Source organism: Diabrotica virgifera, chromosome 1 (assembly GCF_917563875.1).
Source record: "Diabrotica virgifera virgifera chromosome 1, PGI_DIABVI_V3a".
NCBI classification, from domain to species: Eukaryota; Metazoa; Arthropoda; class Insecta; order Coleoptera; family Chrysomelidae; genus Diabrotica; species Diabrotica virgifera.
The window spans coordinates 196,788,289-197,005,625 of record NC_065443.1 but is presented as its reverse complement, the minus strand read 5'-3'; the positions used below and the strand labels follow the sequence as shown (position 1 = coordinate 197,005,625).

General features: G+C 32.9%; 4 protein-coding genes across 6 annotated transcripts; 2 read left to right on the top strand and 2 right to left on the bottom strand.

Annotated features, from left to right (window-relative positions):
* Positions 1-8,607: 8,607 nt before the first annotated feature.
* LOC114331876 (myeloid leukemia factor) lies at positions 8,608-85,723 on the top strand. 3 transcript variants are annotated; one of them, XM_028281563.2, is made up of 7 exons: positions 8,608-9,127; positions 9,464-9,672; positions 14,804-15,067; positions 38,399-38,579; positions 47,480-47,590; positions 68,538-68,600; positions 84,015-85,723. In XM_028281563.2, the coding sequence occupies exons 1-6, from the start codon at positions 9,075-9,077 to the stop codon at positions 68,551-68,553; spliced, it is 834 nt and encodes a 277-aa protein (XP_028137364.1). In that variant the 5' UTR covers positions 8,608-9,074; the 3' UTR covers positions 68,554-68,600; positions 84,015-85,723. The 3 variants fall into 3 exon arrangements, with proteins under 3 accessions (XP_028137364.1, XP_028137363.1, XP_028137365.1); XM_028281562.2 differs by lacking the exon at positions 68,538-68,600; XM_028281564.2 differs by lacking the exons at positions 47,480-47,590; positions 68,538-68,600.
* A 5,374-nt stretch (positions 85,724-91,097) lies between these two features.
* On the bottom strand, positions 91,098-91,931 carry LOC114331878 (mpv17-like protein 2). Its single transcript, XM_028281566.2, has one exon. The coding sequence runs from the start codon at positions 91,787-91,789 to the stop codon at positions 91,220-91,222; it is 570 nt and encodes a 189-aa protein (XP_028137367.1). The 5' UTR covers positions 91,790-91,931; the 3' UTR covers positions 91,098-91,219.
* Positions 91,932-92,243: 312 nt separating this feature from the next.
* LOC114331877 (RNA-splicing ligase RtcB homolog) lies at positions 92,244-166,644 on the top strand. Its single transcript, XM_028281565.2, has 7 exons — positions 92,244-92,629; positions 107,211-107,447; positions 113,839-114,017; positions 124,201-124,536; positions 128,350-128,484; positions 131,315-131,479; positions 162,169-166,644. The coding sequence occupies exons 1-7, from the start codon at positions 92,389-92,391 to the stop codon at positions 162,394-162,396; spliced, it is 1,521 nt and encodes a 506-aa protein (XP_028137366.1). The 5' UTR covers positions 92,244-92,388; the 3' UTR covers positions 162,397-166,644.
* Positions 166,645-201,700: 35,056 nt separating this feature from the next.
* Positions 201,701-203,103, bottom strand: LOC114331879 (alanyl-tRNA editing protein Aarsd1-B). Its single transcript, XM_028281567.2, has one exon. It carries the CDS (start codon positions 202,982-202,984, stop codon positions 201,752-201,754), a length of 1,233 nt encoding a protein of 410 aa, XP_028137368.2. The 5' UTR covers positions 202,985-203,103; the 3' UTR covers positions 201,701-201,751.
* Positions 203,104-217,337: the final 14,234 nt, after the last annotated feature.

The window sequence follows — 217,337 nt, the reverse complement described above, 5'->3', positions numbered from 1 at the left end:
TATGGTTTGTGATTAAGTCCACGATACCAGCAGCGACGCGTCACTTTTTCTAAAATGTTACCAAAACCAGATGTAAAAAAATCTTATTTAAAAAAATTATTTTGAACCACCCAAGTATAAGTTTTTGTATTCAGTCCTGTGGAATAAAATTAAACAAATCGCTATTCCCAAAATGTAATAGGTACGGTAGGTGGGGGCAAAGGTACGCATTTTCTAAATTTTCATCTCTAGTGAATCTCCTAATGCTTGAATTGGCACACAGTATAGATAAAAGTGAAATTGATACATTTTGTAATCATATTAGGCAAATGGAAATTCTTCAATATAATTTTAGTAGTGTTGATAACTTTTTGAAAAAAAAATGTAAATGCGCACCTTTGCCCCACTCAATGGGGCAAAAGTACGCATGCGCGTACTTTTGCGGATTTGAGACATTTTGAAATTAAGAGGAAAGTAGCTGATAGAATATCAAGCTCAACTTGATATTCATTTTGAAGATCGACTTGAAACGTGCATTTACCAAGTCTACCCCACTGGGGGCAAAGGTACGCACTGCGGACGTTTGCCCCATTTGTGTGCATTTTGTGGGAGTACTTTTGCCCCATCCGGCAACTAATAATATATCGAACCTCAATATAAAACTATGCACATGTGAACTTCAAACTGTCATGTGGAAGAAGTCTTCTAACAATAAACTTTCAACATGCCTAACCAATAATAATCTGAGTTTGAAAGATTAAGAATTAGAATCAATCAACTTTTAAGAAAAATTAGATCAAAAGGTACAAAAATAATTTTTACCTCATTTTTGTTGTTGTATTCTCCCTGATTGCGCCAAAGTTTCTCATCCAATGCTACTGAGTAGTACCAACATATGCCACAAGATGCTGTCGCTAACATATAAGCAGTTACTGAAAAATGTAGGTGCGTACCTTTGCCCCGTGCGTACCTTTGCCCCCACCTACCCTATAACAATAAATAATAAACAAACTAAAGATAATATTCTACTATTACCATAAAATTGACATAAAAAATGAACAAGTAGAAAAAAGAACATATTTTGAAAATTATTGTTTATATTTTAAGTCTTTCATTTTCAATAATTCTTTCATTCTTCCATTTCTTCAAAATTATATATAAAAAAAATGTACAAGGAGAATGACTTTGCAAGTAGTTGATCAATTACGCAATATATGCAGCAACACTCTTCCATGTTTAAATGCACGCACATTTTAATCTGTAATAGGTACTAAACCAACGTTACCAATCCAAAAAATGGTTACAATACTGATATACACAGCGTGCCCACGCGCCGTCTCTAAAGCCGTCGCTCCTTCAAAATTTTCAGAAACGAGCTAGTCTCGGAGCGATAGCGAGGTTCCTCCTGCGTTACCACTGCCAAATGTGGTAACAACGTATAATAACGTGCAACGGATTCACATAATCTCGCCAATATTTTCGTGCGTCTACTTGGCTATTTACTGAATTAGGTACTATTAACAAATATTTCTGTTGGTAAAAAATATAAATGGAATTATTTCACAATAGTCATAAAATATTTATTTGCAAGATTTTTAACTGTTAACCAATGGTAACAGTGGTTACATGGACACTTCGCCAGTGCACGATTAAGTCTGTCAGTTCTCATTTGTAAACAATATTTACCATATTAGTCCTGTCGCCAGGCAGGGTACAACGGCCTCCTTTATTCAGATAGACTTACCCAAGTTTTTTTATGTATTTTATGACCCGTAGAACACGAATTTTTTGGGTAACAGTTGATTCCGCGGATATCTATTAAATTGTTCCCACATAACAATGATGTTCGCATCATGTTCAAAGCATATACTACCAACATTCGATAGAGTATATTATTTTTAGTACATGCATAGTACAAGCGTAGCTGTACCGGGTGGCCAACTAAGAACGGCCGTCGGCTATATCTCAGAAACGGATTATGTCAGAGCTTCGGGATAAAAAATTTTATGACAAAAGTGACCTCGAGAAAAGCCTGGAAATTATTTTTAGAATTGTAGGTCTACCGCTAGATGGCGCAATTTAAACAGAAAAATTTAAAAAGGAAAATTTGACAAAATTTTACCAATTAACAGGCATTCAAAATACGATCATCTTATTCTTCATAAAATTATGCGTATATTTTGTAATACAAGTTTTGGTCAATCTTTTAAAATAAGAGGTAGGGGAGAGTGGGAACCTTGTTACGGAAAAGTGCTTGTAAGTCCGGTTCTGCTTAACCGATCTTTACAAATTTGGTCTTGTTGTAAACAGCTCTTTACTGGCAATGTAGGAGTTATAATGTCGAAGCAACCTAATATGTTTGGTACCTGCTAGAGGGCGCTATTTAATTTTTATTTTAAATCTAGTTTTCCTTGAAAAATATTAAATAGAAACATACCGTTTTATTATCAGATTATAAAAGAAGAATAAATTAGCAATAAAATACCGAAAACAGCATGTCGATATCTTCTTCCAATCCGGAGATATCTTAAAAAACGTGTTAAATGGGAGAAACTTTTATGCTTAACTTAACAGTAGTTATAAACCCACTAACTTAACTAATAATTGCATAGGTCTTACAAATTACATTAATTTACAATAACAATACATTGTAAATCATAAATTATAAAAAAAAATGCTCAGATACAATTGGCTTTTAACTACATAAATTAAAATTTATACTTACCTACTACCAATAATACACAAACTAAGTACCTAAGTAAATTCCAAAATAGTAATTACTGAGAAAAAACTAAGACTAATGGCGCCCAAGGTGCTCAAAATGTTGTCCATCATTTGCAATACAAGACAAAAGTCTCCGACGAGTGGATAAAACGGAAGCTTCAATTTCTGCTACTGGGATGCTTTGTATTGCATCTCGTATTCTTTGAATCATATTATCCCTTGTCGTAGGTCTATTAATAAAAACTATCTCTTTTATTCTTCCCCACAAATAAAAATCCAAACACGTTAGGTCGGGGGACCTTGCTGGCCAAGCAAATAGGCTTCCACGTCCTATCCACCTATCAGGATAGGTTTGGTCTAAGAAATTCCGAACACCTCTATAGTAATGTGCTGGGCACCCATCATGCTGAAAAATCATGTCTCGACGAGTTGCTAATGGTACGTCTTCTAAAAGTAGTGGCAATTGGTTCATTAGAAAATCTAAATAATTTTCTCCATTCAAATTTTCATTAAAAAAATATGGTCCAATTATTTGTCCACCTAGAATACCGCACCATACATTAACAGACCAACGACCCTGATGCCGAACCTCCTGCATCCAATGGGGATTCGTTTCAGACCAGTAATGCATATTATGGCGATTTACATGGCCATCACTACGAAATGTAGCCTCATCTGACCACATAATACTTGAAAGTAATTCGGGGTTGTCGTCTATCATATTTAGTAGCCAGTTACAATAATCCAGCCTGGTATCGAAATCTTCAGCATTTAAATGTTGGTGTAGGACAAGGTGATATGGATGCAATCTAAAATAGTAAATTTTGAGATAATTAAAATTTTGCAAAATGTGGAAAATATAAATATTTACAAACTATCATTCAAATATTGGATGAACTATAAAAATTATGGCGTATTCTAATTGCGAATAAAGTAAACGAATATGATTTACTAAAGTTACCTGTGGTCTCTTAAAATATTTTGGACAGTGGTTCGACTTATTCCCAAACTTCTGGCGATAGCTCTTGTGCTTAAATGGGGGTTTACATTTATAAACGCTAAAACGTTTATTACATTTTCCTCAGTGCGACCTATACGACGTCTTCGATGCAAAGGTAAATGCACACTTCCTGTCGTACGTAAACGTTGTGCGATTCGAATAAAAACTCGTCTACCGTGATGTCGTCTGTTGGGATACTGCTGTGCATATACTCTAGCAGCAACAGTGGCATTTCTCATACATTCAAAATAAACTGCCAACATGTCAAAAGCTTCTTCATTTGTAATAATCATATTTTTATATTTATATTAACGAATGTAATTAATTAAAAAGGTAACAACATAAACAATAGACACAATTACAACGCCATTAAAAGTTTTGACATTAGAAGCGATATTCATTTGTTAATCATAGCCTTGCTTGTAGGTATGTAAAGGGCAATTTATTTTATACTTATTACTGAAGTGTAATAATTTGACTGTTACTGATTAATCGACTTAGGTAATAGTTTCCTAATACTTTTCATCAGTCCTTGATTCATAAGATAAATGGTGGTACAATATACCTACTTACCTAATAATATAGTAACATAATAAGTCGAAATTAGAATATGCATAAAAGTTTCTCCCATTTAACACGTTTTTTAAGATATCTCCGGATTGGAAGAAGATATCGACATGCTGTTTTCGGTATTTTATTGCTAATTTATTCTTCTTTTATAATCTGATAATAAAACGGTATGTTTCTATTTAATATTTTTCAAGGAAAACTAGATTTAAAATAAAAATTAAATAGCGCCCTCTAGCAGGTACCAAACATATTAGGTTGCTTCGACATTATAACTCCTACATTGCCAGTAAAGAGCTGTTTACAACAAGACCAAATTTGTAAAGATCGGTTAAGCAGAACCGGACTTACAAGCACTTTTCCGTAACAAGGTTCCCACTCTCCCCTACCTCTTATTTTAAAAGATTGACCAAAACTTGTATTACAAAATATACGCATAATTTTATGAAGAATAAGATGATCGTATTTTGAATGCCTGTTAATTGGTAAAATTTTGTCAAATTTTCCTTTTTAAATTTTTCTGTTTAAATTGCGCCATCTAGCGGTAGACCTACAATTCTAAAAATAATTTCCAGGCTTTTCTCGAGGTCACTTTTGTCATAAAATTTTTTATCCCGAAGCTCTGACATAATCCGTTTCTGAGATATAGCCGACGGCCGTTCTTAGTTGGCCACCCGGTACAATAAAAAACATTCTAAATTTCATGCTCTTTGCATATACTTTAGAGAATATTCTCGTACCGAATATACTGAGCACATTCGTGTACGTATAGCTACGTAGTATCTCAGAATATTCGTAAAAGTACATTCTTGGAATATACCTTCATCGAATATACTCTAAAAGTATGTGCCTAACTCATACTTGTACGTATGCACTTTTAAAATCTCTTAAAAAAATATGTATGTACAATCAAACCCGCTTATTAGAATACCTCTTAAAGGAATATCCCGGTTTAAGGAATAAAAATTTAAGATCCCGAAACGTTTCTACTAAGCGACCAATGATCGGTTATTAGAATATCCCGGTTATAGGAATAGTTTTGATTGGCACGAAGGCTATTCCAATAAGCGGGTTCAACTGTATAGGAAGAATAATGTTATAGCCTTATAGATTATCAACTTATTATTTTTATAATAATTAATAAAATTTATGTACCTATGTACATAGGTATCCCAGACGAATTCATTTCTCAAAATTGGTTTATATGTAGGTATGGTAAAAAAGTTTAAAAATTAAATCGTATTAAAGAAAAAAAAATCGTTTTCATTTTGATTTTACCATGAGTATTTTTACATCGTTGGAATTTAAAGTTTGGAAAGAATACAGCATAACCAGATCGTAAAAGATCGGAATAGTGCAAACGGAAATGACCATTCTCATTCTACCTGCGTATGAATTAACAAAGGTTTTATGAAAATGAAAACACAAACATTAAACAGGCACAGCAGGGCATAGGCATTATTTTTATTTATATCCAATCTATGCTTGATGCTGTTAGGAGGAAGACGAATGACAAAGTATATTAGGAACTAGGACTAGGAACATACATAATATCTTTATTTTGTTTGTGGTGCTTGAGTGGTAAGTATAAAATATTTAAATTTTAGTTATAGTTTAGTTTCACTAAATATAATATTTATATTTAGGTATTATATTTATAAATTCAGCATGTTTATTTTGATATGCACATAATACCTAAATATAATTTAAGTAAGTATATATTATATACTTACCTATATAATATTTATATAAGTAACTAAAATTTATATGTACCTACTTACTTTTTAAGTAATATTGTAAAATGAACTAATTACATTCTCTTATGCAATTTGAATATGTAAATATGATAGTTGGTAGAACCTAGGATGAGATGAGGTGACGCTGAAAACATACTTCTGAGCAATATAGCATTTGCTTGTAATAATCTTAAAAGTATATTCTTCGCCCACACTAAAAAGATGTGCAGTAGTATATTCTAGGTATACAAATAGAAGGTCTATAGCACTTCCTTGGAATATTCTAAAAAGTACATTCCTGGTATAAACTAAAAATATGTGCGGTAGTACGTTCAAAGTATATAAATAGAAGGTTTATAGCACTTCCTTGGAATGTTCTAAAAAGTACATTCTTGGTATATACTGAAAAGAAGTGCGGTAGTACATTCTAAGTAGGTATATACCTACATAGAACGTTTAAGTACCTACTGTAATGTAGTATATACTCAGTATCTGCTCTGCACATTTTTAATGGTAATTACGCATATTCTCAGAATATACTTTTTCTAAAAAGTATGTTCTATGAATCTACTAAGAACATGAAATTATTATGTGGGTTATAAACAAAGAACTGGAGGAATTACATAACAGTCACTTTTCGCAAAACAAAACATTTTTTGTATTTTTTGGGTCATTCGAAGCAAAAAATTGTCTTATAAGTTTTTTCGTAGCATTCATAGTTTTCGAAATAAACGCGGTTGTACTTTCAAAAAATTGAAAAATTGCAATTTTTGAACCCGAATAACTTTTGATTAAAAATAAAATAGCAATTCTGCTTACCGCATTTGAAAGTTCAAATCAAATTCTATCGGTTTTGATTATTTGCATTGCTAAAAATTATTTTTTTTATTGTTAAACAAAGCTATAAACACATAGTGCTTGAGTGATGTTTTCAATGCATTTTCCATTTAAAATCGAACGAGTACGCGCGTCTACAAACAGGCAATTTATACGTGGCATGCATTAAAATGCATGCATTAGGCACGGGAAACACTATTTGTTTATAGCTTTGTTTGACAATAAAAAAATGAATTTTTAGCAATGCAAATAATCAAAACCGGTATAATTTGACTTGAACTTTCAAGTGCGCTAAGCAGAATTGCTATTTTATTTTTAATCAAAAGTTATTCGGGTTCAAAAATTGCAATTATTCGATTTTTTTAAATTCAACCGCATTTATCTCGAAAACTATGCATCCTACGAAAAAACTTGTAGGAACATGTTTTGCTTCGAATGACCCAAAAAATACAAAAAATGTTGTTTTGCGAAAAATCGCTGTTATATAATTCCTCAAATTCTTTGTTTATAACAATATTATCGACATCCGGATCAATTATTGCCCCAAAAATGAATAAAATAACTAAGCGAGCTTTTAAATTAAATTTTAAGACTGTATATATCAATAATCTTGAACGCCAAAATGTAAATTACATAGTTGAAAATTTGTTTCATGACGATTATATAGTGGAATAAAATGTATTTCAGAAGATACTCCCATTTTGCCACAAATTATAAAATATTGGTGGAATATTGTAAACGTAAAAAATAAATTTAAAGGAATTCAAAAAAGATATTACTACTGTAATCCAATTTATTCCACAGATAGTGAACACATTCCGTTTCTTCTACACTTTTTAAATTGGCTTGTCATTTGGAACAGTAAATGTACTAATTATATAGGTTTGACTACATGCATATAAAGCTTTAAGAAGAACAACACTAGCATTAATATATTGTTAAATATTAAAATAAGATATTATTTATTTAAAATAAAGTATTTTACACATATTCTTGTCATTGATTTTTTTTGTATAACAAACGTTACTTATGTGACATTATTTATAGGCCGCTCACAACCTGGCCTATTTCGTTCCGTAAGCTTCTGTCGTCAAACTGTCTGACCCTCTCTGCAGGCGGGACGAATAGAAACTTGTTACAATCATTTAAGCGCTTCTAGAAGGCCATCGATAAACCTTTTTTTTTATTGTTCTTTAAATAATATTTACCTTTCGATTTTTCTGGAAATAAGTTGACTAATTGTACATAACTATATAAATAGACATTTTTGGAATTAGAAGTTTAGTTGTGAATTTGAAACCGTCGGTGTACTTTAATATGTAACGGGCGCGGTATATTTTTTGAATTTTTTTATTAGATAAATTAGTATATTTGTTGTAATAAATAAATTAGATATCGTAATTTGTAAAATAAAAGATATAAATTCAGTGTTTTCATTTGTTTAGTTGTAAGTTAATAAAAATAAATAAAGTCAATTAAAATTAAACATTATAGTGCCTAAAAGATCATAGAAAAGTCAAGTCAGTTTTGTAACACTAAGAAATTACTTTTAATTTTATTTTGTACAAACTTCTAGTTAATAATATTTTCCTGTTCGACTCAAAATAATACTATAAATTTTAGCAGAATTTGTACTTTAAACCATTGGCGGTTCTAGACCAAAAAACTGGGGGGGGGCAAGAGAACACAACCGGTGAAAAAACAAGATAACGTGCCTTTTTAACGAAGATTATAGTACAAAAGTCCTGTAAAAATTGGGGGGCGTGTGCCCCCCTGCTCCGGGCTAGAACCGCCACTGCTTTAAACTTGTGGTTTCGAAAGCGGTAGTCCGATAGTCAGACCACGTCAGACCACCGGTCAGACTACTGATGTCATCAATTGCGACGTTGCCTTTTTCACTTCATGGCTTGTAAAGTAAAAAAGGTGGCTGTGCAGGCAGGTACCCTTACCTGACAATCAAAAATGTACTAGATCGTTGGAAAGAGATGGAAAATAGATCGAGTAGTAATCGCAAAAGAGACATATGCTATAAGTTCGTCCAGAATATTCCAGATGGAGATAGTGCAATCGGACGTCTTATTTTAGTTTGACATTCGCACGTCGTAAAGTTTTTTTAGAGAAAGAGAAATAGAAACGCTGTTCTTGCAATTTTTAGAAATTTGTTAAGTATTATTATTGTTGCTGTTTGGAGAAATAACGGGAAAATTCTGTGAATAGTTCGTATTAAAGAAATGTCCATATTTGGACCTTTGATGGGAGATATGGAAGACGATCCTTTCTTTGGGTAAGTAAATCGATTTTTGTGAAAGTTTCAATCACAATGAGACCAAAATAGACGGCCATACTGATTTCTATAAAGGACAAGGACCCATCATTTTACTATTGCAGACACTTTCTATAATTTGTACCATCGTTCTATCATTAATAAAGAATAAGATAATAACAATATCATACTTATTAGAGTTTGGAAAAATCTACTTTTTTCTTCCTCTGATTTTACTAAAATATCCTTGTTTTCTTAAATTATATTATCTTTAAAATTTCAATTACCTTTCTTATTGATTAGTATACGTAGTTATATCTAAAATATTGCAATACATTAATATGTTTTTCTATTTAGGTGTCATATGCGACACATGCGTCAAATGAGCAACATGATGAATTCACTATTTTCTGATCCCTTCTCAATGTTGAGACCACCAATGTTGGGATATGATGATTATGAAAACCGGGCTCTGACTAGTCGCCACAACATGCACAATTCACTAATGTCCCCATTTTCTATGCCAATTATGCCAAATTTTAACAGACTGCTCAGTGGATCCTTAGGTAAGTCATTTTGTATTTAAATCTATTTTATTTATTTAGTGTATGGCTTACATCACATAGTATTTGATGACCTAGAAGTAAAGGGGTATAAGTAGTGTGACCAACTCCAATTCAGTCCAATCCAGGACAAGGCCTAAAAAAATACGTTAAATCCGGGACTTTTCAATGAAAATCGGGCCATTTTTTAATATAGAAACTTAATATCATGGTTTTATTGATTATTTAACATTTTTATGTTGGCAATGATATTTTATGGGATTAAGCGACAATTGGTTGTAATGGTAATTATTACATTTTTGTTAGTTTTTGATGTTTCAACTTCCAATCTGGAAATCGTTCTCAAAAAAAGAAAAATTAGAAAATCAGCTGATGTTGGATTTCTATGAAAATATAAATTGAGGTGAATATAAAAATGTACAGTGGAGCCTCGATAAGTCAGCCCCCGATAACCCGGAAGTCTGGCTAACCCGGACCGATTTTCATCAGACAAACATTTCAATATTAAAAATGTATTTATTATGTTAAAACATTTTATCTGTAGCCTCTTTTGGAATGTCTTAAAAATATCGAGTTCCATTGATAAAACTTCGCTTGGACCATAATATATTTGAGAGATAATGGGTATTTGTGTAATTATACGATAGTAAAAATGACTCATAGCACACGGCTGCGGCGGTAGAGCAACATTCATTATTCTCGGGCTATCGCAAACAACAGGCACCTATTCTTTTATTTATTTCCAACTGTCTTTTAAAAAATTCTTACAATGGTCTTTTAAACAATGAAAGAGCCACTGTTCTTAAATAATATAACATCGTTCCGATGAAACTGACTGAGTTTTTTTACCTAGAAATGAACAATACTCTATACTATCTATACTATATTCTATACAACTATAGGTAAGTTAGATGTGTATTGTGCATATATATTTCATGTTATTTTAATTATAACAGACTTTATCTACAAGTATACCGTATTTTATTAATTTTTACAATGCTCCCCGGTTAACCCGGATTTTCGATAACCCGGATCGGCTGCGGTCCCGATTAATCCGAGTTATCGAGGTTCCACTGTAATTATCATTACAACCAATTGTGGCTTAATCCCATCAAAAATATAATTGTCAAACATGCCACAAGAAAACAGCTTCAGAACATCATTATGCTGATTACTTCTTACTATCATATTTGTCGAACCATTAAATTTACTTAAAAATGATAAGAAAACCTTTAAAAATCAATCCATTCATATTTTAAATTGACCCCAACGAACAAAATATATTCATTGTTTACATTGCTTGTTTCTTAAAATATACAATTTGTCTTGCAATGAAATTTGCTTTATAAAAATGACGGTGACCCACCATGAATTTTTTCGTCCCACCAATTCAGTTTCATGTGAGTTCTTAGAAGAATAGCGTATTCAAAATAGAATTTTACCAAAAAGTTGAAAATTCGGATGGCCCGGAAGCCTTGTCTGGGACGCCGGGACACGACTTCGTAATTCGGGCCATGTCCCGGATTTTTCGGGCTAGTTGGTCACACTAGGTATAAGTGACATTTTTGTATATACAGTAAAACCTGCCATATCCGGATCAATGTGGCGACAGACCGATCCAGATATCAAGACCACTTCTTTATAGTTTCTGAAACGTTTTCTCCTTCATACATTTCAGTAATCAATGCTGTCAATAACTTTTGTCGATAGACATGTTTTATAGATTCTATAATACCTTGATCCATAGGCTGACAGAGGGATGTAACATTTGGGGGCAAAAAATACACTTCAGTTCGTTATCTTTTAGTTCTTTTTTGTTGAGATGAGAGGGTGCGTTGTCCAACAGCAGGACTGCCTTTCTCAGTAGATTTCGGTAGATGCGGACGCCAGAACTGTCCAGATATGGGGAGGTCCGGATATGACAGGTCTGGATGTGGCAGGTTGTACTGTATTGAGATAACTGCAATGCTGAACTACAAAAAATCTTTCATTCAATTTGGAGATAAAGAGATATAAATGATATGTCTAAGAAGTGCTGCTTTCTATTCTATTCTATTGACTCTCAGGGCCGGTTGTTCGAAAGTTAATCAACAATGATCATTATCAAATATTTAATTACTGTAACCAACTGTCAATGTCAACTTTGTTTGGGCTGCTGAAAACATAATATGAAATTACTTAATCAATTATGTTAATAATTGTTATGTTAATTGATTAACTAATCTCATAATTTTAATCAATTATGTTTTCAGCAACTAAATAAAAGTTGACATTGACAGTTTTGGTGACAGTAATTAAATATTTGATAGTGATTATTGTTGATTAGCGTTCGAACAACCGGCCCTTAGGGTGACATTACAAAGTCTGTAGGATTGCCTGTGTATACTGTGCATGGGCAGTCCTGTACTGTGTACCTGGTCATCTGTCTTGCAGTACCTCAACCACAAGAAGGTGAGGGAAGTTTACCACATCTATAGAGGGACTTAGTGCATCATCCAGTTTGTTATGATTCAATAGGGAACTTGCACATTTTTTTTTATTACATAATAATGTTCAGTTTTGTATAAAAATGAGATTTCCAAAATTTCACACTTCAAAAACTCATAATAACTTAGAAGTACAAATTTAAAGTCTTCTTTATCTTAAAATAGTTCAAACGACCTGTGACGTCACAGAGTTTGACTATGTGGTTCAGTTTATGGTTATATTTACATATATTCTTCTTCTTCTTCTTCTTTAGTTTATTGGCCTCCACCTAATTGGGTATTTAGCCAGATCGTCGTCGGGGAATAAAGGAAAAATATTTATATTCTAATGACATTTATCGTATGTCATTGTAATAATATCATTTTATGTTTTTCCATTAAACTAAAGCTATTATTGTTTAGAAAGTATTGTTAAAGTGTAGTAAGCCTAGAATTAATTCAAACATAATATGTCTAGGCTTACAAGACTCCGGCAGTACCTTCTAAACAATAAGAGCGTTTGTTTAATGGAAAAACATGATTCGCCAAAAATGTCACTTATGTTATTTTGCCAAAATTGTATCAATATATACCAGTTTGTTGACATTGGAGTTTGATACAGTTATTGAAGGAAAGGAAAGAAGGTTTACTATTGAAAATAAAACCATTTTGTAAAAACAAATTTTCTATGAATAGTTCAAATGATCAAAAACATTTGTAACGTCACATAACTGTATTTTCTACTGACGTTTATAATGTCTAATTTAAAATTATATATACAATAGACCATTCCAGGTCACGTGACTTTGACAGTGTCGCTGAGGGTCAAAAATTTGTTTTTGGTGTTTTTTTTGCTATTTTCTCGTTTTATTATAAGAAATCTGTGGTTTTAACTACAACAATTTCAAATATTAGATATAGGGCCCCTCATAGGGGATGCAAAAACCTGGTATAATCAGAAAATCAGTTTTCTTGACCCATATTGTCATTCTGTTTACAGTGCATTGTGATTATAGTGATTTTAAACATCTCGGTCTTTAAATGTGGCTGGTATAAAAAAAACTCACTTTATCTCTTTTACTTTTACTGGAACACTTTACAACTGAACAAAACGCTGGTATTTTAATCATATTCTTAAATTAAACTATGGTTTTCTACACTTAACCTACTTTGTTTATAAGATCTTTGCCCTCCAGTCGCTGTCAAATGACGTCACCCTGGAATGGTCTATTGGTGTAGAATGTAAACATAAAACCCAGTGACGTCACGACGTGTTTTGGGGTGGCTGGTATAAGTTGAATTTTTAGTCGTCTTTAGGGGCCAAACGAAAGACAAACAAAACTTTTTTATTTTTGATACATGTTCTAAATTATGTTCTGTTGGATTTATACCATTTTCTTCGAATTTAAAATTTTATGCAAGTTCACTATTAAGATCTGCCCAAATCTTAAGGGGACGTTCAAATTTGCCAGATGTGTCTATGATGTCCAGTAGACTATGGTAATGTGGATCTCTCTTACTTTCCCATTCTTATGTCAACCAGGCATATCATATAAGTCAAAATTGGATTGTGTAGTACTTGAGCGGATTTCAGGGGAGGTAACTAGGGATCACAGACAGTGTCCAAGTATATCAGGACTATCATTGTAGACTAGAAGTTGACAACTATCCATAATTGGACAGCGTTATGCATAACTCGACCAAGCGCCAAAACATAGTTTTGAGTTAAATGGCTTCAAAGTCTTTCGTTTCTTGGTTGCTTAATGGTCGCTTAATGGTAAGTGGATTAATGTCACTTGGTTTAGTTTTGTTTTTCTTAGTAACCGTTAACGTGACAATAACAGGGATTTTTTCCAAGATAGTTTTAGCTATGTGTCACCAGAATCCGCTGTTATTTCGATATTAAAGAAATGGTGCTTGGTCGAGTTATGCATAACGCCGTCCAATTTTGTTGTATTCTTTAACACATTAAGCCCCGAGTGATACAACAACTGTCTTACAGTGCTGTGATCTTGGTGGACCACATGACCTTACTGTGTCTCTCACAGCTGTATTAAAATAAATTGCCAGTCCACAGATCTCACAAAATAAAAATTCATGCCAATGTGTTTGTGTTAACTTAATGGCTTAATGTGTTAACCAATGTATGTTTGCCACTTATGTTGGGTGGTTTCATGTTACTAAGGGTCAGTAGTCACATTGTGGGGGTGGGCATAATTATTGTGCCTGTTATCATATGCATAGCATGGTTTAGCTGAGTGTAGATCAGATGGGTATGCCTACTATTCAGCCACATGGGTGCACAGTATTCTGCTACCAGATATATCAGACCAAGAGTGGTGGATATTAAGATTGATGCTGTGTGCCTCCATGAAGTGCCGCAGAGTGCCTGTATTATATTGTTACATGTTTTTAGTTTTGCTGCTGTTTTCTTCAGGTGTATTTAAATAAGATTTATTGTGTTGAATAAATTTCTTGTGAAAATTTCTTAATTATTTAAATTTTTGCAGGGGTCCCTACTACTTCTAGAAAAAATATTTTTTTCATTTTCTCTACAATAAAGTATAATAGCTTTATAGACAATGATGAAAAATAACAAGAGATTTTAAAACAAGATATCTACAAATAAACAGTTGTCAACCAAAGGTAATGCAATTGTTTTCTTTTAGACTCTATGGCCAATACTGGAAACTACCACAGCTCCAATACTGGAAACTACCACAGCTCCAGTACAGTGATAAGCATGACATCTGGACCTGATGGTCGTCAACAAGTGTACAAAGCAACTTCTAGTACAAGAGTAGCACCTGGAGGTGTCAAAGAAACCCAGAAGACAGTTACAGACTCAATGACAGGCACTAAGAAAATGTCCATAGGCCACCATATTGGTGAAAGAGCTCATATTATAGAAAAGGAACAGAATATTCATACAGGTTTGTAAAGAAATTTATAAAAATTTTTATGGTTAAATAACGCATGCGAAGTGAGGAAATTTTCTTATTATTCCGATCATTCTGACTGCCAATGAAAATTTGGAGGGAATAATTTCTGTGGTGCTAAGGCAAAACCCGATATGTCAAAAAATGTGATTTTGCAGCAGACGAGTTTAAAAGTTTACGGTGTTGTAGTAATAGTGGACATATCGGGAACTAATTTAATCATCTACTGGTTACATGGATATGTTTAGCCATGTAGGATTTTGTCATCATATTCTTCATCGCTCAATGTACATATTGGCATTAAAAATGGAAAATCAATAATTTTTGACATATCAGGTTTTACCTTGTACCACAGGTTTATGGTACATGATGTAATTACCTGTGCCTATATTACATATCACACATCCCATTCAAAAGTCTATTAACACAAAAAATTTTATTTTTGTGTTTATCTCATCCATTGTAATCTTTTTATTTAGAAAACTGTAATTTCACAACCTTAAAAATATTTCAGTAGATGGAGTGAAATAAAATGTAACAATTAAAATAAAAATGTAAAATCTTAAATCAAAGCTCAAGACCGTTTAAACTTGTGCCTAGGTGAGCTAGTCTGGTGAAAAACATATTAGAAAGTATTAGTAATTATTCAAAATACGCAAGTCAATGGGAGCAAGATAGGATATTGTCGCACTAGAACAATACTAGGATATCTTCAAATATTAGACTTTTGAGTTATCTGCTCTATCTGATGTAAAATTTCATAAGCTATCTGGAGAGATACTAAGATTTGTTCAATCGGCTGCTTTGTGGTGTTTATGAGCAATATCCTAATATTGCACTAGTTGCTTTGTTGGAAATACCTGGGTTAAAAGGAAGATATCTTAAAATACCTTTTTATTATCCGATTAATATTTGCCTTTTCTAATCATAGTTGTGGTGAAATACCCGGACATTCCCACATGTCTTAGTCTAGCCCCACATCTGCATTATGATTTTTTTAACATATCTGTGTTTTTAAGTTGTCTTAGTATTATACCAGCAAACTTGTCCAACTATTTCACCGAGTGTGGCAAAGAAAATTTTAAATTAACCTGTTTTTTTAAGTTGTCTCTATATTTCCATAACTAAGCTTCAAAAATAAGGATTATTTGAGTAAATGTCTGAGTATATCCCCACGCTCACCTACGAATTCGTGGATGAGTCGGTCAGTTATAGTAAAGTTGTTCACTTTCTCTGGTCAGTTCAAGTTGCTCTCCGACTCATTTTACTACGAACATTTTACTCAGAGAATTGCGGAGGGCAAAACAAGAACAGATTTATGGCCTTAATGTTCTTGTATGTTATTAGGAATTATAACATTGAGTCAATTAGCCATAAATTCCTTATCGTGGGGCATACCCAAAATGAGGGTGACTCTAACATTCCTGCACAGAGTCTGCCAAAAAAGAGCTTTACTGAGTGGACCTATTTCAACTCCACAGGAAATGGCAATGATCATAAAATTAGCCAAAAAAACAGGAAAGCCATACATGGTTAATAATCTTCAATTTTCTGATATTTTAGATTGGAAAAAGTTTAGCATGAATTTTACAAGTTTTTCTAAAAATTCAATTGGAGAGAATATACTCTGGAGCAATATTAAGGTACTGCGAGTGACCAAAGAAAGCCCAAATAATATTTTCTACAAGGAAATCTTTGGTACTGATTCATTTAAACGAATTAACGTTCGAATGAATGAAGTTAACAATATTGCTCCAGCTTATATGGAACGCCCTAAAATTCCCTTTAAGAAGATCTTTTAAGTTTAATCCGACATATCCCTGCTGAACATCACGATTTTTTTAAAAATCTAAAATCGTACAAGAAAGGTCAACAACAAGATCAAGAAGTTAGCGATTAAAAAATGTTCGCGGAAATTTTTTAGTTTTCAATTTATTATTGTTTATTGAGTGGAATTTTAGTATAAATAATTTAACCAGTTGGTAATATTTGATTTCATTTTATAAATTTATGTAATAATATTATGTTTGCTGTTTCTTGAAGTTTCAGTAAAAAATAAAAAATTACAATACCTATTGCATTTTTTGCGAATAATTGTGTAAAAATAACTTGAAAAATCAATGAAACAAGACAAAGTGGCCAAGTGCGTCAAAAAATAGTGTAACAGTGGGATATGTTTAAATGCTAATAATAGTAACAAAATTAATTGTTGAAAAATAGAATTGGTGAAATACTAGGATAAGCTGAAGAAAAATAAAGGTATTTTTAAAGATTATTACAAAACATAAATACAATACTAGGACAACTTCAACACTTAACAAAGATAAATTGTATATATCAAAAATTTTTAAAGTGTAAGAGGAGGACATGTTACAAAATCTCAGTTTATTCTTATTATTTATTACTTCACATTTTCAGTTGAACTCTAAACACACTCAAGAACAAATAGGGCACCATAACATTTAAAAAACAATGCAATAAACTGATATAGAATATTTTTATTTCATACTTTCTATGGAGGAAATTTAAAACTCAATTTACTCGAAACTATGTTTTTTAAGTTGTCTTAGTATTGTTCTAGTACGACGATATTACCTCCGAATTCTATCCTACAGCATGGATTTTATTGAAATTTTGGGCCTAGCCTCTACTTATCTCCTAATTCAAAGTATACCCTATGCCAATGTGTGCTTTTATCTTGGGGGGTGGTTACCACCCCTTCTTAGGGGTGAAAAATTGTTTGGTTAAAATTACCACGGAATTGCTAGAAAACCTAATTCTAAGCAAAAACTGTTCTATAATTTTTTTGAAAACTCAATACTTTTTGAGATATTCGTGGTTGAAAATTGGCCATTGTTATTGAACCCTAATACCTTTTCGAACGATTTTTTGCGAATACCTTAAAAACTATGCATCTAACTAAAAAAATCTTCTAGTTATAATACAAAAAGAAAGATGGTAGGTGAAAATAGTTTGTTTTTTGGTACATTCTCAAATTGGTGTATTCAACTTGAAATAACAGAGAAACGGTCGATTTTAAGTGTATAATGCTACTAATACCTTTTGTAGTGCGTGAAAAGTCCTTTAAAATGAGCTATATCAAAGGTCCATTACATTAAAACTAAGCGAGATATGCTGCAAACAAAATTGATAACTAATGTATTTTAAGAAAAAATGAGAATTAATTTTAACCCCCATCCACCAAAACGTAAATTCATCGTTTTTCTTCCACAATACCTTTTATTATAGTGTTATTTCTATGTTCAAAAAGTTGGACGGGTTTAAAATGAATGGTTTTTGAAAAAGATCCAAACAAAAGATCAAATTATAGAGAGCATTTTTAAATTTTCTTAAAAATCTTCCTTTTTCTCCATGTAACTGGAAAATGATAAGAGATACAGACCTGAAAAATAAAAAGGAAATTTTATCTTAAAAAGCCCTACATTTTTGTGTAGTATCTTTTTTCGTATCTCTTATCTTTTTCGAGTTACATGGAGGAAAAGGAAGATTTTTAAGAAAATTTAAAAATGTGCTCTATAATTTGATCTTATTTTTTTCCAAAACCATTCATTTTAATCCAGTCCAACTTTTTGAACATAGAAATAACACTATAATAAAACGTATTGTAGAAGGAAAAGATGTATTTAAATTCTGATGGATGAGGGGTTAAATATACTTCTCATTTCTCCTTAAAATACATTAGTCATCAAATTTTTTGCAGAATCTCTCGCTTAGTTTGAATGTAATCGACATTTAGTATTGCTCATTTTAAAGGTCTTTTCAAGCACTACAAAACTTATTAGTATCATTGTACACCTAAAATCGACAGTTTCTCTGTTATTTCAAGTTGAATACATCGATTTGAGCATGCAGCAAAAAACAAACTCTTCTTACCTACCATATCCCTCTTTGTATTTTAACTAAAAGATTTATGAAGGAACAAATCTCTTTGTTTTTTTATAACTTACAGAAATATTTGATATAGTTTTTGTTGGAAAAATTAGTTATTATTAATTTGTAAACTGTAAGTTTAAGCATAGTTTTAAGTTCATGTACACTGTGTGTCTGACAGTAGTCAGTTAATTATATATTAATTTGACCAGACAATCAACTTCTAGGGGAACATGTAATCAGTCATCTAATGGACCTATTTATGAATAAGGGAAGAAATGTCATGACACATAAAAAGTATTACGAAAGAAGGCTACCAGCAGTACTGGAACAATAAACCGAGCAAGAAAGGATATTCCTCCGTCAATAAAAAATGAAAAGATACAAATCAAAAATTTTCATACACGAAGACTTGAGCTAACCAGAGAAACCAGGTGTACCAGAGAAAAATGATCAAAAATGTTCTAGCACTGAATTCTCTATACTTAAACAATATTGAAATAGGCACAGACAAAAAGGAGAAACCTAAAACCATTATCTACTACAGCCATACAAACTACATAGTAGATGTTGTAGATCAGATGGCCATACCACCAGTACCAAATCAGCTTCAAGAAGATGGCCGTTGCAGGCTTTTTTAATATCTTAGATATGGTAGGAACAAATGCTTGGATTCTGAATAAGGAAGTTCTTCTTCTTCTTCTACGGCACTACAGCCCAAATTGAGCCTTGGCCTCCTTTATTTTTTGCCTCCACCCTTGCCTGTCTGTGGCTGCTCTTCTCCATACACGGACTCCTAAAAGGGCTTGTGCGTCGCTGTTTACTGTGTCTTCCCAGCGCTTTCGTGGCTTCCCAACCGGTCTCTTTCCTTGCATTCTAGCATTCAGTGCTCGTTTTGGTAGCCTATCCTCTCCCATTCTTATCACATGTCCGGCCCATTGCAATCTTTGTAATCTAATGAAGTCTGACAGGGGCGTTTCCTTATAAAGTTGATAAAGCTCGTTGTTGTATCGACTTCTGAAGATTCCATTTTCCCTCACAGGTCCTAGTATTCTCCTAAGTACTTTCCTTTCGAATGTGTCGAGTTTGTTTTTGGATGTTTCTTTCAGCACCCAGACTTCACTGCCATAGCATGTTATTGGTCGAATTAAGGTTTTATAGATTCTCATCTTTGTATTTCGGTGGACACTTTTTGACCGAAATATATGGGAGAGGGCAAAATAAGCTCTGTTTGCCTGCGTTATTCTCTTCCTTATTTCTCCATCTTCTGATCCGTCGGCATATATTTCTACTCCCAGGTATGTAAACTTTTCAACCGTTTCAATGTCATCTTCATGTATAATGTTTTCTGGGACTATATTTCTTCTCGTCTGAGTCATTCTTTTTGTTTTTTCTGTGTTAATTTCCAGACCTAGCATTTTTGTTTGTGTTTTTAACTCTGCATATGTTTCCTGTGCTCCTGTTGATGTTCTACTCATAATATTAATATCATCAGCATAAGCGGCCAGTTGAACCGTTCGGTTGGTCAGTAGATTTCCTCGTCCAGTTTGCATTTGCCTAACCGCATACTCCAGTGCCAGGTTAAACAATGTTGGGGCCAGCCCATCTCCCTGTTTTAGTCCCTGCGAAATGTTAAAAAAGTCTGTCCAGTGGTTTTGTATTCGTACACATGCCTGAGTTTCATCCATTGTGGCTTTAATGAGTCTTATTAACTTGTGTGGTATTGCCAATTCAGCCAATATATAGTATAGTTTGTTTCTTTTGACTGAGTCGTATGCCTGTTTGAAGTCTACAAACACGTTGTGAACATCAATATCGTGTTCCCATGCTTTGCTCAAGATCTGTTTTACTGTGAATATTTGATCCAATGTCGATCTTCCCCGTCGGAAGCCCGTCTGATACTCTCCAATAATATTTTCTGCTAGTGGTTGGAGCCGCTGGTTTATAATATACGTGAGGACTTTATATGCTGTACATAGTAGAGAGATTCCACGGTAGTTTTTGCACTGGAGTTTGTCTCCTTTTTTATAGATCGGGCATACTATACTTTTCTTCCAGTCGTCGGGTATTTTCTCTTCTTGCCATACGTCTCTGATGAGCGCGTGGATGTGACTTGCTAGGTGGTCGCCACCTACCTTATATACAGTCGGAAAAATGAAAGAATACCCATGAACGACCATATAAAACACGCTATATTTTCCTGTCACCGTGTCACAAAAAAAATTGCCCAGTGCAAGTACATGTAATAATAATAATTACATGTACTTGCGCTGGCCAATTTTTTGTGTGACACGGTGACAGGAAAATACAGCGTGTTTTATATGTTCGTTCATGGGTATTCTTTCATTTTTCCTACTGTAGTTCTGCTGGTATTTCATCAACTCCCGGAGCTTTATTGTTTTTCTGGGCCTTAATGGCTTCGAAAACTTCCTCTATGGTTGGAGCTTCTACTCCATTCTCTTCTACGTAGATCATACCCATTTCATCTTCCATGTCTACTTGAGTTCCAAGTAGTGTCTGAAAATAATGCTTCCAGGTTTCTGTGACTTTCTGTTGGTCACTGATTATTTGCCCACTTTCATCTTTACATAGACTTGTTTGAGGTTTATACCCACTTTTTATCTTTTTTAGGTATTCGTAAGCCCCTCTAATTTCATTGTTTTTGAAATGTTCTTCCATTTTTTCTATTTGTCCATTTTCATTTGCTCTCTTTTTATTTCTACATGTCTTGTCTGCTTTCCGTCTTGAGACTTCAAATAATGTTCGTCTTTCCCGTGTTCTTCTTGTTATGTACATTTTGTGTGCTTCATTTCTTTCCTCGATTGCTTGTCTGCACTCGTCATCAAACCATGCTGCTCTTCTCTCCTTTTTCTTGTTTCCCAGGGTGGACGCTGCTGCTGTCAGCTGTGGAATAAGGAAGTTACTGATTGTCAAATATCTGGGCAAACTTTTCTACTTCAGTTAGCAGAAGAATTTCGTCAAGTTCATCTGACTAAGGGCAGGACAACATCAACGGAAACAAATCAGAGATACAACACCTCAATCAAATAATTAACGTAGGCAGTGACAAAAGCTACAATATCTCGGACATGTGATGCAGAGCGAGAAGTATGGCATCATATGACTCATAATGCAAGGAGGGGTAGATAACAGAAGAAGCATCGGAAGAAGACAAATTTCATGGCTGAGGAACCTGAGGGAATGGTTTGGATGCAGCTCAAAACAACTATTTAGAGCTACTGACTTAAAAATTAAAATAGCTATGATGATTGCCAACCTCCGTAGCAGAGATAGCACCTGAAGAAGAAGAAGTGGAAAACTGGAAACTAACACTAAAATAAAACATGTGAAAGTCATATACGTATGTAAAAAGTTTGTGTGTAGGTCTTGTACAAGCAAAATTAAAAAAGTTTGTTACTGCATAAATTGTGCTTAAATAATTTATTTAAATTAACTAAATGTCTTTTGTTAGTAGGTATGAACTCAATATAGGTTTTTTTTTCAATTAAAAAACGATACGAAAACGACTGGCGATAGAAAATTCTAATACCCACCATCTTGACCGCTCCGGTGCTTCTAGGTATGCAAAAATGTTGGTGCTTCTAGTGTTAACTAGGCAAATGTTTCTAAAAAGAAAGTTATATTGTGCAAAGTTAGAAGATTTTTCTTGCATTAGTGATTATTTATCTGGAATACTTGATATTGTTCAGGAACTTGCAGAATTAAATATAGTGATTGATGATAGTGAAGTTGGGACATTAATGTTATGTGGACTTCCTGACACTGAAGAACAGGTTGTTAATGGATACTGTGCAACACATTCAGGTATTAAAAGTGAAGAAGTCATTTCCTTCTTGAATGGTATTACTGATCGTGAGAAGTTGAGAGAAAATGGTGAGGATACAGCTTTCTTTACAAAAAATAATTTTATCAAGAAGCCTTTTCTTCAATCCACTACCGAATTCATCCCCACTTGTAACGGCTGCTTGTCACTTGTCACAAAATACTGAAATGCTTCCCTGTACTACATGTATAGAAGCAAAGCAGACCAGAAAGAGTTTTCCAAAGGGTCAAGCTAGAGTTAGTGCATGGAGACTTTGTAGGTCCCATGTCAGAAAAAAGCTGGGGAGGGGCAAGATTTGTTTTTATGTTGACTGATGATTATACTCGTAAAAATTTTGGATATTTACTCAAGTCTAAGAGTGAAACTTTTTCTAAAGTTCAAGAATTTAAAAGACTCGTTGAAAATCAAACGGGGCTTAAAATAAAACGCTATAGGAGCGATAACGGTTTAGAATTTTGTAATGATCAGTTTAGAGCTCTATTTAAGGATTCAGGAATAATACATGAAACTACAGTGCCTTACACTCCTGAACAAAATGGTGTACAGGAGGGTGCCAATCGCACAGTCGTAGAAAAAGCTAGGGCTTTGCTCACTGATTCTGGTTTATGTAAAGCTTATTGGGGAGAAGCAGTGGCTACTGCAATATATATTTAAAAAATTGTAGCCCTACTACAGCTGTTAATGGTACTCTTTCTGAAGAATTGTGGACTGGTTCCAAGGTTGATTTGAGTCACTTAAGAGTATTTGGATGTAAAGTTTATGCTCATATGCCTAAGAATTTTAGAGGTAAATTTGATGTTAAATCTAAACCCATGATTATGGTGGTAATTGCGAACATACTAAAGGCTATAGATTCTTCTTCTTCTTGCAGTACCGTCTCCTATCGGAGGTTGGCTACCATCACAGCAATCTTAACTATTGAACTGCACCCATACCACTCCCTTAAATTTCGCAACCAGGAAATCCTCCTACGTCCCACATTTCTCGGCTTTTTCGGCTATAGATTAGCTGACCTCAGTTGTAGAGGAAAAGTAGAAAAATGCGGAGATGTTGTATTTTTTGAACACATAATGTATGGAAAGAATTCTGTGTCAACTCAACCTGAGGTTATAATAGAATCAATACCTTTTATTGAGGAATTTAATCAAAATGTTGGTGATGAGTCTGTAATTGATGAATCATTTACTATCACTCATGATTATTCAAATGATACTGAAAATCAAGAGTTAATTGTTGTTACACCTTTCTCTGATTCGGATGTAGATTGTACTGATGAATCGGAAGATAGGAAAAGGTCATTCAGGGAGAGACGTCCACCCGATTGGTTAACAGATTATGTTACCTAACAGTTAGTTAGTTCTGATGACGAACCTGTTGTTCATCAGAGATTAAAGAATTTTTTGTAGTCATATTTTTTATACAGGGTGTCTGCGTAACTTGGAACCACATGGGAAACTTTTTTAATATCAATTTTACGAAAAAAAGTAATTCTTTATAAAGTGCTCTGCATAGTCTAAAACCTAAGATGCAATCATCAGATATCAAATTTTGTCAACAGTATACGAGGTATGTCAAAAAATATTAATTTCGCTCAAGAGCAAACTACCTTTATATTTCAAAATATCAAAAAATTTTATTATGAAAAGTTATTTGTAATTAAAAACCATATTCAAATATGCAATAACAGCCTTCTACTTGAAAAAAAAAATTCTGAAATTTTCCTAAATTACCGATTCCGAACATCATTTTTATTTATTAGACATATAATTACTTTTATTAATAATTTTAGGAAAAAAAGTTATTCTTCATAAAAATCTGTGCATGGTCTAAACCTCAAGATGCAACCATCAGTTATCCAAGTTTGTTAATTTTATATGAGGTGTGTCAAATAATATGAATTTAGAAAGAATTCTAAATTTATATAAAATGAATTCATTCATACACACCTCATATAAAATTAACAAACTTGGATAACTGATGGTTGCATCTTGAGGTTTAGACCATGCACAGATTTTTATGAAGAATAACTTTTTTTCCTAAAATAATTAATAAAAGAGTTATTACATTATGTCTAATAAATACAAATGATGTTCGGAATCGGTAATTTAGGAAAATTTCAGAAATTTTTTTTTTTTCAAGTAGAAGGCTGTTATTGCATATTTGAATATGGTTTTTAATTACAAATAACTTTTCATAATAAAATTTTTTGATATTTTGAAATATAAAGGTAGTTTGCTCTTGAACGAAATTCATATTTTTTGACATATCTCGTATACTGTTGACAAAATTTGATATCTGATGATTGCATCTTAGGTTTTAGACTATGCAGAGCACTTTATAAAGAATTACTTTTTTTCGTAAAATTGATATTAAAAAAGTTTCCCATATGGTTCCAAGTTACGCAGACACCCTGTATATTGGATATTATGTATTTATGTGTATGTGGTTCAATTGTTTATGTTCAATTCAATACGTTTAATTTCTTAATGTTCTCACTTTACACTTTAAGGGAGAGTGTTGGAAAAATTAGTTATTATTAATATGTAACCTGTAAGTTTAAGCATAGTTTTAAGTTCATGTACACTGTGTGTCTGACAGTAGTCAGTTAATTATATATTAATTTGTCATGTAGAAGTTTTTCATTATAACTTAAGAGGATCGGTACGTTTTTTCGGCTGCAATGCTATTCGAATGGGGATTCATTTTTTTTTTCGAATCCTGAGAAAACTAATAAGTATTTTTTAAAAATTTAAACGCAGAATGAAAGATTACGTTATTAGCGAGGGCCGAAAGTCCCTGAGAACTTCTATAATGTTTATTTTAATAAGTTATAGGGGTGAAAAACTAAGAGAAAATTTAGTGTTATTTTTAATTTCAAATATCTCATTCAAAATAAACTTTTTATCTATTCTAAGGGACTTTCGGCCCTCGGTAATAATTTAGTCTTTCATTCTGCGTTTAGATTTTTCAAAAATATTTATTGGTTTTTTCAGGATTCGAAAAAAAGAACCCAATGTCCGTGGCAATATTATCCAAATCTATCTTTGTCATACAACGCACTTAGTCGAATAGAATATTGTCAGTCAGACACTGACAATCAGTGACAATTTTAAATAATTATTTGACATGAATCGGGAATATTTTTAGTTGTTGATCAAATAATATTGATATATAGTGTATTTGATAAATAATTGATTTAAGAGGTGAACTTTATAAAAAGTTATTTATTGTGTATTATTTATGGAAGATAGAAGCAGAGAATACATCAAGATATATTCTGTGATCCAAGTATTTTGTTGTTAAAGCTGTTCAAAATTGTAAGCGTTCCATAGTAACAATATATTTTTAAAAAATCACTTTAACACTTTTCCTCTTTTCTCGATTGAGTATTAGTTTTTGTTGTAGGTACATATAAATTATTACAATCACTGAATACATCGCTAGTGAAAAAATTATCACATTTATTAACTGAGTTAATAATTTGCAATTATACAAAAAATAACAGTTGTCCAAGAACATTCAAAAGCCATCTCTTTAAGCTAGTTATGACATTGTCAAGTAGAATGACATTCTAGTAATATGTACATATCCATACCAGTGTGAATTTTACTACACGTAATTTGCCATGTAAAGTCAGAAAAGATAGGGATAGCCGTAAAATATTTGCGAATTATGTACCCATAGCCTTAAAAAGCACCATTTATGATTTTATTCTAAATATTAAAATAAAATCCTAATAGTTTTTTTGTTAGATGCATAGTTTTTAAGGTATTCGCAAAAATCCGTCCGAAAAGGTGTCATTTTTCAATGAAAATGGCAAATTTTTAACCACGAATAACTCAAAAAGTATTGAGTTTTCAAAAAATAATTATAGAACAGTTTTTGCTTAGAATTAGGTTCTCTAGCCACTTCCATGGTTATTTTAACCAAAACATTTTTCACCCCCGAGAAGAGGTGGGAACTACCCCCAAGATAAAAACGCACATCGTCATAGGGTAGACTTTGTTACTTGAGCTATTTCCTACTTACTGTGAAAATATCAAGTAAATCGATGTAGTAGGATGGAATTCGGAGCCAAATACCCTCATTGACTGCCCTAAAAAGCAACTTTAGAATACCAATGTCGAAAACATTTCATTCAGCAAAAAGTAAAGTGTAATAAACCAAATTTTTTACCGAGATGTATTTTTTAATGTATACTGATTTTGAACTTTGAGATTAAATTTTCTCCAACCTAATTTTTGATTGGAATTTTGTTGTTTTTGGCAATTTTCACTCGTAATATCGATAGTTTTTATTATAATATAAGTTATGAGTATTTTAAAGATATGAAAATTGGTGTGGAGAAAGAGGACCGAAATAAAAAGGTGATGGTTCGAAAATTATGATCCTATTATTTATATCTATTCCGGTAGGTGTGAGTTGACGGAATTAATTAAAAATAATAAAAATAAGTTAACAACGAACAGTAAAACATTTATTTATTTTGGTAACAAAAAAGTGTTGCTTAGTTAGATCTCGGAAAAGGGTCGGTCGTTAGCGAGTAGTGCCTCGGTTGCACCCTGTGAATAGACTTAAGAAAAGCCACAATCTATTATATCGATGTTATGCCTTTCTACAATATGACCCGGAGAGGACAATAAATCACTCCGATCTGACGCATAAAAACAGACACACTTCTGCAGTTTTAAAAACGAATGCATGTCCCAAAGTGAGTTGTTGACATAATGGTCTGATATGGTAATTAATGTTGTTCTGAAGCTATTTCCTTGTGGCATTTTTATTAACTATTTTTAATGGGAAATAAGCCGGGTCATTCCATTTCAAATCACTCAATTTTGGAGCAAAAAAATTTTGGACCTCCGATTTGTCTGAAAATTGGTATATAGCTTCTGCGGGACGTAAAAATAAGATATTTAAGGTCAAAAAATCTTCTTCTTTTTTTCTCAAAATGTTATTTTATGCGATTTTACAGTGATTTGGTGTTTATTTATACAAATTTGCATTTTCTATCGTAAAGTATCAATGGAAAACATAACATTTTAATAGAAGGGTCTCAAAAATGCCATTATATGGCATTATAACAAGTTACTTTGATTCAAAACAAGCTTTTGATCAAATTTTATAGTGTAGAAAACGTTAAAATACCGTTTTACATTTTTTTCCATTCCCAAAATACATCATAATCGATTTGGCTGAAAATTTACCCACAGATAGACAAAACATAGGACTTTAAGTGGTGAGAACGATTTGAATTATATTACAATATCAAAAAAGTTACATGCAATATTATAGTCAAAAATATAGGCGTCTACTGTAAGTACAATTAACTCGAAAATATCGACCTCGCGACAAAAATTGTTAAAAAGAAATTGTAATAATTGTAAATACATACGATTTATTTGGAACAATTTCAGTTCCTACCGTTTTTGTCGAAAAGTTAAAAATGGCGGAAATATTGAGAAACAGGTTCTCCTTTAAAATCAAGATGGCGGCTAACGTAACGGAGGAATTCATTCGTGATTTTAAATTTAGGCTACTATTGACTCCCCTAAAGATCAGAAAAATAACATTTTGAGCAGCTCGGCACTCAAGGTCAAATGCTATCCCGACTGGACTAATATATACTTTTGAGTCTGATATTACTGCATGTAACTTTTTTGTTATTGTAATATAATTCAAATCCTTCTAACCACTTAAAGTCCTATCTTTTGGCTATCTGTGGGCAAATTTTCCGCCAAATCGATGATGATGTATTTTGGGAATGGAGGAAAATTTTATGGAGGAGTATTTTAACGTTTTTTACACTATAAAATTTGATCAAAAACTTGTTTTGATTCAAAATAACTTGTTATAATCCCATATAATGACATTTTTGAGTCCTTTCTATTAAAATATTGTGTTTTTCATTGACACTTTACGACAGAAAATGCAAATTTGTTTAAATAAACACCAAATCATTGTAAAATCGCATAAAATAACATTTTGAGAAAAAAAAAGAAGATTTTTTGACCTTAAATATCATATTTTTACGTCCCGCAGAAGCTATATACCAATTTTCAGACAAATCGGAGATCTAAAATTTTTTGCCTGAGTGATTTGACATGGAATGTACCAGCCACAATTTTACCAAAAAAATGATTTTATTAACGTTTCGAAGTCCAAATCGGGTTTCGTTGTCAAAATAAGTAGTATTTTGACAACGAAATCCGATTTGGGCTTCGAAACGTTAATAAAATCATTTTTTTGGTAAAATTGTGGCTTATTTCCCATTAAAAATAGTTGATTATGGTAATTAATTTATGGGGACTTCAGTTTGTTAAACTGACACTCCAAAAACATATGGTCAGGGGATGCATTCGTTTCGTAAAACCATGTCTTTCTTAGCGTCTGGTTTGTATATTAACGGTGACTTTATATGACCCATATTATTTCGTTTTGAGAAAAAATATTAAAATTAGCAAAAATAGTAATTAAAGCGTATCGCTATATATCTTTGCCGTAAATGCTGGTCAACTTTGACTGGTTGTATCTCAGGAACCACTCATCACAATTAAACATTTTTTTCTTTTAAAAGAAGCATCCTGCCGCTTTTTTTTCCAATACCGTTTTCATGATTTAATTTAATTTAATATTTTCCGAGATATTCTATTTGTTTATAAGCCAAAAAATTGTTTATAATTTTAAAATATTCCTGAGGCCGCTTAAATAGTCCAATTTCAATTCTGTAAAGTACATTAGATAGGTACAATGTCTTTTTATACAAAAATCGTAGTTGTTCTTCTTATGTATCATAATTATTGTGATTATTATAAATCGGGAATAACACGTCTCTATGCAGAATTTAATTACGGTGAATTTTTATTTGGGTGTTTTTGGTGTAAAGTTAAAATCTTTGGAGTTATAGACCAAAAATTTAAAAAAATCACGATTTTCGGGCGCCATTTTGTTTTTAAAAAAAGTAGCACACTATCTGCGGGCTTTGCATACCCATATTATTAATATATACAATAAGATTCGATTCCAACAATAAAATTGCTGGTACATAACTTATCCTTGTATTTTGCTAATTAGCCCAGAGTATGTAGGTAAATAACTTGGCAGTGCGCGCGGGATGAAATTATGAAATTAGTAGTTTTACGTCGTTTTTGATATTTTAATTTTTTAAGTTTTTTTTTAAGTTTTTCAAGTTGTAAAAAAATAAAAAAACATCTCGTATGAGGATTGAAGCCTTTTAATTAGATGGTATACCTATCTGAGGAGACAAAAAACCTTGCCGACCCTGTCTCTAAAGCCACGAGCCGCCACTGGTTAGAGATATTTAATGTTTTGAATTTAATATCGGCTTTAACGTAGATGATGGATCCTCCTTGGATATGGAACTTACGACAAAAATAAGAGGCGATTTTATATCCATTCAGGGTCATGAATTGGATGTTTTCTTCAGTACACCAATGTTCTGATAGACAAATTATATCAGGTGTTTCTTGCAGTGTTAAGACTTCAAATTAACTTATTTGTCAAAGATTGAGCATTTAGTTGCAATATTTTTAAAAAACTGTCGGGTTATGACAAAAGTAACGTTTCTCTTGGATTTACTTCACTAAAAAAGAGTCTGGTCTGTCTTCTTCATTTGACGGACCTCTATTGTTATGCTCTCTATTTAAAAATCTTCTTCCTAATAATTTAAAGTTAAATCGTTCAATGCCAATTTTTTTCGGACAAAAAGCAGGGTTATAAATTTCTTCCCTTAAGTCGGGTAGTATATTATACTCGCTATCATAAAAATTGATTATCCCTTTAGTCCAGAAAGCCACTGCGCATCCGCTAGGAAAAATATTCTAATTCGGATTCTTTGCACAATCTTACTCAAAAAGGACTCCTTTTAACAAATTTGCATGTTGCCAGGACCAGTCAAAAGTGGTCAAAAATTTTTTAAACGTTTTTTTTTTGTTTTTTTCCTAAAATAATTTTTTTTGCACGGAAAAAAGTTTTTTTAGGTTTTTTGGATCATTCCAAAGAGAAAAGGTCTTTAGTTACTTTTCTCTAAAAATGATAGTTTTTGACATATAAGCGATTAAAAATTGAAAAATTGCGAAATCGGCCATTTTTAACCCTCAAAAACTATGTGAAAAGCTGAAAATTTGAATGTTGCCAAAGTAGGTAGATATTCTTTAAACATCGATTGATGAAATCCCGAAGAGTTTTTTGCAATACAATATTTAAAACTCATTTGTTTTTTAATTGCTAATCAAGCGTGCACGACACTATTTTCCACCGACAGTATGGTGCAAATGAAAGGAATAAATTCGTTATTTCGTAAACCGGCGACTTTAAGGAAAAATCCCGAAACAGGTCGATTTTTAATTTTAAAATATGATATTGTGGCATATATGGTATACTAGTGACGTCATCGATCTGGACGTGATGACGTAATCGATGATTTTTTTAAATGAGAGTAGGGGTCGTGTGCTAGCTCATTTGAAAGGTTCTTCAATTCTCTATTCAGTAATATAAACATTTACATAATTATTTATACAGGGTGTCCAAAAAAATTTTATTAAATTAAATTATTTGACAAAAAAAGGAGTAGGACACCCTGTATAAAAAATTATGTAAATGTTTACATTACTTGATGGAGAATTCAAGAACCTTTCAAATGAGCTACCACACAACCCCTATTCTCATTTAAAAAAATCATCGATTACGTCATCACGCCCAGACGGATGACGTCACTAGTATACCATATATGCCACAATATCATAACTTAAAAATAAAAATCGACCTGTTTCGGAATTTTTCCTTAAAGTCACCGATTTTCGAAATAACGAATTTATTCCTTTCATTTGCACTATACTGTCGGTGGAAAATAGTGTCGCGCACGCTTAATTCGCAATTAAAAAACAAAGGAGTTTTGAATATTGTATTGCAAAAAACTCTTCGGGATTTCATCAATCGATGTTTAGAGAATATCTAACTACCTTGGCAACATTCAAATTTTCAGTTTTTCACATAGTCTTTGAGGGTTAAAAATGGCCGATTTCGCAATTTTTCAATTTTTAATCGCTTATATGTCAAAAACTATCATTTTCAGAAAAAAGTCACTAAAGACCTTTTCTGTTTGGAATGATCCAAAAAACCTAAAAAAAACTTTTTTCCATGCAATAAAAATAATTTTAGGAAAAAAACAAAAAAAAACGTTTAAAAAATTTTTGACCACCTTTTGGTCCTGGCAACATGGAAATTTGTTAAAAGGAGTCCTTTTTGAGTAAGATTGTGCAAAAAATCCGAATTAGAATATTTTTCCTAGCGGATGCCCAGTGGCTTTCTGGACTACTTCTTTTATCGTCGATTGGTAACCATTTTACTTGTACATCATCACACTTTGTCTTAGGTATTATGAAACTCTTGATATGATCGGTATTTACACTGTCCGGAACTTTTGAAATTAATTGCCACAATTTTTTGCCTAGTTTTTCGGATTTTCCATGGAAATCTTTATCACCAATTCCAGTTCCCATTATTTTCTTGCCTCTTTTTGTCACAATCTGATATCCCTCATCGCTCACCTTATTCTCTGAACTCCCCATTGTGGTATGATTAAGATTATTCAATTTTGTGCTTCCCTCATTTTCAACAACTAAATTTGTAATGTATTCACATGTTTATTTGGTTTGAATTTCAATTAGTTGTGTTTTTAATTCATTCATTTGTGGTAATTTTTGAATTGTCCTGTATATTGGAATTCCCTTCAACATGTTTGGTGTTTTTATTATCATTAAAATTTTTATTTGAGTCATTTTCATTGTTTGTTTTGTATTTGGAATTCGTTACCTGGGCACTGGCCCCGTAATCTTCATTACCTTCGGTTTTTATTAAACCCTCATTAACAGTTGTGTTGAGTTTTTGTGAGATTCTGGTTATCTCTGATTTCAATGAATGTAATTTTTCCAGCAAATGTTCATTATTTGGATTTTAATAGCTTATTGTTACATATTTAATAATAACTTGTACTTATCATATTTTTCAACTAACAGCCTTTTTAACCACTGGTTTTCTATAGCTATGGCACTAAATGATTCGATCGGTTCTCCATCACTATTTTGGCAACAAATTACACGCGAATTACCTATTTAGACGAGGGCATTTAGCACAAAATAAATAAATTTTTAAATACAGCACATATAGACTTGCAGTTTTTTGCATTATGTTCAGGATGACGTCAGGAAAAAAGTCTACTATTCAAAAATGGGTGGAAATGCATAATGGCACTGTAAAGTGCATAAAATGCATCCAAAATTGCATAAATATAAAAATAAAGTCAAAATCAGTATATAAGGAACAAAATTTATTATTTGGGGGGTTTTTGGGGTCACTGAATACGATTACGCAATCAGAACTGACACCCGGATCACCTGGTGCCCAAGGTCAGTGCAAGATACGTCATCTTCTGGAGTTTCGATGGTTTTCGGCATTAAATCGATGCAAACGGATTACTCACGGGTTTTAGGGTTCACTAATACCAAGTACTAATATGCCATCAGAATTGACCTCCGGAGTACATGGTGCCTAGGGTCGCTACTAAGGCACGTCATCTTCTGGGTTTCGAGGGATTTCGGCACTAAATTGATGCAACTGGACTATTTCGGGAGGTTTTTGAAGTGGTTAAACACGAATATGCCATCAGAACAGACCTCTGGATCACCTGGTGCCCAAGGTCACTGCAAAGGACGTCATCTTCTGGACTTTCGAGGGCTTTCGGTATTAAATTGGTGCACACGGATTACTCGGGGGTTTTTGAGGTCGCCAAACACGAATATGCCATCAGAATAGACCACCGGATTACCTGGTGCCCAAGGTCACAGCAAGGGACGTCATCTTCTGGAGTTTCGAGTGCTTTTGGTATTAAATTGATGCACACGGATTACTTACGGGTTTCTGGGGTCGCTAAACACGAATATGCCATCATAATTGAACTCCAGAAAATGACGTCCCTTGCAGTGATACTGGGCACGAGGTGCTCGGTGGGTCTGTTCTAATGGCATATTCGTGTTTAGCGACCTCAAAAACTCCCCGAGTAATCCATTTGCATCCATTTTATGCCGTAAACCCTCGAAACTCCAAAATATGACTTGCCCTAGTAGCGATCCTGGTCACCAGATACTCCGTAGTTCAATTCTGATATCATATTCGTGTTTAGCAACCCCAAAAACACGTAAGTAATTCATTTGCATCAATTTAATGCCGAAAACCATCGAAACTCCAGAAGATGACGTCTCTTGCCGTGACCTTGGGCACCAGGTGATCCGGGGATCAATTCTGATGGCGTAATCGTATTCAGTGACCTTAAAACCCCCCAAATAATAAATTTTGTTCCTTATATACTGATTTTGACTTTACTTATTATATTTATGCAATTTTTGATGCATTTTATGCATTTTACAGTGCAATTATGCATTTACACCCATTTTTGAATAGTAGACTTTTTTCCTGACGTCATCCTGAACGTAATGCAAAAAACTGCAAGTCTCTAGATGCTGTATTTAAAAATTTATTTATTCGGGTGTTTTTAGTGCTAAATGCCCTGGTCTAATTTTGAAGAATTTCACTTTATTTTTCACAGCACATGAGATGTGATAACTATTTCCACATTCTATACAAACGAGTGTTTTATTTGGCTTAGTTTGACAACATTGAAATATATTATTTTCAAAATCTCCCTCTTTTACTGCAGAGAGGTGACGGTACATTTTTACTTTCGGTCATCTTGAATACCCATCATAAGTTAATGTTGATTTCATGTAATCAAATGTGCTATCTTCCAATAAAGTCATCCCAGGAATGCAAATCATAAATAGTGGCAATATCATTTTAACGTCATCTACTTTAAAGTGTGTAATAACGTTCCAAATTGCCAATATAAATGAGTCAGATTCAGAGCCACTTCAGAAATCGAAACGTCGAAACGTCAAATAAACTTAATTTATAAGTAAAATTGAGGCTTATTCCTAACTAAAATAATAAATAAGGGAAAATGAAAATGTAGTATGTCAAAGTGTGTAAATAATTTATTTCCTTAGCTGAGCGCTTTCGACATAAACGTCATCATCGGAGCTAATGCTAAAATAAAAAAAGAGATCTTGTAAGAAAAAGAAGTACAAAACTCTTTTTTTACTTACGTCAAATACTAAAAAAGTACCGCTACATAGAGGTGTAAACAAGTGCATCTTAGGAATGTAAATTTGATTTTTAAATTGTGAATGCTAACTTAGTCCTCCGTACAACAGCAAACAGCAAAAAAAACAGAAAGAAACGGCCACATACACGTTGCACAAAAACATATAAACTTTTTTCATGGTACGGGTGTCGATATCACCCGTCCATCCTTGGCCTAGTAACAACAGCTGACTGACAAGGTCGGATATTCAAATCTGCTTTTATCTGTTCTGCGTTGACGTTGACAGCTGACGTTGAAACATGAATATTTTAAACATATTGAAAGGAAAATTGAAAATGTTTACAATGAAATTGATAAGGAAATGTACCTTAGATGTTTGTACTAATCAACTATTAAATTAATTGATGACATGCTAGATTTTGAGACTAATTGGCCCAACTTACATACACTGTGTTAAGTTAAAAAATTAAAAAACAAAAAAAATTATTAAACAGAAAGTAATGAGAAAGATCAATTTTGATTGTGAATTCTCAAATTCAATATTCAGAAGATGTTAGCTTGTTGAAGTTAAAGATTGAGATAATATTATATTGTTGTTATTTATCATCTTTTTGTCATTTATGTAAGTCATTGCAATGACCTTGACTTGGTGTATGGATATTTTATTAAGTTGAAACCCTAATGTTTATGTAGAAATATTAAATGATTTTATTAAATGCTATGATGTTAAAATGGGTATATTCAGTGTCTATTGTTGTAAGACGTTGATGACAAAATAGAAGGATATAGTGTTCGGTGGAATTCAATTTTTAACAAAATAGTTTCGAACACTTTTGTTGTTAGGTGTTTTATTTCTAAGGCTCTCATTACTTGTTGGTAGAATCTGTATTAATAATGTATATATAAATCTGGCCAATAGTCAAATGTTTTCCTTTTTTTGTTTTATATAAAGTTATAAAATTAAATTTTGAATAAAAATACAATAGTTTTTATATACATAAAAGATTGCAAGAGGTCACTACTCAACTGTCTCCCACAGATACTTGAAGAGAGGTTTATAATTACAATTTAAATTGATCTGAGTATTAACACAAAAATCAGGATTAGACTTCATCTCTCTAGAAATCTCCAGGTCCTCCAACAAATTCATTAATCTATAGTTTTTAGATGGGATGTTATGCAAAATTTGGTTGTCTTTAGTAGGAGAGAAGGAATGATTGGTAGATTTAACATGATAGCCAAAGTTTGATTTTTCTGGAGTTCTGACATGCTCCTTGATTCTCTGAGAAAGGGTTCTCATTGTCCTTCCTACATAGGTGGTACTACACTCACCACATGATAGCTTGTATATGCCACTCTTATTTAATTTATCTAATTTGTCTTTGGTTTTACTAAACAGTGATTTGATTGCATTTTTAGTTTTAAATGAAATTTTGAGGTTCTCAACTTTATTTGATATTACACTTGACAGTTTATCTGAAATTGGTCCCAAATAGGAAATAGATCTGTAAATGCAGTTTTTGGAAGTGTGTTCTTCTGTGTTAAAGGCTTGATTTAATTTTATTTTGAGCAATTTCTTTCTTATAATGTTGTCTATTATCAAAGGAGAGTAACCATTGTTGACTGCTAACTGTTTTCTATACTAAAACAACGTCTTACAACAATAGACACTGAATATACCCATTTTAACATCATAGCATTTAATAAAATCATTTAATATTTCTACATAAACATTAGGGTTTCAACTTAATAAAATATCCATACACCAAGTCAAGGTCATTGCAATGACTTACATAAATGACAAAAAGATGATAAATAACAACAATATAATATTATCTCAATCTTTAACTTCAACAAGCTAACATCTTCTGAATATTGAATTTGAGAATTCACAATCAAAATTGATCTTTCTCATTACTTTCTGTTTAATAATTTTTTTTGTTTTTTAATTTTTTACCTTAACACAGTGTATGTAAGTTGGGCCAATTAGTCTCAAAATCTAGCATGTCATCAATTAATTTAATAGTTGATTAGTACAAACATCTAAGGTACATTTCCTTATCAATTTCATTGTAAACATTTTCAATTTTCCTTTCAATATGTTTAAAATATTCATGTTTCAACGTCAGCTGTCAACGTCAACGCAGAACAGATAAAAGCAGATTTGAATATCCGACCTTGTCAGTCAGCTGTTGTTACTAGGCCAAGGATGGACGGGTGATATCGACACCCGTACCCTGAAAAAAGTTTATATGTTTTTGTGCAACGTGTATGTGGCCGTTTCTTTCTGTTTTTTTGCTGTTTGCTGTTGTACGGAGGACTAAGTTAGCATTCACAATTTAAAAATCAAATTTACATTCCTAAGATGCACTTGTTTACACCTCTATGTAGCGGTACTTTTTTAGTATTTGACGTAAGTAAAAAAAGAGTTTTGTACTTCTTTTTCTTACAAGATCTCGTTTTTTATTTTAGCATTAGCTCCGATGATGACGTTTATGTCGAAAGCGCTCAGCTAAGGAAATAAATTATTTACACACTTTGACATACTACATTTTCATTTTCCCTTATTCATTCAAGTGTGTACAAACTTATCAGTCTTTCAACTAAAATAATAAATTCTTAACAAAATCAATGGGGAAATCCCAGTAGCTGGCTGTATATCATAATTAAAAATCATACAGAACAAGTAAAAACTTCGTTTGTACAATGGTATAAAAAGTTTATTGAAAAACTATTAAAAAGTTAAAAATTCACAAGGAAAAAGTTTTCCTGTGGTTGGCTGTATACCATGTAATACAAAAAAACAGTAACAAAAAAACAGTTACTGTTTTTTTTTATTAAAAAGTCATCCAAAAGGATACGCAAAACGTTTTCGATCTAGATCAGATCATCTTCAGTGCGTTCTGCGTAGTAGATGAAACTAGCAACTGCACTGTTGGTTGGTCTGTGTCCATTGAACTGGCAAAAACCACACGTTCTTATCGAGCAGTGAATCATGTTGCCCTTTGAGCACTAAATTTATCTTATAACATCGATTAGAGTCGCTACTAACATCAGATTTTCAACATGTAAATCATATTTCTCGATGTCACCTATTTTATAAGGTTGCTAGTTTCATCTACTAAGCAGAACGCACTGAATATGATCTGATATAGACCGAAAACGTTTTGTGAATCCTTTCGGATGACTTTTTAATAGTTTTTCAATAAACTTTTCATACCATTGCACAAACGAAGTTTTTACTTGTTCGGTATGATTAATAAATCCTTGTTCATTAAATAAATATTTTATGTTGCTCCTGATATCGGATTATTTTCATAAGACACAAGATTAGAAGCGGAGATGCGTCATCTGAACAGATTTCAAATGTAGATTTTTATAATACCCCTTCCAAATATAAAATATCTTTCAGGTGAAAGAGTCGAAAGCGAGGACTTGATAAATATTGAAGATGATGAGAAAGAAGAATTCAACAATGAGTGGGAAAGTAAAACACGGAGATCTGAAATTCCCAGAATAACAGCAGGTTCATCTAGAAATCGTCATGGTTCATACATCCATTCATCCATACCAGCCATAACAGCAGGATCAAGGTAGGATTTTTAATGTTATATTTTTTTTGTTTTATAGTTGTGCTATGTCTTATCTGTGCATACATAGGTATAATATTTATTTTTCTATTTAATTCTCTAATGGAGATGTTGCGATGAGCTTTAGTATATTGTTGGAGCCAATATTATGTGTTCAAATTATTTACATGAATGTATTATGTTAATCTGAGTTCTTCCTAATGTCTTTTAGAGGATTAAAATTATTGAATATTTTTTATAATGAACAAGTTCAATGTTTCTTATCTAAATAAACTATTTATGTTCAGTTCTTCTTTTCTCTAAATTCTTCAATATCACCATCACTTTGTGAAATGCATTTGCTGTTTCTACAATACTGAATTCATCCCTTTGTTTGGTGACGTTCTCACAACTTTTTAATATTTGGCTGAATTCAAATCAACTCCTTTTCTCTTTCTATGTTTTACTGTCAACTTGAAGAGAGCCTTTCGTTATGGTTTTTCAACTTTGAATCAATATTTTTTTAACGGTGGAAACCAGCAGAGTATTCATCCGATGCTTGATTTACATATAGCCAACATGTCAAAGAAAAAAATTGATATTGTGCCGATGTTTGGTTTTGCCCTGGGGGTGATTTTCGGGGGTGAAAAAAAAAATAAATTCAAAATAAATCCGGACGTGGATAAACTAATTAATTCTAGGCAACTTTTCTTCTATAAAGTTATTTCACTTCAGTCAATATTTTTTGAGTGATCTGCGAGTGAATATATCGTCCCTACCATTTCCAACTATCGAATGTGAAAAATCGGGTTTTTCAGATTCGATACCTTGCCCTCGCATTATACGTGATACATCTTGTGGCAAATTCTCGTTATTGTAGCTTGATTAGGAGCGCGGGAAATATGCTGTTTAAACCATCGAATATGAACATTTTTTCATTTGGTTGACTGCAAATTGACGAAAATGGTTATATTCGATGTTTTATTTTGTATAAATATAGCTAAAAGTATATTTGTACAACGCTAAATGTCGAATGTGTCACATTCGTTAGTTTGTGTTGTAATTTATTTAACAGTTATTCAATTATAATGTGTAAACTGTCGAGAATACTAAACTGCTGAGAAGAATAAAATGCACGTGTTTACAATTAGTGCGAATTTTGTTACAGTATCGCTTCCAAGAAATTCTTGTGAGGCTGTTTATGATTTCATTTTAACGGATTTTCATTATTTGATTATACAGTTAGTCGCTATTGTACATTCGCTATTTGGAATCATCGGACCGAAACAAATCTTTGATTAATACAAACAGCAAAGTAACGAATGTGATTTTTTGGAAAGAAAAAAATGATAAGCAGTTCAGATTTATTATCAATATAACAATGATTAAACATTACATACAAAAAATATAAAAATTTTCCCATTTGTCAATGCGCTGATTTAGAAATCTCTAAAAAAAGTTATTTTGCTCTCCTGAAAAGTACCACTTTTCACATTCGATAGTTGGAAATGGCAGGGACGATATGTTCATTTTTCAATAAAAAACACGTAATTTTATCGAAAAAAATATTCTTAGCAAATATATAGCTTATAAAAATGTGAAAAAAAAGTATTCAAAAAAAGCTTTGTTTGTTTTTTAAAAAGTTTCTAGCAGCAAAAGTAAGCAAGTTAAATACACTTAAAATAAAATCACCTCCTAATTAGCATCCCAAATAATAGTTACCGCTTCACAAGTTAATTTACTTGTATATTGTTTAGGATCTGTAAATTTCACCGGTTCGAAGTGCTTATTTTTGAAATAAATTGGTTTTAGTAAAGTAAAATTTGACGAATAGGAACCTACTTTTCATTAGCTACAACTCTGATTTTACTGGGTCTACAGACTTTTTCATACGCTATTTTTTCTTCTTTTTATAAGTATTTTTATTCACAATATTTTTTTGATAAATCACTTTTACTTTTTGAGTTACATATTTACGAAATCGTCGAATAAAATCGTTTTTTTTTTGTTGAAAAATTGAACACATTCTCTCGCAAATAACTCGAAAAGTATTGACTTGTGCAAAAACTCAATACAAAAAAAGTTGTTTAGAATTAGTCAGTTTATCCACTTTCGGAATTATTTTAAACGTATATTTTTTCACGCCCGAGAAGGGGTGAAACTCACCCCCATGAAAAAAGCACACAACGGCACAATATCACTTTATTCTTTGACATGTTAGCTATGTGTATGCCAAATTTCAGGTCAATCGATGGGCTTCTTTAAAATTCGGAGGTTTTGCAATATTTTACTGTCAGCGAATGGACTAACTGTAATCTTTCACAAAGAACAGATATTTAGATCTTTGTTTTCTGTATATTCTAAGAAGCGTTTTGTTAACGTTTTTCGAAATTGATAATACTACTCTTATAGAAGGTTTTTCTTTTTTTTTTTCTTTAAGAATCTAGTAATCGAAACTTTTTTGAGGACGAACGTTTTTAAACCGAAAAAATCTCTTCATTGACGTCTCATATTTATGTGCATCTTGTAATTCGCTGCTAGGTCATTGGATGTAATTCTTCATCAAGCCGACTCTGATTCGTTAATCACTATCTTCTCAGTTAATTCGGATCCTGAGTACACTTGATTAGATTAATAGAGGTTCTTAGATAATGGTATATTTTAAAACCTTTTCGCAGGATACATATTTGCATATTTTATTAAAGTTTGTAAAATGTAGCGATAGGTCATCAATTACCTAATAAAATTACGTGAAGGGGTCAAGATATCCGGGAGCTGATCATTGAACTTGTTCATTAAACTTCATAAAAATTAGCATTAGCATGCCATATAGAATTCTACAATCACTGTATATTTTTATAAATGGTGATGATATGATCTATATTTAGAATCTTATTCGCACTTTTTTAATATTCCTTTCTAGGAAGTAGTTGTTGTACAGTGTGTCCGCAGACGAGTTATCTAAGAGAAAAATTTGGTGAAACATTTATAGAAAGTTTTGTTTGTTCTAAAACTCTATAAATAAAAAAACGCCAGACGTAAACGTTATGCAGTGGTTTATTATTACATTTTCGAACTTAGTGCAATAAATTGTAGGGTTTTACGTAAAATTGACTATAAAATATAAAGATTTTGAAAATTATCGTTTTGTGGGGTTTAGAACAAGCTAAACTCTTTATCAAAAATTTTATTTATTATCATAAAGAAGTGGACTCATCAATCAAAGCTCATCTGTGGACGCAGTGTAGATTTCAATATATTTTATGTGCACATACATTAAAAATAGTTACACAAAGTGTTCAATTATTAAGTAAATATAAAGAAAACTCAATCTTAAAGTTGATTAAATTTTTTTATACTGTAAGATTTTTTTACTAAGACTATTCGATATTCTCCTTCTACGGTGAAACTTATTCCATCACTTCTCTAATAGTTTTATGCTTTTTTTGTAAATCCATTCTACAATAACCTCGTTTTATCTTATCTATTCCTGTGCTATTCTCTTGAGGTCTGCAAACATTCAGTTTTCACAGGTGGCAAGACTGAAGAACGTGGTTAGCGCGGAAGTAATTCAAAGTGCAATTCATGAACTTTTTAATCGTTGTGGTCGACTTGTGGCACTATGTTCTATTGATACCAAGGTAAAGATAGTCTTTTTCGGCACAAATAATATTTTGACCATTTTTGACTTAGGCTCCTTTTACCGAGCATCCTAAATATACAGGGTGTCCCAGACTAATTTACCCACGCTATATCTCTTAAACGAATAGAGATTTTCGAATGGGACAAAAGGTGATATATTCTACTTGTAATACACTTTAATATGGCGTACAAAAAAATCATCCCCTAAATAAACATCCCTTAGTTACAACCCCTAACTTTAATTTTTTTAATAGCAGTTTTGGATGTGGTCTTCTATCGTCTATTCAACACATTTTTTGAAAACAAAATCGGTTCGTAAATAACCAAGAAAATATCAGTTTAGTTTTGTTAATTATGTGTCCCAGACTAATTTATCAAGGCTATATTTCTTAAACGAATAGAGTTTTTCGAATGGGACAAAAACTGATCTATTACATTTGTAATACACTTTAATATGGCGTAGAAAAAAAAATATCCCCTAAATATTCATCCCTTAGTTACAACCCCTAACTTTATTATTTTTTAAATAGCACCCTGTAAGTTAGGGATGAATATTTAGGGGATGAATTTTTTCTACGCCATATGAAAGTGTATTGCAAATGGAATAGATCAGTTTTTGTGCCATTCGAAAATCTCTATTCGTTTAAGAAATATAGCCTGGATAAATTAGTCTGGGACACATAATTTGAAAAAATAAACTGAAGTTTCTAGGTTATTTACGAACCGATTTTATTTTCAAAAAATGTGTTGAATAAACGTTAAAAGACCACATCCAAAACTATAAAAGAATATACAGGGTGCTATTAAAAAAATTAAAGTTAGGGGTTGTAACTAAGGGATGATTATTTAGGGGATGATTTTTTTGTACGCCATATTTAAGTGTATTACAAGTAGAATATATCACCTTTTGTCCCATTCGAAAATCTCTATTCGTTTAAGAGATATAGCGTGGGTAAATTAGTCTGGGACACCCTGTATACTGGGGTGCAAAATTAACCCGATTTAAAAAAGTTTAAGATGTTCCCAATTGAGTATTTAATAATATACAAAATTTGGAAGTCAAATTTAATAAAACTCAAGAATGTTATACAGAATAAAGAATAAATAATTAAAAAAATTAAAAAATTTTCAAAGAAACACAAATTTCGTTTTTAATTTAAACATTTTGTTTTATGAAAAATGTTTTCTTGTCTCCAACAAATGGGGCAAATGGCACTACATAATCTTCCAAACATTGTTGAATATACCGTTACGCTGAGCATTCAAATTGCCCCCTTGAATTGTAACAAGTCCTGTATGAGCCCCTAGGGAAATGCCTGCCCACACCATTATATGTACCACCTTCACCAAATTGAACTCTCTGAGTAAAACAACATTGCTGATAACGTTCACCAGCTATTCTTCCAATCCTAGGTCGCCCATCTCATAATGATCTGTTAAATCTTGATTCATCCTTCAAAAACACAGCGAAATGTTCGCGAGCGAAGTGTAAACGTTTCCTCCGATGATCTGCTGTTAATACAGGTCCCGTGGCAGGTATTCTGGATATTAATCCATATTCATTTTACCGTCTTTGCACAGTATAAACTGAAACTGTGTTTCTATGGACATCATTTAATCGTTGAACAAGTACTGGCGCTGATAATGTGCGATCGTGTAACGTTTGTAACCTAAGAAAGCAATCTTCAGCTGGACTTGTGGTTCTTCATCTACCTTGACCTGGCCTCCTGGTGTATTGTCCTGTTTCCCGAAATCTTTTTATTGCATCAAACACTGTACTTCTAGAAATTCCTAAAGTATTTACGATGTACAGAATGCTCCGCTCATCATCCTATACCTATACAGCAACATTTTGTGCTACTTCTGGTGTCATATTTTTTTAGTGCAAGTTTTAAACAGGGGACAATACAAAAACTTACAGCTGAACTTGTAATCACATACAATACTACAATAAACTTAAATTAATGTTTCATTTAAGCCACTATTTCACATTAATAACAAAACGTTTGTGTAGAAGTGTTTTTGTCCGCACAAAACATCTAAACAGGTTCAAACATGAAAAGAACGTTATTGCTACCTAATAAGGGATAAAATACAAATTTAACAAATTTTGATCTTAACTTAAAAAAAAAACAAAAAAATCTCTGAGTGTCCGGTTAATTTTGCACTCCAGTGTATGTTATATTAGCTTATTAAAAGAACGCATCTTTTTATGAAAAATATTTCATCAGCATTCAGCAGAGAAAATCTGGCAAGTAGATTTTCTGATATGAAATTATCGTGGTCGACTACTTAGAAAAGAGGAGAACAAAAATTATGAGTTGCAACATGTACTTCGCAAATTTATTTGAATTATAAAACTTTAATACTTATTATGCAACTTAATATTACCATTTTACACTAACTAAATAAATTTAAAATTTGCATATCTTAAATCTTATATAAAAGACGTTACTTTATTGAAAAGAAGATAAATAATTCGATAACTGTTCTGAGTTTTCAGTATTCTGCTGATGGAACAGGTTGCAGTGTATGTAATAGTGAGTTTCTAACTGAACTGTGTGATAAGTGGGTGTCAAATCTATACTGTTCGGTATTTTGTAGCGAATTGCGGTGAAGGGTTCCCATTTTCCCTTCGAATATAATGTCATTGATAATTTTGTTGGCAAATATTTTTTGTTCATAGTCATAATTTTAAGCGCTTTGGCCCAAGTGGTTGCTATTTGGGACTCATCGCACTGTGGTTCTTGTAATCGAGTGCAAGCCAACTAAATAACTTCTTCGGCGGGATCACTTTTATCTCTTGACGTACAACAGAGCTTGATTCTGACTCCTGTTCGAATTCCTGAAAATTCTATAGATCGACAGGACCTCGATTTTTGACCCTTCGCTTCGTTATCGAACGTATTCGCTTCGTATCTGTTTAGCATACAGATAGCGAATGATCGATAACGAAACGAAGGGTCAAAAATCGCTGACGTTTTATTTCACAATATGGTGTATTTTCGGTCTAAAAATTGAATATCGATTTGCCTATAAAAATATTTTAGTTACTTTGAAAACACCTTTTATAAAATGATTTATTATACGTATATGATTATTTATGAACCTTAAAATGATTGTCAAAACTGTGCATTAATTTAATAGTTGAACACATTGTGTAGTTTTTAAAGGGATAATATTGTCTATTAATTATTTGGCAGTTGACTTGTAAACCAAAAATTATTTTTAATGCGTTTCTATAGCTTACCACATAAGCTTATAAATGGACATTTTACTACAATTTAATATATCTATTCATAAAATTATAATGGGAAAACAGTATTTTACATTATATTGTTAACTGCTGAGAAATACATAAGGAGTTTATTTGCACCTGATAATAGTTGTTGCAAAATTATCTAGGTGGGTTTATTATTTGTTCTGTTGATAGTGCAAGTATTGTGTCAATTAATGTGGAAACAACTACATAAAACAAAAGTCATCATTTAAAACAAAACATGTTTAATAGTTAGGCTATCAAAGCAACAGTAACCTAACCCACAACCTACAATTTTACCAAAACACTTTTATTACATTAAAGTTATCCCTTATTTAAATATTTTGAGATGCATTGGTTGCTTGAGCCACTTTGCATGTGAAAATACTTAAATAAGGGATAACTTTAATCTAATAAAAGCGTTTTGGTAAACTTGTGGGTTACACCACTGTTGCTCTAGCCTCAGTTGTAGATGAGGAAAAAAGAAAAAAATAATAAAATGATAGAAAATGTATACTCTCTTGGCCTTGTAACTTCTTGAACTGCGTTTTGTCAATTTGGCTAAACAAGTTTTCACAAAGTTTCTGATTGTTTGCCGGTATCGAACTCATCCTGGATTCCGAATTCTAGCTTTACAAAATGGAATAAAATCCGATATATTTCCTAGCCATTCAAGACTTGATATGTTTTTGTCCTTAAAATATTTCGTCTTCTCATTTCGTGACCAATATATTCCAGTCTTCTCAGCCACCTCTCGAAGATTTTTATGTTTTCATTCATCGTAGCGTTATGTCATTTTTCATTCAACGAGCTCTTTCGTTTCCCTTACCGTATTTTGTATTTGTGTGTATTGTATATGATTGTATTTCTGTACATATATGTTTTTAATCATTTTCCTTTTATTCATCAGTTTGCGTATTTCGTCTGTTCTCCAGTCTTCCCTTTTTTATGACGTGAATGTTTTAATTTTGACACATGGCAGTATCGTGTTTTTAATTGTGTGCCATTTCTTTGTTTACATTTTGTTCTTTGTATCTTTGAACTATTGTTTTGTGCTCAGAATAATCAGTCATTTATTCACTTTTCAATTTTTGATTAAGTTTCTTCATTTAAATTTAATAATGACCATATTGTGCTTTTTCTGACGTTTCTTTATTCTTTTAGCAGTTATATTTTGCTATTACATGGTTTATATTTGAATCTATCTCCATCTCTGGACACATCTTAGCAGATTTCTAGCTATGTCTATATCTTTGTCCAATCATTATAATACATAATTTAATATGGTTTTTTACTATTTTTCCTTTTTGAGTCTTGAGGTGAATTCCAGGTTTAATATTCTAGACTCTTGACCGTAGTTAGTAAAGTGTGTTTGAGTAAGAGTAATATCATGACTCTGTCTCTGATAGAGAAAGATAGTCGACAAAATGGTTCATTTGTTTTATATCAAATATTTCGAATGAAGATAGATGGGTGCGTGATATTCACTTCCGGAGTATTATAACATCATTTTTTCAGTTAAATATGTGTCATTACCAGGCAGTCATACCTCGATGCGTCGAATAATATCAATATTGATGCGGTCTACTTCTTTTATTAAGTTGTCAGTATGAAAAGGATTTCTGACATTGAATGTTCCAATATTTACATGTGGCCAGGAATATTTAGCATTTGATAACGAAGATGCTTTTATTTTCGTGCCATCTACATTGAATAATCCTCATAATGCAATGTCAATTATCTTTTTTTATTATTTGTTGTTTCTGTGTTACCAGTTAACTTACCACCTAATTAAAATAGTTAAGTTTCAAGAAATTTGTGGAATACTCTAAAAATATCTATGCAAAATGATTAAAATAGACAGTATTTCCCATAAAACGTTTTATTTTTAATTGTAGATTTATATATACCTATGTATCTGGACCTACAACAACTTGTGTACATATCATCCCACTTCTTTTTATTTGCCTTAATAATTATGTTTTTGCTAAATGAGTTCTTTCTCGTTGTTGCGCATGTATAGTAGTCGTCGACATAGGGACAGAACCGTACCAGCTACGTCGCCATCTGTGATATCTTCTCGGAGAGGTATACGTTCGCCAAAGTTAGCGCTGCCTTCGACGAGCGCTCCTAGGTAGGAATAATACAACGTTTTTAAAATAACAGAATGCGTCAACACGCAGTATTTAAACATAATAGTCCATTCACTCAAGGTAAAATACTGCAAAACCTCGGGATTGTAAAGACCGCTTGGATTGGCATGAAATTTGGTGTACATATAGCTAACATGTCAAAGAAAAAAGTGATATTGTGCAGATGCGTGCTTTTGTCCTGGGGTGAGTACTACACCTTCTCGGGGGTGAAAAACATACGTTCAGAGGTTGATAAACTGACTAATTCTAAGTAACTTTTGTTTTATAGAGTTTTTTCACCAAGTTTTCCGAGATATTTGCGAGTGATATGTTCATTTTTCAACAAAAAAAAAAAAAACGTTTTAGGCAAATAACTCAAAAAGTAAGTATTTTATCGATTATTTTTTTCACCTGTCAAATTCTGACGTTTTTGCTTTTTCAGCCAATCACCACGCGTCGTTCTAGCCAATCATTGAGTGTAATACTGATAAAACAGCATCTTCCTTGATAAAACAGTCTCTTCCCTGATAAAACTTAAGGTACCCTAAATTTCACATAATACGTTACGAACGGCATTGGAAAATCTCATATTAGTTATAAAAATTGTTCATTTTCGATTTAAACAGTTTTTTATGTATTAACAATATAATAAATAAATTGGTTCATTTTTAAATCATAAAATAATTTATCTATAACCTACTTAAGACATTGATCCTAGTTGTCTTAAAAATATTTCACAGATGCCCGTATTTACTAATAATACATATTGGTTCACAAAATAATCTTTTCAAATACCACTCGTCCTCTAAATTTTGCTTGATAAATTTTTTCGTTTTCATACTTAAACTTCTTTATTTAGGGTAAAATCACTCAAACAAACCGAAATGGATAAAATCACTCGTCCTTCGGACTCGTGATTTTATCATTCGGTTTGTTTTCGTAATTTTACCAAATAAAGAAGTTTTCGTGAAAACAAAAAAATTTATCGATAAAATTTAGAGGACTCGTGGTATTACCTTTGAAAAAATATTCTTAGCGCAAAAATCTAGCTTATAAAAAGTGAAAAAATGAGTTTTAGGTTCTTATTCGTCAAATTCCAAATCGAATATTTCAACATGAAATAACCCAAAAATTTTCGGGGAAAATTCATCACAAAAATATTTAAAAAAAGCTTTATTATTGTTTTTTAAAAAAGTTTTTAGCATCAAAAGTAAGCTAATTACGCTCAAAATACAGTTGGTCCCTATTTTTGTTAAAAAAATATGTTGAAAATCACTTCCTAATTAACATCCCAAATAAAATTAGTTTCTTGACATGTATTTTTTACATGTTACTTTATTTATCCGTTGTTTATATTATGGATCTGTAAGTTCCATCGGTTCAAAGTCTTTTTTTTGAAAGGGCTGTAGTTGAAAGGGCTTGCACTAGTCAATAATGACGAGTGTATGCAAATTTTGAACAGCCATATCTTAACCAATTTGTATCTTACAGAAAAACAAAAAATTCAACAAGTTATTTTGAAAAAAAGAAATTTTTTCAAAATGAAGAAAGGCATTTTTGAAAATGAAAAATGGCATTTCTTTCAATATAAAAAAATTATTTTAAAACCAAATATTTTCAAAAATAATCACTTTGAACCGATGAAACTTACAGATCATATAAACAATAATACGTAGTGTTGATCGAGAATGAAAAATCGGAGAATATTCTCGATATGGAGAATTTTCTGAGAATGAACTCTATGCCGCGCTTAGGGATATTGTTAAAGATGAAATAGGCTATTAAGAATCATGATATTATATGAGACGAAACAACAGTGTTCTTTATATATATATAAAAAATACAAAACAAGAGAAAACACAAATTTGATTTGATTTGATAAAAAAAATGAAATTTTCTTCTTAACAGCAAATAATGGATGTGGTGATTCAGATTCAGAATCTGTTTCTATGCATTTCAATGTACTGATGAGAAGTTATGGGATATTGATTTTCACGAGACGCCAGCTCAGTCATGGCTTGGTCTACGTCTAACAATTTTAAATTGTGAGCAATAAAAGTTTCCTTATCAGCCTGTTCAGCAGTAAGCCGGTTTCTTTTAGAGGAGTGGATAAAACCATAAGTATGTACTTAAACTTCTTTTAGTTCCTGCACTGGATGAAGGCATATTTAATATATCAACTGCTATTTTGGTTAATTTTGTTCCGAAACTTGTACCTGTTCATCATATGATTTTATTGGGTCTAGTTTTTCAATTGATTTTACAACGTATGGTTTTCCAAAAAAAATTCCTCCTTAGATCAAAAGTGCCAAATCTGCCATTATTTCAGCCGAGTCATCACCATATTTTAAAAATGCTAAAATTATCTATAAACTCAGTTATCTCAACTTGTTCCTCTCTGCTTAAATGAACACCATTCTAAATATTTGCACCTTAATACGGTTAATATAACACCAAAACAATAAATACTGGCACTGTAAACACCCTAGCCTAGCTAGTGTTTCATGGGATTCCCGAGCCCCGGTTACTTCGATTTTAGGGATTTTATCTAAAATCGCGTGATTCCCCGCCCGGCCAAAGCGAAAAGGCATTTCATGAACGGAGCGGCAAGTAGATGTTTTGCCTTCAAGAACAATAATGTTTGGGATGCAAAAAATATACTAGGTGAATTGGCAAAAACAATATACATACATCTTTTTTAAATTATAATAATTTGACCCATATCTAGTTTTTATTTTTATTTCGGTTTTTGTAAATATAGAAAATTCCCGCCGAGAATTTTTTAGCCAAGAATATTCTCTTCTTACATCACTAATAATAGTAATAATACGTACAGTCGGAAAAATGAAAGAATACCCATGAACGATCACATCAATCACTTATTTTCTATTTGCTATCTTTTTCTATAACAAACGTTTGATATTTATAGAAAAAGACAGCAAATACAAAATAAGTGATTGATGTGATCGTTCATGGGTATAGGGCTTTTCATTCACAGTCATTTGTTTCGAGCTTCTGTCATGTGTCACATAATATTAATATATCTACGTCATACGTTATTGGTAATACGAATAGTACAAGCCAAAGACGTATGGCGTAGATATATTAATATTATGTGACACATGACGGAAGCTCGAAACAAATGACAATCGATGAAAAGCCCTATTCTTTCATTTTTCCGACTGTAACTAAAGTAACTTGTGAAACGGTAACAATTAATTTAATTTGCAATGCTGATTAGGGGGTGATTTTCACGATTTTTTGCCAAAAACAGGGACCAACTATATTTTGAGCGTAAATTGCTTACTTTTGATGCTAGAAACATTTTTAAAAAACAAAAATAAAGCTTTTTTTAAACACTTTGTTGTGATGGATTTTCCCCGAAAAGTGCTTAATTTTTTGGTTATTTTACGTTGAAATATTCGATTTGGAATTTGACGAATAAGAATTTATTTTTCATTAGCTACAAGTCTGCTTCTACTGGGTCCACAGACGTCACACATACACCATTTTTTTCCATTTTTATAAGCTATATTTTTGCAAAAATATTTTTTTTTATAAAATACTTACTTTTTGAGTTACTTGCGAAAAACCGTCTAAAAACGTGTTTTTTTTTTGTTGAAAAATGAACATATTAAGTAACTCGAAAACTATTGACTTAGCGAAGAAATTCACAACAAAAGTTGATTGAATTAGTCAGTTTGTCCACTTTCGGACGTATTTTGAACGTATGTTTTTCGCCCTCGAAGTAGTTCTACTCATCCCCAAGGCAAAAGCACACATCGGCATAGTATCACTTTTTTTCTTTGACATCTTAGCTATATGTGTATGTCTTTCATGTCACTCCAATCGGTTCTTTCAAATTCGGATCAAAAACCGTGCGTAAATGGACTATAAATTGAAAGAAATTTATTTACATCTCGATAACTTTGTCAACTGGCAGATAGCAACAATTGGCAGGATGACATCTTAAAATAAAAAGGAATATTGGTCTTCAAAAAATCATTATTCTGGGGTAATAGAGAAGTTAAGGAGATGTAAATAAGTGTTTCTTGAATAAGTTTAAATGCTGTATAAGGGCATTAAAACCATCAACATCAATAATTCTAGTTTTGTTCGTTAACTTAGACCTATTTCGCACTAAGCGAGTCCAGTCCAGTCAGACGAGCGAAGCTTCGTCCGGCTGCGTTAATACGAAAGTAAAGGAATAGGGATTTTCAATGGTTCTCATTTGTTTCAGGCATTTGTCATATGTTGTATAATATTAATAGGTTTGTTCTAGCATCAGTTTCAAACGGTTTGAAACCATCAGCGAAAAGCGGACCAGCGCGAGTAGAGGGGATAGCACTGGTGACTGTATTATGTTCTCTCACTGACCAACTGTTTTCTGACGGTTTTTGACCAGTTTGACTGTTTGCTAGAACAAACCTAATATATCTTTGCCATACGACTTTGGTTTGTATCATTGTTATATACTCCAATAACATAAGTCAATAGTCTTCATGATTCGACAGGTCGAAATTTTTACATCAGTCTTGTTCAGTCTTGAAAATATGGATTTCTTAAATGAAAAAATAAGTGAATGAATGAACCAAAAACATACCTTCTAGTGTTTATGGGAAGAACCAAAAATAGTTTTCCTAGTTGCCTCATTCTCCTTATTTCAAGGCGACCTATTACTGTTTGAACTACTACATCAATTTTTAACCACACTGATGACTCCACAAGACGCATTTAGTGTGAAAGTTGATGATTGATTTGATTTAACGACTTGACAGGACTGGACTCGATTGGACTCGTTTGGTACGAAATGAGCCTTAGGGTCTAGATTAGGGTACCAACAACTTCTGGACATTTTGACAAAAAGCTAATATTTAGATTTTTATTGTGTAGTGTTAACCAAATCATCATAGGTGATCATTTTAAAACTTACATTAGTTGTATAATAAGATGGTATGTAATTAATAAGTGATAATGTCAATGGTTTTCTGTTTTAAATTGAAATATTGAAAATTTTGATCACATAATATTACAACTCACTTGGTCCGTTATAAGATAACCAAACAGGAATATTATCTTAGCAAATATTGTTTACTTGAATTGTAAGTTTTAATAATGGCACAAATCGTAAAGCTGGTATATTTTAGTTTAAAAATTATGGCAAACTGAAATGTTTGGAAGTGTTCGCATTCATACAATTTCGTTGGTACATTCAAACAATTGTATAATATGTTATATTGTAAATTAATACGTTGGTACATTCATACATTCAGACATGATACATTCATACAATTTCGTTGGTACATTTCATTGACAAACACATACCTTTTTAATTCCATATATATTAGTATTTCCATATCACTGACTTAATATATCTTCTGTACTAATTACACAAATGGGTCAATCCAACCCAAGTGGTCCAAAAGTGGTTGCTTGACTATTTTCAAAATTTTTTGTTTTTCTACCTTTTAAACTTCAGTCTATACAGAGTACAAAATTGCATTCATTTTATTTTAAAAAAATTTAGTTTGCCGATGACGGCCATTTTTGTTAAAGCGTGTCGATCATTTTCACGGAAAACATGGCTTCGCTCTTTAGCCAATATTTTTACTGAGGTTTGTCCTAGAACAATAAATCAAAAACCAAATTTTTAGAAAAGTATGCTCTAAAAATATTGCCTGTAGCATTATTTAATTTCAAACTACCCTTAAGGCCTTAAATGAACCTCAAAATTTAAAAAGGTAAACTGATAAAATTCAATTTTTAGCATTTTTTTAACAGCATAAGGCAAGCCGATAATGGTTTGTAATTTTTTTCTGAAAAAGACATACGTACATACTTTAAATAAAAAAAGTTGGAGCTTTGAGACTTGGAGTCAATTTTTTCAAAAAAAATCTCAAAAATGTAATTTTTTTGAAAAATCTCAAAGTTTGACCCCCTTATATCCCTGATGGGCACGGATGAAAAAATTTGAAATTTGGATGAATGTTAGCCCTTAGCAAGTAGAATAAGAAGTAAAAATTTGGAGTTGCAGACTTACGTCACATAGGAGTAACAGGCCTGAAAAAATGGTCAAAAATCAAAATGGTCAAAATTTGAGCGTTTGCGGGCAGGGTAATTAAAATTCAAATAAACTGTCTAATGAAATAAAAATTAATGTATTTTCACCAGATTTCACAATGAATACAAATTTATATCGGGTGGTTCAAAGAAAAGAGTCCACCTCGATATTTGGCAATAGTTACCTATTAGATTTTAAGGAAATGCCGAAATAGGTCCATTTTTATTTTTATTGTATTGCAACTTTTTGGGATACATTTCATACTACGTGACGTCATCCGTCAGAGCGTGATGACGTAATCGATGATTTGTTTAAATCGGAATAGGGGTCTCGTGACAACTAAAAATACATTGTACTGCTGTCAGAAAATATAAAAAATGTTTATTTCACAAATAAACATTTCTTTGCGCTTAAATTAAATCAGAAACAGCCTTCCACCTACCTCTTGACAGTTTGAACATTTAATTTAAGCGAAAAGCAATGTTTATTTGCCAAATAATAATTTTTTTCTATTTTATGACAGTAATAAAATGTATTTTGAGTTTTGAGTTAAATAAATTACTACATTCTTCTTTTTGTGTCAATTAATTTAATTCAAAAATTTTTGTGGCCACCCTGTATAAATAATTATATTATTAAAAAAAAAAAAAAAAAAAAAAAAAAAAAAAAAAAAAAAAAAAAAAAAAAAAAAAAAAAAAAAAAAAAAAAAATGAATAACCATTTTCAATTTCGTTGCAAAACGAAAATACAGCCGAACCATATTTCAGTCCAATCAGAGAGTGCTGCAAGCACCTCTACCGGTTTCGAAACTTATTAGTCTCTCATCAGGAGGCACATATGCTGCTCTCCCCGATCCAACCAAAACAAACCCCAGCGTGCAGTCCCGAATTGCCAACGAACGAAATGGCATAGATGCCCTAGCGGCAACTGCTAGCAAAAGACTAAGTTTTCACTCTAATGGCATATAGCATATCCCACCAGAACGAAAACAATGGGAACCTTCTCTGGTTACACCTCCGAGGCTTCTACAATTTGCAAGCCATACGGATGCTGAGACTAAGGAAGATGAGGGAATTCTACAATTTACAATTCACGTCCCATCTGCACAGCGCGGTAAAGTTCCAACGAGACTGGTTCCCTTCATACTCCACACAGAGTAAATGTAAATAAAAAAAAAAAATGAATAACCATTTTCAATTTCGTTGCAAAACGAAAATACAGCCGAACCATATTTCAGTCCAATCAGAGAGTGCTGCAAGCACCTCTACCGGTTTCGAAACTTATTAGTCTCTCATCAGGAGGCACATATGCTGCTCTCCCCGATCCAACCAAAACAAACCCCAGCGTGCAGTCCCGAATTGCCAACGAACGAAATGGCATAGATGCCCTAGCGGCAACTGCTAGCAAAAGACTAAGTTTTCACTCTAATGGCATATAGCATATCCCACCAGAACGAAAACAATGGGAACCTTCTCTGGTTACACCTCCGAGGCTTCTACAATTTGCAAGCCATACGGATGCTGAGACTAAGGAAGATGAGGGAATTCTACAATTTACAATTCACGTCCCATCTGCACAGCGCGGTAAAGTTCCAACGAGACTGGTTCCCTTCATACTCCACACAGAGTAAATGTAAATAAAAAAAAATGAATAACCATTTTCAATTTCGTTGCAAAACGAAAATACAGCCGAACCATATTTCAGTCCAATCAGAGAGTGCTGCAAGCACCTCTACCGGTTTCGAAACTTATTAGTCTCTCATCAGGAGGCACATATGCTGCTCTCCCCGATCCAACCAAAACAAACCCCAGCGTGCAGTCCCGAATTGCCAACGAACGAAATGGCATAGATGCCCTAGCGGCAACTGCTAGCAAAAGACTAAGTTTTCACTCTAATGGCATATAGCATATCCCACCAGAACGAAAACAATGGGAACCTTCTCTGGTTACACCTCCGAGGCTTCTACAATTTGCAAGCCATACGGATGCTGAGACTAAGGAAGATGAGGGAATTCTACAATTTACAATTCACGTCCCATCTGCACAGCGCGGTAAAGTTCCAACGAGACTGGTTCCCTTCATACTCCACACAGAGTAAATGTAAATAAAAAAAAAATGAATAACCATTTTCAATTTCGTTGCAAAACGAAAATACAGCCGAACCATATTTCAGTCCAATCAGAGAGTGCTGCAAGCACCTCTACCGGTTTCGAAACTTATTAGTCTCTCATCAGGAGGCACATATGCTGCTCTCCCCGATCCAACCAAAACAAACCCCAGCGTGCAGTCCCGAATTGCCAACGAACGAAATGGCATAGATGCCCTAGCGGCAACTGCTAGCAAAAGACTAAGTTTTCACTCTAATGGCATATAGCATATCCCACCAGAACGAAAACAATGGGAACCTTCTCTGGTTACACCTCCGAGGCTTCTACAATTTGCAAGCCATACGGATGCTGAGACTAAGGAAGATGAGGGAATTCTACAATTTACAATTCACGTCCCATCTGCACAGCGCGGTAAAGTTCCAACGAGACTGGTTCCCTTCATACTCCACACAGAGTAAATGTAAATAAAAAAAAAATGAATAACCATTTTCAATTTCGTTGCAAAACGAAAATACAGCCGAACCATATTTCAGTCCAATCAGAGAGTGCTGCAAGCACCTCTACCGGTTTCGAAACTTATTAGTCTCTCATCAGGAGGCACATATGCTGCTCTCCCCGATCCAACCAAAACAAACCCCAGCGTGCAGTCCCGAATTGCCAACGAACGAAATGGCATAGATGCCCTAGCGGCAACTGCTAGCAAAAGACTAAGTTTTCACTCTAATGGCATATAGCATATCCCACCAGAACGAAAACAATGGGAACCTTCTCTGGTTACACCTCCGAGGCTTCTACAATTTGCAAGCCATACGGATGCTGAGACTAAGGAAGATGAGGGAATTCTACAATTTACAATTCACGTCCCATCTGCACAGCGCGGTAAAGTTCCAACGAGACTGGTTCCCTTCATACTCCACACAGAGTAAATGTAAATAAAAAAAAATGAATAACCATTTTCAATTTCGTTGCAAAACGAAAATACAGCCGAACCATATTTCAGTCCAATCAGAGAGTGCTGCAAGCACCTCTACCGGTTTCGAAACTTATTAGTCTCTCATCAGGAGGCACATATGCTGCTCTCCCCGATCCAACCAAAACAAACCCCAGCGTGCAGTCCCGAATTGCCAACGAACGAAATGGCATAGATGCCCTAGCGGCAACTGCTAGCAAAAGACTAAGTTTTCACTCTAATGGCATATAGCATATCCCACCAGAACGAAAACAATGGGAACCTTCTCTGGTTACACCTCCGAGGCTTCTACAATTTGCAAGCCATACGGATGCTGAGACTAAGGAAGATGAGGGAATTCTACAATTTACAATTCACGTCCCATCTGCACAGCGCGGTAAAGTTCCAACGAGACTGGTTCCCTTCATACTCCACACAGAGTAAATGTAAATAAAAAAAAAATGAATAACCATTTTCAATTTCGTTGCAAAACGAAAATACAGCCGAACCATATTTCAGTCCAATCAGAGAGTGCTGCAAGCACCTCTACCGGTTTCGAAACTTATTAGTCTCTCATCAGGAGGCACATATGCTGCTCTCCCCGATCCAACCAAAACAAACCCCAGCGTGCAGTCCCGAATTGCCAACGAACGAAATGGCATAGATGCCCTAGCGGCAACTGCTAGCAAAAGACTAAGTTTTCACTCTAATGGCATATAGCATATCCCACCAGAACGAAAACAATGGGAACCTTCTCTGGTTACACCTCCGAGGCTTCTACAATTTGCAAGCCATACGGATGCTGAGACTAAGGAAGATGAGGGAATTCTACAATTTACAATTCACGTCCCATCTGCACAGCGCGGTAAAGTTCCAACGAGACTGGTTCCCTTCATACTCCACACAGAGTAAATGTAAATAAAAAAAAAAATGAATAACCATTTTCAATTTCGTTGCAAAACGAAAATACAGAAAATACAGATGGGACGTGAATTGTAAATTGTAGAATTCCCTCATCTTCCTTAGTCTCAGCATCCGTATGGCTTGCAAATTGTAGAAGCCTCGGAGGTGTAACCAGAGAAGGTTCCCATTGTTTTCGTTCTGGTGGGATATGCTATATGCCATTAGAGTGAAAACTTAGTCTTTTGCTAGCAGTTGCCGCTAGGGCATCTATGCCATTTCGTTCGTTGGCAATTCGGGACTGCACGCTGGGGTTTGTTTTGGTTGGATCGGGGAGAGCAGCATATGTGCCTCCTGATGAGAGACTAATAAGTTTCGAAACCGGTAGAGGTGCTTGCAGCACTCTCTGATTGGACTGAAATATGGTTCGGCTGTATTTTCGTTTTGCAACGAAATTGAAAATGGTTATTCATTTTTTTTTTTTATTTACATTTACTCTGTGTGGAGTATGAAGGGAACCAGTCTCGTTGGAACTTTACCGCGCTGTGCAGATGGGACGTGAATTGTAAATTGTAGAATTCCCTCATCTTCCTTAGTCTCAGCATCCGTATGGCTTGCAAATTGTAGAAGCCTCGGAGGTGTAACCAGAGAAGGTTCCCATTGTTTTCGTTCTGGTGGGATATGCTATATGCCATTAGAGTGAAAACTTAGTCTTTTGCTAGCAGTTGCCGCTAGGGCATCTATGCCATTTCGTTCGTTGGCAATTCGGGACTGCACGCTGGGGTTTGTTTTGGTTGGATCGGGGAGAGCAGCATATGTGCCTCCTGATGAGAGACTAATAAGTTTCGAAACCGGTAGAGGTGCTTGCAGCACTCTCTGATTGGACTGAAATATGGTTCGGCTGTATTTTCGTTTTGCAACGAAATTGAAAATGGTTATTCATTTTTTTTTTTTATTTACATTTACTCTGTGTGGAGTATGAAGGGAACCAGTCTCGTTGGAACTTTACCGCGCTGTGCAGATGGGACGTGAATTGTAAATTGTAGAATTCCCTCATCTTCCTTAGTCTCAGCATCCGTATGGCTTGCAAATTGTAGAAGCCTCGGAGGTGTAACCAGAGAAGGTTCCCATTGTTTTCGTTCTGGTGGGATATGCTATATGCCATTAGAGTGAAAACTTAGTCTTTTGCTAGCAGTTGCCGCTAGGGCATCTATGCCATTTCGTTCGTTGGCAATTCGGGACTGCACGCTGGGGTTTGTTTTGGTTGGATCGGGGAGAGCAGCATATGTGCCTCCTGATGAGAGACTAATAAGTTTCGAAACCGGTAGAGGTGCTTGCAGCACTCTCTGATTGGACTGAAATATGGTTCGGCTGTATTTTCGTTTTGCAACGAAATTGAAAATGGTTATTCATTTTTTTTTTATTTACATTTACTCTGTGTGGAGTATGAAGGGAACCAGTCTCGTTGGAACTTTACCGCGCTGTGCAGATGGGACGTGAATTGTAAATTGTAGAATTCCCTCATCTTCCTTAGTCTCAGCATCCGTATGGCTTGCAAATTGTAGAAGCCTCGGAGGTGTAACCAGAGAAGGTTCCCATTGTTTTCGTTCTGGTGGGATATGCTATATGCCATTAGAGTGAAAACTTAGTCTTTTGCTAGCAGTTGCCGCTAGGGCATCTATGCCATTTCGTTCGTTGGCAATTCGGGACTGCACGCTGGGGTTTGTTTTGGTTGGATCGGGGAGAGCAGCATATGTGCCTCCTGATGAGAGACTAATAAGTTTCGAAACCGGTAGAGGTGCTTGCAGCACTCTCTGATTGGACTGAAATATGGTTCGGCTGTATTTTCGTTTTGCAACGAAATTGAAAATGGTTATTCATTTTTTTTTTTATTTACATTTACTCTGTGTGGAGTATGAAGGGAACCAGTCTCGTTGGAACTTTACCGCGCTGTGCAGATGGGACGTGAATTGTAAATTGTAGAATTCCCTCATCTTCCTTAGTCTCAGCATCCGTATGGCTTGCAAATTGTAGAAGCCTCGGAGGTGTAACCAGAGAAGGTTCCCATTGTTTTCGTTCTGGTGGGATATGCTATATGCCATTAGAGTGAAAACTTAGTCTTTTGCTAGCAGTTGCCGCTAGGGCATCTATGCCATTTCGTTCGTTGGCAATTCGGGACTGCACGCTGGGGTTTGTTTTGGTTGGATCGGGGAGAGCAGCATATGTGCCTCCTGATGAGAGACTAATAAGTTTCGAAACCGGTAGAGGTGCTTGCAGCACTCTCTGATTGGACTGAAATATGGTTCGGCTGTATTTTCGTTTTGCAACGAAATTGAAAATGGTTATTCATTTTTTTTTATTTACATTTACTCTGTGTGGAGTATGAAGGGAACCAGTCTCGTTGGAACTTTACCGCGCTGTGCAGATGGGACGTGAATTGTAAATTGTAGAATTCCCTCATCTTCCTTAGTCTCAGCATCCGTATGGCTTGCAAATTGTAGAAGCCTCGGAGGTGTAACCAGAGAAGGTTCCCATTGTTTTCGTTCTGGTGGGATATGCTATATGCCATTAGAGTGAAAACTTAGTCTTTTGCTAGCAGTTGCCGCTAGGGCATCTATGCCATTTCGTTCGTTGGCAATTCGGGACTGCACGCTGGGGTTTGTTTTGGTTGGATCGGGGAGAGCAGCATATGTGCCTCCTGATGAGAGACTAATAAGTTTCGAAACCGGTAGAGGTGCTTGCAGCACTCTCTGATTGGACTGAAATATGGTTCGGCTGTATTTTCGTTTTGCAACGAAATTGAAAATGGTTATTCATTTTTTTTTATTTACATTTACTCTGTGTGGAGTATGAAGGGAACCAGTCTCGTTGGAACTTTACCGCGCTGTGCAGATGGGACGTGAATTGTAAATTGTAGAATTCCCTCATCTTCCTTAGTCTCAGCATCCGTATGGCTTGCAAATTGTAGAAGCCTCGGAGGTGTAACCAGAGAAGGTTCCCATTGTTTTCGTTCTGGTGGGATATGCTATATGCCATTAGAGTGAAAACTTAGTCTTTTGCTAGCAGTTGCCGCTAGGGCATCTATGCCATTTCGTTCGTTGGCAATTCGGGACTGCACGCTGGGGTTTGTTTTGGTTGGATCGGGGAGAGCAGCATATGTGCCTCCTGATGAGAGACTAATAAGTTTCGAAACCGGTAGAGGTGCTTGCAGCACTCTCTGATTGGACTGAAATATGGTTCGGCTGTATTTTCGTTTTGCAACGAAATTGAAAATGGTTATTCATTTTTTTTATTTACATTTACTCTGTGTGGAGTATGAAGGGAACCAGTCTCGTTGGAACTTTACCGCGCTGTGCAGATGGGACGTGAATTGTAAATTGTAGAATTCCCTCATCTTCCTTAGTCTCAGCATCCGTATGGCTTGCAAATTGTAGAAGCCTCGGAGGTGTAACCAGAGAAGGTTCCCATTGTTTTCGTTCTGGTGGGATATGCTATATGCCATTAGAGTGAAAACTTAGTCTTTTAATTATATTATTGTTTATATATTACTGAACAGAGAATTGAACACTCTTTCAAATGAGATAAAATACGACCCCTATTCCCATTCGACCTATACGACCTAAAAATCATCGATTATGTCATCACGCCCAGATGGATGACGTCACTGACGATGACACGTCATGGAGACGTATGAAATATGTATATATAAAAAAATGATAATTTAAAAATAAAAATCGACCTGTTTCGGCATTCCCTTAAAATCTAATAACTGCCAAATATCAAGCTGAACTCTTTTCTTTGGCCCACCCTGTATAAATTTGTATTCATTGTGATATCTGCTGAAAATAGATTAATTTTTATTTCATTAGACAGTTTATTTGAATTTTAATTACCCTGCCCGCAAACGCTCAAATTTTGACCATTTTAATTTTTGACCATTTTTTCAGGCCTGTTACTCCTATATTAGGTAAGTCTGCAACTCCAAATTTTTACTTCTGATTCTACTTGCTAGGGGCTAACATTCAGCCAAATTTAAATTTTTCCATCCGTACCCATCAGAGATATAACGGGTCAAACTTTCAGATTTTTCAAAAAATTACATTTGTGAGATTTTTTTTGAAACGCTCAAACTTTTTTTATTTAAAGTATGTACGTATGTCTTTTGCAGAAAAAAATTACAAACCATTATCGGCTTGCCTTATGCTGTTAAAAAAATGCTGAAAATTGAATTTTATCAGTTTACCTTTTTAAATTTTGAGGTTCATTTAAGGCCTTAAGGGTAGTTTGAAATTAAATAATGCTATAGGCCGTTTCTTTAGAGCATACTTTTCTAAAAAGTTTGGTTTTTGAGTTATTGTTCTAGGACAAACCTCAGTGAAAATATTGGCTAAAGAGAGAAGCCATGTTTTCCGTCAAAAATGATCGATACGCTTTAACAAAAATGGCCGTCATCGGCAAACTAAATTTTTTAAAAATAAAATAAATGGAATTCTGTAGTCTCTATAGACTGAAGTTTAAGAGGTAGAAAAATAAAAAATATTAAAAATAGTCAAGCAACCAACTTAATTTATATTGGACCACTTGGCATGGATTGACCCTAATATAAAGACTGTATTTCAGAACATTTTTCTTGTGTATTTGAGATAGGAGCCGCCGAGCGAGCGATATTTTGCTTTGAGATGAGAGCAAGATGTGAGATACAAGGAATCGCTTTTTATTAAAATTCATGCCTCTTATTCGACTACTCCTAACTTACATTATAAATAAAAGGTAGTTTTACTGGTAATAGATCTTTACGGCTCCGCCATAAAGATCATTTTACGGTTCTATACGTGACTATGAACTTGAACAAACAAATTAAATGGACATTGGAAATTAAATCCGACAAAAATTCGCATTCCTATCCTAACCTTATTACACTTTCAGTGTAATATACACTGTAAATTTTTACTATTATAGACCTATCTGCTTGGCTTTTTTCTCTCGTTTTCGAAGCATTTGTGATAAGGTTCGCGTTTTTTGTTTCTTGTACATTACATTATCACATTTATTTATAAAAACGTGAAATCATTTAAAAACATGAGCAAGGTGTAGGAGTAACTGACTTGTTGCATATCAATGATATGTACTATTCTTAAACAGGAGTTAATAAAGTGTTTAATGCCAGCTAAGGGCGTTACAATAATTTCTGAGCAACGGACCTCTCTCCATGAAAAGATGGAGAAACTACTGATGGTTTGGGTGACAGAGAAGCAGCTTCAAGGAGGAATCTTAATACAAAGCATAATATGTGAGAAGGCACGAGCGATTTACGAAGATTTCCTGAAACAGATCCCACACACTTCCACAAATGATGAATCGGAAGACTCGTTTAAAGCCACTCGGGGCTGGTTTGACAACTTTAGGAAAAGGACCGGCATTCACTCCGTCGTCGTCAGCCCTGGTGAGGCATCAAGTTCGGATGTTAAAGCAGGTTAGGTTTACATCAAAACGTTTTCCTAACTGATAAGTTACAATAGTATTGACTCTGCTTTCAAATAACTTAATTCAAACACCAACGATATTGCAATAAAAATCAATGGGAAAATCCCAATAGTTGGCTGTATACCATAGTTTAAAAAACTCATACAGAAGTAAAAACTTCGAGATGTATTCTGGTATAAAATCGTTTATTTAAAAACTATCTAAAATGTCATGGATTGCAAAACGTTTTCGTTCTAATACAGTAGTTGAAAACTAGCACACTGTATATACTTAGTGGTAACCCCATAATATATGGTTTACATAATATAATTAAGTAAAATTTGATGACTGGATGACCGATGTAATGGAACACATGCTAAGGGCACCATGCTTCCCTGCTCGAAGATGCTAGGTACTTCATTGTAAAAGTATTGCAGATATTGCAATACTTTTACAACACAATGACAACTATAAACTTCAAATACAACTGTTCTATGCTGTAAACTGTCAACTATATATTTATATACATCTTCTGACGTTCTAGACGTCACTAGATATTTCTGGATTATTCCATTACATATCGAATATTCTTAATATAAACTTAATACTTCTTCTTTTACGTCAAGGGACTTTCTTTTTCTAGGATCCATATGTTTACTTCTCACCATCAAAGTAAACAGTATCACAAGTGAAGGGTCCAGAACTGTATTAGCTCAATGTGTGCCCGCGTGTCTACTAGCCTGGCGGTTACTGTATTGTCAAAATAATGTATATAACATTTTATAAGTTCAGTACTAATTATTTTGCCATTATGTATTATAGAAGCTATAATAGATCGTTTGCAGTCGTAATTTGATATAAATTTATGTAACAGATATACGTTTGTTTTTGTTGGGAATGTATGAAACCTTCCAGTCGATCTTAACCAAATATGATATATGTATGTCTATTCATAAAAGGTCATTTTTTTAATTTTAAACTAAAATTGTACCAGCTCTATTAACGTAAGTTATGTTAAAATTTTCGTATTCAGTTTAGTGTTGAAACATCTTTTGGTCCAAAAACTCAAAATAGGCTCTGAAGTATTAAACAAATACTTATCTTATACAAAGCTTGAAATACGTACTTTTTTACAAAAAAAAAAAACACAGGAAAAATAGGTTTTTACGGACCGAGAGTTATCTTGGTCAGTGTCTTGGAGTTATCAGATGAGGTAAATTGTAAAACATATTATAATGGATTGTGTTATGAGTGGTAAGACAAATATACAACAAATATTAGGATTTTGTAGAAAAATGTGTACAGTAGAACCCCGATTATCCGTGCTCCTCGGGACCGGACGTTGGCACGGATAATTGAAAAGCACGGATAATCCGAACATCTATTTCTTATTGTAATACATACATACGTATATCCATACATATTATATACCTACCATAAAAAGACAACAGAACAAATAAATATTTCATTATGAGTCCCCCTCTCCGCGTATAGAGTTTCCGTCGAGGGATTTACAGTGACGCTATTTTGATAAAACCTCAAAAATGCAATTTAAGTAATACAAAATCATAGCACGGATAATCCGCATACGGATAATCGGGGTTCTACTGTATTCTAATTTTCCATAAAAACAACGTTGCAAAAACGCACAAGTAGAGAATTGTTAATGATTTAATAAGATTATGAATAACATTAAAAGAAAAATATGTATACAAAATAGTAAAAGAAATTCCGAAATGTGGCTTTTACAGAGCAGTACATTTTTGGAGTATCTAACCTTTCTCTATCTTTGGAGTAACTATTTAAGAAGGAGAGAAGATAGGCATTAGAAACAATTGGTTTCAAAAACGGCCTAAATTACAAACAAAATAATCGATGGACAGACATAGAGGAAAATAACAAAACACACTGGATCAATAGACACTTACTGCCGAGAATTAACCGCTTTCACGAAGAGCAAGCTAGTAAAAGATATGTTAAAATCCAAAATATTTATATGGATTATTATCTACTTATCTGTTTTAATTTATAGGCCTGTAGGTTAAAAAAAAGTTGATTAATGGCAAGCTGAAAATTTGTTAATAGCTTAACGGTGTCTAGTCGGACAAAGTTTGATGTATGGGAACACTGGAACAAGGGAAGTTTTAATTGTGGAACGAGATTTTAATTGTGGAACGAGATTTTAATTGTGGAACGTGTCATACTGACAAGTTTATGGTTGTGAAAACTAGCAGGTTGTTTTTAAGTTTATTCAATAGCAAACTTTATTTAATATATGAAAAAATATTTGTCCGACAAATATGTTTGGCATTTTAATAAGTCCGACACGTAGAACATGTCAAATAACAGGAATTATATTGGTGGTAGATAGGAGTCTGATTTTTGCATGAGAAAAGGGTAACAAATAAATTGGAAGTTCTGTCCGACAAAATACATGGGACATTTTCGTAGTCTGACGTTCGAAACCTGTAACCTGTTCCACAATTAAAACTTCCCCTGTTCAAGTGTTCCCGTGCATCAAAGTTTGTCCGACTAGACACCTAGACTAGCTAGTAACAAAATTTCAGCTTGCTATTAATAAACTTTTTTTTGGTACGCGGGATCCAGGTCTATTACTTTTTATTTAAAATTTTAAGTTTAATTATTACCCTTAATACATTTTAATTTTGCGCTTTTGTCAGTCTTAACATTGAGTTTGATAAGGGGAAAAGCTGTTTACAGGATTTTAATCTAACTTACGGAGGGATTTACTACTCATTGCATATCCCATTTTTTGCATAATTTGCATCATTTTGATTCAACTTATCCAAAACCGTTTTAACATTTCTTAATATGCTGCTTTAATATCACCATACTTGTCCATACGGCATCAATTCTATCATTTCGAATTTGCATTTTCATTCATCTCAGATTCTATCTATACAAAACATTCTTTACTTTAATAGTGTTCGTTAATTAGTAAATCTATTCATGTATTTAAAAAGTGGCAACGTTAAAAGACTATGCTCTCAATCATTCCGATAAAGCTAGATGTGTCTTTGGTATTTACTTGAAGTTAAGTGCTGTTTTTTGGTTTTTTTTTATGGTCGTGTGGCAAATTTGATAATTAATGATATATTCGCAGTTTTTCGTCCCAGAAAGTAAATTGAATTAGACAATTACATTGTTTTTATCCAACGATTTCATTTACTGAATTTCAAACATGTGAGCTGATATTCTTAGTTTTTCCAATTAAATTTCAACTAATTACTATCTATATCCATATAGTCCTGTCGCCAGGGGGTACAACGGCCTTCTTAATTCAGATGGACTTACCCAAGTTTTTTTTTATGTATTTTGGCCCGTAGAACACGAATTTTTTGGGTAACAGTTGATCCGGATGTCGATAAGATTGTTATAAACAAAGAAGTTGAGGAATTGCATAACAGCGATTTCTCGCAAAACAAAGCATTTTTTTGTATTTTTTGGGTCATTCTAACCAAAAAATGTTCCTACAAGTTTTTTCGTTTTTTCTCGAAAACTATAGTGTTCGAGATAAACGCGGTTGAACTTTCAAAAAATCGAAAAATTGCAATTTTTGAACCCGAATAACCTTTGAATAAGAAATAAAATAGCAATTCTGCTTACCGCCTTTAAAAGTTTGAGTCAAATTATATCTGTTTTGAATATTTGCATTGCTAAAAATTTATTTTTTGATTGTTAAAAAAAGCTATAAACACATAGTGTTTCCCGTGCCTAATACATGCGTTTTAATTCATGCTACGTAGAAATAGCCACGCTTGCACTTTTACCTCTTCTACCTACTCGTTCGATTTTAAATGAGAAATCATTAAAAACATCACTCAAGCACTAGGTGTTTATAGCTTTTTTTAACAATAAAATAATAAATTTTTAGCAATACAAATAATTAAAACCGATATAATTTGACTTGAACTTTCAAATGCGGTAAGCAGAATTGCTATTTTATTTTTTAATCAAAAGTTATTCGGGTTCAAATATTGCAATTTTTCGATTTTTTGAAAGTTCAACCGCGTTTATCTCGAAAACTATGCATCCTACGAAAAAATTTGTAGGAACATTTTTTGGTTAGAATGGCCCAAAAAATACAAAAAAATGTTTTGTTTTGCGAGAAATCGCTGTTATGTGATTCCTCAACTTCTTGGTTTATAACAATCTTATCGACATCCGGATCAACTGTTACCCAAAAAATTCGTGTTCTACAGGTCAAAATACATAAAAAAAACTTGAGTAAGTCCATCTGAATACAGGAGGCCGTTGTACCCCCCCTGGCGACAGGACTAATAGCATTTTACTAGTAGAACTATTCTATATGAGCTTTTGATCTAGGATTTTTCTTCTTTAAGTGCCATCTCCGCCACGGAGGTTGGCAATCATCATGGCTATTTTGACCTTCGATGCAGCTGCTCTGAACAATTGCCTTGAGCTGCAACCAAACCATTTTCTCAGGTTCTTCATTCAGCAAACGTGTCTCCTTGCTACGCTTCTCCTACACTCTATTTTTCCTTGATATGAGTCTCAAGATGTATATCTTTCGCCTCTCATCACATGTCCGAGATATTGCAATTTCTTTGCTTTTATTGTGTTTTCAATTTCCCTCTCTCTGTCTGTTCTCCTTAACACTCTTCAAAATGTCCACATTTCAAACGCGTTACGTCGATTTATTGCATTTCGATTTAATGTCCATGATTCAGCTCCATAGTAAAGCACACTGTGTACATAACATTTAATTAGTCTTATTCTGAGGGCCAATTGCCTTTGCTGCATAAAATCTTTTTCATTTTCACGAAGTTGGCACAGGCTTTTTCAATTCTCACTCTTATTTCTGCAGTAAAAACGTTATTTTCTGTGATTATCGTTCCCAAGTAAGTATATTTTTTTAATCTCTCAACCTGCTGGCCGCCTACCGTTAATATTTCTAGAATCTAGGATTACTATAATATATTTTTTTAATATTGTACCTTAGCTTTCTTCGCAACATACCTACATTTATTAAGATAAAGTTGTGTTAGTTCGTCTACAGTTTCTGTCATTGTTCTTCATTATTACTTATTGCTGCACTGTTAAAATGTGTAGAGCCTAGTCAACCTGTCGGATCGTTTTTTTAAATCAAACATTGACTTACGTCGATAACATGGCAAATATTTTAATTAGATATTCACTCTTCGGTATTGTTGCTTTCTATTATGCTAGTCGTTTTAATTATATAATTCTTTCGAATAGTTTTTGACGACAATGCTTGACATTCAGAGTATGACTGTTAAATCTTTAAGATTTCCTTTGTTTTACATTGTGCAAAACATGTAAAAACAGTTATTAAAGTATTGAATAAGTCTAGTTTTTAATTCGATTATCGTAACCCATTATCTAAATCTAAACTAATCCAAAAAATCAAAACACACCATTACCATTTGTTGAGAAATCTGGTTCATTGGGACTTCATCCTTACAGGTATTCCAGACATTAATCTAATTAATATAACCAAGTCCACAACCCAGTACAAGATATTTCCACGTAAGTATAATTTAGAGAGGGCGTAGTTTATTTTATCAGCTACTTCTTTATTTTTAACGGCAAAATAATGGTACAAATAGACGGTTTTTACAGCAAAACTAGATTGAAAAAGTGGATATATAACAGTAGCAAAACTTTTCAAATCTATTAAATGAGTATTTTTTTTTATGTCCAAAGATTTATCTGGCAGTGTACAGATAGCCAATAGTTTATTCTCGTTCCCCACTTGTTAATGTCGATTCGCATTTTACGTAACATCAACGTCCCATCACGGACCGGCAACGTCCCGTTAAAATATTCTCTAGTTTATTTTAAGCCAGGACGTTCCGTGACGGTGCCGATATACGAGAACATCCTGTCTTAAACTACCTACATTACAGAATATTTTGACGGGGCGTTGCCGGTCCGTGACGGGACGTTGACGTTCCGTAAAATGCGAATCAACCTTTAGGCAAATAACTTTTCAACACTCACTGCCTCTTTTATTTTTTTCCCTAGTGATATCCCTCTCACTTTCAAAGTTAGTTCTTCTCTAGATACTCGTAGACCAGGGCATTTAGCACTAAAAACACCGGAATAAATCGATTTTTAAATACCGCACCCAAAGACTTGCATATTTTGTGTTCAGGATGATGTCAAGAAAAGAGTCTACTATACCGGGTGGTGAATTGGAAAACGGGCCATAGGAAACCATGTAAAATTCTGAACTGTTGAATTCCTGCTTCTATAATTATTTTACATCAAAAGTCATAAGAAACTATTTGTAGGGGATTGAAATCTACATTGAAAACAACTGTTAAAATTGTTCTACAAACAACAATTATTCAAAATTTTGTAAAAAAATATACATTTTAAACAGTATCACGCCAAATTTCAGCCACACAACAGTATCACGCCATTTCATTGGTGACAATGAAGTTATCATATTAACAATTTGAACTGTCACTTTTTTATTTATTTTATCATTTATTGTTTAAAACACAATAAACTTGATAAGATACCCTCGGTTAAGGAGAAAGTATTAATAATAAAGATGTTTTCTTCAGTCAATATAGGGTGAGGCAGATAACTGGCCTATTAGAAATATCTCGAGAACTAAAGGCAACAGAATCATGAAAATTGGAATAAAGGGGTTTTGAAGGATGATCTATTAAATGAAAATATTTTCATCTCTTTGCAACTTCCGGTTATACCGGAAGTATAACTTCGTTTTTTTTAAATGGGACACCCTGTATATTTTTACATTTTTGGATTCTCCTCAATATCTTCTTTCTTAAAATATGAGGTTTTGTAATATTATACAGGATATTTTAAGAGATATTTACGTTTTTTTATTAATTTCGTAGCAATATTCACACCCTGTAGAATTGTGATAGTTTGACATTAAAAACTCTGCTGACTTTCAAGTGATTTTTAATATAGTCTACTATTGTTAAGAATCATTAGTATAGCTAATTTTGAAATTTTAGTATACTGGGTTGGTCGAAACTCGGAATGAATATTTTCTGAGTTTTCTTAAATGGAACACCCTGTATTTTAGTATTGTAATGAAATGATATTTTATGGTACTTTTTTATTTTATAAGTATTCCCTATACCTAACTGCCTTAATTTGTGAGTTATTGGTGATTCAAGCTAAACATTAATTTCAACAAAAAACACGTAAAATTTTATTAGGTTGGCTGTGAAAATATTCAATCACAAATAATTTTTCATAAATAAATACATATTAATCCAGACTGATCCTTAAAATTACCAATAATGGTTTAGCTATCAAAATACCTACGTAGTTAAGATTGTTGGTGCGATTAACAATTAAGCACAAATTAAAGCAGTTAGGTATAGGGAATGCTTTAGAAATAAAAAAGTACTATAAAATATCATTTCATTACGATACTAAAATACAGGGTGTTCCATTTAAGAAAACTCAGAAAATACTCATTCCGTGTTTCGACCAACCCTGTATACTAAAATTAAAAATTTAGCTATACTACGACTCTTAACAATAGTAGACTATATTAAAAATCATTTGAACGTAAGTAGAGTTTTATAGCGGCTTCCCACGATCGGCAATATTGCGGACGGACACGGACCCGCTCGCACCACGCACCGTGGGAAGCGTATCGTCCGTGGTAGCAAAGACGCGTCTGTGCTGGTCCGTGCTAGTCCGTAGTAACTACGGCTTCTCAAGATCGGCAATATCGCCGACAGACGCGGACCAGCTCGCACTACGCACCATGGGAAGTGGTCGTCTGTGATAGCACAGACACGTCTGTGGTGATCCGTCGAAAGTCGGTACAGATCAAAGGTGCGTTAATGGCCCGTGTGGACGCTGTCATGATTTTTTAACACGTTAAACGCCAGTTTTTTTATAAATTGGTAATTTAACACATTTTGATAAAAATAACATACATAATATGTATAATTATTGATTTGAATCATAATATAATACATTTCTTCTTAGTAGCTACTAATAAAAATTTAATAACTCTATTCATGAATATTATTGCATTAATAATTCTGATTTATGAGTAACAACCAAACATTCGAAACAATAAAAATTTTTACAAGTACTACATTTGTAGCGAGTTTGTGAAGATTTAGCATGGGTATATTATTATTATGAATATCATTAGCTTTGAATAAAGATTTTCATGGAATGTCCATACTACACATTTCACAACATAATATGCTATTAACGAAAACATTGAAACTGATAAGAAACGTGAGAAACGCAATGTAATCAATAGCTAAATTACAAATTAAATGAGTCACATACATAAAATCCGAAATTCATGACACCGTCAGTTTTCGCTATCCAGCATTTCACTGATATTTTTTCGCGTCACTGTTTTAACCGACGACAAGGCATTGATTGGCAAGTTAAAGAAATTGTTCATTTGCTGACACCAGCAGTTGTATTTAGTGTTGCTAAAGTGTGTTGAGTTGTTATTAGAATTTTTTTTGCTGAAAAATGGAATGGACCAACGAATTAATTTTTGATTTTTTAAATCTGTACCAAAATGAACCCACTTTGTGGAATTTGACGGCACCAGACCATAAAAATAGGAACGATACATACGATGCATGGAGCCGCATCAAATGCCAATTAAAGGATGGCACTGTTTCGATAAAAGATTTAAAAAAGAAGAGGGACAATTTAATGTAGACCTTCTTCTTAAAGTTCCATCTCCTAGCGGAGATTGGATATCATAATGGATATGGTCACTTTGTTGGCTGCTGCTCTGAACAGTTGTATAGTTGTAATGAACTACAGTTAAACCATTCTCTAAGGTTTCTCAGCCAGGAGATGCGTCTTTTTTCTATGCTTCTTCTTCCTTGGATCCTCATATTTCTCTCCTCTAGTAATGTGACCCAAATATTCTAGTTTTCTTGTTTTTTACTGTTCATAATTTCTAACTCCTTATTTAAACGTCGTAGCACTTCAACATTGGTAATCCTTTGATCCCACTGAATTTTCAACATTCTTCTGTAACACCACATTTCGAACGCTTCTACTTTCCTTATGTGTTGCCTTTTCAATGTCCAAGCTTCCATTCCGGATAGTAATATAGAAAATATGTAGCATCTTAGAGTCCTCAATCTGAGAGGCAACTGAAAGTCTTTGTTTGAAAGCAGTGTCTTCATTTTTATAAATGCTTGCCTTGCAGTTTCAATTCGGACTTTAATTTCTTTGCTTTGTCATTTTTGTCATCAATCCAGGTTTCCAGATATTTGTATGTCTTTACTTTTTCTATTTGGGTTTGCTCTAGTATTAACCTTTCATTTCCATGTTGTGTTTTTGAGACAATCATAAATTTAGTTTTTTTCTTGTTTATTTTGAGTCCATATCGAATGCAATCATCGTTAATTCTATATAACAATTCTTGTATCAAGTAAAATTTAATAAAAAATTTTGGTCTTGGTAAAAGGTATATTATTTTAACCAAGACCAAAATTTTTTATTAAATTTTACTTGTAATTAATGGTATACAGCCAGCTACAGGAAATTTTTCCTTGTGAATTCTTGTAGCGACTCCAGGGTGTCTGCCATTATAACGGTGTCATCAGCGAATCTTATATGTTATTTACTATTCTTCCGTTTATAGAGATTCCATCACTTAGTTCCGCTATCGCTTCCTGAAATATGGCCCCTCTATGGACCTCTATGGACCATAGAGGTCCACTGATGTGGACCCTCTATGGACCCCCAATGTCTTACCCCTCTATGGACCTCTAATGTCGACCTATAGAAGGCAAAAAACAAAAGTTAAAGAATCAACGGGAACTGGTAGTGGGGCTGATGACGTTTACAAGCCTGAGTGGCCTTTTTATGATATCATGGCAAATTTTTTGGATGATGTCTACAGTAGTAAGTAAGATGTCGGTTCGCTAAACTCAGACGCAACTGGCTAGATATTTTGGTCGATAATTTTTTTGTTTTTTGCCAATTTTGCAAAAATTGGCAAAATTACTAACTATTTAGTGATTATTAACTATTTAGTAATTATTTTTTGCCAATTTTACTAAAATTGGCAAAATTACCGACTAAAACATCTAGAAAGTTGCGTCTGAGTTTAGCGAACAGACTATAAGTAATTTTTCCGCAAATCGCCAGGAAATTTTGACATTCCTGTCAAAATTTCTTGAAGAAAAAGTCAGGACTTCCTTACTGTAAGGAAATGTCATTTCCTTACTGTAAGGAAATTATATTTCCGTACAGTTGTTAGTGTTCTACATAATTTGACAATTCAACCTCAATACGTTTCCATAGTAACCCAAGTAATTTTATTAGGAATTTCAAAGCACCATTTATTTGGGAATAAAATTATCGCGTTTTTTTTTTAAATCAATCAATATCTGTCGAATTTTAAACGATTTGCGGAAAAATAGTATGTTTACCTCGTAGGAAAAGCCACATTCCTGGACTCTGTGTTGCTAAGTCTCGGCTTGCGCCTCGACTTAGCAATCTTCACAGTCGCCCAGGAATGTTAAGCTTTTCCTACCCGGTAAACAATGTACTATTATTTGCAGTCTATATAAGACTAATATTAAAAGTGACATTCGCCAGTTGAACCTAGCTTCAGCCCGTGAGTAATGAACTATTACTCACGGTTAAAGTAATGGGTGTTATTATCTATTCAAAAATAGCGAATAATGTGCATATTATTAAACTGTCGTAGAAAAAATACATTATTCCACCGGCGCGCCACAAATAATGTTCATTTGTTAGTTTTTTCCCGTGATGCGAACTTGGGGTGTCAAAACAGAAAATAAATAAGTCAAAGAAAATAAAATTATAATTTATATATACTTACTTTGAACGACTTTTATTGTAAATATTGAAATGGTTGCTGATGTGAGCACATAATATTATTTATGTAGGGTAGGTAATAAGTCTACTACTCACAGTCTTTTTAGATTTTATTTATTTAAAATGTAGTTGTAAAATGTGGGCGACCGGTTTCGGTGTTTAACATTTACACCATCATCAGGCCCCTAAGAAGATATCAGTATAGCATTAGCGAATTAGCCCTCTTCCTTCAGAAATTATTTTTTATTAAAGAATTTTTGTGACATCAACGAGATAACTAAAAACTGTACACGACTTTTACATGACTTTTATTGTATTCTGATATCCACCAGTCGCGACCAGACACCTCGTAACGCGACAGTTTGTAACCGGACAGTTGGTAACGGACAATTCGTAACAGCGACAGTTCGTAACGGCGACACTCGGTAACGGTGACAGTTCGTAACTAGACAAATTCGTAACGGACAATTCGTAACGTCCAAATTGAATTATTCTGTTTATTGGAAACTAACTACATATTATCAATTATCACAGTTATAATTGAAATTATCTTTATCAACTTAACGAATCAGTACGGGGATAAACATGTTTAACACATTTTATATTTTGTGTTTCAGAGTATGTACCTATATTAAAAGTCTTTAAACAGAAACACATATTTAAATACATACAAACTTTTAACAATATTCTTAAGTTTATTTCTCTTATTGTTCCTTAAATTTGCATATACAGTAAAACCTGTGTGTTACCGGCCACCTGCCAAAAACACAAATTGTAAACTATGCATTTGATCATTATTATGTTGACCTTAACCCGGCATTAGTCGCTAGGTTGGTTCTTACGTGAGTGGTCGCGCGTGAGATTTTGTCTCACAAAAGTACCCAACTTTCGCTTTTTTTACGAAATATAATTTTCAAAATAGATTTTAAACTTAATAAAGTTATTATTAGCTTTACACAATGTGACTGTTGATGCGCTGTTACAGTTTAACCTAATCTAAAAATGTAGAAATAATATTAATTTTAATATTTCAATATAAATTTCAAATTTGTACTAGTACCTTTATTTTATTGTCATGCAACAGGGTAAGTTCTAAAATTATCTTTGCACGATTCATATTGCAAATACAAAATAAAATAATGCTACAATATAAAATAATGCTGAATAATATTATACACGGTCTATTTGATTGTAGAGGAAGGATAATTCGGAGACAAGAAGGAACTAGAGCATGTGTAATTTACCAGGGGAAAAGTTGTGTGCAATATTCTTAAACCGTGAGAGAAAATCTCATATAGCGACCAATGCCGGGTTAAGCAAAGTTGTTGTGCATGACTGAAGGTTGCTGAGTTGGTACGACTAATCTAAGTGTATAGGAGGTTGCCCCCCCCCCCACACACTACACTCTTTTTTATTTTTTTGGACAAACTGTTTTTTCTTAATTTTATATGATGTGTAATCAAAAGATACATGCAACCCTAAACAACCCTTTTTTCTAATAAACAATAGTTTTTTGTGCTGTTTGCGCAAATAATTATTACTTAGGTTGGTCGTATTCACTCAGAAACCTTCCCGGGTTCATGTACAACAACTTTGCTTGAGGTCATCATATTATGATCAAATGCATAGTTTACGATTCTATAAAGGACATCCAAACTTTTTTATATTGTGTCGTATAAACATCAAAAACATGGTATTATAAAAATAATTATTTTTCAAATCAAAATGTCAATTTTAAAAACAAAAAAAACTTCCAACGTGGGGAATGGAACCCGGCTTGCCTGGGTGAAAGCCAGGAGCTAGGTATTTTAGGCCATTATGGATGTAAATAAGCCACGGAGATAAATATTTGACATATAGTTTTAGGGTTTTTCCATCTAGTTTCATATTTTCTCTTGTTTAGCCTAAAAGCCCCGATTTTCGGCTGGCTGACACATCATTTTTTAACGGAACACCTAACTCAATAAAGAAAGACACCCTTGCTAAAATGCTCCGGTCAAATTTTACACTACCTCCCTGACTATTATAAAGCATATCCAAAGTTAGTCCAAAATTTGTTTTTGAGCAAGGATTTTTTTACAAGTTAATAATTTAACAAATTTTGTTAAAAATAAAATACATTATGTGTGTAATTATTGATTTACATGGAATGTGCATACTACACATTTCACACCATATTCTAAACGAAAACATTGAAAGAGATACGAAACTTGACAAACGCAATGTAATCAATGCCAAAATTAAATGAGTCACATATATAATCTCAATCAAAAGCACAGACTGTCGCGGACCATGGGAAGACCTCTGTCCGCGGTGCGTTAGAATCAGCGGTGGTCGGCTGTTCGTGATGATCCGTAGAATCGCAGACCATGGGAAGACCTCTGTCTGCGGTGCGTGGTGGTCCGTGCTCGTCGGCTGTGCGTGATGATCCGTAAAATCGCAGACCAGTGGGAAGCCGCTATTAGATGTCAAACTACTACAATTTGACAGGGTGTGAATGTTGCTACGAAATTAATAAAAAAACGTAATTATCTTTTAAAATACCCTGTTTAACATTACAAAACCTGATATTTTAAGAAAGAAGACATCGAAGAGAATCCAAAAATGTAAAAATATACAGGGTGTCCCATTTCAAAAAACGAAGTTATAAGCAACTTCCGGTATAACCGGAAGTAGCAAATAGATGAAAACTTTTCATTAAACAGATGACTCTTCACAACCCTTTAATTCAAATGTTTATGATTATGTTGCCTTTAGTTCTCGAGATATTTCTAATAGGCCCTTTATTTGCCTCACCCTGTAGTGTGCGTACTGTCAGTTAAATAGTAACGTGTGGCCAAACTTGCACACACATACCTAATGTGGCAAATACATTATATTTTTCAAAATTTTGGAATGTACTTAAATCGTAGAGCAATTGTAATTTTTGTTTTAATACAGATTTCAATCCTCTACAAATAGCTTCGCATGACTTTTGATGTAAAATAATTAGGGAAGCAGGAATTCAACAGTTTAGAATTTTACATTGAGTTTCCTATGGCCCGTTTTACGATTCACCACCCTGTAGAAAAATGGTTGGAAATGCACAGTTGCATTTTAAAGTGCATAAACATGTCAAAATAAGTTTCGAGGGTTTTCGGCTTTAAATTAATGCAAACAGATTTCTCAGGGCGTTTTTGGGGTTGCTGAAAACGAATATGCTATCAGAACTACACCCGGAGCACCTGATGTCTAGTGCCACGTCATCTTCTGGAGTTACGAGTGATTTTGGACTAAATTGATGCAAACAGATTACAGGGGGGAGGTGTTGGGGTTGCTGAACACGAATACTCCATCAGAACCGGCTCCCGGAGCACTTGGTGTCCACTATCGATGCTAAGGATGTCATCTTCTAGAGTTTCAAAGTTTCTCGGCACACAATGCATGCAAATAGATTACTATGCGGTTTTTTTGGTCGCTGAATACGAATACGCCATCAGAACTAACCCCGGACCGCCTGATGCTTAAAGTCACTGCTTAGGCATGTCATCTTCTGGAGTTTAGAGGGTTTTGGGCACCAGGTGCACCGTGGGTCAGTTCTGATCGCGTATTCTTATTCAGCAACCCCAAAATACCCAACTAATCTGTTTGCATCAATTTAGTGCTGAAGTGACACTGGGTACCAGGTGCTCAGGGGGTCGGTTCTCATGGCGTATATTCGTATTCAGCGATCCCAAAAACCTCCGAGTAATCTGTTTGCATCAATTTGCCGGAAACCATCGAAAGTCCAAATGACACCAACGAAATCCAGTGACTCTAGGCACCAGGTGCTCCGGGGATCGGTTATGACGGCATATTCGTCTTCAGCGACCCCAAAAACCCCCTAGTAACAAAATCTTCCCCTTGACATGTTTATGCGCTTTTGGATGCATTTTATGCACTTTAAAATGCAACTATGCATTTCCACCCATTTTCTTTAGTAGACTTTTTCCTTGATTTACGCTGCATTTAAAAATCGATTTATTTTGTTGCTAAAAATGCCTTATTTTCCTTGTTACAATATTGCCATTCAGTTTTGCAACATATTCCTTCTGATGCATTTTAATTCGTGTATCTACATCCTACACATCCGATCATCCTCTTATTTATTTGGTAACTATATCCTAACACTTCTACCACCACTTTCCAAGCGTCGAAAATTTGAATTTTTAGAATACATTAAATGTCTGGTATGCTGTGATTACTGTGTATTTGTTTATTTATTCGTTATTCTAAACTCATCAAAAAGTGTTATTAAAGTATATTCTCGTAAAAAATATATTTTCAGAAATGATATTATCTAATTGAGATCTGGATAATTTAATTTTGTAAACGGAATTAAACAAGAGACTGTTTAATGCTGAAGCTAACTTATGCATACAGCTATATAGAAAGTATGGTGTAAAAGCGATTACTTTATAACAAAGTTTGTAGCTTTTTTGCTTTAATTTTGTGTTATTTTTTAACTGTTAATAAAAATATAATAAAACCTACATACACTCACCGGCACAAAATTCCGCCACCCAAAATTTTTGATTAAGTTTGACAATCTATAACTTTATTATTATTTTCAAGATTCTTGCATCACTTTGTAGGTACATATTATTGATCTAGTTTGTTATTACTCCGGTAACAAATTTTTTTTACTTAGATGGGATTATACGGAGGTGAATGGAAGCGTTGTTTTTTCTCCTAATTTTAAAAAATTCTGTGGAAAAATTGGAGAGCTGATTTTGTTTCATACTCATTTTGTATTATCCTGGAGATATTACTGAGGTGTTTTTTGAATTATCCGAATATCTCTTTTCTTGTAATAGCTGTAATAAAAACACTACAAATTAATAGCGGGCACGTCCACCTCTTGTAGCAACGACTGCTCGCAATCTGTGTAGCATCTAATAAAGATGTGTTATCCTTGCCTGGGGAATAGCCCGATATTCCTCTACCAGGGCCATAACGGTACCAAATTTTCTGGAGGCCTAGAATGACGGCAAATAGCTTTTTTTAATTGATTCTATAAGTTCTCAATAGGATTGAGATCTGGGCTGCATGCGGACCATTCTAATCTTATCAATCCAACCTCTATTTTATGAGTCAATCAGTGTTTTTATTTACAAAAAATGGTACAGCTCTTACAAGAAAAGAGATATTCGGATAATTCAAAAAACAAAATTTTAGTGATTCCTCCGGGATAATATGACAGGACTATGAAACCAAATCAGCTAGTCGATTTTTCCAAGTTAGGAGAAAATACAACGCTTTCATTCACCCCTGTATAATGCCATGCAAGCAAAATTTTTTTGTTACCGGAATAATACCAAACGATATCAATATGTGTATCTACAAACTGGTGCAAGAATCTTGAAAATCGGAGCACAGATAATAAAGTTATACATTGTCAAACTTAATTAAAAATTTTGGGTGGCGGAATTATGTGCCGGTGAGTGTATTTATAATATAATATACCAACGCATTTAAGTTCTAAGAGGATGTATTTGATTTTTTTACTAGTTTTAAAATGTGTTGTTATAAACTACTCGATACAAAACATTATGCAACATGCATTCCAGTTCTGACCTTTATTACACTTGATTCTATCGTCTAATTGTATAATGTAACCTTGATTATATCGTCCATGAAGGTACACGTATTTGACCCTTGATTTAAATGTGATGTTTTCCTAAGTGAACAAATTTAAAAAAATATGTGAACTCGTATTTTTCCCTCCAGCCACAATCCGAGTTCACATCTACAGCCGCTGTTAAGGACATCTTTGATAATATATGTCGCAGTTTCGGACGAAACTTCTGGAACAATCAATCAAGATACACGGCCTATCAACTAGGTCAAGAATGTACTCTTGACAATAACAGTCCAGTAGACATATCTACAATATCTTAGTATAATCTATTTTATGGTGAATATATTTTGTTGAAGTTTTAACGATAATTATTGTATTTTACATTTGTTTTGCCGTTTTACAATCCGGCAGTGATCAAAATTCTAATCTTGTAAAAACCTAAAGTCACGCAGCCTGTTCGGGACATTTGTCGATATGTAAACAGTAAATGGCATTTAATAAACGTCATTTTATTTTTTTATATTTTTTTTATAACAGATTCAGAATAACTGAACCGATTTAGCTAATTTCGATTTTGGAACATTTGTAGAAATTGAAGGAAGGTTTAAAAAGTGAGAAAATGTGATGAAATTATAAAGATACTAAAAACAACAATGTTATTATCATATTTTATTATAGTAGTTCCATTTTATCTTTGCCCATTGGGCACGATTCATTTTCAAACAAATTAAATCAAAACATAAAGTGAAACGTACGCCGATGTGTGTAGATAGTATACGGTACCGTAAAATAGGGTGAATAAGAACAAAACTTCACTAAACAATTACAATAATCTTGCTAAACATATATATTACTTTCGTTGGGCTATTTAATTTTTTCAAGTTGGCTAATGTGATATGGCTTTAAGAAATTTAGGTTTGTGTTGTTGGCGTCACTGGTTCCTATGTTCTCGGCGTGCAAACAAAGTCGTTAATTTTGAGGATATTTCTCATTCTAAAAAACTTTCTCAGTAAGTACAAAATGTCTGTCAAAATAGATTGAAGAGTATTGTTTTTTTGTTTATTCTAACCTTTACAACAATATAACATGATGGTAGTTTGATTTATCTGTTAACTTATTTTGTTAACAACAATTATTACTGTTCACGTCATGAATTTGAGATATGTGGGGTGGATAGGAACATAATATATTTACCGTGTTGCCATTCATCCCACATACTAGAAATTACTTTTTTATCTAATACCTCCATAGAGTAAGACCAAACGAAACAATATCTCATCTAACAACAAATTATATATATTATTTTGATCCACACAAAGAGAATAGAAAGAACCATGCCTTGCAAAACGTGATTCTAGCGGTTAGCTATCGTCTCCAATCCAAAACAAACTTCTACCAGGGTTCTCAACCACGCGTAGTATTAATGAACACAATTTTTCCAATTATTATGAGCACTAATTATCGGCATCCGGCTCGAAGGACCAAATGTGGATTCCGTAAATTTGAAATAAATATTTATACGGTTTTCTGCGATCATCGGAACTGTTGTCCAAAAAGTTTAAATGTATGTCAAGACGCAACAAGACCCATGAAAATTATGTAGCGCAAAAAAAGTTGAGGAATGAAAAATAGGACCAAGCAGGAATGAATCCACAATAGCTTAAGACAAGTTTCCTAGACTATTAAAGAAACTGGTTAATAGTCTTTCAGAGAAAAATGTCAAATTAGAGTTTAAAAAATACTTTTTATTTCAACAATATATTTTTCCAACAATACAAACTTTATATTTATTTGTGTATGTTACTTTACACCTTAGACACTTTTTACCTGTTTCTATTGACCCTACAAATGTTCGAATAGGAACACAATAGTTTTTAATACAGTAATACATTTTGAATTTTTTGTGATTCAAGTATTAACTTTTTAATTTATTAACATCTAAATATCAAAAGAGGAAGGTAAGACCCAAATAACAATGCAAAAGTTTTTTCCACCTACCTCTACCGAAAGTATACTTTTCCGGACCTGATTGTAGGGAGCAAAGTTGTACTTTTCCTCCCTAGGGAGGAAAAGTAAAAGTGACGTCATGGTATTTCATTCATGAAATATAACTTATTGACGCCCTGTACAATATCTATTTTCTATTACGTAAGTATCTATACATTTTAAAGTTTATTAAAACACCCTGTATTTTGCAGAATGGTAAAAAACAGTAAATTGTTATTTTGATTTAACAATGTTTACATTAATAATTTGACTTATATTTGACAGTTGACAGTTATATTGTACCTACTTGTTAGTTTTAGTTTTAATAAATTTTGTTGGTTAGTTACATATTATATAAATTAAGTAAAAATGAAAAATGATTATTAATTTGAGGAAGGTGGAAAAACCATATGTATAACATGGGAGTAAAGTGCCTTTTCCTCCCTTGGATGATAGTAAATTTCATTCTCGGGAGGAAAAGTAGCACTTTCCTCCCTTGTTATACAAATAGCTATATGTTTGCAATATGTGTTAGTGACATTTTTTTCAGTTGAAAGTTGAAAACCGTTCCTATTCACCCCATTTTACGGTATACAAATTGTATATACACATCGACGTTCGTTTCACTTTATGTTTTGACTTAATTTATTTGAAAATTTTTTGCTCAATTAGAAATCCAATGAAATCAATTAATTTGTGGTCATCTGATTGAATACAACCAATAAAACCAACATTATACTGAAAACAGATCCCATGGGCTGTTTTCACTCAATCATGTAGCTATGGATACCTACATTTCGTTTCATTTCGATTTTGACATTTCAAATATTCAATATTTCAAAATGTCACGATTTGGTTGTAATACTGATGAGAATATTAATGAAATTATCGAATCAAATATACCAAAGAATACTGTTTACAGTAAAAAATTTTCTATTTTTATATTTTGCTCTGTATTTTTTTTTTCATAACCAGCAAAAAATTTTCTATCCGAATAACCCTCGAACATTGATAACTGCTCAAAAAATTTTTAACAACTTTCTCAAGCTTGTTGCTAACAGGCAACAGACCTCCGCCTACGGCGTCGGTCTGTTTCCAAGCAACAAGCTTTCGAAATCTGTTATAAAATTTTTTCGAACAATTATCAATGTCCTTGGGTTATTACTACTGAAAATGAATCGTGACGCATGGGAAAAGTTAGAGTGGACGAACAATATAAAACTCCTTTAGATTTACGTCACTAAAAACTGCACCGATCTTCGCGTCTATTTATTTTTTACGTTAACTGCGAATGAGTTGTCCAGAGTACCAGTGAGAACTTTTTTTATTTTTTAAATCCCTAAATTTTTATCTTTTATTATTTTAAATCTTATAAGTGATTGAAAAATCAATCAAATTAAAATGAAATGAGTAACCAGTGTATATCTTCCACATTTACTTCATATTTAACATAGCCTGTAATTTTTAAAGCGAATACTTCTTAGCGCTACCCAAGATAATAATAATAATGGATAAACATAAAATGATGATGAATAAAATAGACTAACATAAAATAGGCAATCTTCTTTTATTTGTCACAAACCAGTAGTTTTATTTTTACAATATAATCATAATCAAAATTAAATAATTAAACATAAATATAAGATAATAATGAAAAATTAAACAGTGAATACACTATATTATATTTAAACAATAATATTATTTATTATTAAACAATTATATTTAAACAATAAAACACCTTAAAATTAATAATATTAACAAATAAACAACTCTATAAACAAAACGACAAAAACGATGGTGGCGCTACAAGAATTATTGTATAAAGGTAACTAGTCCTGGACTAGTTCTATTTATACGTTCAACAAAAATTTTATTGTGTGATATCTCGCGTATCGTGAGAGATACAAATTATTCATTGATCCGTCGACTTTAGTTTAACAAAATGTATATCTTACTTTTAATTCGTACTGATATGGACTTATTCCCTTTATACAATAAGCGATTCAATCGAGGAAGTCAGAAAAAATTGAAGTGAGATACGATAAAATAGGAAGTTAAAAAAATGGAGTGCAGTGACTGTACAATTGATTGTATCTCCGTCGCATGTTCTATGCTTACTTCATGGCAAAATCACTAGTTCTATAATAAAATTATGAACGATCTTAATCAATTGTAAACATTGCAGGTTAAGCTCATTCATAATTTTATTTGAAAATTTTTGAAAACGTTTTCCGAATTGGAAATCGAATCGTCAAAACAAATCGTAAAATGTAATTATCATTAGAATCAATTATGGTTTAACCCCATATAAACTAATACCTAATTAAACATGCCACAAGAAAACAGTTTCAGGATCTTCTTAAATTTTCTGTGGGTTACATAATATAGCTTGTATAGTTTAGCTAACCATTTGTCTGCTTCTATTGGTGCTTTATTAACGCTTTTTCACAATTTATTATACGTTTATATAAATTAGATTGCTACATCAACACTCTAACTGTTCTTATTTTTTACAGTGCTGCTGGTAGGCACCCTTATAGTTCCCCCAATCAACCACAACAACCGAAGAAATCAAAATCATTGAAAACTTATGAAGAAGATCCTTCACCACCCCAGGCTGACAATTAGATTTATTCTTATCATCGTTAGATTATAGTATTACTAAAATATAGATATTTTACTAGATACATTTCAAACTGTAATAACGTAAATAGTTCGTTTGAATTCAGGTCTCATTTATTTTTAAAATCATCCTAAAGTTACTCACTGTAATTAGGGGTTTTCTTTTAATTATATTCACTGTACCATGTGGCTGTTTTCTTCGGATTTACTCAAGTTTGGCAAGTAAAAATGATTTAATGGGCTTCTAAAAATGTATATTTTTACCATATATCATATACTCAAAATTATTACACAGAAAGTAAAATGTATTGAACAAGAATTTGTAAGAAAAAGTAATGAACACAATATCTGGAGCAACTTCACTGAAAGCTTTAGGTCTCGGAATATTACAAATAATTGACTTCTTTCCTTCTCTCTATTGTTCAAGTAAAGGCGGTATTGTCAGATCTTGTAAGTCTAATATCTTTATTTTAGAAATGCTAAAATATTTACGTTATTATATTTGAAGTATATCTTCAGGCACATTCAATTTATTTTTGTAGAATGGTCGCCCTTTTGTTTTTTTTTTCCAAAAATTATTTGATTTTTAATAGTTATTGTATGTGGTCGATTTTGTAGTAAGGTAAATGAGAAGTGAACGCAACAGTGTAAAATTATATTCTTACTTTAAGATGTTTACAGAGCAATTATCGTGTTTCCAATGACTAGATGTGTACGGTCATCAGTTTACCCCAAAATTTATTGTTCAATGAAGAACCTATTGAAATATAATCTGAGATTGCTCTGTGCGATATCTTTTATTATTCCATTTTGTGATTAAGTTTATATTTGCTTAAGTATGTGAACGAGAAGAATTATTGAAAATAAAATTTTGTTCATAATTTTTCGATTGTCTTAACTATTTACAAAAATTAGGGTAAAAATTCTGTCAAAATGTTGGAAATAGAACCAAAATCAACATGTACTTTTCACAACAAAAAACATCTAAATATTGATCATTTTTCTTGCTCTGCTGGGACTAGTTTTATTATAGGTTCTATCTCTACCACAACCTTTATTATGTCAACTGCACCGTAACATCAAATATATGTAGAATACATAAAATAAGCCATGATATACTGTATTTTGATCTCTAACTTTGTTGGTAGAATTTGTACATAGTGTCCAAAAACGTTGAATCAGGTGAGAAATATGATATGACTTTGTTCTAAAAGATGTGGAAAACTGTAAAGTGCGCATGTCACAATCTGTATATTTGTTCTGCTCGAAGAAGTGAATCTAAATGTCTCAGCAATTTACCAAATTCGATGCCCACTTTTCCAACTTTTCAATTGTTGATCCTGCTATTATTCGTCGACATTCAATTTTAGGTTAAACAAACAGCATTGTTGCTAAAACGTGAGAATGTGTATGTAGAAAATAGTTTTTTCATTGTTTATGAGGTGAGCACCTAAATGGGGATATTTTGTTAATGATTGTATAATGTATTGTGTGTTAATTTTAAGTACAATGAGGTTAATTCTCCACTATATCCATTAGATTAGTGTTATGTAATAAATCGTATCTGTACCGATCTAGGTTTAAATAAAATATATTCCAGATATTCAGATTTTTATTTCAAGTTATGGCAATTCTATGATCAGAATATTACCATACCGTCCCTTGTGAGAGATTTTTTTTTCACGCGCTTATATGCTTATAGAAAATCTGCTTTCGTGTTATACAGGGTGTTTCATTAATAATTGTCCATATAGTAACTGGAGAAACCTTAGCACAAAATACGAAGATTTAACCTAAAACACTTAAATAAAATGTGGTTCTCCTTACTGAGTTACAGGGTGTTTTATCTAAAAATTTAAAAACTATTTTTGCTCAGCATTTTAAAACTATTCGACATATACTTTTCATACTTGGCAGAAAGTTCGACTACTATACACCCTACTAAATTATGATAAACAAACGTTTCTAGCTACTACCAGAGGCGTACGACAGGAAATTGAATGGTTGACCCTTCTCAAATTCTACGCCGCTGGAGGAATTACTATTTTAGTGTCATTTTTAGATTCTCCAATACTTTCTACATAAATAATATACTCTTTATTGGTAACGATAAAGTCACTAGTTTTCGAGATATTTGAAGTTAAATATGAAACGACACAGTTATTTTGATTAATTTATGATATACTAGCTCACCCGGCAGACTTCGTACTGCCTCAATAGATAAAAACAAACTTTTGTATACAATAAACTTAAAATAAACAAAAGGAATTCGTAATTATTAAACAAAAAATGCTCGATGTGAATGAGGTTTTATTATTATTTTTAATTAATTACACATGATGTTTGAAGTAATAAAGTTTAGTTAGAAGTAACAAAATAAAGTTTGTAGTGTTACAATCTTAAATGTAACAGTTACAATCTTAAATTTGTTTATCTTATAATGAATATAACAGCTTTATTTTATCTACATTCAAAACAACTCTGTATTTATAATTGGGTTCGGAGTTGTCCAACTATATAGGTGTTGATTAATAAAAATAAAACTGAATAAAATTAATAAATAAATAAAAAAATTATATTTAATAAAAGTAAATAGAATCTAATACAAATAAATAAAATTTAATAAAATGAAATAAAATTTAAAAAATAAATGGAATTAAAAATGAAATAAAATAAATGAAAATAAATAAAATACTTAAATAAAATTAAACAAAATTAATTAAAATTAAATAAAATATTTTATAATTTGTTGCTTGTTCTTTTCGTGTGCTCAAAACTTTTCTCCTGATTGCCGTTTGTCAGAAAAATTCGGTTCAGAGATATTTTTTGAAAATTTCGAAAAATTAAAAAATTCATATTTTGCCCAATTTAAGTCCAAAAGTTAAACAGTTGCACTTTTCTTCGATAAAATTTGTTGCTAGTTCTTCTTCTGTCCTCAGAATATTTCTACGGCTTAAGATATTGTATTTCGGACAACGATTGCACTAGAGAAAAAATTTTAGTACGGTTCTGCTCGGAATTCAGCAAGCAGTACACCTACTTAATTTCGTATTTTTCACGTCATTATTGTGAGAGTTATGACGTCATACGCAACCCCCTTATGACGTACGGGCATGTAATCAGAGTTATGCCTATTCCCAGTCCGGTAGAATACACGTGTAAAATTTCATAAAAATCTGTTGAGCCGTTCTCGAGTTATAAATGGTGTAACTAACATAACTCGACTTTCTTTTATATAATATATAGATGTAAAATATTTAAATGGCTATTAAAAATAACGGTTGAAGATAAAAAAGTGAAAATTTAGGATTATATGTATCTTTTGCTTCTACATCATACAAAATTAAGAAAAAACGGTTTGTCAAAAAATTAAAAAAATATATCGGGGGGCAAGCACCCTTATGACCTACGGGCATGAAATCAGAGTTATGCCTATTCCCAGTCCGGTAGAATACACGTGTAAAATTTCATAAAAATCTGTTGAGCCGTTCTCGAGTTATAAATGGTGTAACTAACATAACTCGACTTTTATATATATAGATATAGATGATTCATATGATTAAAATTTAAAAATTATTTGTACCCAGTACTTTAAAACTATTTGGCGTATCCTTATCATACTTGGCAGAAAGTGTAGATACTGTACACCCTACTAAATTAAGATAAATAAACGTTTCTATTGGTGGGAAGGAAATAGAACTCGTAGATAGATATAAATACCTGGGACATGAAATTACGATTGGCAGGGATAACCAGACTCATGAGCTGAAGAGAAGAATCAGTCTTGGGTGGGCAGCATTTGGAAAACTGAGAGAAACTTTTAAAAGTGAGTTACCCACATGTCTAAAGAGAAAGGTATTCGATCAGTGCGTCCTCCCAGTCTTGACGTACGGATCAGAAACACTTACCTTAACTAAAGCCTCGGCTACCAAACTAAGAGTCACGCAGAGAAGAATGGAGCGGTCAATGTTAGGAATAACTCTGCGAGACAAAATCAGAAACGAAGAAATCAGGAGAAGAACAAAGGTGACTGACGTCATCGAGAGGATAGCCAGGTTGAAGTGGAGATGGGCAGGACACGTAGCCAGAATGACAGATGGGCGATGGACGAAGAGGTTATTGGAATGGAGGCCAAGAGAAGCGTCGGTCGACCGCCTACAAGATGGACTGACGACTTAAGAAAGGTAAATAAAAACTGGATGAGGGCGGCGCAGGATAGATGGGGTTGGAAACGAGGGGAGGAGGCCTATGTTCAGCAGTGGACTTTTGAGGCTGGATGATGATGAAACGTTTCTAGCTACTACCAGAGGCGTACGACAGGGGATAGTGGCTGGTTGGCCCTTCCCAAATTCTCCGCCACTGACGAAATTGCTATTTTAGTGTAGTTTTTTGATTTTCTAATACTTTTTATGTAAATAAAATACTCTTCATTAGTAACGATAAAATGATTAGTTTTCGAGATATTTCAAATGAAAAGTGAAGCGATACAATACATTAATCAAAATAACCGTGTCGTTTCATTTTTAACTTCAAAGATCTCGAAAACTAAATGACTATCGTTACGAATAAAGAGTATATTATTTTCATAGAAAGTATTGGAGAACCCAAAAATTAAACTAAAATAGCAATTCCGCCAGTGGCGTAGAATTTGGAAAGGGTCAATCATTCACTTTTCCCCGTCGTACGCCTCTGGTAATAGCCAGAAACGTTTGTTTAACATAATTTAGTAGTTTGTACAGTACCTATACTTCCTGCCAAGTATGAAAAGGATACGTTGAATAGTTTTAAAATGCTGAGCAAAAATAGTTTTTAAATTTTTAGATAAAACACCCTGTAACTCAGTAAGGAACCACATTTTATTTAAGTGTTTTAGGTTAAATCTTCGTATTTTGTGCCAAGGTTTCTCCAGTTACTATATGGACAATTATTAATGAAACACCCTGTATAGAAATAACGAAATTTAAAATTATTTTGCACATCATATTTTAAACATTATTTGGTTAAAAAACCATCATTTTTGTTGGTAAATATATCGACGGTTGAAAGGTAAAAGGTTGTACCACAAATCAACTTTTTTCAGGAAGTAGAAAAAATGCTTCATTTACGTAATTTTATAAAAAAATTAACAGAATAATGTTTTGCATTAATTTATAGATGAATTATTGATCTACAAATTAATGAAAAAATTTATTTGGTTAATTTCTCATAAAATTACTTAAATAGAACGTTTTTTCTACTTCCTGAAAAAACTTGATTTATGGGTTACAACTTTTTACCTTTCAACGATCGATATAAATTTGTCTGAACTAAATTACAGTTCTGTTGATATCCTAAGAGATTTGAAGGGTACAGGGGAAGAAGGGCAATAGTCCATTTGGATTTTTTTTAGCAAGCTGAAATTGAAGATTTATTAACTTATTATAAAGCCAAATTTAAAGAAAAATAATCCGTCAAATTTAAAGAATAATAATTTCTTGGACTTATTATATTGATCATCATCAGGGCTTTTCATTCCGGGTGGAATGTTTGCCGTTCTTAATTAGAGCTCTCTGATTCGCTTATTGCGGTGAATCACTCCTCATTTCACTTGTATGTTGTATGACTTGGAGTTCGTTACAATTTTCTTCCACTCATTTCGATATGTGCATAGTTCCCTCCTGTTTCTCACTTCCAGAATTTTGATCTCTCATAACCTGGTCCTCCCATCTCTCTCTGGGTCTTTCAGTTACTGGTTTCCATCTGGTGATCTTAATCAGTAGGTCGTTTTTCCTTCTATCTATGTGTCCCAACCATCTCAGCCTATGTGCTTTAATAAATCTAACTATATCTTCTCCCTTCATGGTTCATTCTTCTCATTTCTCCGTTGTCCATTCTTATCGGGCCCATAATCCGTCTGAGGATTTTCCTTTTGAATATTCTTAATTTTTCTTCATCTTTTTCGGTGAGGCACATTGTCTCAGCTGCATACGTAACTACTGGTCTGATTGCAACTCTGTATATTTTCAGTTTTTTATTTCTGGATAAGTTCTTGTCCTTCATAAGCCTATGATATCTCCAGTATGTTTTGTTGCCTGCTAGTATTCGTTCCATTACTTCTTCACTTCTCTTGTTTTGGCCATTCACTATTACTCCCAAATATTTAAATTGTTGGACTCTTTCAAAAGTGTAGTTTTTTATTTTGATTTCTCTCACCCTGTTATCTTCTCCTCTAGAGCAGAGTAGATATCGTCGGCTTACTGCCAAAACCCACTAACTCCATTTTTAAAATTTTGAGAGATCTACTTTTTAAACTTTAATTTGAAATTGAAGATCGACTGAATTTAAAAAAATTATTTAAGAACTGAAAAATATGACAAAAATATTTTTCAGTTCTTAAATAATTTTTTTAAATTCAGTCGATCTTCAATTTCAAATTAAAGTTTAAAAAGTAGATCTCTCAAAATTTTAAAAATGGAGTTAGTGGGTTTTGGCAGTAAGCCGACGATATTTTGTTTTTCCTTCGTTTATTTCTAGACCTCTTTTCCGTGCTTCTTTTGCCAGAATTGTTACTGCTTCTTTTAATATTACCTTGTCTCTTCCCATAAGAACTAAATCATCTGCATATGCAACTATTTATGTTAAGGAGTGGGCTATAGTTCCTTTAATTTTGCTGGCCTTGACTGTTCCTTCTACTGCTATGTTGAATAATGTGGTTGACAGGGAATTACCTTGTCACACTCCTGTTTCTATTGCAATTGATTTTGTGCTACCTTCTTCTGTTGTTACTTTGCCTCAAGATCCATCCATAATATTTAATAACTTAATTTAAACCTTAACTTCAAGCTTTTTCGAAAAAAATCCAAATGTACTATTGCAGTTCTTCTCCTGGCTTCACCAAACTGAATTTTGATCTAGCAGATTTCCAAGCGTACTATACTACATATTTACTATTCATTTTCTATTTTATTATTTAAAAAGGGAAACATAAAAATACACAATTTTAATTTGAAAAATATGTTTTGTATCAAATCTAAGTTACAATGTTTTCAGAAATATCACAGGTGCTTAGTTAACTATAAATAGGAATTTTACAGAAATGCAAGATTATATTTTGAATGTTTCAGAGTGTCATGTTTTTAACTCTTGAGGTGTACACATCAAATCCTAATGATATGGCATTGTCAAACAAGATTCTATACTGATAAGGCAATAAGTAAAAGTTGACAAACTGTGCTGGAGGCCAGATCATCCAATCTGCAACATACAATTTGACTGATTTCTCTTTGGTTTCTTCTAAAAATTCTGTTTTACTTTTACCCTCCAGGTAACCCATGGTCGCAAAGAATGTTGCAATACATACAGGCGATGCAATAATTTGGTCTAATATAACTTTTTTACATACTATCCGAAACGTGTAACCTGGTAAAAACTTCTCTAGATGTTTGTACCAATAGTGACAAACAAAACCTACAGTTAACCCTGCTACAGATAAATTTTTGGTCCTTTCAATGCTCATTTCTTCTATCTCTTTTGCCATGATTTCGTATTTCTGTTCTATTATATCTCCTGCAGCTGATAGGGAGACAGATAGCCCAAGATTGGTTAATAACAAGTATTTACTACTAAATGCTTTGCTTAAAATATTACCTAGTTTTGTTTTGATAGTGGTCATGGCTAAAATTGATGCCATCTTGACTAAAACCAATTAAATGATACAGGTTACCTTGTACCTGACAAAGTGGAATGCAAAAGCAGGAATTTGTTACCCATTTTAGTAAAAAGCAGGTGTAAAAGTTAGGTTAGGTTACTGAGAACATGTCAATGTCAATGCGATTGTGATGTAATCTGCTTCTTCTTATTTATTCTACTTACGTAGCAACGCGATTTTAGCCACCACCCAATATTTTATATAAGTGTGATAAAAGATAAAGTTAATTTACTCGTATTATAAATTTTCTCTTTATGTATCATAAACACTTGATTTGATATAATCTCATATGTTATGACATACTGAACATCAAGAAGAAGTAGAAGTACACATCTTACGGTTCACACACTTGTATCACCCTGTATCGTCTCGATATTTTTTATGCATATTAAAAGAAGAACATTCATTGACATTATGACATTTGACATTGACAGCAAGGAGAAGTTGAACGTTGAAGTGAACCTGAGTGAACCATCATCGCCGGTAAAAAAAAAGATAAAGTTTTGGTGTAATTTTAATTACATTGCAATTACATCTCCTAAATAATTTTGTTAAGTGTGAAAGTATTCTAAATAAACAAAATGGTGGTGAGACAATATAACCAGGAACTTGAATACCTGGAAAAAATTAATTCTCATTGCTGGAGAATCAAAAAAGGATTTCAACCAAACATGAATGTTGAGGGTGTATTTTATGTTAACCAAACCTTAGAAAAGCTTATGTTTGACGAACTTAGAAATGCTTGTAGACCTGGCATGGTAGGTGGCTTTTTACCAGGTGTAAAACAAATAGCAAATGTTGCTGCTCTTCCAGGAATTGTTGGTAAGGGACAAAGATATCCATACTCTCCACACTTAACTTTGTAACTCCACAATTTTGTGAATTTAACTTTTTGCTGTCACCTATTGAAAAAATACTGAACTGGAATCTGTAATTAATTGTTCCACATAAAGAAAATCTCCTATCTCCATGCCCAATAAAGTATTCTTTAAAGAAATTCTATCTCACTCATTTTGTTTACTAACATAGAACTGTTTATTAACTCCATACCAGGAGCTGTACTAAGTGTAATTATTGATAGTATTTTGATTTATTTCTTCAAGTTCCATCAAAGTTCTTCAAGTTCTATCAAACGTCAGAAATCATCATGGCTGTGTGGACTATATGTGCTTCTAGAAATAGTTCTGCACTACTGCATTCAAACCATTGCCTCAATTTCTTAAGCCAGGATATTTTTGGTTGTCCCACATTTTACTTTCCTTGAATTTTGTCTTGCATAATAAGTTGTAATAATGAGTATTTTTGTAAATTTTTGCAATTTCATCACATTTGATGTAACATTGTGTATTGTGTTTCAATAGTTTTGCCTGGACAAAGTAAATTTATTAGTTTTTTAATATTGCAAAAATTATATAAACGTGGTGAAGTAGTATTACAGTCGAACAGGCTTGGAGCACCAGTTATAGGAATATCCCCATTTAAGGAATAGAAATTTGAGTTTTTTACTAGGCACATATGATCGGTTATTAGAATATCCTTGTTATAGGAACACTTTTGATTGCCATGAAGGCTATTTGAATAAGCTGGTTCAACTGTATTATAAAACCATCTTCACCTCATTCAACATGTGTTAAACATTTTAAGCATTTTTAATTTCTATTAAATAAGTACATATCTTTTTGGTAATTCTGCTTGTTTTATCCTTAGGATATTGAACTATTGCACTACTTGAATGAAAATCTTTTTGAATTCCTATTCCTGACATATTGTGCTAGTGATCATGTAAGGCACAAGGAAATACTGAGCATGACAACCATTATGAACAAAATTGTAGTCCATATATGAGAGTTGTTCTTCCAAACATGCATGAGAAAACTGAAAAACTGAAGATAATTCATGAACAAGAGAACAACCCTAAAGATCAACAAATAAATATAAAAGAAAGCATGGAGAAATACCAAGAAAGAAGGAAAAATAATGGGCATTAGGCATCACCATTCTCTAAACCTGAGAGAAAAATTAAAGAACAATGTTTTGTTAAAAATATTTCAAAGCTGCAATGGTGTCAGATCAAAAGGAAACAGTGCACAATTATTTAATAAATTACCCCTAATAATTCGAGAACTGCCCTTAGATACATACAAAATAAAAATCAAAGAACTTCTTTTGGTGGGTGCTTACTATTCTCAGTAGGAATATCTCGGGGCTACCCTGTTGTGATAGTCCTACAGCTCTCTTAAATGTTCTGTGTGCTCTTGTGTTTTTATGCTAATATTCTAACTTTGTGTTAAGTATTTAGACTAGGTGATAAAATTTTATAGATTTTACTTATTAAGTGTTAGCTTGCCAATGTATTTCAATGATGCATTTTAGCAGACTTTGACTTATGTAAATACTTTGTATATTGACATCAATAAACTGAATTGAAAAGAGTTTTGGAAAATGAGTGACAGTGAAAAAAAGGTGTATATAAAAATGCTAATTACCTAAGAATAAATTACACATTCACGGACACGCTTCAGATGTAGACACGTTTTCTTATGGAGTAAGTGACTTCATATCCATTGTGTCTGTGAATGTGTTAAAAGACCAAGACATTGAAAGGAGCATGAGAAATTCAAACATTTATATAGTCCATTCATTCATATACAATGTCCATATGCAAGTATGATACTATTTCCTGGAAGAAGAAAGGTAAACAGGATAAAGATCAAAAATAAAAATGTATACCAGCATAAAGATCAATTAAAACTAAAATTTTCTAGACTTGTTATCTTCAAGGAAAGAAAACAAAATTTATGTTTATTTGTTGAGAGTCTTCCGAAAATGAAGCCACACTATTGTTGGGCCAGGAGGACCAAATTGTATCTTGAGCCATTATTTTCAACTTCAATCACTTTATACTGATAAGTGGTGCCCAGACCTAGAGAAAAATATAGAACCATTATCTTCTACACAGAAGGTTGGCCATTTTGATGAAACAGAGTACCAGCTATACCTAGACAAGAAAGTAGAAGCTAGAGAAGAGAAGACAAAGATAGAATACAGCGAAAAACATAAAGTTTACACAATGGACTTGTAGTCTGTCTGTCTGTCTGTCTGACTTGTATGTTGTAAATCAACAGTTTCACTTTTCTATTGCAAAATGAAATTGGTTGTACAAAACTTTACTATATTCATGTATAAAAACAAAAGATGCCTATTGTTTCATTTTGAATGAAACCAAAGGTGACCTGGGATCAAATCAGTTTGCAAGTATTTTAAGTGCCTTCGCCTTCATTACAAGATATTTTGTTAAACCCTAAAAAAAATATTATAAAACTTTTATACTATGTCATACTGTGAAAAGCATGTAAAGTCGATTCGCTTTTCTGAGACACAACTGTCTAGTGACATTAGCAAGTTCTTTTTTGGAAAGTTCAGTTGCTAGGCATGACTGGAAATTACTACACAACCAAACATACCTGCTCTTAGCGAATACTATTAATAGTAAACAGACATAAGTAACATAAACCTTACGCCAATTAATAATTATTTATTTACACCATTATAATGTATTGATAACAAATGAGAAAATTATTTATTGTACAAAATCAAAATATTTTGTAGAAATAAACTCCACAAAATTTTATGAGATTAGTATACACTCCCACTATTTCTAATAATTCTTCTTTTTTTAATGAAAGATTAAGTTGATTTGAGCAGTTAATAGTGTGAGGTAGGAATTTTTGTGTTGTATGTTTCCTATTCCAAATGTGTCGTCTCGGTGAATCAAGTGAATCTCGGCAGATCGAATTCAGTATAACTCCAAAGTAGAATACATAAAAATTAAGAAAATCTAATACCTCCTCTATTTTTTTGTATTAAACACATTTCGTCTTCTTCTTGCAGTACTGTCTCCTATCGGAGGTTTGCTACCATCACAGCAATCTTAACTTTGTTGGCTGCAGCTCTGAACAACTGTATTGAACTGCACCCATACCACTTTCTTAAATTTCGCAACCAGGAAATCCTCCTTATTTATTTTGCTCAACAGGCCATGTAGGCCCTGGGCGTGAAAAACACAATTACATTTTTTTACTATACATATCTACAATATACAATATTAATTTGTCTATTAAAAAATATATCATAAAAATATATACATATATATAGCTCTCATTTTACAATTCATGGCACATTGTTGTGTTACAATTTCTCTTGCGCTCTTCTTACCACTCTCCATTCTCTTCTGTCTAATACCTTGTTTCTCCAGTTATCTATTTTTAATTCTCGTAAATCTGCTTGGACGCTGTCAAACCATCTTTTACGGGGTCTTCCTTTCCTTTTTTTCCCTACTGGTTTCCTGTTCAATATCATCTTGGTCATTCTATGGTTTTCCAATCTTTGCACATGTCCCAGCCATCTTATTATATGCGCCTTTATTATTGCGGTGATTTTTGGTTCCGTATACAGCTCTTCCAACTCTTTATTTGTCCTTCTTCTCTATCCCATTTGTGTATTTATGCCTCCGTAAATTGATCGGAGAATTTTCCTCTCCCATCTTTCTAATCTTTCTTCATCTGCCTTTCTTAAAACCCATAATTCAGCTCCATATAAAACCATAGCTCTAATCACTGTCTTGTAAATTCTTTCTTTTGTTTTTCTTGAAACAAACTTAAGTATTGACTTCATTAAGTATCTGGTTGCCTTTTGTAATTCTGGATTCTATTTCTTTATCCTCATGTCCATTTTCCATTACTTTCACACCAAGGTAAGTAAACTCGTCCACTCTGTCAAAACTGTATATGTAATCTTTCTCCCCTTGTATTTTTATAAACTCTTTATTGTCTTGCTGCGTATCACCCATTATCATGTATTTAGTTTTCTTTTCATTTATCTTTAGGCCAAACCTATTTGCTTCTTTTTCTGTCTTTTTCACAATTCTTCTCAATTCTTTCTTTGCTTTTGCTAATATTGTTAGATCATCTGCAAAAGCAATACATTGATGTTCATTTTTAAATATGGTTTCTTCCATTTTTATGCTGCAATTCCTCATTATTACTTCAAGAACAAGATTGAACAACGTGGTTGACATCGGGTCACTCTGCCTGTTTGATTTCGAAGTCCTCTGAGATGTTTTTCCACACTACTTCGCTTTTCGTTTTTGCCAACGTCATTTTAATCAAGCTAATCAATTTTTTGGGGATTTGTAATTGTTTCAGAGCACGGTACATTTCTTTTCTATTTATACGACCATATGCCTGCCTGAAATCTACGAACAGCGCATACAGGGTCGTTTTGTACTCATAGCAGTTTACTTGTAATTCTTTTAGCGTGAAAATCTGGTCTGTTACCGAACGGTTGGATCGAAAGCCTGCCTGGTACTCTCCCACAGTATCCTCCATGTATTGGAAATCCTCCTACGTCCCACATTTCTCTTTCCTGAGATTTTTCCTTGGATTATGAGTCTTAGCAGAGAGTACTTTTCTCCTCTCATTATGTGGCCTAAATATTCCAGTTTTTTCGTTTGTATGGTTTTTATGACTTCGCATTCCTTCCCCATCTTCAGCAAAACATCTTGATTTGTTACTCTCTCTGTCCATGGTATCCACATTCTCCTGTAGCACCACATCTCGAATGCCTCAATGTTTTTGATGTTTATCTTTTTCAGTGTCCAAGCTTCCATGCCGTACAGCAGAACGGAGAAAACATAGCACCTTAACATTCTCATTCTTAAGTTTATATTTATGTCCCGGCTGCATAGGAACTTTTTCATTTATACACATTTAGTAATATGTAATTAACTGTTTCGAATCCATCAATGTAATTAACTGTCAGATTTTAATACTGTAGCTGTTTACAGTTAAATAAAAGTCACAGTTCGATTTATATACAATTTATTTGCACAACTTTTCAGTTTGTGAATTTATCTTATCCACTAACTAACTCTAATAAGAGCGCGCTATTTAGAGTAAATAAGTTATTTTCCAGAAGGTTCCAGAAAAACGGATTTTCATCTCAGTTTCATCGTGTGACCTTGCTTCCGAAACTTCCGGAGAATTCATTCCCCTTGCTGCTTGCTGTGTTCCATCTAGATATTTCTGTAAATATCAGACTGTATTATGATGGAACCTGTTACTTGTGGTAACTCTTTCGCTACAATACTAAACTATAAAACTACAGCAAAACAGACTATTTTAAAGAAGTAAACTTTTAAAATTGTTAGGTTTGCTTTCCTTGTTACATTTTGGTTTTGGGTGTTACAAGCTTTTCTTATGAGAGTGTCTATATACAGTATGTCCCTGTAAGTTGTATCCATATGGAAAGCTTTTTTATTATTAATGTTACGAAAAAAAGTTATTCTTCATAAAAAGCTCTGCATGGTCCAAAACCTAAGATTTAACCATCAAATATCAAATTTTTTGAATATTATACGAGGTATGTCAAAAAGTTTGAATTTCACTAAAGAGTAAAGTTGCTTTATTTTTCACAATATTGAAAATTGTTATTATGAAAAGTTGTTTGGAATTAAAAACTATATTCTAGTATGCAATTACATCCTTCTAATTGATTTTTTTTTTTTTTTTGAAAAATTATGGATAACTTTCATTATTTTCAGTTATTTTATGAAAAAAAAGTTATTCTTAATAAAAAGTGCTGCATGGTCTAAAACCTAAAATACAACCATCTTATGTCAAATTTTATCAATTTTATTACATTCAGCTTTCATTCGTCGTGGTAGTCGGACGTGCGTAGGAAAGAAGCTTGTTTTTAAAACCGGTGTTTATAAATTAGGTATATAAATAAATATTTTGTGAACTTTAAAAGTAAATTAATTACACCAAATAAAAAAGCGAAATCGAAATAAAGACATTAAAAACTTATGAGTGCAGTAAGCGGGGGCGACGCCCCCGATAAAAATGTTTTAGAGGCGCAAATGGATACAGAACATGCAACATCTTCAAGAGAGGAGCTGTTAGGATTTCAAAATCTTGTTCCGGTTACACAGATAAGTACCACAAAACTTGTTAATAATAAACCCATTATCGATAATGACTTTGCTAATGTACAAACTTCAATAACAAATACCATAAATAAAGAAGTAGGAACAAAAAGGGAGGAATTTCTTTACCGACAAAACGATGTAGGACCTTTTTACGCATATTTAGAAAATAATTCACCCGATTTTCAAGGCAGATTAAACGCGTTGAGGATAGGTGACATTATTATCACAAATTTTAAAGAAATTGATGAAAAAATTGTAAACATTGACGCAGTAGGGAGAAATAAAATACGTATTAAATTTAAAGATTATAAATCGGCTAACTATATCATATCTAAAAAAATAAAGCAATAGTAAGACAGTTCTTTTAGTAAGACAGGGCGTAATAAAAGATATTTCCACAGAATTTTCAGTAGAGTATGTTAAGAACAGAATCAAAATGTACGATTTACACTGTAAATTTGAAGTCCTTCAAGTCACAAGATTAAATCGGAGGCAAGTAGATGAAAACGGTACTCAATACATTCCAACAAAAACGTGTATAGTTAGTTTTAAGTCACAAGTGCTATCAAAATATATAACAATCAACAAGGTACTAAAGGAAGTCGAACCGTATAAACAAAAGGTGTTATTATACTTTAATTGTCTTCGATTCGGACATACAGGTGGGCAGTGTAAGAGCAAGGCTAGGTGCGATAAATGCCAAGAATCCCACAACTCAAAAGAATGTAAAAGGACCGATCTCACTCCAAAATGTTTTAATTGTTCGGGAGATCATTTTACTACAAACTTAAGCGCGTGTCAAGAATTTCAGCGTCAAAAACTTATTAAAGACGCTATGTCTTCCAATAATATTAGTTATCAAGACGCCAACAAACAGTTCCCCAGAAACTCCTATGCAAAAGTAACATCCATTAATACTGAACAAACTACAAACCTCTCCTGCCTCAAAACTTTCCCTCCATTAAATCCCAATAATTATACACCCACCCAACTCCCATTAAATTCAATTAACAAAATGTCAACTAATAATATATTCTACAATAATAATTCAAATAGTACAAATTCTCGAACATTTAAAAGACAAAGACCAAATAGTCCAGATCCAACATTAATTTTGCATAATGAAATTATATCTTCCCCTAGATCTCAATTACCTACGGGAGGAATATTAGAAAGTATTAACTATAAGGGAAATATTAATAATAATCCAGTTGCATCTCATTCAGACTTGAGCATGATAAATTCAATATTAGAATTAGTTATAGAAATTGTCTCAAAAGATTTAGTAACAAAAAGTATAAATGTAAATAAGGAAGAACTTGAAAACTTAGTCAAAGTAACTATAAATGGAAACACGTGATCACATTCTCAGACCTCAACTATCAGACAATAAATATTCTTCAATGGAACTGCCGTTCCGCAGTTTCTAATAAAAATAACTTGGAATATCTACTAGATAGGGGCAACTACTTCGTTGCACTTCTATGGGAAACATGGTTTAAAGCAGCAAAATATTATAATTTTAAAGGCTTCAACAATATTCGCTGTGATTGGGACGACGGGTACGGTGGCTCTGCCATTTTATTAAAATCAGACTTAATATACCAAGAAGTCTCAATTCCAACTACAATCAACTGTGAGCATACTTGTATCTCGGTTAATTTTCCATATATACATAAAAAAATTTACTTCGTTTCAGTATACTTTAAACCGAGAACTAGAATATCATTACAACAGTGGACTAACTTTTTGGAACAAATTCCAAAACCATTCATAATTGGGGGCGACTTTAACGCACATAGTTTGGCATGGAACGATGGATATGACGACATTTATGGCAAGATTCTTTTAGAAGCTATCGAACAATGCAACCTAGTAATTATGAACGACGGATCACCTACATTAGCAAACAATAAGAAGTCAGCTGTAGACTTGACCCTCTGTACACAGGATCTGACACAACTAATTACGTGGTCTACTTTAGAAGAACCTTATGGCTCTAACCACTTACCAATACACATACAATTTGGAAGGAATATCCCGCTTGCGCAAATTAAACAGACAAAACATAATATATGGAGACTCAAGGCTGCAAATTGGGATGTATACACCGCTGCACTTGAAGCAACAGAACCAAAATCATCACTAATGGGCATTATCGACAATATTAACAAAGCTGCCAACAAAGCAATTCCCTTACGAAAATCAAACACACAAAATAGAAATCATTGCTCGAAGGACTGGTGGAACGAAACCTGTAACAGCTGCTAAAGCAAGAAAACAAGCTTTCTTAACCTACACACAGGCTCCAAATCTTAATAATCTAACAGAATATAAAAGACTTGATGCAGTAGCTAAAAAAACTTTTAAAGAAACCAAGAAAAAAAGCTGGATAAATTATTGCCAAAATATAAATCAAAATACACCAATTAAAGAAGTGTGGAACAAGGTAAACCGATATAAAAACCGAAAACAAGCCAATAAACCCCCAGAAACCCCAAAGAAGACTGGATAAGCGAATTCCACACAAAAATCTCACCTCCATGGGTTGAAAACAACATTACTCAACAAACAGCTACCGTAAATAGGAACACTTCTGTTCTACAATCGCTATTTCAATTATGGGAACTCGATCATTGCATTAAGTCAACAAATAATAAATCTCCCGGGGCGGATAACATTTCATACAATATGTTGCATAAAATGCCCTTAGACCATAAGAAAGCCCTGTTGGAATTGTTCAATTCGATTTGGATAAATAGGATTCCTTTTCCACCGATGTGGAAAGAATACATAATAGTACCTATCAAAAAACCTGGAAAACAGAACGGAAATGCAGATTCATATAGACCCATAGCCTTATCATCGTGTATATTTAAAACCATGGAAAGAATGATAAAGAACAGGCTTGAATATTGGCTAGAAAATGAAAAAATATTACCTGACTCACAATATACTTTTAGAAAGGGAAGATCTTCTTTAGAGCCCCTAACGATACTAGTAAATGACATCTATCTAGGATTCACACACAAATACAGCACTTTGGCCACATTTTTGGATATAACTTCAGCATATGATAATGTTCAAATAAATATATTAGAAGAGAAGCTCATCAATATTGGTCTACCAACCTCCTTTGCCAACTTCATAAAATCAGCTTACTCTAATCGATCAGTTTCCTTAAAGATAAATCAAGAAATTTCGGAATCAAGAATATGTAGATCTGGATTACCACAAGGTAGTATCCTGAGCCCAATCCTCTACAGCCTGTACACAATGGACATAGAAAATGTTATATCACAAAAGTCCAAAATTATTCAATACGCCGATGATGTTGTTATTTACACCAGTAGCAAATCAGAGGACAAATGTATAGAAAATATCAACACTGAATTTACAGAAATCCAAAAATGCCTAGACAACATGAGACTTTCCATATCCGAGTCCAAAACCAATATATGTATTTTCTCTAGAAACAGAAACAACTATCAAAGACAATTAACAATAGGAAAATATAAACTCCGTATTAGTAACTCTGTAAAATATCTTGGTCTGCATCTAGATAGAAAACTATTATGGAAGGACTGTATCCACCAAATTATCAAAAAGACAAGTAATTCTATAAATATTTTAAGAGCTTTTTGTAAAGCAAAGTGGGGAGCAGACCCAAATACGGCTTTACTATTCTACAAAACAATGGTACGATCAATAATGGATTATGGAAGTCAACTCTATGGAACAGCAGCAGATACACATCTAAATAAAATCGAGATACAACAAAATAAATGCTTAAGAGTTTGCCTGGGATATCTAAAGTCAACGCCCATAAACATTATACAAGCTGAAGCTGTGGAACCTCCTCTTAAACTAAGAAGACAACTATTGAGCAGAAAATTCATGATAAAAACCATTTCCAAAAAAACTTCTTACCTCAATAGTATACAGTCACTAACAGTTCAAGTTTTGACCCATAGATACTGGCACTTCAAGAAAACCCCCCTCATAGTAGAAACTTTGTCAGAAATAGCTGACATTACAGATATAGTCTATTCGAACCAACTCCCCGCGGTTTTAATTTACTCACCTGAACAAATTTTTCACGTGAAATTAGAACCTACTATTTTGAAAGTCAAGAAGTAGCATGTATCAATCAAACAAAGTTCAACGAAACAAAAAACAAATACTGGCCAAACTATGATTCTATATTCACTGATGGATCAAAGTCAAAAGAATATAGCAGTTGTGCCTTTTACCATTTTGAGGAAAATACTGACAAAAAATTTATTTTACCAAAGGAAGCTTCCATATACACTGCAGAATTAACAGCAATAGTGCAAGCTATGAAATACATACTCGGCTCTAACCACGACAAATTCATAATATGTACGGACAGCAAAAGTGCAGTAGATAAACTTAAAAATGTTAAAATAAATAGATCAGTTAATCATATTAAAGCAAAAATCCTGTATTTACATAATGAGATACACATCAAGAATAAAGTCGTCATATATCTATGGGTAAAGGGGCACGCAGGTATAACAGGTAACGAAATGGTGGATGCCTTAGCAAAAACAGCCTCAACATCAGGAGAAGAACTAAGTCTTAAACTACCCCCGTCCGATTTATTCTTAAATCAAAGAAACAAAATAAATGAGATGTGGCATAACCTATACAGTGCATCAACAACCGGAACAAACTTTTGTAAACACCAGCAAAGAATCCCCAGAAAACCATGGTTTCACAAAATACCAAACAGAAACTTTGTCACCACAATAAATCGAATACATGCTAATCATGCACTAACACCTTATTATATGCACAAAATGAAAATTACAAACGATCCACTTTGTAGTTGTGGTAAAATGGGTACATTGGTACATGTTTTCCTTGAATGTCCAATAAATAATGTAAACATTAACAAACTATATAAAAACTTAATTCACTACAATATAAACCTTCCAATAGACCTAAATTGTATTATTTTTTCAGGAAATAATGATATACTTTATGTACTTCATCAACACATCATAAATTGTAAACTAAAATTGTAAAATTACTAACCAATTTTGTAAGCAATTCTGCGAAAGAAACTAAATGTAAAGCATTATTACAGGAAAAAAAATGGTGATAACAAAAAAAATTAAAAAACCAATTAAAAAAAATAAATAAAAAAAATAAAGAAAAAAAAAACAAAAAAAAAATAAAACAAAAAAAAATAAAACAAAAAAATAAAACATAAAACACACACAAAGAGGGCTGAAACCTCCGCGGCGTTGAACCGGGTTGACGCCCTAGCGCGGTGAAAAAAAAAATTAAACACCTTACTAATGCTACATATTACTAACAAAACATATGAATACATCATGCTCAAGTTTGATACTATGAAACAATTTACACAACTTAATTATTCAATCTAACATAGTCTGGCTAATTGGTTCTCACCAAAGCCATAAATTCCACGGAAAAAAAATCAATTTTATACGAGGTATGTCAAAAAATATGAATTCCGCTCAAGACTAAAATACGTTTATTTTTCACAATATCGAAAATTGTTATTATGAAAAGTTATTTAGAATTAAAAACTATGTTTCAGTATGTAATTACATCCTTCTAATTGAAATATTCTGAATATAAAGGTACTTTACTTTTGATCTAAATTTATCTTTTTTGACATACTTACCTCATATAAAATTGATAAAATCTGATATAAGATGGTTGTATTTTAGGTTTTAAACCATCCAGAACTTTTTATTAAGAATCACTTTTTTTCGTAAAATTAATATGGGCTATTCCACGAATATACGACTGTCTTGGATTATCGCGACAATGCATATTTTAGTGTGCAACATAAGAAGTGCGAAAGTAAATGGCTCTAATAATTGTTCCAATAAACAACAATGTACAGTAAAACCTGCCATATCCGGATCAATGTGGCGACAGACCGATCCGGATATGAAAAAATCCGGATATCAAGACCACTTCTTTTATAGTCTCTGAAACGTTTTCTTCTTCATACATTCCAGTAATCGACGCCGTCAATAACTTTCGTCGATAGACACGTTTTATAGATACTATAATACCTTGATCGATAGGCTGACAAAGGGATCTCACATTTGGGGACAAAACAGACGTTTTATTTCGCCATTTAGTTCTTTTGGGTCGGGATGAGAGGGTGCGTTGTCCAACAGCAGAATTGTCTTTCTCGGTAGATTTCGGTAGATGCAGACGGTAGAATCGTCCGGATATGGGGAGGTCCGGATATGGCAGGTTGTACTGTATTTTGCTCGGTATTTTGCAATTTACTTTCGTTTTTCATAATTTGCACAGTAAAATATTCGTTGTCAAGATAATCCACAACAGACGTATGTTCGTGGAATAGGGTATAAAAGAGTTATCAGAATTGAAATAACTGAAAATAATGTTAGTTATCCATAATTAAAAAAAAAAAAATTCAATTAGAAAGATGTATATTAGAAAGCTGGTTCCTAAAAAAACTGATACGACTCTTAGTAAGATGTGATCATTTTGAGCAGTGTATATTTGGTCTGACATTATATTATATTTATTATGACAGACAAATAATAAAATAAACAAACAAACAGCCATTTTTTGAGGTTGAAGTTATCTGACAAATTTTAAGATTTGGCAGTGACAGTGACAGTATGTAAATAATAAGTATTTATCCTTCAAAATATAATAAATTAAATATAATTAAACTCATATTCATTATATCACACCTCATCAAAAGCTTTTTACAAGAACATAGTCAGCGATTTTGATGTGGCTTAGAGCCAGACTACATCAAGATCGCCTATAAATGGTGCTGGTAATTGCCTTGCAGCGAGACCAAAAACAAAAAGAAGAAGAAGAAGAAAATACACTGCTCAATTTTCTACAAAATACGCTTTAAGAGTCGTATCAGTTTTTTTTGGAACCAGCTGTACCTAATTGCATATTAAAATATAGTTTTTAATTCCAAACAACTTTTCATAATAGCAATTTTCAATATTGTGAAAAATAAAGCTACTTTACCCTTGAGTGAAATTCAAACTTTTTGACATACCTCGGGTTTTTGGACCATGCAGAACTTTTTATAAAGAATAATAGCCAGGGAGGTAGTGTCAGATTTGACCGGATCATTTTAGCATGGCTGCTTTCTTTTTATTTAGTTAGGTATTCCAAAGCTTATTAACAAATGATGTGTCAGCTGGCCCAAAACCGGGGATTTTAGACAAGAAAAGGTAAAATATGAAACTTGATGGAAAAACGCTACAACCTTTGTCAAATATTTATCTACGTGACTTACAAGTCTTAATAGCCATGCTGACTTCTTCCTAGCTTTCACTCAGGCAATCCGGGTTCAAATCCTGGCGTTGAATTTTTTTTTGTTTTTAAAATTGACATTTTATTTTGAAAAATAATTATTTTTATAATACCACGTTTGTATTATTTATACGAGACAATATAAAAAAATCTGTATGTCTTTTATAGAATTATGCATAGAACTTATGAAATAGAACTATGCATTTGATCATAAAAATTATGATTTACCTTAATAAGCAAAGTTGTTTTAAATGAACCCCTGAAGCTTCCTGAGTTAGTACGACCAATCTAAGTGAAAAGGGGGGTTGCCCTCCCCATCCCCTCCGGACATTTTTTTATTTTTTGGACAAACTGTTTTTTCTTAATGCAATATGATGTAGAACCAAAAGATACATACAACCCTAATTTTTCACTTTTCTATCGCCAACCCCCATTTTTTAATAGTAATCTAAATATTTCCCTGTTCTCTATAATAGGTATATAAAAATGGATGTTTGTCTGTATGAGGAGCGAGTTAAATTAATACTAAATAGCTTTGTCATGAAATATATCCAGTGGTTACAGCCAATTCCTTCCAAATAGAAAATAGCTATCGAAAGTGTGCAAATCAATCAAAACACAATAAATCCAGTATTCCGCTGAATAACGCCCTTATTATAAAAATAATTATTTTTCAAAATAAAATGTCAATTTTAAAAACAAAAAAAATTTCAACGCTAGGATTTGAACCCGGATTGCCCGAGTGAAAGCTAGGAGAGAAGTCAGCAAGGCTATTAAGACTTGTAAGTCACGACGATAAATATTTGACATAAGTTATAGCGTTTTTCCACCAAGTTTCATATTTCACTTTTTCTTGTCTAAAATCCCCGGTTTTGGGCCAGCTGACACATCATTTGTTAATAAGCTTTGGAATACCTAACTAAATAAAAAGAAAGCAGCCATGCTAAAATGCTCCGGTCAAATTTGACAGTACTGGCTATAACTTTTTTTCGTAAAATTAATAATAAAAAAGTTTTCCATATGGATACAACTTACAGGGACATACTGTATAACAATAATGCAGTTTTTCTTTAACAAAATTACATATTTTAGGTAGATCAGTAGGTTTGCCTGATGTTCATTCTGGGTATGGATTTGCCATTGGTAATATGGCAGCTTTTGATGTCAATGATCCCAAATCTATTGTTTCACCTGGAGGAGTAGGTTTTGATATTAACTGTGGAGTAAGGTTATTAAGAACAAACCTCTTTGAGCAAGATGTAATGCCCATAAAAGAACAGCTAGCTCAAAGTTTGTTTGACCACATCCCTGTTGGAGTAGGTTCAAAAGGTAGGTAATTTTTTAATTTGTTGTGAAATATTATAACACATAAATGACACTAAAATAATAACAAAGCTTGGTGTTCTAAGCAGTCAAACATTTCACATGCTTGTTCTGGCATTTAAATATATGTATAATTCCAATCATTCCACGAAATCTAACAAACCCAATAAGACCTTGTTGCTTGATTTCTTGCCATTTGTAGGAGCTAGTGCTGGACTTCTCACTAGCTTTTTATATTAATGTATTTCTGATTTCTTCAACTGTCAACCTAATAACAGTCAATAATTATAAATACATGCGTTATAAATACTGTAAACAACATGAATGTAAATGAATGCTTTATTAAGGGGCTATCCTAGTGTACAGATAGGAAATTCATATACTTTTTTTGGGAATTTCTAAAATAAAAAATACTGTACCAATTTTTTTGAAAAATTTCACGAACATTTATTATAAAAAAAAGTACATGTAAAAAAATTTCATAAAAAAATAATAAAAATTAAATGATTTGCGCCGTCTGCTGGCACTGTGAAAAAAAACATAGCTCCACTGCTGCAGTGATTGGGGCTAACAGAGTTTCTGAAACTTAAAATTTCAAAGTGATTATTGAAATATAAGTTGTTTCCTACACCATCAACTAGGGTTTTTGAAAAATATTAAAATTTAGAAAAATGACGAAGTGTTGAAAAAATTTTTAAAATTAGTTAAAAAATTTTGTTTCAAAAACAGCCAAATTGACATTTTTATCCAATTAAAAAACTCCTAGTTGATGGTATAGGACATAGGAAATAACTTATATTTCAATAAACACTTTTATGTAACACAAATTTTATGTTTCAGGATCTCTATTAGCTCCAATCATTACAGCAGTGGAGCTATTTTCTTTTCTCGGTGCCAGCAGGTGGTCATAAATAATTTAATTTTCAATATTTTTTTATAAAAACTTTTTTACATGTACTTCTTTCTACAGTACGTAAATCGTTCAGCTGGACATAGGGAATATACATTGAGAGAATTGTGGCAACTGCGCTAACCTGTGTTAGTTGAAGTTGAAGCTTCTGTTCAAGTACGAGTTTTTGGTGCAATAGAGCTGTTAGAACGAATAGAATTAGTGAGTTTTGAAGCTAGGCTGTCCATAAATAAATCAAAAACAAAGTTTATGATTAATGAGTTAATAATTTTACTTTAATTTTTAAAATATTTTTTATTTAAAAATTAATTTAAAAACTAAACAGTTTTCCTATTCCCTTAGTTTATTTTGACGTTTATTTGTGTCAGTCGAAATGAGTTGTCAATTTTGTGGTTAATGCCCCTTTAACCATATTGCCATCGATAGAGCTTAGTTGTCACAATTGTCTCAATATAATACAATGTATGTATTTATGTATCTAAATATATACAGTATATGTTCCCTATGTCCAGCTGAACGATTTACGTACTGTATAATAAATGCTCATGCAAATTTTCAAAGGAATTAGTACAGTACCTTTTATTTTAGAAATTCCCAAAAGAAGTATATGAATCTCGTACTTTTACACTAGGATAGCCCCTTAAACCCTGAAAACTCAGTATCAACTATGCTTTAGGATGCATTGAAATCATTTGCTAGGATGTGAATTATGTTTAAGAAAGAAAACTAACCCTTGTTTGTATAATGACATTATATGGAAAATAATTGCATATCTCTGAGAAAGAAATTTATGGTTTCATATGATAGCCCAGATGAAGTGGGATAAAAATAATTGAAGAATTTAATTCTTCTTGTTGACTTGCTTTACAACTCCATCTAGAGGAAGACCACAAAAACGATGGCTAGACGACATCAAAGCAAAAATGGGGAGAAAGTGGTATCAAATAGCACAAAACAGAGAAGAATGAAGAACTCATGAGGAGGAATTTGTCCAGATGTGGATGCAAACAAAGAAGAAGAATGCCACCATTACCTTCAAATTAGCACATTACAATATTTTAATGACAATGTAAACTTAGCTCAAGACAGCTTATAGGTGTCTGAGAAAAATAATTTGAGGCATCTCCCTTCCAGGAAAAATTTGGAATGGGTTCTAGGGGGTATTATGATATGGGGTATTATGATAAGAGGCATTGTCCATTACCAATATGCTTTTCTTTCAGAGTACATATTAGGAATGAATTTTTCTGTTTCTGTTTTTTGTCCCCGATTTAAAAATAATATGTGCCGCAGGCACGAATCCTGCTTCACCCCCAGCATGAACAATAATAAGCCTGTATCATATGCTTTTGGTATGGTATGTGAACCATGAATATATGTTTTATCACAATATACAGGGTGTCCCGAAAAGATTGGTCATAAATTATACCACAGATTCTGGGATCAAAAATAGGTTGATTGAACCTCACTTACCGATATACAATAGTGCACACAAAAAAAGTTACAACCCTTTGAAGTTACAAAATGAAAATCGATTTTTTTTTTCATATATCGAAAACTCTCAGAGATTTTTTATTGAAAATGGACATGTGGCATTTTTATGGCAGCAACATCTTAAAAAAAAAATTAAAGTGAAATTTGTGCACCCCATAAAATTTTTTTGGTGGTTTTGTTCCCTTAAACCCCCCCTAACTTTTGTGTACGTTCCAATTAAATTATTATTATGGTACCATTAGTTAAACACAATGTTTTTAAAACTTTTTTGCCTCCTAGTACTTTTTCGATAAGCCAGTGTTTATCGAGATATTTTGAATATTTGTCGAATCCACCACATATTTGTGTATGGTTAAGTACGATTATAGAGACCTGTTAATAATCTGAAAATTTATTTATAATTTACATTTTTAGGATTATTTTGAAAAAGAAGCTACATTTCGATAAAAGGTGACATGAAAAAAAAACTAAGAGGCAAAAGTTTTAAAAACAATGTGTTTAATGGTACTAATGTTACCTAGTGTGGGAAAATTCTCGAGAATGGAAAATCGGAGAATATTCTCGATATGGAGAATTTTCTGAAAATGAATCCCATGACGCACTTAAGAATATTGTTGAAGATGAAAAATAGGGTTTTAAAAATAATGATCTTATATACAAAATTATGAGACGAAACAACAGTGTTCTTTGTATATAAAAAAATACAAAAACAACAGAAAACACAAAATTTCTTTGATAAAAAAATGAAATTTTCTTCTTAACAGCAAATAATCGATGTGTTATGATAAAAGATGAGACCTCAGATTCAGAATCAATTTCTATCATTAGCTCATCCTAGTCATCTACAATCTGCATTTCAACCTACTGATGAGTTGTGGGATTTTGTTTTTCACGAGTGGCCAGCTCAGTCATGGATTGGTCTACGTCTAATAATTTTAAATTGGGAGCAATAAAAGTTACCTTACGAGCCGGTTCAGCAGTGGGCCTGTTTCTTAAAGGCTTGTTGTTAGCCCGACTGCGAACTATTTGGGAGTACTGTTCACCAGGACTCTCAACTGGGACGCAGATCTAAAGGCAACTTTAGATAGGGTAAGGAACAGGGCCAGACCTCTCAACCCTCTCTCGGGAAAAATTGGCAAGACACACAAGAAGACTCTCATTCACACTTACAAGACCTTTATTCGACCCGTCATGGATTACAAATCATGCATCTACTCTCTTTGTGCTAGATCAAAACAAGAGAGGTTGTTGGGGGCAGAACGTAGAATCTTGCGTAGATGCAACTATGAGCACTGGCGATACCCCTCAAACGAAATCCATAACATCTCAAACATCCCCAAAATCACCGAGAGAATAAACTCTCTGAACAGGAACTTCACAATCAAAGTATTCAACGGCCCCCCCTCCGACACACAAGAATCTCTCAAATGTTCCTGTTCATCTTCCGGCCACGTACTCTGCCGAACGCCCAAACACAAAAAGATTCATTTACCGTCTGCTCTAATGCAAACATGCATTGACGAACTCCCGGCAGAGTACGAAAACATCCTTGAGGCTACTCCGTTAGCCTTCCGTACCCACCTATAACATATCATCTTCCCTACCCCGAACAGGGAGAAGTTGGTTTTTTGCGGTTTTCCAACTTCATTGCACAATTATACCTGTTCGTCCCAAGAAAATAGCCGCAACTATTTTCTCCACTCGAACGCTCACTGTCCACGCTACGCTCAAAAGCCACCTCCTGACCGCCCACGAGGGACGCAGGTTCGCCTGTCGTTGTACAATGGTTTCTAGGGAGACTGGTCGAGAGCAAAGCACGGACAGTACACGTAAATGCCTATGGAACCAACAACAATCCATCAAAACTTTCTTCTCTGTTGACTTTTAGCCTTCTGGACATCACCGTCCGGCATAACCAAGGAAAAACACCAGGATACGACACTTGGCCCAGTGTGTTTTCGGACTGTTTGCTTTTACTGCCACACAATACATTCACGACAAACCCTGAAGAGGACAAAATCCTAAACGGGGACGCACATTGAACGCATTTCTTCTTAGCAATTATCTAGACAAGCAAATCAAACAATGTTGGACTGGACTGGGCCCGTTTCTTTTAGAGGAGTGGATAAAAAAATCATAAGTACTGAAACTTCTTTCAGTCGCTGCACTGGATGAAGGCATGCTTAATATATCAACTACTATTTTAGTTAATTTTGTTCCGAAACATGTACCTTTTCACGATATGATTAAGTCTAGTTTTTCAATTGATTTTACAACGTATGGTTTTACAAAAAATTCCTCCTTAGACCGATAAAGTACCAAATGTGCAATCATTTCAGCCGACTCATCACCATATTTTAAAGTTGCTAAATTATCTACAAACTCAATTTCCTCGACTTGTTCTTCTCTGCTTAAATGAACACAATTCTAAATATTTGCACGTTAATATTGCACCAAAACAATAAACTAATATTGACACTGTAAACACCCTTGCTAGTGGTTCATGGGATTGGCAAAAACAATATACCTGCATACTTTTTAAATTATAATAATTTGACCCGTATCTTGTTTTTATTTTTGTTTCGGTTTTTGAAAATATAGAAAATTTTTGCCGAGAATATTCTCGTTCTCGAGAATATTCTCTTGAGAATATTCTCTTCTAACATCACTAATGGTACCACAAGAATAGTTTAATTGAAACGTACACAAACATTTGGGGGGTTTAAAGGAACAAAACCCCCATACATTTTTTTATGTAAATATATTGAAAAAGAAGCCGCATCTCGATAAAAACTGGCTTGTCGAAAAAATACTAGGAGGCAAAAAAGTTTTAAAAACGTTGTGTTTAACTAAAGGTACCACAATAATGAATTAATTGAAACGTACACAAAAGTTTGGGGGGTTTAAGGGAACAAAATCCCCATAATTTTTTTATGGAGTGGACAAAGGACATCGCACACATCTTATGGAAAATATAATGTCACTCAAATTCAATAAAATTCATACGAATAGATTCGTTTTAAATTAACGGTCAAATCTTATCATTGCGCCAACTCTTAATTATGATTAATTACGGCGCAAATTGCAATTAAAGTTTATCGAAATCACATTTTTGGAGTCAGTAAAAGTCAGTTACAATCACTATTGCTCTGGGTGCTATTCAAAAGAGCTTAAACCCCTCTGGGCCTAAGCGGATTAGTGAAACTAATCCGCTGATTTATGGAGTACCGACAATTTGGGTATTTTAAAATATTTTTTCTCTCTCTAACTTATGTACGTACCCATTTGATTTCAGATTGGTTTATATCAATTTCTGCAAATATTATTGAAAATATAAAGTTGGCGCAATGATAAGATTTGACCGTTGATTTAAAAGGAATCTATTCGTATAAATTTTATTGAATTTGAGTGACATTATATTTTCCATAAGATGTGTGCGATGTCCTTTCACTATAATTTTGTTTTAAGATGATCCTGCCATAAGAATGATACGTGTCCATTTTCAATAAAAAATCTCTAATAGTTTTCGATATATTGAAAAAAATTGATTTTCATTTAGTAACTTCAAAGGGCTGTAACTTTTTTTATGAGCACATTTGTACTAAGGTAAGTTGGGTTCAATAGAACTGTTTTTGTCCACAGAATATGTGTTATAATTTATGACCAATCTTTTCGGAACACTTTTCTTAAATGTTCAAATTCTTTTTAATTTTATATTATATTTCTCCATTAAACGAAGAATTGTCAAAGAATGAAATTTAACAGCTGAAACTTTTAGGATGATTAGTACAACTTATTTCAGACATAAACTTGTGTTCTGCATCAATATGACTCATAGCTCTTTAGACAATCCATTATTTCCACCTGATTAGATGGCAAGGAATAGCCAATCAAAAACGTTTTTTTGGAAATTATAACCACAAGATGTTTATTGGCATCATCAGCTCAAAAAAAGACATAATGTTAACATAAATATTCTTCATGATTTTCTAGGTATTATACCAATGAATGCAAAAGATCTTGAGGAAGCATTGGAGATGGGAATGGACTGGTCACTTCGAGAGGGATATATTTGGGCTGAGGATAAAGAACATTGTGAAGAGTATGGAAGAATGTTAAATGCTGACCCTTCAAAAGTCAGTATGAGGGCCAAAAAGAGAGGCTTACCACAGGTAATTATTTTTTTATATAATAGATATAAAAAATATCCAAATGGATATCCTGGGATATGGGATATCCATTTTTAATACGTTGTTTGGCAATTACTCTTCTATGAAGGATTTATACCTATAGGACGAAGCTCTGATGATGGCACGTGATGTGCTGAATGAAAGTACTCAGCTAATTTTAATAAAAATTGTTTACACACTATCAATTTTTTTGAGAAAATAAACCTGTTTGCCGGTTTGACCTACTTAGAAGTGTGTATAAGTCATACATACTTTTTCAAAATAAAAAGTCCCTATTTAGGGAGTTTCATGTTTACAGTTGTTTTCTCATATTATCGTAGTCTTAATACGCAGGTATATAGATCAGACCGGATCTGCTCTTATTAATAACTCCTTGACAAGTGAGCCATGTACGATCTTATTTTGGCCGGTAGTGAAAGTCAAAAATAACGAGTATATTGAAAACGCTATAAAACGTTTTTTAGTTTATCAAATTTATTGCTGTAAAGCAGATTCTTCTTTTTCAAGTATGTATTAATGTAAGATAAAAGTGTAATAAAAATTTGATATCAATAAATGCAAAAAAATTGTTAATGAATAAACAATAAAAATATACTTGAAATAATCAAAATTTCGTAAAAACACATTCAAAAAGTACATAATTTTAGATAATTCTGCGATTAATGTTTATTACTCTCAAAATGTACAGTCATAAAATACAGAATCATATTGGTTTAGCTCCCTTTAACTGCTTATGCATTGCAGGCAGTTGTTTGAATACAAAAGTGTGAAATGACGCATATTACATGATTCTGGCGATTGTTGCGTATTTAAGGGTGGTTGTACCTAAGTGAAAGGTTCTAAATATTGTACTTCAAAAAGAAAATGCATTGGTAATTAGTAATTTCAAAAGTCCCTTATATAATATTAAAAAAAATATGCGTTTAAAATAAAATTTTCGAATTTATTTCGGCCATATTGGATCCGCCTTTTTGTTTTTCAAAAATATAATGTTAGATTTGTAATCAGCGACCTTAAACTACCAAATCTAACAAAAAATTTTCCCTAACAATAAAATACTGAAAACGTTTGTTTTCTATACTTCCACAAAATTTATTATAACTATGTGACTACAGCTGTTTCGCCAGAGTGCCTTTCCCAACAGCTCCCCACTCCTCAACCTCTTCAGTTAAAGACTTTAAAAAGACAAACACATAGTAAACTAAATTAAATCACTTGAGAAAGGCACTCTGCGGAAACAGCTGCAGTCACATAGTTTTAATAAATTTTGTGGAAGTATAGAAAACAAACGTTTTCAGTGTTTTATTGTTAGATAAAATGATCTTCCATCAAGTAACGGTCGAATCCATCAATTATTTAAACATATTTCCGTTTTGATAGATATTTTCAATTTATTTCCGCCATGTTGGATCCGCCATTTTGTTTTAAAAAAATAATAATAATGTCAGATTCGTAACCAGCGATACCAAATATCCTTAAATACGAAAGTAATTCCTAAGTGTATGAACAATGTACTTTAAAGGTTCATGACCACCTTTTCGTCATTTGGAACCACAGTGCGCCGTAGGAAAATTGTTCATTTTCGTTACTTTTAATAAACTTTGAAGGACAAAAACTATCTTACAACCGAAAATAGTTAAAAGAGAGTATGTAATTCTAAAACAAATTCAAATTACGAGGTGAATTGAAGTGACCACCGACTTAGCCGATGGTATCCAATAGACGCCCGCAGGCTGCGTACAGCGCGTATTGGAGACCACCGCCTAAGTTTTACATAAGTATCGTATATTAATTCCTAAAAAAGCTTCTTTTTAAATTTTATTTCTTTTGCGCCCATGATTGACAGAGGTACCTACCGATAGGGCTTACAATACCGAGCCAAAATCTCAATACCGGTATTTGGTATTTAAAATTTCAAATACCGGGGTCCCGGTATTAAAACCGGTATTATGAATAAAAAATATACACGTTATATCTATACTATCCTCAGTTGTTATATCGACTTGTTAAATAATATATGAAACCTATTAAATTTTGTTTTGAATTGAGTAGATGTTGTTTATAACATTATATGGAGAGTAGAATGTAGAATGTAGAATGTAGAAAATGGGGCGGCCAATAGAGCCTGATACACTGCGACCTTAGTAGATCTATTGTGTTTCCCCTTTCTTTTAAAGCACTTCATCTAGCTTAGTCCTCTTAATGAGACTTAACAGCCTTGATAGTGGCCTTTTCATGTAGCCTGGTGCTTCCGGTTTTTCCTCACCGAGTTCTAGAAACCGCACTCGTGCGAGACCTTCGCAATGACACAGAACGTGTAGAGCGGTTTCCTCTTCTTCCAGACAGAACCGACAGGTGTCCTCTTCTGTCAGGCCTATGAGACTCAAGTGTCTATTGAGTCTACAGTGTCCAGTCAGCAGACCCACTATCATTCTGACAGTGCTTCGACTGCGCGAAAGTAAGTCTGTTGTAAATTTAGCCGAATGTCCTTTGATGAACTGTTTGGCCTGCCTCTGTCCTGGGGAGTTGTTCCACCATTCAAGAGACCTCTGTTGCGCCCATTTTTGTATAGCTGCTCTTTTTATCGTATTTGCGATTCCAAAGACGGGTTCCGGACCAACCAGTGGCGTAGATGCGCCTTCTCGGGCCAATTCATCGGCCTTCTCGTTGCCACGATAACCCTTATGTCCCGGCACCCAGGCAAGTGTCAATCTGTTTCGACTTCCCACCTGAGAGAGGACACTCAAACAGTTCCATACCAGCCATGAATTGACCTGTACCGAACTGAGAGCCTTCAGAGCCGCTTGACTATCCGAATAGATAACGATGGAGTCGTTATCTAGATTCCGACTGATTAGTTCCATAGCGCACCTTTGTATAGCAGCTACTTCGGCTTGAAATACGGTCGCATATGTCCCTAGATATACCCGGACTTCCGTCCTTGGTTTTAAGCCATATATTCCAGCCCCTGTACCTATATCGGTTTTGGAGCCGTCCGTATACCATATTGAGTTTGCCGTTATCGGCGGACCAGCTTCCCAATCCTCTCTTTTTGGTATTGTGACTTGAAAATTTTTGTTAAAGCTATACCTCGTAACCATTCGGTCTACAGGCATTCCTAGAACGGGGTCTGCCTTTATGTCCTGGTATAGCCTTAAGTTATCAGTTCCCTGCATCATACTTATTGGAGCTTGGCCCTGGATCAACCGATGTACTGTTGATCTGGCTTCACTCTGTATGTATATATGTAGAGGTGGTAGGTTTAGTATAACTTCTAGCGCGTCCGTTGGGACTGTTCTCATGGCTCCCGTAACACTCAAGCATGCAAGTCTTTGTGTGCTACTGAGCAATCGAATCGCCCCGGACTGTTGCGTTTTGTTCCACCACGCCACTGAACCGTAAGTTAGCATGGGCCTTATAACCCTTGTGTATAGCCAGAGGTTCATTTTAGGATTTAACCCCCAATTCTTGCCACACATTCGTCTACATCTGTTCAGGGCCATAATGGCCTTCTGTGTGACTTTTTGAATGTGTGCATTCCATGTCAGCCTCTGGTCGAATATTACACCTAAGTACTTGGCCTGACTTGTGAATGGGATTTCTACTCCCTTGAGCGCTAGTGGCTGTAAGCCTTGCAGTGCTCTTTTCCTGGTGAAGGGAACAACGGATGTTTTTTGAGGGTTAACCTTCAGGCCTTCTTTCTCACACCAGCTGTCCACCATCCTCAGAGCGACTTGAAGTCTCTCTGAAATTACTTTGGTAAAGCGTCCTCGAACTACAATTACCAAGTCATCCGCATATCCCAGACAGTAAAAACTCTCCCTGGACAGCGTGTTAAGTAGGTCGTCCATAAGCGTTGCCCACAGTAATGGGGATAGAACTCCTCCTTGTGGGCAGCCGCTTACTGCCTTCGCTTCAATGGTGGCTTCACCTAACGAGGACACCATGATCCTATTTGCTAAGGTCGTCTTTGTCCACTCGCATATGAAGGCAGGAACTCCTCTCCTTTTAAGCGCTTTCGTTACAGACTCGAAGGAGACGTTATTAAATGCTCCCTCCACGTCCAGAAACGTCGCCACCGCTATCTCTGTGTCATCTAGCGACTTTGAGAGCAGTCTGTTAAGATCATCCAGTGCCAAGTCAGTTGACTTTCCTGGCTGGTATGCATATTGACGATCGCTAAGTGGTTTTTCCATCAGCACATCGTCCCTAATATACCTGTCTATCAATCTTTCCAGCGTTTTTGCTAGGAAAGAGGATAGACTTATTGGTCTGTATGACTTGGGGGTCTGGTCCATTACCCTACCAACCTTGGGGATATATGTGACTTTCACCCTTCGCCATGCAGTTGGAATATATCTCCATGCCAAACTAGCTTTAAAGATCTTTGTTAGATGCGGGATAATCACATCCTGTCCCTTCTGTAGGAAGGCTGGATAGATCCCGTCCATTCCAGGTGATTTATATGGCTGGAATTTATTGATCGCCCACCTGACTTTTTCCGGTCTCGTGATGTCGGTAGCTAATTTCCAGTCCGCCTTAGTAGGCCTTCTGGGATAAGCTAGCTCTACCGGAGGATTATTGTCAATAGATGAGCCGGGGAAATGTGCCTTGGTGAGCATTATTAAGCTTTCCTTCAGGGTTTCCACATACGTTTCGTCCTCTTTCTTCAAGAGGCCGACCTGATTCACAATACCATCCTTAGCCAGGACCTTGTGGATTCTGGAGCATGCGGGAGCCTGTTCGACTTCCTCGCAGAACTTTCGCCACGAGTCTCTTTTGGCTTTTCGGATCTCCTTATTGTATTGCGTCAGTTTTTCTCTATATATGGACCACTCCTGGTTGAATTTGGCTTTATTGAATAGCCTTCTTACATCTGCCCTAAGCTTTTGTAAGTGTTCATTCCACCAGGGTGTGTTTTTCTTTCCTTTCTTTTTTCTCTCTGGACAATTCTCCTGGTAAGAGGCCAGAACAGCTCCGCTCACCGTTTCAATTGCCAGCTCGAGATCTTCCCTATCTCTTATGGTGCCGATTCCTCCCTCGAGAGACTTCTCGAGTGAGCCTCTATAGCCTTCCCAATCCGTCTCTCTCGGGTTCCTGAATCTTGCCACCATTCGAATCGAAGTAGCTAAATCGAATCGAATGTGCCTATGATCGGAACATGAAGGTTCCTCTGACACATGCCAATTCTTTATAGTATCATACGTTTTTTCACTGCAAAGTGTTACATCTAAGACTTCTCTGCGCGTGGCCGTAACGAAGGTAGGTTTATTTCCTATATTGGCTATTTCTAAACCCATGCTTAAGATGAACTGTAGTAAAGACTCACCTCGACTATTGATGTTCGTACTCCCCCATGCCAGATGGTGGGCATTGGCATCACATCCCAGTATTAGATGAAGGTTCTCCCTTCGACTGTAGGTTATAACGTCCTCTACTATGCCTGGGCGGAAGACCTTCTCTCCAGCGAAGTAGGCAGAACAGACCAACCATCTTTTACTACCTTCCTCGGTGGAAGCGGTTAGAATACCTGTAACAAAGTCTCCGCAGCAAAGATCCGGAATCAGTGTACAGTTTACTTCGTTGCCATATACAATGCATGCTCGAGGTGTCTCTCCTTTCGCATCGTATAGTAACTTACCTTGTTGCGGCTTTAAGCCTGCAACTCTCCCTCCGTGGAGCCATGGTTCCTGCAGTAGGGCCAAGTCCAGGCCTTCCATATCAAACCTTCTGCACAAAACCGCCGACGCAGATTTGGCATGATGTAGGTTGACCTGCAGGATCTTTATTCTGCCTTCCTCTAAATTGAAGGCTATCTTTCGGGTTTTCCCGTGTCCTCTACCCCTTCCATGGGAGAGACCACACGCTCAGTGGCTTCTAGCCTTCTGGGCGGGTCTGTAGCACTCCCCTGCAAGTCGGTGCGGACTTCTTCCGGGATTTTTCCTTCTTTTGCTCCTTCCCTTGACTTATCATCCTTAGGAGGAGCCTTGCTTTTGCTCGAAGTCTTAACCTTCTTTGACGCTACTTTAGAGCTTTGCGCCTCTGAAGGTTTGACTTCTTTTCTTTTTTGCTTAGACTTAACTGCCGAGGTTGTGGCAGTTACGCCTTGCAACCCCCTTGGTCCGGCCTCTGCAACCTTCTCAATGTGCCCATCATCCTTGACACGAAATTTAATTCTTCCTATGCCAAAGTAAGGACACATTTGAAGTTTTTTGAGTTCCTCAAAGGACTCTTTGTCCATTGAGAGGACCCATACCTGCCCTTTTCCTGCAGGTGTTTTGCCCAAAACGGTCCATAAAAGAGTGTTGAGCTTTCGGTTGCTGACCCTTAATCGAGTCAGCACACTTTCCGCCTCCAACCTCTTTCCGTCCTCGTCTGGGATGTAGACAGTGCAAGAACACGGCCTCTCGACTTCACTCTCGTCCTTAGCCTGGAGGTTTGCACCTTCCCAAGGCTTTAGAGCGGGAGTAGTGTCGATGAGCCATTGTGCGCTTGCACTATCCGCGCACGTCATTACCAGGTAACCGGGTTTGAACGTGCTCTTTAGCAGCCTGATTTGCGGCCCTCCTTCTGGCGTTCTCTCCAAAGCCTCCAAGATGGATGTTTGCACTGCCTTAAGCTTTGTGGGTTCCATCTTGACTTCGGGGAAGCCATCACATACTACCGCCACCTTTGCCGAGCAAAGGGCTTGTGTAAAAGTCATTTCTGACTTTCTCGGCCTCTTTTTGACTTCCGCTGGCGGCGTGCTGTGGTCCGACCTTTGCCGTTTCTTTGTAGGCTTTTGCGTAGCCATTTCCATTTCCAGCTTTTGCTCCGCCTTCTCTTTAGACTTAGCGGCACTGCCCTCCTGTCGTCCAAAGACCTTGGTAAAATTGGCCTTGATCACCGAGCGTTTGGCTTCAATGTAATCCTGGCCTTTTCCCACCAGATCTTTTACCTTCTTCTTGGAGGCCCCAGCCAGCCTGGCCTGAATGACCTCCTCGTCTGTCATCAGATCCACCTCCTCTAAGGAGGTGACTCTGACTGCCTTCCTTGTGGTCGGTTTCGCTATCTGCGTAGTAGTGCCTTCGGGGCTTTCTACTACGGGTTGTTCGTGAATATTGGTTTCCATATTTTTGTCCATATTGTTCCCACCAGAGCCCCGCATGCCGGAGTAAGGCTAATTACTGTGAGGTGTCGCCTGGTTCCTCGCAGGAATCGCTCTCGACCAATATATGGAGAGTAGGAATAGATAGATACAAAAAATGTGCAAATAGAAAAACTATATATTTGATTCTATGAAATTTATTATGATTTATTGATTGATGATTTATTATGATTATTATTATGAATGACTATGAATTATTCTATGAATAGGATAAATTTTGCTTATAATAGGAGAGTACTTTTACTTATGAAATTTGATATTTGTAAATTAATTTAACTTTAAAATATATTAATACAAAGATTAACTTACCGTGACAAATATTTTATATAGATTACTCTGTATGTAGACCGCTTTATAAAATTATTAATAATAATTCAGAAAATAAGTGAGCCTAATTTATACACCACAATCCACAAAAAAATTAAAAATAGATCTGAAAATGTAAAAACAATTCTGATTAATAAATCTTACGGCTTATTTATAAAATAAAGTAGTCTTATTTTAAATATTAAAGAATTTTTATATAACTCATTTTATGTATTTGTATAGACGAGATTTAATAATTTTGATGTAGAAGCTGAATATAACCCTTCGCCTTAAATTAACGACATTCCCGCTTTTAGAAAGCGCTATACTTGACTTGTATGTGTAATAAACGTGTTTAAGGCTATGGGTACATAATTCGCAAATATTTTACGGCTATCCCTACCTTTTCTGTCTTTACATGGCAAATTACGTGTAGTAAAATTCACACTGGTATGGATATGTACATATTACTAGAATGTCATTCTACTTGACAATGTCATAACTAGCTTAAAGAGATGGCTTTTGAATGTTCTTGGATAACTGTTATTTTTTGTATAATTGCAAATTAATAATTTAGTTAATAAATGTGATCATTTTTTCACTAGCTATGTACTCAGTGATTGTAATAATTTATATGTACCTACAAAGAAAACTAATACTCAATCAAGAAAAGAGGAAAAGTGTTAAAGTGATTTTTTAATCATATATTGTTACTATGGAACGCTTACAATTTTGAACATCTTTAACAACAAATTACTTGGATCATAGAATATATCTTGATGTATTCTCTGCTTCTATCTTCCATAAATAATACACAATAAATAACTTTTTATAAAGTTCACCTCTTAAATCAATTATTTATCAAATACTCTATACGCTCTGAGCTTCGCTGGTGTCGCTCCTAGCGGTTACTAATTCAACTTTTACCGGTAATTTTTAAATTTATTATTTAATTGTTATCGCTTAATATTTACAACGCAAAAAAGTAATTAAATTGTAATCGATTTTTTTAAGATTTTTCTAATCATTTTGACGTTCTATTGATAAAATATCAATTTCTTACTTCGGATACTTTGACAATAATCGTGTAGATGGCGCTAAGAGTATAATAGATTATTTATAATTAGATATTACGGAACATTAAAAAAACTTAAATTCAGTATTTAAAACGTAAGTATATTTAAGGTAAAAATATATACCACAGCTTTGACCAACTAATATTGTTTATAATTAATGTTTTTAATTTTAATTTTAAATTAATCACTTTGACATTTATGTCAAATTTCCGGTAAACGTTTACAAACTTGTCACTACTGGCGTTCGCGAATTTGTAAATATCCCCTCTACGTACGAGCTCACAGCGTATATACGCTCTGAGCTTCGCTGGTGTCGCTCCTAGCGGTTACTATTTCAACTTTCACCGGTAATTTTTAAATTTATTATTTAATTGTTATCGCTTAATATTTACAACGCTAAAAAGTAATTAAATTGTAATAGATTTTTTTAAGATTTTGCTAATCATTTTGACGTTCTATTGATGAAATATTAATTTCTTACTTCGGATACTTTCACAATTATCATGTAGATGGCGCCAAGATTAATTTATAATTACATAATACAGAACATTCAAAAACGCAAATTCAGTATTTAAAACTTAAGTATATTTAAGGTAAAAATATATACCACAGCTTTGATCAACTAATATTTTTTAAAATCAATGTTTTTAATTTTAATTTAAAATTAATCACTTTGACATTTATGTCAAATTTCCGGTAAACGTTTACAGACTTGTCACTACTGGCGCTCACGAATGTATAAATATCCCCTCTACGTACGAGCTCACAGCGTATATCAATATTATTTAATCAACAACTAAAAATATTCCCGATTCATGTCAAATAATTATTTAAATTTGTCACTGATTGTCAGTGTCTGACTGACAGTATTCTATTCGACTAAGTGCTTTGTATGACAAAGATAGATTTGGAAAATATTACCACGGACATTATGTTCATTTTTTTCGAATCCTGAAAAAACCAATAAATATTTTTGAAAAATCTAAACGGAGAATGAAAGACTAAATTATTACCGAGGGCCGAAAGTCCCTTAGAATAAATAAAAAGTTTATTTTGAATGAGATATTTGAAATTAAAAACAACACTAAATTTTCTCTTAGTTTTTCACCCCTGTAACTTATTAAAATAAACATTATAGAAGTTCTCAGGGACTTTCGGCCCTCGCTAATAACGTAATCTTTTATTCTGCGTTTAAATTTTTAAAAAATACTTATTAGTTTTCTCAGGATTCGAAAAAAATGAATCCCCATTTGAATAGCATTGCAGCCGAAAAAACGTTCCGATCCTCTTAATAACTATTTGTTACAATGATATTGGTTGTTTATATTCAAAAATAATTTCTTGTAATAGCAAAAAATATCTTAGAAGAAAGTTTATTGTGCATCAATTCACTTTATATAAAGTAAGTTAATACCGAAATACCGGTATTTTTATAATAAATACCGGTATCGAATACTGGACAAAAATCGCCCGGGATTCCGGTATTCGGCATTCCGGAATTCCGGTATTGTAAGCCCTACCTACCGAAAATCGACCAATTTTATGCTTGTCGAAATCAAATCGTAAAAATTCTAGTACCTTGTTACAATATAATAATGTTACAATAATTTATACTTATATTCTTATCATTTTAAAGTTAGGAACATTGGGAGCTGGCAACCACTATGCCGAAATCCAAGTAGTAGAAGAAATCTATGACAAATGGGCTGCCAGCAAGATGGGTATTGAAGAAAAAGGACAAATATGTGTTATGATTCACTCAGGAAGTCGTGGATTTGGTCATCAAGTTGCTACAGATGCTCTTGTTCAGATGGAAAAAGCCATGAAGAGAGACAATATTGAAACTAACGACAGGCAGTTGGCATGTGCCAGAATTAACAGTCAAGAAGGTCAAGATTATTTGAAGAGTATGGCAGCTGCTGCCAATTTTGCGTGGGTTAATAGAAGCTCTATGACTTTCTTAAGCCGGCAGGTTTGTTGATATATTTATATTTGTTATATTATAATATGTATATTTTAGTTAGTATCATTTTTAATTTTTGGAATTCTGTGGATTAAATTATTATAGCACCAAAATAAATGGATCATAGGTTTAAGGGCTGAATTATTACATTTAGACTATTGTTTATGTGGTTAAAAGTCTGGCTAACAGACAATATGTGTTTCTGCCTTTTGTTTGTTTCTAAAACTTGCCACAATAGTTAATATATCTTGGGACTTATTTGTATTATCCTTTTCTGTATTCCATCATTTTTTGCAGTGTAATGTTCTCAAGATAATTTTTCCACAAATCTCTCAGTTTTGTTGATATTAAGTTGTATTACTGATCATTCATCTTTTCTGTAAATCTATCACTTTTATTGATTTCAGTTTCACTCTAAACATTTTTGCCCTTTGCTCAGATTTTATAAGAATAATGTCCACACGTCTAGAGTTCACTTAAACTATTTCCTGAACCTTAAAACTTCGTCTGGTTTTTTATTGGTAGGTATATGTCAAAATATGGCGCCATGTTTATTACATTTTTGACGTTATTTTTCGCCATTTTCCACGTTATGATAGAATTCGTTTGTTTCTTTATTAGTATCTATCAAAATATGACGTCATCTTTCTTAATAGTTTTACGCCAATTTTATTAATATGTTTCGTTTGATAGTCATTGTGTCATTCAATACGTTTCTCGATTTTTGCACGGATGTATCATGAATTTTAAAAATGGCTACAGCTCCTTATTCAATGGGAACATAAGAAAACTCTACCTACTTAAACACTACCCTAATAATTTGATGGTTTTGAAACCTCTTGAACATGCCAATTTATTTTTCTAATTTCGCACATTTTGATATAATTAATTTGTTCTTTTATTGATAGATATTTGTTATAACATCAAAACGCTATTTTGCGTGTCATTTCAAAACGCTTGTGTCCCTCAGTATGTTTCTAGATTTTTGTGCGATTGTTTCGACTGTTTCAAAATCGCGACCATTCAATTAAGAAAATTTTCCCAAACTCACTCTCATTGAAGTAATAACTCTTTCTTGTTTTTACCAAGATACTGCGTGGCAAAAGAGCATTCAAATGATGTTTCACACTTTCAGGGAAAATGTCCATAATATCATATTTTTGACAGGTGTCAATACATATACAGGGGCTTCATTAAGAATGTCCAATCTCTGAGTTGTAGATTCTAAATCTCAAAATATTAAGATTTAAGGCCATCGGTACATAATTCGCAAATATTTTACGGCTATCCCTACTTTTTCTGTCTTTACACGGCAAATTACTTGTAGTAAAATTCACACTGGTATGGATATTTATGTAAACATTACCAGAATGTCATTCTACTTGACAATGTCATCATTAACTTTAAAGAGATGGCTTTTGAATGTTTTTGGATAACTGTTATTTGTATAATTGCAAATTATTAATTCAGTTAATAAATGTGATAATTTTTTCACTAACTATGTATTCAGTGATTGTAATAATTTATATGTACAACAAAAACTAATACTCAATCGACAAAAGGGGAAAAGTGTTAAAGTGATTTTTTAATAATATATTAATACTATGGAACGCTTACAATTTTGAATATCTATAACAAAAAAATACTTGGATCACAGAATATATCCTGATGTATTCTCTGCTTGGATCTTCCATAAATAATAAACAATAAATAACTTTTTATTAAGTTCACGTCTTAAATCAATTATTTATCAAATACAGTATCAATATTATTTAATCAACAACTCAGAATATTCCCGATGCTATATCAAATATTTAAAACTGTCACTGTCTTGTCATCATCTTCTATTGACTCAGTGCGTTGTATGACAAAGATAGTGAATGTTCGATTTGGAAAATATCACCACGGACACGGTGTCCATTTGTTTCGAATCCTGAAAAAACTAATAAATATTTTTCAAAAATTTGAACGCAGAATGAGAGACTAAATTATTATCGAGGGCCGAAAGTTCCTTAGAATAAATAAAAAGTTTCTTTTGAATGAGATATTTGAAATTAAAAATCACACTACATTTTCTTTTAGTTTTTCACCCCTGTAATTTATTAAAATAAACAATACAGAAGTTTTCAGGGACTTCGGCCCTCGGTAAGAACGTAATCTTTCATTCTGCGTTTAAATTTTTCAAAAATACGTATTAGTTTTCTCAGGATTCGAAAAAAATGAATCTCAATTTGAATAGCATTGCAGTCGAAAATACGTATCCATCGCCTTAACCCAAATCACTTAAAATGTGACTCGTTACTGCGATGTAATGTGTTTTATGTAAAAATTTAATAACTATTTTTACCCAGTACTTTAAAACTATTTGACACAGCCTTATGATACTTGACAGAAAGTGTAGGTATACTTTACTAAATTATGGTAAATAATCGTTTTTGGCTACTACCAGAGGCGTACGACAGGGGGCAGTGGATAATTTACCCTTTCCAAATTCTACGTCACTAGCGAAATTGATAATTTAGCGCAATATTTCGATTCTCCAATACTTTCTATGTAAATTATATACTCTTCATTTGTAACGATAAACTAATTCGTTTTCGAGATATTTGAAGTTAAAAATGAAACGGCACTTTGATTAATGTATTGTGTCTCTTCATTTTTACTTCAAATATCTCGAAAACTAAGGATTTTAGCGTTACGATTGAAGAGTTTATTATTTACATAGAAAGTATTGTCAATCGAAAAATTGCGCTAAAATATCAATTCCGCCAGTCCTGTAGGCATAGAATTTAGTAAGGGTAAACTATTCATTGCCCCTGTCGTATGCCTCTGGTAGTAACCAAAAACGTTTATTTATCATAATTTAGTAAAGTGTACTGTACCTACACTTTCTGACAAGTATGATAAGGATATGTCAAATAGTTTTAAAGTATTGGGTAAAAATAATTATTACATTTTTAAATAAAACACCCTGTAACTCACTACGGAGCCACATTTTATTTAAGTGATTTGGGTTAAATCTTAATATTTTGAGATTTAGAATCTACAACTCAGAGATTGGACATTCTTAACGAATCCCCTGTATTTTTATTGACACCTGTCGAATGTTTTTGGCTACTACGGGAGGCGTACGACAGAGGAAAGTGAATGGTTGACCCTTCCCACATTCTACGCCACTGGCGTAATTACAATTTTATAGCAATTTTTCGATTGACCAATACTTTCTATGCAAATAATATACTCTTCATTCGTAACGCTAAAATCCTTAGTTTGCGAGATATTTGAAGTAAAAATGAAGGAACACAATACATTAATCAAAATAGATGTGCCGTTTCATTTTTAACTTCAAATATCTCGAAAACGAATTAGTTTATCGTTACGAATGAAGAGTATATAATTTACATAGAAAGTATTGGAGAATCGAAATATTGGGCTAAAATAGCAATTTCCCTAGTAGCGTAGAATTTGGGAAGGGTTAACCATTCACTGTCCCCTGTCGTACGCATCTGATAGTAGTCAAAAACGTTTGTTTATCATAATTTAGTCGGGTTTACAGTATCTACACTCTCTACCAAGTAGGACAAGGATATGTCAAATAGTCTTAAAGTTCTGGGTAAAAATAGTTGTTTAATTTTTCAATAAAACACCCTGTAACTCAGGAACGAGCCACATTTTATTTAAGTGATTTTTGTTAAATCTTAATATTTTGAGGTCTAGAATATACAACTCGGAGATTAGACATTCTTAATGAATCACCCTGTATAAACAGAAAAAATAAATCGACCCGTTCGAGTTTTTTCACCACATTATGTTTGGTTTTAGGCATTTGCCAAGAAGTTCGGCTTAGCTCCAGATGATCTCGATATGCATGTCATTTATGATGTGTCCCACAACATAGCAAAAGTTGAAGAACATATCGTAGATGGGAAACCAAAAACACTTTTAGTTCACAGAAAGGTGAGTAAATTGTCGTATTTATATTAATACATACCAAATAATAGTAAAGAAGGTTTTGATGTCTTCTTGAGTCTCGAGATTTCCTGCCATACCCCTTTTTTCAACATCATAGCTAGTTGTTTCTGCCCCTATTTAATATTTATCTTTAAGTTACAAACAAACAATTATTAATAAATAATCATTTCTAACAATTCAAAAGACTACAATTCAAAACATCTAATGTGGGGATCTAGACTTATTAATACCAAAGGCCGTGAACTACAAAAAGAAATACTAATAGATAATCTGAACATAGTAACCACAAGGGAGCCAACATACTGGCCTACAGACCCTGCGAAAATTCCATATCTCCTCGATTTTGCTATAGTGAAACGAATAAATGAAAAATACTTTAAACCAAAGTCTTGTTACGATTTATCCTCTGACCATTCACCTGTTATCATAACTGTAAGCAAAAACATAACAAAAATAGAAAGAAGCTGTATATTACACAACAACAAAACAAATTGGAGTTATTTTAGATATCAAGTAAATAATCAAATCAATTTAGACATCCCACTAAAGACCGATAAACACATCGAACAAGCAGTAGAACATTTTAACACAGTTTTACAGGAAGCAGCATGGATCTCGACACCATTACCTACAAATCGACATATGAACAAACATGTTCCAATACAATACATGAAAAAATAATTGAGAAAAGAAGACTCAGAAAACAATGGCAATTATCAAGATCACCTCAAAGTAAATCAAACCTCAATAAAGCACAAAAAGACCTAATAAAATTGATAATAGCAGAAAAAAATGCAAGCTTTCAGGAACACCTACAAAAACTAAATGCAACTCAAGCTACTGACTACTCATTGTGGAAGGCTACAAGGACTCTACGAAGGCAGAACTATACAGTCCCACCACTAAGAACACAAACAGGACAATGGGCGAGAAGTGCTCTAGAAAAGGCCGAAACATTTGCGACACACTTTAAAAAAGTCTTTACACCAAATGAGGGAAATTACTCACTACAAACTGAAGAAGAAATTATTTCGATACTCACAAAACCTTATCAACTAGAACTTCCTGAAAAAAGATTCACAAAAAATGAGGTAAAAAATATTATACAACACAACTTCGATCCAAAAAAGGTTCCAGGATACGACCTGATTACAGGACAAACTCTTCAGCAACTCCCAGAGAAAGGCTTCCAATTTCTGACACAGTTATTTAACTCTATAATGAGACTAGGTCATTTCCCATCACAGTGGAAACTAGCACAAATAACAATGATACTAAAGCCAGGAAAAGAACCAGAAAATGTACAGTCCTACCGTCCTATTAGTCTTCTTCCAGTGGTATCCAAAGTTTCTGAAAAGCTGACACTTACTAAGCTAATGTCTATACTAGAAAACAAAAAACTAATACCACCACACCAATTTGGGTTTATAAAACAACATTCAACAATACAACAGGTACATAGAATTGTAGAGAGAATCAACGAGGACTTTGAAAATAATAGGTACTGCTCGGCGGTATTTCTGGACGTAAGTCAGGCATTTGATAAAGTCTGGCATAAAGGCATATTATGTAAACTAAAACAGAATTTACCTACAAATTACTATATACTCTTAAAGTCATATATCACCAACAGAAACTTCCAGGTAAAGTATGAGAATGAATACACAAACATACAACAAATTCTCGCTGGGGTGCCCCAAGGAAGTGTACTAGGACCTATATTATACCTTATATTCACTGCTGACTTACCGACAGATACACATATCACTACAGCCACATTTGCGGATGATACGGCAATACTATCATCGAACAAAAATCCCAAAATAGCCTCAGAAATCTTACAAAATAATCTAAATAAAATTCAATAATGGATGACAAAATGGAGAGTCAAAATTAATGAAAACAAATCGCCACACCTAACATTTACCACGCGTAGGGAAACATGTCCGGCTGTATACTTAAACGGTAAAGGAATCCCACAAGGGGATGAAGTCAAATATCTAGGTATGTACTTGGACAGAAGATTAAACTGGAGGAAGCATATATTTACTAAGCGAAAACAACGAAAACAACTGGGTTATAAGTTAAGAACCATATATTGGCTGTTGGGCAAAAAATCAAAACTATCAACTGAAAATAAAATATTAATCTACAAATCCATCCTAAAACCAGTGTGGACTTATGGGATAGAATTATGGGGAACCGCCGCACATTCCAACATTGAAATCATACAAAGATTTCAGTCCAAAATATTGAGATCAATACTAGGAGTTCCATGGTTCATAACCAATGAAGCCATCCATCGGGACGCCGGACTACCATACGTCAAAGATGACATCAAAAAGTCCGCGAAAAAACATACAGAGAAACTTAAAGTGCATCCAAACGTGTTAGCAAAAAATTTAGTGAATAAACCGCGTACTGTTCGTAGGTTAAAACGAAAAATTCCGTTAGAGTTAACTGAACAATAGATACTAAATTAATGTGTATAAGTTTATGTCAGAAATAGTCAGTGTTGTAGGCTAAGTTTTAAAAAAGGGGTGCATCACTGGATGCCTCCCTACATGTAATTCCTAATTATTGTCAGTCCTATTACTTATTGTCTGTTATCTACCTAAACATTTAGGTTTAGATTGTATAGATGTGCATCACTGGATGCCTCCCTACATGTCATTCCTAATTATTGTCAGTCCTATTACTTATTGTCTGTTATCTACCTAAACATTTAGGTTTAGATTGTATAGATAGATTGTAATAAATGTGGGGTTAATAAAAAAAATCATTTCTAACAATTAATATTACTTAATAATTTTAGGGCTCTACAAGAGCTTTTCCACCACATCACCCACTCATACCTGTAGACTATCAACTTACAGGACAACCAGTGCTGATTGGTGGTACTATGGGAACCTGCAGTTATGTTTTAACGGGTACCGAACAAGGAATGTTGGAGACATTTGGATCTACATGCCACGGGGCCGTAAGTACTTTTTTCATTACTTTAGATCGGTATTAATAGTCCAAGAGGCAGCGCTGAAAAATCCCTTTGAATTTACTAAAGGTAAATTTTTCACAGTTGATTACTGTGACTGTGTAGCGAAACATACTGCGGTCGGTCAAGCGAAACGTAGAACCGGGGTTACTGAGAGGGTATCGAAGTTGCTTTCCTACGAAGGTAATTAAATCCATTTACTAAGGCTGAAAATCAGTACACACATTCTAAATTAAATATAAATAAAAGTTATTATAGTCAGTCAGCTGTATGACGGTACAGAGCCAGTCGGTCGGTCCCAGTGAATGTACAGGGTTATTCACTATATTTTGACCCCCTTGTAAACTGCTTTATTTACAGAATTAGAAAAAAATGTAAAATACAAAAGTTATTCGATTTTTGAATTATGATTTTTGACATATATCGTACTAGTGACGTCATCGATGACATATTTTTTTAAATGGGAATAGGGGACGAGTGCTAGCTCATTTGAAAGGTTATCCAATTCCCTATTCAGTAATATAAACATTAACATGATTAATTATACAGGGTGTCCAAATTTTTTTTTAATTAGATTAATTGTTTAATTAATAATTTAAATTTTTTTTGGACACTCTGTATAAATAATGATCTTAATGTTTATAGTACTGTATAGAGAATTGAATAACCTTTCAAATGAACTAGCACACGATCCCTATTCACATTTAAAAAAATAGTCGATTACGTCATCACGCCCAGATGGATGACGTCATTAGTACGATATATATGTCAAAAAATCATAATTAAAAAATCGAATAACTTTTGTATTTTACATTTTTATCTAATTCTGTAAATAAAGCAGTTTACAAGGGGGTCAAAATATAGTGAATAACCCTGTACATTCATTGAGGCCGACCGACAGCCTCTGTCCCGTCATCCAGCTGACCGACTATAATAACTTTTATTTATATTCAATTTAGAATGTGTGTACTGATTTTCAGCCTTAGTAAATGGATTTAATTACCTTCGTAGGAAAGCAACTTTGATACCCTCTCAATAACCCCTGTTCTACGTTTCGCTTAACCGACCGCAGTATGTTTCTCTACACAATCACAGTAATCAACTGTGAAAAATTTAGGTTTAGTAAATTCAAAGAGATTTTTCAGCGCTGCTTCTCCGTCTATAATATTTGTACATTCAGTATTATATTTATGGTATTAAGCCACAATTATTATTGGTGTAATGAAAATTACATTTTTTAATCAAAGTCGATTCGATTTTCTTAGACACAACTGTCTAGTGACGTTAGTAATTTCTTTTTTGGAAAGTTCAGTTGCTAGACGTGTCTGGAAATTGCTACACAACCAAACATACCTGCTCTTAGCCAATATTATGAATAGTAAACAGACATAAATAACATAAACCTTACGCCAATCAATAATTATTTATTTCCACCATTGTAATATATTGATAACAAATGAGAAAATTATTGTACAAAATAAAAATAGTTTGTAGTGTTAAGGAAATAAATGCGCCTTGTAGTCCAGGGTAATAAGGTTTTTCCCATGACACTCGAGCAGCCAGGGTACTGAAGCGTTTTTTCGACAGGTAATACCTATAAGAGCAAATTGTAACTATTTCCTGCGTAGGATCTGGCGGCCATTTTTATTTATAAACAATTAAGTGTCAAAAAATGGCATTTTTCCCTTTTTTTTTTCAAATCAATGGAAAACAGTGAAACTTATGGTTTTTTTAGTACAAATATCTTTGAGATTATGAAAAAAGCTTTAAAATGACGTATTACAAAGTTTGATATACTCATTTATTGTTAATATAATTGCGAAAAAAGGTCGGAATTAAGAGCAAATTGTAACTATTTCCTGCGTAGGATCTGGCGGCCATTTTTATTTATAAACAATTAAGTGTCAAAAAATGGCATTTTTCCCTTTTTTTTTTCAAATCAATGGAAAACAGTGAAACTTATGGTTTTTTTAGTACAAATATCTTTGAGATTATGAAAAAAGCTTTAAAATGACGTATTACAAAGTTTGATATACTCATTTATTGTTAATATAATTGCGAAAAAAGGTCGGAATGGCAAAAAAAATAATTTCGCAATATCTATTGTAAAAAATGAGTATACAGCTTTGAAATTTATGTCATATAAGGGTTCTTTGGTGGTTAATATGTGATAAAAATTTCAAAGCGATTCATTCAATTGTTTAAATTTTATTCAAATTGTTTATCCCAGAGAGCAGTTTTTTTGCAATGACATAAGTCAGAAAAACATGACGTTAGAACCATTTCACAGGTGTCAAATGAAAGAGCATGAGCTATATTTTCAACTTGGTTTAAAAAAAGCGAATAAAAAATGCATTTATTAATAATAAATAATTATGCAACAGTATCGTAAATCTTTTCTTATAAACTTTTTATTTTGTTATATAAGAAATTATATATATTTATTACAATTTTTTATCAATTATGATATAAATAACATTACTTGGTAGTTGTGCACTTAAAATAGGGTAAAAAAGTTAATTTTTTTGGAAAAAGTTATCCAAAAAGTTTATAAGGAAAGATTTACGATACTTTTGCATAATTATTTATTACTAATAAATGCATTTTTTATTCGCTTTTTTTAAACCAAGTTTTTTTTTTTTTTTTTTTTTTTTTTTGGCATAGGCTTTTGCCATTCAGCCAGTCACAACTTTTTTAAGTTCTTCCTAAAGCAAAGAAAAGAAAGTAATTATCACTATACCTATTTGATTATCAGTAAGGAATAACATGGTTACTCGCTTCTCGTCTAGGGACCCACCAAGACATTAAATTAATACACAAACTAGACTGGGTCACGGAAAGAAGGTTTTAAACAAATGGGGTAAAACAAAGGTTACTAGTTTAACTGTGCTCACAAGTGAAGGTTACTTTTTGAAATGAATTCTGTTAAATAGTCATATACGGTTTTATTATTTAATGAAAAAAGGTAGCAAATGTTATAGGGAGGAAGGATTTTATGTTTGATTAAATTTTTTATTAAGTCATCAGTTTGTTGTATATATTTTGTACATTCAAAGAAAATATGGTTTAAATCTGCTTCTTTTTGACAATCTTCACATAAATTGGAACTTAAAATTCTAAGTTTTGCTAGATGGGCTGGATAACACGCGTGTCCAGATCTCATTCTGATAATAGATGTAATGTATCTACGTGGGACAGAGTAATTTTTAAACCAAAATTCACTCGGGATTGTGGGTTGTATCAGTGCATATTGTGACTTGGAGTGTTGACTATATTCATAATATTCTTGTTTCCACTGTTTCTTTAGATCATTCTTGATTTTTATAAATAAATCTGGAATGCAGAGCTTATAATCTGTTTTCACACCAGAAGCAATGGCTTTCTTAGCTAATATATCTACATGCTCATTATACTCGAGCCCTATGTGAGCTTTAATCCACAAAAATCTAACTGTTCTTTGCTCATGCTGTAATTCAAAAATAATTTTTTTAATTAGAAGAATGTAAATATTTGTGTTTTTACTGGGTAAAAACATGGTCTCAATGGCTAAAAGAACCGACAAAGAATCAGACGAAATTGTTGCGGAGCTGTCATTGGAACTCTTAAAATACTTTAATGCTTCATAAATTGCTATGGCTTCAGCAGTAAAAATTGAAAAATTATGATCCAGTGTAAACATGTTTTCTATACTTTTTGAGGGGATATAAAAAGCGCATCCAGTGCCAAAAGAAGACTTTGATGCATCTGTGTAAATAACTGTTGATTCGGGCCAGTTTTCTAATAAATTTCTTAAAATATTGAAGCTGATTGCAGTATTTACATGGTACCTTGGTTTAATTACCGTAATAGTTTGAAAAAAAGCATCAAAATCTTCAAAGTTTGAGCTGTTATATGTATGTGAGTTGGTGTAATCAGAATATGAGAGATTCCTAAAAGCCTCACAAAGTGGAGGGGAGTTCTTGTGGATCCAATATTTATTTATTAAATCTGCATTATTAAGTTTGCTAATATTGGAGTAGAGAGAGGGGTTTCTATGACAAATATTAATCAGAAATTTTTGACTAAGATATTGTCTTCTATATCTCAATGGAAATTCGAGAGATTCAACATATAACGAATTGGTTGGAGTTGACTTCATAGTACCCAGGCAAATACGTAATATTGTATTTTGAACCACATCTATTTTTCCCAAGATATACTTAGCTGCTGAACCATACAAAACACATCCATAATCGATGATTGATCTTATGTACGATCGATAAAAAAGCAATGCCGTTTCTACATCGGCTCCCCACCAAGTTTTAGAAATTGCTTTAAGGAAATTTAATCCCTTGTTGCATCTGTTTAACATGAATTCGATGTGTAGCTTCCAAGTTAATTTACGGTCAAGAATCATCCCTAAATATTTAATTGAGGCAAAGAAATTATACTCACGACTGCTTACTGTTATTTTGTCTATTTTTGGGAGATTATGTCTCGTGAAAATACATATACTGGATTTGCTCGGTGCTATTTCAAATCCATTTTCTTTGAACCAGCTATTAGAGAAGTCGTCCATTTTTCCTAAAATTTGTATGCACTTTTCGTATGATTTGGAAGATGAGTATATCAGAAAATCATCAGCATATTGTATTATATTAAAGCTGTTATTTACCATTGAAATATTGTGCAAGTCAGCTGTATACAGATTAAATAATAGAGGGCTTAAAACTGACCCCTGTGGAAGTCCTAGGTTATTATATCGAGGACCTATCAGTCTATTATTATTAGATCTCAGATAATTTTTTCTGCAAGTGTAAAAGTTGAGTATGGTTTTCGCTAATGCAGCTGGTATGTGAAAATTTCTAATCATTCTTTCCATTAGGATGTCAAGACACACACTATTATATGCACCTTCTATATCTAAACATATTGTAGGTAGATATGTATTATTGGTAAATGTATCCTGAATGTCTGTTACTAATGTAGCAATAGCGTCTATAGAACCACATCCTTTTTTGTATCCAAATTGAAATTCTGGAAGTAAGTTATTCCTATCTAACCACCATTCTAGTCTATGTTTGATCATTCGTTCTAATGTTTTTAGTAAACAAGACATAAGGGAAATGGGTCTGTACGAATCTGCTAAGTTGGAATTTTTACCTGGTTTGAGAATAGGAATAATAATTACTTCTTTAAATTCATAAATAACTGAATTATTAATAATTATGTCGTTAAATATATCTAATAAAAAGAGTTTAGCAATTTTAGGAAGAAATTGAATCATAGGATATTTAATATTGTCTAGTCCTGGGCTTGTGTTGCATCTGTTTTTGAGTGCATATTCTAACTCAGCAATTTTAAATGGTTCTAGTAAAAATTCCTTTTCATTATTTTTTGTAGTAGGTATTATAATTTCTCGTGGTTTAACAGATGGTGGTGCTATCTGGTCAAAAAATTCTTCCTCTAATGTACTGTCAAAGCATTTTGTATTCGATATTGGTTTTCTGTTTATTTTCCTGGCTTGATTCCATAAGGATGATGATGGAGTGTTTTTGTTAAGGGTGGAGACAAAATTTTTCCAACTTTGTTTTGCGATTGCTTTCAGTTTTTTCTTACCGTTTGCCATGGTCTCTTGGCATTTCAAATAGTTCTCAAAATTCGAATTGTGTTTATAATTTGAAAGTGATTCTTGTCTCTCACTGATGATTTTGTCACAATCTCTATTCCACCAGGGGGGAGGGGTTCGAATTTTGTTTTTAAAAGGTTTGTACCGTGGAATTGAAATTTCTGCTGCCTGGTTGATCCCATCTATTAAGAAATTGTATTTTTCTGATATATTTTCCATTTGGTATTGCTTATCAAAAAATTGTTCTACACAAGATGTATATAAATACCAGTTGGCCTTTTTTACGTTCCACTTGCTCGCGGGATTAATCTCCTCATTTTTATTCTGGCAATTTATTTCCATGTTGATGATAAAATGGTTTGAACCTAAAGTGTCAGGATAGACGGACCAGTTTATTTTACTAGTTAGTTCAGGCGAAACAAAAGTTACATCAATGGCTGAAGTATTTTGGTCAGGTCGGGTACAAATAGTTGGTTGACCATTATTCATTACTATATAATCCAAGTCATCTGCAACTGTTATGAGTTGTTTTCCAACTGCGTCATTAAAAGTCGATCCCCAGATTGCATGATGTGCGTTGAAGTCTCCACCTATAATTGCTGGTTTACTGACTTCCGAAAAAATATTTTTCCAATCATCTACTGTGCTCTTACTTTTAGGTGATCTGTATATAGATAATATGCTTAATTCACTTTTTTCATATTTAATCTTTGTACCACAAACTTGAATATCCTTATTAAAATTACAATTTAAGTTGAATTCACTAAAAGAAATTGAATTATGAATTAATATACCCACACCGCCAAAACCATCTTGGCGATCATTTCTGATAAGATTGTAACCATTAAATCGATACTGCAAATTTCTTTTAAACCATGTTTCACTTAAGAGGAGAATATCTATTTTTTCTTTGTTTAAATAATTCATTAAGCTACCTTTATTGGCAACCGCAGATCTAGCATTCCATTGACTTATTTTAAAAGTATTTTTAAGAGGCATTAAAATTTACTATTATCTACTTTATCCAATACTTGTTCTAAACCTGAAATTATTGTTTTATCGTCTATTGTTTTTATGTCTTCCAATGTACGAATGTTACTTAAAAGATTGATTATAAAAGATGACACACATTTAGCTAATTCATTTTTGTTGTCAGTTTTTCCATAGTTTGGTTTGTATGGGTTAGGAGGTAAGGGTTGTGAAGGTCCAAATGTGAATGGAAAAAGTGGTTGATGTGCTGGTGATTGCATAGGAGGGGTGTTGGCTTTTCTTTTCTTTGCTGTAGGAAGGTTTTCACTACTAGAAATAGTTTGACGGTGTGTTGAAAATTGGGTTTGTTTCATACTTATATTAGGCCGATTTAAAGAAACATTATTGTTATTTACAGGGAGTGTGGGAAATTCTTTATCATAACTTGAAAGAACAGAAAAAGGATTGTGACTGATTTGGCCGGAGAATGAATTTTCGCAATATAATTTTGCTTCTAAAAAGGTAGTTTTTTGCTCTATCATAATGGTCTTGATTTTCTTCTGCTTTTCATAAAAAGGGCAGTTTTTAGATATTGTTACATGGTTACTATTTTTACAGTGAATGCAAAACATACTTTTCTCACATTTATGATCTGGATTTTTTATTTCACCACACTGTATACAGGATTCCTGTGAGCTTTTACACTGCTTAGAGACGTGCCCAAATTTGAGGCACCGGTAACATTGAACAACCCTACCAACAAAATGCTCAACAGGAAAATAAACACGATTGAAAGCAACGAAACTGGGTAGAATATTTCCCTCAAAAGTAATGACTACAGTTTTCTTATCTACATATTCTATTGTACTTTCTTTTTGAATCCTGCGTTTTGTTCTGTATATATTTAAAACTTTTGACGTGCATTCAATATTCTCTAAAAGATAATTAACGTCAAACGTCGTATCCACGTCTCTTACCAACCCTTTCACTTCTAACAAGTGATTTGGTATATAAGCTCGCAAATTATGTTCTTTTAGAGACTTATTATTTACTAAGTTGTTAGCATCTAAACGAGAATTTAATAAGACTTTTATCCTATTCTTCCCAATACTGCGTATTTGCTGTATGTGAGTAAATTTTAACTTTTTAAATAATAAATCCCCTAAAACCATGGGGTGTAATCTTGATAAATTACTTAAATCACCAATTCTTTCAATATATACCCAGATATTATTTAAATTGTACTTATCTGACTGCAAATTAAAATGCTTTATCTCCTTTTCCTTGGACTGCAAATCATCTTTTTCCTGAGTTGTTTCACCACTAGTTTCCAATACACTATTTCCACTAGACACGTCCATATCAATTTCTTTCGTCAAAGAGGACGTCTTTAGATTTTTATCCCCCATTACGGGGTCTATTTATTTAAAAACACACAATTTATGTATTTATTTTTAAACAATCACCAAAACAAAAAGAAAAAACTAGAACTAATTAACAAGCTATTAAACCAAATACGATTACTACTAGACACGTCCGTATGGCTTAAAAGTATGCGGTAGAATTTAAACCAAGTTGAAAATATAGATCATGCTCTTTCATTTGACACCTGTGGAATGGTTCTAACGTCATGTTTTTCTGACTTATGTTATTGCAAAAAAAAAAATGCTCTCTGGGATAAACAATTTCAATAAAATTTAAACAATTGTATGAATCGCTTTGAAATTTTTATCACATATTAAGCACCAAAGAACCCTCATTTGACAAAAATTTCAAACTTGTATACTAATTTTTACAACAGTTATTGCGAAAATATTTTTTTTTTGCAATTCCGATTTTTTTTTCGCAATTATATTAACAATAAATGAGTATATCAAACTTTGTAATATGCAATTTTAAAGCTTTTTCCATAATCTCAAAGATATTTGTACTAAAAAAATCATAAGTTTCACTGTTTTCCATTGATTTAAAAAAGGGAAAAATGCCATTTTTTGACAGTTAATTGTTTATAAATAAAAATGGCCGCCAGATCCTACGCAGGAAATAGTTACAGTTTGTTCCAATAGGTATTACTTGTCGAAAAAACGCTTCAGTACCCTGGCCTATTGTGTACACGTCACAAAGTTTTTCTATGTTTTTATGATCTATGATTCGAAGTTTACACAAAGGCGCAATATTAAAAAAAATAAAATTCGTTACTAAGGTTTTGTTAATATGTAATACAAATAATATAAAAACGGGAAGTAGGGCTTGTGTCCGATCCCACATAAAGTATTACTTTAATACCAAAAGGTTGTGAGTGTAATAAAGTTTATTTGTGAAAAGTGCCTTAGTAGGCCAGGGTAATAGGACAAAAAATACCCTGTTCGTGACACTCGAGCAGCCAAGGTACTGAAGCGTTTTTTCGACAAGTAATACCTATAGGAACAAATTGTAACTATTTCCTGCGTAGGATCTGGCGGCCATTTTTATTTATAAACAATTAACTGTCAAAAATGGCATTTTCCCTTTTTTTTTCAAATCAATGGAAAACAGTGAAACTTATGATTTTTTAGTACAAATATCTTTGAGATTATGGAAAAAGCTTTAAAATGACATATTACAAGGTTTGATATACTCATTTATTGTTAATATAATTGCGTAAAAAAGGCGGAATTTCAAAAAAAATTATTTTCGCAATAACTGCTGTAAAAATTAGTGTACAGATTTGAAATTTTTGTCAAATGAGGGTTCTTTGGTGCTTACTATGTGATAAAAATTTCAAAGCGATTCATTCAATTGTAATTTTATTAGAATTGTTTATCCCAGAGAGCATTTTTTTACAATAACATAAGTCAGAAAAAAATGACGTTAGAACCATTCCACAGGTGTCAAATCGAAGAGCATGAACTATATTTTCAACTTGGTTTAAAAAAAGCGAATTAAAAATTCATTTATTAGTAATAAATAATTGTGCAAAAGTATCGTAAATCTTTCCTTATAAACTTTTTGAATAACTTTTTCCAAAAAAATTAACTTTTTTACCCTGTTTTAAATGCACAACTACCAAGTAATGTTATTTATATCATAATTAATAAAAAATTGTAATAAATATATATAATTTCTTATATAACAAAATAAAAAGTTTATAAGGAAAGATTTACGATACTTTTGCATAATTATTTATTACTAATAAATGCATTTTTTATTCGCTTTTTTTAAACCAAGTTGAAAATATAGATCATGCTCTTTCATTTGACACCTGTGGAATGGTTCTCACGTCATTTTTTTCTGACTTGTTATAGTAAAAAAAATGCTCTCTGGGATAAACAATTTGAATAAAATTTAAACAATTAAATGAATCGCTTTGAAATTTTTATCACATATTAAGCACCAAAGAACCCTTATTTGACAAAAATTTCAAAGCTGTACACTAATTTTTACAATATATATTGCAAAATTAATTTTTTTTGCAATTCCGACCTTTTTTCACAATTATATTAACAATAGATGAGTATATCAAACTTTGTAATACGTCATTTTAAAGCTTTTTCCATAATCTCAAAGATATTTGTACTAAAAAAACCATAAGTTTCACTGTTTTCCATTGATTTGAAAAAAAAGGGGAAGATGCCATTTTTTGACACTTAATTGTTTATAAATAAAAATGGCCGCCAGATCCTACGCAGGAAATAGTTACAATTTGCTCTTATAAGTATTACCTGTCGAAAAAACGCTTCAGTACCCTGGCTGCTCGAGTGCCATGGAAAAAACCTTATTACCCTGGACTATAGTTATTCCTAGCTTCCAACGAGATCTAAAACCAGCAAAAATTATTCCTTAATGTTGAAAAAACCCAACATGTAGAAATAAACTCCTCAAAATTTTATGAGATTAGTATACACTCACACTATTTCTAATAATTCTTCTTTTTTTTTTAATGAAAGATTAAGTTGATTTGAGCAGTTAATAGTGTGAGGTAGGAATTTTTGTGTTGTATCGTTGATTGATAAATTATAGAGGGGAAGATACGAAACCCTGTGCATTATTTTGTTCCCTTTAAAATCTGCCTGTATAGTGGCGCGCCTAGCGTAAATTTGTTGAAGCTATCCAAGAACAAGCACTTATTCTACGTAGTCCGTATTCAAAATTTTAACGCACTGTCGCTATCATAGTAATCTGTATTAATACCTGTATTAATTTTTTTTCTGCAAAAACGTTGAAAATATAAATTGACTATAGAGTTTTTTTCACTAGTCTTGACCTCACAAGTAAATACTTTTCGAGTTATTTGCGCGTGAATATATTCATGTTCAAATACAGCTTATAAAAAAATGAAAAAAATGTTTTATATATGGCATATGAAGTCGTAGACCCAGTAAGAGCAGAGTTGTAGCTAATAAAAAGTAGGTTCTTATTCGTCAAATTCCAAATTGAATATTTCTACGTGAAATAACCAAAAAATTGAGCACTTTTCGGGGAAAACTCATCATAACTTTTTTAAAGTGTTTAAAAACAGCTTTATTTTTTTAAGTTTCTAGTATCAGAAGTAAACAAGTTGCGTACAAAATAAAGTTGATCCGTTTTTTTGTAAAAAAATCTTAAAAATCACCTCTTAATTAGCATCCCAGATGAAATTAATCAGTAGCGCTTCATAAGTTACTTTACGTATATGTATGCTTATAGAGTAAGTTCCATCGGTTCAAAGTGCTTATTTTTGAAAGGCTGTAGTTAAAAGGGCTTCAATGAGTCACTAGTCACGAGTATATGCAAATTTGGAATAGCCATATCTTAATCAATTTTTGTGTTACAGAAAAACAAAATATTCAGAAAAGCAAAACCTTTACACTTTGGGATATTTCGTATCACTGATAATTATAAAGTTATTTTGAAAAAAAGGCATTTTTCTTTCAAAACAAAAAAAAATTACTGTACAACTAAATTTACGATAAAACTTACAGATCATGACAAGGCGAAAACGGCGGGTCCGTTGGGAAAAATATTCCCATGAGATTTTTTTGCATAATCACATTCGTGAGACATCCCAGAATAAGGTTCAAGAAGTCGCCCACGTGAAAAGTGGTTCAACTTTTTTTTAGCAATTTCTTTTAATCAAATTGCAAAAATCAATATTTTTGACTAGGACATTTTTTTGTAGGTTTTTTGGACCATTCTGGATAAAAAAGGTCTCTTATTATTTTTCTCTAAAGTTGATCGTTTTCGAGTTATAAGCAATTTAAAATTGAAAAAAACGAAAAATAGCGATTTTCAAGGCTTAATAACTCGGTTAAAAGTTATTATTATGAAAGTCAGAAAGTGACTAAATCAAAGTTTAATGCCCCCCCTACAAGATGCTGAAGAAATTTTTGTCTATATTTTATTACTAAGCTGTTATTTTTAAGTAATAATAATGAGCGCCATGCACGAGGTAGGCGGCCGTAAATGTAAGTGCAAGTAAGATGCACAATTGGGCTGCCGGAGTGGCATCTCTCTCGCACTCAGCATTTACGGCCGGCAACCACGTGCATGGCGCTCAATATTATTACTTAAAAATAACAGCTTAGTAATAAAACAATGACAAAAATTTCTTCAGGATCTTGCAGGGAAGCATTAAGCTTTGATTTAGTCACTTTCTGACTTTCATAATAATAACTTTTAACCGAGTTATTAAGCCTTGAAAATCGCCATTTTTCGTTTTTTTCAATTTTAAATTGCTTATAACTCGAAAACGATCAACTTTAGAGAAAAATTATAAGAGACCTTTTTTATCCAGAATGGTCCAAAAAAACCTACAAAAAAATTGTCCGGGCCAAAAATATAGATTTTTGCAATTTGATTAAAAAAAATTTGGCCCACTTTTCACGTGGGCGACTTCTTGAACCTTACTCTAGGATGTCTCACGAATGTAATTATACAAAAAAATCTCATGGGAATATTTTTTCCAACGAACCCGCCGTTTTCGCCTTGTCATAAGTAAAGTAACTTGTAAAGCGGTAACGATAATTTGATTTTATTCGTCTTGAGGGGCCAAACGAAAAACACAAACGACTTTTTTCTTTGATATATTTTAAATTGTGTTTTGTTGTGATTTATAGCATCTCTTTCGAATTAAAAATTTTATGCAAGTTCCCTTTCAGAGGGTGATTTTCACGATTTTTTAAAACTAGGTTTTACAAAAAAAGGACCAACTTTATTTTCAGCGTAACTTGCTTACTTTTAATGCTAGAAACTTTTTTAAAAACAAAAATAAAGCTTTTTTAAACACTTTAAAAAAGCTGCGATGAGTTTTCCCCGAAATGTGCTTTATTTTTTTGTTATTTCACGTTGAGACATTCGATTTGCAATTTGACGAATAAGAACTTACTTTTAATTAGCTACAACTCTGCTTATACTGAGTATAAAGATTTCATACAGACGCCATTTTTCCATTTTTTTTAGTGATTATTTTTTTCACCTGTCAAATTCTGACGTTTTTGCTTTTTCAGCCAATCACCACGCGTCGTTCTAGCCAATCATTGAGTGTAATACTGATAAAACAGCCTCTTCCTTGATAAAACAGTCTCTTCCCTGATAAAACTTAAGGTACCCTAAATTTCACATAATACGTTACGAACGACATTGGAAAATCTCATATTATAGGGGAGTGCATTTAGATTTTCACTTCGGAAAAAATCAAACAAGATAAAACTTTTTGTAATTTCATTAAGAAATGTTTAATAAACAACATATCAAAAAGTTCTACTCGAGAAGTGGGTGCTTCATTTTTTATTAAACAAATGAACAGCGAAGTTAGATGTTTTTTTAAATAACTCCGAAAATATAATTTTTAGAAAAAAACTGACTTGACCATTGAAAAATTCATAAAATTTTACAAAAAAAAACCTTCTATAAAGATTTTTCTAAAATTAAATCTCTAGCTTCTGTAATTTTTTATTTATAACGCTAAAGTCACCCTTCTCACACACATTGGCGCACTGTAAACTAGCGTTGGAAGAAGTGCACAGTTGAGTTTTTTTAATGTAATTCTTTAACTAATGGATCAAAAGAAATTTTACAAATTGGACATGAAAGAAGATGAAATAAGCTATCTTATGGTTGTAATAAAAAGAAATAAAATGTATGGACATAAGTACGGTGTGGGCGAAAAGTGAGCCTTACATGAATTTTGTTTAAAAATGATTTAAAAATGTGTAACTAATACAATTTTACTTATAAAACTCTCAAATTTGCACAACTTAACTCTCAATCATCTTACTAAACGATGTTTTATTCAAAAAAAATCTCAAAAATTTAATTCAAATAATACGATGTCTCAAAAAATGTAATTTTTGAAAACTTCGTAGTTTTACAGAATTCCCACCAGTTTAAGACGGTATTACTTAAGCTTGAATAAATCTAATACAATTTTTTTGCTATTTTTTTAAAGCTTGGGATGTAATCTTTAAAAAACACTGAATTATTTTAGTTTAAAATTGAAATAAATAATTTATTTTTGAGAAAACTAAGAAAGATAACAAAAATGTAATACAAAAACCGAAAATTACCAGCTGAAAAAATGTATATACAGAGTGATCAAAACTTTCTTCTGTAAAACTTACCTAAAATACATTTAATAATAAGCTTCAACAATAATAAATGTTCAACAAAAAAAATTTTTTTTAGCTCTTATACAGTATGTCTGCGTAACTTGGAACCTATTGATAACTTTTTTAATATCAGTTTTACGAAAAAAAGTTATTTTTTATAAAATACTCTGCATCGTATATAACATAAGATGCAACCATCAAATATTAAATTTTGTTAATTTTGTACGAGGTATGTCAAAAATATGAATTTCACTCAAGAGTAAAGTACCTTTATATTTCACAATATCGAAAATTTTTATAAAGAAAAGTTGTTTGGAATTAAAAACTATGTTTCAATATGTAATTATATCCTTCTAATCGAAAATTGGTTTTTTTTTTAATATTCTTTCTAATACATTTTAATTTTTAATATTATTGTGAAAATTATTTGTTTATCTTTTTTTTAAGAATGAAATTCCATATTTGTTTGATTGGATTCTACTTGTTTTTCATTTAAATATCCGCCATTTTGGATCCGCCATTTTGAAATTTAAATTTTTAATGTTTAATTCAGATTCAACAATCTGTTAAAAATAAAAACAATAAATGTTTTACAAAAATGTTCTTTTTTATGTTCTTTTTAGAAAATCCGCATTTTGGATCCGCCATTTTATATTTTATAATGTTAACATTTAAGTTAGATTTATCAAAGCACTCAAAAATAAATATATGTAGAAATAAATACATTTTGTAAAGTAATTATGATTTTACAACTATTTTTTAAGTTATCCGCCATTTTAGATCTGCCATTTTATAATTTAAATTATCAAAATTGGATTCAGGTTCAGCAACCTCTCAAAAATATCCACATATATGCAAACAAATACGTTTTATAAAAAAAATTCGGATTTTACAACTACTTTTTAAGGATTTTTAGGAAAAAATCCGCCATTTTGAATCCGCCATTTTGAATTTGCAAATTGTAATGTCAGATTCGGGTTCTAATGTAGTGTCAGCATAATCAAAACTAAAATAAAAACATTTTTTATCAAAATAAAATGTTGAATTCACCCATATTCTTAACATTATTTATACAAAGTAATTGTTATTGTTTAAACAATTAATAAACAATTAGCGGCGAAATTTGTGAGTAGAACTTTTTACTTTAACATATTTATAAACTAACAAAAAAAGTTTTAGAAAAATATAACCTTGTTTGATTTTTTCCGAAACATTGTATCTTTTCGTTCTAATTGCACTCCCCTATTAGTTATAAAAATTGTGTTTTTAATAATTGTTCATTTTCGATTTAAACAGTTTTTTATGTATTAACAATATAATAAATAAATTGGTTCATTTTTAAATCATAAAATAATTTATCTATAACCTACTTAAAACATTGATCCTAGTTGTCTTAAAAATATTTCACAGATGCCCGTATTTACTAATAATACATATTGGTTCACAAAATAATCTTTTCAAATACTACTCGTCCTCTAAATTTTGCTTGATAAATTTTTTCGTTTTCATACTTAAACTTCTTTATTTAGGGTAAAATCACTCAAACAAACCGAAATGGATAAAATCACTCGTCCTTCGTACTCGTGATTTTATCATTCGGTTTGTTTTCGTAATTTTACCAAATAAAGAAGTTTTCGTGAAAACAAAAAAAATTATCGATAAAATTTAGAGGACTCGTGGTATTACCTTTGAAAAAACTCTATAGAACAAAACTTGCTTAGAATTAGTCAGTTTATCCACTTGATAGCTACTAGATAGTATTAGACTTATTGCTAGCTACCTAGCCCTATACAAAGTGACTTTAGAAAGTCCTCATCTACATTAGAAAACCTAGTGGATATTGAGTCATTCATGGGTTATTTGGATGTGATCATGTATGTTTGGCTTATATATAACGCGTGCCATTTGGGGATTAGATATAAGAATTCTATTAAGTTGTTCAATTCAAGGAAATATAAAATTTATTAATAATTTTCTATATAGACGAAACTTATTCGAATAAATAACGTTCTTTTAGACTCAAAAATCCAATTAACCGGCATTCCTCAATGGTCTACTTTTACTGTTGCACTTTTCCTTATTGCAATCAATCACATCGCTAAATCACTTAATCCACTACTCATTTACAAATTAAAGAATTGTTCGAACACTACTGGTCTAGAATTTTCTCCCACTAAAACGAAAACAGTAATCATCAGTAAAACTCCAAAGAAGCACATTATACTACCGAAAATCTACCTAAATAATTTGTTCTTCTTCTTTTTCTTTTATATAGGCAGTACTGCCTGTTTTTCTTCAACGATGCCTTTCATTCTGTCCCTAAATTGTCATTCCATCTTTTCCTTGGGCGTCCTATACTTCTTCTGGCTATTCTTACTATCCTTGATTCAGACATCCTGCTTAAGCGTTGATTCCACTCTTCTTTTCTATTCTTTACCCAGGCATTTATATTGTCTACCCCACATATGCATTTGATTTCCTCACTTCTTACCCTGTCCCGTAGTCATTTTCCAGCAATCCTTCTCAAGATCTTCATTTCGTTGGTCTCCAGATGTCTTTGTGTTTTGCTTGTATCTGGTCATGTTTCGGCAGTGTAAGTCATAACTGGTCTAATAACTGACTTATATTATATTCTGGCCTTTGTTTCCACTCTTAGGTGTTTGTTTTTCCAAATTGTGTCGTTTAGGCATCCGGCCGTTCTACTGGCTTTAATTATTTTGTCTTTAACCTCTTCTTCGATATTGTTGTCGGCTGATAGATTAATTTATTATTAATCCCAGGTATTTGAAAGTCATTACTTGTTGTATAATTTGATTGTCCAATTTGCATCTTATTGATTCTGTGGATATTACTAAGTTTTTTGTTTTTTAGGCTGATATTTTCATATTCATTTCTTTTCCGTTAATGTTGAACTCGTGCCGTATTCTTTGTAGGTCGACTTTGCACTCTGCTACTAACACGGTGTCATCAGCGCAACAGATTTTTTTATCTCTTTATCGCCCATTTTGTACCGTCTTTTTTTCTTCACTTGTTCTATTCACTTTTATTGCATCCAACTTTATTTTAAACAGTATGGAGGGAGGGTTTAGTGAAACTCCTTGCCTGATTCCTGTGTTTGCTTCTATGGGTTCTGTTATTATTCCATTGACTTTCATTTCTATTTTATTTCTTATATATATATATATATATATATATATATATATATATATATATATATATAAAATGATGTTGGATAATCGAGTACAAATAACCTTGCTCCTGTAGTAATCCTTTTACAAGTTTACAAACAACTTTTTTAACTTGCTACACTATACTGACGAAGCCCAAATAGGCCGAAACACCGGTGTATATAGTTGCACAGAAATGTATGGAATGATGACCTTTTCATCATTTTATATATTTCCAACTAAATTCACATTCACTTTACGAGTATTAGCCAATGATTTTGATTATTTATTATTTATATATATATATATATATATATATATATATATATATATATATATATATATGTTTTCTATCAGTTTTATGATATCCAGTGGTAAATTTTTGTTATATAGTAGGTGTATCGCATCTTTTAATTGTATTCTATCAAACGCTTTCTCTAGGTCTATGAAACAGAAAAAGGCTGGCTTGTTATATTCTAATGATTTCTCCGCTGTTTGCCTTATCACAAAAACTGCATCGTTACATGATCTTCTACTTCTAAATCCTTGTTGTTCAACCGATATATTTAAGCACACCATTATTTTCTCCATCAGTATTTTTGTTGTGAGTTTCAGTATAATAGTGCTCAGTAAATTTATCCCTCTATAATTACTGGGGTCTGCCCTATCACCGTTCTTAAATAACGCTATCATTTGAGTGGTCCTCCATTCTTCTAGAATTCTTCCTGTATTTATTATTTTACTTATTATAATAACAGATCTGTGTCCTCTTGTAGCTGGAACCCTAGTACAGAAATAAAAAGTAGAATTGCCAAAGCAAGAACAAGTTTTATGAAATTTAAGAAAATCCTGTGCAGTCATGATCTAAATTTGGAACTTCGCATAAGAATGGTCCGATGTTATATATTCCCAGTACTACTTTACGGGGTTGAAGCATGGACACTGACAGAATCGCTTTTAAAAAACCTAGAAGCATTTGAAATGTGGGTCTACCGCCGTATTCTGAAGATCAGTTGGGTAGAAAGAGTCACAAACGAAAGGGTTTTGCAACGTTTGAATAAAAGTTGCGAAGTAGTGAACACGGTTAAAAGGCGCAAATTGGAATACTTTGGTCATATAATGCGTCACCCAGAAAAATATGACATACTTCACCTTGTCATGCAAGGTAAAATAATGGGAAAAAGAAGTGTGGGCCGCCGTACAACTTCTTGGCTTAAAAACCTACGCCAATGGTTTGGGAAAACTAGCACTGAACTATTTCGTGCGGCTGTAAATAAGACAATGATTGTTAATATGCTGCACAACATGAGAGCCAACGATCGACAAGCGGTCTCGGCACCTTAAGAAGAAGAAGTCCTCTTGTATTTTGGAATGTATATTTTTGTTGATTGTTGTGTCTGAAGAACGTATTGCTTATTCGAAATTTGTTCTGAGAGCAAAAGTTAATAAGTAGTTCCTAAAGAAATTACAATAAATTATTCAGAATTGATTAACTTGTTGGGAATAAAACTGGACAATCGTCTATCTTGACGTAAGACAATATACACTCACTCCGACTGTCAGCTTAAACGGCCTCAACTTAATGAAAAATATCTCCCATAAAAAATGGGATGGCGACTTCCAAACTCTTATGACTGTTCACTGAAAGTTGGATTTCTACCTGAGATACAATATGCTAAAGTGTTACGTTTGGCTTTTTCTCTTGTATGGAATGAAAGCATGGATATTAAAGGCCGGCTCCATTAACAAACTTGAAGTCTTTGAAATGAGGTGCCTGCACCGAATGCTTAAAATATCATGGACATGAACGACCTGAGACATAGTCTCAGCATCCGTTATGGCTTGCAAATTGTAGAAGCCTCGGAGGTGTTACCAGAGAAGGTTCCCATTGTTTTCATTCTGGTAGGATGTAGAGTAACATTTTTTGATGTTGTTTTATGTGCTATTAGATTGAAAACTTAGTTTTTTTGCTAGCAGTTGCCGCTAGGGCATCCCTGCCATTTCATTCGTTGCAATCCGTGACTGCACGCCGGGGTTTGTCCTAGTTGAGTCAGAGAGAGCAGCGTATGTGCCTCCTGATGAGAGACTAATAAGTTTCGAAACCGGTAGAGGTGCTTGCTGTCTCTATAATTGAACTGGAATATTGATGCGGCTGTAGTTTCGTGTTGCAACGAAATTGAAAATGGTTATTCATTTTTGATTTACATGTTTACTGTGATAGGAGTATGAAGGGAACCATTCTCGTGGGAACTTTACCGCGTTGAGCAGATGGAACGTGAATTATAAATTGTAAAATTCCCTCATCTTCCTTAGTCTCAGGATCCGTTGTGGCTTGCAAATTGTAGAAGCCTCGGAGGTGTTACCAGAGAAGGTTCCCATTGTTTTCAATCTAGTAGGATGTAGAGTAACATCTTTTGATGTAGTTTTATGTGCTGTTAGATTGAAAACTTAGTTTTTTTATCATGGACATATTTAGGGACATACTACGAGGAGAACGATATACGCAACTGGTAATCAAAGGAAAGATAGAGGGTAAGAGAGGTCTAGGAAAAGATGTCATGGCTGCGTAATATTCGCCGAATGATATTAATGAAATTACTCTTAATAGAATAATGTAGGTAATCCTGACTATCTAATATCTCACCTGACAACACAGTCCACGGTGGACGCCTACGCAGAAATACAAGGCACCTTTAAGAAGTAAAGTTAATAATAAATAATTCAATAAGCATACTTAGTCACGATTTTCCCCCTAACTCGGAAAATATCGACCGCATGAAAAAACTTGGAAGAAATTGTAGGAAATCGCAACAACTTAAGTCTTTACCATTTTTTCGAAGAGTTCAAAGTGGCCGAACGGTTTACTTAGTCAATTTTATATTAAGTAAATACCGTTGCAATATCTCCAAATAAAATATACAATCATCAGAAGAGACTGTAATTAATGAAAATACCTACCTAATTTTTTATCGAGATTATGAGGCAAATAAGATAAATGTGCAATATCTAAAATCACCCAGTGAGTATTTTTCTCGTTAAATAATTTTTTTATTTGGAATATTCAATGATTTCTTTCAAGAATTCAAATTAAAAGACAAATTGCAACTACAATTCTTGTTAATTTAAAAACGAGTTTAGAAAGTAATAGGTGCTAACTTCAATAATTATTTGATTGTCATCTCGTTGAATAGTTGAATGATAACTCAAATATAAATGAATAAAAAGAAATAAATACGTTCTAATAGGTTTGTTCGTAGTACGATCCAATCGATCAGCAACCGTTGCCAACCATCAGACGCATGCGCAGTTAACAGTTAGCGCTGCGCAGTTAACAGTTCGAGTTCGTAGACTACGAACGCGCTTGCGTCTGACGGTTGGCAACGGTTGCTGATCGTTCTACGAACAAACCTATTATAATCCAGTCGGCCGACCGCAAATTCCGACAACCAAATCTACCTGATTACGTCTCAGGTAAATTCAATCTCGTACCTAGAAAGCTGCTAACGCCATCTATTTCTAAAACCACTGGTGTCTTACATAAACGCTCGTTTAGTTTCGTATCTTCTCCCCTATATTTATTAATCAATGGTTGTATGTTTCCTATTCCGAATGCGTCAAAGTGAATCTCGCCAGAGCGAATTCAGTATAACAACTAATGTTTGACGTTTCGATATCCATTCCGGCATCCGACATCAATAACAGAGACTTCGAGAAATTCCAGATATGCAAACATACCTGGGACAACGAACACAGAGTACAATGGAAAGATGCATCAATAATCATACAACAGACATGAAAAAGAGAAAAGTTAGAGAAGCAGCCCTCATCCTACTTAACCTTTTGACTGCCACTCACAATAAGAGGTTATTCCCCATATGCCGCTAAATATTAGACCCATAAGATAAATCATACAAAGAGCACGAGAGTTGCGTTGCCGACACGTGAACAAAGTTTGTCAAAACGCGAGAGGCGCATTGCTGGCAGTCAATAGGTTAACGAAGACAAATGAGTAGCAAACCCATCAGCAGAATGCAGCAGGATGTCTTCTTCTTCTTCTTTTTGTATAGACATGACTCTGTCTGTTTTTTCAATGTGCCTCTAGTAAGTTGTCGTTCCATCGTTTTCGTGATCTTCCCACTGATCGTTTTCCTATTGGGGAACCGTCTCTCGCTGTCCTTACTCTTCTATTTCTTGTCGTTCGGTTTATGTGGTCATTTCATTCTATTCTTCTGTTTTTTACCCAATTATTAATATTGTCCACCTTGCATCTCCGTCGTATATCTTTCTAGCTCTGTCCCATAGAGTCTTACCATCGATTTTTCGGAGGGTTTTCATCTCGGCTGTTTCGAGCATTTTTCGGGCTTTTATAATAAACACAATATCTGGAGCAACTTCACTGAAAGCTTTATAGTCTAAGAGCTAGTGAACCCTCCGACTAACGGTCGTCCTGTAAGGCTAGAAATTTGTATAGTGATAATTCATAGCACACCAAGGCTAAAAACCATGACCTGGCAGGCCTCAGCGGTGCACGTGTATCTACCAGGTGAATCGAAAAGTGCAAATTTAGGGGGTAAAATAAACTTTCTCCTGTAAGGTTTAAATTTAAGTATGTGTTTGAGTAAGTAATTTAGAAGAAATGTGTACAATGACAGGCGATTATGAAGAGCATAAGACCTTGCCAGGCGAGGGGAAAGATTAGGGGTTTTTCCTAAAATTATTCTTTTTGCATCGAACAAATTTTTTTTAGGTTTTTTGAATCATTCCAAACAGAAAAGGTCTTTAGTGATTTTTCTCTGAAGTTAATAGTTTTTGTTATATAAGGGATTGAAAATTTTGAAAATTGCGAAATCGGCCATTTTTAACCCTAAATCGGACATTTATCTAAAAATTTCAATGTTGCCAAGGTACGTAGATATTCTTTAAACATTGATTGATGAAATCCCGAAGAGTTTTTTGCAATAAAATATCGAAAACCCCTTTATTTTTTTAATTGCTAATCATGCGGGCGCGACACTGTAGTATAAGTGAGGACGTTTGAGTTTGCATAAATTCATTATCTCGAGAATGGGCGAATTTCAAGAGCAATTCTCAGACAGGTCGATTTTTATTTTTGAATTAGGACTTTTTGGTATATATATAATACTAGTGACGTCATCTATCTGGGCGTGATGACGTAATCGATGATTTTTTAAATAAGAGTAGGGGTTGTGTGATAGCTCATTTGAAAGGTTATTTAATTCTCTATTCATTAATATAAACATTAACATAATTATTTATACAGGGTGTACAAAAAAAATGTTTCTTCTATTTGTCAAATTTAATCAAAGTTAATTTTATAAAAAAAAAATTTTGTACACCTTGTATAAATAATTATGTTAATGTTTATATTACTGAATAGAGACTTAAATAACCTTTCAAATGAGCTATCACACAACCCCTACTCTCATTTAAAAAAATCATCGACAAAATTGACCTGTCTGAGGATTGCTCTTGAAATTTTCCCATTCTCGAGATAATGAATTTATGCCAACTCAAACGTCCTCACTTATACTACAGTGCCGGACCGCTTGATTAGCAATTAAAAAACAAAGGTGTTTCCGATATTGTATTGCAAAAAACTCTTTGGGATTTCATCAATCAATGTTTAAAGAATATCTACCTACCTTAACAACTTTGAAATTTTTAGATAAATGTCCGATTTAGGGTTAAAAATGGTCGATTTCGCAATTTTCAAAATTTTCGATCGCTTATATAACAAAAACTATTAACTTAAGAGAAAAATCACTCAAGACCTTTTCTGTTTGGAATGATTCAAAAAACTTAAAAAAAATTTGTTCGATGCAAAAAAAAATAAATTTAGGAAAAACCCCTAATCTTTCCCCTCGCCTGGCAAGGTCTTATGCTCTTCAGAATCGCCTGTCATTGTACACATTTCTTCTAAATGACTTACTCAAACACATACTTAAATTTAAACCTTACAGGAGAAAGTTTACTTTACCCCCTAAATTTGCACTTTTCGATTCACCTGGTAGATACACGTGCACCGCTGAGGCCTGCCAGGTCATGGTTTTTAGCCTTGGTGTGCTATGAATTATCACTAGAAAAATTTCTAGCCTTACAGGACGACCGTTAGTCGGAGGGTTCACTAGCTCTTAGACTATTAAAAGAAGAAGTCAACAACGTGAACATAATAAAAGCGGGGTTAAGAAAATCGGAGAACAAGTCATCTACACTCTCATACATAATACATTTGCAACAAAAAATACACAAACACACATGTACGTACAAAATTTAAAAATCTTAAGTTATACAGCCACATCTAAGATACAGATTTATTTATTTATTTATTAAGCGCAACAGGCCTTGTAGGCCTAGGGCTAAAATGTTTACATATCTGATTACATAAATAATATAGTAAATAACTTAATATAACTTACATAACTTATAAATTTTATTTAAATACACTTCAGTCTTTTTATACACTCCTTCACAACCTCTCTCCATCTCCTTCTGTCCAATGCTAGTTCTTTCCATCTCTCAATGTTACTTTTCTTCAAGTCTTCATATACACTGTCCTTCCATCTTTTCCTTGGCCTGCCTTTCCTCCTCTTTTGTATTGGTTTTCGTGAAAGTACCATTTTTGGCATTCGTTTACTTCCCATTCTCTCTATGTGCCCCAAGTATCGTATTATCTGTGCTTTGATCGTCGTCGTAATCGTTGGCTCTTGATATAGTTCTTCCAATTCTTTATTGGTTCTTCTTCTCCACTGACCTTCTATTTTCACACCTCCATATATTGCTCTTTGCATTTTTCTCTCCCATCTTTCTAACAGGTCTGTTTCTGACTTTTTGAGCACCCATGTTTCGCTTGCGTATGTTACTGTAGGTCTGATAACAGTCTTATAAATTCTTATTTTTGTTTTTCTTGATACGTATTTGGATTTCAATAATGTGCGTAATGCTCCTTATTTTTTATTTCCTTTAGCTATTCTTGCCTTTATCTCCCCTTCTTCATGACCATTTTCATCTATTTTGGCTCCCAGGTAAATAATTTCTTTGGCTCTTTTAAACGAGTATGTTTTTTCTCCATCTATTTGTACTAAGATGTTATTCTCTTTTTCTTTTTGGATCTCTCCCATTATCATATACTTTGTCTTTTCTTCATTTATTTTAAGTCCGAATTTTTTGGCTTCTGTTATTATGTTTTTCATTAACTTTTGTAGTTCTTTTTTGCTTGTTGCTAATAGCGTCAGATCGTCTGCAAATGCTATGCATTGGTGGCCGTTTTTAAATATCGTTTCTTGCATGTTTATTCTGCTTTTCCTGATTATTCCTTCCAATGTTAGATTGAATGCCATTGTTGATAGTGGGTCTCCTTGTCGTAATCCTTCCTTGGTTTCAAACTTTTTGGATGTATACCCTTTCCAAGCTATTTCGTTTGTTGTGTTTTCCATCGTCATCTTTATCATCTTGACAATTTTACTTGGTATCCCCAATTCTTTCATCAGTTCGTACATCTGCTGTCTATTTACTGTGTCGTAAGCCTGCTTAAAGTCTATGAACAAAGCATATAGTACTGTTTTATGTTCGTAACAGGTAGTCTGTATTTCTTTTAAGGCAAATATTTGGTCAGTCGTTGATCTGTTGTTTCTAAAACCTGCCTGGTATTCCCCCAGTATTTTTTCCGAATAATGACTTAGCCTTTTACTTATACTTTGTGCCAAGATTTTGTAAACTATTTCTAATAGTGCGATGCCTCTGTAGTTTTCGCATTGCATTCTATCACCTTTTTTATGTATAGGGCATATTCTTGCTATGGTCCACTCTTCTGGCATTTTTTCTACTTCCCATATTCTTTTTATCAGATCATATATCTCTTTCTGTAGTCTTTTCCCTCCTGATTTTATCATTTCGGCCGATATTTCTGTTATTCCTGGGCTTTTGTTATTTTTCAAGCTCTTTATTTCGTTCTTTATTTCTTGTTCTGTGGGTATTTCTATTGCTATCTGATCATCTTCAATTTCATGTTTTGTTTCCTTTTGTACTTCGCTCTTATTTAGCAGTTCTGTGAAATAGTTTTGCCAGTTTTCCATTATTTTTTCAGGCTCATTTAGCAACATCCCTTTATCATCTCTCATATATGGGTTGTTTTTTTGATATCCTCTTTCCATTTTTTTTTGCTTCCTGGTAGAATGATCTTATTTCTTTTTTTTGAAATTTTTCTTCTATTTCTTTCAGTTTGTTCTCGTTGTATTTTCTCTTTTTGCTTCTACATTTTCTTTTCATGATTTTTCTCAATTCTCTGTATTCTTCTCTAGTGCTTTCTTCGTCATTTGTGAGATTTTTGAGTCTTATTTTTCTTATTGCTTCTGCTATTTCTTGACATTCTTCATCATACCAATCTTTTGTTTTGTGTTTTCTTTCGGTTTTCGCTAGTATTGCTTTACTTGTGTCCAAGATTGCTTCTTTGATATTTTGCCATTGTTTGTCTGGGCTTGACGTTTCTTGTTCCCTGATTAGTCTGTTGGTTATTCCCTGTTCATACTTCTTCTGTGTGTTGTTATCTTTTAGTAGTCCTATGTTAAATTGTTTTCCAATTTTTTCTGTTGTTTTATTGTTTCGCTTTATGTTATGCTCGATTATATATTCTGCTCTCACCAGGTAGTGGTCAGAGTTACAGTCCGCTCCTCTCATGCTCTTTACATTTATTACATTGTTTGCATGCTTCTTCTCTATTAAAATATGGTCTATCTGATTTACTGTCTTCTTATCAGGGGAAATCCACGTTCCTTTATATATATCTTTTCGGCGTAATTGTGTGCTTCGTATCACCATTTGCCTTTCTGTTGCAAAGCCTATTATTCTTTGGCCATTATCGTTCGACACCTCATGCTTACTATATTTCCCTATTATGTGTTCGTATATATTCTCTCTTCCTACTTTGGCGTTGCAGTCTCCCATTATTATTTTGATGTCAAACCCTGGTAATTTATCATATTCTCTTTCCAATTGCTCGTAGAATTCATCTTTTTCTTCTTCTGTGGCATCTTCAATCGGTGCGTGTACATTTATTATACTTATGTTTCGTTTGTCCCCTTTTAATCTTATTGTGCATAGTCTATCTGATATTGGTTGGAATGCCATTACCCTTTCCTTCCATTTTCGCTGTATTATAAAACCTGTTCCTAACCTTCTGGTTTCTCCCCCGCTTTTAAAAAATACCACGTCTTCTATTTCTACTATTTCTGTTTCCAATTGTTTTGTCTCTTGTAAAGCTGTTATTTCTACATTATATCTTTTAATTTCTCTAATTAATTCTTTGAGTTTTCCTGTTTCGTATGTGCCTCTTACATTCCATGTACCCAAGTTGACTTTAGTTTTCTTTTTGTTATCTTTACTTATTGCCTTGTCCATTGCCTGCGTCGTTTCCTTCTTATTTATCCCTGTTGCAAACTGTATCTTGTCATTTTTCGGCTTTTCTTTTTTATTGCTGTCTTGATTTGTTTTATTTCCATAGTTCGTAATCCTATTCTTTGCATTTTTCGTCGTCATTTGTTTCCTTTCATTGCTATTGCTTAGTTTTTTGCTTTGGTCTCTACCACCAACGTTTGGGTCATTCCATCCCAGCGCCATATTTCATGATCGGCATATATTTTCTTATACCCTACTTTCACTTTTCTCCCTTCCTTTCTTAGTTCTTGCGCTTTTTGTCTGACATGTTTCTGTACAATTCTGTCGTTCTTTGATAGGTCATCGTTGATATAAACTAGAGCTTCTTCTCGATTTCTCAATTTGGTTTTGTTTCGCATGATTTTTCTTTTATCTTCTTCCTTTTCAAGCTCAACCAGACAAACTTTTTCTCCTAACTTCAGAGCCTTCTCTATTTGTACATCTACTTTTAATTCTGTCTGCATAAAATTTTTCATTGCATGTTTTAGGATATCTGGCCCATTTGTATCTATGTTCAATCCCTGTATAATTATATTTTTCCGCCTTTTTTGATTTTCTAAACTTTCAAGCCGTTCTTCTATTTGATAAACTGCCTGTTTTAGTTTCGTGTTTTCATCTCTTAATGTTAAATTCTCCTGGCGTAGCTCTCTTATTTCATCTCTATATTCTTTCTGCTCTCTACGCATCTCGCTAAGTTCTCTTGATTGTTCCTCGATTTTTAGACTTACTCCTGCCATCAGTTCCATAATTTTTTGTATATTCTCCTCCATTTTCTCCTTTCTGTAGGAGGGAGATCTGCTTATTTTTCGACTTTTGTTAAAAGCCCGTTCCAATTCTTCCTCTTTTCTCTTCTTGTCGTTTTCGTCTGTCGTGGTACCGTCACTTTCTGTTCGAAATAATAGCTCTTCGTATTTTTTATCTTCTCTGCTCATTTCAACTGGTTCGTTTTACTGCGATAAAGGTCTCGTTCGGACTATCTCCGCGGAAACTTAACCTTTCTCAGTGTAGCGTCTTACTTTTTTTCTTTTTTTTTTTGATAAAATTATATTGAGCAGTATATACTATTTCGCTCCTCCCTACTTACAGGACTTCCCTGTCGACTTGGCAACACCGCGTTCCAATCAAACAAGAATCCACTTCGAATATCGTAATATCGATGACGTTTTATTTGTTTATGTGTTACGCTTACCTTTGATTTTTGCCAATTTGGAGCACAATTTCAATATTTAGTTTATTATTTTTCGTTCAGCTACACTTTTTTCGTACGATACAGATTACACAAACAAAATAATACACAAAAAACAATCAGGACAACAATCAATTTGTTATCCCTAGGATAATACACCGCCCTCAAAAAATGTTTTCAACCGCACACTTGTTGTGGTCTACAAGATCTAGGCCAAGTATGTATATCAGTTTTTGTAAAGACATACATACATAACAGGTATACAATCTGCCTAAAACGTTTTGAAATGATCTTTTTTGAGAACGATTTTCCGAGTGAAAATCGAGACGTCACACATTAGAAATTAAAAAAATGTAATTTTCATTATTGTAATAATACTTACTTACTTAGTCCTAAGCCTTTCTACCTTTAAGTGTTACTCTGGTGGAGTTGAGTTTGGCATTGTAGTCTCCATGCTTTCCGATCTTGCGTTAGGTTTCTTGGACTTATTCCAATGTCAATCCCTTCTTCTGGACTTCTTTCCTGATTTCATCTATTCACATAATTCTTGGTCTTCCTCTTTTGTTTTTTCCCTGCACTCTCGTTTCGAACACTCGTTTTGTAAGCCTCTCGTTCGACATTCTACACACGTGCCCGAACCATCTAAGTTGTCCCTCCACTATTTTTCATTGATTGGCTCTAGTTTTAGGTTTTGTCTAATTGTTTCGTTTCGTATTTTGTCTGTCCTCTTTCTGTGTGCTATTTTCCTCAGGAACCTCATTTCCATAGCATTGACTCTGGATTTTTGTCTCCCCGTCAATGTTCCTGTCTCGCTGCTATACATGATTGTTGGTCTAACTACTGATTTAACGACTGCCGTTTTTACTTTCTCCGGTATCTCTTTTTTCCCCAAAAATGTTGTTTTCATAGCGTTAAATGTCGTCCCATTCTCTCGTTTATTTCCATGTCTTGTTTACCATTTGATTCGATTATTACTCCTGGGTATTTAAAATATTCCACTTGCTCTAGTTGTTTCCCATCTAATTCTATTACTTGTGTCTTCCTCGTATTTGAAATTATCATTGTTTTTGTTTTCTCTGTATTAATTTTCATATTTATGTTTGATAGTTCTTCTAGGATTTCAAGCTTGTTGAACGATTTTCCGAGTGAAAATCGAGACGTCACACATTAGAAAATAAAAAAATGTAATTTTCATTATTGTAATAATAAATGTGGCTTAATCCTATTAAGCCAGAAGAAGTCAGTGTCAGAAATTTGTAGAGTAGTTTACGTTTTATTTGAGAAATGATAATAATTGTATGCCACATTTCAAAACGTACTCATTATATCTGCTTACAGTCATTAAACGTTGAGTTACCAAACAAATGTTTTCTACTCTAATCATATCAATTTTAAGTTATAATGGAATCTCTAAATGAATTATAATATTTTTTGTTTTTAACAATCTCTTCACTATTTTTTGTTTCATTTATACAGTTTGCCCAGAAACTCTCCTGGCAAACGAAGACCGGGAGATTCCTCAGATAATTTTAAGGTAATTTAACCCAATTCCCCTAGTCTGAAAATGTTTCCCAAGGGAGCAGAGCTCTTTAAAGATGGCGTCTTATAATTAGTTTTTTTTTAAATACCTCCAGAATTTTATTTAGAAAAACGAAAACTGGTACCCCTATTTATCTTCCAGAGATAAATCGATTCCATCAATTCCGAATTTCTAGTACCGGTCATAGGTGTCCGTTACATAGGTAGGGTAACGGTTATTTTATCGCGTAACTTTTTTATCTTTAACTTTTAAGCGTTTTTGACACTGGATTATTAAATTGTGAGATATTATAGTACTAAAAGTTACTCTTGCTTTAAGTCGCTAGGAGACACCCTTTTTGTAGACAAATCGATTAGAATATTTTTCGTTTTTTCATTTGAAAAAAAATTTCAAAACAAAATTATTTAGCAAAACGAAAACCGGTACGTTTATTTATATTCCAGAGATAAATCAATTTCCTCAATTGCGAATTTCTAGTTCCGATCATATGAATCCTTTTGGGTAGGTCAACAGTTATTTTATCGCATAACTTTTTTGTCTTTAATTTTGAAGCATTTTTGATACTTGATTATTAAATTATGAGGTATTCTAGTACATATTAAAAGTTACTATTGCTTTAAGTCGGTAAAATACACCGTTTTTTTGAAAAAAAAAATTTAATTTAGGAAACGAAAAATTTTCAAATCAATTTTTCTAGAAAATGGTTCATGCTACCGACTTAAAGCAAGAGTACCTTTTAGTACTAGAATACCTAACAATTTAATAATCCAGTGACAACAATGCTTAAAAGTTAAAGACAAAAAAGCTATGCGATAAAATAATCGTTGCCCTACCCAAAACGGACGCCTATGACCGGTACTAGAAGTTCGCAATTGATGTAATTGATTTATCTCTGGAAGATAAATAGGCTTACCAGTTTTCGTTTTTCAAATAGAAGCGTTCTGCAAATATTAAAAAAACTATGTAATTACAAAGCGCCATCTTCAAAGAGGTCTAGCTTCCTTAGGAAGCATTTTCGGACTAGGTGAATTGGGTTAAATTGTCTTAAAGTTATCTGAAGAATCTCCGGTCTTCGTTTATCAGGAGAGCTTTTGGACACCCTGTATAAAAGCAAGTCCATTTATATAAAATAGAACTGGTCTTGAGTTAGACATATTATAAGAAATAAATGAGCCTAATAAGATACTTTTAGGGTCGAGCCTTGTCCCGAGCCAAATCAAGAAGGAATCTGGATTATACTGATGTCTTACGGAAGCTCGAATACATGGGAATTTCCATTCGAGTCGCATCACCGAAGCTAGTTATGGAAGAGGCTCCAGAATCATACAAAAATGTTACTGATGTTGTAAATACGTGCCACGCTGCCGGAATTTCGAAGAAGGCTATTAAACTAAGGCCTATAGCTGTAATTAAAGGTTAAATGTAATTATTAGGTACGTGACAAGACATCTCGTAACGCGACAGTTCGTAATCCCACAAATGGTAACGGACAATTTGTAACGGCGACAGTTCGTAACTGTACATGTTCGTCACGGTACAATTCAAAACGTCCAAATTGATTATTCTCTTTAACGTGGAAACTAGTTTTATTACAGTTACAATTGAAATTACGTTTATCAATTTAACGAACCAGCATCAGGATAAAAACATTTTTGACACATTTCCTATTTTGTGGAGATATAAATTTTTAAAATTATGTCTTAGAGAGTAGGCGCAAAATTTCGTTCCAATGCTTTTTAAATTTTTTTTTCGAATCCTGAGAAAACTAATAAGTATTCTTGAAAAATTTTAACGCAGAATGAAAGATCATTACATCATTACCGAGGGTAGAAAGTCCCTGGAAACTTCTACGTTTATTTTAATAAGTTACAGAGGTGAAAAAGAAGAGACAATTGAGAGTTATTTTTAATTTCAAATATCTCATTCAAAAGAAATTTTTGTTTATTCTAAGGGACTTTCAACCCTCGGTAATAATGTAATCTTCATTCTGTGTTTAAATTTTTCAGGATTCGAAAAAAATTAACACCATGTCCGTAGTGATATTTTCCAAATCGAACATTCGCTATCTTTGTCATACAACGCACTCAGTCGAACAGAATATGGTGAAAAGACAGTGACAAACAGGCTACTAAATATTTGACACTGCTTCAGGAATATTCTTAGTTGTTTATTAAATAATATTGATGGTGTATTTGATAGATAATTGATTTAAGATGTGAAATTAATAAACAGTTATTTATTGTTTATTATTTATGGAAGATCCAAGCACAGAATACACCAGGGTATATTCCAAGTTTTTATGGTTAAAGATGTTCAAAATTTATCTAAGCGTTCCATAGTGACAATATATTATTAAAATTACTTTTTCTCTTTCCTCGATTATAGTTTTTATCGTATAGTATATAAATTATTGTAATCACTGAATACGTAGTGAAAAAATAATCCTGTCAATTAACTGAATTAATAATAATTTAAACAAATATACAAGTAACGGTTAGCCAAGAACATTCAAAAACAATGAAATAGTTAATGATGACAATGTCATTGTCAACTAATGTTTACATTTCCATAATAGTGAGAATTTTACTACACGAAATTGGCCGTGTAAAAAAAGAAAAGTAGGGATAGCCGTAAAATATTTGCGCATACGCTCTTAAAATAAATATAATCTACTTAGTAATGTAAATTGTATTAATTACTATAGTAAATACACTATTATTAAACTGTTTTTATTTGTTTTATTATTTTTCACACTTAATTTTACTACTTTAAAGTGATCATTTAAGTGTAAAATATAGTTAAAAAGAAGTGGTCTTAAAAAAAAGGAACGTTACTTTTAGTATAGGAATGTTAGTAAAATCCATTTTTGTAGAAATTCATTAATACTAAATTTGCTAAAAAGAATTAATTGTTGCCGTTCCGAATTGTACCGTCACGAACTGACGCCGTTACGAATTGTCGGTTACCATTTGCCCGGTTACGAAATGCTGCGTTACGAGATGTCATGGAACTAATTATTATTGTGTCCGATGTCTTGACAAAAGTGTATTTTTTGAGGCAGTGGACAGAGTTAATTTTATTAATATATAAATTGGTGTCACAGTTTGAACAAACTTATTCTGATTGTGTTACGATGATTCTTCGATACCTGACCCAGAAAAAACTTGTTTATACAAAATTAGTAACTCCTTCATTATAACTTTATGAATCCAAGTGATTATTCTTCTTAGGGTGCCTGTCCGTTCCGAACGTTGGCGATCATTCTGGCTATGATGATTTTGTTAGTTGCTATACGGAATAGTTGTGTTGAGGTCTTTCTATACCATGCTCTCAGGTTAGTAAGCCAGGATATTCTTCTTCGTCCTGGGGCCCTTTTTCCTTAAATTTTACCTTGTAAAATGCACTGGAGTAGCTCGTATCTGCCTTGATTTCTCATTATATGCCCTAAGTACTGCAGCTTACTGCCCTTCACGATGTTGACTAAATCTGCGGTTGTGTTCATCCTCCGTAGTACTTTTTCATTGGTGACTTTGTCTGTCCATGGTATCTTCAGGATCCTTCTGTACAACCATAGCTCAAAAGCTTGAAGTTTCGATAGAGTTTCCGCCTTCAATGTCCACGTTTCTACTCCGTATAGAAGCACTGAGTACACGTAACATTTAAGGATTATTATATATAAGTGATTATTACCTCTTTACAATTTTTGCAACAGGTCATAATGTCTGGAAAGAGTAATCATTTCATGATCATGAATAATTGAGGGGGCCAGACGTAAAAGGGTTTAAGTGCAGTTTTGATAGTTCTGAGATAATCAGCTCCAAAGTTGTTTGAGTTTTATAGATTCTAGGAGTCATTAAACTAAAATATGTCTAGTGTACAAGGTACTATAAAATAATAAAAAATATAAGGGTATTGTTACTTTTACTATATCCTTCCTTTTTTTCAATTATTAAAAAAATGTACTTGAATCGGTACTTGGTGTTGATAAATTTTACTGGTAAGACGGTTCAAGTGCAGCTGTTAACTACATATTACTAATCATTTTTGTCCAAGCTGCTATCCACAGGGTAACTACAACTGGCACGTTGCATAATACTTAATAAGTCTTCAAAATTGGTCACAAATATCTTTATTTACTTGAAATTAATTCTGTATTAACATGTGTTTACATATTACAGAATACTAAAAATAGTTTTGTGGTAAAATGGTTCAAGCGCACTTAAACCCGTTTATTACTATTTATTTTTACAGAATACTAAAAATAGTTTTGTGGTAAAAAGGTTCAAGCGCACGGTTAAACCTGTCTACTACCAAAGCAAACTACAATTGTTTTCAGTGAACTAAATGTATTGGCGATAGATGGCGACTGTAGGGCGAAATATGCTTAAATCGTTTTACCACCAAGTTCTAATACCATTTAAGTATGCGAATCTGTACTTAGAGTAAGATTTTAAAAAAGTGCACTTAAACCCTTTTACTTCGAATTCCCTCAATTCATAACAACAATTATTGTTGTTGGTTGTTGCATTATCGGGATGGAAAATCATTTTCTTCTTTATCAAATGTATTTCTTTATAATTTTTCGCGTTTTTTAACATATTGCAACAATTGGCACACTCAATATTTATTGTTTTTTGGATTATAGCCAAAATGTATTAAAAATTCGTGGGAAATACTGAAAATATTCATTTCTTACTTTGCTATGAGAAACCGTGACGTCGACCTCGAGTATTTTTTCATTAAGTGGGTAGGCGCAAAATTTGCTTGCAATGCTTTTTAAATGCATTAATTTTTTTCGAATCCTGGAAACTAATTAGTATTTTTGAAAAATTTAACTGCAGAATAAACGGTTACATTATTACCGAGGGCCGAAAGTCTCTGAAAAGCTCTATAATGTTTATTTGAATAAGTTACGGGGGTGAAAAAAAAAACGAGAAAATTGAGTGTAATTTTTAATTTCAAATATCTTATTAAAAAAACTTTTTTATTATTCTGACTTTCGGCCCTCGGTAATATGTAATGTAATTTTTCAATCTGCGATTAAATTTTTTTAAAATATTTATTAGTTTTTCCAAGATTCGAAAGAAATTAATGCATTTAAAAAGCATCGCAAGCAAATTTTGCGCCTATGCTCGTAAATCATTTAAAATTCTGCGCTAAATGTCATTTGAGATACGGGCTATGCTATGCTTCATCTCGCGCACTTTAACGAATGATATTAAAGTATGAGATGTTGGGTGGATTTTTCTATTAGGCCAGACAGTGGAACTTTTAAAAGTCGGCTAGGAGGTTCATAGTATGTGCTCATATTTAACTATTGAAACTGAAGCAACGAATTCCAGTAATGTTGAATCCATCGCTACTTTGGTTTCGGTTGGTATTACTTCTTCTATGAATTTTAAACAAGATTCATCGTGGTCATCGAAGAGTCATCATAATTGACGAAAAAAATATATTATAATATGTAGTTAATATTATCTTCAATTATTATTGTTTAATTGTAACATCGCTTTTGTCAGCAGATGTTCTTAAAAGGCATTTTAGAAAATGTGATTGGATTTATGTTCTTTGATTTAATTAAGTATAGGATAAGAATTTTGTGTGCGTATTTAAAAGACTCGATAAAAATTTTATATTTTCAAAAGAAATTAAATACATTCGAAAAGTATACTTCTAATTTTTTTCTTTTAAGTTTAAACTGTCTGTCTGTTGTGTTGTGCCTTATGAGAAGTATTTTTTGATGTGATTCTATAAAAAAAAACTAAAGCTAGTTTAGGCTAAGTGGATAGTAACTTTTTCTCAAAATTCCACTACGGTTGTCATCCCCAGGTAACTAATGTGCAACCGAAGAAATGTGTACAACCAGTCTAGTACCAGTTGTCGTAGTGAAAAGTTGAAAAATTGTAATCACATTGCCCTTGGTATCTTCTTATTTCGGGCGATACGGCACTTCTCTCTGACACTCGATCATGATCTCTTTGTACCAAGCCTTGTTCTTTCATTAAATTCTACCAAGATGCCATGTGCTCTCGATAAAAGCCACCAATTGGTGTAGGGCCTATAGATCTGAAGTGTGTATGGCTACAAAGGTCAAATAGTCTAAGAGCTAGAGCCGAAAAATCATCGTCATAAGTAATATGGAGTTTAACATGTGAAATGTCTATTGTATATTGATAATTATGACCCCTTTCAGGCTGACACCTCAGTGGATACAGGAAGTAGCAATAAGGGATGAAAGGGGAAAGTTAGTGTAGTCTTTAAAGGTTTTCACCTCCTATTTTGTTAAACCTCCATCGATTTGCACGAAAATTGGTGACTAGTTAGAACATACCTCAGGAAATAAAAATAATTTGGTGCCCACTTGCACTTTTACCCTGGGGGTGGATACCACCCCTTCTCGAGGGCGAAAACGATTTTATTAAAAATAACCCCACAAATCGATAGAGGGACAAATTATAAGTAAGCATCAGGATAAAAACATTTTTGACACATTTCATATTTTGTGGAGATATAAATTTTTAAAATTATGTCTTAACCTTCCGATGACCAACCTTTTTTTGTTACACGGATGACCAACGGGGACTCCAGGTCAAAAATGACCTGGAATGAATGTTTTCAGCATTAAATCTTCATCTAACAATACATCCTCGTTTTCTGATACTATTTCATCTTCTATATCATCATAAAAATCGCTAGCAGTAACAATTTCCTGTAACTCAGCTTCGGTAAGACAGTGTGTACATATCTTATATGTACACAAAATACTAAGAAACTATAATAATATACGCCAGGAAATAATAATAATGACTAACTGTAGCAGACAGGAATGTCATGATGCGTACATAACAGGCACCACAGTCTAAAAATAGATTTTGATACCGCGCAGTGTAAAACTACTTGGAATTCCACATAATAGAAGGTATTTTTTTACTAAACATCAACTTCAGAATATATTTTTTATTCGTAAACTATAGTGAATTTTTTTTATTTCAAAATATGAGAATATCTAGAATGATATTAAAGTCAAATAAAAAAATAATGAGTTAAAAATTAAAAATAATTTTGAATTTATTAAAGAGAAACATACGCTGGGGTCCAAATTTACCCCAAATGTGTACAACCAGTCTAGTACCAGTTGTCGTAGTGAAAAGTTGAAAAATTGTAATCACATTGCCCTTGGTATCTTCTTATTTCGGGCGATACGGCACTTCTCTCTGACACTCGATCATGATCTCTTTGTACCAAGCCTTGTTCTTTCATTAAATTCTACCAAGATGCCATGTGCTCTCCATAAAAGCCACCAATTGGTGTAGGGCCTATAGATCTGAAGTGTGTATGACTACAAAGGTCAGATCTACAAATAGTCTAAGAGCTAGAGCCGAAAAATTATCGTCATAAGTAATATGGAGTTTGGCATGTGAAATGTGTCTATTGTATATTGATAATTATGACCCCTTTCAGGCTGACACCTCAGTGGATACAGGAAGTAGCAATAAGGGATGAAAGGGGAAAGTTAGTGTAGTCTTTAAAGGTTTTCACCTCCTATTTTGTTAAACCTCCATCGATTTGCACAAAAATTGGTGACTAGTTAGAACATACCTCAGGAAATAAAAATAATTTGGTGCCAACTTGCACTTTTACCCTGGGGGTGGATACCACTTCTTCTCGAGGGTGAAAACGATTTTATTAAAAATAACCCCACAAATAGATAGAGGGACAAATTATAAGTAAAATTTGTTAAATCATGTTATTAAAATAAATCAATACTTTTTGGGTTATTGAAGATCAAAGATTTGTCTGTTTAAGAGCACATGCGTGAAGTTACGGATGATAAAAATAACATATTTATTAATTGTATGTTACTAAAATATTATTTTTGAAGTTATACTTCTTTAGGCACGAGGGTAAATTTTTTTGTTTTACTGGGCGCATGCGCACACCGACAGTATGGTATAAACGTTATACGGGATTTGATTGGGTGTTAAAATCATCTGTCAATAATTGTTCAATATGGAGATTTTGGATAAACAAATTCATGTTGTGTATATTAGTTTTTATTGTTGTGATGGTAGAGAAAAAAGCTTATAATATTGTAGTGACTTTTTAAATAGTTTTTAAAAGCGACAGGTAGGTACGTAATAATTGTAAATGTTTCAGTATCCTAATAAAAAATTTCATAGGTACCTACCTTTGAAAAATTTAAAAAGAACCTACCAAAATAGTATATAATGCTTTGATTTACATAATTTGATTACCATCAAAATTTCTATCAATATTCACCTAATATATTGTTTTCTTACTCTATGTTTTGTTTTCTTACTTATTTATTGTTTTCTTACTATTATTATTATTATTGTTTTCTTACTCTATTTTAATATTTCTTTCAATTCTAAATAATTTCAATTCAAAATCAAAATAATTTGGTTAAACTCAGAACCGTCAAAAGTTTAATCCGTTTAGTTAGTTGATCTTCGCACATGATGACACATGGTCTCCGTGGGTAAAAGTTTAAGGTGAATGAATTTCAATACTAACTGCGCTGATAAGCGGGTTCGAACCCAATGGAAACTTTTATTTTTTTTATACATTTTATGATTGTAAGTTTATTTATTATATAATTTTTTTTTTCAGAAAATACGTATTTAGTTAAAAATTTTTCCTACATTGTTCAGAAATCATTTGTGGCATTTTTCAATGTGTTTGTTTGTGTGTGTTTTATTCTTTCATTATTTTAATTTTTGGGACTGTTTTAATAAAAAATTTTGAGAAGTAGTAAGTATTAAAATTAGTTTAATATTTAAATAAAATATAAATAAACTGTTTAAAGTATATTAATTTCGTTGAAATCATATACCTAATAGAAGTATAACTTCTTAGGTGCGTACAAAGTACACACACATTCTTTTTTATATTATTTCGATATTATAAATTTAGCAAAAGTGTATTCGAATATGTCAAATGTACCCATTATTGGACACCCCCAGTTTCTGGACATATTCAGTTTATAACGAAAAAAAAAAAAAAAAATTCAATTAAATATCGAAATAATATAAAAATAATATTTTACTAACTCTTTTTATCATCCGTAACTTCACGCATATGCTCTTAAATAGACAAATCTTTGATCTTTAATAACTCAAAAAGTATTGATTTATTTTAATAACATGATATAACAAATTTTACTTAAAATTTGTCCCTCTATCGATTTGAGGGGTTATTTTTAATAAAATAGTTTTCACCCGCGGGAAGGGGTGGTATTCACCACCAGGGTAAAAGTGCAAGTGGCACCAAATCAATTTTGTTTCTTGGGGTATGCTCTAACTAGTCACCAATTTTCATGCAAATTGATGGAGGTTTAACAAAATAGGAAGTGAAAACCTTTAATGGTTGCACTAACTTTCCCCTTTCATCTCTTATTGCTACTTCCTGTATCCACTGAGGTGTCAGCCTGAAAGGGGTCATAATTGTCAATATACAACGGACACATTTCACAGGAAAAACTCCATATTACTTATGACGATGATTTTTCGGCTCTAGCTCTCCGTCTAAAAAGGTACAGGTGCTAATTTTATGTTTGATGTACTATTCAACAAACGAGAGCTGGCGGATGACCTTAATCGCGGGTGTCACAAATGCTTGGTTGCCATATCAAAAATTTAGTTGGGATGTGAAAATTACGTTAGTAGATATTATCCACTACGAGGTGAACTCCTAGCAGACAGCAATAAAAATGAGCAATCCCGATTCCACTTTTCAATTTGTTCTACGCTCAAACCGCCAGCACTCACTTGTCGGATAGTACCATAGTTAGCTGGGATTATAATTTAGTTCCCGTATCTAGTGGATGTTCACCTTATTGCCCCTATAACGTTTGTTCAGTGTGAATATCTTCTGTCTCCTCTTTGTAAGTTATTCTCGCAGGCTTTGGTTCATTAGCGACCCCAGCCTGCGTATTTTTTTTTTCATTCAACTTCATAAATCTATCACTATGGATTTCAGTTCTACTTCGAACTTCTTGCCGACCCAGAGACTCTTCCTCAGCACATATCAACCTAAAAGTACCCGTTCGTGTGACTTCCTTCATATTGATGAGCAGACGGAGCTCTTTTGTTGATTTTCTTACACCCTAGGGGTAAGGCATGCCGAAGATACATAGATGTGCGCGGTGGAGGTCGCGGTCGAGGTTTACATCGATGACGGGCAGAATATGCCGAAGATACCTTCCTTTCATTGTTCTTTGCGATTTCTGAGGTGACTGGCAAGTGTTCTTGGAAAGTTAGCTTTTAACATTATAAAATTATATACATAAGCAACAGTAGTGACGACAGTGATTGCATGACTTCAAGTAAAAAGTGGTGGATCATTTGTAATTCTTCAAATCGCCCGTTTTCGGCTCATCCTATAAATAAAAAATGACAGTACCTAGGAGAATGCCATCACCTATTTAAAGGGCTTAAGAAACACTACTCAGAAGATTTTATGCTTATATAAGAATTAATCTGGATAAACTGCTCGTCAAAAGTTAGGGATATAGAAAATTATGCTGATTTTCATAGTTGATTTTTTCGCGAACAGACGGATTCTGCTATTTTTGTTTTATTTTAGATTTTTCTTTAGTATTTACACAATTTGAAAAGGTTTACTCAAACTTATTTTTTGTACTTATACCGGGTGGAAGAAAAGAAATGTTTTTCTTATGTTAAGTTTGAGACACCCTGTAGGGAGAACGAGGTACAAATGTGAGTATACATCAGAATCGTATTGTAGTCTTATGTTTTGTGAACATGTTGTTTGAATGTCCCTGATATCTTTAGAAACAAAAAAAAAAAGACGGTTTTGTAATTTAACATGTGTTTTAACCGAAACAAAAGTTTGAAACACCTTGTATGGAAAAAAAGGCACAAAGGTGAGTATACCTCGATATTATGTTGTAGTCTCGTATTTTGTGAATATTTTGTTTTTTAAATTTCTCTGATATCTTTAATAACAAAGAAAATAGACGGTATTACTCTTTAATATGTGTTTCTATGTTTCACAGGTGTGATGTGATGCATGTCGTCAGTTAAAACGCATATTAAATAGTAATACCGTCTAGTTTCTTTGTTATTAAAGATATTAGAGAAATTAAAAAAATAAAATATTCACAAAATATGAGACTACAACATTATATCGAGGTATACTCACCTTTCTAGTCCAGAAAGCCACTGCGCATCCGCTAGGAAAAATATTCTGATTCGGATTTTTTGCACAATCTTACTCAAAAAGGACTCCTTTTAACAAATTTGCATGTTGCCAGGACCAAAAGGTGGTCAAAAATTTTTTAACGTTTTTTTTTGTTTTTTTCCTAAAATTATTTTTTTTGCATGGAACAAAGTTTTTTTAGGTTTTTTGGATCATTCCAAACAGAAAAGGTCTTTAGTGACTTTTCTCTAAAGTTGATAGTTTTTGACATATTTTATAAGCGATTAAAAATTGAAAAATTGCGAAATCGGCCATTTTTAACCTTCAAAAACTACGTGAAAAACTTAAAATTTGAATGTTGCCAAGGTAGGTAGATATTCTTTAAACATCGATTGATAAAATCTCGAAAAGTTTTTTGCAATACAGTATTCAAAACTCCTTTGTTTTTTAATTTCTAATCACGCGTGCGCGACACCGTTGCATGTGCATACAGTATGGTGCAAATGAAAGGAATAAAACAGGTCGATTTTTATTTTTAAGTTATGATATTGTGGCATATATGGTATACTAGTGACGTCATCCGCCTGGGCGTGATGACGTAATTGATGATTTTTTTTTAAATGAGAATAGGGGTCGTGTGGTAGCTCATTTGAAAGGTTCTTCAATTCTCTATTCAATAATGTAAACATTTACATAATTATTTATACAGGGTGTCTAAAAAATTTTTATTAAATTAAATTATTTGACAAAAAAAGAAGTAGAAGGACACCCTGTATAAATAATTATATAAATGTTTATATTACTGAATAGAAAATTGAAGACCCTTTCAAATGAGCTAGCACACGACCCCTATTCTCATTTAAAAAAATCATCGATTACGTCATCACGCCCAGATGGATGACGTCACTAGATACCATATATGTCACAATATCATAACTTAAAAATAAAAATCGACCTGTTTCGGAATTTTTCCCTAAAGTCGCCGGTTTACGAAATAACGAATTTATTCCTTTCATTTGCACCATACTGTCGGTGGAAAATAGTGTCGCGCACGCTTGATTAGCAATTAAAAAACAAAGGAGTTTTGAATATTGTATTGCAAAAAACTCTTCGGGATTTCATCAATCGATGTTTAAAGAGTATCCACCTACCTTGGCAACATTTAAATTTTCAGTTTTTCACATAGTTTTTGAGGGCTAAAAATGGCCGATTTCGCAATTTTTCACTTTTTAAACGCTTATATGTCAAAAACTATCATTTTTAGAGAAAAGTCACCAAAGACCTTTTCTGTTTGGAATGATCCAAAAAACCTAAAAAAACTTTTTTCCATGCAAAAAAAATAATTTTAGGAAAAAACAAAAAAAAATCGTTTAAAAAATTTTTGACCACCTTTTGGTCCTGGAAACATGCAAATTTGTCGAAAGGAGTCCTTTTTGAGTAAGATTGTGCAAAAAATCCGAATTAGAATATTTTTCCTATCGGATGCGCAGTGGCTTTCTGGACTATTGTGCCTTTTTCTCCCTGCAAGGCGTCTCAAACTTTTGTTTCGGTTAAAACACATGTTAAATTACAAAACCGTCTATTTTTTTGTTTCTAAAGATATCAGGGTCATTCAAAAAAAATGTTCACGAAACATAAGACTACAATACGATTTCGATGCATACTCACATTTGTATCTCGTCCTCCCTACAGGGCGTCTCAAACTTAACATAAGAAAAACATTTCTTTTCTTCCACCCGGTATAAGTACAAAAAAAAAGTTTGAGTAAACCTTTGCATAACTCTGTAAATACTAAAGAAAAATCTAAAATATTAAAAAAAATTAGCGGAATCCGTTAATGTGTTCACGAAAAAATCTACTATGAAAATTCAGCAGAATTTTCTATATCCCTAACTTTTGACGAGCAGTTTATATTTCAGTATATTTCGTCGTCTTGGTGGTGAAGAACCCACATTTTTGGGCAAAATGAGTTAACTGCACCTCGTTATTTAGAACACAATGAAAAATACTGTGGTGAAGTCAGCTAAGTGGTTATTTAATTTAAGGTCAATTTTTCGGTAAAGTTTATACAATAGTTGTGAAAGAAGCCACGTGAAAATTATCTAAATACAATAGTTGTAAAACGTATTTTTTAGATTTTATAATTATTGAATAAAAGTAAAAAGCATTGTCTGTTTTATTTTGATCCTTCGGTATTAATAAGTGGTTCCCTGAGTTAGAAATGATGGTATCTCCTGCGGATTAGAAATAACATGATTAATTAATGTTGACAAGCACTCATGAATACTCCAAAACTTCTTAAGCCAGAAGTTTTGAATTCCGTCTGGTCCAGGAGATTTCCAGTTTTGAAGCTTTTTGATGATATTTGAGATCTCTTTGGTGGCGAATGGTTCGTAGTAAGCAGTAACGTAGTGTTGACAGTTGTTCGTCGTGTCTTCAATCCATCCAGCATTGTTGTTAAGAGCAGCTGGTGTGGAAAGGTGATTTCCCCAAAACTCATGAATTTCTTCTTGACTTGGGTAAGACTTGTCGACACTTTCTATGGTGGAATTGTGTTTTCGGTAGAACGCCTTCTCAGAATTCTCAAAAAGTGCATTGTCACATTTTCTGTTGTTACTAACTTTGTACCTCCTTAGGCGTGCTGGATAGATGGAGAGTTTTTGTTTTAATGTATCCAGACACTGTTGGGCTGTGTTATTTTCTGGATCATATCTCGAGTGTCTTGCAGTATTCAGAATTATTTCTTTAGCTCTCCTAATTGCTTTTCTAGTTGTTACACCTCTAATATATTCTGTTACTTGACCAATATCCCTACACAGTAACTCAATTTTTCCGAGCAGTCTTTTTCCCAGGGTGCAATTCTGTTACCAGTTCTTCCGATATTAGTACCCCGTCGTGTTCTGATCTTAATGCCCATTACATTAGCAATTGCTGTTGCTGTACAGTAGATTAGCATATGCAAATATTCCAATGTGTGGGCTTCTACGACATAATTGGGTAGGACTTCCGTGTTCACAATTTGTAACAGTGCGCCTAGTTTCTGACAAGAGTTTATTCGTGGTAGCGGTGGTCTACTAAGTGGGTTTGTTCCATTAAACTCTTGTACGGCACGAGCCATTTCGTTTACTAGACTATCACGTAACTCGTTATTTTCCTGCTGTGTATTATCAGGTTGAGTTTCTGCCATGGGCTCAAATCTGCTCATTGAGGATTTTATCAGGGACTCGATCTACAACTAGCTCTTGGTTATTAAATCCCGTTCGACTTCGCTTTTGATCGTATTGCGTCTAGTCTCTGGGATTAAGTTATTTCTTATAATTACCCAGTATTGATCTGATACTCTTTGCTCCGATACTTGAATATTTAGGTACTCCCTGCAAAATTCGGCTTACAGCTGTTGTCTGTAGCCTATCGTTGCTTGACCAAGGTTTGTCACCTTATAATAGAAGCACAAAATGCTTTCGTTAATGGACACAGTCCATTTCATGCGCTGCCTCGGTCGTCCCGCTTGAGTGAGCGCCGGCTGATGTTCCAGCGCAGCACCTTCAGCGAGTGGAGCTCTTGCTGTTTTTTGGCTCGCTTGTGGTTGTTGTTGTCGGGTTGTAGCTGATTGTATGACAGGAGCCCGCCTCCTCAACACCCTGGCACCAACATCCCGCATGCTGTCACGTCCAGCACTGATTCCAAACTTGCCCTGGCGATCTCCAGGCAGCGATCCTAAACATAAACCATAATTCTCCATATTACTGGGTGTACATTGTATTTATTTATTTATACTGCACATTTACAGCAATGATGCCAATTATAAACTCACAGTTGGTCAATACAAAGAAATAAGAACATACAATAATTTATACAATACAATAAAATAAATACACTTTAAAACAATAAATAAGGGTATCACAGTTTATGTAACATAGTACTCTTTTTCATATTATATAGGTCACGATAAACTCGTTCATTGCCATTAAGCAGTTTGCCATGGGGGAGTTTGCGTATTCTGGAGTTATTTTATTTATTTATTATTTATTGAAGGACCGAAGTCCATTAGTACATAATACAATTAAAATGTCACACAAACTAGAAAAACAATTTAAAATAAGATCTAGTACACAATTGGTAAATACATAATAAACAATAATAAAATTACTTGCTCTCATTTAACAATTGAGAACTAGTCCTGTAATGTAAAGTAATAAAATCTAAATATCTAAAACATTTTGCAAATGACAAATACAACTTATCTTAGAACGAAGACAATAACTACTTAATTGACAAATCAGTCCTTAAATTAAAACATTCTTCTTCTTCTTTAAGTGCCATCTCCGCGGCGGAGGTCGTCAATCATCATAGCTATTCGTATTTTAGAGGCGGCGGCTCTAAAAAGTTCATTTGATGTACATCCGTACCACTCTCTCAGGTTGCGCAGCCACGATATTCTGCGTCTCATTATGCTTCTCTTTCCTTGAATCTTTCCCTGCATAATCAATTGGAGCAAGCTGTATCTCTCTCCACGTGTAATATGTCTGAGATATTCCAATTTTCTTGTTTTGATGGTATTTAGGATTTCCATTTCTTTACTCATCTTACTCAGAACCTCTTTGTTTGTGACGTGTTCTGTCCACGATATTTTCAAAATTCTTCTGTACACCCACAGCTCGAATGATTCTAGTTTTTTCATTAATGCAGCATTCATGGTCCAAGCTTCCATTCCATAAAACAAAGTCGAGAAAACGTAGCACCTAGCCAACCTAACTCTTAGCTCCAACTTCAAATCTCTTGTGCAGAGCACTTTTCTCATTTTGTTAAAATTTGCTCTAGTCTTTTCTATTCTGATTTTGATTTCTTATAAGGAATCTCATGTGGAGTTGATCATTGTTCCAAGGTATGCATATTGGTCGACTCGTTCGATATTGGGTCCGTTTATGAAGAGATTTTTGTTATTTCTTTGAGTTTTCGATAGTCTCATAAACTTTGTCTTCTTGAGATTCATTGTTAGCCCGTATTCTTGTCCAAACTCTGCTATTCTGGTCACCAGCCTCTGAAGATCCCCAATATTTTCAGCTAAGATGACAGTGTCATCCGCATATCTAATGTTGTTAATGGGAACTCCATTTACCTTTATTCCAGCTGTTTCACCCTCAAGAGCTTTTTTCAAGATCTCTTCCGAGTAGGCATTAAAAAGAATTGGCGACAACACGCATCCCTGGCTCACTCCAAGTCTGATTTCAATTTCCTCTGACAGCTTGTCGTCAACACGTACTTTTGCTCGTTGTTTATAGTATAAATTCGATATAATCCTAAGGTCATTGTAGTCCAACTTCTTTGATTCCAAGACATGCATTAATTGTTCATGTCGTACTTTGTCGAATGCTTTATTATAGTCAGTAAAACACGCATATATATATATATATATATATATATATATATATATATATATATATATATATATATAAAAAAGTACTGAGATAACAGCTGGGAAAACCCTGGTACTGAGGAAGCAATGAAAGACTGGTGCTTCAAAGTGAGTGCCTTTTATTTTGGTCAAGCTTTCGCCTATTGTTTTTAGGCTTCTTCAGGACTTGCTACAAAGAAGAACATTCTTTACAAATATGCTTAAAGATAGAACAAGCAATTCTTACCGAAATAGGTGCACTAGTGCTCAGTGAAAATAAGAATACATCTTTTACCTTGCCTTTTTTGTGTATACATAAGTAATACAGATATTTTTGTTGTTATTATTTAGCTAATAAAACCAGATATCGAAACTGAGTCAGATCCTCTCTATTCAACCTAATCCATTGTAAGAAAATTTGGACAAGTGTCGTTAGAAGTTGATTTTTTTATTTACAAAATGACACCTATCGATCCATCGATTGTCAACGTCCTCTTCCGTTTTTTTTACGTCTGACTGACACATAGAAGATTTGTTTAGAGATTTCGAGAGAAGAGACTCGTAACATCAAACAACCATTCGACTGTCACTATTCGAACAGCTGTCTGAAATCACTTCTTCTCTTTTTCATGATGTAATTGTGGTGAGCTTCTGATTAAGAACCTCCCACCCAACCAATTGCAAAGGATGGATCAAAGGTGAAAGAATGCAATGAAAATCGTTAGAATGGCCGACAGCTCAGTTGTCCCTTGTTGAACTGTCGTTCGAATCCAACGATACCACTAAACCGGAAGGTAGTGGTGATCTTTGAAATGTAAAGAAAATTATTATGGTTCTTACAATAGATTTGCCATTAAAACATATGTTTTTGGTGGAGAACGTAGAGACGATCAACACTCCAACTGTCACTTGTTGAAATGCCGGCTCCTCACCCGTTCCCTGTGTCTTCTACGTCAAGTTATTAAAAATATTATGGATAGGGAATCTCCCACTCAGACCCGCCATCCGGTTCACTTACAGGAAACGACTATTCTTTATAAAATGTGGAGTACAAAATGTAAAACGTAATACTTATTAAAATTGTAAATTTAAAGTGGTCGAAATTTGGACATTAGAATTAGATAATATTTTCTTTATAAACAAGTTAGAAATTGAAGGATTGACTTTATACATTTAAAAGGGTAAAAATGAAAAACATCAAAAGGACACAAATATGTAGTAAAAAATAGACGTAGAAACAAAAATACATTGAATTTATTGTAGGTGAAGGTCACTCACATAAGACTGTGGTAATTTCTTTCGTTTTGTGAAATTTTGCTGTAGTAATAAAGTATAAATAGTACTTAAATGTTCAACATCTTTTTTATGGTTTATCGCGTTAGCACAGTTGTTAATGTTAATATATACATTAACAACTGTGCTAACGCGATAAACCATAAAAAAGATGTTGAACATTTAAGTACTATTTATACTTTATTACTACAGCAAAATTTCACAAAACGAAAGAAATTACCACAGTCTTATGTGAGTGACCTTCACCTACAATAAATTCAATGTATTTTTATTTCTACGTCTATTTTTTACTACATATTTGTGTCCTTTTGATGTTTTTCATTTTTACCCTTTTAAATGTATAAAGTCAATCCTTCAATTTCTAACTTGTTTATAAAGAAAATATTATCTAATTCTAATGTCCAAATTTCGACCACTTTAAATTTACAATTTTAATAAGTATTACGTTTTACATTTTGTACTCCACATTTTATAAAGAATAGTCGTTTCCTGTAAGTGAACCGGATGGCGGGTCTGAGTGGGAGATTCCCTATCCATAATATTTTTAATAACTTGACGTAGAAGACACAGGGAACGGGTGAGGAGCCGGCATTTCAACAAGTGACAGTTGGAGTGTTGATCGTCTCTACGTTCTCCACCAAAAACATATGTTTTAATGGCAAATCTATTGTAAGAACCATAATAATTTTCTTTACATTTCAAAGATCACCACTACCTTCCGGTTTAGTGGTATCGTTGGATTCGAACGACAGTTCAACAAGGGACAACTGAGCTGTCGGCCATTCTAACGATTTTCATTGCATTCTTTCACCTTTGATCCATCCTTTGCAATTGGTTGGGTGGGAGGTTCTTAATCAGAAGCTCACCACAATTACATCATGAAAAAGAGAAGAAGTGATTTCAGACAGCTGTTCGAATAGTGACAGTCGAATGGTTGTTTGATGTTACGAGTCTCTTCTCTCGAAATCTCTAAACAAATCTTCTATGTGTCAGTCAGACGTAAAAAAAACGGAAGAGGACGTTGACAATCGATGGATCGATAGGTGTCATTTTGTAAATAAAAAAATCAACTTCTAACGACACTTGTCCAAATTTTCTTAAAATGGATTAGGTTGAATAGAGAGGATCTGACTCAGTTTCGATATCTGGTTTTATTAGCTAAATAATAACAACAAAAATATCTGTATTACTTATGTATACACAAAAAAGGCAAGGTAAAAGATGTATTCTTATTTTCACTGAGCACTAGTGCACCTATTTCGGTAAGAATTGCTTGTTCTATCTTTAAGCATATTTGTAAAGAATGTTCTTCTTTGTAGCAAGTCCTGAAGAAGCCTAAAAACAATAGGCGAAAGCTTGACCAAAATAAAAGGCACTCACTTTGAAGCACCAGTCTTTCATTGCTTCCTCAGTACCAGGGTTTTCCCAGCTGTTATCTCAGTACTTTTTTATTTACTAGTAACCCAATTACTCCTTGGACGTTTTTATATATATATATATATATATATATATATATATATATATATATATATATATATATATATATATATATATAATTATTAATATGTAGTGACTGTTAATAATACAAAATTATTCATTTTATATATATATATATATAAAATGAATAATTTTATATATATATATATATATATATATAAAACACTTTTGAGTTTCGGTGGGTTGGAGTCAATAAAAAGGGGCTGTTAGAATACTATTTTTTATTACTCGATCTTTCGAATGTGTTTACATTCATTTTCAAGAGCTAAAAAGTAACTGATAAAGTGGAAACAAAGATCATGTAAAAATATAACTCACCAGATAAATCTAGATTGGTTATTAAAACTTGCTAACATTAATACATATAAATAAGAGGAAAACTATTAATATCCATAAAATGAATTCTTCCCAGACTGCATAATATAAATTAATGGCCAAAAGATTTAAATTTTTGAAATGAATTTTGAATTTGATGATCGGTAAATTGGAAAAAATTTTAATACAAAAAGTCAATGTCAGTGAAAAAATCAGCCTACATCGACAAGTAGCTAAAAGTAATTTATTTAAATATATTATAACGTGATGATTTGTTAAAAAAAAAGAAAGAAGAAATAAATAAGTAGAGAAAAAAATATTTTAGTAGTTTACAGAAGTACAAAAGAAATGTAATAAGGATGTGAAAAAAGTGAAATATTTATGGTGCTCTGAATATTATTTAAAATTATAAGGAAATGATGTAATTTTATGGATATTAATAGTTTTCCTCTTATTTATATGTATTAATGTTAGCAAGTTTTAATAACCAATCTAGATTTATCTGGTGAGTTATATTTTTACATGATCTTTGTTTCCACTTTATCAGTTACTTTTTAGCTCTTGAAAATGAATGTAAACACATTCGAAAGCTCGAGTAATAAAAAATAGTATTCTAACAGCCCCTTTTTATTGACTCCAACCCACCGAAACTCAAAAGTGTTTTTTATAAACAAGTCAACAAAGTACTTCTTTTTTCTTTACATATATATATATATATATATATATATATATATATATATATATATATATATATATATATATATATATATATATATATATATATATATATCTTGATTAACGTCCAGGCACCTTTATGTAAGTATGTTAAGTGAAAAAAGAGCTTCACGAGTTCCCAGGCCTTTGCGAAACCCAAACTGCGTATCATTAATGTCTATGTCCAGTTTATGATATATTCGGTTATGGATGACTTTCAGTAGCAACTTTAGCACATGGGACATCAAACTAATGGTGCGGTAGTCGCCGCATTCTCTTGCGTTTTTCTTTTTAGGGAGGCAAATAAAGATCGACGTCAACCATTCTTTGGGTAATGTGCCTGAGCTATAAATTTTGTTCAAGAGTACCACTAAAACATCAATATACTGCTCATCTATGATTTTTAAAAGGTCGATAGGAAGCATGTCAGGTCCTGGGCTTTTCCTGTTCTTCATTGTTTTTAACGCATGTATTATTTCTTCCTTTGTAATATCTGGACCTATTTCTCCTGAAGTAAGTTCTATGTGTTCCAGGTACCCTCTTGTCATCATCGAACAGTTTATCGATGTATTCTGCCCAACGTTGTACTTTCTCATCGGTCTCTGTTATAGCAACCCGTGTCTATCTAGAAGTGTACCAGTAAGATTTTGCTTTCTTAGTCCAGCCATTTCTTTGACTTTCTTATGTAGGTTAAATGTGTAAATTAAAACATTAAGTTAAGTATAAATGTAATTGTGTGGAAAACGCAGTAAAGTCGTTCATAAAGAAATCAACATACGGAGATATGTGTTTGTAGTGTAGGAAACAGAGGTTGAACCTTGCAAAATGGACACAAGTCCGGTTTTTTTTTTCTGGTATATCAAGGGGTGCTTATTATGAGACTAACTTTTTCTTAAAAAAATTCGCCCCGGAACCCCCCTTTTCACCCCTTTAAAGGGGGTAATTTGTGTTTTTTGCGGAATGTAGCCCTTCCTGTACCTTTTGCAAAAAATTTCTTTTATAGAAATATGAAGAGGACTATATTTTCTACGATTTATTTCCCAACAGCATATGTCTATCACCCACCGTTTAGTGGGGGTGGGGCCCCAAAGTTGACAAGTTTTTAAAAAAGATGTTTTAAAAAAATTATTTTTCCCTAACTGTAATGGAAATTAAGAAGAAATCCTTCGGCAATTATTCACAAATAAGTGACTTATTTTTTGGTGTAGGTTTCACTTAAGGGTAATTGCCCTTTTTTTAATTACAGAGTGTTACATTTTAAAAAACCCCTTTTTATACCATCTGAACCGTTTATGATAGAGTAAAAAGACTCAGCGATTACCCATATACTGGTGCTATTTACAAATTTGTATAATGCACCCACATTTTCCCCCGGAACTACCCCAAAAAAAGAAGAATTAATAGAGAAAGTGATTTTCTTGGAATCCAATGTCCTTTATTAATATACTTCATATATCATTTTGTGCACGTTATTATTACCCATGCATGGACACCAATGTAGCAAAAAAAAAATAAATAAAATGGGGGGTTGAAAAAAAAAATGTTTTTTTGCTTTTTGATCCATATGGGCATATGCTTCATCAATAGTGTTTATCAAAAATATACAGGGTGTCCAGAAACTCTACCGACAAACGAAGACAGGAGATTCCTCAGATAATTTTAAGACAATTTAACCCAATTCACCTAGTCCGAAAATGCTTCTTAAGAGAGCTAGAGCTCTTTGGAGATGGCGTCATGAAATTACTTTTTCTTAAATACCTCCAGAACGCTTCTATTTAGAAAAACGAAAATTGGTATGCATATTTACTTCTCAGAGATGAATCGATTCCATCTATTGCAAATTTCTAGTACCGGTCATAGGCGTGCGTTTTGGGTAGAGCAACGGGTATTTTATCGCATAACTTTTTTGTCCTTAACTTTTGTGCATTTTTGACACCGGATTATTAAATTGTGAGATATTCTAGTACTAAAAGGTACGTTTGATTTAAGTCGGTAGGTATGTATATACGTGTATTATTTGTGTTATTATGAAATAATAAGACAAATAGTACACATTTTATCTTATACCGGGTGGTGAATCGTAAAAAGGGCCATAGGAAACTCAATGTAAAATTCTAAATTGTTGAATTCCTGCTTCCCTAATTATTTTACATCAAAAGTCATGAGAGAATACTTGTAGAGAATTAAAATCTGTATTAAAATCAAAAGTTAAAATTGTTCTACGATTTAAATGCATTCCAAAATTTTGAAAAATATGACACATTTGCCACAATAGGTATGCGTGTAAAAGTTAGGCCACACGTTACTATTTAACTGACAGTGCTCACACCATTGACTGAATAAAAACTCTTTATTATTAATACTTTCTCCGCAACTAAGGGCCGGTTGTTCGAACGCTAATCAAAAATGGAAGCAACTGATCATTATCAAATATTTATATAACTGTCAATGTCAACTTTTATTGGGTTGCTGAAAACATAATTGATTACAATTATGAGATTAATTGATTAATTAATCAATTATGTTAATAATTGTTATGTTAATTAATAATTATTAATTAAGTAGTTAATTGTCATAATGATAATTAACATAATTGATTACAATCAACGGATTTTGTTATTTGATGGTTGTTAAGGGGACTTAATTATAATCAACTTCTTGATTGGCGTTCGAAGAACCGGTCCTTAGGGTATCTTATCAACTGTATTGTTTTTAAACAATTAAGGGCTGGTTGTTCGAACGCTAATCAAAAATGGAATCAACTGATCATTATTAAATATTTAATTACAGTCACCAACTGTCAATGTCAACTTTGTTTGGGTTGCTGAAAACATAATTGATTACAATTATAAGATTTATTAATCAATTATGTTAATAATTGTTATGTTAATTAATAATTAATTAATCAATCAATTATGTTAATTATCATAATGATAATTAACATAATTATTGTTTACAATCAACTGATTGACGTACGAATGAGGGGTGTTGTTATTTGATGGTTGGTAAGGGCACTTAATTATAATCAACTTCTTGATTATCGTTCGAACAACCGACCCTAGATGATAAAACAAAAATATTGACAGTTCAAAAATGTGAACATTATTGCATTGTGTGTGGCCTAAGTTTGGGCTGAAAACTAAAATGTATTATATTTTTACAAAATTTTGGAATATGTTTAATTACGTAGACCAATTTTAACAGTTGTTTTCAATACAGACTTCAATCCTCTACAAATAGTTTCTATTGTCTTTTGATGTAAAATAATTAGGGAAGCTGGAATTCAACAGTTTAGAATTTTACATTGAGTTAATGCAAAATTTTGACGCATGTCAAAATTCTCAATGTGTTGTAATTTTATTCATTTTTTTTAATCCTGAGAAAACTAATAAATATTTTTGAAAAATTTAAACTCAATATTACTTTATTCATTATTACCGAGGGCCGAAAGTCCCTGAAAACTTCTATAATGTTTATTTTAATAAGTTACAGGGCTGAAAATAAAAGAGAAGTGTGATATTTAATTTCAAATCTTTCATTCAATAGAAACTGCTTGTTTATTCTAAGGGACTTTCCGCTCTCGGTAATAATGTAATCTTTCATCCTACGTTTAAATTTTTCTAAAATACTTGTTTTTCTCAGGATTCAAAAAAAAATCATATTACGATTCAAATGACAGTACACTCTCGTGACGTAATCGCACCCTTAATGTTCATTGGTTAGTCGACGTAGGCAACTGTAGCACAGAATAAATAACCACATTATTGTGGTTATTTATTCTGTGACCGTAGTAATGTTATTTATAGTATCATGGTAATGTCTAAGAACCGTGAATAAACCACACAAAATTTTATGAGATTAGTAGACACTCCCACTATTTCTAATAATTCTTCTTTTTTTAATGAAAGATTAAGTAGATTTTAGCAGTTAATAGTGTGAGATAGGAATTTTTGTGTTGCATGTTTCCTATAGGGCTTTTCATTCACAGTCATTTGTTTCGAACTTCTGTCATGTGTCACATAATATTAATATATCCACGTCATACGTCATATATACCAAAGACGTAGATATATTAAGCGTCATAAAGTTAGCGAAACGGTTTTTTCAAAGTCGTTATTTTGACTTTTACCATAGCTAAAATAATTGCACCTCGTTTGCGAATAATTTCACCATTCAAAATTTCATTTGCGGATTTTCCGTTGTACAAGAATTCATCTGTACTCATTAGATATCTTTTAAAAACACCCTTTAATTATCTACGCTAATTTCTTTCGGTTATTTAAATGTCATCATAAACAATTCCAACCTTCTTTCGTTACATAAACATTATTGACCTAGATCGTGAGGTGTAATTATACATACAGCCATTATAAACACTTTTCAGGGTCGACGCTGACTTTGCACTTTTAAATATATTTATACAACCAAAACATAATAAGGGAATCCTCATTACACATTCGTCATTCTATTTTATTAGATGTAAGATTATTCACATTAAAAGATAGTGTCATCTACACTCCGCGAGACGACGTTACGTAGGTTGCTACCAGCTTGTACTCATGCGAGTATAATAAAACAACTTCAACAGTGAAACGACTATTAATCATTCCACCCCTCGGATAAGGGTTAACCACCCTTACCGGGAGAAGATAGCCCTAGTAATCCTGGACTATCATATGGCGATCCAAGACCACGGAAGAAACTGAAGTAAACTGGAACGAGAAATGGAAAGAAAAACGTCTATGGCTGAGGATCTGGTACCTCGACCACCCTAGAATACAGTGTGGTATGTAGAAAGGATGGAGACAGCAGGCCTGACATGGAACTAAATGGACAATGGTATGGAGATGGAACATCGTGGGACAATGGACAATGCCAGGGAACGTGGATCGAGAACTTTTGGTGATACGAACACAAACGTTTAAAGTGGTGAGTCTATATTTTGTTCTTATGGTATTTCCACGATATTTCTTAACAAATGAATGATATAGCAGTAATGTAAGGTATATTTCTAGTATTTTTATCTATTTATTTTTAATTATCTTTATGGGTATTATTGGAATTTTTTTTAACACATATTAAAGTTATTCACATGGCATATTACCATTATTATTTGAGGTATATATTATTTATATTATTTATTACGAGGGTACATTTTTGCAATTTTTTTTATGATTTTAATATTTGCTATCGTAAATATACACTATCAATATAAATATACGATATAAATATATAACAAATATACGCTATATGCATAATACATCTACATTATTATTCTAACTACTTATTTACAAGGGTTAATATAACGTTATTTATTATTGAACTTTTATTTATTATTATTGCAATTTTTTTACATATTTTTTACCATATATTGACGTATTATTTTATCTCGTTATTTTTTTTTACTATATATCTATATACCACATATCTATATACACCGTAAGACTATCGAATTTATATTTTCGCTAAGAAGTGCAGGAACTGAGGATAGAAAATTATGTATAAATGAGTAGCAACAAAGTTACTTGGGAAGATTTTGTCAAAATAGTTGAGGAACTTGCACAAGAAGTAGGAAGACAGAGCAGAAGGGTCTTAAAGAAAAAAGTACCGAAATCTAAGGACATACAGGAAGAAGTAACGACACAGCTAATTAAATCCTATAACAAGTTCACGCACTTAACTAAGAAAAACTGGGAAGCACTTTCGGACAAACAGAGGGAAGCGTGCAACAAATATTTTGGAAAAATCAGAGACAAAGTTATACGCTCATTTCAAGCAGTAAATGTAAGAACAGTGGTTCCAAATTCAATACATCAACCAATCGACGAGGAAGTTGAAGAGGAACAAAGCGACGAGGAAGTAGAAGAAAGAAAAAGCGACGAGGAAGTAGAAGAAGAAATAATTAACGACGAAATAAAAGAGGAAAAAGGTGACATAAAACAAGATATAACAATATTAAACATGGCTCTGACAATCAATGAATTTTTGAATATCGCAAGCAAGATATTGCCCAACGAGTTCGATGGAAGCGCAGGGAAATTACAACCATTGTTGGACGCATTAGAACTACTTGGAAAATTGGCAGAAGGTCATGAAGACACAGCTGTAACGCTAATAAAAACACGACTTACCAATAAGGCTAGGAACTTAATAACCACGGAAGATACGATTCCACGGATAGCTGAAGCACTGAAGAAAGAACTAAGAGGTGATAATCCGAAGAATTTAATAGCCAAATTAGCCAAGAAAAGGCAAGGGCATAGAGATGCAGCAGTGTACGCATCTGAAGTGGAAGAGTTAGCAGAACAATTAAAAGTAGCATACATAGCGGAAGGAATGCCACTGGAGTTAGCGAAGAAATATACGACGGAAACAGTAGTAACAACAATGAAACGAAACGTTAATGCAGAGAAAGCTAAGCTAATACTGGAAGCAGGTAACTTTACATCACCGCAGGAAGTAGTATCTAAATTTTTATCGATCGATACGACTGAAGAAAATGCATAAGGAAGAGTCTTAAATTATAGGACAAACTACGAGAATAGGAGAGGACAGCAGCAATACAGAAGAGGATACCATAACAAATATGACAGAGGAAGAAGAAATAACTTCGGACAACGGAACGAAGGAGAAGCAACGGACAATTAACGAAATTATTCGAACAGAAGATACAGACAATTTAACAATCAAACATACAGAGGAAACCAGAGAGGAGGACGTAACAGGAACGTAAGGTTACTAGAGATAGAGGACAGTCAAGAAGAACAAGAAAACCAGCAGTTGGGGTTTTGAATGAACAAGAAGTTGGAAGCACACAGGCAGAAATAAAATATAACATTTACAACTTCGACCTGAACCTAACGAACTTTGTACGAATGAAAACAGGAATCCTTGAAAACACAAGCACCTTTATCATAGACACAGGAGCTGATATTTCAATACTAAAATGTTCACAAGATTTTATGAAGAAACACGCGAAACCAAACACAAAGGCGAAAATAAAAGGAGTCACTAAAGGAGAGTTGCAAACAATGGGAGAAGTTGAGACAACACTAGAAGTAAAAGGAACTCGATTCGAACACATCTTTCAATTGGTAGAACCTAACTTTCCAATTCCAACAGACGGAATCATTGGGAGAGACTTTATTTCTAACTTTCAATGTATACTGGACTACACAAACCTTAAAATGCACATTAAAGAGGACAACGATTGTTACATTAGTACGAAAATTCTGGATAATATAGATAATGACACCATAATAATACCACCCCGATGTGAAATTTACAGAATAGTCAAAATTTTTCAAACGCTAAGGAACGACAGGATAGTGGAGCAACAAGAAATACAACCAGGAATATTCATAGCAAGAGCAATTATTTCAAGTAATAATCCATACATCAAAATTTTGAACACAACATACGAAACAGTAAATGTAGAGGCAAGCACAATCAGGACGTTGGACATTAAACTATTCAATATATATAGACTAGTCAACGACAGCAAGGATAGGAAAAAAGAATTACGAGAATCACTGAAATTAGACATACCAGAATATATACGAGATAACTTAGTATCATTATGCGAAGAATATGCAGACCTTTTCGCCCTAAGGCATGATATGTTAACCTGTAACAATTTATACGAACAGAAACTAAGAGTTAAAGACCAAACTCCGGTATATATCAAGAATTATAGGACACCTCATGCGCAAACAGAGGAATTAAATAGACAAGTACAAAAACTAAGAGACCAAGGAATCATAGAACCATCTACATCCGAGTACAACAGCCCAGTAGTACTGGTACCGAAAAAAGCTATAGATGGAGGAAAAGCATGGAGATTATGCATAGATTTTAGACAATTGAACAAGAAGATAGTTACAGACAAATTCCCATTACCAAGAATAGATTCGATATTAGATCAACTAGGAAGAGCAAAATGGTTTTCAGTTATAGACTTAATGTCAGGTTTTCATCAAATACCATTAGAAAAGTCATCGAGAAAATACACATCGTTTAGCACGGAAAACGGAGCATTTCAATTTACCAGATTACCTTTTGGATTAAATGTAAGCCCGAATAGCTTTTCAAGAATGATGTCAATAGCATTTTCAGGATTAACACCAGACAAAGCATTTCTTTACATGGACGATATCGTAGTAATTGGAATATCCGAAAAACATCACCTAGACAACCTGAAAAAGACATTTGAGACATGTCGAAAATTCAATTTGAAACTTAACCCAGGAAAATGTCAATTTTTTAGAAGGGAAGTAACATATTTAGGACATGATCTTTCTCAAGAGGGAGTATCACCCGACAAAGCGAAGTATGCAGCAATTGAACAATATCCGACACCTAAGACAGCGGAAGAAACAAAGAGATTTGTAGCATTTTGCAACTATTATAGACGTTTTATTAAAAATTTTGCGGAAATATGCAGACCACTCAACAGATTATCGAGGAAAGGAGTAGAATTTTTTTGGTCTGAGGAGTGTGAAAAAGCATTCAAAAAGCTTAAAGCATCTCTGACGAAACCACCAATTTTAAAATATCCTGATTTCAACAAACAGTTTATCCTAACAACAGACGCATCCAATGAGAGTTGTTCAGCAATCCTAAGTCAAGATTACAACGGAATAGACCTACCTATAGCATATGCATCAAGAAGTTTTAGTAAAGGAGAATGTAATAAACCTATAATCGTTAAGGAATTACTAGCGATTCATTGGGGAATTAATTATTTTAAATGTTATCTATATGGAGCACCAACATTCAAAGTAAAAACAGACCATAAACCTTTGACACACCTATTTGCAATGAAAGAACCAACCTCAAAACTCACGAGGATCAGATTAGACCTAGAAGAATATGACTTCGAAATAGAGTATATAACAGGGAAAAGTAACTACGCAGACAGCCTTTCAAGAATAACATTGCATCAACTAAAGAACCTATACATAGACAACACCCATATACTAGCTATAACAAGAGCTCAAGCAAGAGAAAAGGAGAAGGAAGCAAGACAAACAAAGGCTGAAAGTGAACTCGCACTACAGCCAGAAGCCACCAAACAGACAGTAAGGAAGGTACTAAATAATTTAGAGGCGCATAGACTACCAATTTTGTCCTTTGGAGCAGAACTAATCTCACCAAGACTGAGCATTAGGGCCAAAAACAAAATAAAATGCAGCAAAAGCATAGCCACAGGATTGGATCATTTCGATTTAAACCAAGCGTTGGCACAGCTTGATAAGCTGGCGGTAGAGAATGCAGTACGTAAAGTAAAGATATACGTAAATGATATTATTTTTAAATTGTGCACAATTGATGAATTTATTAAAGAAGGAAATAAAAAATTGAAGAATATAGAAATATACATATGTGAAATACCAGAAACAATAAAAGATGACAAAGAAAAACACAGATTAATAGAAGAATACCATAATCACCCGATGTTCGGAGGACACGTAGGGAATAATAGACTAATAAAGAAGCTAAAGGCAAGATTCCGATGGAAAAATTTGGAAAAAGACGTAAGAAAATACGTTAAACAATGCCACAAATGTCAAATTAACAAACCGAAAAGAACACATGTCGAAGAGTTCGTGATATCGGACACATCTTCCAAACCATGGGACATAGTATACATAGACACAATAGGTCCATTCACTAGAAGTAATGAAGGTAATAGATACTGTATCACAATGTTGTGTGAACTGACAAAATACGCGGTCAGCATACCAGTGTGCAATAAAGAAGCAGAGACAATAGCAAGAGGAATCTTTGATCATTTCATACCAACATACGGACTCATGAAGACCAAGGCACAGAGTATAAGAACGAAGTAATGCAGGAATTAACAAAGCTATTAAAAATAGAGCACAACTTTTCAACGGCATACCACCCACAGTCCATTGGAAGTTGCGAAAAACTACACAGAACGTTGAACGAGTACGTAAGAGCATTCATAGACGAAGACAGAGAAAATTGGGATGTGTGTTGCAGAATGTTCACATACTGCTACAATACAACCCCTAACGCGTATCATGGATACACACCGTTCGAACTGCTATATGGCAGGAAGGTTAACCTACCGGAAGACCTTACACAGGAGATTCAACCATGTTACAATATAGATGCCTACTACAATGAGTTACGATACAAACTACAAAGCGCACACGAGAGAGCCAGAACCTTTAAACAATACAAACTACAAAACTTTAAAATAGGAGACCTAGTCCTGGTAAAAAGGGAAGAGAATGGTAAGTTTGATAGTCTTTATGTAGGTCCTTTCACAATAACAGAAGTAAATAACGTTAATTGTAAAATCAGAATAGAAAACAATAAAATCAAGGAAATACATAAGAATAGATTATATGCTTACAATCAGAAAACACAGTGAGTGACAAGTGCGATGAAACAATGTTGTTAAACGAACATTTTTATTTTTATTTATGTATTTACGTAGTTTTAGGAAGTTTGTATATAAAATAAATTTTTTGTATTGATTACAACACAGTATGGGTTGGTAGCACTACTTGCAAAATTTTCTGCCCGTAGTCAGAAAATTCTTAGGAGGGAAAGGTGTACAAGAATTCATCTGTACTCATTAGATATCTTTTAAAAACACCCTTTAATTATCTACGCTAATTTCTTTCGGTTATTTAAATGTCATCATAAACAATTCCAACCTTCTTTCGTTACATAAACATTGTTGACCTAGATCGTGAGGTGTAATTATACATACAGCCACTATAAACACTTTTCAGGGTCGACGCTGACTTTGCACTTTTAAATATATTTATACAACCAAAACATAATAAGGGAATCCTCATTACACATTCGTCATTCTATTTTATTAGATGTAAGATTATTCACATTAAAAGATAGTGTCATCTACACTCCGCGAGACGACGTTACGTAGGTTGCTACCAGCTTGTACTCATGCGAGTATAATAAAACAACTTCAACAGTGAAACGACTATTAATCATTCCACCCCTCGGATAAGGGTTAACCACCCTTACCGGGAGAAGATAGCCCTAGTAATCCTGGACTATCATACCGTTTTCGAGATATAAGCAAATTAAAAGTGGAGATTTCGGCGCAGCGCTAAAAATAAATGTCGATTTTCAGGGTATAAAATGCCGTAAAGTCACTAAATAACCATATCACCTAATTGCACCTCGTTTGCGGATTATGAATAAACTGGTTTTAATTGAAAATGTTATAAAGGAAAAACGATTTTAATGTTGGTTGCCTATACTGTAGGGGCAAAGGAATGCCAGAATAATTTTCACTTTTGGTAAACCTAAACTGTAAGGCTAAAAGTAGTATGTACCATAGTCAAAATAACTCCTCCTGACTAAAGGTAATCCCTCCTTTGCGGATATTCCATTTTCAAGTTATATCAAAACGAAATTTCTCGGGACAGCGCCATAAAGTATATATATATATATATATATATATATATATATATATATATATATATATATATATATATATCCATTATCGGGATATTTATTAAAAGCTGTAAAAATAACAATTAACTATATCATTTAATTTCTCCTGGTTTGAGGATTACGAATAGACCTGGTTTAAAATAAAAATCATAAAGCTTAAAAATTTTCCGAAGAAAGAAATTTTCCATTTTGGTGGTCCTAAACTGTATTTGCAAAAGTATTATCTGTATTGTAATGTATATCTAAAATGATTGCTTCTGACGTAAGAAAATCCCTCCATTCGAAATTTCATTTGCGGATTTTCCGTTTTCGAGTTATAAAAAAATAAAAATTTTCGGCGCCGCACCAAAGTGTTTATTTCCTTTTTGTAGATACCAAAAGCTGTAAAACCACTAAATAATCATATCTTTCAATTCCTCCTCGTTTGAGGATTATGAATATACCTTTTTACTAAACTAAAATTTTTAACTTTTAACTAAAAATCATAAAATTAAGAATTTTCTGAAGAAAAAAGATTTCCATTTTGGTGGCCCTAAACTGTATTAGCAAAAGTATTATCCACCATATCTAAAATAATTCCTCCTGATTTGAGGATACTCCCTCCATTCGAAATTTGATTTGCAGATTTTCCATTTTCGAGATATAACCAAATAAAAAGTTAAGATTTCGGCGCAGCGCTAAAAATAAATGTTCATTTTCTGGGTATAAAAAGCCGTAAAATTGCTAAATAACCATATCACCTAATAGGTCTGGATCCCGCGTATGAAAAAAAAGGTGATTAATAGCAAGCTGAAAATTTGTTAATAGCTTAAGGGTGTCTAGTCGAATAAACTTTGATATGTGTGAACACTGGAACAGGGACAGTTTTAATTGTGGAACAGGTTAAAAATTTGGAACGGTCACAGCACGAAAACGGCACATTTATTTTGTCCGACAGAACAGACTTAAACTCTTCGAACAGAGATTAAACTTTCATGCAAAAATCGGACTGCTATTTATCACCAAATGGGCGTTTTAATGAGTGGAACATGTAGAATATGTCAAATGACAGGAATTATGACAGGTAATAAATAGCAGTCTGATTTTTTCATGAGAGTTTAATCTCTGTTCGGAGAGTTTAAGCCTGTTCTGTCGGACAAAATAAATGTGCCGTTTTCGTGCTGTGACCGTTCCAAATTTTTAACCTGTTCCACAATTAAAACTGCCCCTGTTTCAGTGTTCCCATATATCAAAGTTTATTCGACTAGACACCCTTAAGCTATTAACAAATTTTCAGCTTGCTATTAATCAACTTTTTTTTCATACGCGGGATCCAGACCTATAATTGCTCCTCGTTTGCGGATTACAAATAAACTGGCTTTAATTGAAAATAATGAAAATTGAAAATTTTATAAAGAAAAACGATATTATGTCGGTTGTGGTTGCCTACACTGTAGGGGCAAAGGAATGTCCACCATATAGTAGTGATGTTGATTATAGTTACTTTCGAGGATTCGTTACAAATCGTTCCTTTTGCATAAAGTAATCATTTACAGTACTCGTTACTTTGGATTACTATGATTACTTTTGTATTTGAGTACCTGTAATCATATCGAGAATCGTATTTCTCAGTAGGTAGGTATTTTGTATAAGTATTCCGATATAACAACGACCTTCACCGATCTGTTTAAGAGATAAATCGTTACTTTTGTATAAAGTAATCATTTACAGTATTCGTTACTTTGATTACTATGATTACTTTTGTATTCGAGTACCGATAATCATATCGAGAATCGTATATCTCAGTAGGTAGGTATTTTGTATAGGTATTCTGTCTCACCCTTAAAACGCTTCATACCGATAACGATATTCCATAACACTCGTAAAATACCGGTCCCGTCCGTTACTTGCTGGGATACGATTGGTATTTTTTTTATAGAAAGTAATCAAGTGTACTGGTTGTAGATACAATAGTCGTTACCCGCTCTGATACGATTGGTATAAAGTAACGAAGTAATCAGAGTAATTAAAGTAACGATTTGCCTCTCTGTATAGTAATCGTTACTTTCGGTATTCGTAAGTAACGAGTACTTTGTAACGAATAGTTACTTTTTCAACATCACTATATACACCATGGCCAGCTCCTGGTGTGAGGATTATGAATAAATCTGGTTTTAACTTAACTAAAAATCCGCTGTGTCTAGGTACACGCTAACGTGTACGTAAATAAAAAAGTTAGGTACACGCTTAAACGTCATCAAATCAGTGATATCACTATTTAGCGTGCACTCTGACTAATTTTTTGGTAACTTTGGTACACACTAATTTGAGCCGCGTGTATGCTGTGGTAAACATCTGTAATCATCGCGAGTGTCAGAATGTGGTTACAATTTATCTAATCGCGTTTTGTTTACACTTTAATATTAATTGGTAAAGAGTTTTCTTATTTTTTATTTGTTTAGTGTTTTTTTTTTAATTAACTATGGAGTGTGGACAATTATTTATACTAAATTTACATTCAAGGTGCAGTAGAAATAAACAAACAAGGACCCGTTAAATGCTACTAGGAGCACCCTCGAATCAAAATTTACAATGTATATACATTGTAAATCCCAAATAATGATTTCCAAATTTTATATATTGTAAATTTTGATTCGAGAGTGCTCCTAGTAGCATTTAACGGGTCCTGGTTTGTTTATTTCTTCTGCACCTTGAATGTAAATTTAGTATAAATAATTGTCCACACTCCATAGTTAATTAAAAAAAAAAAACACTAAACAAATAAAAAATAAGAAAACTCTTTACCAATTAATATTAAAGTGTAAACAAAACACGATTAGATAAATTGTAACCACATTCTGACACTCGCGATGCTTACAGATGTTTACCACAGCATACACGCGGCTCAAATTAGCGTGTACCAAAAAGTTACCAAAAAATTAGTTAGAGTGCACGCTAAATAGTGATATCACTGATTTGATGACGTTTAAGCGTGTACCTAACTTTTTTATTTGCGTACACGTTAGCGTGTACCTAGACACAGCGATATAATTAACAACACGGTGACAAATAGACATATAAAAATGTTATACCTACATAATATTTTATTATCTTACTACAGAGAAAGACATCCAAAAATTATAATAAATAATACATTTACTAAAAACACTAATATATTCTTTTAATGACTTATTTGCGCTGATACATAATATACATACATACCTATCTTGAAAGATTAGCAACTGAACGCCATACTGTCTGTGTGCGCATACGCGCAGATTTATGAAATTTTACTCTCAACCGCGCCAAAAGAAGAATAACTTCAAAAATAGAGGACTCGGCAACGGTGTTACAAGTGATGGTCGGATCCAATGCCAAAATCTACACAGACATATTAGGGTGCACAAATATCAAAGATGTCCAACTTTCCGGCAAAGTATTTAACAAATAATTCAATTTTTCTTGTTCACTAATGGTGGCTTCTGCACTTTTTAATTCGTTCACAGATTTTTCAAAATCACTTAAAAACGTCGCACTATCTGAATAATTTTTCAATTTCAATTTTTCTAAATTATTTCTGCAAACTATCTGCAAAGCCGTCGACTCCTTTAAATACAAGTTATCAAACTTTTTAATCATTTCGTACCCCGAAGTTCTATCATCAATATATTCCATTTGTCTATCAGAAATTGCACCACAGATATAATTCATTGCTTTCAAGTCATGTTCTTCATAATCTCATCGCCTGCCAATTTCATTCTCGTTACAACTTCATCGCATTTTTCATTTTCAAGAATAACATAACACGTTTCTTCCACATTTTGTAATTTTCACCATCAAACACTAATATTTTAAAATCACTATTACTGCTACAAGCCATTTTGTATCACTTGTTCTTTTTATCATACACTGGAAAAACTTTTACCCGCTTTTTCTATTTTTTAGAGAGAAAACACTTATTTACCGGCATTTTGTTATAAACTGCAATATCTTTCTTTGTCTTCAAACCACGCTCTGCTACCATGTTAAGAGGGATCATTGTGGATCGAGTTATTAATGTCAACGACTTTAGTTTCAAATAACTTTATTTCCTATAAACTGCATGCTAACTTCTATATTCTAACTACGTTACACTATGCGATGCTTCACGTTGCCATGTTCAATGTGTACATCTTCATGTCTCTCTACGGACTACCTATTACGCTTGCGCGGCCCTGAACGCTGTGCGCACTAGACACTGTACACACTACCTACTATAGGTCTGTTCCAACACTACACACATACCTACAATATAATCCCTACCTAAAACCTACCTATTAAATCCTAACACTAGTGTTAGCCCTTGCACTATTTGGAATAGGACATTCGTCCTCACTATATACTGCAGCAAAGTACTGAACAAACATCTTGGCTATGGTAGGACCATCGGAACTGGTTTGGCCATTATGGTTTAAAGTGTTCGGAATGCTATTATTGTTCCTTTTAGAATTTACGAGGAGAAGCTTTTCATGTTGCTGGGAAGTGTATGTTCAACGTTTGCAATAAAACAGGTCTTTTCTTAAATGCCGATCGACATTCAAGACAAAAATATACTAGAGTCTTTTTCTGGATAACTACGGCTCTCAATTCTGATGCACATAGACCAGTGCAATTATCGGTGGCATGCATTGTTAAATGACAGCTATAGCAAGTAGCGGTTTTGTCTTCATACCCCAAAGAATTTTTACAAGTTGAACATCTACTGACCATAATTGTTACTGTTTAATTATATTCAAATACTGGCCTATGAAACTTGAATAAATCGAGTTTTTGTCTGCTAATGAGATTTTACAGTTTTTGTTATATGTTTATAAATTCTGCAAGAAGTAATGACAACAAATTGATGCACAGAAGAAACAATTTGGAAAATTCAACAATAGATCTTGTACAGAATTTCATACAGTTTCCTTTGATATAAAAATCAATGTTTATTTTGACGTATTTACCAACAGAAGACAGGATTTTGAGGAGCACTTTTTACACATCAACTCACTTCGACTATTTAAATAAAGTGCGTCTACATCTAAGTATTTGGTCTGGTACATTAAAATTTATAAATGAAAGAATCGTAATAGGAGAATCTATGATTTGATAAACTATATTAAATATGAAAATGATTTGGGCATTTCTACGTCTTTCTCTCAATAACACAGTGTCAAAAAGCATAAATCCCACAGTGGCAAAGGATAAATCCCACATTTCTTTAGATATAAAGACCTTAAAAATTTCTTCTGAATCCTCTCTATCATATCACCATGTGATATGGTGGAGGGACTCCATATGGTACAACAATATTCAAGTTTTGGTTTTGACCTCACATATGCATTAAAAAGCTTAATTGTAGTGTCACAATAAAATTCTTTACTGGATCTTAGGATAAGATGGATCTTAGGATAAAGCCTAACTGTCTATATCTATAACAATCAGTTAGTTTGAGAATGTGCTCATTAAAGGAGAATGTGCTAGTGAATAACACCCATAGATCTCTAATTTTTGTTAACCTCTCAAGTTTTACTTCGTTAATAAAATAATCTGTTCTTATGATTTCTCGATTTCTAGAAAAAGTCAATAGTTTACATTTTGATTCATTTAAGTTCAAATCATTATTTTTACAGAATGTTGATATACCTTGAATATCTTGTTGTAAATTAATACAGTCATGTTCGTTTTTTATTGTAAGAAATAATTTTAAATGGTCTGCAAATAGAAGAAACTTGGCAAATTTGATATAATCGGTGATGTCATTTATGAACATAACAAAAAGTAAAGGCCCAAGGATGGAACCTTGCGGTACACCTGAGTCGGTTATAAAACTGTCTGAGTAGCAGTTCCCAAATCTGACTACATTAGTACGGTTGATAAGGTAAGGTTCAAAGAATTTTATAAGTTTGTCAGAAAGTGCACATGACCTTAGTTTTTTTAATAGTACTGAATGATTTACTCTATCAAAGGCTTTTGCTAAATCAGTAAAGATAACATCAACTTGAGAATTATTTATGGATGAAGCAATACAGTGACTGAAAATGCACAGATTTGTTTGAGTTGATTTTTTGTTTATGAAACCATGTTGTTCTTCCATTAAAGTTTTTGAAACATGAGTATACAGTCTATTGTACATAATTTGTTCCAAGATTTTTGAAAGAGAAGCCAATACTGTTATAGGATGATGATTTGATATTCAACTCGTATTTCCAGATTTGCGCATCCGGAAACGTGCTTGTCTCCAAACATTTATTAAATATCATTTCTAGGGGATGTAATAGGACTTCTGAATACGCCTTAAACAGGTAAAAAGGAATCCCATCCACAACTATAGCTGCACTACTTTTTAAAGACTTAATTGCAATATTGATTTCTTCTAGGGTTATACAATCAACACATAATTGTTTAAGTCCATATTCCTTGTAGGAGTCTGTTATTATTGGATTAGTGTTAGAATGTATAGATGCAAAATAACGTGCAAAAGCATTTGCAATATCACTTTCAGATTCGTAACATTCATCTTCATGTTTATATTTATATGCAAGCGTTGAATTTGATCTTTTTCCTTTTAGGTACTGCCAAAACTCTTTAGGACTATTATTTATACCTAGCCTTGAGCGGCCGTGGAGTAACGGCATAAACGCTGGCCTCATACGCCAGTGCACGTGGGTTCGAGCCCTGCCAAAGACAAACTATTTTCATTTTCAATAATGACACGAGCCGTCTCACCGTGCCTCGGAGAGCACGTAAAGCCGTCGGTCCCCCTGGGCTAGTGTACATCGGCACTAGTTACTTAAAACAGGGTTAAAAATGTAAATGGCGCCAGAACTATCCGAAAGGATCTCCCCGGCAAAAATGCCATACGATATTATTATTATTTATTTATACCTACTGCCAAGTGTCAGTTTTTGTTCCACGGCAGGTATCCCTGCTGCTCTCTGGGTATTGGAGCTACGAATACCCAGAAAGCATCCCCCTTCCGCAGGGGTCCGAGCCTGATAGAAGAACTTACAAAAAACTCCCACAGGTTATCATCATTACTATTAATATTATCACCCCAATTACGTTGATCTTTAAAACAAAAAAATAATAAGATATATTGTGACATATGAATTTTTTACTTTTCAAGTCCTCCGTAGAAGCCTCTGGTTCCTTTCATTTATTTGAAATTTTAAAACTATTTGTGAATCAAAAACTATATTAATATAAAAATGAAGAATAAACTCAAAATAATAATATTAATCACGCTAACAATTTCTTATATTTATATGAATCAGTATTAGAGATGTTACCCAAAATATGCATCGATACCCAAAATACACTAATAATTAATAAGGGTGTTCTTTTTTTTTCATGGTCAGTTATCGGCGTATAAACATAATATATATTTTCGGCAAATTACTATAGTTTTGCTAGGCACGCAATTTTCGAGATTTTCTGCGAATCTGTTATTTGTCTGCAAATGATTTTATAATTATACGTGGAGATGCTTATGTATGTGTTCACAGTATATGTACATTCCATATTTTTTTAAATATACTTATTCTGATCATTTTTACTTCTTAATTTATAAGGATTATTATAAATTACTTATTACTGAATACACTGGCCCGTTTTAGCAAAGTCTCATACTAATAAAATATAATATTTATATGTAAATCATCTAATATTGCAATTTTAAAACATGTATAATTATCCATTTGAGAAATAAATGAATGTTTTTATAATAATTATACAGTATGTCCCTGTAAGTTGTATCCATATGGAAAATTTTTTTATGGTTAATTTTACAAAAAAAAAGTTATTTATAAAAAGTTCTGCATGGTCCAAAACCCACGATTCAACCATCAGATATCAAATTTTATGTCAAGAAGTTTGAATTTCACTCAAGAGTAAAGTAGCTCTTTATTTTTCACAATATTGAAAATTGCTGTTATGAAAAGTTGTTTGGAATTAAAAACTATATTCTAATATGCAATTACATCCTTCTAATTGATTTTTTTTAAATTATGGATAACTAACATTATTTTCAGTTATTTCAATTCTGATAACTCTTTTATTATTAATTTTACGAAAAAAAGTGATTCTTAATAAAACAATTAGAAGGATGTAATTACATACTGAAACATAGTTTTTAATTCTAAATACCTAACTTTTCGTAATAACAATTTTCGATATTGTGAAAAATAAGAAACGTATTTTACTCTTGAGCGAAATTCATATTTTTTTACATACCTCGTACAAAATTGATAAAATTTGACATAACATGGTTGTATTTTAGGTTTTAGACCATGCAGAATTTTTTATTAAGAATCACTTTTTTCATAAAATTAATAGTAAAAGAGTTATCTGAATTGAAATAACTGAAAATAAAGCTATGCATCATTAAAAAAAAAATTTGAATTAGAAGGATTTAGTTGCATACTAGAATATAGTTTTGAATTCCACCTTAACAACTTTTCATAATAGCAATTTTCAATATTGTGAAAAATAAAGCTACTTTACTCTTGAGTGAAATTCAAACTTTTTGACATACCTAGTATAATATTAAAAAAAAATTGATATTTGATGGTCAAATCTTAGGTTTTGGACCATGCAGAGCTTTTTATAAAGAATAACTTTTTTTTCGTAAAATTAATAATAAAAAAGTTTTCCATATTATGGATACAACGTGCAGGGACATACTGTATATAATAAAAAAAAAATAAATCACTTGGTTTAGAGGGGGGCCTATTGCTCCCCCTGGATCCGCCACTGTCCCTGAACCAATAAGTTAATTTTTAAAAATAGTTAACATACAAATTATGAATCTACTATCAGTCTGTTAATGTAGGAAAAACATAAAAAGAATTGAAAGGTCACAACATATTTCAAATATTTTTTAATAATTAACATATCAACCACAATAAGTAAAGCACTACTTATCAAAATACTCCTTAATACAATTCTCAGCTTCTTTTTTCTTGGACATATTAGTGACTTTTGCTCTATACGTATTGCCTTTGCCACTTCCCTTACCTTCTAATATTTTACAAACTTTTGGACCCAATACTGCAACATCATCTTCTTTTCCTTGTATAACTACACTGCCATCTTTCTTCTCATCTCCAACTGACAAAAATAAGAATATTTCTGTTGTGCCCAACTCTCTGATAAATATGTTCATAAAATCAGGTTCAGCTTCTTTTTTATGCAAAGAAAAATGTTTTGGTGGAGGTTGCATGGCTTTTAGTTTTCCAGCATTAAAGATAGCTACATCCTTAAGGACACTTTGCAGATTTTTGTTAATGATTTTAACATTCTTCTGTAATTTTTCGACAAGTTCAACATGCTGCTGGGGTCCGTTATTCAAAATTGCGGTTAATTTTTTTTCACGTTCTATACAAATGGCAAACCTTTTTAAAACCCTATTACCAACTAAGAAATGCAGCAAAATTTTATCTTTACGTTTACTTTTTTCAGTGTGCAACAACTTGATAGCTTGCAACTGACTTAAATTTGTTACATGTGTACCACAACACATATTACTATCAATATCAGTAATGTTTATAACTCGAATGTCACCTTTATGGTCATCTGGTAAACCTTTAACACTCCTGACTTTTTCAAGTAACTCTTCAGGTGTTTTTTCAGGAAAAATAGTAACTGTTACTGGTTTTCCCTGTCTAATGAAAACATTTACCATCTCTTCAGCTATCTGTATATCCTTTTCTAAAAATGAAGCTATGTCTAGTTCTACATAAGAGTCCTCTTCCCCCAGCCACCAAGACACTGTGTTAGCTTTAAAGTGCTGTTCAAGTACGGCCGATAACAAATGTTGGCCCGAATGTTGTTGCATGTGATCAAAACGTCTTTCCCAATCAATCTTTTGTTCTACAGTAGTACCTACCTGTAATTCTTGAGATACATAGTGAACAGCTTTGTCTTCCTTCCTTAAGATTTTTTTGACGGGCAAGTTATTCAAAAAACCATAATCACAAGGCTGGCCACCTCCTTCTGGAAATAATATGGTGTCTTCTAGGATTACTTCATAACTATCCACTGTATGAGTTGTTCCATTTACTACTTCTTGGATCTGAACTTTATCGCAAGTAACTACTTTGGAAGTGAACTCTTTAAGGAAAGAGTCTTCTTGGCATTTAAAGACCATAATATTGTTCCTAACTAAGTCTTTAAATCAAAATGTTGCTATTATTTACTAATTTACTACCTATTTTTGACATTAAAAAAAATTAGGTTAGGTTAGTAGACCGGATAGAAAAAGAAGACAATTTTTAAACGTTGTGAAATGTACAGCTTAAACAGACCGTCGTGGCAACACTGTCGAGCTTTCAAATAGAAGTCCTCGTTATAAAGGTAATAGTGGTCAAATAGCGGGAAGAATACGATTCTAGAGTTTTATTTGATTAAATTAACACAAAATAGTATTTATTTTACTTAGATAATAGACACAGCCACTAGTAAACAACACACACTTATTATAAAGGTGATATAATAAAAATTATTTAAAAAAAGGTAGGTGATCAAAATCAGACTCCCTATCAAAGAAATATCTTGAAACTTATTTTTCTATATTTTATATTAATATTTTTTCTTTTTCTTTTGCACTTTTCTTTTTTATCACTTTTGTATTTGGTTTGTCTTTTGTCAGATTGCATTTTATCTTGAATTAATTTAGTAAAATTATTAATAAAAATATTAGCTAAAATAGGTAACATTGAATAAATAAAAACTTCAGTTTGAGGTTGATAAAATGTCTAAAATAAATTTTATCTTTATTCTAATTTAAATATTATTTGACAATTTTAATTAATATTAACTGATGATATTGACTGATGAATTCGATATAGACCGGGCAGTATCGTCGATCTCGCTAGCGAAATTATTCCGATTCGATTTTTTTGCACAAACTTACTCAAAAAGAGGTCCTTATAACATATCCACAGGGTGCCGGCCGGTGCCGTGGTCGAAACATTGTTTAAACAATTTTTTTTAAACAAATTCACAAAAATAATTTTTTCATTTTGAACAAATTTTCTTAGATAAATTGGCTTATTCTGAGCAAAAAAGGTCTCTTGTCATTTTTTTCTAAAATTGATTGTTGTCGAGTTATATGCGATTAAAAATTTGAAAAATGCGAAAATGGCCATTTTCAAGGCTTAATAACTCGAGTAAACATTATTATTATGAAATTCAAAAAGTGAACAAATCAAGTTTCAAACCCCTTCTTCAAGGTCCTGAAGAGATCTTTGTGATTATTTTATTACAAAGCTGTTATTTTTAATTATTAACAATTAGCGCTATAGTCCGGAATGTATCCGTCGCCCCCGTTAGTGAAATTATTCCGATTCCATTTTTTTGCAGAAACTTACTCAAAACAAGGTCCTTATAACATATCCACAGGGTGCCGGGCGGTGCAGTGGTCGAAAAATTGTTTAAACAATTTTTTTTAAACAAATTCACAAAAATATTTTTTTTATTGCGAACGATTTTTTTTAGATAATTTGGGTTATTCTGAGCAAACAAGGTCTCTTGTGATTTTTCTCTAAAATTGATTGTTGTCGAGTTATATGGCCATAATTGTTTTCGCATTTTTCAAATTATAAATCGCGTATAATTCGACAACAATCAATTTTAGAAAAAAATCACAGGAGACATTTTTTGCTCAGAATGTCCCAAATTATCTAAAAAAAATTGTTTGAAGTAAAAAAATTATTTTTGTGAATTTGTTTAAACAATTTTTCGACCACATCACCGCCCGGCACTCTGTGGATATGTTATAAGGACCTCGTTTTGAGTAAGTTTCTGCAAAAAAATGGAATCGGAATAATTTCACTAACGGGGGCGACGATACATCCTGGACTATAGCGCTAATTGTTAATAATTAAAAATAACAGCTTTCTAATAAAATAATGACAAAAATCTCTTCAGGACCTTGAAGAAGGGATTTGAACCTTGATTTGGTGACTTTTTGAATTTCATAATAATAATGTTTAATCGAGTTATTAAGCCTTGAAAATGGCCATTTTCACATTTTTCAAAGTTTTAATCGCATATAACTCGACACCAATCAATTTTAGAAAAAAATGGCAAGAGACCTTTTTTGCTCAGAATAAGCCAATTTATCTAAAAAAATTTCGTTCGAAATGAAAAAATTATTTTTGTGAATTTGTTTAAAAAAATTGTTTAAACAATTTTTCGACCTCGGCACCGTCCGGCACCCTGTGAATATGTTATAAGGACCTCTTTTTGAGTAAGTTTGTAAAAAAAAATCGGAATAATTTCGCTAGCGGGGGCGACGATACTTGCCGGTCTAATAAGGTATATGTATATGCCATGTACAATTAATAAAAAACGCCATTAAATCAAAGAAGATAGACCACAATGACCCCAGGACAGTGGCGGATACAGAAAAAACTCAAGGAGGGGGCGCTAAAGATATCTGGAACTACCCTTACCTTTCTCGTAATAAAAAAATAATCAAGCCACATGCAAAGATTAAGAAAGCTTTATTTATACTGATTATACACATATACAAGAATCTTAAAATATAAAAAATGTTACAAGTTTGGTTCTCTTTGAAACGATGAATTCTAGGACAATAGGACAATCAATGTCAGTGTGAGTGTTCAACAGAGCTAAGCCATTAAGTCGTTCCTCCTTCATTGTCGATCTCATCCAGGTCTTTGTACTCCGTAATGTTGAAAAACTCTTCACTGTAGCAATAAATACAGGTAGACAAGCAAATATTTTGTACAGCATGTGCAAAGTTGGATAGTGGCAGATCTAGGCTAGGACAAACAGACAATGCTTGCATAATAGAATCACGATCATTAAAGGCGTTTATGCTCATTTGATTGAATAGAAGAATCTCTCCCATTAGTCTCTTTTTAACTACTACAAAGGGTGATTCTTCTTTAAAAGAATGGTAGTTCAGTTAAGCACATATTCAACTTATGTACCAGAACATTACCGTCATGTTTCAATAGTAAGGCAAAGTAGGACGTTGAATTTTAAATGATAACATTTTCTTCAGCAAAACTTTCTCTCATGTCAGACGTAGCATCGTCCAGTGTTAGAATAAAAACAGTTATTTTTCAATATGTTATATATCATCATTATTATGATCGCAGTTTTCCCTGTATCTTTGTATGCCTGGGAGTGTTTTAGGTGACTCCTCAATGTTGCGAACCGCTTGCTAGACGCTGTAAAAAGATACTACTTTTTCAATAGTACCGAGTGAGTTTCTCATATTTATAGCAACTAGGTGAAACCGCGAGATTGAGCTGATAACTTCAACACGGTACTATTTATTTGTGCGTTGATAGCTTTCTTTTTTATTGTAGTTATATCTCCTTTCAATGTTGATATATTAACTGAGCAACTATTACAGGCCATACACACACAGTTCTCCGGTGACGGAGAAAGGCTTTCCATTCTCCTTAGAATCGTTGGTAGTATCCAATACTTCACCAGTAATGCTACGCTGTTGACTCTCTTTGAGGTTCATCGTCAATGTTTCCACTATAATCATCACCATCACCATCGACATATCTTGCAGCTAAAGTTAGTTGGGTGATGTGCTCTATGTACGTAGTCTCATCGAAGATGATGCTGTAATAACAGAATATTTGATTTTCTCCAGTATTCTCGATAATATTACTGTTTTACAGCATGAAATAAGTTTGTTACATGTTGTTTTACTTATGTAAGTGACGTTCGCTAGTGATATTAAGGTGATGTCTTGATGTGGTTCAGCAATGGGCTGAATATCGAATGTATAGGTACTATAAGTAGCGAGCAAAATTGTACGTGTTAACGAACCGAACAGCTATCAGAGGAAATTGAAATTAGATGTGAGGTAAGACAGAGATGCGTATTGTCGCCAATTATTTTTAATTCCTACTCGAAAGAGATCCTCTTGAGGATGAAACAATTGGAATAAAAGTAAATGGAGTTCCCATTAACAACATTAGCTATCCGGATGACACTGTCATATTAGCCAATAATATTGAAGAACTTCAGAGGCTGGTGACCAAAATAGCAGAGTAGGTATGGACAAGAATATTGTCTAACAATGAATGTCCAGAGAAGACAAAATTTATGAGAACATCGAAAACTCAAAAAATAATGAGAATATTTTAATAAAAGGAACCAATGTCGAACGAGTAGACCAATATGCATATCTTGAAACAATGATTAACACCACAAATGATTACTTCCAGGAAATCAAAATCAGAATAGAAAAGGCTAGAGCAAATTTTAATAAAATGAGAAGATTGCTCTACGTAAGAAATTTAAAGTTGGAGCCAAGAATTAGGTGCAAGTTTTCTCGACTTTGTTTTATGGAATGCAAGCTTGGACCTTGAATGCGACATTAATGAAAAAAAAAACTGGAATCATTCAAGGTGTGAGCATATAAAAGAATTCTGAAAATATCGTGATGAATCGAAGTATCGTCACAAACAAGAGATTCTGAGTAAGATGAATACAGAAAGATCGTTACTCTGGCTTTTACTTACTGGTCTGTGATCGATTCCTACTGAGTTTATTGAGTACAATTACATCTTGAACCATTTGGTTTTTGTTTGTTAATATATTATAATCATATTAAATAATAGAAAAAGTTAATCAACAAAACCAGACAGCGTCACTGGCATTTATAGATTTGGAAAAGGCTTTTGATAATGTGAAAAGAGATAAATTATTGTGGGAGATACTGAAGAAAAAAGGTGTAGAGAACAAAACATTACATGTGATAAGATCTTCATCACAATACATGTGATGACAGAGATGCGGCGCGGCGGGTTGAGCCGGTACTTTGCCGAGGTAGGCGCCTCAGTATTGACGTGGCGACCGTGGCGTTCCGCCGGAACCGTTACCGCAGTGAGCGGTAGTGACGATGAACGGGCGACTGTGTGTCGCTGTTTAATGTTATCGCATTGGATTGCAATGCGATGGCTCCAAGTCTGAATGTGTAGATAGGTTGATTCCGTGTAGCGAGATTACTATTGTATATATTGTGTAGTGTATTGTATCATTTTAATACTACTATTATGCTTTGATGAGATTAATAAGTATAATGTTATTTTTCCTTTGCAGAAGATAGAACTATATTTTATTTTATTTATTTTGAACTCTGTATAAAAAATATCCTAAATATATTTGCTTTGTTTTAAAACCTGTGTTTTACCGAGTCTGTCGTCCTGAAAGAGCTACCCGTTACAGTATCATCATTCTCTATTTTTTTTTTTATATTTTCAAGGTTTAAATGTCACATTTTTAGGTAAACTATGTGTGTCAAAATTTACTAAAATATTATTTGGAATAAATTCAATATTTGATAATTTATTTAAAAACTGTTATATATATTTTTTTATAGATGTGTCAATTGTTATTTGCAAATGGTTGTATCTACAGTTGAGTCCGCGAGTCTTTACCCGTGCGTCATTAATACCTGGCGAGATAAAACACATACTTTTTATCTAGCATCATTCTCTTCCACGCATGAAACTCGGGACAAACCAGCTGCCGTTTGTTATTAAGTAACAACACATGTTATTTTTATGAACCATCTAGACTCAGTGCATTGAAAAGAGATAGATACAAAAAAAGACGATTCGGTATGTTTTCATATCTTAAGCACAATTTGTTTGACGTTTCTGCTTTGTTTACTTTTGTGGCTGTCAGTCAGTTGAATTTTTTGCGGTTTTTGTCGAATTTTTGCGTTTTGAAGTTTCTTTATATTACACAAACAGTTGTTTTCACAACCAATATTATATTAGGGGAGTGCATTTAGATTTTCACTTCGGAAAAAATCAAACAAGATAAAATTTTTGTAATTTCATTAAGAAATGTTTAATAAACAACATATCAAAAAGTTCTACTCGAGAAGTGGGTGCTTCATTTTTTATTAAACAAATGAACAGCGAAGTTAGATATTTTTTTAAATAACTCCGAAAATATAATTTTTAGAAAAAAACTGACTTAACCATTGAAAAATTCAGAAATTTTTACAAAAAAAACCTTTTATAAAGATTTTTCTAAAATTAAATCTCTAGCTTCTGTAATTTTTTATTTATAACGCTAAAGTCACCCTTCTCACACACATTGGCGCACTGTAAACTAGCGTTGGAAGAAGTGCACGGTTGAGTTTTTTTAATGTTTTTCTTTAACTAATGGATCAAAAGAAATTCTACAAATTGGACATGAAAGAAAATGAAATAAGCTATCTTAAGGTTGTAATACAAAGAAATAAAATGTATGGACATAAGTACGGTGTGGGCGGAAAGTGAGACTTACATGAATTTTGTTTAAAAATGATTTAAAAATGTGTAACTAATACAATTTTACTTATAAAGCTCTCAAATTTGCACAACTTACCTCTAAATCATCTTACTAAACGATGTTTCATTCAAAAAAAATCTCAAAAATTTAATTCAAATAATACGCTGTCTCAAAAAATGTAATTTTTGAAAACTTCGTAGTTCTACAGAATTCCCACCACTTTAAGACGGTATTACTCAAGTTTGAATAAATCTAATACAATTTTTTTGATATTTTTTTTAAAGCCTAGGATGTAATCTTAAAAAAACACTGAATTATTTTAGTTTAAAAATGAAATAAACAATTTCTTTTAGAGAAAACTAAGAAAGATAACAAAAATGTAATACAAAAACCGAAAATTACCAGCTGAAAAAATGTATATACAGAGTGATCAAAACTTTTTTCTGTAAAACTTACCTAAAATTAATTTAATAATAAGCTTCAACAATAATAAATGTTCAACAAAAAAATTTTTTTTTAGCTCTTATACAGTATGTCTGCGTAACTTGGAACCTATTGATAACTTTTTTAATATCAGTTTTACGAAAAAAAGTCATTCTTTATAAAATACTGCATCGTATATAACATAAGATGTAACCATCAAATATCAAATTTTGTTAATTTTGAACGAGGTATGTCAAAAAATATGAATTTCACTCAAGAGTAAAGTACCTTTATATTTCACAATATCGAAAATTTTTATAAAGAAAAGTTGTTTGGAATTAAAAACTATGTTTCAATATGTACTTATATCCTTCTAATCGAAAATTCGTTTTTTTTAATATTGTTTCAAATTAATTATACCAAACATCATTAAATTTTCACTTATTATTTATGATAACTGATTTATTATTAATTTTATGAAGAAAGTTATTCGTCATAAATAGCTGTGCATGGTCTAACACTTAATATGCAAATATAAAATATTATATTTTATCAGTATTATACGAAACATTATGTAAAAAAATTGCATAAAAGTGTAATTGCATATTGTCACGTCGTTTTTAATTCTGAACAACTTTCCATAATAACAATTTTCAGTATTATGAAAAATAAAGGTATTTTACTCCTAACTGAAATTTTTATTTATTGACATTTCTTGTACAAAATTGATAAAAATTGATATTTTATGATTGCATTTAAAGTTTTAGAATATGCAGAGCTTTTTACTAAGAATAACTTTTTATTTATGATCCCATTGCAACAATTTTTTGAATATTGAAGAGATAGATTTTGAATAATTTGTCCTTTCTTTCTAATACATTTTAATTTTTAATATTATTGTGAAAATTATTTGTTTATCTTTTTTTTTAAGAATGAAATTCCATATTTGTTAGATTGGATTCTACTTGTTTTTCATTTAAATATCCGTCATTTTGAAATTTAAATTTTTAATCTTTAATTCAGATTCAACAACCTGTTAAAAATAAATACAATAAATGTTTTAGAAAAATGTTCTTTTTTATCTTCTTTTTAGAAAATCCGCATTTTGGATCCGCCATTTTATAGTTTATAATGTTAACATTTAAGTTAGGTTTATCAAAGCTCTCAGAAATAAATATATGTAGAAATAAATACATTTTGAAAAGAAATTATGATTTTACAACTATTTTTTAAGTTATCCGCCATTTTGGATCTGCCATTTTATAATTTAATTATCAAAATTTGATTCAGGTTCAGCAACCTCTCAAAAATATCCACATATATGTAAACAAACACGTTTTATAAAAAAAAATCGGATTTTACAACTGATTTTTAAGGGATTTTAGGAAAAAATCCGCCATTTTGAATCCGCCATTTTGAATTTGCAAATTGTAATGTCAGATTCGGGTTCAGCATAATCAAAACTAAAATAAAAACATTTTTATCAAAATAAAATGTTGAATTCACCCATATTCTTAACATTATTTATACAAAACAATTGTTATTGTTTAAACAATGAATAAACAATAAGCGGCGAAATTTGTGAGTAGAACTTTTTACTTTAACATATTTATAAACTAACAAAAAAAGTTTTAGAAAAATATAACCTTGTTTGATTTTTTCCGAAACATTGTATCTTCTCGTTCTAATTGCACTCCCCTATATTGGGCTTTGAAATTTTAAGGTAAATAATTATATTTTGGCAATTAATATTTAAAACATACAAAGCTAACGTCATTCACACAGTAAAGAAATGATTGTGTTTAGATTTCCGTCAAAGTGAATAAAATAACAAAAATAAAATAAACGTGCATAGAAATCGGCCCACCTAAAAATTTGATCATTTTTGAAGTCTCGTATTTCCTAAACCTGTTGTCCGATTTAAGTGATTTTTTTAATATGTTATAGCCTTATACTTCAGCAATATCGCTGTAATAATATTATTGCTAAACAGGTAAGTTTTATTTTATACCGGGTGTAACAATGATAGTGTGTTTTTTTCCTCAAAGTTCGGAACACCCTGTGGAATATTCTAGCGTATATAAAATATTGAAATTAAAACTAAACTGTAGGGTTAGGCTTTCTTAACATTTTGCTTTTTGATTAATTCGCTTATGTTGGATAATAAAAAAGTTAGGCATTTTAACAACTAGCAACGTTCTTCATCAATACAGGGTGTTTCTAAATAAGCGCGACAAACTTTAAGGGGAAATTCTGCATGAAAAATAATGACCGTTTTATTTATACACATATGTCCGCAAATGCTTCGTTTTCGAGATACGGGATGTTGAATTTTTTTTTACAAACTGACAATTTATTTACTGCTCTAAAACCGGTTGAGATATGCAAATGAAATTTGGTGGGCTTTAAGAGCTAGTTATTGCGCATATTTTACATACAATTAATAATTTTATATTCACCATTGGCGTGCATACGGGTTATATTACCCGGCCATATTACCCGGTCATATTACCCGTATGCACGCCAATGGTGAATATAAAATTCTTAACTGTATGCATGTGCAATAATTACCTCTTAAAACCTACCAAATTTCATTTGTATGTCTCATGCGGTTTTAGAGCAATAAATAAATCGTCAGATTGTACGAACAAATTCAACATCCCGTATTTCTGAAACGAAGCTTTTGCGAACATATGATTATAAACCTAACGGTTATTATTTTTTCATGCAGAATTTCCCCTTAAAGTTTGTCGCGCTTATTTAGAAACACCCTGTATTGATGAAGAACGTTGCTAGTTGTTAAAATGTCTAACTTTTTTATTATCCAACATAAGCGAATTAATCAAAAAGCAAAATGTTAAGAAAGCCTAAGCCTACAGTTTAGTTTTAATTTCAATATTTTATATACGCTAGAATATTCCACAGGGTGTTCCGAACTTTGAGGAAAAAACACACTATCATTGTTACATCCGGTATAAAATAACACTTACCTGTTTAGCAACAATATTATTACACCGATATTGTTGAAGAATAAAGCTATAACATATTAAAAAAATCACTTAAATCGGCCAACAGATTTAGGAAATACGAGACTTCAAAAATGACCAAATTTTTAGGTGGGCCGATTTCTATGCACGTAAGTTTATGTTATTGAATTTTTTTATAAATTGTTTATTTATTTATTAATCAATAATAATAAAAGAATTTATTAAGCTACTTCAAATGTATCTGTAATTCTGCACAAACATTTTGAAGCAAAACTTACATTTGACATTCTATATATTTGATAACGTCAAATTTTATAATAAAACCCGTAATCGGAACAGTAGCCACTTTCTGTCAGTTGTTGTTGCGTGAAATAGATTTCCGACTTATTTCGTATGCTTTAAATGATGACGCACGGGTAAAGACTCGCGGACTCAACTGTATACGCTGTGAGCTCGTACGTAGAGGGGATATTTACAATTTCGCGAGCGCCGGTAGTGGCAAGTCTGTAAACGTTTACCGGAAATTTGACATAAATGTCAAAGTGATTAATTTAAAATTAAAATTAAAAACATTAATTATAAAAAATATTAGTTGGCCAAAGCTGTGGTATATATTTTTACCTTAAATATACTTACGTTTTACATACTGAATTTTAAGTTTTTTTAATGTTCCGTAATATGTAATTTTAATTTAATCTAAAAATCTTAGCGCCATCTACACGATAATTGTGAAAGTATCCGAAGTAAGAAATTCATATTTTATCAATAGAACGTCAAAATGATTAGCAAAATCTTAAAAAAATCGATTACAATTTAATTACTTTTTTGCGTTGTAAATGTTAAGCGATAACAATTAAATAATAAATTTAAAAATTACCGGCGAAAGTTAAATCAGTAATTCGCTAGGAGCGCCACCAGCGAAGCTCAGAGTGTATACTACCTATTTGATAAAAATTTTGACATTTCACTACAAGGAGAATTCATGGTATTAAAATTAGGTGGTTTATTCGCTCTTTAAACTTTCGGTACCTACTCTATAAAATTCGTCGTCTAATGTTGGCTTCTGTCTAGATGTTGTGTTGACTGGTAATTCTTTAAAAAATCCACGAGGAAAATAAAATTCCTGTGTAGCTGGCCGTATACCATAAATAATAAAAAAAATTCTAGATCCTTTGTAAAAGGTAGGTATTATGATGAAAAATAATCCAACATCAGCGGTAAAAGCCCTAAAATAATAAGTATAACCTTATTAATAAAGGCAATGTTGTAAAAAGTTGACTAAGGCTAAGAATTGCCAGAGGTCTTAAAATAGCATGCATGCGTGAGCCACCAAAATGCTTTGGGTAAAAACCCTTTAAATGTTACAAAATCTTGTTGTCGTTTAAAAACTGGTGATACCGAAATAATTTATAGATAAGACAATTAAGACAGTGTGTATTCAGTTTTATTGTGGTGAAAGAAGAATAAGTACTTCTGCGTTCGAAATTACAGACAACGTGATTATTAAATCAGTTAATAGTACTAAGTTTCTTGGCACCACTGTGGAAAATAGTTTAAATTTTCGTGAACACGTAAACAATATCTATTTAAAATTGAATCGATCATATTTCGCAATATTGTCGTTAAAGGACGAAGTTACTATAAATGCATTGATTACAGTATACTATTCTTAAGTGTATTCCATAATCCATTTCAAATCACTCAATTTTGGATCAAAAAAAACTTTTTTCTACGAGCATGCAAAAATGTCTACTTTCGCGCACGCGTTTTAGTTTAGAAAGTTTTACTTTTCCGCACGCATGTTAATTTAGATATGTTAATATGGCCTTAAAGTAATTATAATACATGCAATAAACTAATATTTAGATATTATTTACTAATTTATTTCAAATATATCTTATTGTGTTCATGTTTTAATGGAATTAACGCGATTATTTCATTCATAGGAGATTCTGTCCAATAGAAAGCTACAGAAATCTAAATTAAATTGATAATTTTTGATCATTTCCCGTCGTCAAGTATATTACGTCAGATGCCCTTCGTTGCTACTAAAAATGCATTCAGTGATGTTGAAACTTTATTATATAATCCAAATTCTAATCTTTGCTTTATTACGCCCCTAAAATTATGTCACATTTAATACACGATTTTGGCCTTCTTAAAAAATCTATCTCAAAAAATGAGTGACAATTCCTAAATAAAATATTTGTCAAGGTTACATATATTTAAAAAAAAACGATAGCTTTTTCAATTATAATAGTTCATAATTAAGTCCAAATTAATATTTGGGACTTTTTCTGTACAATATTAATTCTCGATGTGTCTGGCGTAAAAGCTAAACTTAGCTTTAGTAAGTGTAGTCTTTTTAAATAAACCAATTAGGAAAAAGAAGTAATTTATTCTACAACCAACAGACGGAGAAAACGGTTTGGGAATTAATACCAAAGCGATACTTCTTCATTTGGCCTACATCGAGCCGGATTTTTGACCAGCATAAAACTTATGGAAAGTTCTTCAAGATTATTTGCCGACACAACAACAAAAGGATATACTGGGTGAGATAAGTCCATTTATATACCCTTTGTTTCATTATTCTATTTGGCTATCAGTTATTCAAAGACATTAAAATCAATAAATTCTGTGATTCAAAGACATTTTCGTGTTCCAATATCTTTAATAAAAATGGATGAGTTCAAAAAATATAGAAAAATTGCTAAGTCTTCTCTTACTCGTATGTCTAACTGGTTTATAGCCAAAAGAGACGTAGAATTAGATGTTACCCAGTTCGAGACGCGATTAAGTAGACTTCATTTAATATTTCATGATTATGAAAAAGCACAAAATGAAATCGAATTCCTTGCATCAAATACAGGCAAAGAAGAAAAATATAGAGAGTTTACAGAAAATCAATATTTCAAACTTGTAAGCGATTTGACCGCTTGTGTTAATAAATTAAAAGCTGCACCTTCTCAGATAAGATCTAGTTCATCCAGTGAGGGTTCTTGTAGTGCTCCAATAGCAGTTCGTCTTCCGGATATAAAAATTTCACAATTCTCAGGTCATATTAGAGACTTTCAATCGTTCATCGAGCTCTTCGATGCGCTCATAGTGAAAAATGAGACATTAACAGATGTCCAAAAACTTGTGTACTTGAAGAGTTATTTAAAAGGTGAAAGCCTTCAACTTATAGATTCATTACCGATAATTAATGAAAATTTTGTAATCGCGTTAAATATTTTAAAGAAGAGATACGAAAACAAATTCGCCATAATAAATTCTTATTTGCAAGCAATTTTTGATTGTAATGATATTTCTAAATGTAAGTCAGACACATTAAGAGAATTAATCACTACAATTCAAAAGAATATTTTGTCACTAAAAAATTTGAATTTAACTTCCGAAAATTTATTTGACTTAACACTTATATTCATTCTAAAAAAGAAGTTAGATTTTCAATCGGCTAAGGCATATGAATCTGAGAGGAATCACGATGAAATACCTACTTTAAATCATTTCTTAAAATTCTTAGAAAAACGTGCAGTAATTCTGGAAAATGTTGAAATTTCTAGTCCTAAAACTGCCAGAAAAAATTTCTCATCTCATTCGACAATGCATGAGACAACTTCAAATCGCCAATTTCAATTAATTTGTATCTACTGTAACAAGGAGGGCCATAAAATTTACACTTGCTCTGAGTTTAAAGATATGTCTCATTCCGCCAAATTGCAATTTATTAGGGCAAAAAATTTATGTATAAATTGTTTTGGTAAACACAATTTGAAAGAGTGTAAATCCTCTAAAAAATGTTCTTTTTGCTCCAAGTCACACAATTCGTTAATGCACATAAAAATCGACGAAAATCAACATTCTCCGCCAATGACTAGTAGTAAGCGTCATTCACATTCTCTATATAATAATGGTTCAAATTCTCAACCTAATAGCTACGCAGGTAACCATAGCTCTCTAATCTCATCTAATAGTTCTTATTTAGATAATACTGCTCATGTTCAAAATGGTAATAATTCATCTTCTCATCTCGATAGTAATTCAAATCTTCAAACCCGTTCTCTGGATATCCAACCAGTACAGGAAAATTCAGAAATAACAAATTTTCAAGGTCCTTCGAGAAATTTTACGGAAAATAACCCTACCGCAAATAATCATTCAGCGAATTACTCTGTTCAGTCAGTAAAAAATAGTCATATTCTTCTGGGTACTGCAAAAGTAACCTTACTTGGTAAAAACGCTAATTTCTGCATAGCGAAAATTCTTTTGGACACAGGATCCCAAAATTCATTTATCGTAGAGAAGCTTGTGAACAAGTTACAATTAGATACGTATAACAAGTCAGTACATATATCAGGAATAGGAGGGAGTGGCTCGACTTGTACTAAAATGTCAGATATAACCATATTTTCCAATTATGATCGTCGAAGAAGTTTTCATTTTTCAGTAGCTGTATTACCCGAGATTACTTGTGCTCTCCCTCAATCAAAAATACTAGTGAAAAAATTAAATATTCCGGAACAATTCTTTCTAGCAGACGACGAATTTTTTAAGCCTTCTGAAATTGACATTCTAATTGGTTTAGATCTTTATTACGATATTATTTTACCTAACTTCGTCAGACTTGGCAAAAATCTTCCAGTCTTACAAGAGTCTCACTTAGGTTTCGTGGTAGCTGGTACAGTTCCTGATCATTTTACTGTATCCAATATGTCTGTTACAGATAGTAGTTCAGAAGTTTTAACTGAATCTAATTCACTTCTTTCCACATTACAATTAGACAGCCGTTTGAAAAAATTC

Coding starts and splice junctions, on each gene's coding strand:
- LOC114331879 (XM_028281567.2), bottom strand. CDS start 202,984: ATGGTCTTTAAATGCCAAGAAGACTCTTTCCTTAAAGAGTTCACTTCC.
- LOC114331877 (XM_028281565.2), top strand. CDS start 92,389: ATGGTGGTGAGACAATATAACCAGGAACTTGAATACCTGGAAAAAATT. Junction 114,018..124,200: donor AAAAGAGAGGCTTACCACAG/GTAATTATTTTT, acceptor ATCATTTTAAAG/TTAGGAACATTGGGAGCTGG. Junction 124,537..128,349: donor TGACTTTCTTAAGCCGGCAG/GTTTGTTGATAT, acceptor GTTTGGTTTTAG/GCATTTGCCAAGAAGTTCGG.
- LOC114331878 (XM_028281566.2), bottom strand. CDS start 91,789: ATGGCATCAATTTTAGCCATGACCACTATCAAAACAAAACTAGGTAAT.
- LOC114331876 (XM_028281562.2), top strand. CDS start 9,075: ATGTCCATATTTGGACCTTTGATGGGAGATATGGAAGACGATCCTTTC. Junction 9,128..9,463: donor GAAGACGATCCTTTCTTTGG/GTAAGTAAATCG, acceptor TTTTCTATTTAG/GTGTCATATGCGACACATGC. Junction 38,580..47,479: donor GCCATAACAGCAGGATCAAG/GTAGGATTTTTA, acceptor GCGCATGTATAG/TAGTCGTCGACATAGGGACA.